This window comes from Falco cherrug, chromosome Z (genome assembly GCF_023634085.1).
Source record: "Falco cherrug isolate bFalChe1 chromosome Z, bFalChe1.pri, whole genome shotgun sequence".
In the NCBI taxonomy this organism is placed as follows: Eukaryota; Metazoa; Chordata; class Aves; order Falconiformes; family Falconidae; genus Falco; species Falco cherrug.
This window is the reverse complement of record NC_073720.1, coordinates 26,015,220-26,260,992: the sequence shown is the minus strand read 5'-3', so window position 1 is coordinate 26,260,992 and position 245,773 is coordinate 26,015,220. Positions and strand designations below refer to the sequence as shown.

Genomic DNA, 245,773 nt, shown 5'->3' with positions numbered 1-245,773 from the left:
CCCGCAGCTGCAAGGCTATAACTTAAGTGACTGTATGCTGCTTAGCCATCACACCACGTAAATGAATAACTGGCATCATAAGACTTTTCAGTTGGAAGCTGCCCATCTCCATCACTGATGTGGGCTCCAGCACAAAAACAAAATTTTGAGGGGGAGGCAGAGAAAACAGGGAATGAATGAGCCAGTAGAAAATGAGAAAGCCTAATGGAAAGGAAACTACAAACCACTCTTTGTCACTTTTATAATAAAATATAAACAAACATATTGATTTAAAAACCCCACCATTGCTGTCTTTTGTAAATTGAGACAATTGCACTGTTTTGCATTAAAAGATGTTATCCGTCCAAAAGAGCAAGTATGGTCTTATGCAACTAATATCTGCTAAAATGTACCTGACTGCATTGGAAATGTTGCAGTAGATTGGTATAGCAGAGAATAATGAACCGCTGCACCCCATTGAAATGTAATTACACAGCACTCTTGTTCTTAAACCTATAAGGTGAAAGAAAGATGAATAGTGAAAGTAAAAATCGCTGACCCTTCAAAGTTTAATTTACGTTATGCATTCCCTCGCCCTTCTGATAGGTTTTAGAAAGGTCATAATTTAGGGTATTTTGCAGTTGATAAATGATCTGTATGTTTGTGTTCACACGCACCGATTGATTTGTTATAGCCAAAATATTGTTTCTATAACAACCTGCAGGTCCTTAACTAGGCAAACAGCAGATGAACAGGAATCCAAGTAGGAGGTGAAGCGAAATCCGATCCTCCTCAGAGGATGGGGAGCAGGAGGAGGAGGAGGAGGAGGAAGAGGAGGAAGAAGAGGGGGAGGAAATGATTTTATGAGGATAGTGAAGGTGGGTGGCAGTGAGTTGCCTGGCTCTCTCCTTGCCCTTCTTCACTCCTATGGTTTCCTTCTCCTGAGGCTCCTCTGCTCTCCAGGGTCTTATTGTCTGCAGATGACAAAGTCTTTGCAATTCGGATTGCTCCCATGGTGCAAAGGGCTGTTGGGGCAATTTTCCCGCCTTTCCAGGCTTGGATGAGGCTCCTGTTTCCAGGCCCAGTTGATGCATTATGCATCAGGGCTGCCGGCAACTGACAGCCCCTCAGCCAGCATCTACTTGAAAAGCAATGGTGCTAATCAAAGTCGACACATTTGAATGTCCAGACACACACACAGAGAAATTTACTAATCAAAAAGTGTATTTCCTAGGGCTGTCTCCAGAGAAATCCGCAGGAAGAAATTGGAATAATTTATTAGCTTACAAGTTTTCGTTGACAGTTAGCCCAAGGCTATTTATCTCTGTAATAGAGAACGTCTCCAATGTGGCAAAATTGACCAAATCAAACAGCTTTGATCAGAAAATGAATCTGGCAAGGCTGGCTGTCTGTGGGTCCCAGGGGAAAGGTGGGAAACAAACAAAAAGATTTAACAAGTGGTCAATAGGAGAAAGAGAGAGAGAATTTGCAGCCTAGAAAGTCAGAAGCCTGCAAAATCTTCACACACAAATACTGAAATGAATTACTGGAGAAATAAATTATGTCTCACATCATAACATTTAACATTGTGCTTGTGCATAATCAGAGCTATGCAGCCCAACGTGATTCTTGCATTAAGGTGATGATAAATAACTGCAGGAGGGGGAAAATGTCTTAACTTCTCCTTAAAGGAAAACAAAATACAGAGAACTTCATATCTTCACAAGAACACTAGCACCTTCACTGCCATCTGCACTTACTGTCCATTATTAATACCTGCTTTGCCACCAAGAATCAGGTGTTGGGTAGGCTCAGGTATGTTGAAAGCCACCACAAAGACCACACCAAAATGCAGCTTCAGGGGAACAGGGACATGTTTTGGCTGTTTCACTGCATAATCCAGCCATGACTTTGACCATCTTTCTGCTGATCATCAAAGGCTTTTTAACTGTAAAATAATAAATAATAAAACATTTTATGGGTAAGTTTAGGAGACAAACTTACAAGTACAGAACTTTGCTTTACGTAATGAACTAGACTTGCCTTCTCTCAGAAAGAAAACCTTTACCCATCAAAGATCATCTGACAATAGAGAATATGGAAGAAGAAGTTCAGGATAGCAATCAGAAGCTTTTATTTTGCCACATTTCTTCTATTTTTCTGTTATTTAGTACTCTTTGTTTCTGGTCATCCATATGAATTACGGGATTATAGCTATGAGTGGAAAACCTCATTCTTGTTTGGAATTAAACTGCTTTGTGATCTTTAAGTATAGATGCTTCAGATGCCTGTGACATTGTTATACTATATTCTCAATGCTATTTGCTCACAGAGAACAGGGTGCCAAAGGACCGTATGCTGATTCCCTTTTGCTAAGGATTGCAGCATTTCTCCCCAGGTAAGAAATGGCTTTATTTATTCAGATTCTTGTGCTGCTGACTTTAAGCAACAAAAAGGTAGAAATAATGTCTCCCCCTCCTAATAAATGTTTTTAAATTATGTGAAAGAAACAAAAGTGCAAGCCTATCTTAACTTAATAACAAAAGGTCAACAATTTTGTTTTGTTTATATTGGTGAATTGAATAAGCAACCTGCAAACTGAAGCACTCAAACAAGTTGAGATTGAAAGCACTCCAGCAGCCAACCAGGCAGCCTAGTCAGTTATCCAGCAGGAAACTGAAGGCGACAGGCTACCTTTTCACATCTTTCTAGGCCATTTGATGGGACAGTAAGTCCTCACACCTGATGTATATTGTTACATATGCTTAGAGAGATCAGTAGGGAATAGCCTGGGAATTCATTTATTTATCACTGGTTGAGGTGATGAATTTATCAGTATTTGAGGAGAAGATAGTCTGGCCTCTTGAACATTGTTCATCAAATTGAATTTTGAATGGTTTTGTATTGTTATATGAAATCTCCAGCATAAGCTGTTTTTGTACTTGGAAAAATGGGAACTCAAGTCATTGATAATCTGAAGGTGGCTGGCACCCATATAAGATAAACTTTGATACACTGGCCTGAACCATGAAGCCATTCATGATTTCTAAGGCTCTTGGGAAGCAAAAGGGAGTTTTGCCTTGTTAAGAAACTGGAAGTATTTTATATTTGCATTATAGTATGTCCATTTTACAAACTAAATCAATGTAAAAGTAGCTTAACTAGAGTTTCTACATAATACATCAGTGTTCAGCGTTTTCATGACCCGGCAATATAATTGGCAGGATGGTCTGAATGATAAAGTGAAAAATAATATTTTTCCTCTCCCATCTCTTCTACTGGCTTACTGTTTTACATACAGTGAGTCTTCTAAGTTTTCTAGGACCCAGGAAACATGAATAGCTGAACTGCTGAATTTTCGCCATTGCAACTGAAGCCAAAATGGTCTTTAGACGCTCAGCTTCCTCTGTGAGAACCAGGTGTTCTATCTCAAGATGTGCACCCTGAATTTGCAGGTATTTAAAAAAGTATTTCCCTTTGTAACTCTTGACTTGAATTTCCCTTTTCATAAAATGGGATCATATGCTTGTCCTTTAAATGGCAATGAGTGCTATACACAAAAAGTATTATATGGGACTTCACACAGCCCCACCTGGAAAACGAGTTTTTCCACCAGCTCTTGCAGAGTTTAAATCAACACCTACAAGTGCTAAGCATTATTTTAAAAGCTGCATTCAAGATGATATAGATTTCTCCATAGACATGTAATAGGATGGAGATACATTCTAGAGGTGAATGCATTAAAATTTTGATGATACACTATACAGTGATGAACCTCAGTATGTTTCAAGATATTCTGAAAGCATCATAGTATATCAGCCTCCTGGTAAATGCTAGGGATGGGATTCATATGATCAGCTGCATATACCTGCCTTCGTTCTGGAGAAACCAGCACATTTTAGGTTTGAGTCATCATAAAGCAACTGTGTAAAAGAGGTTTGATCAATTGTAAAAAGAACTTGTGTTGATGAGCAGAGATGCAGGTATCCAAGGAGTAGATCTGGAAAAGTTAAGCAAGTCCAACTAAGTACAAATGATTTATGGTGGGATCAATCCAGTCTGCTGATAACAACTGTATTCTCCTCCATAGTTCCAGAGAAGCTAGTGTAAGACTGGTTGGAATGGGATCACACCTTTCATGTCCAGTAAGCAGAGTCCTGAAAGGTCTTGGTCTTCTATGCCCTTGCCCTTTCCATGTGCAATGTATTCAAAGCTCTTTCAAACATACCTGGAAGTCACACTAGAAACAGATATAGCCCACTGCTGTGGATATGTCACAGCATTGGGCAATGATTAATGAGATGAACTTTAACAAGTTCTGATGCCAAATTCTGCACCTAGGATAGGGTAACACTGGGCACAGGTATAAACTGGGAGAGCAGTGGCTGGAAAGCAGCCCTGCAGAGCAGGGTCTGGGCTTGCTGGCTGACAGCTTGGCTGCCCTGGCAGCCAGGAGGGCAAACGGCATCCTGGGGGGCATCAAACAGCTTAACCAGCCGGCCAGAAGAGTCATCAACCTGCTGTATTCAGTGCTGGTGTGGCCTCACCTTGAGCACTGTGTGCAGTTCTGGGCCCCGCGGTTTAAGAAGGATGTGAAGGTCCTTGAATGGGCCCAGAGGAGGGCAACAAAGCTGGTGAAAGGGTGGGAAGGCATGTCCTGTGAGGAGCGGCTGAGGGCTCCAGATTTGTCTGGTTTGGAGAAAGGAGGCTGAGGGGCGACCTCATGGCTCCTGCAGCTCCCTGAGGGGGGTAAGTGGGGAGGGAGGTGCTGAGCTCTTCTCCCTGGGATCCACTGACAAGGCCTGTGGGGATGGTTCAGAGCTGTGCCGGGGAGGTTCAGACTGGGCATTAGGAAGCATTTCTTTACTGAGACATGGCTGATGCCCCAAGCTGGTCAGTGTGCACTAGTTATTTAGACAATGCCCTTAAAAAAATACTTTAACTTTTGTTCAGCCCTGAACTGGTCAGGCAGTTGGACTAGATGACCATTGTGGGTCCCTTCCAGCTAAAATTATTGTATTGTATTGTATTGTATTGTATTGTATTCTATTCTATTCTATTCTATTCTATTCTATTCTACTCTATATATACTGATACCTAAAACCATAAAGCAGCAAGACTCTTGTAAGACCTTCAGTTTAATTTTGGAGTGCAGTTCAAGATGCTAAAGATAATCTTTGGAGCCCTGGATAGTGTGAGACTCTGCTCAAGTGAACAGATACACCATATAACTCAGTGAAAGCTGTGTTGCTAGAGGATGTTGCCAGTTCATATGCACCATCTTACACTGGTTTTCTATTTCTGTACTCTTCCCTTTGCTAAGTTTGCTGTGCCCTGTTCTGCAAAAGATGAAAATCAATTAAAGAAGAATTAGAAATATCTGCTGCCTACTTAGTTATGGTAACCATTCTGGCTATGTGCTGTCACTACTAGTGACATACACATCACAGATACACATCACAACTAGGACTCTGAAAAGGAAACCCACCCTGTCTCCAAAATGCTAACATTTTCTTTTGTAAAGCTGCCACATTATTTCACACCACCTAACATCTTACATCGTAAGTTTTCTAGCCTAAAAAGGCCACTGTGCCATTCCAATTCTTTGGAAGTTGAAAGCACAGCTTGTCTCCCAACACACCTATACTGATTTTTTTTTGTGTCTGCAAGCACAGGAAAGCCAAAAGTAAACTATGGTATATTTGCACAGAACTGGCTTCCAAATTATACTGTGACCTTGAAGACTTCAGCTAAGAAGTCTTCACTTGTTTGCTCCTCTTTTTTTCTGGGTAAATATCATCACTGGCCACAACTGACCTCCCACAAATTTTTACATGAACTGCTGAAATGCTTTGCACTAGGGAAGAAAGAAACTGAAGAAAAAATAAAGATTAAAAAAAAAGGAACAAAAAGCACCACTGAGTAGACGCAGTTAAGAAACTCTAGAATGGTGAATGTAAGTTACAAAAAACCTGGGAGATTTTTTTTTTTTTCCTTTCAAATTAGTATTTTTCCAGAAACAGCTTCTCTTATGTAATCACACTTGTAAGGATACTAGTAAGTGTCACAGTACAAAAGCCTACACAGGAACAGAATATTCGCCACTGCTGGCATTTCTGCCCAACCCAAAGCTTACCCGGCATATGTTTGTGCTCCTCTGGTGGAAGTGGTATGGCCAGGACAGCACTGTAAACTGCAATGTTTTTAGCCTACAGAAATCCATTGACTATGTTTTCTTTCTTATCAGAATAGAAATGCACATTGTCGGATATCAGCCAAAATTTTCCCGTTTTGTCTCTGATTTATGTTGACATAAATTATGATAATGCTTTTTCTATTCCCTTCTGGGCTGAAGAAAAGAGAGAACTGTCTATGGGTGAAAGTGTCTTCTTCCTCTACATAAAAAGTTGATTTTTTTTTTTAACCTGCCTATGTGGAGCTTGCTGTTCTCTTTAGTTTGCAGATGAATGTTTTCTTGGCAGTGTAGTCTTTGGGTTTCTTTTCTTTTCTTAATATTCTGCCCCTGCCCCCCCCCCCCCCCCCCCGCCCCCCTCCACACCCCCCAAGATATTAATCTTCATCAAGATGTCCTTGGTGCTGTGTCTTAGGCTCTGGTGCACACCAGAAAGGGGCTATGAAAACCCAGGCTAGGCAATACTAGATGATATTGAAAAGAGTGGATGTTCTGTAAGGTGCTGGAGTCAGTAGGGCTGCACACTACCTTAATCTAATTTTTATTTTAGTTTACTTTGCTTTATTATTTTATTTTATTGAAGCTATTTCTGGAAAGGACTTGCCTAAGTTTGTGCTGATTTTGAGGAAAGACAATTTTGAATGTCAGTTTCTTCCATTCTGATTTTATACAGCAATATTACCTAGATGAATTGGTAAGTTATGGCAAATGTCTTAATTTTTGTTTTAATCTGATCCACCTAACACTAAAAGGCTTTTAGTACAGCATGCTCCCTTATTATTCTAAAAGAAAAATGCTGTTCCAAAAAAAGCAACCCTGAAAATCTACCTCCTGACAGATTTTGTGATTTCTAGCAAGGGACATTCAAATAGACTTCAGCAAAGCATTTGTGAATAAATATTGTACCACTCCCCAATTAGTTTTTGTAGAAGCCCACAGTCATGTGGTTAGGGTTATTCCATGCACCCAAATTAAACTACCAGTAACCTCAAAGAACCAAAATTTTCTAGGACTTGGCCACTAACCAGATCCTGGGACTGCAGAGAAAGCCACAGTACGTCGCAGACTTCTGTTGGGCATCCCCTTACAAACAACACAACCTTTGCATTTATCAGCCATCATCCTCTATCAGGTCACGTAGCAAGGCCACGTTGTCCTTATGAGTTAAGCATATCCACAGAGAAAACGTGTCTAACATGTTTTGGTACTGCTTCATGTAAGCTATGTCATGCCAGAGTGATACTGTTGTAACCTTGGAACAGAGAGAGAGGATTTCTGAGGGGTAGTCTTTTGGTGACTTGTGAGTTAGTACAGACTTACAACAGACTTTATGGACTTGTGGAACTCTGGAAAATTTTCTTCCTTGCAGGGTTCTGAGCTGCTTTTCCACACTGAATAGTTCTTTCTGTCCAGACCATCCTGACTCTGTACTTCAAGTCTGCTTTCCCAAGCTGCTGTTCCAGGACACATGCCAGCTTTTTGAACATGGCTTATATTGGTTTTCTACATGTAAACCAAAGCAGAACTGTTCTAGTGGAAGCTTTCCTTGTAATAAGGAAATATGACTTCTGTCTCATTTTATTTTAAAATAAACTTTAAAGTGTGTTGTTTTCACATGAGCAAGAATTCTTCTCCCCAGTTTCTCATGCACCTCTGGCAGCAGATGCTTTCCTGGCAGTGTCTCCCTCAGACCTTTGGTCATTATCCTCCAATGTCACCCAGCTAACTACCACCACAGGCTGGAAATCACTCATGAATCATGACTTTTGCGAGTTCTAGGACCTCAGATCTTCTCTGACCTTAAGCATTCTCTTCAATGCCATTAAATAAATTAAATATTTAAATTACCTATATTACCTTTAATTGTATAATTATAGAGTCAACGAGAAATAAATCTATAAAGGGGAAAGTCTAATCTAAAAAAGGACTTGCCCTCACTTCGAAGTGGATGAACATGCCAGCAGAAATGATAGAGACTGTAACCTCTGCAGGGAAGCCAGCTTATTTCAAGCTATCCTTAACTACAGTCATGTAATACAAACAATGCCAGACTGTGCAGTCGAGGGCAAATATCCTCATGTTCTTCCAGTGTTGTACAGTCATATCCAGGAGAAAACAGCAGCTTTCCAGGTGTGTGTTGGGACGGGCAATAGGGAAAACCTTCCTCTGAGACACTCATAGACTGAAGGCAGAGGTCAGGGGGTGTGAACAACAAATAGGAAATTGTTAGTACTACTAAAAATCTCTTAAAATAGATCTGAATTGTTTTCAATGTGAACAGTGTAATTACAAGCTTAATTTAATGTAATTAAATTTAATTAAGTTTGATTAACTTAACTTTAACTTATTTTAACTATGCCCTTTCACAATGCCAGCAGCAGTTTCACATATCTCCATTTACCTGTAAACTGTCCCTATGAATAAAGGCAATTGGGAAGATGAGGCCATCCAGTTTCATAGTGCCTTGGCATTCACTTTTAGGAGATAGAGTGTGGTCTTGAGGTCTTGAGACTAAACCTATTTCCCTGTGTCTAGGTGCAGGTGCATCCCAGGAAGCAGTGGGGAAATTATGCATTGGCAAAGGCGACTTGCAGAGGGTAACAAGAGCTCAGTCCTTTGCCTTTGTAATTTCCCCCCCCTGCAGTTCAAGACCACCTTGCAGGACAATAGGAGCTGTCAGAGCCCAGTCTCTGGGCAGGCTGCAGAGCAGAGGAGCAAGAAGAGTGACGAGCCTTGTGAGAGCTGGCAGTGATACCTCTGTAGTTTCCAAATGGTATTTGTCTTCAGTTCTCTCCTGTTACGCTAGGGACTTACTACAGCTGGCCTCCATGTCTGAGTGGTTAATAAAGTTGATTTACGCTGTTTATTTCTGTCAAGAGTCCATCAGGCATATTTTATTTTAGCTTCTCTAAGTCCCCGATTTGTTACTCCATAGTCTCCTTCTCCAGACTCATGGATTCCATAAAAAGAAAAACATTATTAAGACATACAGCCAAACTCACCATTCACAGAGGAAAGAAGTGTATTTGTTATTAGCACCTACTGACAGTTAACTCTATTTCTGTTGGCATTACCCTTTTATTGGTAAAATATACATGGAAGGTGTGAGAAATCTGCAACCCATGCTGATGACTGTGATTTTGATTTAAAAGTCAGTGTGGGGTGCTGTGTCTTGGTTTGCCAGCCAGTTTAACTAAAAATTGTGTTAGGGAGGTAATAAAGGCCTTCTTACCTTTCCCATGAAGTCATTCCACCGTTAGTTAAAATTTCTCATGAAAGGGTTTCCTTTTTCCCCTTAGCTTTGATGCAGATTTTTGCTGGTGATCCTCCCTAGTGCTGTGCTCCCACTCTCAAGGAAGAGTGGAAGAAACATCCCCCACAGAGAAGGAGGGAAGCAGAATTACTTCTTGCACCTGCAAAGCTGGTAATCACAGTTGCCAAGACATCCTGTAGCAACAGGGTGGAAGAAACTCTGCTATCTCCCCCCACCCAGCAGCTCCTGGGAGCAAGGATCACACGTTTATAAAGACAAACTATCGTTGCATCACATATACTGAAAAACAAATTGCTGGGAAGCTGGGCTATGAATTGATTCTCATTGATTAAATTCTCATTTTGGTGTGCTGGAATAGTGTGGAAGATCCAAAGGATCCTGTTCTGTGACATGCTACATAAATCCAAGCATTTATGTCAGCACTTTATAGAGCACCCTGGAAGTAACTAGTTTGGGACTTTCGATTAGAATATAAAACTTGGGCTGACTTTCAAAGGAAATGTTAGTTAAAGCCCCAATTAAGACTCAGAATCAGTGGGGGCTGTCATTACTCTTACAAAAATCTCCCCACTGTCTGGAGTGATGCTTCTGGCATATGACATTATAAATGGAATATGGAGAGTTAAAAAAAAAATAATAAAATAAGTTAATTTAGATCTCAGAAAGTGAAAAGCTGAGAAATTTGTACACTAGTTTAAATGACCTATATGCAAAGGTCACCTAAAATTTTGAGTTGCTGGCAGGGTGTATAAGAAAGATCACCTAAAGAATACTTTTCCACATAAATTCCGCTGCCATGTCCAGGTAACTCATGGCCCCTCCACCTAAGACCAATAGCCAAACATCCAAGATGAAACACACACATACATACCTGAAGCTCACAACAAAAAATGCTGCAGAGACCTCCAAGTGAGCTCTGATGAAAGCCAGTGAGTGCATATAACACAACACCATACAGCCCTATCACTTTAGGTCCAGAAGAATATAGGCCTCAGTACAGAAGAGTGAGCAACACTGCCTTTGTGCAACCTCTCACGACACCTGAGGTGTCATTCCTCATGGAAGTCCCTTGGCTCAGACACAGCAAAGCCAAACTGCAAAACAGAAGTTACATTTTTTCAAGCTAAAGTTGTGTTCGTCAGGGTTATTTTTGAGGCTAGTTTACTACCTTCTGTGGGAGCTGAAAGATACTGATACGTATTGATACCAGTAAGACTTCATCAGAGCTTTAGCCAGTGGTGCCCCTCCAGTGAAGATGGATACTCACCATCTGCCCTCATATTGCACTGTGCAATTATCTTGTACTGGGATGTCAACAAACAAGCTAGGCAATGTTCAGGCTGCTAATGGGCGAGTTCATCTCTGATCATTATCCACCTCTCACAGATTCAAAGGCTCTGTGATTTACCTAGCTTCTCAAGAAAATGTCAATCTCAAACAAACTATGAGCACTTTCTTATTTAAACAAGATAGACCTCAAATAATTCCATCAGCATTTTGTCTTATACAATTAGCCACGTATCAGTTATTGGCAGGGAGAAAAATCCATGCATGTTTGCCACAGATTTCCATGTTTTATGGTGGTGAAACCATTAGTGAAGAGAAGGGTTGATTTTGTTGTGGAAAAATTGACACTTTTTTTCTTCTGTGTTTGTGTGACAAAGAACATACTTCATTGTGTGATGAGATTTTTGGTTTGAGTTCTGTTGCAAATAGTACTGTTTGCAGTCTTGGAAAGCTTCAGTGTGTAAGTTAAAGTCACTTCAGAACGTCTCTGACTTGCATGATTGCTCACTTAACTGATCACCAAAGGCCTTCCTGGTGCTGGCAGCTTCACAGAAAGTAGATTTTCCAACTCAAATCGGCCTTTCCTGAATTAGTTTATTAACAAATTAGACTCAAATAAATAAAAATATCATGGACTTAAAAAATGAAGAACTAGTTATTTTTTTCCAAAAACATTTCAAAAACATGTATAAAATGGAAGATGCTTTTATTTTTAATAAATTAAAAGTTCACAAGAGCTGTGTTCTATGAGAAGGCTTAAATTCTAACTGAAAAAATTCCCACAACTGATAACCAAAATGTATCAGTTTGGACCTGTCAGCAGTGTGCCTCATTACTGCTCAGTTGCCAGATGTCCCAACTGTTCCCTGGGGCTGGGCTTTCTGGCCTTAGTACATCTTCCACTGTATGCAATACCTGGGGGTTCCTGTGATATACTGCCTTCCTTTGCTTGGAAGAGAGCTCTCCTGGTGCATCACATCCTGTGTGAGGACAAGTTTATAATGGGAAATACAATCAGGAAACTGCCATATAGCATAAAATAACTGTGCTGCTTTCAGTTGGACTGAGAGTCAGTTAGTCAGTCAGTTCTCTTCCTGGGAAAACCTGACTGGCTGGCAGAGAGGTGCTGGAAGGTCTTTGGCAGAACCAGTATTAGTTCTGGTTAATAACTCCTGCTGCAGAAGTCCACCGTTCAACCAACCTAAAACTTAAATCGATCTCCAAAAGGCCACCTTCCTGTTTCAAAAAGGAACACCCGAACAGCTTATGATTTCTATCATCATGTCATCTATGCCTATAAAGCAGTCCAGATAAATGTTTATATAATGTTCTGTATCTAATGAATCTTCCCAGGAAGCAAGGAGAAAAAAGTGGAATTTGTGAGAGATTTTGGATACATCCATTTTGGAGTTGTCAATGGAAAAAAGCTTAAAAAGAGAAGAGGTTGGAAAGGAACGTTGCTGTTCCCATCCTCTTCACAAACCAGTCAGGAAGATTTAGAAATCTGAAGCTAGGTATCTACATTTTGTATCATTTACAATCTCTATCCATTTCTGAAAATCCTGGCCAAAATGTTTTCTTAAAAGTGAATCATTTCCACCAATACAATAGGTACTTGGTAGTTAGTATTTTTATAAAACCTTATTGACAAAACCACAATATTCTACCCATGGTTAACATGGCAACATATACTAAGAAAAACCCCTTAAACGCAGAGTAATTGGTTGCTGTTGGTTTCAGCCCTGTGGGGGAGCAAAGTCCCCTACTCCCAGCCCCAAACCCTCATAATCTGGAGAAAGATTTTCCTCATCTTCCTCAGAATCCCTCTGTTTTATAGTACTCCAAGTGTCTAGGCTATTGTTTTAGCAATATTTAATTTTTTTTCAAAGAATTATTTCCTGTGAATAGAAAAAGGGAGGAATTGTGCTAAAAGATTTTGTTGGATTGTCCCACATCCTACCCACATGTTATGGGCTCCAAGACAGTGGTGTCAGGTAATTGTCCCCGCCTCTGCACAAGTTTCCTATGAGAGCTGAAAGGGTATAAATTGCAAATGCAGAGAACATCATTTGATCACAGTGGTGACGGGCCTGGCAAAATCCTAAACCCCTTAGTAAAAAAATAAATGTGAGCTGAATTAACTCTTTCTGTATTGAGCTTTTGTTAGACACCTCATCCAAGCATGGTCAGTCAAAGAGAAACAACCTCAAAATCTGACTGTCTTCAGTTGTTGGGATAAATGTAGACATCAGTGTTTCTCCACTTGTTACTAAATTGTGTGATAGAAGTGTTACAAGAGCAGGCTACTTTATCAGTCGAGTCTTTTGGATATGAACATGAAGACAGACTCATACATATGCATGGAAACCATCACCAGTGGTTAATGGGAAAGAAATCCTCTACGGTTTGTTTATCTCATATTTGTAACCACTGCGGTAGTACCGGAGTGGCACATGCAAATACTTCATTTTTAAAGAGGATGAAGCAAGAGGAGCAACTGGTCAGTAACGACCACTGGTGTCAAACTTCTGCAATGCAGGAAGGCAAGGTATGTGCCACACCGGTAATCTCACAGTCCATCAATTCAAAGCGCAAGGGAACAAACGACAGAAGTCCCAGATGGATTAAACCAGGAAGCCAAAGGCAAAGGGAGGAGCATTTCTGAAGCTAACTTATCTTACTAGTAGGCTTTGCTTTGCTGCGGTATTCTTTGCGTCTTTGGCAGGGAAAATGCACAGCAGAGTGAGGAGGGAGGTTTATATGCACAGTACTTGTCTGTTTTATTCAGTTATTACTTTTCTTAATCTTCTTTATCTTTCAAAAATTGATTTATGCTTTTACAGAAAAGGCAACAATCTATGTGGCTCATAGACTGGAAGTAAGAAGTAAAGATACTGCTGTGATTTACAGTACACAAATTGTTCTGGCTACTGTCTGAGCAATATTTGGTTTACTTTAGGAGAACAGACCTGTCTTTGAAGAGGAATGGTGAGAATGGAAGTGTCCTTAATTTAGGAGGCTTTTTTTGTTTAAATAATAAGGAGGAATTATAGATGCAAAGAAAAATATCAAGCATAAAATCAAGTGGATGAGGACAGGTTGAAATTAGAATTTGCCATTAGCAGAAGTGCTTATGGCTAGATTTGACAACTATTGTGAAATGAAGAAACCTGGTTTTTGCTATAGAGCAAGAAAGTAGACTACCTGACTCCTCTTAAATCTAATATTTAGGTATTTATGACTATGCAGTCAAGAGACTGTGAAAATATAATAAGGTAATGGAACTCATTTGGGTGGCTTTGACAAAAAGATTGTTCATTAATGTTATTGATGTACACTGGAAGACATGTGATGTGAAGTTCATAATTGAAATGTTACAAACACTTCAGCATATGGATCCTTCACATTCACTTAATTGCCAGTTTAGTAATAATTTTATGTAATGAGGAATTATTAATAATACGTGAAATACTAAATTGACGTAATCACCAAAAAACGTAATATGACATCCACTGTGCAAAGGATGTTATAATTCCAGGTGTCTGTTATATTTTAAACAAGGAATATAACCAACCAAATTCATCTTTCAAAACTATTGACTCTATAAAGTTTTAATATTTTTTATATAATTGTGTTTAAAGGTAAGGCTATTAATCAGATGTTCTTTTTCTTCATTCTTCATATTCCTTATTAGCATCCAGTTATGACAAAAAACTTGACAAATGATCATTAACAAACTGCCTTACAGTTCTGTGGCACAAGTCCCACTGTGAAATAAATCTTGATATGCTGTTTTTTTGATTAAGTAGGTAGATCCCAATACACTGTTCAGGTAGGTGAGAAAAAGGGACCAAATTTGTCTCTTTGCCAGTTTGCGGTTTAATCATTGTGGAAGATTGTGGTATTGGGACAAGAGATCTTTTATCTCCAGCACACCAATAAAAATCTTCCCTAAGTTTGCAATTACTGAAAGTCAATAGCCTATTGGTATGAGAAATGTACTCTTTGAGAACGAATGTCCACAACACAGTTATCACCTCTATTGCCACACAGAACAGATTGAGCGGGCATGGAGAATGTCAGGCACCTCCCCAGGTAATCCTCGTCACGGCAGGATCAGCGCACACTGATGTGGGGACCAGTGAAGTGTGCAAGGCCACTCATTCTCTGGGAGCCTTGTCTAGTCTATGACTTCATTTTCCTGAGTCGTTATTCTGACACATCTCATGGGCAACATCTTCAGTGAGAGAAAAGAGCCAATGAGTTTTTACTTATACTGGTATAAATCAAGAGAAACCCTACTGAAGCCAATTACTTTCTATACAAAATCATAAAAGCAAGGGGTAAAGTGAAGCTATTAATGAACAGCAAAATAGAAAGCAAAGTCTTCAATCCCATTTTACCTCACTTCAGGTTTAAGTGAGAGACACAGGAATTGAAGTTCTCTGGTTCACCTGATCTGGGAGCTGGAATTGTGAGACTTACGCTTCAGCATATAAAATTGCTGTTTTAAAATATTTAAAAAATAAAAATAAAATATAAAAAAAGCATGGCACATGTCCAGTTAAAAAGTTCATATACCTGAGTGATCTTACCTAGAGTTGCTACATATGCTTTTAGCTTTTCTGCTCCTTTTTCATAAAGCTGACATCAGTGATGAACTCTGATGTCAAATTGCAAGGTTTAAATCTCAAGGGTGAAGATCAGTTTATTTACTGGAAGAAGGCATTTTCCAAACATCATTTAATGAAACAAGATAACAAGCATGAGAACATAAATTAGAGTTCAATTTTGTTTCAGAACTGTTCAGGACACTGCTCTCAGAAGTTAATAACCCTTTGATAAAGGAGATCCCACCTAGTATCTAAGGAATAGCCCATTCCAGATGTTACTCTGACCAATCAGTGAGTCTTCACAGGGCAACACAACAGCTGTAGGTAGAAAGTCTCAGGACTGGAGTTTATTCATTATTTCATGCTTACCTGAACAAGTTTTAATCAACTCTTTTCATAAAATGCAAGTTTTAGTACTTCCATTACCTTCTATAAATACTAAGATCTGAATAGCTGCTTTCTGATTTTCTCCTTGGAAGACTCTATCCAGGATTTACATGAACTATATTCAACAGCAAATAGGACACAGCCTTTAGAAAGGCTGTGCATGTGTGTTTCATGTGGGAGATAAAATGAGTTACTTGTACATCACGCTATAACAAAGTAAAGATTTTTTCAGTCTATGTATAAAGTCTGTGCTCTTTGTGTGATATAATTTCAATGCTAGTACATGTGCTATGATTTGATGAATTGCAATAATTACTATGTGCATTGTATTCTTCCCTTCTTGTTTTCACATTTGCAGATTTTTTGTGTGAGGCTCACTAATGGTTTGTGTTTTAACCAATTTAATACCTCTTTTCTTAAAGTATTTAGAAGCATTTGTTTATATAAACAAATTGCTGTTGAACAGGCAAAAAGGATCTATTTTAATATTTTAGAAATCAGCAAAATAGTACTGAAGAAAAACAAAGCATTACATATTCTGAGAAATGGTACAACAGAGTCTCTTATTTCTTGTAAAACATATTAAGCAATAGCAATCATTTTAGGCAAATGTTTATTTTATATTTGATCGCTAAGCAAGAGAGAGTTTCATTCATCTTCATTTTTGCATTTTTAAGTCCACATAATTTAGTTCAAACTGGAGCACAAAGCTGAATGTTATAATTTTTCTTTGCATATTTTATTAAGATAAAGTATTTCTCTTTTGGTTTTGTTTTCTTTTTCTTTTCTTTTTCTTTTTCTTTTGGCTTTGTATATAGCCAGGGAAGCACGATATGCAGGAAGATGAGAAGCCCCTTATCTTACCATCTACCTCAAAAGTAGCAGTGGGAGATGGCAATAATATTCCTACTCTCCATGTGAAAGAGGACTGGATGACTCAGAGAGGGAAAGGGTAAAGGGGAGCAGTTGACAAGCTGGAAAGGGAGGAATTATGAAGACTCATTTTCAGATATGGTTTGATTCCTGGCAGTCTAGGATTACAATTAATATTATTTATTTTGTGAAGCTTTTCTTTCTAAATTCTCTGTCCTTAGCTGTAAGATTTGTATTCTAATTAAAATCGGAAGATAATACTTTTGCTTGTACTACTTAGTTCCTTGAACTCTGAAGAGTCCCACTGAAATAAAACACCAACCCATACCAAGTTATGACACCGCAATCCAACAAATTCCCTGCAGCCTGTTTTATCTTAAACACAATTCTATAGAATATAGTAATGAAGTGCATGAAGTAAAAAGTATGCACAATGAAAACCCAAACTAAATGTTGTACGTTTCACCCAGCTCATCAAGAAGAAGTTCTCTAAAATGACACGTGTGGGAGAATAGGCAGAATTTTATAAAAGTGTAACCTATAATAACTACAGCAGGAAAAAATAAACTACCAAGAATTAGTGATTAGGGATCCAGTCCTGAGGGTACCAAGCAATCTCAAATTTTATTGAAGTCCATAGGAGCCCTAGATGCTTGAACCTCTACGAAGCAGGCCCTAGACAACAAGCTAAGAATTTCATCTCATAAGAAACCAGAAATTATGAATATTATCCTTACAGAAATGAGAGTGACACTGGGACGTTTTTTATATTAGAGCTAAGTGAACATTTTATTTGCTGAAAATTATTCCACAGATGCTACCTTTATTTTTCTTTGTAAACTGCCCGCAAAGAGATAGTAACATTGTAAAATTCTGAGAAGTACTTGTTATTCAAAATTAGTCACACACTTCTCCAGTGAATTTTCTCTTCAAAATCTGCTTTTGGTGAACATTTGAGCTTGCATTCACTTTTTCATGAGTTATTCATACTAATAAAGCTTGAGCACTCAAGTGTTCCTGGAAAGCAAACGTGAAAGCATTGCAAACATGGTCTAATTGAAATCCACTTTCCACTTTGAGCAAATATTCACGGAACATTTTTCCTATTATTCACTTCGTTTTAGTTGACATTATGGGCTAAAATCTCACTGATGTGCACTAAAGAGAGACGTCACAGCAGAACCCTCTTCAATAATGCAGGTGCAATATTCCTGGAACGGGCAGGTCTCTTGAACAGGCACAGCATGATTTAACCGGCTCTGTCCTTTTATTTTGTTCAGAGGGCAGCCTTAAAGTAGACTGTTCAATGGCTAAGCGAACACTCAGTGCTTCAGCCACACATCAAAATACAAGAGCCTGTGCTGTACTGCAGAAGAATGGCTGCAGAAGCATGGCCTTAGAATCTCTGAAGATCTGCACAATCCAGGCCTGGTATTAGAATAGGCCTGTAATCAGAACTGTACTGAAGTTGCTGTGCTGAAGTTAACAAGAAAGGCAGCCTTGAGCTATTCTTGAATCCTGAGGCCAAGTAATTATGTTGTGCCAACAGGCCGTGGCTGTAACAAGCTACAGCTGCTGGCAAAGCAGGTGCAGGGCCAAGAAAGATAGGGACCGGTATGGGAAAATAGGGAGTAACAAACTACAAGGCTGCAGCACAGCAACACAATTAGCTACATGGATAGAATGCTTATTTTAGTCATGATAATTAGGGGTGTGAGAACCGCGCGCGTTTAGAGACTACTAACCAATTATATTTCTGCTTTACGAATATGCATGCGTATTGGTTCTATATAAGTAGTGTTAGAAACTAATAAAGTGGAGCAAGATGCATAACTCATATTGAGCGTCTTCTTGACTCCGCTGTACGTTGTTCTAAGCTCCCCTTCAGAGCTCATCAATAAAGTTATTAATCTAGCTTCTTTCATAATTATCAGTGATCAGCTTATTGCTGGTGTAAGATAGGCTTCTTCAGAAAATGTATTTGTTGCTGACATGCGAGGTCACCATACAACCAGTGACCAGTGGTGTAACTTCTTTTATATTTATACCATATGTATATAGATCGATAAAGGTATTGCCCCTGAAACATCTTGCTTTTTGGAAACAGGCAAAAGTGGTCAATCCAGATCCACCCAGCCTTCCTGTAGACACTCACCTCAGATGTTTCAGTGCATTAGGAACCTTATTGTCCCTAGGAATGTGCTGAAGCCTGTAGTGCAACAGAAGTCTCCAGAGAGCAATTCTGATCGTGGGTCAGAACCACTTTCTGAATTGCGCCCATCTTTCCTCATCAAGAAGAAGGAAGCCTGCTGTGACAAAACACCCCGTGGAAATGCCTCAGAAAAATGTCCGGACAAATCCAGACTCTGTTGTCTCCAGTGTCAGGTTTTAAGAACTTCCACAGTTCTGCTATCGAACTGTCTTGTAAAATCATCATCTTCCTTGTACCCTCCTTGAGATGTGGGAAAACCTAGTGAGAATCACTCTTTCATGCCAACAATTCCCTGCTACTTTGATTGCCTTTTAAGCTCATCTCAATTTATTTACTCATTCATTACAGACTGTTAAGCAAAGCACTGAAAAGGGGTAGCATTACAGCTTCTACAGAACCCTCAGAGGAGGAAAACTTCAAAAAGTTTTGTTATGAGTTGTGCTTATATCTCTCAGTGCAAACACTGCATTGCTAATGTCACTAAGTCTATTGACAGGTATTTTTTGTTCTTAAAACTAGAGTCACTGGGTTTTTATTACTCCATGCATGGCCCCTCTGAGTCACTGCTCAACCACTTAGATGAATGTCCTTATGCCTCTCCAGATTTGTACTACACACAAAATCAAGTCACTGGTATGAAACAAATAAAAAGTAATTTTCTCATAATCCCCAACATAACCTATACATAACCTATACACACATTATTATTATTAATTGTAACATGTTATACACCCTCACTGTTGTACAACTTTGTGGGTACCTAATCCTTTTTATTGGCACACACGTGCTATTACTCCAAATGTGTCCTTTGACTACATGCAGATAATAGCAAGATCTTCACTGGAAGAATTCTTCTTTCAATATCACATATCTTGTTGCAACAAATTTTCTTCAACAAGGCTGTGAGTCATGACATCGGCTCTCTCTCTGGCTGTTTTTTTCTTTTGGTTTCTAACTTCTCAGTGCGTAAAAATACTTTTCTGCATATTAAATTGTGGCACCCGGTCATTTTCATATAGTTAAAATAAAGCACTACAGCTTGGATTTTGGGTCCAATGGTCACACCATAAGAATACAATTCATTCACTAATTAAATGCCCACTACCTCCATCACTAGCGCCTGCCAACTCCGAATTTATATTGCAAAGAACTTTCATTTTATATGATGCATAGAAAAGAAGAAGAAGGGGGGAAAAAGACCAAGAATATTAATTTGTAAGAAATGACTTCCTTAAGGTCAGGAGCACCTCAGACTGTACCACAGATAAAGCCATGAGAAATGGAAAGGAAACTCTTAGGTTTTTAGTAATATAGTAACTATATAAATAATAGCTCTGACTTTATCTATATATTACAAATAGCTAGTTGACATGCTTTTGATGCTACTCTGCTACTACTGGTTTATTGCCCTATTGGATGGGGGCAGAAAGGCATGTCATTTTTATGTGGCTTATTGTCAAAGTGTTCATAAAGCTAGATTAGGCTGTGTTCTCATTATGCTTACTCCTCCCTTGCAGCAAAGCTACATACTATTGTTCCCAGACATAAGTATGAAAATTAATATGAATATTTATTTTAAGACCAAATTGCAGTTTCCCTCCATATCTAGTATCTCCACATATTCATACACATACCTTATTTAGTTACAGTTTTTTAGAGGCTGTTTCTATATTTTTAATTGTTTGGTAGACTTAGGATATGTAACAATGGATAACCGTGCAATACATTAAATACTTACGGGTATGTTGCACCTTCTGTTATAATATAAAATCCATCTATTCTGGTTGATGGGTTTTAACCTCACACAGAATACTTTAAACTCCATTTGGACTTGTGCCTACAATCACCTTAGCAAAGTCTCTTAAGTAACTGCGCACAGCCTAATTAGTATGCATTATCAATTAACAAACTTAATAGCCGGCAGATTGATTAGATCCTCTGTTGCAGGGGCAGAGCTGAAGCGAAACAGAATGAAAAATCATTGCACGCATACACTGCTGCTTTGTTATTTTCTCAGATCCCCTCCTCCTCCTCCACATTCCTTTAATTAATGCATACATATGGTTCTGAATATCTTGTAAACTAGAGCTTGCTCTAACTCTTTAATAAAACTCACTCATAGATGAGAGAGCCATAGTCCATGCCTTATTTATTTCTGGCTGAAAACATAAACCATTTTTTTTCACCCAGGTCTTTCCCCTCTAAATGGTGCAAGTTTTAGAGATCTGCTGCTTCTAAGCTGCTTGTTTTCACAGTGACTGATAGGAAAAAACAGGTAAGTTGGAGCTGTGTGCACCACTTCAGATAACCCGTAGCTGAGAAGATGGTTCAGACATCACATGGATGGTATGTCGACACATACCACAAGTTTGATTCCACAGTTATTGTTAAAAAAACTAGAATAGTACAAAACAGGATATGTTGTTTTATATATTCCGTTATATTGATGAACAGGAAAAGAAGAATGCAAGAAGGAAAACCTTCCTATTCAGAAAGTAGAAATTGGACTAAAAAAGTTTACAACAAATTTTAGATAAAATGCTGGCGTTAGGCAGGATTTGCATCTTTAACAATAATTTGACAGAAATCTCTTGAAGACTACTAAAAACAACACTGAAGACTATCAGTTGCTGCCTTGCAGTAGTGACAAGGTCTATCCTGGGCAAAGCCTACTATCCTTTATACACTGGGAAGGAAAGTGGGGCTTACCATGGTGATGTGAGCACTAGAAGCAAGTTGCAGAGTTAAAAACTATTTAGCATTTTTATAGCATTTACATATGCAAATCACTGAAGAAATATTAGCTAATTAATCCACACAACAGAGTGGTGGGGCATGTCCTGTAAAAATATCCATGATTGTTGATATGGTTAAATCTGACAAAGGTGCAAAATGACTTTCCCAAAGGCATAAAATATGCTATTGTTGAGACCTAGGTCAGGGCTCGGGGTCCTCTGATTCATGCATCTGCATCCCTTAGCGAGGATGTACTGCCACAATTGTTACCATTTTCATAACCACAGAATCACACAACTCAATGGTTAAGGTTGGAAGGGACCTCTGGAGGTCATCTGGTCCAAGCCCCATGCTCAGGTGACACTGGTTGCCTGAAATGAGAGTAGTGTCATCAAAATGCCTTGGAGAATGACCGTTCCTCTGAGCAGTCGTATCTGAAGAAGCTGATGGCTATAGTTTCATCTTCATAAAAAGTCATCAAAGGACTGAATTCCCTAGTTGATAAAACATCAACAGTAAGAGTGGTGTGCCAAACTGTATTTTTCTTTCCCAAATGAGAAGTTGAGCATGCCAATAAAAACTCCGTGAGACATTCTGACATACATTGCCAAGAGGAAAGGCAACAATTATCACTGGCTTGAGACCACCTAACTTCCAAAAAAGCAGGAGCTCACAGACTTGCTGAATTCAGGACTTCCACTGGGGCAGGAGACAATGCCTTCCTCAGATTTTGGCACTTAAGAGTTACTGCTACCCCACTGTACCATTAAAAGCCATTCAAAGTCTTTCCATGGGTGTTTTTCAATCCAATGCTGCAGATTTCTCTAGACGAGCGTTTTTTTGCTTTGTAAGCATGTTTACACAAGCAGACCAAAAGAGGGATAAAGCAGGTGGAAGAAATCTCTGCTCTGTACTGCCTCTGTAGTCTAGTCTATTACTATGCCTTTGCCTGGTTCCACACCCCGCTTCCCCCCCCCCGCCCCCCCAAAAAAAGACAAACACAGAGATAGCAACTGTTTTTACTCTGAAGTGAAAAAAAAATATCTCTGTGATTTAAATAAAACCAACTCAACTGAAGTTAGAGACTATCCTCCTCCCAGGTCCTGCTGATGCTGCTTGGGTTTTATACAGAGGGTTACGCACAGCCTTATCCAGCTCTATTCTCAAACTCAGCTAATTCAGACTCTTCCCATTGCTATGCAGATTTTTACTTTTTTCCCCTCTTCTTTTCTTTTTACATCAACTAGCCCGCTACTGCTGAAATAGAAGTAATTTTCAAAAAAAACCCCACATACAAAATATTGCTGTGTATTTTGATTTAAAGAATGAGAGGAACCACAGAGATTTCAGAAATGTAATTAATAGTATTTCACATCAAAAATCTTCTTTGAAGTCAAAAGAAATCTGAAATACTGCTAGAAGAAACAATGATATCTAGAATATCAAGGATATAACTTCCCCCTGAAAAACGTTTCCCTCATTAAAAAAAAAATTCTTTAAGTAATAAGAAGACTGAAATTCCTTTGAGTCTAGGTAAGGATGGAGCATTAATTAGCTGCCAGAAAATGGTCTCTCAACACTGCAGTAAGAAATATGCCTCTAATTCTCATTATGTGACCCAGGAGAGGGGCATTAGGTCTGTAACCAGTGAAACTAAAATGTGAAAACTTTTTTTTTTAATGATTGGACTACTCAGAGAGCAAGAGGTGAATAATCACCTCCTATCAAAGTATTATCTTCTCTGGATTAGCAGTGACTCCATACAGCCCCTGTCTCCTCACCTAAAACCAGTTGTACTCTGTTTAAGGCAGATCACTTTATTCACCATATGATTTCTGAAAAAGTAAAGAGATCATAAAAAAAACAACAAATGGGCCAATATCAAAATGTCAAAAGTCAATGCAGCAACTTTCTATTACCTCTCTGGGTATAATTACAGTTGTTATACAGTCCTACAGATGTTCTACAGCACTCTGTGGTTGTTTGAGTTACAGCTGTATTATTCAGTGCATATCATTTACTCTCCAGGTAACACCAGGTCCTTGAAAGACTCTCATTTTAGCTTGGTACTGCTTCTTCTTGAACTCAAGTCTAACTCACTGTTCTAAAACAGTTAATCCCCCAAGGACTGCATATACTTTAAGGTGTTCCCTTTTGTCAGAAATCCTCTTTCAAATAATTAAGAAAAGTGTGTGATTTTTGTTGTCCTGTGCTATACTTTGTCCTTTACTACACGTCCTTTTGACAGGTGTCTGAAACTGAGCACAGTATTCCAGTAGTCTCTGTGCCATGCTGGAGGCACGAACTGGTACCTAATTAAATTTTAGTACTCAGTTCCTTTGAACCAAAATATATTTTGCACCTTCTCTTCCAAGTGGCACTCTAGAAAAGGTAGCAATGAACATTAAAATATTTTTATATTTTTCTTATATGCCTTACTAGACTGATTTTAATTGTTGTATCACTTCATTGGTAAGATTTGGCCCTGTTAGGAGCTGGTTGTGCTGTATATTCTTTATCTTTTCTATATGCTAGGTACCACCATGTACCACATCTTATTTTCAGCTACTCTTTCCTATATGTAATGATGTTACTGTTCGTATTCCTAGGGCAAGATTACATCAACTCATACCTTCTTATGTTTTTAGGGATTTATCATGCAAAAGAAGCAACTGGACATCCTTTAATATGAACATTACCAAACTTGACAGGATAAACAATAACATGCTCTCACATATCTGAGAGCAGACACATAGCATATTGCAAAATAATTTATCTACATTTTGAGGACACTTTACTACATTTATATTAGTTTATGTCCAATGTTTAAAAAATTGCAGTTGGATTACTCATCTGCCATAGCTTTTAACGATACTAGTATTTTAAGTGTAATTTTTCAAAGCGACTAGTAATTCTGGCTACTTAACATTTGGAAGAAGCCCAAATTTAAAAGGGCAGATGTTCAGCACTTTCTGAAAATCAGTCTATTTTATATGTCAAATGAAATTATTCCTGCATTTCTTGTAGAGAATTTGCTCTACCCCTTATATCAGCAAATGGACCTTGAGGGGAAAAGTGGAAGAGATGGGAACAGGTAACAGGTAACAGAGAGCACTAGCAGACAATATTAGACAAAACTCACAATTGGTTGGTCATTTGCTTCTACTCCAGAAATTTTTGCCCAGAAACTTGTAGAATACATTTCATCTGTTCTGGAAACAAACTGCAACTTCAGACAATCTAGTTAGATTGGCCACATGACAGTTTCTTTCCTTTCAGAGGGCACTACCAGGCAGTTGCAATGATGTCCAAGGATTAACCTTCAATTGAAGAAATGTCCACCTCCATAACTAAAGAGACACTACAATCTGGTTTTCAACACTGGGCTAGAACAAGACCATTTGAAGAAAATCCTACTGGATCATTATTTAAATTGCAGTTCAGTGACATGTTCATATCAATCAAAGCAGGCTCCTGCCACTCTCAACACTGACTACACCAGGAGCACAGGAGGTTCAACTAGCTAATTGAGCAGAAGTAATTCAGTGCCTGGTGCAAGAAGTGCCATTTTCTCCTTCCCTTCCCCAAGACTACAAGCTGTAAACTGGGTAGAACTGGGCCTCCATACTCTCCATGCAGCTGACTTTTCAGACCTCTGAGAAACACAGACCCCTAGACCCTTGCCATAATTAGGCTTTTGACTACTGCTGCTTCAGCGCAAAGCTGTTTCCAATAACTGCACTTAGCCATGTCAATGAGCCCTATGACTATGATGGGTACATCTCCATAGGACTGTGGACACACAGATGAGATCATAGCTATCTTGCTTACTTTGGGGGACTCATATCTGGAAAAGCTACATTTTTGCCCCTGCAGTGATGAGGCTTTAAAAAGGGGTGCTGTATGGAGACCTTAGGTGCCACAGTGCTGGGAGAGCCTGGGCTTGGAACCATGCTGTGTGGGCACAGCCCTGCTGTAGCAAAAGGGGAAATACAGCAGACACCTTGGGTTTCAACTGCTGTTCTTACACCAAAAAGCCTTGAACAGATACTTAAAGTTGCAGCATATTTAATTCTAGTCAGACAGGAAACTGTTGGGCACATATAAGCGGGTGTCCTACGTTCTTCTTGTTGCCGTTACTATGATGTGTGAAAAATAAGGGAAGTATATTTCAGAACTTCCCAGACCAAAACTCCTTATGTCAAAAGCATGTTCAGGCCTTATGATCATGACTGAAAAGGCTACAACAAAGGTTTCCTCTGTAAATTTGACATGTCTCCTTTCTAGGAATACATTATGATAGATATTAATTACAAGATAACATACTTACTTCTGCAGGAACCAGGTCTCATTAAACGTGTTGACTGCGTGGCTGTTCGTTATTTCTCTTATTCTCATCGTTCAGTCTGTGACTTCTTACATTATTTACTATAAACCATTCAAACCCATTACTAAATACACTATTAGCAATTTCCTTCCAAGCTTCTTATACACTGCTTCTACAGTATTTTCTTTGGGATTTACAAACACAGATGAATTTATCTTCACAAAACCCTTGTGATGAGAGGAAGTGTGCTGATTTGCATGTTATAGATAGGGAACACACCACAGAGGTTGGAAGTGAGACATGGAGTAAATTTGAGTACTCCATTTCAAAAACTTGGGACATAATTCTTCAGAGTAAAAAAAATGTATCAGAAGCACTCTATCTGTTCATAGGAAAGTTCCCATTGACCTTGGGTTCAATTTTAAATGTTGACTATTCCTTAAAATCAGAGGGCTTATTCTGCACACCCAGAAAGTGAGGATCATGCATATGATCCCCTGGGTCATATGAGAGGAGACATGATCTCTGTTTCAGAGTATATGATCTAATGCAGTGGATGGAGCTGAGACTAGAGTCATGGTTCTCATCCCAGTTTCATTTTCCTCTGTGATGCTGTGAGTTGATAAATTGGAGCCAGACAACAACCTCACTGCTTCCCATTGCCCTGAATGAGTTAGGTCCCTGTAGACAAAAATATTAAGCAGCAAAGCAATCGTAAAAAGTGAAACAAATTCATACTGGACAGGCAACCTTTTTCAGATGTTTTTAGAATATTTTGTGTGCTCAATTTTATAAGAGTGGTAATGTAATATGTATTTCACAATATGTTTTGTTCCACTAGACATAATAGCAGCCTTTATTTTATTGTTGTAACCTTTTTTCTTTTCCCAGATTCTACTCTTCTGTTATTTCCCTCCTGCCTTATGCAAGTTCTTTGATGCAGAATATGCTTTGCTTCCTTTTAACATAGTTGAACACTGAGCACACTTCCAAGTTGTGAATAATTCATAACAAGGAATCCCTATTAGAGAATTTGTACCCGGTACCTGTAGAAGACACAGGAAATCACATCATCTATGACCCCTTGATAGAAAAACTGCTTTAGAAATTATGGAGTTATTCTGACCATAACCTAAATGCACTGACTTTTTCCCATAAGGAACTAGGAAATGCCACCCATTTAATTTTTTTTAATACGGAGGCACAATCAATATTCTTCTCTCTCTTTCTGTGGGAGACCCTTTATTCATGATTCCAAGCCTAGCTAAATAATAGGTAGGCCAATGATTTATTTTTAATATGAAAATCTTCTTATCTATCGAATACTTTAGCCCCACAAATGTCAAGTCATTTATTCAATTGTTAAGGTGACTGCTCATTTTCCATATTTTCAATGGAATTATTTCCACTTCAGTGCTAAAATATACTAAGCTTGAAGTAAATCAATTCCCTCCTTGTGCTAAAAATTAGCATAGCACAAACTAATCAATGCTATCAAACACTAGTGCAAAAGCTGTGACAATAACCATATCAGTGAGGAAGTAAATTGCTTATTATGCCAAACTGGGAAAAAAGCCTCATCAGTCACAAACCATCTGATTCACAAAAATACAGGCTGTGGGTCCATTGTTCTTAGAAGCGGGCAAGTTTGTTTGCTACATTACTGGAAATACATCTCCTGTAATAGCACAGGCCCCTGCAACTTTGCAGCAGCACCTTCTGCATGCACTAGTGCAAATACTTTGAAATATTTATTGAGCAAACATTATATGGGCATACATAGACTGCAGTGCCCATTCTGACATACGTATCAGCTCTTGTTTGGTGGAACCCTTTCTATTATTGCTCAGACAAGCCTAGGAGATGGCATTGCAGTTAGGGCTGAATTGGGAGAACAGAACCTAGCGCTCACCTTTGTCTCCAACTTCCTGCATGACTAAGTACAGCTGCTCTATACCTCTGCTCCTCCATCTGCAGACAGGGGTAAATATGTCCCTGCTGACTGGCGGTGCTGTGAGGACAATATGACTAATATCTGTAAAGCATTTGGGTGCTTGAGTGTAGGGGTATAATAGAAAACCTGTATAATAGTTCATTAAGGCAGGGCTGCTTCCATGCCTGTCTAACAAGACTGTCAGCAAGGATGGCAATTAGTGCCAGTGACTGGACCAAGACCACCAACTCGTTTCCTCTGGGCCCCCAAGCAGCCATCTGATGATAATAATTTTGGGTCTTTACCAGACAGGGACAGACATGAACGGATGAGCTAGAAGAGAGAGGTTCTATGTTCCATTACTAATATCCTGAGCCATCCAGTCCTACTATAAAAATTCACTTTTATTAAAAGGTTATTTCTGTCACTTGCTATAGTATTGCTATCATTCTCTGGGAAAGGAATGATGAAATATCATGTTAAATGCTATCAATGCAATATTTAAACAGCCTTACCCACCCCCCCTCCCTCCCCCCCCTCAGAGAAAGTGCTTTGAAAAGACATCTCCTCCAGCACATGTTAGTTCTTAACGGGGGCCAACCTTTTTTAATCTCACAAGTCCTTGTGCACTGTAGAGAGAAAAAAAAGAACAAATCTGCAGTATTCTCCACTAGGTTAATCTAGAGGAGAATCTCCACTAGAGATTCTTTTCTCGCAGTCTGAAGGGACACTTCTTTATTTATCCCTAATAAATTGTCACACAAAACCAGAAGCTACTGAAGTATGTGGATATTGATTTCTAGTAATGTAGTGGCATTGACATAAAATGGATGAAATTTTAATAGTAATATCTTACACTTATAGTAACATCTTTTGTCCCAGAAGAATAACAAAATATTTTCTGAAGATCACCTCATTCCTGGCTGTTGTGCAATGGCTGCATTAGGGCTTAGCATTTGTTTCCTTCAGAAGGACAGCCCTCTGCAACACCTTATAGCCAGTCATGGCTAGAAGTGACTACCACTGTGCAAATGAAATTGTAGACAAGAAGTAAATGTGCACGTAATGGTTTTTAAGACCCTGGAGCTGACACGCATACACTTTAATCCAATCTTCTCAACAAATAATGCTTCCCTCCCTTTCTGCCTGTGTAAGTGATGGATGCGAGCTAGCAGGACTTGGCTTTATGCTCTTGTGCAGGTAGGACTTCCCCTAACAACACGCATGGATTTCCATTACATTCTGATTCAGCAGAAAATTGTATCATCAGCACCACTTGTGCGGCTGAGATTATCAGAGTAGTCAAAGGGACTGAAACACACAGCTCCCTTAAAATTAATTAAATACTTAAAAAATTCAGTAGAAGCTCTTCCTGGAAATGGACCTTCAAGTCACTGTCCTGGTCCAGTTCTTTGTAGGAGACGGTATATACTTTGGGGAGGAAGAGGAGGTGGGGTACAAAGAGAACAATCATAAAACAGATTGCAGCAAGTCAGGAGTTCCCTGCAGGAGAAAGGACCTTATCTTATGACAAGAACATTCCAAAACATGGCACCTCACAAAAATCCTCGGTTATGTAGTGTAATTACTCAATGTCTGCCTTTGCTACATTTCACATGCTGTGGTGTGGAGACTGCTTAATGTTCTCCATTTATGCAGAACACAAAAGTATTGATTATTTTCAGGGCTTCCTCTAAAAGGCACCATAACACCATAAAAATTAATAACGCAATTTAAAAAAAAAATTTAAGCAGAAAGTTTCTTGGGCCAACTATAGCCATTGCTGGGGAAAGCGCGGCTGCACTTAATATAGCAGCACTAAATCAAGTGTCTGATACAAAACAAGAATTCTATAGAACCTTTCAATATACATCTTTAGATATGACACGCAAAGTGTAGCAGCACCTGTAAGGCTTGCTTTTGTAATGCTCAGGCACTGGGATGTTTGCTGTTGACTTGGTTCAGAGTGAGGTAAGAACAGATACAGGGAAGGAAACACTATCTGTTCAGGTGTCATAAGCACACAAGCAAATGCTTCTGATGTTATTCACAGACTTCAGCCGTTGCAAAATTTCACTGTTTTCAGTTATACTTACACCTTATCAGAGTACAGGTATCTAGACAGTATATTCATAAACATTTCTTTGCCACGCAGAATTTCTATTAAAAAAACCCAAACCCCATCTGTAGCAAGATGAGCTTTTTTCAGCAGGATCTGCAAAAGTATTTTTTTAAAGTGCTTATGTCTAGCTGCCAATATCATCAAGGTCTTGAGTGCCCCAGTAGGCTTTACTAACCAGCTTCCTCTGGAACCTTGACCAATGTACCCTACACCCATGGGGCCAGGGAGCTGCACCAAAATTCAGGCCTGGGTGTTTGGATCCTGTTTGAGCTACATCATACCTACATCTGTGTCCAACCCTGTCCTTTGCTGTCCTGACTCACTGGCTGCTCTTCCTGCATGGGCCTCAGACCCATCCTGTGGTCCTGTCCACTGGATAGACCTCAGGTTCATGTTGTCTGGCCTTGTCTCCAGATGCTCCTGGCAGGACCCCAGAGCTCATACACTGACTCACCTTGTCCAGGACTGCCCAACAACTTAACTCTGCTTGAGGATGGTGGCATGATACCTATAGGCAAGGATGCTGCCTATGCTGGGGTCACCCTCAGCTCTGGCTTGTCTTTCCTCATGGAGCAGCCCTGGCAAACACTTATGTTTGTCAACTTTCCAGCACTTCTTACACCACAAGAAGTGATGGGGTTGTGAAGTCAAAAAACATAAACTCATGTTACAGACTTATAACTAGGCCATGTGAAAATCTAATAACTCAGTAAATAGCCTTAAAGAATCAGGAAATCCTCACTTGAGAATTGTGAGTAAAGACACATGAGAATAGGCAACAGCTCATCTGCAGTCTGTTGGGCATTGTGCACATCTGCAGGGCAGGATGTGAAGCAAGATTTTATTAACCCTTTGGTTTTGCATAGGTAGCTCCCATTGTCGTCAGAAGAATTAAGAGAATACAGCACAAGGGAGCCTGGCTGTCTCAGAGGGAACAAGAGCAAAGCAGTAGGGTGGATACCACTTTCCATACCATCTTTCTTCTGTGCATGTACAAAAGATACTCGTTTATGGCGCTGTCTGCCTGGCGCCTATCACAGACTCTAAACTCACTCCCTGGTGGAGAGGGTACTAACATTTATGTGGTTATTTATGAGACAGACAAAAGTACGGTACAGGTAAGTATGACAGAAAGAGTTACTGAGTGAACATGCAGCTAATCAATGAGTGTGAACAGATCTGCCATACTTATTCATAAATGTGTAAATGTTGTAAGTAATGAACACACAAAATATGAACACACTCATTTGTCTACTTATGAAGAATCAATTATTTCCTTATCATTTTCTCTATTCCAGCCCCTACTGCAGAGGATCATTTTGTCTTACTTCACTGAAAATATAATAAATCTTCAATACATCACTAAATCTAACAAATTACTACAAATCTTGCAGTATTCTTTATTTTCTTATCTGGAAAAGACATTTGCAAGACCAAACCTCCAAAGTGACCCATCTCTTGCTTCTTAGTTCAAGTCCATTTAATTTTATAAATTCATTACTCCTCGCACATAAAGTTACTTCCCTTGATGTTTTAAAATACACTTTTTCTGATTTCACTGCATTCATACAAATATTTCCACAGAACTAGGATACTAAACCCAAATCTTCTCCTTGTTAAGCAAGAGCTAGATCTCTAATTTATTAGTAGTAAGACTGAAGTACTTGTAGTCCCTCATGTAGTATTAGACTTGATATCCTCTGTTTTGCCATGTGTTTAAAGAACTTCTGCCCCACAAATCTACCTATAAATTTAAATCAGAAACATACAGTAAAACTATATAAAATATGGAGCCTACTATGGCTGCGTCAGGAGGATTTAAAAAATGATTCCCACATTTCTCTAGAAAAGGAAAACCTGTAAGAATTTGATACAATAAACTGCTATTTCTTAATGAAGAGTTGTGTTTTGAAATTAAATAGATAATAATGAAAGTTACGTACCTAGCTAAAGTCACAGTCATTCCTTTGGTACCTGTACATCTACCTATACTCCTGCTTTTGTAACACAGGGAAGTCTTATTGTGTCTTTCCCTGTGTTTCCTCCATGTTGCAGGGACATTTTTATTTTTTACGATTTTGAATGCAGTATGGCTCCTGGCAGAATGACCCTAGTAGAGCTCAATCAAATAAATGGATGTCATATTCTGATCTACAGACTCTTTGGCTATCCTGATCTCTTCTCTAGTCATGAGCCAGTGGCTACACCACCACCACTGTCTTCCACATAATGTTTTTTGCTGTAGAAGGTAACAGCTCCAGGAGAAAGAAATTTCCAGTGCAGCTTGCAGAAGGATGCCTAGAATTGAGGCTGAGCTCATAAACATCATTGCATTGCATATCACATTGCAAAAGTAAGTGTTATAAAGTATGGCCAGGGGGCTTGTGCCTGAGCTAGGAATAAGCCTTTTGGTCTGTTCAGAACTTGTACAGCTGGCATGGAGCCAAAACTTGTACAGCATGGCAGGTACTGTCCCATCCTGCTACCAGTTCAGATGATTGCATGTGGCTGTGTCTACACATGTGGAAGTGTAATCAGATCATATCCTGAAGGAACTGTTGATTTCTGCTCTTCCACAGCACTCTTGCTTTAGCAATGAAGGCAGGTTAAGAAGTGGCACCTCCTTCTGCCGATTGTCCCCACTTTGAATGTTGTGGTTTGTCCTCCCAGCAGCTGTGCCAATACAGCTCAATAAAATATAAAACAAGAAGGGAATAAATACATTTAAGAAGTTTAAAACAAAATAAGCAATAAACTGAGAAATGTGGGTTAAATTTACCTAAGCACAAAGTGTTTGCTGTTTCCTTTTGTTTTTTGATGATCATCATTTACACAAACACCATTTCCAAGAGTTTCTCTTTATGATTGACCTCGGGGTGGCTGCTGAGTCTCCCTGTGCCATGCTGCAAAAAAACATTCAGCTGCTCATGAAGTATCTGCTGAATTTCTGTAGTTTGCAGTCCAGTATTCCAAGGGAAACAGGCACAGGTTTTAATTTCCTTTGATATGGCAGGCTGTAATTCACAGGAAGTCAGGAGCTGATATACAAGCTCCAAGGTGGGTTGTGGAGACACAGGAGCAATTCCAGCTACACCAGAATCAGAGTCCTTGGACACAAACTCCAGACTTGTAAAGATAAAGGCAATGATTCGCTTGTTAGAGAAGCAAGACAAACTATGCAAATAGTAAGCCTCTTTACAGTTTAAAAAATGCCTCTTTATAGATAATTTTGTTAATTTTCCTTCAAAATAAAACCCACAGTTCTCTTCTTAAACTGTACATAAATGGCATATAAATTCATATAATGTTCATTTTCCATAAATTTCTAACCAATATGGCATTATATTAATAACAATAACCTAAAATGTAATCTGAAGCTATGTCTGCTTCTGCCTTCACATCTGTTATAGTGCCAACGGTATGACTACATGTAGTTCTGTGCAGTCAGGCTCTGCTCTCATTAATTTGAATAACACAAAACCCAAGCCACTGTGGACTTCAGGCTAAACTAGGAACTAACCAGCCTACACTAAAAACTTTGCCAGGGAGTCTTCAGCAGAACTTTTTCCTGATGCAAGAGTAAACTAGTGCTGATATATTGAAAAATATCTCAGTGCAATTAGTCATCCCATGCAATTCTCATAGGCACCTTTTTAAGAACAGATAGCATGTGTAGTACCATGTAATATCAAAGAAATGATGCTGGTGTACTGAACCCAACTTTAGTTCTTGCATGATGTTTTTTTAGATTGTAAAACTAAGAGACCATATGCGCAATGCTTTTGGCTAATAATAACCTCATTTCTAACATGGGAAAAAGGAAGAAGAGAGTGATGAACAATTCTTGTGATAGTGGTGCAAGAAGTCCAAGAGGGTCATTCATGAACACAAGACAAACTTTTTTAAATTGTCCCAGCAAACTCTAAATTAACTAGGTTGCTGCAAACGAAACCTAGCTTTAAGCGCATTTAAACTTCCCCTTTATGAGAATGAAAAATAAATCAAGTCTGCTAAATATTCTCTCAATTATTCTCTGACACCTTGCTTTTTTTCTTTTCTGTGTATGAATAAGTACACATACAAAGATTCATCCTGCACCATACAATTGCTATGATTATAAACTGGAATGTCCATTTGTACAACACATTGTACAAAGCAGCATGAACCATTAATAGGCCTCCTGCACTCTACAATATGAATAAATGCATGAAGTCACATTTCTACATGTTTCGTCCAAAAATATAATGAAACAGGTATTGAAATATAACACTTCACTAGTAATTTTCAACCACAAAAACTCCTCAATAAATTTATTTTCAACATGCTGCAAATAGCAAGTTGCTATTTGCCCTGGTGAATCTCGGTTTCTCCCCTCACGATCTGCCTGTCAGAAAATCCAGACATACAGAACAAGTAATTCTGAAGGAAACAGAAATTCGGGAAGCAGACCCTACCTCCCTTCAATCAGTTGTCACTCTCTCCTCAGGCTGAGATTGTCTTCAACACTATGAACTTAACTTGGTTTGACAGCAGCTGCATTTGTGCATACTGGTCTTCATCTTTTCTGGTGAAAGCCTTGGCCCGAAGTCTCTGCTTATTTTGACTTGGTACTCATAAAAGACAGAAAAATTGGAAGCAAAGCCTGGCTTCACCAGTATCTAGAGTGCCATCAGAAGACCCAGGCTATGCTGAAGATCATCTCAAGTTGATAGGAAGATGGTGAAGGGCTACAAAAAGATCCTAGGTTTTGCACCATTCTACTTAACAGTGCTGATTTTTATGCCAATGAGCAGATGTTAAAGGCTTCTGTTTGTGCACACTATAATATGAAGCAGATTATTTTGCATACTTAATCGGCCATGGAAAACTTTTTTTAAAAAAAAACTTGTATGAAGAATGTGGCAGACTCCATTTTCCTGTCAGGTTTAAGGAACAGAACTTTACTTGCTCGACTTGTTCGTTTTTATTCGGTAATGCTACTGTCAACTGTCATCCACAGTGTCTGAGCCCACAGTAGTTTCAGCCACTTGCATTACTAGTGCTAGAAACCACAGACTCAGCAATAAGGATGTCATCAGCATACCTGAGATTACAACATCTCCTTCTGCCAATGTTAATACCACTATGGCAACCATCAACAGCAATACACATTATTATTTCACTATAAATATTGAACAGATGTGACAGCCTTGTCAAACTCCTTTCCTGGTGTCCAACCACTCCGTTATAGCTTTTGCTGCTTTGACTACTCTTCTCTGGCCATGAAAAGATATGGCACAAGTTGACCATCTGTGCAGGAAAGCACTTTTGCAACATCCATTACTGGTCCATATCTCTGTATAACATACTAAACTAACACTTTTAAATACCAATAAATGACAAAATATAACTGCAATATATTACCACCTTTGGTTTTTCTATAATAACTCTGATTACAATCAATGCAGATTATGCAAATTTCCACCAGTTTCACCAAAATCAGGATGTAGCCCAGCTACTATAGAGCTTTTATTATAGCCAATAGCTTACTGACTCTGCTTTGCCCATTTTTTCCTGAGATGATCAAATTTCTTGAAAGATAAACAAAAAAATGAAAATTGGGTCACAGTTCTTGTTTAAAACTTTATGTACATTCACCTCATCAATTTTTCCATGCCCTAGGAACGTTCTTGCAGTTTAGTGAGAAGAAATGAAGTTCACATAGACTGGGAAATTAAAATTACTTGTTGTTCTGTTTAAGAAGGGTTTGCAGTATCTCACCTAGGGAAGATGGCTGGATAACCATAAATTAGAAGAAGGAGTTAACTTATCCCAGGACTAGGTCAGTAGGAGAACGAGAAATAGGCAGGAACTATCTAATCCAATTTTCTATCCATTTTCCTGTTCAACTGCATACAATTAAAAAAAAAAAAAACAACCAAAAAATTATTCAACATCTAATTTTGTAGGTATTAGCCTTTAAATCAGAATAAAGCAACTCAAAGAACCTGGGGAACAACCTGCTGAGTTCTGCTTCATCTCTGCAGGCATAGGTTTTTTTCCTGAGGGCTTCAGAAGAAGCAAGACAGTGGCTTTGTAACAGCCATGCCTTTATCCTGTGAAACTTACTCTGTGTCTGTTGGGAAAGGGAGTCTGACCATACTCTAGGTGTGACTGTTCTGAAGAAACCAGTGTTTCAGCCAGCAATTCTGATTTCTATTTTTCTCTTCCTTCTGAATTGACTTCTGTGGTAGGTGGAGTTGTCACCTTATGATAAAAAGAGAGATGTGCAAAGCTGGGCAGACTCGGGGTTGGATCCTCCACAGGTAGGGGAAGGTGAGAGCTGAATCCAGGGACTAGATATAGATGTTCTATCCTGAGCTAAGAATTACACATTGCTGAAGCTAATATAAGTGTTTTATGTGGAAGAAGAGGTAGGCAGACTGTATACCCTCTCCATTGTTAAATCAATAACATTGTGGTGTGCTGCCGAAATCCAGCTGCATGTTTGCTTTTTTTTTTTTTTTTTTTTTTTTTCCACCTCTAGGTCTAATCAATATAGAAAAGGTGAAGAGGAAAGGCACTAACAACAGCTGGAAGCAGCTTTGATTCACATTGATGATATTCTCTTTAATTTGTGTGGCATCAGACTCTTAGAGGAAAATTCTGGAGATATTTGCTGGCAACCATAAGACTTAGCTCACTTCTGAAAAGGATTCAACCTGGTTGCCCAGAGGCAACAACAAAGCCTCTGAGCTGATGCAGAAAGCTAACTTTGGTTTACTGTCATTATTGCTATTAGTACGTATTATGCAAGCATTTGACACATAACGAATTTTGTTTCGCTTGAAGAAAGCTGCAGGGAACCATTTACTGGAAGTAGAAGAGACACGTGATGGCTCCAAGGCTGATGAGTCATCACATGGTGATGTTCAATATAAATGACAAAACCAAAAAACCTAGTGTTTGAGCAGTCCTGTTCTGGCATCAGCTGGATGCTGCTGGAAAGGAAAAGGGATTGTTTTCCTGTTTTTAAAGGATAGCCAGTGTTTTATTGCTTTGTTTTGCATTTTTTCCCCTGAAGTGACTCCTAAATACTTCAAAGAACTCATAGGCTATACACTGCTTCATCTTAAATGAATTCAGAAGGACACATAAAAAGATACATATAAAATGTCAGTGAATGAGTACAGCAGAAAAAAGTCCATCCAAAGTAGAAAATGTGCATAACTTTTTTTTTTTTTTTTTAAAAAATATCTTTACAGCTCAAGACATGATAAAGACAGGGTCTTTGAATGTATGTGACAATGTCAATTTGCACAAAAATCTCTAAGCCTGTTACTTCAGTTGTAGCTTTGCATAACTAAAGACAAAGCAGGTATGATCAGGTTAATTTCTGCTTTTGGACAGTTCTTTGGCATAGTGCAACACAGGAGATCAAGAGACTTTCCTCATCTTCCAACTCTGCCACAGGAGAGCAACAATAATAGCCATCACTGTGCTGCATGCTACCCTCCCTTCAGGTCAAGGTCCTCACAGTGCTTCAGAAAGACAAATTAATCATGCCTCAGAAACACACCTGAGCTGCAAGTATTTAACACTTATTTCAGCCCAGCCCTGATTCAAGCATCTTGCAGGTCCCACTCGCTATATTCTTATGTAACCAGGTGTGGCCAGGCACAGCATATCCAACAAACCACTGGTACCTGTTAGCTTTAAGCAAAAGTAGTTTCTCTGAACCTAGTGGGACCCCTCACATCCTCAGAAAAAAATCCAGCAGGTGTTCTCCATGTCATGTTCATTGAGGGCCCCTTAATGGGTTGGACAATAGGCTGGGGACCACATAAATAAATTCATTTACTGTGTAACACGTTCAAAAGATGTTAGATGAAGAAAGGTCCCTTTGTGGGTCACATACAAAACCTTTCTAGGATATAGGTGGCTGTGGGTTGCACTCTGGGAGACCTTGATATGACAGAAACGAAACCACTTAGCTGGTGACATGGAATAATTAACTACTTCAACAGAATAAAGGTTCATGTATATGCAACTTTTAAGGTAATTCAGGCTTGGGTTGGTTGGACCTGGTAAAGATGCAGATTTTGTGAATCTCTAAGGCTAATATTTTGGGTTTGCAAAACCAATTTGGAGTCTTTCAGACTTCCCATTCCTGATGCTTAATAGTATTTGGTTTTTTCCCCCCAAGAGATATTAAATTAAAGAGAAAGTACAACACCATACTCTCTAGCTAAAAGGAAGTCTATACTATTTATCAAGCTTAAAGAATAAAGCCATTGTTGCATTTGAATGAAAAACAAACTCCCAAATGTTTGCAACAGGGACCAGGATTTCACCTTCTAAAAAAATGAGCCCTCTGGTACCTCAGGGGTAGTACTGATTAGGGCAAGTTATATAGGGTATATATCACCTTCAGGTTTTCATTTCAGACTTTGTCTATACCTTTTTCTGACTTTCCCCCTGAATTTTGTTTTTTCCCCCCCTATTCCTTCCTTGTCCTTTTCCTTTCTTCTTTCTCCTTTCACATCCCTCCTTCTCTCTCCCCTCCTACCCTGACCCATTTTTCTTTGGGTTTCTTCCACTTTCCCTCCTATTCCTTTCACAGCATCCCCAATGCAGAATGAAAAACCAAAAAATTAACATTCCAGTTAAACTTTCAAGCTCTCAGCATCTGAACGGTTTGAATAGAGGCAATGCCGCTGAGAATCCCTTTTGCAGACGTTCTATAAAATGGTGGCACCAGTGGGACAATTATCCCCAGAGTAGGGTGTTCAGGAGACTACAAAACTTAGGTTTGGCTTCTACTATCTTTTTATTTTTGTTCTTTATAATAAGAGAGGACCTTCCTTAATTTTCACATCAGTGTTTGAAGCTCAGGACTCCATTAATGCACCCCTCTCCCTGCTGCTGTTCTGTGCCCTAGTTTGCAGTCAGTTCATTCTGCACTGATGTATATTTCATTGCCCAAGGCTTAATTTTGATTTATTGTCCATCCATAAATTAGAAAAATATGCTCTGGAATTCCATCCCGCTGAAAAGCTGTGCCTGATGTCAGGGGACTGGGTGATATTTAAGATGTCAGAAATACATATTGGATTAGTGTGCTTTGTTTCCCCACAACAGCAGGTGTTTAATCATAGCTGATGGCTGAAGTTAAATGCATTAGGACAGGATCAGCCAAGAAGATGGAGTTTTTCTAAACCGTACAAACTCCAGATAAATAACTCAAAACTAATTGTGTGTCCACATCTTAGATACATTTTTATTTACTTTAATACATTAAACAATGAAAATAGCCCCTGGCACTTAACTCCTCATTTGAGATGCGTACAAATCTTTGATGCTAATGAGTGGCTTTTGCATGGTATTACATTGTCCCTTCTTGGCCCTTCAATGGCTTAAGATATTTTCTGAAGGAAAGCTAACTAAGAAAGAAATGAAAAGGATGAAAGCAGCTATAGGGATGGTGCATTGCCTTTTGAGGTTGCGGGGTTATTCCCAAAGAAAATTCAAGATGTGAATGTAAAAAAAAAAATCACTTAGTACACACAGGACCTTAAATAACACAGATCACATTCTGCATCCAAGGGTTCTCTTGAATTTTCTTTTCTACTGCTGATTTTTGTTTGTTGCAGTTAAGCTTGCTGCTCTGTTTATGTTAATGAGAAGTCTCTGTGTATAGAAAAATGATCAGGCCTGGTCTTGAGCAATTTAGCTGGAGGCCGAAGAGAAGACGCTTAGGAGAGCAAACATTTTCAAGGTCAACCGGTGAACTGTAACAAGCCAGTGAGATTCATGGCGAGAATTGTATATTTTGACACAACAGCGATTTGATTAAAAGAGAAAGTAATGGGTTTAAACAGTCGCTATGAGGATGTAGCCAGACTTTGTTAGCTTTTCGCAAATTACTTAACAGAGCAGTGATGGAAGTGGAAATAGGGCTGTTTTGTGTAAGGTAAAGAAAAGAGCGATAGATTTGAAACAGGAATAATAAAGGATGCTAATGTCTGGTGTTAAATGTATTTCACTTCATTCACCTTGCAATGATTCCTAGGAAGTTTAGAACATTATAAATGTTACAGACAGCTATAATAAAGTTGTCAGGCTTTAAGTTTTCTGATATTCAAAACACAGTTGCTGTTACCACATTTATAAAACCTCAGCCTTCTATGAATAAATAATACTCTGCATGTCCCTTCTCCTAGATGTATCAAGTCACTCCAAAGGCAGGCAATTGGAGCTGCTGTTCACTTTACATGCTGCACAGAGAAACTGAGGCAGAGAGGCTTTGACTTGTGCAACATGAGTGAGTCAGAGGGAAACATGATAGAGGGGCCCATTTCTGAGTCTTCAGATTTATGGCCCAGTTGCACATGATATTTAAATATGAGCTTGTAGTCTAATACCTAGTTACCCCAAAATAAAGTTAGGCACATCTTTTAAAACTTTGCTGTATCTGTATCCCAGCCAAAGGGAGAACACTAACCCCCAAAAGAAATATTTATTATATTAAAATTATGTCTTCCCTGACTTCCTGTTTTAAAAGTCTTTTTAACAGAAGTTTGAAATCATGGTCCATATTCAAGACTTACCTCACAACAAAATGAACTCCAGTTTGCACGTATCCTGGAAGAAACTCTCTCCTGCAGGCAGATTCCACCCTGTCTCGAAGCAGAGGCTTCCCAAAGCCAGCCTGAACCTCACACAGAACAGTAAAATTTTATACATAAACAGCATTACGAGCATTTCATCAGGCTGGGTGTTTTGACATTAGAGCTGCAGTGAGTGTCCACAAGAGACTCCAATAAAAAATTTCCCCTGTCCTTTTCCTATTATGTCTGCATCTACTGTTGTTGACTTTGCACATACACAGGTTATGTGACTACTTGAGGGCAGGTCTGTTTAAAAACAACTCAGTTGCTTTAAAAGAAAACAACCAGTAAATGAAAAATTCCTGTTAATGATGAAATACTGCTGCCTTACAACAGAAGAGTAGGAGTAGGTGCTGGAATCTCCCCAGGCATACAGGCTGGAAGAGAAGACCACAAAAGCAGGGTATCAGAAACAATTGAACGTGACCCTAAACAACAGAATCATCATCTTTGTGGCCATAGGTTGTATTTAATGAATAATCTATTGAAAAAATAATTGTTTTATTTTCTTGATTGGTATTGCTTATGCTGCCAGTATTCAGGATATGTTATCAAGCTGTGAGGTGAAGCTTCATGGTTGGATTAAGCCCATCTCAGGACATGCTGCCATCAAAAAGGGGTAGTCCTGAGCTACCGAGTACCTTAAGCCAGTGCTGTGTAGAGTGGGACTACAGAGAGAGTTAAACCAGTTCTCTAACCTGGTTGAAATTCAATGTTCTTGATGGTCAGCTGGGTCACTGAGTTGACCCAACTCACCGTGGGGTGACATGATCACTACCAGTTACCCTCAGGAAGTGGTCAGAACATGTTGCTGGGGCTCAGATAGGGGGCAGGACTGAAGAGCAGCAGGCTGACCACTGACCAACTTTTCTAAAATTACCTTTGCGTCTGGTTCTGACACTCCAGCATGGTGTCAAGTTTTGTCCTCCTTTGTCTTCATGCACAAGAAGACAAGGAAAACCTGCTAAAGATTAAGGCTTGGATGGGAATCATCAAATAATATGTCCTCATTTTTCTCTAAAACTGACCATTCAGAATTAGTGTGATGTTGCAGAGGTCCCAAGCAGACAGCATTTGCTAATAAATCCCCTCTGTACTATGGCTGAATGAGGTTGAACTCATACTCCTTGCAAGGGTTCTGTAGAGGGAGAAGATAGTTTTTATTTTGAGGAAAATTTAAACATTAAATTACCAGTTCTGTGCCTTATTCAGCCAAAAATTCCACTGAATTGCTTCCAGTAAGTGAGAGCTTAAGTATACAGCACTAATTGAGATATCCTGGGAATATTAGAGAATGTAATTCACAAATTAATGCAGAAGTGATTTTTAGTCTAAGAAGCAGTAATTCTGATTGGAGACTGGGAGGCAAAGGCTGAGGGGAAACCGTGTTTATAAATACATAAATATTAAATCACAGCTCATCTCTAGCAGAAAAGAATCCAATATGGCAATCAACATCTTTCAAATAACTAGTTAGTGTAACTGGAAAAATATTAACAACAATAAAACTGAATACCAGTAAGAAGTGTCCAAGGAAGATTCCAGACTATTCCTCTGTGCAAAAGCAAACTACATCTAGCTTCACTTGATCTTCAGATTCAGCCTTTTGCAATTTAACACCAGCTAAAGTGCTTCCAGCTAGTCAGTCCTTTAACCCCTACAACCCAGAACATTCTACCCCTTAGTATATGCAGTAGATTCCTTCAATTGTCACCAGTTAGTGACAGAGAACAGAAGAAGATTTTGGATTGAGCAGGGTATTTATCAGGAATCACAGTTCCCAATTTCTCAGCTCTTCCGTGGACTCCTTGTGTGACCTTGAATAAGTCACCACACTTCCATTTCCATCTCTGAACAAAGAGTATCCTATTTACTTATCTCTCAGGGGCCTTGTGTGTCTTAATCAATCAATATTTTTCATGACATTTTGAGATCTACAGATAATTAGAGATTCTATGACAATAAAACATAAGTACACAGCTTATGGGCTGTTTTCCCCCTGCCCCTAGTGTCTTGCAACTCCAGTGGGACTGATGAGTATTTGTACATGGTTTTAGCGTACCATGAAAGGAAATAGCTTACTAAAACCAACAAACAAACAAGAGTCCCAAACATTTATCCTGTTTGAGTATAGGAGGTGTCCTATGAAGTAGAACAGAAATTCTGATGAGCTCTGACCTCTAACTCCACTTGTGGAGTTACACAAAAAGGAAAGCGACATCTTTTTAAAAGGAAGCACAGAAAGTTTGATCACACTGGAAGTCTAATGCTAAACTTAAAGTTGATTGAACAGGTTCTTAGGAAAACTGACAAATTCTCCCAAACAGTAGTATTGTACAATATTTCTTTGGGGGAATACACAGGGAGGGTCCCATACTGTTTGTGTGGTCAGACACTAGGTGTTTCAGTGAGATCTGTAATTAAATGATAAATGATATTTTGGTCTGCTATGTTTCCACTTGCTCTAGTAATAAATCACTGGGACATTGAAATGTCCTAGGTTTTGCTGCTACCAGGCCTGCTTCTCCTTTCATGTATGTGGCAGTACTTTGAACTATGAATTTTCTCATCTGCATCAGATACTTTACATCTCATGTGCAAGAAAGAAGGGCAAAGTTTCATCTGCAAACTTAACCAAGCACTATTTATCCTGCAGAACTGTGGTTACATACTTTGTGCTGTAGGGTCAGCATGGGACAGAGGTTCTGGACAATTCACAGGGAAAACAAAATATTTCTGACTAGTCACGTATTATGTCATATCACATTGCCACACTTAATTAGAACTGAAAATATGCTTCAGAAAGACAAACCATTATCAAACATTTTGCTTTCTGGAGTCCTACACATCTAGAGACTGCGACAATACTCTTTGTTTCCAAAATAAAAAAGAATCTGGATCCCAGGTGAGCTGAGGTGATAAAAGTCAGATCTTTGTTCTAGCCCTAAGCAAACCTTAAGCAAACAATGCTTTTCATTGTTAACTGGGCAATTTCTCTATTTGGAAAAACTGAATTTAATAACAATAACAATGATGATAATAAAGTCATACCTATTATTCCAGACTGAAGACAATGAAATGACTGCAGATAATGAAAAGTAAGATGCACATTTTTTCTCTATTGGTTTGAAAATTATAGTAATAATGAGCTGTTTAAATTATCAAAGGAAGTTCATCACTTTCTGGATATGGTTCTAGTCACATTTTCAAGCTTCTAAATGTTTAGCAACTAATTGGTCTTTCACATTTCCTAGTGGCACAAGCACTTCTTTAAATTTTATTTTAAACTTCCTGCTGACACTGACATGGCAGCCCTAAGATGAAGCATTTCAGAAATATGTATGCCATCCATTCAAAAATGCAAGTGCCTCAAATGCACTCCTCTCAGAAAAGTCAATGAGGATAATGAGATGTCAATGATTAATAGATTTATTAATTTAAAAATACCAAATAAAGCCCAAACTTGAATGGTTATAATTCCTTATTTAATGCTCTAATTGCATGCCTAAAAGTACAGTCATTTTGCTAGTTCCATAGTTTTTAAAGTAGGGCTTTTGTTCCACCAAATTTCTGCTGACAATAGGCACAGACTACAACCGTCTTTGCAGGAGGTTAGTTGTCCCTTTTCAAATCATTCACATAGCAGAATGCTTTTGGCCTGACAGATGCAAATCTTTCAAGATTTCTGTTGAAATCAGATTAAATTTGACTACTTTGAGAATTTTGTCACAAGTCCAAAACTCAGACCAAATTTACGGATGTCATAAGTATTAAACTTGAGCCAAAATGTGGTATTGGATAGAAAATTCACACTACTAACTTTTGGTCAAAATCAAGCTAAACTTTCCAAGGCTGGAAGGTGCTTTTGCTAGTCTAAAATGTGGCAAAATCTATTGGGTTATGGTTGAATTTTTACTTTGACACTATAAATAATAAATATATTAAAATATAATTTACTTTATAAATATATTATATATTTATATATATTAATTTTAAATATATTTATTTAAATAATTTTAAATATCTTTATTCTATATAATATAAGTATCTATAATAATAAATGAAAAATTTAATGGTTTTTGCACCTCTGGTTATACCTGACAGTGTATAACAATTTAGAAGGACTATTTATAGTTATTCAACTAAAGATTATAGAGAAAACACTGTTCTTCCCTCCTTGCCCCCACCCCCTGTCTCTTACCACAGCTGGAACTAGTGAGACCCCTAATTATTTCCTCTACACACTGCACAAAACCATTCTTCATTTCTAAGCTTTATGAGGGAGGTATGTTTTCTTTCAGGATTAGGCAGCTCTACAGTACATTGGGAGCGGAGAAGACAGTGAGGAGCACAGACTAGGTGCACAAAGTGCACCTACAGCTCTTTCTCCTCCCTGGATATCTTATTCATCAAACCAGGGCTTCTGTGTTGCACAAATGTAAACGGAGTGCCCACACCCATCTAGTTCATCATAATAGACTCATCTGCTTGTGCTCAGTATATGGAGTTTGTTAAAGGACCATGACTTCCTTCTGTCTTTATAATGACTGGTTTAACTTCTACAGTACCACATCAAGTGCATGTTTTGAAGAACTTCAAGTACTGATAAGGGCAAAGGGGGAGGTCATAGGCATGGAGTGGCTTCACATGAAAAGAGATTTCAGCTTGGAAAAGAGACAACTGAGGGAGAAAATGGTGGACACAGGTAAAACCAGGAGCTGATGAAGTGATGAATACAGAAAGACAACCAGGGTCAGGTAAGTAGAAAATCAGGCGGTAGGTTTAAAACAAAGTGCCTTTTCATGGATCATGAACATAACTCACAAACACAGTGTTGAGGAAGCCCCAAGTATATATGCATTAAAAGCTGACAGACACATTCTTGACAGGTAGAGCTACCACAGGTAAATAAAAATGGTTCCAACACAGCTCAAAGTTCCTAAATGGTTGATTGCCAAAAAGAAGAGAAATACTTGCCTTTAACTTTGCATAAACTGGTGCATCTGGCCTCTGTTTGAGAGTAAACTACACCCGACAGATCTTTCATAGAGTTTTTCTCATGTATTTTACATTAGCTAATGTAGCTTGGTGTATAAGCTGTAAAACATCCCTAATCTGAAAGGTTTACAATCCTTGACCAAATAAGTTATAAGAGCTCACCTCAGAAGTGAGGTGAAGAAGAAGCTTCTGCAAAACAACAAGTCCTACAAAGTTGCTTTCACAGGACTTTGATCTAACTCTCCACCAGACCTACAGATGTAAATGGGAGCTGAGATGTCTCACCTGGGAGTGCTCTGCTCCTGCTTTTCAGGCAAATGTGCTATAGGTGATCACTCCGCTGCTGTATCTTATACACAAAGTTAATGAACAAGGAAGGTAAAATAAATCCAACCTGCATACCAGGAGATGTTCTAGGGCTCTTCTTCATGTAGCACTTCTGGATCTGTTTTAAATGTGAATTTGCTGCCCAATGAATGTTGTCCTCCTCCTGCCAGCTTCAGGAGTAGTTCTGAGGACATCTGTACCTGCTATGTTCTGCTGATGTCATAGGAACAGTGAGGATTTCCACGGCATGGAATTCTGGCCCTGGCTGCTTTTTCAACTTGGTGACCAGCCTTGCCCTATCAACCTGCATTATGGCTCTTCATAGGGAAGAAACAAAGCACTGGTCAGAAGAACAGCTGCAGAAGTCTCATTAGATAATAAGAAGGCCTGAAAGTTACCCTGCTTGAGGGAAATTTTCTATACACAGTCCTTTTCTTGGCAATATACTCTATGGCTGCTTAATGCTCTCCTTTTGTTATTAATTATCACACCTAGAGCTGGGTACATCCAGAAGAGGGGAATGAACCTGACTCAGCCATGTGCCCTTTCCCCAGACTGGACCCTGTGCCCCTCTCTGGTGGTGCCAGGAAGGCTGAAGGGTGACATGGGCATGGCCCCTGCAAATCAGGGGCATCATATTGGGGCAGGGGCCACAGAGCCCACGGCTCAGTGCTGCCGCTTTCTCCTTATTTATGTTTTTTATCATTACTCATTTCAGCCACACAAGGCAAATTGTGTTTAATAAATTAGCCTAATGGATTCAGCAAGTGGTTTGTGAGCGGGGTGCTTCCTCTGGTTAAGGAAAACATTTATATTCCCTCTCCCTTTGTTTTTCACAACAATGAGGGTAAGCAGAGGGCAGGGGACAGTGGGGAGGGGGGAGCCAGCCTGCCTGTCATCCTCAGGGCCAAGGGGACCATGGGGGCCAGCCCCAGAGGCAGTGCAGGGAGCTCGGGGTGCCGGTGCCCTTTGTCTCCCCGCCGGCGGCCAGGCCGGGACCGTGGTACCTACCACAGCTTCCCCCGCAGGCAGCCCCCTCCCCTTCCCCGCACTGCACATTAAACTCTTCCAAAGGGGCCTCTTTAACAGCTCCCCATGAAATAATAATTCATTATGTCACTAGGAGGGAAGAAAGGGAGTGTAAGTGTCTTGATGGGATTAGCGGAAACCCCCGCAGAGATGATTTAGGAGCCGTGATAATTCATTTAATAGGGGCCTGGGGTAAATTGCTAGACAGGGAAATGTAACTGAACCAGCCTAGAAAGGGCGCATTACAGGTCTGTATATGATAACTGGCTTCATTAGCAATATTTAAGAGATTTCATTTAAGAATGAGTCATAAAATGCAGAACTATTTCATCCACCTGGTTTGGTGGCCTTTAGCTTTACTCTGTCTGAATATTAAATTGGAAACGGCACTACAGCAACACACTTTGGAAACTGTTCTTTTGGCTGTTATTTGTATGGTTGGTTTAGCTTCTCATTTGTTAACCTTTTAAAATGAGTATCATTGAAGTGGCTAACGGTACATCCAGAACTCAGAGAGATGAGGAAGGCTCCAATGGCTGAGAACAGACTGCTGCAAAACTTTGCAAAAACTCCAGGTTCCCACTGCTGTACACACACGGGTCCAGAAAGCGTTAGCAAACGGCAAATGGTTTCTGTGACGCTCAGTAAGCTAGCCTTTTTCCCGTTGAATACATTTGATTATGCAACAGCTTGGATGGGTGGAACAACAAGCACACATACAGAAATAATCAGTTGGACTTTGGGAAGCCTACTATCCTGTATCATGGAGCTGAAGTTTCCCAGATGCTATTATTAGCAAATGCTGGGTTTGGTTTCGGAACAGGAAAGATAGATATAATAGTTTTCTCCAACCTACCAACATTTTAAAATCAGTAATCCTGGAAAAATTCTGCTTTTTTTTAAAAAAAGCATGATGCAGATAATTATTTTTTTTTTGGTAAGCATGGGCCAAGTAACTGACTGGAGATTCCTACTCAGTATATATGGGTAAATATTAAACTTTGTAAGATGAGGTTAGAGACATACAGAACTGAGTTCTATACAGCCTTGTAACTTAATTAACTCCTCTGGGGCTGTGAGATGTAAACAATGGCAGAACTTGGCCTGGCACTTGTGTGGTTTGGATGTGTGTGTGGTGATGTTCATTATTCATGGAAAAGGAATTTTTCAGGATAAAAGCTTTTATAAAGTGTTTTATTCATCCTTAATATTGTGCTTCTATGCTTGCCAAGTAACATTTCAGTAATATTTCTCACCAGTACTTCTGAGTTACAAAGCTTGGCTTTTTAAAATCATTATTTAGAATATGATTTTAATCCTTTGTCCCCTTGGATGCATTTTGGGAGACAAGATGTACTTCAAGATTTGGGCAAATGTTTAACAAATACCAAAAAAGTGGGTCATAAACCTATGAGCTTTTTCAGTGCCCCCTTTTTATTTATTAGTGGTTCATTTTTTTTAATTACTGAAAATGAAGGAAATGCACTCCTAAGGAAATGCCATCAAATAAATTATTAAAGCAATTCTATCATAAACATGTGTGCTACTAATTCTTATCCTGAAATATCAAAATGAAACAGTGACATTTTAACATCAATGTATAGGATTAGAGTAAGATTTGCTGGTCATATTTTATCTGGGGATGTTGCCAGCCGAATTGTATTGTAATTCACTGTGCAAGCTGCTATCATAGAAAAACAAATAACTGAATTCTTTTTAGCCCTCACACGAAGTGTGAATACATTAATAAACTCTTCTAATCAAAAAAGACAAGTAATTATACATAGAATGAGGCTATTACACATATAGGGTTGTACAACCAAACGATGAATCTGATTTTCTTTAGATTATTAAAATTTAGCAAAATCTCCTATTCTGTCTGTGTACCATATAAAACCTGGTGACATTACCATCTTTTTTTTCCCAACTTTGAAATCCCACAATAAAGAGGTTGCACTTGGTATAATTTGTAAACCGTTTTGAAATATGGCAAGCAGTATCTTTATCAAAGGTAGCTAAAGATATTAATAACCACGACTATCAATTGTAGGAATGAGACAAGTGTTTTAATAAATCTTCACTAATACTCCATACAAATAGAAAAGAATGACTAGCTTTCTCTCCATCCCTTTCCCTAGTGACCACTGCCCGTTATGACTTTGAATGATTCCCTCTAATGGAAGACAGCCAATACTGTCCATTATTCCAGATGGTCAGCTCGACTGCAAAGTTCTGCTAACGCTTCTCAGCATTCAGACATATCTCGCCAGCATTTTTTTTTTTCCTTTCTGTGATAATCCAGTCCAAGATCAGCCAGCTAATAGTTGGCAGACAAAATCTGGGCTATCTTGCCGATTAGTTACAAAATCCATTTTCATATTCATGTTAGAAAGTGCACAGTGGTTTCCTGCTCAGCTTGTATTAAAAGAAAGTCAAACCAGACAAACAGCTCTATAATAGCCAGTAAGTAATACATTAATCACTTGCTGCTCCACAGCTAAGAGGTGACAGGAAAACATATAAGCAGACTTTGTGACCACATTCTAAACTGGGTTGCACATGTACGATACTCCTACTCGTTACCACAGTTTGCACTAAACACAAACAGGATTTGGTCCAGTATCTTCCATGTAGCAGGCATTGCTTTTTCATGTACAGTGGATATTTGACATGCTCTGTCCTGATTTCTGTAAAAGCAATTCAAATCATGCAAATATTTCATGCTCTAATCAGCAGAAAGTAGATAAGTACTGGCCTGTGCATGCAATTTACCAAAGTTCAACTAATTTTTCAGTTAGTAGGTAATGGCTGGGTATTATAAAGAAATGCTCATCACTTCACACGAGCAGCATTTGCTTATTGCTGTTCTCCGTTAATACAAAGAGGCATTAGCAGACACTTGTAAATTTTCCTATGCACAGCTTACATAAAAACCAATGACAACAACAACAAATGACAACAACTGCTCCCATTTAAAGGCACTGCACCTAGAATAAATATTGTAGGTGTCCTTGGGGACAAATATTTCAAGTGCTTAGATATCTTTCTGGTATGCCTTCTAGCATCTTGTCATCTGTAAAAGCGTGCTGCAAAAAGTGGGCTTACACACTACTTACATGATTTTCTGTAACAGGCAGCTTACAATGCTGCATTTCTGGCCTGAAAATCAAAATGATTTGATTAATTTTGCAAACCCAGAATAGCTCTAGTAAAAACAGACTTGCGGCTTTGACACTGAATTCAGTGAATTATATGGAATTGCTCCAGGTTTTTACCCTTGCACAGGAATACAAATTGGGCTGATAACTGTGCATTTCATTGCAATGATATCTGTTGTTTAATTGATTTATTTTATTTCAGGCAATCAGATATTTCAAAATATTCAGGGAACATTCAGCTACTAGGCACCGGTATGTGATTTTTTAAAATAAAAATGTTTTCAAGAGAAAACTAACTATACATTTGACCTCCTGACTTTTTCAGAAATTATTATCCCTATAGCTCTATCAGTACTTCCAATAAAATCAAGTTTAACTTGTGTTTGAAACACACATTACAAATAGGTGTATAGATGGACGAGATATTGAGAAAACGAATAGTACAGATTATGAATATTAAGATTTATATTAATCTATAAGCCTATTAAAGTACAGTAAAACCTGTCCTTCAGACCACCTTTTTAAAGATATCACCTCCCTGATGGGACCACTAAATTTCGGGCCAAATTATTTTCCCATAAAGAACAATGAAAAGAAAATGATTATATTAAGACTACTTCTACTATGGTTTCTTTTCATTGTTCCGCCAAAAATGATTCCAAACAGTAAAATAACATTGATTTTGACCTTGTTAATGAATCTGAAGAACTTCAAGGCATATTTGACCATAGATTTCCCTTTAAACAGGAAAAAACTGACATGTAGCCATCATGATTTCGTCAACCTTAGCAGAAGATATGTAATTTCACTGGTATTTTGGATAGGCAGCTTGTCTTGATATTGTTAACATTCCACAGGGACAGAAGCATGGGCTTTTTCTTCATACCAACACTCTTAAATGATTCTGTAATTTGTATAACATTGATTAAGCCATCTGAGAGTTAGGAATATTTTAAAAGGCTGTGTTGTACAGATTTATATACTATTATGGGATTAATTTAATTTTTCCAAGATGACCATCTTCCCTATGGTAGGAACTTTCCAGAGGTGTCTCATTGGGACTTCCTCATTCCCTTTAGGAGGGCTACACCTGGTTAGTGTAGAACATAGATGACCATAGTTTCTCTTCTGTTAATATGAAGGTCCCAGAGACTGCAAGTTCCAGAGTGCAATGTCCCACCTTGATTTGAGCAGCCTTGCCTAGGCTGGGACCTCCAAACAAGACCCTTGTTTGGATTAGGAGAGTTCGAAATATGGGTTGCACAAAGTGTGCTTGCCCACAGCATGTTATTGCTGCTATCCACTGCAGCGATATTTTTTACTTTTACCTCGCAGTCTCTATGCATACATGAAATCTGGTGTGTTTCCTACATGTCTTTGCCAAATCATTTTTGTATGTGTTTGTATCAGTCAGTGTATTTACATCTTTACATTGTTACTTTATGTGGAGGATCATCATCCTAACCACTGCTGTCACTGGGAAGCTTAAATTTTGGCCTTTACAGATATTATACTGATAGCTTATTATGCTCTAGATGGATTTTTTTTCTAAGGCAGTGAAAAAACACAGTTAAAAACAAACAAGCAACCTCTTCCAAAATGCAGAATACACTAGAATAGTCATTTTTCTTCTACATATAACCTCAATTTTCCTGGAACTAAAATAAGCTTTTGTAATACTAAAATGCCAACCCAAATTCAGATCATTAGGACTATTGTGTGACGGTTAGATCATGGTCATACTATACAGTTATGCTAGCAGTTAGAGCACTGGATCGTTTTGTTACTGCTTGGAGCCCCTGTCTTGCTGTAAAGGTATCTAGGGATTTGGTGATACTCATAGACACAAGCAGATGGGGGAGATCTCACACGCATTTAGAGAAGAATTAGAGTTTGCTCTCATCAGAATTCCTTTGGCCTCTTAGTAGGGGAACATGCTCTTCACAGGTAGCTACTGCTTTCATACCCAGAAGGGAACACATAAGTGAATTGTTTGAGACTTGACATGGGACAGTTTAAAATGAAAGGCTCTGTACACCTCAGCTGTTTCAATGGAATAACCTGTTCATCTGAACTGAGGGTTCTCAGAGGACTCTATGCTGGTGCCCTGTTCAGTCAGAACTGCCCTACCATGGTTGGCAATACCATAATGCAGGGTAGTTTCTACACCTTGTCTTATTCTCACTTACCAACATGAGATTCAATTAAATTCTTATTCCGCTAGATGAGGCACAGTTTACCAAGCTGCCACTTATCTTTAATCCAATGCTTTTACTGGGGTTGTTGTGCGCGATTTCCTCCAATTCATTAACTACTCATTGTGAATGCTAATATTATTAGAAGTAACTTTGCATTTGCTTTGGTGGTCATGGGGCAGGAATACTTCAAGTTGGTGTTGTCACCAGATATTTCATACAACAAAATCACAATCCAAAGCTGCAGTTGTAGGAGTAGCTGTGCTTATCACTCGATTACCAAAGAGGCAGATCTTGATTCCTCTTCCTGCTAGTGCTTTCTTCTCTCACTCTCCCTCCCTCTCTCTCTCTCAGCCACATGGTCCCACCACCTGCCTCACACCATCTTCTTTCCTCATCAGAACCTCCCTTCTTTTCTTTCAGCTCATTCACCCAGGAGAAAATGACCCCCCTTTAGCTGCATTAGTTTTCTGCCAGTTGGCAAGCTGAACCAGCTCTCAGAGGATCCCGGGGAGGGTTAGTATGTGTTAGTGTGCAGGAGGCAGAAGTGCCTGGCTGGGATCAGGGGCAGAGGGGAAGAGGAAATGGAGTGAAAGCAGGACCCCCCCTTGCTGGTGGCTGTGGGCTGGCTGGTTGATGGGCTCATCCCATGGTGTTTGAGGAGCCCAAAACATCAGGGCACTTTACAGGATGCAGTAATTGAATTGATAGGTTTTTCACATTTCTTTAATGGATCTTCAACCTCACTGGTAAATTCTGCTTCGTTAACTCACCTAATTAACCCTTCTAACCGCAGTAGCATTGCTTTTGCTAGTAAAGAGAATAGTTGCAACTTAGAGTTAAGAGGTTAGTGCTCAAAAAAAAGTGGTGAGAAAAACAAAGATTAATAAAAAAGCTGATTCACTGAAACGAAACTGCAATTTAGATCTTCCATGCCAAGGCGTTGATTTATGCCATGGCACTTTGTTGTGTACAAATGCACAATAGGGCCAAACGTGTGTTCCTGCTTCAGCCCACCTTCTCCTAATGGGAGTTTTGGCAGAGTAATTTGGCAGCCCTACTGTACTTGAAAAGCCTTTTTTTTCTCTTGTGGATTTTGCATACCAGTCCCTCTTTTTGTTAAAATGAGATTTTCTTGAAACTGTCATAATTTAAACCAACCTTTAACTCATATTCGTCCAAACACATATTTTAATGTGGTGCTTAAAATGTTTGTGTAGGCATGTTAACACCCCTCATATATTTGGGCTAAAAAGCAAACCACTATTTTCATTTTGTTTCATTACTAGTATTTGATATGTGACACAAATTCATGACTGGTTAATGACCAAATGTTAGTGTGGCACAACTAAGTCTGTTACAGAGCAATCAGTGTCTCAATAAGGGTTTGTTAAAGCCAGGGTTTTATTGTTTTTCCTTCCTCCACAGTTCAGTGAACTAAATGCAATTTATTATCTTCTCACTTTTTTCTCATTCCTCCTGAAACTTCCCTGTGTTTCTCTTGCTGCATCTGTACTGGGAGCCTTGAGCATCTCTTTATTATTATCACCTATACATCATGATAGATGCACTTGGATGATTTATAAATAAACAAAACGAAAAGTCTTTGCCCAGAGGAGCCTACAATCTAGTGCCTGAATGCTGCAATGGCAATCACGTGGGTGGGATTGCTGTGTCCATGTGTTATCAACTTGAAAATTGTGGCTGAAAGCTCTAATTCTGCAGTCAGCTCTGCTAGTGAGGAATAGATTCAGGCCCTGGTCCTGCAGTCGGCTGTGCTGGCCAGGAGCCTGGCGCCTGTGCAGAGCCTGGCAGCGGGCTTCACCAGCAGGCAGGACGACGCAGTGAGGTCCTTCACTACTGGATTTAGCTTGTTACCGTTGCAAATTAACATGCTGGTTGGTTTTTTTCATTATTATTATTTCTCTTATCCATGGGAAAGGCTCTAAATTCTCACACCTAATGTCTTGTTCAGGTTTGTGGGGGGGATGTGGGCATTTTCTTTCAGGGGACGCTATTAGGACCCTCCTTTGGTGCAAAACACTGACTGGTGTGCTTCACTGCTAATTGCGCAGTCCTTGCTCAGGCAAAATTCCTGTTCTCTCCAGTGGGCATTTTGCCCAGGTAAGGAAACAGGCCTCATTTTATAACACTATGTATAAATGAGCATCTTCCAGCTCTAAGCTGTTTCAAATAGTCCATTGGCTATGAACGGACATACGTGGATCTATATGGCTGAAAGATATTAAATGGCAGATTTTATGTAATTAAAATGTAAAATACCAACATGACATACAGTTAAGAAAAATTATCCCTTGATTTATGAGTCTTTGCTGATATATTGAACAGTATGGCCATTTTGTGATATATATCTGTAGTAATTATATATTACAGGGTTGTATAGCTTTTTCAAACAGCAAAATGTAAAATGTATATTTAAAGCCTTTGGTCATCTATTGGGAGCGATGTTAATTATGATTTGTGAATTATTTTCTGCATGAAATCACAATCTTTACAATAACAATATATAGATTATGAACTTCTCAGAAAGCCTAATGCCTGTGGGTGATATTTTGGTTGTTTAAGTACTGTCATTCTGGCAGAGCATTAATTTAGATTTTCATGCTCTAGTCAGCACCTTGGATGTCCTTAGAGTTTTACACTTGGATTAAAAATACATTGAATTCATCAAGCATATTGTTAGTAAAATGAACTTGGGACTTCCCTGTTGCAAACCCAGTTTTATGATTTTCTGACTCTAAATGAACTAAAAGAAAACCAGAAATGTTTGTAATTTTGCAGTATAAAACTTTTCTCCCTACCCTTGTGCAGCTTTGAATCTCTGAAATAAAATGTGTGTAAATAGCTATTGGACTAGTTTCAATATTGAAAATTGATCCCATTCCTTCTCCAAATATGCCAATAGCAAGACAACCACTTCCTGGAAATCATTAAGCACAGTAGATCAAATGTGCAGCTGGTTCAATCCCAGAGATGGATATCTGAAACATTTCTAAATGAATCTGCAGAAAGTTCAAAGATCACCTAGACAAGTAGTGTCACACACAAAAAAATTCTAGCTTCAAGACAGGAAAGATCAGGATGCAAGAGAAATAAGGAGAATTTGCACCAAGGTACATTATATTGTGGTACAAAAGAAATAAATCATATGTGTATGAAAATCATAAGCCTTAAGCTTTGGAGAGAGTTGTGCAATTGACAATCAAATGGAGCTTAAAGGAAATTACGAGGTTTTACACTAAAGTCCTGAAATAAAGAAAGTAATATTTTACAGCAAAAAATTGCAAATGTCAAGATTAAATCATAAGACTTTGCACCATTGAGCTACTAGCTAGCTCTATAGCTTCTTCAGTTCTTAACACAGGGAAAGACCAACTTTCATGGTCAATAAAACTTAAGAACTTTAGAAATACATTTAGAGACATAAATCATATATTTGTGACTTTTCCTCCTTCAATAGCTAATTATGGGAAAAAAAGATTGAATATGTGAACTCCTTGACTGCTAACCTATTATTGCATTTGTTTTTAGGCTCATTTTTAATTGCTTTTATTTGTTCCAAGGAAATGATGCTAATTTCTCAGCTTAAAAGAAGGTGTCTGCTGTAAATGAACAGCACAGGTTTTTGATTTTTTTTTTGTCCCTCTTACTTCCAAAGAATTTTTCTGCAGTAGTGAAATCTTGAGTAGAAATACCTTGGAGCAAGCAAGCCAAACCAGATTCAAAGGTGGAAAAAACAGAGTTCAGATGCCCAAACGGCTTCCTCTGGTCCAAAGCTGGACAGGTGGCAACCCAGATTGAATCAGTTGTTGTGGGAATGATTTGATTCACAAACAGGGTTATAAAATTTTATATGGAGATGCCAGTGAAAGTCACAAGATCATAGAGCAAAAGACCTTATTCACATAAATTACCTGAATGGCTATGAAACATAAAGGAAATAAATAGAACAATATTGCCCATACTTGGTTTACAGACATACAGGATGTAGCTTCATATGATGAACATGCTAACAACGGGCTTATTTGTGAACCCCATATAATAATGGGGATACACATCTCCTTTAATAATTTAAAGAATGAAACAGTTGCTTGTTCCGAGGCATATGAATTCACACATATGGATTACGTATTTTACTATATAAGGAAGGGTTTCTGAGCTCAGATGCTTGTCCTTCTTTACTCACACAGTATCAGCTGGTCTAATAAAATATATTACCTTTCTTTACAAGCCTTGTCTCTTTTATTACAGATCCAGTCTCACACACACACACGCACTGGACATCTTCATAAGGAATGAATTTTTGGGAGTCTGGGGGCATTCAGAGGGGAACATGGATTTCTGAAGGGGGAGCCTTTGCCAGTACCTGGCAGTACAACACACATTACACATATAATTCATGAAAATGAATCTTTTTTTTTTCTTTTTTATAGCTAGCTCCACACCTGTACTGTATGTAAATACATACAACACGTACAACGGTTAAACATTTCCAGCCCTGTCTACCCGGCTGATGCATTGATCTCAGTGGATTCTGAGATATAAACTTCAATTTGGCCCCCAGTCACTTAGTGGACACTGCCACCAGCAGCTCTGACACTGGGTTATTTGTTGTTGCTGTTTGCTGTCCCTGTTTGCACATTAATCCAGTGACAATTAGGTGTCAGCAAGCGTTGTTTCTGCTCGCTGATAGCCTTGGGCTCTGCGCTTGAAGCCCTAATCAGGAGTGTAAACTCTGCTATATTTCAATTTGGAGAAGCGCTCTTCCGCTAAGAGGCCCCTGGCACTGCGATAAATAAAACGCCTATTTACTCTATTGCCACACTTAGACATCTAATGCACTTACTACCAGCCCCCTAATCATGGCCCACAGTTAAATCCGCCTATAAATCACTCCATTCTCATCCTGCAGATTAGCGAGGCCATTTTCCCCAAACCCCACAATGAGCACTGTTTCCTTTTCTTGTTAGTCAAAAGCGAGATGATTTTTATTAGGTTAAAGACGAGCTCACAGATGGTAAATCGTGTGGAGGGAAATGAGATGGAGAGTCCTGTGGCCCAGTGGGGGTGGCAGGTGGGATGGGGGGGCAGACACCCTGGTAGGCCCCCCTGGCAGTGCATCATCCCATGGCACTGGACCCAGGCAATGTCTCGCTGCACATTGCACAAAATGGCAGTGGCCCACGGGTGCAATGAATGTGTCTGGCCTCGGCTGCCAGCCGCGCAGGCAGAGGGGAAAAGGGAAGTGGGGGGGATCTTCCCATTTTGTACCCACTGCTGGGTGGGTTTATCTGTGGAGGCCTCTGGATGTGCACAAATGGGGCTGGCACAGAGCAAGGTCTGGAGAAATACCCACATACCATCCATGCAGTCCCATCGGGAGCAGTTCGGTTTCATCCTTGCAACACTGCTACGCAAGGTGGGAGCAAACACACACCAATGCAGAGCATTTCATACAAGTGTGCTGCAGTCTGGATCTCCTCAAAAAAAGGACCCTGTCTTAAACCTTCTTAATATACCTTCAGATAAGTAGCACTACCTTGTATACAGCTGTTTTAGCAGAGCTGGGCACATAACGTAACTGTAATGAATAATACAACACATTTTGCATTTTTATTCTCTGTGGCTGGTAAGGAGGAGAGTCTGGTTTTGTTTTTTTTTTTAAAAAAAGTTCATTATTCTCAACCATTCACTGAATAATTTCTGTGAACAATTCCCAGTCTTGTTCAGGTGAAGTTGGTTGCAAGTGTCCAATATTTTAAATTCTACCTGGGTTAATTCGTTGCATAGGTCACACGTTTTTCTGCATATCCTTGATTGAAGGAACACAGTGCTGAGATATCAGATTTCCTGGGCAATAACTATAATAAATTCAAAATTCATTATCCATAAATATTCTGCAACATTTGCTTAAAATTTTGGCACAAGCTCCTGCTAGCAGATCCTTGTATTAGGAGGGCCACAAAAAGCAAGCATGGGAAAGAAGCAAAGCACAGCCTGATCAAAAGCCTTTAAGTGATTCAAAGAAATCATTGGGGGATCTTTTTATTTTTACAGCATTAGTCCATTACCCTTGATATGTGGTAGAATCATGTCCCCTTTCTCGGTAGGGAAGCTTTCACATCACATACGTAAAAGCCAGCCAGAGGGATGTCAGAGATTTACATCACCCACAGAACACGATTTACATCATACGTGAACATGCACCCATATGGGACATTGAAGGGAAAGCGGCAGATGTCATCGTGGTGTCACAGGAGGCCCACACCACCGTGGCTTCTGCAAATTGACCCTCTGCCACTGAGTGCCTGCTGCATCCCGACGGCTGCTGGCGTAAGCTGCAGTCCCTTTTCTCAGCCTTCTCTCCCTACTCCTTACTTTTCGTGAAGAGCTCCTCATAATCTCTGTTTAACCATTTCCATATGACAACTGATTTGGATCCCTGTAGCCTGATGAAAAGGCTAGAAGCCCTAGATCTGTTTGGGGGGTCTCCCTGGGGAAACATATGTAAACAAAGCCCAGCTTTGTAGCCTTTTGCACCTCACTCTCTTTTCCCATTCTTGCTTGGATCTCAGGTGGAATTAAAGGGATTAAAGCTGAGCGTAAATGAGGCGAGTGTGTAAAATGACTCCTTTCTGAACCAAACGGCATGTTCCGTGCTGAGGAAATGAGATGCCCATTTAAATCTCATCCATCCACCGCCTGTGGCCACCACCATGTACCTGCCTACTTAGCCCAAGGGTTAATTAATTGAGGCTTCAATGCACTATTGCAAGAGCATTATTGCATTTGATACTCTACATCTGTGATTTAAAACTCTTTCAGTCCCTTGTCAGCAAGGGAGGTTTTTAACTAGGAAATTAGCATTCAGATAAGGGTACGCTCTATTTGCTTCTGAAAGGAAGGAAATATTAAGGATGCTGGTGCACAAACCAAGCTGTAATATCCTGTCCCATCCTAGAAAGGGCTCTTGGGCCCCGCTTCCCAAGGGGACACTCCGTATGAGGGGAATGGGACATAGAAAAAGGAATTACAATCTTCAGTGGAAATGTTGTATAGTAGAAACCAGACAACCAAATGTGTTTTATTTTTCAGAAACTTGTTTTTATTCCGTGATAATTATAGGTTTCTTGTCTTGACACCTGGCTCTTTTTAAATACCCGTTCACCCAGTCAGGTTATTTCCATACGATATTTCATGCTTCTCATGGAGTTCAAATATTAATATTACTCCCCATCTAGTTATGAAGATGTTAATAATCACTTTTATTTTCTCTAGATAAGCAGAAAAATAATCATTCCTTACATCCACATAATGTCCTTGCATTACATTCAATGGCATGTGTGTGTAATCCCCAATCACTGAAATGAAACACACATTTTCCAGTAATAAAACACAATAGTTTGGGATATGAAGTGACAAAGGAAGTATCCAACTGAAACAGCAGGACGAATTAAAGATAGAAAGAATGTAATTTCCCCAACCTCGAGTCTAGCTACCAAACCTCGCAACTGTGAGAAAAGTGGAAGCCGCACATGAGCTATTCTGATTCACACAGTGGGTCACCTTGCTGTGAATTTCTCCTTGTAAGAGGATCCCTACATTCACATGGAGCTTCACTCCCTTATGCCTTGCCACTTGCATGAGTGCAAGGGCCACTTGCACGAGAAGGGAATTTCAGAATTAGGCCCCAATGGGTTTTATTTAGAACCATGCCAAAATTGCTGCATGGTCTTTCTCCGCCTCTTCAGTTCAGAGGTCAAAACCTAAGGCTGGATTTGGCCACACAGGAAGTCTGCAGTGCTATGGGCAGCCACAACCACCTACTCCAGGGGATGGTCCATAAGATATTGTGCCTTTGACAGATGGAGTGGCTTATGTGGCTCAGCAGGACATCACATCAAGTAACTGCTACTACTGTTTGATGGTGTTGCAGCCATCAGTTTGTTTTGAAAAGTGCATTCCCTCTTCATGTCACACCATTTGGTTGGAAACACAGGCTACAACTCTGCCATCCTCCTCCAGCCTCTGGGACACCCTACACAGTGTGGCCATACACAGTTTGGTCCATCTGTACTGGCCGTTGCTGGAGCAGGGCCACCCTGGGATGAAGCGCAGTGGCTGTGTCCCCCAGCACAGCAGCAGTTGCACAGCCACCTAAAACAGGAAGTGCAGATTAACTTGTCCAGTTGAAACTACAGAGGGAATTTAGGAAGACAGAATGCAATCAGCCAGGACACTAAGGTTAACACAGTTAATCTTGTGGAAAGTGCAATGGGACCTTTAATAAATGCAACTGGTCAAGGCCTCAGTTTTATGTTTCATCCCAAAGATGGCACTTCCCCATGAGCAGTGGGGCTGTCATGGATGGAGGAGGGGTACAGTGCCACCTACTGCAACACTGTCACCTCTCCCAGCACCTGGCTCACCTGGAGGGCATCACTAGCATCCTGGATCATCTGAAAAATTTGAGCGTGAGGTTTTTTACCAGTTTTCATTTATAGATGGTTTGTTCTTCCTCAGGACCCATCCTGTCTATTAGTTATGATGTCTGACCTTGGCAAGCAGAGTTGTTATTCTGGGGCATGGCCAAGCACTCTCTGAGGCCTAATCCATTATCACGCCAGGCGTGGAGATGGGAGCAACCAGTGCTCTTTTTGACCAAGTCATGTCACTTTTGTTTGAGCTTCTTGACAGACAGCTCTTGAGTGCTTTGCAGGGCTAATTGTTATTGGCTTAAGAAGCTTGTTAGATGTTTGCACAAAGGTTTTTATCCTTTTAACTATTAATCTTTGAACTACAGAGCTTAATAAGGCACTGTGAACTGCACTGTGGTATTTTAACAATGCATTGAGATTGCTATATGCAGTTCAGGTTTATGAACAATGACCCAGGACTTTATTTAACAGGAGGCAATCTATGCACTGTAAATCAAATATCTGTAAGCCAGCCTCAGAACAGTGGTGGGCATAAATCAATGTGTTGTCAAGTAGGTCATACCAAGTCTTGAAGACATATGTCTGTTCTTCATCATTCTTTGGTCCGTGAGGCATTCATACTGCTTTACTACAAGGAACACTTCATGAGCCTAAGTCCCTTAATCATTATGTTTCTGGAATAGCTCTTCAAAGTAGGACTACCTTTTAAGCTCTGTAAACATATCTATGTTTTCTGATACCCACTGGTCATCAGCAGCAGTGCAGAGGGTAGATGCGCAAAATCTTCAACGTGAAGAGTACTGCAGAAGGTTTAAACCCAATAGGAACATTGTATATTCATTCCCCTCAGATGCTGAGAAGATACCAACTCTTGTGTGTGCATCACATTTATTGCAGAGATTAGAAAGAAGATATCATGCTTGAAAAACAGTGATGTGATTTAAAAAACGAGGAGCTAAGGCCTGGTCCCGCAAGGGCTTAAATACACTCTCGATTCCAACTGAAAAAGAGAGAAAATTGAGGAAGCTCAGCATGTTGCATGAGTGGGTCCTTAGACAGGGTGTAGTTAACAGAGAAGAAACCGATAGAGGTTATCAGAGGAAGGTACACACCCTGGGGCTTTATCAAGCATGGGGCACAGTGGAAAGTATCTAATACTCCAGAGGTGAAATGGTTTCATGAGAACCACACCCCCAAAGTTGCCTTTTTAGCAAGTATAATAGGACTTTTTCAGTTTCATAAAGTATCTTGATAAGTGGAAAGTGCCAGTTAATGGTACAATGTTCCAACTATGAATTTTACAAAGATTAATCTACCCCTTTAGGATCCAAAGGAGCCAATCAAAGGCCGCCCAGTCTTCGATGTTTTACAGTCTCTGTGGGCACAAAGCTCAGCTGAAACTACCGTTCAACATCCTAAACTGTCATCTTCATCTTCTTCTAGCATAAAAATACATATTTTTCCCCATAATAAAGATTTTTTATAATAGCAATAAAGTAACTCCAGAGAACATGGTTGTCTTGAGATAGCTTAACTGTGTGTGGTACCTCATAACACCCTGGGGACCCAGCCACCTCATAATAATCTCTTTCTTTACCATGCCTTGCTTAATTAAGGAGTGAAGCCAAAAGGTCAATGCAGGATAAAAATGTAAATCTCAAAGTTTTCATCTGGACCCTAACTCCATATCATAAAACATATATAGTGAGCTCATCACAAAGCTTAGTACATTAGCAGATAGAAAGTGGAATATGCTTTATGTGCTCAAACTTTTAGTGTTTTTGTGAGACAACAAATAAAAGGTTTAGCTCCTTATGTATAAAATTATGCCTTTCTCCTCCAAAGGATAATTACTAAGTTATTAATTTATTCCCTGTGTAGGTAATCTTCTTTAGCCTTGTTCCTCTCTCTTATAAATGTGATATATATGATAAATATGATAGTTTTAGAGTATTTGGGTGGACCTAACATTTCTTCTATTTTGCCTACGTATACTGAATACTCTGTGTGCTACTCTAGAGAGACAGACAATATGGTGTTACAGTCTTCTCATTGTTATTCCAGGTCTCCCATGAAACCAAACATAATTTTAATTCCAAATCTTATTAATACATTGGAATATTGATGTCATAATGGGCAACATGTTTTGGCAGCTGTTTATTTTGTTGGTTCCTCAACCATTTGTGGTACTGCTTTCCAATCACCACCTGATGTTAAAAGTCAGAAATATATTTAAACTCAAGTCTCAGCTCCTAACCTGTTTTTCTCATAAGTGATGGCTGCAGGACAATAAATATTTATTTAGCTTTGAGTAATGGAGCATTCAGATTTCATTCACGCCTTCAATAATAAATCTAACAGTGTGATTCTGTTAGGGAACCAGTTATGTCTTCTCCCCCTTCTTTGATTCTAGGTAAATAAGTGGAAAAGACATATATTGTCCTGACTGACATTTGATCAGTTGATCTGGCTTTAGATCATATGGACAATATAAAAAATGCAATGATTTTTCCACTCAGTAGAAACAAGGCTCTTAATCTCTCTTTTAGAATATTCTATTCTAGCAAAGCTTACTTAATCTGGCAACACATGTACATGCCTTTTTGGCTGGATATTCAGTTGTGAAATATTTGTTAATTTTATTTTTCTGTGGAATCATTGCTGTCAATGACAGTTACAAATCTGTACCAGGACCCAGAAGGCTTTTTGTTAGGCAGTATATTGAAGTATGTACAACTGTAGTTGTTTCACCGATTGGCTCTAGAATAAGAGAATGTACTTTCCCTTTTGATTCAGTTCCCTCTTAGGGACTAAACAGCTACCTTTACAGTTTTTATATAGGTTTTCCTGACAGCCAAAGCTAAGTGAATGTAGCACTCTGGCTGGATGTTTATATGCTTGTTTCATCTATTATTCAGATACATCACTTATATAATGCTTTCCATAACAAGTTGTGGTTGAGATGTTTGTACACCACTTTTGTACAATCAGTCAAAGTCAAAGATAATAAGGAGACTAAAGGGACAGAGAACTGATTTTTATTTACTTATTATTAAGGCTTTCTTTCCTGCATGGCCTGCAATAGATTACCTGCTGGACACCCCAAGGTTGGAAGATTTGCCTTCTGCAGTTAGTGCTGATTTCACTGTGCAAATTAATACAATGTCCATAAAGTTCAAAGCATCTCCCCAGTATGTGATGTCTTGCCGAGATACCCAGGAGGACTTTAGGAGTTACGAGGTTACCAGATGTGCTCAGGTGAGTGCAAATTGATTCTTCATTTAAGGTAGATTTAACCCTTTCTAGCGTTGTCAAATCTGTCCTCTTGAGATGCAGACTATATACTAAGCAATGAAAAATATTCCAGCGAGCATCAGACCGGGCAGTTCAAGAAGCTACTCACCAAACGTTAGCTGCCTTGCTGTTACCAGCCTGAAAGTTCCTTCATTTCAAGATTTTTAGATCCTTCATGATCAAATTCCTATATGTACTCACAAGCAGAACAGACGGCAGTCATATAAGTGCCCTTAATGGACTTCAGCTCTGAACTGAAGGAGGCTACATTCTGTTCAGTTACCCTGTCTCCATGCCCATTTAGCTTCTTCTCTAAATTGTTATGAAGTATGATAATTGTTTCTTATAGAGTGGACAATGGCTCCACTGTAAACTGAATAATACCTCAAATGGTTTGGAAGAGGCCACCAAGTCTCTTTATCAGCTGCAGGGTTGGTAGCAAAAAAGGAGGCTAGCAGTTCCCTGCTAGAAGGCTGGGAAATTCCCAGACTCTTTGGAGCTCTCCATTTGACCCACCGAGGATTTCAGCCCTTGCCTGCAGTTTTAACATTGAGAAATTTTAAAACTGTGAATTGTGTACCTTCTGTTCTGCTGGCTTTGCGTTCTGATGTGCTGACAAGCAGAAATATTGTAGCAATGCTAGGAAGAGGTTAAGAAAGATATCAATAATAAAAGCAATCAGGTAGAAGATAACTGGAAAGAAGAGTTCCTTTGCTTCCCCAAACAGTAAAAAACAATAATGGTGCTGGAAAAATAAAGCATCTCAAAATTTATCACAAAAACCCCCAAGCTACTTAAAACACACATGCGCATCCACATGCATTTCTTGAAAGAATCTTTAAAAATGGTATGAACTTCCCCCTGGATTTCAGCTCAGGGCAAACTGTTGCAGAAATTGACAAGATATTAGCCCACAAAATTGTTTTCCTGTCATTTTGTACTCATCTCTTGTTTTAGAAAGACCAAAACCAACCAATAAAATTGTAAAGCAAAGCAGAAACAAATGAAAGAAAACCCCACACCAACACCAACATCCCTCCTCCTGGACTCTGTTTTCAGGTGTTAATTAACATTATTTTTGTTATGCTTTCTAAGCAGACCAAAATGTACCAGAGGTTATTGATTTTGCTTACCTATACAAGAACAAGAAGGCTTGAAGCATTAGGACCCGTTAGTCTGGTACTAGCAGGGTTATGATAGCACTTCTATTGGCAGAATTCACTTTTTTGATACCTGCTGAGGTGATGGTATCTGTGCCTCAAGTCTGCCATATTGCCCCTCAAGAAAAACAAAGCAGAGCTAAACGAACTCTAAACAATTCCTAATAATTCAGTGCATCTCCAAAAGAGACAACAGACCGGCATGGTTACATTTGTTCCTTCCTTTTCAAGGATCACATCTTTGAAATCAAACCATTACCTTTACAACCCAAAATATAAAACCTATCAGATAGTTACTGTATGGTGACAGGTCATATTCCATAACAGTGGCTTGCTAAACATTGTTTCCCAGAAGTTAATTGCTCTTATGTGTAGTTGAAAAATTAGGATTCCAGTTACATTTCATGGGCAATGGGAACAGAGTCTCTCAGCTAATTAAAATCCTTTTTTGTGATGCAGAGCACAAGAAACAAAAAGGCCTCTGATTTGGTTTGAAGACCACTGATTTCTTGTGTGAGGATCTGATGGGGAGTTGTATGTTTAGTAGCATATTCATCAAGTACAGGAGATGAATTTGTGTAAAACTTGCTTAAATGAGATGTGTGCACTCTGGGGTAGCTATGTGTTTGAGAACAAAGAGCTGAAAGTAAGTGAAAATATCCTGTTAAATCCTATTTAAGAACTGCTTTAGCATTTCAGAAGTGTAGGGCCTCATTAAAGCCACCATTCCTGGAATCCAGGCAAAACACTTTGCACAATTAAATTGTTGTTTCTAAAACTAATTCTTTGTATTTTCTCATAAATGCCCTGTACCATAAGCAAAGAGCAGATTTCACCTCCACCCACCACCCCCTTTTCATTTAGCACAGCTTCAAAGGGTTACAATAAAGGTGAGTGCATTTTACTGCTCTTTGACTTCAGCTAATTTTGTTCTGTAACAAAATCAATTAGACTGGTGTAGTCCCAATTTCCCCCCCTCATTTCCAGCTCTGAACTTGAGTCTCTCTCAAAGTACTTTCTCCCTTAACCACAATATTTTTTTTAATGTGATAATAAATTGATTGTTGTTTGGTTTAAATAGAAGAGATGAGAAAGCTACCAAACAGGCAGCTTTAGAACAAAAATTGGAACATGAAGAGACACTTCAAGCCTTTGCTTTTCTACTGATGAAGCATTCCCTATTTATGAAAAATAAATTAATTCCCCGCTTACGTTTGCTGTTTTCCTAGTTATATGTATTTTCACCATTAATTAATGGAGAGATGAGAGACCGCAGCACAACAAGCCCTAAGCAATATGAATGGATGCTTAGGCTGACTGAATAGCTTTTCTCCTTCAAGCATTGTTTTAGGTGGTGGCTGCCTCAAGGAAAAGACTCTTTCTCCCTTTTTGTGAAGCATCCTGAGCAGCCACTACAGACCTGGCCATGCGTCTGAATAAAGGGTAGGAATCTTACCAACATGCAAATCATTAGCAGGGCAGATAATATAATGTCCCGCATGGAAAAAAGATAACAAATCCTCTTTTTCCTTATTCTAATGAAAAAAGTCTCAATGGAGACTGTGGGAGACAGGCAAGTCCTTTCTAGCTGTCCAGCTTCAATGTGTGTTTACTGCAAATGATTATATTTGAGTACTGGCCTGGATTAGGAACTGTCTTGAAAGTCCTCCTTTGTAGGGCTTTTGCCTGTTTTAGATGCTCACTTGATATTAAAAACAGGTGCTGAGACCCTGTCATGTTAAAAGTGCAGAGGGTCAGAGACACAGCAACTAGCCTTTTACCACCCATGCACACATTGCATGCTAGTTACCTGTTCCACGATTAAACTTTATTTTTGGTAATACTAAGCAAACTTCATCCCTCTGTTTGGTTATGATCTGGCTAAAAGGAGTAAGAAGCTTCAGCATCCTCAGATTTTCTGAGAAAACAGAGTGCAATAACTGGAGAGGGGAAAATCCTCCATACTGTTATACCTCATGCTCTCCATGTTAAAAACTTGCCAGGTTTTGAACAGTGTTCCATATGATGAGGCCTAAAACACAACTGAGACCTTTAGGAATGACAGCAGTATGTCTAAAATCCTAATATTAATAATGATAAGAATATGTTCAAGCAGTAGAAGAAAGGGAGTTGCATGCCACTAGAGAAAATTTCTTAAAAATGTGAGACTACTTTGATCCACACAAGCTAGTCATGGAACTATGTAATAAAGTTAACATGTGTGAATTTGTAGTTAAAAGATGAACCAATTAGAGACTGAATAATTTGTAATATAACTGATAACAGGTCAAAGCAAGGTTATTGGAGGAAATGGACTTGACTTTGCAAAGAACACTGGCTATTTGCAGGGCTAGTGAAAATGAAAGTGTTAGTAAGCAGTGAAAGAACAGAAGTGCATCTCATTAAAAATAAATATCAGGGCATACAGTCAGAATACTAGACTATGGCAACAGTGAATGAGACAAAAACAATATAATGAGGAATGCCATATTACATATATGATCTGAAAGAAATTATATGTTTAATTTGCATTCAAATGTGGACTTCTCTTAGAAAAAGGAAGAGGTTTTTTCACATCCCTTTAGTATTTAAATAATGCAAACCCCCAGCAGAAATAAGCCAGAATTGTGGCTCACTTATTTACAAAACACTCAAAGCTGTCAATGGTATGAGACAGAAAGTTATACGAAATCACCTGCAGTGCAACAAAAGCAATGTCCTCTGGTAGGCTTCCAGAAGAATAGTCCTCCATGTGGCAAGATAAAATTAAAGTCTGTATGGTTTTCTTTGTTTGTTTTATATAAGAACCAAGGAGCAAAGCAGCTCCAAAAATTATATAGGTGAAGTGGTGGGTGAGTCAAAGCTTTCACAGTCCCAAAGCAGCTCTCCAGATGTGTCTGCCATGAGAAATGCACATCCATAACAAAGGACCTCCACCTTCTTATGGAACCTATCTTAGGCACACACAGGGAAAACCCCCATGATGCTTGTCCTTGCCTGTACATTTTACACACAGTTCAGGACACAAACCCTACTGACTGTGAGATAACACAGGGAAGGTATAATGTCAAAGGACCCTATCTCACATGCATAAGGTATGATATTTTTCATTCAAAATTCCACAAAAGCACTACCAAAACCTAAAATATCTTGGCTGTAGATACAAATGGAGAAACCTTTCTTTGCCACAGCTAGGGCTGTGTCATATGAGAAGTGCAGAGGGCTCTAAATACACTACAGAGATCTAAATAACACATACTGGTTTTCCTTTAAAAAAACAAAGGCAGTGAAGGCATTTAATTTCTGATTTAGATCTGCTTAGTGACCACTTTGATAACTTTTCTCACACTTTTGAGCCATTCATCCTAGAGCTGCCTCTTTTCTTTGCCATGTATGGGTACTGTGCCATCATGATATCACCTTGGTGTGTTGGGCTCTCCCATACCTGTACTAGCAATGAATGCAGTCAAAATAACACTTGTTTCACATGGGAGAAAGCAAAGAAAACATACAAATGTACCATGGGTAGGAAGGTGCAGGAGAAAAAGCAAAAGCTTTTCATCCAGACTGTATAGGGTTTTCCTGGCAAAGTTTTGGTAGCAGGGGAGCTACAGGGGTGGCTTCTGTGAGAAGATACCAGAAGCTTCCCTGATATCCGATAGAGCCAGTGCCAGCCAGCTTAAAGATGAACCTGCGACGAACCTGCAGCTAGCCAAGGCTGAGCCTATTAGAAATGGTGGTAGCGCCTCTGGGATAACGTATTTAAATGAAGCCTTAGAGAGGAGTGAGACTGTGTGAGAGCAACAACCCTGCAGACCCCCAGGGCAGTGCAGAAGGAGGGCAGGAGGTGCCCGAGGCACCAGGGCAGAGATTCCCCTGCAGCCCGTGGGGAAGCCCATGGTGGGGCAGCCTGTGCCCCTGCAGCCCACGGAGGTTAGCGGTGGAGCAGATATCCACCTGCAGGCTGGAGCACATGGGTGCGCCCAAAAAAGGCTGTGTCACTGTGGAGAGCCCATGCTGGAGCAGGCTTCTGGCAGGACCTGTGGTCCCATAGGGATCCCACACTGAACAGTCTGCTCCAGAAGGACTGCATCCCATGGAAAGGACCCACGCTGGGGCAGTTTGTGAAGAGCTGTAGTGCATGGGAAGGATCCACATTGAAGAAGTTTGTGGATGACTGTTTCCTGTGGAAGGAACCACACACTGAAGCAGAGGAAGAGCATGAGGAGGAAGAATTGGCAAAGGCAGTATGTGATGAATTGACTGCAACCCCCATTCCCTGTCCCGCTGTGCCACTCAGGGGAGAGGAGGCAGAGAAAATCAGGAGTGAAGTTGAGCTCGATAAGAAGAGAGGGGTGGAGGGAAGGTATTTTTAAGATTTTGTTTTATTTCTCAGTGTCCTAGTCTGATTTAATTGGTAATAAGCTAATTTCCCCAAGTCGAGTCATTATGTTTTGGTCATTATGCTAATTGATGAGTGATCTCTCTGTTCTTATCTTGACCCATGAGTCTTTGTTACATTTTCTTTCCCCTGTCCAGCTGAGGAGGGGAGTGATAGAGCAGCTTGGTGGGCACCTGGCATCCAGCCAGGGTCAACCCACCACATAAACCCACTAACTGCAGCTGAAATGAAGCACCAAATGGGAAGCACCATAATGCAACTTTCACTTCAAAGCACATGCAGAGAAAAGATACGTTTTCAATAACACAACTGCACCATCCCCTTACGAGGTGAACCCAGATACTGCAGCACCCTTCTAGCTGTACCAGTGCTCACTATGGTTTTTACATTCGGGTACTGAGAAGCACCACATTTCCAGTGAGAAGGCTTCTGGAAGCATTGTGCTGGCAACAGCTTTTCACTTTCCCTTGTGCTCTGTAACTCAGTCAGAGGAGTTGCCTTCAGAAGTGAAGCAATGAACTGAGACTTCCTTGAAAACTCTGCTTACAGCTATTAGAACTCCAGGCAGAAAAAATGGGAAGAGAAGATGGATGAATGTGCTCCACACATTATGAAAATTGAAGGCAAGCATGAAATCTTGGAGGAACATGTGAAATAAAACCCCAACAATATTAAAGGGACACTGGAAATTCAGCCCCAAATTTTCTGCGTGGTTAAAAGAAGTACTTTGAAAAAGCCAACATAAATGATAACATCTGCCTGACTTTTAAAAAAGAACAGGGTTTTAGTTACTATTTACTTCAAACATACCAAATCTGGTGCTTTGTAAACAAACTGCAGCTTTTTGAATGGGAAGATGCACAGAAAATCTGAAGCAATCAAAATGGGTGCCAAGTTATAAAGAACTGCTTTGCCAATAGGGCCCTAGGAAAGGAAGATAGCACAGAGATGTTGAGAAAGATATGATGAGATGCAGCAACAGTGAAATATATGTGCATTGGGAAAATCAGTAGCAGCAACTGTTAGGCCACTGCTTAATTGTTCATTACAAAGCTTTTATACCTCCTGAGCAGCATATATTGTGGGCAGCAAAACAGGCAGATATCGTGCTATAGAGATCTACCACAGAATTGCTTTGTTCCTCTGAAAAGGCAGGAGCTGACATCACTGAGTGGTATAAAAATCAGTAGGTGGTGGCTATCACTCAGGAGCAGCCGAGTACCAGGAAGCAGGTAATCTTAATTCAAAATATATGCAACTCCACATCTTCATAATTATGTATTTGGCCACTTCACAGGCCAGAGAAAAAGAAAGGCAGAAACTTAGCCAGAAGATGGGAACATGGGAAAGAGCAAAGTAGAAAGCAACTGAGCAAAAACGTTTTTTGTTCCCTAGTGACACTGTCCAAGTATATAAATCTAAGCAAGGCGTATGTAGGATGAAATATCAACTAGATTTTAAATATTCCTTACAAATTCACAGAAATAAAAGAACTGGAAATCATCTTGTCTGTGTCCTAAAGTTGGATCAGCTGTACTTTTGTCATTCCTGACAGATTATTTGCTTAACTTGTAAAGATCTCTAGTTCTGGAGCCTCCACAACCTCTCCAGCCAGCCTGCTCCATTGCTGCACCATCCCTAACGTCAGATAGCTTTGTCCTGTGCCTAAACCAAGACTTGCTACATTGCTTCCTATCCATCATGAGCATAGGACAAGCTATTCCTTCGTCTTCCCAAGGGTCTTTGAGGTATTGCAGCAACAATTTGCATGTCACCTAAAGTCTTTTATATTATCCTCCATGTAGGAATGATGTAGCCTGTGTATCGCAAAGCTGGACCTTTGTGATACCATATAAATAGGAAAAGTGATACCTTCCCTGGACAGCAGAACACACAAGCCTGGTAATACTGCATGCTGACTGTGAAACTGTTCTCTTGCTCATGGTGCACTGTTGTATGTGCACTTGTATGCACATGCGTGCAGTCAGATCTGCTCCCTAATCTGACAAATTCAGAACTGTTCTTTGGCTGTCACCCACAACTTTTAAATTGCACAGCCAAAAAGAAAATCTACCCTTGACTGGTTCAACCCCAAAGAAAATAAATTATTGACGACTTCTCATCTCCACTGAATTCATATGAGGATAAGCAACAAAGCACAATATGGATGGTTCTGTGGCAAGTCAAGGTGACACAAGTGGAGCGGCCATGATCTCACCCCAAGCAGATAAATTCTGCTTGAGATAATGATATTCCTGACCAAGCCTGCAGTAAGATGACTTTCCCTACTGGCAAGCCTTTCTATACAGATGGGTGCAGACTTTCCATTTGTCTCAGCTTTTAAGGTGTCCAGCTGAAGATGGCCTAGGGATTTGCTTCTCTGAGGACTATGAATTGAACTGAGAAAATCAGGTGCTGTCTGTAGTATCCAGTAACATGTGATGCATTTAAAATTACTCATTGCTTCTTGGAAAAGTATCCCATAAACTTTTCCTACATAAATGTCTGTTGTCCATTTGTCGGTTCTTCCTCCTGATGCCACGTAAGGTACATACCTGTCGCATGTCCTAACCTACTTTTAAGGGGATGGGGGCTTAGTTTTAAAAGCAGAACAGCAGCCAATCCCTCCAGATAAGGATTTACTGTTTTTCTTAACCTGTCCCTGTTGTCCCTGATATGAACATTGTGCAAGACGTTGTTGCAGGAAGGTTGCCCCACAAAATATGCTTACACTGCTATCAAAGATGGTAACATTTTGGTTTCTAGAACACAATTTTCCATACATTGGTTTTGAAAATTTTCTGTTTTTTCTAGGTGAGCCACTTGCCCTCTATTTTGGTTCAGATGTTGCTTGAGGCTGTGACCCAGAAAGAGGGTCCTTGACTTGCCATAATACCACAGTTGGATTTAATTTTAAAGTTATCGGCACACCTTTCAGCCATTTCTAGATGTATTTCTGGTGAAGGAAGACTGGTCTTTGGTTGTTTGCCAAGGGAAACAATGGAAAGGCCTTTTTTTTATATATATATTTGAGCTGAAGGCAGCCTGATAAAATGCAGTTTCTGCAATTTGTTGATTTATTAAACTATGCAGAAATTATTAATCATTCTAAGCATGAGAAATAACTCACTGGTTTCCTGTCTTGGTCTTACTCAACTTCAACTGACCTCTTTGATTCAACCCCCAAAGATGATTATTATTTATATTACAGCAACACCTAGAGGCTCCTACTGAAATCAGAGCGCTATTGCACAAAGTTCTGTACACACCCACAGAAAGTCATGGTCCTGCCTTACATTCTGTAGTCCAAACTGGTCAGCAAAAGAAATACAAGCAGAGAAAGCAATAGGAGCCAAGGCAAGAGGATGCACCCATGCTCACACAGGTCATAGTGCTGGGACACACCTTTGGCACCTACATGTGAACGCAACCATGTCATCATCCTGCTCTCAGAGACCACAGCCAAAACTAGATGAATGCCACCAGTGCACTGAGGCCAGGAGCCAAGCTGCAGGAACCAGTGCTGGGGCAGTCCCCACAGTCACTGGTGGAAAAGAACCTATCAGGGCAAAGAGGCCCAAGATCCAACACTATCACATCCCAAGAGGACTTCTGAGTCCAGAGCAGGGATTAGAAGGAGAATGAGGATGGATGGTGGCTTGGCAGTGGTTTTGCTTACCAAAATGTATTGTAACAGCTCTGCTTCTGCATTCTAGCCCTTCAGTATCTATTTTGGACCTGATGAAGGGAAAATCTCTGGGCTTGCTTTCTCCCATGCTGCTCGGGGTTAAAGAGGGCTACAAAATGTAACAAGGTTTGGAAATCACTCAGCAGTGTTCATTGGTTGCTGGATCCAGCATTTATTAGTGGAGGGAGCTTCAGGTTTGAGGCTAAATCACTGGCTGGAGAGGACAGAAGCAGGCAAAAGACAAGGGGTACCACATCCGACCTGCAAGTTGGATGTGTAACAAGGATGATTTGGAAACACTGCAAAGAGCAAACTGATCCTGGTGGTAGTGTCAATAGCCTCCCCTGTGAGCACTAATTACATTATTACGAAAACAGACTAACACAAAACTGAAGCACAGAAACATACATTTAAGATCTGGCCTGATGCCAGTGTGCTCAAAGCACATTCTTCAGACCATCTGAATTATGATACTACGTTATTTGTTTTGCTGAAGAGCTCAGGAGCACTAATCCTCAATCTGCACCCCCCCGTGGTCCATGCCATAAAAATACAGAAGGCCAACCCACCACCTGCCCCCAAAAAGCTTACACTGCACATGCGAGATCAGAGGGGCACAGCCAGCCTAAGATGGTGTAGCCCAGCAAGATGGCTATTTGTCTCCAGGTATCCATGGTCTAGCTATTGTCAAGGCAAAGAATTTTGAAAGAGGATTTTGAGGGAGAACAGCGTGACTTTACTGATGTTTCCAGTGAGATTGTCATTAAGGAGGAATATAGATTTTTTAGTTATTTTCCCCTTCTGCCTGCAGTCTTCTTACTCCATACCTACCAGGTGAAATGTTCCAAAACAAATATATCACAATCTATTATAAAGAAACACCCAGACAAGCATCAATAGTTGCATGGGAACAAATAAGAACATTACAAACAATACATCAGGCCCTTGCTTGATGCTTCAAGCTTAAATAATAGCACCTTCCATTTCCTGGGTTGCAAACAGAAAGTATTTGCTAATGATCTTAGTAATTCACAAAACAGAGAAGAAGGGGAGAACCCCCACTTTATTTTTGGCAGATCAGATGATGCTGAAGAACATGTTTGTGCACGTGAGGGGAGTAGGGGAGCATGGGGCTGGAGCCACATGGAGGGGATTTGTATGCAATGGGAATAAATCTGTGAAAATGTGTAAGTGGAGCTGCAGAAGGAAATCTGCAGCCGCCTGAGCCAGGCGGTTGAATGGCAGAGAGGATGGAGGCTATTTGAATACTGATGTGGCCCTCACTTTCTTCCATTTCCATTAATGACATGCTCATCAAGGGCAAACAATGGGACCGGCTGCCTGCGCCTGTCACACTGTGTGGGTGCTGGGAATGCCAGGCTGTCATCCTGGGGCTGCATTTAGAGACCTGCACGCTAATAAGAAGTGCTCTGTGCCGTCAATGCAGACAGGTGCTTCCGAGGCTGGGACATGCTCCATTCCCTTCCCCTGAAACCCTCCTTTCTCGGCCCCCTGACAGACACCATGAAATGCACAAATTAACAGCCCCATCATGTTGGGCTGCTGCTGCCTGCAGTGAAAGCAGAAAATCAAGTTGTCACCCAGGGTGCAGTGATAAAGCCACAGCCTCATTTCTCTGTTGGTGCCCTATAATAGCAAATGCCAGACAGCTGGATGGATTGGGAGGTTTTAGATTAGGGTCGTGATGCACTTTGGCCACTGAATTAGCAGTTGCTGTTTTCATGCAGATCATTTGTGTGCAAAGCAAACATCTGGAGAAAGCAAAGGCTCAAGGGTCAGATATTCGATGCTTCTTTCCTCTAATGAAGCAGAAATAACAGAAATTATACAATGCCTTTGAAAAAAATTCCCCCTCTCAATGAAAAAGCAAAAACCCTCCTTGATTTTCCTTTAGAGACCTCCCCAGCAAATGCGAGACTGTTTGCAAGCATTTACCCATGGCCAAACTGAACAAGACTCTCAAACCAAGACAAACTTGTAATTTTACAACAAAGGTGACTGTAGAAAAGTCACAGCCAGTCTTTCTGGGAAGGCAAAAGGAAGGGAGGGTGAACTCTCCAAAGCATTTTATTTCCATAGTGCATCATTCCTCTCTAGCAGCGGGCTCTTCCCACAGCCACCCAAGACCCACTGCAATAAGAGGGTTTAGCCATTTTCACACGTGGTTAGATCAGCCGCAGGTGAGAACTGATGTCCAGAGCTCAGAATGCAAAGTGGGGCCAAAGCCACGCTGAAACTCCCGTTGCCTCCTCACAAAGGCAGGTACCTAGGCTTCTGAGTGAAAACCAAAGCCCAAATAGAACAGAAGAGAGTCATCAACAAGGGAGATGACAGTCGCAGAGACTGACCACCCAGACATTTGCCCTGCAGCAGATGCTGCACCAGCAATAAGGAACGCAGGGGCCTGAGCCCTTCAGACTCCAAGGAGTTTAATGACATAACTGCTTGAGAACTTCAACATAAAACAGGAAGAGCAACTAACGAAACTTACAACATAAAACCCCCCTCCTGTCATTTTTATAGTAATAGTAAAACACTTTATTGAATTTATGAGCTACATAATGACTATGAAGAATGTAACTTGAATTAGAACCAACTCAGAAGTATAATATCAACTATAAACCCTTTTCTATTACCCCATTCCTTTATCATCATCCTCTCCGGCTCTTTTTAAACCAAGGAATATTGTGTTCTTCAAAATTTAAGTCTGAGATCCATCCCTTAACTTTTCAATACAGCAAGCAAACCCCAAGTGTCCGTAATGGACACAGGGCCAAAAAATCAAGGCATGGCTCAGGAACAGACTTCACAGCTAGAGTTAAGAAATTACTGAAAAACCAAAAAGCGAAGAGCACTTCTGTGAAGGTTGCACCTGGGGAGGCATGGGGGAATATCCCGAGGGTTTTTGTTGTGAAGCTGCGTAGCAAGATGCAGCATGGCATTATTAGGCAGTTCAGACCCCAAAATGCAGTCATCAGTGCAGACTTTCAAAACAAAAGCACAAACACACAACGCACCCCTGCACAGGTAGGAAGTCCATTTAGGAGCAGATGCATTAGCAGGACTTTGAAGCACCCTCTCTGGAGCCCTTTCAGTCCCAGGGTTTTGACATGAGCGATAAAATCTGTGCAAAGCCAGAGAATGCATTGAGGGGCTGTTTATATCCAGATCCATTATTTTTGCAGAGGTGTTTGTAAATGAATGATTGCGGGGGAGGGAAATGTACATAACACAGCTGAAGCAGCATGTTTTACTGTGTTTTCTGATTCCATTTTACTCCTTTAGTCTCTCTCGTCCCCAAGGATTTTTCTGAAGGGCTGATAAAATAAAATGGGTGAAACAAAGCCATAAGCCAGTTAAGTCTGAAAGACATGTCATCTCATCTAAAAAGAAGAAACGGACCATTTCCATGCCTAGGGCTGACAGCAACGCCTGAGCTAGCAATAGTGCTATTCCATTTGATTTATAGAATAATGGGGTGACAAATGATGACAAAAATAAACTTTTACTGCACTGAACTGCTCCTTTATTTATGAAATTTGGCCAAGTAGTGAAATCTTTTATCTGCAAGTTGTAACATGGAGTGGAAACGAGCGATTATGGTGTGGTAATAGTAATCCAGTGATGGAGGCCGAGTCAGTCGGAAATGGATTGAGGTAAAATAACTACCGCACCATGATAAATGTGAACAGCGCTTTGCTGACAGATGATCTAACAGGTGTTCATAACAACTATATAAGAGGATTTATTTATGACTAGCCACAGCCGCAGCACTGTAAATCAACTCCAGCAGCTGCACACCGCTGAAACCAAGTCCCTGATGGAGAAACAGTGCAAGAACCCAAAAGAACACAATTCACTCCAGAATCTTAATCATCAAATAATGTGTTTCTTTAAGCAATTACACCACAGTGCAGAATTAGAATGACTTTCAATTACATGAAGCTGAGCCACCAACTAACTTTGCCCAAATGCAGGCATTGGCAGAGGCCCACAAATCCAGCTGGAGCAGAACAGTTTCTTTTGGACCTGGTGTCAAATAGGTGCCCTGTTGGTTTCCCCCCTGCCCATCCTGATAAAATAAGCCACTTTGGTGATGTTCTGGCAGGGTACCATGACAGAAAGGGCAAGAGGGACAGAAAGGGCTCCTCTCTTTGCCTCACCAGTCCAAGCTCCATCAGTGAAATTATCTGATTACCAAAACCAATGCCAAATCCCACCAAAACGCTGCAGTCTCACATGAGGTCTTTAAATCCAAATCATCCTGCTGGCTTGCTTTAGAGCATGGATCTGGAAATATCTGCAGACAGACAGCCGAGGGAGGAATCAACAGTACCAAGTGGGACAGGTACATGTTTTTTGCCAGAATTGGAAAAAACAGTCCAAAAAATAACTGAATTTGTAATTCTTCCATCTCTTCTACCTTCCTTGCAACCGACACTTTAGATCATATGGAACACCATTTACTTTCTGAACAGAATTCAGCAAGTGCTGGTATGCTGTGCAGTACCGATGTGCACGCAGAGTGCAACTAAACGCCTAGACATCCTCACACAAATACAAAAAATATGGGCAAACCAAAATGAAAATGATAGGAAGTAATAAATACTGGGGGATCAGATTATTATGTGTGTGAAACACCATCTGTGAAGAGAAGGAAGTGCTGCCTGCAGCGAGGTACATTAGTACAAGCTTCCAGGCACCATTCAGAAGACCCGGGGCCCTGCCGCGTGGCGGGGCAGAGCCAGCCGCGCCGTGCCAGGCGGCAGTGCCAGGCTGCAGCCCCAGTGCTCGCCCACACGGGCCTGCTCAGGGTGACCAGGTGTGGAGGCTGCCGCAACAGGGAGGTCACATGCCCACCAAAGCCTCCTGGGCTGGCCCTAGACTGCTCAGCCCACACCTGCCCTCCGCTTGGGATTCAATTACAAACCTTCACTAAAGCAGCAGGCCTTTCTGGAGGCCAGTACGCCATGGGACTCCTGCCTCCACAGCCCAGGAAAAGGGGCTTGCTGCCTCTCCTCCAGCCTGCCCACCTTCCTCCTTCACCCAGGCAGGGTGCTGGCACCTGGGGGCCCCCTCTGGCGTCCCAGGCATGCCCAAGCCAGGTGTGCAGGGGTGCTGCGGGGCGAGCAAAGGCTGCTCCATCTGCCCTCAGAAGCCACGGCTACCGGGTCTTAACTCGGGGGACACCTGCAGCACTGCTACCCGCCAGCCTCCCTGGTTGCCTAGGCCTCAGAGCCCTGTGAACGTGAATGTCCTGTGGCCGCTGCTGGTGCTCTGAGGTGATGAGGGGCAGCCTAAACCACTCAGATGCGGCGTGTGGCAGAGGGAGAAGAGGGGATGCTGCCTCTCCTGTCCTCCCTGCATCTCCCTTCCCTGCTCTGCTCCAGCTGCCAGGCTTGGGGTGCTGCTGTGAGCCCAAGCTGGGCATTCCACAGTTCAAGGCAAGGCTGAACTCTGCAGGCAGGCTCACTTTTCCCAGCTGTCTCCCTCATCCACCTGCCGTTAGCCATCACTAAAACGGCTGCCAGCTGTAGCTGGTACAAGACAAGGTTTTTCACCACCTTCCTACTGCCCATCAAGAGTCCACCAGCATTTTTACTGGATGGGAGGGTGAGAAGGACCTGAGTGCAATAACAGCTCTTGCTCTTTCTTAGAGGAACAAGGTGACTTGTAAGCTGATTTTACAAGGCTTAGTCTATATCCTTCCCATCAAGGAGAAAAAACAGGTGCGGGTTGAGGCAGAGGCAGGCATGAAGATGTGGATGGTGGCTCACAACACACTTGCTTCTTTAGATGGTGCTAAGGGCAGAGCTGCTGTCCCCTTCCCTCTCTGAAAGCCATGACTGGGAAGGTGGGCAAAGGAGGAGGAAAGTCACCAGGAGTGGGGTGAGAATAGGCTGTGGTGGAAGCCAGCAACACTGATTTTTGCCTTCTCTCTTATACATGCACAATGGGAAAAAGGAGTGTAGAATAACACTACTAGTAAAGATACATTTATATGGACCAGACTATATACAGGGATTTAAGTGGATCAGGATTTGGAACAGTACAGTCACAGCACAAGCTCAGAGGTACCAGCCACTGAAGAGCAATTCACCGTGTACCTTCTGAAGCAAAATCAGTCAGCTGTAGGACTGGAAATGCAGTGGTGTTCACCATCTCTTTCTCTTCCAAACAGGTTCACTGGACTGTGCACAAGTATACCAGATAAGGGTAAGAGCAGAAGCATTGCTTTTACCAGGGTTGTGCACAAAGGCTCTTATCGGCAGTGAAACCACACTACGAAAACACAGCAAAGCCTGGTATCTGCACCACAAAATATTTAATATAAGTGTTATAAAAACACACACTTCATGTAAAACAAACAAGAGTGTGGGCAAGGGCAGAAAGACAAACTGACAGAAAATGAAGGGAACAGAGCCCAATCCTCATTCAATCCAATGCTTGTTTCAGGCACACATTGGAAGTCAGATGAGGGCTTGGGAGGATTCAACTTACCTGTACATTGCTTACTAGAATCCTTGTTAGGGTATTTAAGTGCCAAGTTAAAATTAATTCAAGCATATAAGATACTGTATGCAAACCCACACAATTCAGTAATTGAATATTTTAAAAGAAGAATTAATACTAATTATGGTAATGGACTATTGCAAAACAAAGTGTGTAAAAGGATTTAATCCTATCACCAAATATCAGTAACCAGCCTAAGCCTCAGATCAAGAGGATTTAGAGCCCATGTGGTTTTTTAGGTCCTATCCAATACGTACCTGGATATTCCTTTGCTAATGTACATTTCCTGTTTTGTTCCTGTTTTAGTAAACATCATCTCGTAACAGCAGATGATGAGAGCTGCAGTACATGTTGTGTTTAAAACAGGGGAAAAAAAGTTAATTCCTTCCTCCAATTTACATATATTGCTTTAGAAATGTTACAGAATACCACCTGGTTCCTGAGTTAGTAGGAAAGATCATCAGGAAAGCCTAATTTATCTGTTCTACGCCATTCATTATTTCATAGATTGTATCATGGCCCTGCTCTAAAAACACTTCCATTATTTCCATTATCATTTCACACGGTATTGTATTTATATCTTCCACTACTTTGTTCCTAGCTCTAGACTCATTCCTGCTTCTGCTATTTTTAGTTAGAAATTAGTTACTAGAATTAAAGCAGGCTATGCACGAAAAGATATTATCCTTTCATACAACATCATAAAAAGTAAAAGGAATAAGAGGAAAAAAATTGTTACTTTGACTGTCATGCATCAAGCCTATGTTCATGTTCTGCCATCCATAGAAATATAACAGCTCTTCCCTACATCCTATCCTTTCCAAATGGTTTGAGTTATTTTGGAATAATTGAATTTGAAAAGTCAGTTATTTAAAAAAAAAAAAAAAAAAAGAAAAAAAAAAGAAAAAAAAAAGAAAAAACCTCTTCCTCTTCACAAGGGGAAACATACGTGTGTGTGGGAACAACCAGGAAGAAAAGAAGCAGCAAATTGTCAATCTCTCACGATGCAGAAACTTTCTCATCTGCTTGCCTGTGCTCTTGTTGCAGAATTCTTCAATCCGTAATTACCAGCATCAGTTTTAAAGCTTGGATTAGTTCACAATAATCTTGGGAGTCTCTTTGAGTTTTACTTACCTTGGGCATGCGTGAATTCAACAGCTAAACAAATTATACTCAAATTTCCTACTGATGATAATTTATTTCAGTTTGTAGTTGTTACCGGTTTTCCTGTTTCTGCAGGTTCCGTTGCACTTGAACCCTTCATAATTTCAGTAATTAACCCTCACCTCCCACTCTCTAAACTGGACCGCGACAGAATTCCCTCACCATCTTAGCAAAGCCCACCTCACCAGTACTGCAATACTATGCTTTAGCCTTGCTCCTGCGTCTGAAGTTGGCATGTAGGTACATTCCAAGGCTGCCTAGGTCTAGATTCTCACTGAAGCTGGGTGCTTCTCGTTGCGCAGCTCCTTGCTGAAAAGCCTGCCCACAGAGATGGGAGTTGCTGCTACCTGCTACATATAAGTCACTCTGAAGTGAATTCTAGGTTGCACTTTCGACTAGTACTCTACTTCATATCCTAATAACCTTTAATATGCCTCTATGAATGATGAAAAGTATGAAAAAAAGTGAATTAGAAGTGATACACAGCAAAACCAAGAAACTATTGCTAACTGGCTGAATTATGACTGAGTGCAACTTCCACTATTAATGTAAGGCATGTACATGTGCTCATGCTTAGGTTTTTGAAGAGCTCAGCTTTATTGTATGCAGAGATATTTTACTATTTAAATACCTGTCTTTATTTATCTCCAAGTTGTTGTTTGTCAAAGGCAGCATCAATTTTCAAATCACACCACCAGCCTAGATACCTGTATCAAGAGTGTTTGAACCACTGGAACAAGTCACAAAGTGTAGAAAAAATGTAAATTAACACCAGAACTCCCCAAATATCCTTACTATACACATTTCTGGGCTTCACTATTAAAATGTATAAAATACTCTGGGGAGGCAGAAATTACTCAGCAATGTATATGACTTATACAGCATTAATATGCTTTCCTTTGATTTATACTGTGGTACAAGAAATAATTCTCGTCTTCTCCTTTACAAACATGGCTGAAGCTTCTGGATTTCGGTCTTTTCTCAGGAAGTGTGGTTCTGCACCTTCCCCTCACCACCTTCTCACTGAGTCTTAATGTCAAATACTATGCAGACCACTAGGCATTTTCTCTTAGATGATAGTATTTCCTATGACGAATAATTTTTCATGTTTGAATAACTTTTGATACCACACTTGAAAACTGTAATTCAAGAAAAACCCTACTGCAGGATTAGGACTTCAGAAAATAATATACATGTTCTTAATCAACATTTACATTTCTGTTGAGGGCATAAGACTCTTGTTTCTTTGTCTGAGAAGTACCAGTGCATTTTGGGTGTTCGCAAAACCTAGCTTCTACACAGAAGTACAATTTACATAACTAAAAAACTCAGCCCCTCTTCAGGATCTGCCAATAAACTCTACTGCACATTGGAGCTACCTTTTAGTTCTACTGAATTTTGGTAGAAAATTTTAGAAGAATTTTCCGGTGTACAGTAATGCAATATTTCTGATGAAGGCAGTATTTCCTATCATCCAGAAAGCTAAACCAAAACAGTGCCATTTAGTCAGCACCAAAGGACCATGCAAGGGTCCTGGTGACAAAGCAAGTGTACAGTTATCCAAATATCTTCTCCATGTCATAAAAACATCTGTGGCACAGCCATGAGTTAGTAAGAAAAGCCATGTCGGAAGCAAGGAGAACTGATACGAAAAGACAAAGCTCAGCACCTTCAGTCCTACCATGTAACCTGAACATGAAGGGAAGGTCAAAACCAGCGACACCCAGGCTGCAAGCAGAAAACTGAGTGACACAAAGGTTGCACAGCTGTTGGTCTTCTCAGCCCTTGAATTTCTTCTTTTTGCCTTAAGCCCTGGTTCATGCACAGGTGGGATATGTCTTAATCTCAGTTTACAAAAGAAATCTGAAGCAAAGATCTGAACAATTTATTAAGCTAGATGACAGTATTTGCCACAAAAATCTAATAATCAGTATTTCATATAATACTAATTTCTAATAATTCAATCAGTATTTCATGAAGGGGCCAATTTGAAAATAGGCAGACTGGCTTTGTTTAGTAACAGAAATGTAACTGCATAGCAGAAAACTACAAATTAGGAGCACAAACACTGGGTACTTTCACAAGAACAGTTTGCTGATGCACATGTAGTGTCCAACCTTGTTAGTATTTACTTTAATTAACCATTTATATACAATACTGGAGATCCTTGTTATCAGTTCTCTACCAAAACAAGAAAGAGGGAGCCTCTGCTCATAGCACTACTTTATTGGCATCTTAACTGAAACATTTGAGAAAATGGCAGCAGGTGGGAACAATGTTCTTAACAGACAAGTTCAGGTTTACAAGCATTTCCAGAAAGCAAACACCACTTGCTATACCTATTGTACTTTTACACTTAAGCAACAAAATCTCTTTGAAGCATATAGTTGTTGTATATGCTGCTGGAGCCTACCTGCCATTTTAACTCAGTTTTCAAGCAGTGTGATTTCCCTTGAACTTTATCATCTAGTATCTGTCCACTACAGTGGGGAAAATGGATGGGGAACAAAGGTAGCGGGGGAAGGGAGCAGAGAGGGAAGGTCTAGGGTAGAACAAATGAGAAATACATTTAGAAGCGCAGATAGCTGACAGTAAAATATATGTTCTTTGGTTAGCACGCAGAGAAAAAAGGAAAGGACTTGCATACATGATAGATACACACTAGCATTCTAAAGCAGAAGACAAGAATGTCAAGAGTGTATTCTTCCCCCACTGCCAGATGGAAGGGCTATTATTATAAATGAAAGGCAGCAGTAGTGGATGCCAGGCACTTTTGTTGCGTGCCAGATTCTGAAGTCCAGATGTAAGCAGGTTACCCCTGGGACAGGACAGGCTTCAGCTCCCGCAGCAGAATAGAACCAATCACGGTTTTCTCAGTGTTTATGACGAGCTGTGCTGTAGAGCTCTCCTTCAGCTCCACTGTGACTAGCATCAGTGACCCACTGTGCACAGTCTTAGCTGCAAACCTGGAGGGGGAAGGAAAAATAAAAAATGAAAAATAAAAATCACCGAGGATCTTTAAGGTCAAAGACTGCTAATATTTCTTTCTGCAAAAGTGAAATGAGCTCAAATATAATAAAATGCCTCCAATTTCATTAATGTATTTCAGGGGATAAACCATAAAAACCTCCATAAATTCTTCAGAAAGAATTTGTTCAGCATTGCGTAAATATTTTTGCATTTAAGAAGGACAAAAACGTGTCATGCAAAGTTATGTATTTAATAGTACAAACTAAATTCTATTTAAATAAAATCTTAATGTAAACTCTGTTTCTTCAGTTTGCCTACCATACTTGTGCACACGGACAGCTGGAATTCAGCTGTAGAGAGTTTTCCATGGATAACTATCACTTGTGTCCCAAAGAAAATGCAACTATGCTAAATGTAGTAGAAAATTCCAAACTCCCAAACTGTTGTACTGTCGGCAAAGTCCATCCTCCTGCCATCGGGAATTAATTCAAACTAAAAATAGTCAAAGATATAAACATCCAACATGATAATTTGAAATGATCCTAACAGCAAGAGACCAAATCATTCTGTCTGTTATCTTCAGAATAATTAATCTTGAAATTGTGACCAATATTTCTAAATATAGTTCCTAAAAATCCTACAAAGAAAAAAAATACCCACAAAACAAAACAAAAAACTCCAAACCAAAACAAGCCTCCCCAAAATCTGCCACAAAAATATCCAACCAATCAGATAAACAAAAGTTAGGACTAATGCATTGTTACTAAATTCCAAGACATGAAGAACCCACTAATTACATGGAATTAAAAGCAAAACTAACCTTTTAAGCACCACAATTGACTGAAAAGCCATTTTAGGCACAATGAACTTCTGTCAATCCTGTTAATTCATTCTACATGCACAGCCAGGCCCAAGAGATGGGAAGGAAGAGGATGGCAACAGCCTCCTCTTCCATCTTCCACAAGGAGCACACCAAGCTTGATTTTTTCCTTCCCCCCACCACCCTTCCTTACTTGACAACAACAAAGTTGCTGCACATGGGCTTTTGAAAAAACTAACAAGTGTAGAGCAGGTCTGTGACCCAGTCTGACCCCACTTTGCAGGGCCAATCTCCTCTCCTCTTTCTGAATGACACGTGTCTGAATCAGAGCCATCTGCCTCAATTTGCGAAACATCTTCAGCCACAATAGGACCCAGTTAGCCCTGACAACAGCTCACAATACAGAAAAATCAAACTGCTGGGCTGACAGCATGCTGTGGGCTATTCAAGAGCAAACCAACTGGTCAGTGTCTCATGTCTGACAATTAGCATGGGCCTTGCAAAGCGCCTACCCAAGCCCTTGGGGATCTGTTTAATTACCATCAACATAAAAGAGGGAGTTTATCAGGAGATACTCAAAAAACTTCACTCCAGACTTAATTAAAATATTAGCCACTTAAGCAGGAAGCAGGTTCTCTTTAAACGAGAAGTAATTTCTGTCTTTTTTCTTTTTAAACTAAGCATATCAAAATCTCATAACACATTATACTAATTAAGGAAACATGGGGCACTTCCCTAATGTCACCCATCACAGGTCAATCTATTTCTTTTGTCCGGATTACAGATACATTCAAAGACCTCTCCCTTTAATAGGATGTTCTAAAACAACGTTACTACTATAAAAATTACCTACTTAGCTAGTTATATTAATGATTTCATCTATTTGCACTGCAATGTAAGAGATGACTATTTCTCTTGTTGATTTTGACAGGGGGATAATTATAGAAACAATAGTCTTATTAGTCACTTTATTTACTTAACGGTTTCGTCTTGGGACAACACAGAAGCAGATTATGTCTGAGTATGCACATAAATAGGTTGGTAGTTGGCACTCCTGCTGTGTTTCATAGCCCTGAGGCTTGATTTTACCCTCTTTTATTAAAAGCTGAAAGTGATACAAAGTCAGCCTTCTGCGAAAGCCAAGGTGGCCCAAAGCATCACAGATGAGTTTTGCACTGGTATTTTTACGTGTACTTGCAAAATCACATGGGGGATTCAACAGCACTTTTCCATACCTCTGAACAAAACATGTAACATCAATAAAAAGTGAGTTTGTATGTGGTTTGCAAGGTGCAAAGGGTCTGATACTTGGATAATTTTACACAAAGTGTCAGTATGCATGACTAGCAGTGGTTGATCGGTTTATATCAATGGTCTGGAATTGCTTAGTGAAAAAAGAACTGGAACAGAATGGGATGACGTATTTCATCATTAAAAAAGGGTGTATAGAAGGAACAACCACACAATGGGTTTACCACTGCTTTTGAACTTTGAAAATCAAAATCTGCTTCTTAAAATAGGGAAGATAAGCATGTTTGTGTTAAAACTCCCTTTAGAAACAAAATTATGTGATCTGTGAAGCTGAATACAGTTATAAAAGGATGAAGCAGTTGACTTTTGGTTAGAAGACACTAGCAGCAAACCTGTTTTCCTGATTATTTAGATGTTTTAAATATATCGGCATTGAAAGATTTTGGGTAACAGCTGCTTTTTGACTAAATATATGTTCCTGTATTTACATGTTTAGTTTTATCGTAAGTCCACGTGGATTTTCCAAAATGTGTGTTGTGCTCAACTAAATACTTAGACCAGAAACACATTAAAAAAAAAATCTTTCAGCAGCAAAAATTAATTGCTTTATATAGTAGATATTTATTCTGTGCAAGAAACTTATTTTTCCCACAAGGTCAGTAATTATTTTTTACTTTTTCTGAAAGTTGATATTGCCTTAAAGGTTAGAATTTCAATTAAAAAAAAGAAAAAACAACAACAACAAAAAGAAAAAAACATAATAAACCCAATCAGAATTCACAGACTGAAATAAGCCTTGGAAACTGCACTGTGGTACGTTAAAATCTAGCTTGTAAATTGGTTGTTTTTAAGTCCAAAAGAGAGAATTTGACCTATGGACAACTCTTAACATAAGAAGTTTTATTATGAGCATGGTTCTGTTGCAACAAATGATGCATCAATGAATATGAAAAAAAGTAAATGAGAATACCATTCAGAAAACAGAACCAAATATTTACTAATAGTTTCAAGATGGCTGTTTCTGCTATACTGCAGTTACTTTCTAGTTTTCTTTCTGTGATAAAATTAATTCTAAAGCTTATTTTACGTCACTAAAAATATTCAGGAAGATTTGCAGCTGTTAACACTTTTCCCATTTAAAAAAATCAAGACAGATTAGAAACATAACAGTGTGAGATATATTTGCTTACTCTGAGTTTTTCCAATTTTTTTTTTTGTTAAAATATTCTGAGGATATGTGACATTGCAAAAAAAGAGGAGCTGTTCATGCATTATTTTTACATAAATATAGTACCTATCAGTAAGTAAGGAAATATATATTAGTAATCAAATTCCAGATCAACATTAATGAAGTACTGTATGTTTTTTGAAAGTCATTCAGCCTTTCAAGAGTTAAAAATCAAGTACATATTCTTTGTCGTGAAAATAAGATTTGTTAATGATTATCACATAACAACATTTGATTTATAGTTGATGTAACGGAAAGACACAGTGTATCAGATACTACAATGTGAAAGCATTTGCCAAACACAGGCTTTTTAATGATGACTAGCCTGACTGCAGACTAGCAGTTATTTTTTATTTGTAGACTGAAAATAGCTACAATATACAGGAAAAGCATTTTTACAGGGAAAGGTTATGAAAATTCCATGCCAGTGAACAGACAGCAACACAGTAACTCACTCAAAATCTGCTCTTAACATTCAACATTTGAGAAAGTAAATTTACACCTGAACACTCACTATCAGGACATTTGTTTACAGCAGTGCAGGATTTGTTACACATAATTCAACAGCACTAAAACATACATTCTATCCTGTCAGGCATTCCTCTTCCTCTTTGGTTTTCCTGTTCTAGCAGAATTTTCTTCTTTTTCTGTCCTACTGCTTACCAGAAACAGTGGCAACAGCCCATGGAGGCTAAAACTTGTTTTTTTCTCTGCCCTTTCTTTAAATCTTGTACATGAAGCCTTCAATTACTGCCTGCTGAAGCAGACAGAATCCTATTAGTAAGAAAGACAATCAGAAGATGCAATGCCCTGCCCTAGCTGTAGAAAAATAATTAGTCCAAAGTTGACAAATGTGTAATCAAGTTATGCAATGAATATATTCAAAGGGGGGGGGAAAATTCTGCTCTGAATTAGTCTTCAATTTACAGATCTAAGAAAAAACAACTACGAAGTACCTTCCAGTGTATCAAGTGGACAATAAAAATATTTGTATTTTCAGTAGTCTAAATCTTCACCTTAATCTACTAAATTCTATCTATGTACAGGTTTGACTTTTAAATTAACATTTCATCAAATAATTGGCTAAATTATTAATTACTTGTAATCATACTCTGAGTAAGCCTTAAAACATGAAAAAGAAGTGTTTGGAATAGCAATACTATGTATTAGTTCTTACCTGGGGACAGAGTAAGCTTAATACTAAAACATAAGCAGAAATATACTCACAAAAAGAAGGATATTTTCTTAAACTAGTGATTTTAACCTCCAGAAAAAACCCCACTTGTTTAACATTGGTTATTAATCATAGAATTTAATGAATATTTACCTTAAAAATAGTATTATAATTTGACATTTTCTTTTTTCCAGTACCTTCATACAATTTTAACACTATTTTAGAATAAATTGTTCAAAATACCTAAATCATTACCATAATGTAAATATTTGCAATATTAACTCTTTTTTGGTTTAATAAAATAATAAAATAGCAAAATAAATTCCGGTTAAATCTGTACTATATTTTTACCACTTTTAGTTCTCCTGTCAAAAAAGATTTTTCGTCCTCAGTTGCCAGTGAGCAGTTGCAATATACCTCTAACAGAAATGCAGGAATGAAGTGAGTCTTCTGAACTTATTGCCCAATACAATATGTTCAAAAAGAAGTTGCATGAATTTTTTGTCATCTTCCAAATTTAACCTTTAGTCAAAAAATTTCAGCATTTTTATATGAAGGTATTTGTATTTCCTCCCCAAAACTTCAATAAACTAAAAGCCTGAAACAAAATATTTGCTCCTCACACCTATTGTAATTATAATTGTAATACTCGATCTATTTTGTTTCCCCATCTAGTCAGTTATTTTTATTTTTCTTAAAAGGCATTTAATATGATAAGTATTTGAGAATTACATACAGTCCATTTTAAAAACAGGCTATAAATTTTAATTTGCAGAAAAATTATTTAATTCCAAGAAAGTTCCCATACAGAAAAATAGTAAAACATTTAACTTCTTCAGAGAACTTTCAAATAAAAGATACTCTTCTGTTCGGCTATTTTAAAGTGTTAAATGTTTTCTGTTTAAACAACTGGCTCAGAAGGTTCCTGTTTGTTTTTCAAAGAAAATGCTGCACATTATTTTTCACTTTACAGCATTCAGATACAAAAGCAGTGCTGTCCTCTAGTGGACAGCAAATAAGCTACGCTAGAACAATCTATTTTGATTAACGTCCTATCTAAAATGACTCACTCATATACTTTCAATGTTAACTTCAAATTTAATTTCTTTAAGTTATTTTTAAATTTTGAGACCCATATGTAAGGTCCTTAAATACAACAATATATTTAAAATGTTAAGGGCCTTAACATTATGTTGTAGAAAGGCATTCTTGATCAAGTATTTCGTACCAGTTAATCAAAATCCTTATATGCTGCAATACATGAAAACTGCATTGATACATACAGGGCCCTTTTGTTAGCAGGGAGAAAATATCAAGGTTTTGAAACATTAGGATTGGATTAAGAAATTAAGGAATATCTAGTAGAAACTACCGATTAAGTACTTTCATGTTTAAAAAATTCAGTTTTCATTTTCTCCTACCATAAAAATATTTATTAAGGATAGTGACTAACCAGAAAGACTTTTAGCCCTGGCTGACAAAAATAACATAAGTGGTTATGGGCTTTTTTTTTTTAAAAAAAATAAAAAGAAGTGCTAGAATTACTTCTAGCATAAATTGAGAAAACATTAAGAGTTTACAACTTTTGGCTACAATAAAGCCTGAAATACTGTGGACATGGATATACTATTCCATTTATATTTCGATCTCCTACAGGTAAAGGCTACCAGAGAAACTGTTTTGCCTAGGGTATTTAGCTCTCTGATTAATTCCTACTTGAGAAACTAGGAAGCAAAATCAGGGCTGCAGGTCTACTACAAGTTTATTTACTCGGCTACCCACTGCAGCTCTCTCGAAGAGCAGAAAAAGATGACTGCGCCCCACGGATAAGGAACCACAGAAGCAGAACAGCCCACATAACTGCATCAAAGGAGCTACTGCCAGAGGTAGATTTCACTTCATTTGAGCTCTCTGACAGGCCAATTGCTTAGTAAAAAATCTTAGGAAAGATTTCTGTGTGCACACAAAGCAGTAAAGTTCTTTAAAAAAGTCTTCCTGGATTTGTAAGACCTGTTTGTCAGCTACTGAAAACACGTTTGGATTCAAATGGTGTAACTATAAACAATTTAGATTTCTCAGAAATTTCTACACTATGCTTACCCCCAACAGACAGGTGATAGCCCCTCCTTTCTGACACGCTGGAAGCAGATGCAGTTGTTAGTTATGGTAAGCTGATGGGGTCTGATCACCAACTTTCTGCCTAAGAATTCTTCCAAATTCAGTACAAATTGAAAGATCAAAAACACAAGAAAAATTTTCCAGGTAGATCCCTTTAAATGGGGTTTTGTTCAATATAAACCTACCTACAATCACATACCTTTTCTCCCCGCATTGTGTTGCTAGATTTAAAAACATGTGGGGAGGATAACTGATTACTAAGCACACCATTCTCTGATAATCAAAATTGTCTGTAAGCAAAACCCTCTTTCCTTTGAGAATCAGTCTGCCAATATACTATAAATGGGACATGACAGGTTGCAAAATGATAAAAAGGGGTGAATACAACCAGACTGTCAGTCTGATGCACGGGGTGGGGAATAAAGACTGGTGAAAAACAAGTGTTGATCCTTGGATTTCTGTTTTTTAAGCATTTTATGCAAATTTCTGTATTGCTAGTTGCTTTTACATTCTTCAGCACTTCAATACTCATCCATTGCAATGTGCTTAGTGTCATATTACCTGATTTTTACACAGTAAATTTTTGATTTTGCTAAAGGATAGTAATGCAAGTCTCCAAAAGACAGGTGGAAGATATTTTACATCTTGTTCAATGCTTTCTTATTCACAAAATCACAGGTCGTGGGTACAGTAAGCAATGATGTACTACACACAGCAAGAGCTGAACAAACTGGCGTATCTGTTTGGTGCACTCAAGTGTCCTTAACAAATACAGATCCCAGAAGCAGCATAGTCACTGCATGCAGCTGTGGTTGAGCTCAACAGACCGGCCCCAGCAACGAGCAGAAGTGCTGTTTTGTGCTTCTTGTTTAAAAACTAGCTTGCTTGGTGCTAATTCAGGTGTCTACTATGACAACACACTAAGAAATGACAATCCTTCCTCTGCAAGTTCTGGTGATCTCTATAAAAAAGATCTATAAAAGATCATTTCTATAAAGAAGGTATTAGAAAAAACACTGTCATGATTTGAATGGAGAAGGATTTAAAAATGTGAAATGGCTGTTCTGAAGCAGATTAAAGCTTCAGTGTTGAAAGAAGCTGAGGTTTGATTTTCTCTGGTTGTCCCACATTGGGGTGTTGAAATTACAGACTTGACTGTCTCAAATTAGAGTATGGAAATTAATGCTGTCATGTATTGCAAGAGTGCTGGTCAATGGTAAAGGCCATCCTGATGAACTGCAGAACAGAGATAGGTATGACACCATGCTCACTTTCTAGCCCAGCTCTTTCCTAATTGTGGATTTCTTCCAAAATACAACAGCATCAGCAGACTAGAGTCCAATGGATTATTAAACAAGTTGAGGTTGACTAAAATTTGTTTTTCATATCCACCCTGATGGGTTCATCATTTATCTCACTGACTGGTTGGGCAGCATGCAAGTAAAGTCTTCCAGAATGAAAGATATGGAAAAGGTGTTCTACCTTGCATCACTTTCCAGAGCCACAGTCATTGAGGGAAATAATCTACTAGAGTACAATGCATTCCCTTTAAGAAATGCTTCAGAAAGTGGAAGGCAGAGAGGTAGGCAGGTAAAGATGGCCTGATTCTCCATCCCATATTCTGACATCAGTGGAATCACACAAGCATAAGACAAAGTGAAAGCCTGAAGAAGCAAATCCAGTTTTTGATCCCAGCTCTGAACGGACTTTCTGCAGCATGCTACTGCCAAGACATTAAAAGCTTTTGTAACGTATTTTGCAGGTAGTGGGAAGAAATGCTTTCTAGATGTATTTCCATTATCTTCTTCCTAAGCCAATTTGCCCTGAAATGCCTCTTCTTCATGCAGAGGGCCTTATGTAATAGTAGACAATATTTTGACACTTTCAAGAGGATCAGAAGAGTATTCAAGTTATTCAAGTCTTTTTAAGATTAAAGTTAAGTCTGCAACTAGTCTTGTCATTCTATCACCATCTGTTGTCTTTTGCTATATTCAAAGTGAAGAAAATTAAGATTACCTACCCTGATAGGAGGTTATGGAGCTGAAAATGAATAAAGGAAGAAAAGACCTGAGGAACTTTCAGAATATTCATCTGAAAGGAATAAGCAACACATCTTGAAAGTAGCACTAGCATGAACAGCATTTCTGGATAAATAAGGCTTGTGTTGGTTAAAAAGAAAATTACTGAAGATCTTGAGTTTAATAGTGTCTCCATCTCATCACATTTTGAAATATGGAAGAACAGCCTACAATTTTTTTTTTTTTTTTTAATATGTAACACAATTGTTGTGGTTTAACTCCAGCCAGCAACTAAGCCCCATGAAACCTTGCTCATTCCCACCCTGGTGGGATGGGGGAGAGAATTGGAAGGGTAAAAGTCAGAAAACTCATGGGTTGAGATAAAGACAGTTTAATAGTTAAAGCAAAAGCTGCTCATGCAAGCAAAACAAAACAAGGAATTAATTCACCACTTCCCATCAGCAGGAAGGTATTCAGCCATCCCCAGGAAAGCCGGGCTCCATCACATGTAACGGTTACTCGGGAAGACAAACACCATCACTCCCAGTGTCTCCCCCCTTCCTCCTTCTTCCCCCAGCTTTCTATGCTGAGTGTGACATCTACAATGTGGAATACTCCTTTGGCCAGCTGGGGTCAGCTGTCCTGGCTGTACCCCCCCCCAACCCCCCCCACCCCCCCAGCTTCTTGTGCACTCCCAGCCTGCTTGCTGGTGGAGTGATGTGAGAAGCTGAAAAGGCCCTAACTCTGTATAAGCCATGCTCAGCAATAACAGAAACATCCTGAATTACCAACACTGTTTCCAGCATAAATCTAAAACATAGCCCCATACTAGCTACTACAAAGAAAATTAACTATCCCAGCCCAAACCGGCACAGCAATGAATCTTACTGCCCAAGTAGAGACAGGGAACTGAAGTGATGGTCAGTAGAACAACTGACTTTGAGGGAATTAATGTCCTCAAATGTGTATGCTCTTACCTTGAAGAATGAAAATTTTGTGGTAGACTTTCCTCACTGACAACAAACAGCTGACATACTTTGACTGAAAAGTACTGGGTCCCTAAACATAGTTATTCAGACTGATCTAATTCCCTGCAGGAACAGATACTTTTCTTTCAACATCTTTGTCTTATATATTCAAGTGATGCCCACAGATGTGGTCTGAATGACAAGGCAGAAACTTGGTGCCTTAGCTAATTCTTTTTGAAATCACTTTGTCAACATCTATGCACTCCTCAATCCAGTTCTAACCCTTCCTTTTCCAAAATATTTTTAACAAACAACAGTTCTCAGAACACTGAACTACCCTAATCAATCTTGTGAAATAGTATTTTAAGAAAAATAATACATGTTGCTTTCTGAAGTTTTTACATTTAAGGAGACATCATATTTCCTGCTCAAAAAAAACCCCCAAACACCAAAACCAACCTCTTTTGAAATTTATTTCATATTATTGCTTTTAGTAAAGCCTTTAAAATTGAAATAATGTTTCCCCTTGAAAACAAAAGCAAGAGAGAGCAAACACATGAAATAGTTAAATCCTATTAAGCCTGCGTACAGTGCATTCTCACATTCTTACAAGGCCCAGTAATCTAATAGCTTGTTTAAACTCATTTGAAGAGCAGGTAACTACACTTAAGGAAGTAAAATTGTACAGCAAATGTATTTTGCAAATATATGAATATGAATACGCTATTTGCAATACTGGCTATTGAGTTAAAAACTTTTGCAGCTATCACTTGAAATAAAACAGGTCAGAAAAGAGGGTTTAAAATTGAACTCTGTTATCTGGCATTTTGTTCTACAGTCAGTTAACAGATGAATTACTACATTTCAAGTAAAATATCAAAATTCAGTAGCCCTATGGTAAAAAGAGAAAAAAAATGCATGTACATGAGTGTTGCTATACTGTAATACGGACTAATATACAGCCAATGTGTTTGACAGGTTCACATTTATTTCATTTTTCACTGGTGACTACATGCTATTCTGTTGATATTTGTTTCAAGTATTTATTTTCAGATCTTCATTATATTTGCTCTGAGTGTTTTCACTTGGTGCAAAAATACAATCCTAAATAGGGTTATCAATTTAAGGAGCAGTAATTGGGTCCCACCACCATGACATCACCTTTGTCATGAGTACAAATATGTTTAGACTGAAAAAAAACCAAGAAACACGCACCCGTTCATGTCCATTAGCTACACTTATATATACAATTTAATTTTGAATGAGTATATTGCATTACCAGGCAATATAAGCTTCTTGGCATTGGCCGTTATTAAATAGGGCTTAATCAGTTGGGGATGACCAACTAAGAGATTAATACAATTCATGCTACACAGTGCAGAACGTCAGTTTAAAAATAGCACTACTTTTCCTGTGTAAAAGGGTATGTACTAAGAACTTCCAAGAAGTGAACTCAAGTAGTCCTCACAGCAGCATGACGAGCTGAAACAAGTTCCTGTATGCATTTTTTTCACTCAAATGCCCCTTGCAACAAACAACACAATGAAAATACTACAGAAAAAGGAAGAAACATCAGTTTTAACATATTTTTATTGAATCTGTAACTGCTTTGTCAAGGTAAAAGGTGACTGTTTACTCTCTCATCCTGAAATGGTGTACGTGTCACACAAATAAAAGATGGCACACTTCTTGCAGCCATGAGATTTTGCAAAAAGAGACTCCATTTTTGTTTACTCTCATGACAGAGTTGATTTTATCCAGATGTATGTATACAGTTTATATATATACAAAAACCATAAAAATATTTATGTTTCAGTGTTTTGAAAGTGTTCATTATCTAATCTCTATCTCAAATACTCATCCATCTACATCTAGAATTTACTTCAATGATAACGTAGCACTATTTAAGAGATGAACAGGTTCATCACAGTATCAATTAGTTAATATTCTCTTCCTGTTCTCACCAGAAACTAGGTGCAATTCTGACAACGTATTATCTGTGAATTCCAGTTACTTATGGTGAAGCAAATGAAGGAGTATTTTCTAAATACTTATCAATGCTGGATATTTCCTGTAGGCCATTTAAGTTGTTATAAACAATTTTTTTTTGTCTGATGGATGTTATAAATGCAAACTATCCTGTAACTACTGTGGCAGACCGAATACATCTTATTTTGAATTAAAAAAAAAGAAGATTTCAGGATGCTAAAGCACTCTGAATACTTCAGCCTGACCAGAACATGCCTTCAACCACTGTCTCTGAAGAGGTGTACCCAAAAGGATGTACATCTTCAATTTCTTTACTGTTGGTCATAGACTCTGATTTATGGAAAACCTCCACTAAAAAAAAAAAAAAAAAAAAAAAAAAGGAGAAACAAAAAAAAAAGAGCAAGAGAAAGCAAGATCAGATTAGAAACTTTGCTATGATCAGGAAACCTGTGGCTGAGTGAAGAACTAAGCTATTATTTTAGGGAGCCTTTTTGAGACTCAGTCACAAAACTATCCATTCCTATGTGCTAAGTCTCATGTGATGGACAGAGTAAAGATGGAGAACACCTGTATGCTGCATACACTTAAGCTTCTTTTGATTGACTCTCTCACCTAGTCTTTGAATTGATGTTGAAAACGCAGACTGTATAGATCCCTCAGGGATGCAACAAATGAGGACTCTTTCATGGAGGAGCAGGTGTCAATAGTGACAATCATTTCAGTGCAATTGCACTAGCTGTACCATGTTTTTATGGTGAAACAGAATTTTATCATTGACTGTATCAAATACGTAGAAAAATCCAGCTGGGTTAATGTTAATGCAATGCGATACAAATGCCCCGTAATGCCAGAAGGAATAAATGCAACAAAGAAAAATATCAGGTTATTAGTCCTGTGTAGGCTAACACGACTCTCACTATTCCAAACAGTCACCTCAGTTAGCAAAATTTCAAAGGAAAACAAAGAAAAATCTTTCCTTTAAAAGAAGATACTTCGCTCTAACTGAAATAGCAAAATTCAGGGGGTTAAAGAGATAATTCACACTCTGGAACAGTTTTAGTAGATGCTAGGAGAGGTGTATGAATTTTCTTACTGCAAGACCAGATTAACAGCTTCCAATTACATCTTGCTGTTGTTATTTGTGTCCACTCAATTTTCCACACATTGCAATTTTCCTGTTTGTGCCAGTCACAAGTAAGAAGCCATACAGATTCATGGGAATAAATATTTTGAGTCAATCACATTAAAAGCCGTCATTAACCAGCAGTCTTATCAATTCCACTGACATCCTGTACCACAGCTTTCATATGAAAGGGACTGATCTACAAGTAACATGTTGAATTTAGGTAGGGCCAGTGACTTTCTTGGCTATCCCTGTTTTTCCTTGCATGTATATAGGAAGGACAAGGAAATGTTCTATTTAATGGTCAACCTGCATCTACAGAGAACTTCATCCAACTGAAAAAAAAAAGGAAAAAATCAGGTTCTAGGTTTAACTAGTTGGATAACATGGGTAAAAAATTAATGTGGGAAAAACAAGCTGTTTCTCACAGATTATATACCTGGATAAGGCCACTTACTTTTGGAAACAGAAACAAAACCCCCCAAACCATACAGAAGCTCTTGAAAGTACTGTGCTTTAAAAGGCTACCTTTCCCTTTGAAACAAAACCAGGAAAGGCCAACTCCCCCTAACTATGTGCAGTAAAGTATAGCTGTCTGATTGTTCTACATACATTCAAATAAAGATCTGAGGATACTTAGGCATATGTTCATATCTGCTTAGGATTCTGTTAACATTGTAATTCAGTATCTTATGCATTAAAGGTGTGGATAATAAAATTTTCCCTAATATTATCAAATGTTGATGAATTTTTAACTAACAAATTCATATTAAAAGGTGGTTCCACTATGAATGACATGTAATCTTACCTGTGTATGTTATCTTGACCAGAAGGGACTACACCCAGGTTTGCTGCCTTCACTACCCTCTCAATTATTACAAGTCTAGTAGAGTTCTGCGGAGCAACAGCTATTGTAGCAGATGTCTCATTCATTCCTGTCAGCATCCCTGAAACATTAAGTATTTCATTATGAATACTTTAAGGTTTGCTCACTTACTAAGCATAAAACCAAAATAAGAGACTTCTAAACAAAAACCCCACATTTGCATTGAAAGTTAAACCATTCATTGAGAAAACAATTTTATAAGAAATCACATAATTACAGTAATTTATTACTTGCAATGCCCTGTTATTAGAAACAGATTACTAATAACCAAACAATGATATGTGTGATACTAATGCTACTGTAAAACCAAGATGGTGCTTTTTCACAAAAAGCATAACTTAAAAGAAGGATGTAAACACAGAAATGAAATACTAAGTAAGACTCATTTGGAAAAGTCCAGCTTAAGTAAGACCATATACAAAGACACCTCCTAATATTTCAATCATAAGATCCCTGCATTTAGTTATGATTTCATATCCAATTGCTAAAAATAATAATGAAATTCGGATAGTAGTCCTTGGTTTAATTTAGTTCATGAAGATAAAGTCATCACATTAGAAACTGAGAAATGCAGTTAGTATCCATCTCTCTAAAATGTCACAATAAACTATTTAATTAAAATATATTTAATATCACAACAAAATGGAACAGAAATGACAAGATTACATCCAAACATATGACAAAAAAAAGTAAAGAAGAAAATTTTGTTTAAGGACATTTTAACAAAACCCACCACTTTTCTATCAACATCCACTGTTTAGAAGAATGATTTGCTGGACGGTTGTGTTGATTAAAACCCAACAGTAACTACAACTTAACATTGTGTGTGTACTTTTATGCTATGTTCAGAAGCTGAAAAAGCAGACAAACAACAGAGTACAGTACTTTAGGCAGAAATATGAAGTATATGAAATCCACAACAACATGAACAATGAAAAAAACCACAGAAGTCTCAAAAGGCTAATATTTTAGGGCTGCACATACAGAGCAAACTGCCCTAAGATTCTTAAAGGAGCAATTAAAAAAATAAATGCAACATTTTGATGCCTTAGAACGTGCATCAGCTGCTGTCACAAAGTAAGAAATATCAAAGTAAAAATGGAATGGCTCATAAGCGAATAACAGGGTATTTTTGAATATTTTCTTGAAGAAAATAAAAAACAAGCATACAACTTCTATAAAGATCAGCTTTATCTTGGGAATAGAACATTCTGTTTCAAATTGTTTTAACTTCACTATTAGGCAAAAGCTTTAAAAACTACATATGCAGACTAAAACTGCTTTTAAGCAGAGCACAGGGACTGACATAACACTGCTGAGAGATGTGTGTACTCATTTAGGATTTAAACCTTCTCCATTAAGCTCTATTGAAGAGCAAATGCTGAATAAATGAATGCAACTATGTTTATGTTAAAAGCCTGTTTCCCGCAGCATGTAATTAAAGGAAATGTTGTACAAAGCCAGTACTTTTGTCAAGCTCCTGTAAATGGAAAGATGGATAGCACTCAGAGAAGTGAATGCATTGCTTCATATTTAACCTTAACACTCTTGTCATTAATGGTTTGTCTAACTTGCTCTATAAAAGACAAGGTACTGCTCCATTGAAGTAAAATTAAAAAAATCAACTAAACCATGCTTTTCAGAACAGAAGATTCATTATCGTCGACTAATGTATTGGCATAAAGCAAAGTAACATCCTATCAAGTAAGGCACACATTCAATCTGCCTTTTCACCCCCCTTTATTTTTAACTCATGCTGTTTTATTGTTATAGGCAATTTGTACCACTCAGCATGACAGTGTAAACTGAATCAAGATTAATTTACATGCAAAAGAACACTTAGGAGAGCAGCATGGTAAGCAAATGTATTGTTTCGATTGCTGAGGTGGAAAAGAACCTGGAAAGAAAAAACTGGTGCTCTAATTAAGGGGCATCAAATATGATTGCTCATGGTAGTCAAGGGCCAGAAAATAGTAAATGTCCAACCATTTAAAGAATTAGCATCCTGCTTGTTAGTAAGACAAGTTGGATATATAAATCTTAATAAAATTAGGTAAACAATTTGTTTACTTAACCAAGGTATTTATTTTTTGTCCCCCCCCCCCCTTTTTTTTAATGTGAATCGGGTATACACTTTTAAAAAAAAAAATCTACAAAATAATTTTAAAACATGTCTGTAGTGCGAAAAATAGTTTTATACTTAAAGTAGTTTGAACTGGCTATTTTAAAAACACCTTCATAAAAACTCTGATTAATATCCAGCTATAACAACCGCATGCCACCTTTAATATTGCTTGAAACAAAAGAATCTAAGAAAACTCTAGTCAGAGCAGAACGCAGCAATTAATCTGGGTTAACTAACTGATACAATGAAATAACTGTACACATTTTTAATAATAAGAGGAAATGGAACTGGAAAAATTACACTGGTAGGTAACACAGTATGTAAGCTACCAGAGTAATCCTATTTTGAACTAAGGCAAGGGGAGTTTTGCAACTGATTTTTAAGAACAGCAGTCAAGTAAAAATTCATATACAGAGTTCCCAACAGTACATGTCTCACTTATGCAGACATCCTGCTACAGAAACTGGATTTTTCATGGGGATGTGACGTAGAAGAGGGTATAAAATCTGAAGGCCTGAAGACCTGTAAAAATATTTAACCAGAACGGTAAAGAGTAGTTGGGCAATACCATTTTTATCCACTGTTTCCAAATTGTCAGTCACAACATCAACCACTACCTCAGCTGCTGCTCTGGGGAATTACCTCATCGGAGGATTCCCCAGCTCAGGAGAGAAGGGAAGGGAAGACAGCATAGCAAGGGTAAGTGTTATCATGCGCAGCATGTGAATAAATCCAGCTTTTGAGGTTCTGCTGCTGCCACTAGATAACCTTCACAGCCATGAATATTCAATAACCTGTCTGTTCCCCTCTCCTTATGCCATCAGGAAGAAAATGGACATATACAAATGTAACAGACAATGCAAAACAGCAGAGTGTAATTGAGTAAAGATGTGTAGCAATGAATTGTCTTCTACACAGCAGTATAATACTGGCCATTTCCTCTTTAGCATTCTTATTAGGTTACACATGCAATTTAGATGTGAAAATCCTTAAACCCCATACATATTCTCATTCTCCTCCAATATAATATTGCATTTCTAATATTCTCCTCACTCATTCACTATTTTTTACCTATTTGTTTTGGTTGCAAATAAAATAAGGCATCTCCAGGTAAAAGGCTCAAAACATCTTATGACCAACAATGTATAAAAAAAAGGAAAAAGAAAAAGCATGACAAGTGAAAAACAGGTTATATAAATAAGATTCATTTGGAGAATACAGACAAATTGAAGTTAAACACAAAATAGAATAATATATACCAACTTCTAAATTGCTCTGCATTTATTATTGTAATTTGGATTTTTCATTTAGCAAGATCACACAGTAATTCTCCCCAAATGCTAGCTGCTCCTAGATCTTTGTAATAAATACATATGTAAAATTTAGAATGGAGTCCTCTATTACCATGAATATGCTGAAACAACTGATATCTGTAAGAAAAAAGATGCAATAGAAAAGGTTTTTAAACCTGTGGTAAATTTGCCAGCATCAAGTCCTGCATCAAAGAATGAATTCAGGAAGACAGAGAGAGCGATACAGAAATGCCAAGAGACCTTCATGGATTTACAAATACTTCATATAAACAAATTTTCAAATAGCTTTATTCAGAGTAGCCTTTCTGCTCTATTAAACATAGCAAACAGCTGCCAGATTTATTCAGACAAATAATCAACAACCATAGAAGTAAAATGGCAGAAGAAAAAGGAATTTTGGCAACAACTCCACAGAGGACCACAGCTATTCTCCAAGTACACTTCTTCTATGTGCTCGTGGTTCTGTATGGCCAGTCAGGAGGAAAAAAAGCCCTCAGTCACAGTAAAACATAGAAAAATTCTATCAAAACATCACAAAGCAAGCAAATATAAAAACAGGGGGAGGGGGAAGAAGCACAGTAACCTGCCTTCCTTTCACTACCTTAGCTACAGTTTTTAGAAGGGTACAGTTTAAAATAAATGTGCCACAACCTTGTTCAATCACTCACCTTGGCTTGCTGAGCAGGTACAAAGCAGAGGCAGACTTAAGCCAGCAAAGGGTAAGAACAGCAAGTAAGTATCAATTGGTTAAGAAAACAAAGCACAATCCCCTAACTTTTCACTGCAGCCATAACCTTAACTGAAAACGATCTGGGCAATATTCAAATTACTTTCTTAATAATTCAAAAATACAAAAGCAAGAAATGCTCAAAAGCAATAATTAATAATACACAGCATTACTCATTGGTGTTCTTGACTGCTTGACGGATATACTGAGTTTCTGAGCCTTACACTGCAATGAGACAAGATCCCATGGGTATATTCTCCTCTCAATGTGAAGAGATTTACACATGTAAATCCCAATACATTGAGATAGATGAGTAAACACTATTATATGTGAATGAATCCAAAATGTAATAGTTTTTATTTTTAAATATCCAAGAATCATATCCAAATTAAGGACAGAAGTACAGACTACTCTGTTTAACACACAGTGAAAGCAAAGTACAATTTTCTGTAATTACTTTGTATAAAATATTCAAATCACTGAAAGCTCTTGTGGAGGTTGTGTTTGGACTAGCATCAGAAACCTACACTCTTTAAAGATGCAACATTAGAAGAATGCAGACGTGTATAAAAATGTCACCTCTCTAAAACAGTATTCCAACAAGAGTATTTTTTATTATATTAAGTGTTTGAAAGCAAAAAGATTAAAATAATCTTCAAAGTAGCTGAGAAACAGGTATATTAATAGTATTTAAAAGTAGCCTTGGAATAAAGACTAGTAAACACAGACACGGTATCAATGTCTATCTGGTTTGTTTCCTTGAGCTGGGGCCCCAACTTTCTGCTTTACTGCTAGCAGGAAAGCCATTCACACTTCCAAGACAGGAAGCCAAAACTCTCTGAGGCCAAAGATTGTTTCAGGGCTTTGTGCTTTTAAAGGCACACTGAAAAGCTGCCAATACCACTGAGCATCTTTTTAGAGGTAGTTTTAAATTAAATCATTATTATCAGACTGAATAATAATAAAGACTAATACAAATAGCTATACTGGAAGGACTTGCTGTACACACTTGGAAACTGAAAGGCACACAGCCCTCTTCACATGCATTTATTGAAGATGCTGAAATATTTCTCACCTTGCTCCTTCTTAAAGTCTTTCTCTGACATAGTAACAGGCAAAAGCAGTTCTCCAACAGGGGGTTGAATGCTAACATTAAAATGATCATCCTTTGTGCTGGGAAAAGAGAAATCACAGAGAATCAACCAGGCGCCTCAACACAGGTTAATATATATATTATCAGGTCCAAATTTACTGTAGAATCTATTAACACTGTTAAGAACTAGCTGCATGATTTCTACCTTCTTAATCCAAAAGCCTGTTTATTTCTTATGTCAATAAAGCTGATCTGTTTTCTTTAGTAGAAATATTAATACAGTATGCATGCTCTTATATTTCTGAAAATACAGCTTTTACTCATATTAGTGTTTATTTGTAATCTATAAGGCATCACACTGAAACTAAATGCTTGCAAAGGACAAAATATACATTTTACAATTCCTTTAAAAGAACTATTATTAAAAAATTCTGTCACCAGCAACAGCTGTCCCAGAAATAGAGCTAAACGTAGGAAAAGTACAACTGAAGACAAAAAGGATTACAAACCAAACAATAAATTTGGGAGTAAAAATAAAAATATTTTATCACTTAAATTTCACAGTATTTTGTATGTTTAAACACAAACACACAGCAAAACAGTTGATGTAAAAGCACACTGGAAAATCACAGAATTTGATGCAGTTTCCATAATACAGAAAGTTGAAAAATTACTACAACTAGTAGTAGTGCTACAGATTCCTTATTCAGAAATAAATACCATACAGTGAACTTGCTCTCCCTATCCACTCAATTATCTGAGTTCCCAACTATCTCGTCTTAAGAGTTCTCCAAGTCTACAGAAACTCAAGATACATTCACTCTGCTATGTTTGATTGACTAAATGTACCGTAAGGGATTCAATTAGCAATTCTGGATCAGTACATCCAGTCAGAATCTCTGTTAATGCTTTGAAGCATGAGAAATTTTTAGAAAAGAACACTTTTTTTTTTTTTTTGGATGACGTACCAAATCAATATGTCAATATATGTCAATACATATTGATTGCTAATATGCTTCAGACATCCTACTTAAATATAATGATACGATCATTAGAATGGAAAATATATTTCACCAATTAATATCCATGGTATTTAAATTAACCTCAAATGTGTTACTGATTTTTTATAACTCTGCAACTGCAAAATTCTGAAATAAGGCACACTAATGGAAAAAACAGTGCTAGATCAGTAATACAAAAAACATAATGTGTCTCCCTCCTGAAGATGCAAGATAAGCCCCTGAAAACAGGAAAGCATTTTATGGTCCTATTAAAATTTTAATACTTACCATAATTACCCAATTTCACAAGCAAATACTTAGGAACTACTGCATTCTCACTTTCTGACTTCTGGTATGTTATACTTACGGATGCATTCTCAAATATGGGCTTTTCAAACAAAATTCAGCATTTAATGCTAACTTTGTTGAAAATTATTAAACATACAGTGAAACAATCCTTTCAAACCTGGCTAGTATTTCCTTTACAAAGATCATTTAGGAAGTGGTGCTTTTAAAAATCTGCTTAGCTAACGAATTGTCACTTCCCCCCCCCCCCCCCCCCCCCCAATACTTTAAATGATATCCATCTCTAAAGTCATTGCCATATGAAAGGATCAGGGATTATTTGACTCGCTGGCCTGATCAAGTGCACTGTAAAATAAGGAAGTAGTACTTTTTTTCTTTAATTTTTCCCTTAAAAACTGATCAAGAACTGCATCAGCTTAAGAACTGATGGATCAAACTGCTTCATAATGTTTAGCCTTCTATATATACTACTTGAACTACATGATTTAGAACTTTTCACACCACCTTCATTGTTCTTCAACGGAACGTTCAACCAATATTATCTTTCATATTTAAGCAAGACATGCACTACATAATTCAGCATAAAAAAGATAAACAGTTTTGTTTACAATGATTCATGTCTTAAATTGCTCAGACATGCCATTTATACATAAACTTGACTTACAACATCAATGACTAGATTGCTTTGAAATGCTTATAACTATCTTTTCACAATAAGAAGGAACAAAAGCATGAGCATAGGTTGGGTTTTGTATGGCTGTAACTGCTTGACAGGACCACTTGACACTTCTGGTGTTAACAAACATTCCCTTTCCCCTAGCGATTAAAAAGCTAACCAATACTCTTAGATAAACCATGAACTCTTCATAGTATGCAAGCAGAAATTCTGATGGCTAGTTGTTCTTCAAACCCACTTTGTTCTTAATTTCACTTGAGCCAACATCTGGTTTACTTTGCATTACTTGCATTTCAGCATACTTCAGTAAATTTATTTTCCAGCCAAAGAAAATCACTCTCCCTTTTAGCACTGTCTTTATTACATACTTTACAGGCTAAAAATACAGCTTTTGTTATTAATCTGCATCTCTTATTACATCTTTATGTTAGAGTTCCAGTAAGACCTAAATTAACAAAAGTAACTTCCTAGTTCCATAGAACAATTCAGGCCGGAAGGGGCATCTGGAAATGGCCTGCTCCTACACCTCCTGCTCAACCCAGGGCCACCTTAGCTCACACTACTCAGGGCCTTGTCCATTTCAACTCTGAGTATCTTCAAAGATGGTGATTTCACCTGATATCTAATGGAAAAGTTTATTACTAAAATTGAGTGTTGCGGTACAACTACATGATTTTCCCCAATAACTAGTAAACTAAATTCCAGTGTATTTAACTTACTTATTTATACTTTGGATATTCTAATTAATATAAATGATGTTTAAACAAAAAACTGCAGAAGTGGTTTGCAGCTTGTACGTCAACATTTAAGAATCTGGCAATGAGTTCAAGCTGCACTGAACCTCTCAGGTGGTGTTGCTCTAAATTTCCTGGAAGAACAAGCTGAAGCAGCTTATCAGAAAACAAGCAAAGATTCTCAAACCAACAAAACAAAATTGGCTTTAGATTTCAAAAATTAAAGATTGCATTTTCTGGTATTAGTGAGTGCAATTGATAAGTTACATCCTTAGCAGAACAGGTATGCTTAATGAGAAGTCTGCAGAACAAAGCTCTAGAAGAATCAAACAGGGATGTCTGAGAACAGTACCTTACCACTAGTTCACAAAATCTGTTTTGTATGTAATTTTGAACTTATGGACAAATCATGTTACATATCATTACTCTTACTGTTGCCTTAATAACTGTTAAAAAGTACATATTGTATTTTGAAAAGACTTACACCCCTTTCATGATGGAGTTCCAAGAATCACATGAATTTATCTTTTCTGATGTAACGAATTCAGATGAAAAATGATAAATCATAGAATGGTTTGAGTTGGAAAGGACCTTAAAGATCAATTAGATCCAGCCCCCCTGCCATGGGGGGGAGCACCTTCCACTAGACCAGGTTGCTCAAAGTCCCAGTGTGGTCTTGACCACTTCCAGGGATGGAGCATCCACAGCTTCTCTGGGCAGCCTGTTGCAGTGTCTCACCACCCTCACAGTAAAGAATTTCTTCCTAATATCGAATCTAAATCTACTCTCTCTTAGTTTAAAACCATTAACCCTTGTCCCATTACTACGGGCCCTGCAAAAAACTCTTGTCTCCATCTTTGTTATAAGCTCCCCTTTAAGTACTGGAAGGCTGCTATAAGGTCTCCGTGGAGCCTTCTCTTCTGAACAACCCCAGCTCTCCCAGCCTGTCTTCATAGGAGAGCTGCTCCAGCCCTCTGGTCATCTTTGTGGCCTCCTCTGGACCCACTTCAACAGGTCCATGTTGGGGCCTCCAGAGGTGAACACAACTCCAGGTGGGGTCTCACAAAAGCTGAGCAGACTGAGAGAATCACCTCCTTCAACCCGCTGGCCATGCTGCTTTTGATTCTGCCCAGGATGTAGTTGGCTTTCTGGGCTGCAGGTGCACACTGCCAGGCCATGTTGAGCCTTTTGTCCACCAGAATCCCCAAGTCCTTCTCCTCAGGGCTGATCTCTCACAAGATAATGCTCACAGAGGCACACAAGGAGTCTTACGATCCCTGTGGTAAATGACACTGCAAGGCTAGTGCGTTAAGAAGATGACAGTTTTTAACTTCTCTTTAGATGGCTGCAGTGGGAGCAGCTAGCACTTATCATTTGAAACCAGTGTCCATTTTCCTTATTCCTTCAAATGGATTGACTCCAAAGGCTTCCTGGGAAAGAAGTTCTCTGCCGTAACAAAAGACTGGAGGAAAATCATGGCAGTGTCTTCTTTAAAACTAATACAAATAATATTATCACTTGTGAATAAGTTCTTATAAGATTCCACAATGGCAGTCTTTAAAGTTTTGATTTTCAAAGCTTTTTAAAAATTATTATTCTAATAAGAGGCTGGTGAATACTCTTCTTGCTATTTATATTATCCTTTTTTGTTTCACTCCTAGTTGCTGCTTGACCCAGAATACATCTATCTAAAACCAGCTACTTTATTTTTGTCATGTATTCAAGAAATCTCCACAGATGATAAAAAAAAAAAGAACTGAAGAGGAAGAGCAACACAGCAAGTTCCTGCAAAACATGGAATGGAGAAGACTAGGAGACTTTGCTTATATTTTCTTGCTGAAGAAAGGAGAAGGGGGCACCCTGCTTTTGTAAGAAAAAAGGCCAGAGCGACAGAAGAAATGAGAGTAGTCGTTCATACCCAGCCTTGTTTTTTCCAGGTCAGCTGTCTATCTCGATATAATTGCCTTCTGGAACGGGGCCAACTGACTACTTTAGAATAATGAAATAAAGACAAGAGTACCAGATTGCTTGTCTTAATATCCAACACCTGTAAACAACTTGGTGATCTGCTGACAAAGCACTAGGGAAGGAAACAACAAGAAACAAATGAAAATGCAAGTGACAGTGATGAGAAGACAGAGCTGCATCTCTAACATTAGCTTTTAATATATTCCATAACATATTCTACTATGTAATTTTAATCAGATGCTTTTGTGCAAGCATCTACACCTGAATGCATGCTTGCACTCAATACAAATACTGACTGCCACCCAACTGATCCTCTTCATTTAGTCCTCTTCGCAGGTAGAAGTTATGCTTCAGAAGATTCTTAACTCAATGCAGAGTGAGGTAAGAGAATTCCCTGCTGTGAAAAATCTTTTTCTTGGAAAACAAAATATAAAGCAAAAGCTTTTATGATATGATGGAACTCGCAGCCAGCAGATTTAACAAGGTTTTCAAGTCTCATTCATGGAATTTACTTCATTTAATAAAATGCTATATTCTTCCTGCTACACCAACCTCTTCTGGAGTCATCAGCAAAATGCTTTCTTTATATAGTCCAGGGCAGACAAGGTGAACAGACAGCTTTCTTTTCTTTTTTATCAGCAGAACAACAGTAGAAGAATATGTACAAGGTCCCAGCTCTTCAAGTAACACTGTGACATAGGAAATGCCAATATAAGGTAACCAACTCATGCCTGTAAAATTCTCTGTTGCATGTCACACTGTTTTCACATCTCATTATTCTGAGCAAGAATAGAAGACACAGAAGTTGTTGCTTTCGTTCCATTTCTCTTTCTTCTTGAGAGCTTTGATTGTACTCTTTGCACTTAAACCTTGAGAAAACTAGGGGAAACATATCCATGTTCCCTATGCCAAGCTGTTTCAAAGACAGCTAAACAACATCCTGCATCCTCTTCAAAGCAACGAGGAGATGAAAACAGTGATAGGTAAATTAATTTTATCTTCAAACCTGTGTTTTTTGGACCCCTGGTTTTGGGAACAGCTAAGAAAATCTGAAAAGGGGCGATCAAAAGAATAGGGAAGAAGAGGTAAGGACAAGCTTCCTTCTCCAGCTCTCGAAGCTGCAAAGAAGAAATCTCCCCTTCACCTTCAGTCACTCACCAGACACCTACAAGGAGCTGGAGATTGGCCTACTGAGTCTTACAAATGCAGACAGGAATCCAAAATGCTGAACGTACAGAAAGTAAGATAAGGGCATGTATATGCTGTAACCCTTTGTAACCTTCACTGCCTTTCTTCTCTAGGTATTCGATTGTCTTCATTACAAAGATCCAAGGCCAAATTCTGACACGGCGAAGTTCCCAAATCTTTGTTCAGACATCTAAGGAAACTGGTAAACTGTAAGAAAGACTTGAGAGTACCTGAAAAGTAGAGACATGCAAGATAATAAAATAAGAAACAATGGTAAGATTGTTAAGATGGTGATTACTAGGAGCTTGAGCATTCAAAAAAACCACACTGATGTGGAAATATATAAAAGTATGACAATGAAAAAGAAAAAAAGTCCACAGTCAGTGGAGTACTGCAGTCAGTTTGTAAAATGAAGATCTGTTGCAACCTTTCCTCTGCTCATTGATGTCCACCTGCCAGTAAAGACTGAGGTTTCTTACGGGATGGTGAATATACTAATGCTTAGCCAGGATTCAACAAGCTACCGGACTCCCTTGCATGTGAGTTAGCCAATAACAAATTGCTTTATACTTCTAAGGTGTGTAGATCCTGCTTGCAGAATCTGAACAAAGTAACCCAAAATGAAACAGTAAGGCTCACAAAAAACTATAGAAGACCAAGTTCCTCCATTTATTCCTCTCTTAACTTTCCCCTTGACAGACATTATTCTATTCTGCAGACCACCAGTGTGGCTAAAATAGTATGCCTCTGCAAGGAGATGGCAAAAGAAAGACTGCAATGAAAGGATGTTCTTAGGAGTACACATTGTAAGCATCCTAATACACATTCTAAATAAATGCATTAGGCACAGTTTTCAAGTTAAGGCGTTTGACCTCTTTTTAATTAGATGTGTTATCTAGGTAAGCTTCGCTTAGTAAAAATAGTATTTACAAAGGAGGTCTTTCAAAGCTTAGCCCTTTGAACCTCTCTCTATAAGGAAGTTTCTCCTTCATTGTCCTTGACTTGTATACCAAATTCAGAAAGAGATCTAAGTATTTTATTACTCACGTTAGGTTTTTTTATACAATCTGTATTTATTGAACCACTAGTACAACAGCACATCCCCAAGCAGAAAGGCAGTGTTTGCTATGCAAAACACACAGTCCATGATTGGCATCTAAGACCAATTGATCTACCCATTACCACTATGTCCCTACCCCCACAAGCTTTACTACAAAGCTATTGATTTAAACACTGCCGATCGGTTTCCATTTTCTGATTTTGGGCAGGCCAATTAAGAAAGTGAGTAATTGTGATTACACTGCTTCAGGATCAATTACATTTGATGCAAGACAAAGTGCTCCTCTTAGAACAACGTAAAGAAAATGATTATGATCAGGAACACTATTCTGCTGAACATCCTAACAAAAATGCAAAGTAACTGACAATGTATTTCATAAAGATACCTTTGCAGGTAATCCAAGAGTACTGACACCTTTGTGTACACAGTACTTAAACTAAATTTTGACAAACTTCTACAAGTCATTCTTCCTTTTGGATAAAAGCTTTTTAAGAAGTATGACAAGTTAAAAGGCTGCAGCTGATTTGTCTGAGACATTGCCCCCAAAACATCACACTGCACAATTTCTCCAATGATACTGAACATCAGTAGGATTTTGAACAATACCAGTTTTAAATAAAATAGCAAACTGCATTAACAAAGAACATTTTATATATTTTTATACCATCTTCTAAAAGCTAGTGTCAAAGAGACAAGGCCCTACCAATTAGCAAAGGAACAAAGTAAGCAATTCCCATTCTTAATTTAATTTTAAACTTAGCTTGAGCTTTGTCATTGGACTCACATTGTCCAAATCATTAAAATGAACACACCACTGAGGTCTGAGGCAAATCTATTTACAGTGATGTTACTCATAGTCTGGTTGGTGTTCAGGAATATTGATCTGTCTTGTTTGTCTAATAGGAAAATAATAAACAATTACTAGGCCATGTTGGAGAAAGTAATCAGTTTTTATATATCACTAATACAGCAGACCTCCCAAAACATAAAGGTGATGATCTGCATAAAATCAATGTGTTATGCTACATTGCTTATCCTCATCACTGCTAAGATTCTTAGCAATAAATGTTGTAAGTTTGGAATCAAATCATTAGTATACTGAAAATATGTACTTGAAAGAAAAAAACCTGCTATTTAAAAAAAAAAAGAAGTTCCTGCTTGATGAACTGAGCATATTTTATTTAACAAACCCCCCCCATACATTTAGGGAAAGAAAGCCTATCACTCTGAAGCAATTCTGAAACTGCATTGCCTAGAAGGGAACTTCCCTTTCCAAACAAGCCTAGCATCACTCAACAGTCCAAAGCTGTTTCCAAATTCCAGCAAGCTGCTTACAGACTAGCTACAACAACGTGATGTGCATAAACTACAGACTGCAGCCATCTTTCTGCAGGTATAATTATGTTTAAAATGACTACACATGAGCATCCTTTGTACAGGAAAAGGTTTGAGGAATGGAAAAATAGAATTCAATAGTAAACCCTCCTTGCCTCTAGAACAAGAAATCTTATTTTAGCAGTGGTTCTTTTGATGTCCCTTGGGTACATCTCTACTAATAAGATTTCCCCACTATCTTTAATAAACTTTTAAGTTGTGGATGCTGTGCTTAGTAGCAGTACACTGAAATTTCTACAGTATTCAAGAAAGGGGAACAGAACTTTCTCAAAGGGCTTCCCCTAAACTGTAATGCGGCAACATGAATGTCTATCCAATATCCTTTTTTGTGCAGAATATAGAAAGTAGTGCTTCTTGCAACAAAATATGCCAAAAACCATTTCAAAACATGTAAAAAAATGTTTTGGGTTTTTTTTTTTAGTGCCTTTTTTGTTTTTAGTGCCTTTGCATAGTATCAAAGACTATAAGGCTGAATAGCTCTTAAAAGGTCTCTAGCTTCCCCCACCTGTTCATTCCTAACATTTGGACACTGCTACTACAAATTTTCCTTGGTTTCAAATGCTAGTTTATAACAGAGTTCTCACTGGTTGAACAGGTTCCTTGCTAGCCTAGAATGCAACAGGAACTCATTCAAAGAAGGATCTTTAATGTGCCAATAATGAGCAAAAGAGGCGTAAATCAAGTATACGAGACAAAATCTAGCTGGCCAGCTAGTTACTTGTTTTCATTCTCTCTCTAATAATTTAACAGAACCTACAGCATGAGGAATAAGCTGCTTCGGCTAAGGAATTTTGGGGTTGTTTTCATGCAGTCATGTTACATAGATCACAAACAGCCATAATAAGCACTCAAGGTAATAAAACTGCCCACACTATGTGCTTTTTTAACTTGCGATTTCTTACAAGGAAGAATACACACAAAACAGTTCAGCAGTCTAGTCAGATTGACTGCTCCCTTCATGGTAGTGCTATTAAGAAGAATCCCAAGAAGAGGGGGAAAAAGTAAAAATAAAGCTCAGGAACAAAGTAATATAGAAATAATTCTAAATCAGAGGAGGAGTTAATCATGCTTCTGCTTGGAATCATTTACACCAAAAGAAAATCAGGACCTCCCAAACACAATCTGTCAAAAAGTTTTTGAACTTACCCATGTGACTTCAAACCTAGATTTGTACTTGCCATCAAATCTGTGGTTTAAGAAACAAGTGCTAAAAAAATGTGGAAGACTGATAATCCTTGTAATAGTAAACCTGAACACTAATTAGGTCTTACTCCTCTGAAAACATCTTGGGTATACATCACGTTGTGAATTGTTGTCCAGTTCTTTTAATATTTAATAAACACCAAGACTGCTACTGCCAAGTAAACTTCCAATATACACTACTTTTGCCTCCAAGAGCAAAAAATTACCCTCCCTTCCCAAGAACTCACCATAACTGGAAACTGGCTGTCTGCGTAGAATCACAGAAGTCAATACCCATCGAAACGGTAATGGATCCTGCAGGCTCAAGGCACTCTACATAAAATAATTTTGAACAGGTAAAGTACACATGCAAAGCAACAGAAGACCCCAGATGTAAACTCCCAAACTTCAAGTAGTAAGAAAACCTTTATTAAAAAACAAGCTCCATAAAAAAGAGCCAACACTTGTAGTTTTATTTCAAGTAGCTATCATGCAAACCTCACACTTGCATGTTTCAGTGACTTTAGATACCCCCTCTTCACAGGCGGTGCACATGAAATGTTGCCATTTCAATCTTATAGTGTTACCATCAACAAAATAAGGATCTGTGTTAGACAAGCTAGGAAAGTTACAGAAAAAAATATGCTGAAGTTACATCCCTTTACTTGTGTACAGAGCCAGCACTGAGATACCCTTTTCAGTAACACCTGTTTGCAAATTTAGTTAATAAAATAGTAAACCAGAAGAATTAGTAATAAAACTTACATTAATACACACAGTAATGGAAAAAGAGCCAAATGTGATAATTAGTATGGTTAGTCCAAAGACTAAACTAATGCTAGGGAATGAACAGAAACCAAAGTATTTCAAGAAGTCTGTGTAAAGCATCGAAAGATTACAGGCTCCAACTCAAATTCAGACTAAAATTTACCAAAGTCTTTGAGCTTAATGTTTTCAAAAAGGCTTTCAAAGGTACCTAGCCAACAAGAAAATACTGCACATAGGGACTTAGGTTAAGTAATTTGGCCTATATCTGCTGGCAAAATCAGGACAATTGCCAACAGTAATTGCAGTGATGGAGGCAAAACTAGACTTGTACTCCAGCAGGAATACCTGTGTACACTGACAATTCTTCTGCTGGTTCCACTGGGCACATTATAGAAAGCGTATTCCAAATGTTGGAAACACAGAAGGTAATAAGAAGAACAGAGCGTATAAACTGAGTTCTAGATAAAGTGACAAAGAATACAGAAAATTTGCAGTCGAGCAAGAAAAGCAACATTTTTGGAAGGAACTACAGATGATATATAGCTTATTTTCTGCAGAAGAAATGAACAGCTTCACAGGACAGACACCACAGTAATGTCTGTCTTGGACAGATAAATACTTTAAAGGGTAGGACTGTTTTATGGAACTCAGGAAGCCTTGACTGGATAACTTATAAATTCCAGTTTTTTTCATGTTTATTACATGAGAGAAGTGAAAACTACGGTTCACTGACTGTTATTGTGAATACAGTATCATCTGATCTGATTTACAGTATTACTAGTTTTCTGCTTGTAAGCCTTTGTGACTTTATTTCTTTAAATGTTTAAAGGGAGGGATTTAAAATAAGGTTGATGGTCAAAACTAACTTGGTATCAGAACTCTGCTGGACTTCTTATCTTGAGGAATAAACACCAAAGAGGTCACTTAACACAAAAATCAGTATCTTTCGTAAAAGCAACTGTCTTGATAAAGTATGATTTTCAAAAAGCAAATAGTTCAAAAAATTTAACTTTAAAATAAACTATAGCATTGTACAATTGCTTTTGTAGCTATCTGGTGTAAATCTGTACAACCTATTCGATGTTAAAAAAATATGTATTTCAACAGCACACAGCAATTTAATACCAAACATCTTTTTAACTACTGAAAACAAAGAATACTTCATTGTTGTGCTTTAAGAACTGGTTTCTGTGTTCTTCTAATGTGATATGGGTTCACATAATAACGTAGCTCATTAAAGGAGAAAAAATGCATCTGAAACACAGGAGATTGTGTCAAAAAGGATCATGTCAATTGACGTTATGAAATAAGAGACACTTTTGTTCTTCCTGCCTATACCACAATGTCCAAAAACAAAGAACTGCTGAGAAAAGAAAGCAGGTTGTGTGCACAGGTACTACCCTTGAGTAAAAGTTGCTATGATCGGTGTCCTTTCTCAGGTTTTCTAGTCTCTTCCACTAACAGAAAATCAGTAAAAATCATGTCGATCAGAGGTCAGAAAGTAAAACAATTTCGGTTAGGGCTGACTACACACTGCTTTCTACCTAGTCTAAGAAGCCACCCTTTGTGGAAATATGGTAGATGCAAACTAGACTAAAACTTACACTTCCACTCCGCTGCCAGAAGTTCAAAAGGGAAACAAAGAGAATGCTCTAAGCCACCAAAAAAATAGTACAACTACAAATGTTCTATAAATCTTGGAAAGAAAATAATTACTAATATATAAATCAAAACCTTATTCTTAATAGCAGCCTGTTATAGCCATCCTGGACTAAGGCTGTAAGAGAATCAAAGTTAGACACAAACATTTTATTGTATCAAACGGAATCTGAACAAGCAGGTAAGCTTTCAGGCACAGAACTTCTGATCTAAGGCATTATTTTCAAAGTTAATTACAAGTATGGGGAAAGCTGAATCAAATTTTTGTTAAAATCAGATTATCTAAGAAAAGATATTGCATGGGTGTGTGTTTATGTACAGATACATACGTATATGTGTGCACACATACATATATATGAGTATACGTATGACTACACAAAACCACCTTCTTGTATTTGAAACCTGACAAAATATTAAGATTCTTAATTTTTATTTTTAAAGATAGGATAGAATTACCTATTGGACTGAATTCATGCATCCTCATGCCTGGAGGTAATTTCTTCTCCTCAATGTGAATATTCTCTATTTTCTGATCAGTTGTATTTGTTACTGTCACTTGCACAGATACCATACAATCACCAAAGATCCCTGGCTGTCTTGAGAAGTGATAATTAGCTGCTAATCCTTTTCCACTCATTCGATGAAGCAGTTCATGTGTTTTTGTTGGCATAGAGACTTGGGTAGCGACCTGTTAAGTATAAAACAACAGTTGGTGAATTTTGTAAGGGAAGAACAGATTAGAGAGTGATTAAATATTACAATTTTCACTCAGCTAGAGTGCCTGCTTCCTAGTTGGAATTTTAGTGAACTAGAAACATGTAAGGACATATTCAAATCCATAAACAAACTGCAGTAATAGGTATCAGATAACAGATCTAAAAATAACATTTCTGCTGCTGAGAAACAGCAGCTTTAACTTTGCTGTATTTGCCTTACTTTCCATTAGAAATCTGTTTTCAGTATTTTAACTCTACAATTATCCATTAGTTTGTCAGAGGTTTTTTTAAGAGTTACAGTTAAAACAATTACAGTTTCCAACAAGAAGTCTCTTTCCATTCTATGCATCAGAACTCAAGGGTGACGCCAAACACACTGCATACTGTGAAAGTATACTGAGAAATTGTTGTCTTCTCTTGTTAAAACCACAAAAATGTTGCTTAACAATTACACCGGTAAAGTATAAAAACACATTTCTATGGAGCAGAAGGATGCTGCCACTTTTTTAATAGTCTTGCTGCCAGCAAGCAGTAAGAGAAATCCCAGGGATGTTTGGGTCCATTCTGTCCTGAAGAAGCAGCATGAATAAAAGACATTCAGTGTGTAAACAAATTCCCAGAAGATGCTGCTGCTAAGGAAATCCATAAGCATGAGCTCAAAAGTGCAATAGTAAGGAATGTGCAGAAAACTGCAGAATAGTGAATTTGAATTCTTCGAGCAAGTGTTACGGAAAAGCTAGGAAATTACATGAAAAGTAACACCACATAAACACAACATGGAGGCTGAAAAAGACCAAATGCTCAGCATGAAAAACCCATTTGCCTGGTCAATGCACTATGAGCTACTGAACTTCATCTGTTGGTTATATCTGTTTATGTTTCCATTGATGAGCATCCACCTTCTCTTGCCCTACCCATAGCTCTGAATGTCTTACTAAGTGAAACAGACAACTGCACATAGAAGGATGTTCAAGACTCCAAGCAGCTGTTCAAGGAGAATGGGCTTTTATCTTTCCTTCGCTACAAAACTCTTAGAAGTTGCTATGTTTTCCTGACTGCCATTTAACAGGGGGGGGCTGACATAGTGAACACTTAAGAATAATATAAGATGGTAAGAGCTGGGATTTAAACCCACAAGGTGTTACAGAAATGGGAGAATATCTAGAAACTTAAAGACTGTAAAGAATCCTGTGGAAAAACTTCAGAAGTTAGCAAGCACATAACAAACTTCATCTTCATCTCTGAGCACCAGTTTCTGAACCGTAAAGCCAGGCTAGTAATATCCATCACCTCCAATGAGTAGATGTAAAGATCAACTAATAAAAGTTTAGAAGGGTGAGCACTTCATTGATGAAAGCTGAAAAAAAACTACACAAGGAAATGAGTGTGTGTGTACTCGGAGGTGGCTTTGGAGTGCATTAAGTTTCACACATCATACCAAATGACAGACAAATAATGAAGGAAAAAATGCAGAAAGGCTTCACATCCCCTTGAAACTCACCACTATGTGACTGTAATTAGAGTATCACATATAGGATGTGACTAAACACTTCTGCAAAAAATTCCATATAATTCACTTCCAACTTTTTAGCTAGTGTTTCTTTCTCTAATACACAAAAACTTGGGTATCGGCTTTTTTAGAAACAAATGAATGAGCTACCCATAACCTTCAGTGTGAAGAGTAAAGGCAGCTTCAGAATACATCTGAAGTGAGGAAACTCCACAACCCCAACTTCGAATCTGTATAATTTGTTAACACTTTAAAGTAAACTGGTGAAGTTCAGACATCATCTTCCCCCTAAAGAGCTAATGTAATGTTCTCAATGACATTTTTAGTTTTCCTGTATGATCAGAAGAAAATACAGCTGTTTACAATACAACATACAGCCAAGTACTTAGACTTCTGTCCCTCTTCAAATAATAGTAGCAATACCACTTGAAGAATACAGACACCGTATTTTCAAATGGAGTATTTTTTTTCAGTCCAATTACTGATCTCTGACAAGCATGAAAATATCTAATATTTTTGTCCAAGAACACAATACAGTGAAATTTTACAAAATCCGTAACAACCAGATATCTTCTTACTCCAATGCCATTTTACATGCATAAATATATGATTAGGGCTACTTTATGTAGCTTGCCTTTGAATTATATTTATAAAATAATGAGTACGGTGACATCCCAGGACCAGACTTCCTGCTAATGCAAACTGAATGGAAAAAGTACGAATGGTATGGACCTCCACAGTTCCTGAAAATTCGTAACATCTTTGAATACAAACCCCAAACTTAAACAGATTAATAATCTGCTTAGATTTCTATAAATAACTGGCAAGGTCAAACTCTCTAAAAACAACTCCGTTGTCAGGAAATAAGAAAGGAGGTACTTCAAATAATAAATATCTTATTGTTACATAGAAATACAATAGCCGTAAAAGGTTATTAGCAGGGTCAGACTAGTACCTATTACCTAAACCATTGCTGAAATAATAAAACTTAGGTTTTAAGATGTAATTTAAATCTCATTTTTAAGTTTACACTTACTTTTTAACTTTTCATGTTTAATTCAATTTGAGCTGTACATACATAAGTTTTTCATGAAATGGTTCACCCATATTTCATTAACAAGCTTGTTCTAATCATGTTAAAACAAGCAATCTGAAGTACACTAGTTTGTGTGCTGACATATAGCTGGTTTTAATACTGTTCATTAATAGCAATGAACACACAAAAAGTTAGTAGTCCAAAGTTCAAGATTTAGATAAATATGCATACACATACAGCAAAAATCCCCCTACACGTCTGAAACCTTCCTGTGATTTTTAGTGATTTTAACCTATGCCCCCTTCAGTGTCACTGATCATGTTTCAGTCTTCATTTCACTCATGAGCCCATTCACTTTTTATTTTCAATATCATACTATACAGAGCAACAGATAGGCAAAGGACAGTCAGAATAATGACATTATGTTTAAAACATCTTCCTTCCTGTAGAACACTAATTTTCAATGGCCTTTAATGTGGCAGTACTAGAAATAAATACAATGTATATATGCCGAACAAAGGAATTTAGTTCTGGAAAATGAGAATTCTCAAGTCCTCTACTTGCTAGCAGGGTTTTGAGCTGGCAGAGACTGGTGTGACTGTAATGTAGTCTTATTTAATGGTTGCATCAGTCTAGTAAACAGCGTGTTTTTTTTTTAATTCTAGAATTCGTAATGTACACCGTTACAATACTTAAAGACACCCATAGGGCATACCTGCAATCACTCTGGGGTTAAAATAATCCTCCACAGAGTTAATAGAACAAGCAGCATCTAGTAACCAGCAGATAATCTCCTACAAATCTCATACAGCATATGTTTAAATAATAGTAGTCGTTTGTGTACCTTTGGATGGTTTATGAAAATAACCAATCAATTCTGCAGACACAACATTATTTCTAAAGGAAATCTATGTGACTCATGATGCCTGCAGATACACAGAGACAAACCACACATATTTTATCAGTTTATTACAGTAAGCAAATAAGCGTGGAATGAGAGTGCACATAACTGTCTACTTAACGCTTACTGAAACATTTATAAGAGCTGTTATCTCCCTAATAACAGACAGACAGTGTGCAATTTTAGAGAGGAGAAAAGCTTCATATTTTTTAACACTTCACTAAAAAGTAACTGAAGAGTGTAAAATGAAAAATACTCTGTGCAGTTAGCTGGTAATGGACCATATTATCAACTCAAGTTAGATTTATAGGATACAAACTAGTCACTAATAGTTATTTTATGACATAGCGTGTCTGCTTTTTTTGGGTGAAGATTATTAAGATTAAACTTGCTAAACTTTTTTTTTTATACAGCTGTTTAGATTACAGAAATAAAAAAAATAAAATACAGACTTGTCCTCCCATCCCATTTCGACTGAAAGCCAGCATGAATTAAAAGTCAATGTAAGGACTCCACAGTGATATCATATGGGAACACTGTATTGGTATGAGTCAGACTGGCCCCCATTCTAACCATAATGACCATAAAAGAAGCTGAAAGCATTTTTAAACTACTTCTTGTGAAAGAACACAAAAGGCAACATTAGGATTTTGCCTCAAAAGTCCCCCACTCATTAATGATGTAAAGGGAAAAGTGCAAGATCACTGAAAGTAGTTTTGGCTTGCTTTATCACAATAGAACTGACTAGTTACAAACCACTGAATCCTCTGCACGTGCTTCTTTTTGCCAGCTAAGGCCTTAATAACTAAGCTTAAGTTAATACAAAAAAATATTTTCTGTAATCATTTAAAATAAAAAGCACTACAGGGTTTATTAAACCTACTACAGAAAACAGAGCTGGACAGACTTTCCTATATAAAGTATTGTATTATAATTATTATTATTGAGCACAAAATTATGTCTGTTGTCTTTTTTCTTTTGTATTTGCTCCTTGGTTTAATAATGCTGTAATAATAAACACAGATTAATTTTTGATCCTGATTCAGAAATGCATATGTTTGGATAAAACATGTATCATTGGAAAAAATATTTGCTTCCAGGAATGATGATAACTATAGTTCTATTCCTCTAATTTACATTCTGTTAAAGCAGTGGACTGAATCATTTAATCTAAGTAGACCTTCTACTGCCCTCCTATTGGCAATATCCATGACATAATCCAAGAATACCTACTGAGCTGTGAGAGCTATATCCTCTCTTACACTCACTGTAAGGCTATGCTCCAGCAACTCCGCAACAGCTAAGAGAAGGGCTATCACATAGCCCAGCCACATTTACATGATCTTTCAACTGAAGCTATGAGGGCAACTTAACTATAATTTTGTAGTATTAGGAGAAAGATGGAGAACCAGACAAACAAAAGACAGACAACTACTGGCAGGAAACAGTATATTCACGATCTTTTCCTCCATCACCAATTATATACTACTCATAGTCTCAAGGTAATACACAGCTTTTACAAAAATCAATGAGTAATTCATAAAAAGATGTAATAAAAAGCAAACAAAGAATTGCAGAAAGAATGCCAACATCCTACTCTGCATTATTTCAAGAGGTTGTAGCAAATCCCAACATTAGTGCATACTTAAGTCGTACTAATGGATTGCCAAACTAAGAACAGCATCCCTCTGATAGGGGGCACGGAAACCAAACAAGCAAGCAAGCTCAATCATATTTTCTGCAGTCTAGAAAAGCAACAGGATACCAAGATTCAATTTGGACTAATTTAACTTGACATACAGACACTTTAGGACATCATGTCAAATCCTGGAAAATACATAAAATAACTTTCCACCAGCAGCAGATTTAACTGCTCTACATCTACTAAACACCTTCTAAAAGCTGCATCTGCTAGAAAGTCCTTCAGTTATTTCTAATACATCCTAACTCCCTTCTTTTTGCATTGTCACCAACTTTTAGGCTGTACACTTCCCTAAATGATTAATATGTCAATAATGCTAATTGGAAATTAGCATACCAAGGCTCACATCTTTGAAACAATATTGGTTTCAGACAATTCCAGACCTTAGAAAGTTAGTTCCAAACATTCTTGCTGATTTCAACATTGACAGAATAATAGTTTTGTCTCTGAAAAGTTGCAAGGAAAATAAAAATAAAACCCCAAGTAACTCCTACTGATTTTTAAATCACACAGAGATGAATCTCAAACACTTGTATTATTATTGCCCATAATCTGTCTCTGTTAGGCTGCAAAAATTAATCCTTTTCTCTGCCTTTTTTTACTCTAATATTTGTATGGTCTCAAACAGGTATAAAACCATCTTTATAGTAAAAGTAGTGTGTTTAATATAATCTGTGAATCTAGATATGATCAAAATCTTCCATAGTATTAAATTATCCTTTTCCTAATATTTAATGTCCCTTAGATTTTTTCTATCTATAAAATATAACCAACTAGACAAATTTCCAGTAACTCTGTATCACTAAGAAGTATTGCTCTTAGAGCATAAAAATGACTACATGATATAAAGGAGGCAGAATTAGGCCTTAACCTGGAGTTCATGAACAGCAGAAAACTCTGTTACTCCCATACCAGATTAATCAAGCATTTTTAAAATTGTGTGTGCATTTGGTTTATATTTCATATGTAACTGGGGGCCAGTGAGACAGATTGCATTTCGTATGTAGAATAAAGCTTAAAGCTCTGTATTACAACAACACATGGTTTTGTTTGAGATTTGGCATCTTTGCCTTTTCCTTCGGCTAAGCAAAATTAAACACATGAATAATGCAATGAAAATATTAGTGAAATCTTTTAAAAAGCCACACAAGAAAATTTCAGTAGCAACAAAATAGGAATATTCTCATTATTAAGTCAGGGCTATTACACAAATACAAAGGAAAGGGCTGAAATCAGTGTCATAATTACAAGCCACAAACCTTGGTATAAATGCAGGAGTGTACATTCTTTCCCACAGGGCACTCTGAGATCCCCAGTGGAAGGGCTTAAACAGGTGCTAAGGGAGAATTTTCTTTTAACTGCATTTGCAGAAAATTCCTACACTCAAATGCTTAAACAGTATCCCAATCCAGGTTTCAACTTCTAAAATAATGGTGACCAAAAAAAATAGTGCAATTTGTATCTGTGCATGGGACACCTCAAGACTTACTATTATTCTGTCCTACGCATGCTTCAACAAAGTGAAAAGCAGATGGTCTGGTGGCTGACACATGTGTGTGACTTTCATCAAGCACCATGATATTTTAAACTCTTTTGCAACAGTCATCAGGTGTTTCAAGAAAAAGGCATTCTCCTAACAGATGAACAAGTAATTTACTTCAATTTAGTGATTCAACCCTTCCACCCATCACCTAACTGGAAAATCTGAGGATTACCTGAAGTAGTTTAAGAGTTAGAAAACCAGAATAAAGTGGCAGCCTCACCTTGTGTCCTAATTATGAATTTGAAATAGGCGGATGCTGCTGAGAGGGATTAATATAGGTTCTGGCATTGAGTCTAAATGACTTCAAAGAAGTCCCTCCAAATGGTTTCTGATATATTACTTTGATTTTGGCAAATAGCCAGTACTCTAGAGACCTCTGGAGTGAAAACATACTGAACCCTACTGGCTATCATATAATTTTACAGTTAGGGTTATACTGTAACAACTCTGCATATTGTTTTCTTCCAACCTGAAGCACCTATAGTTCAAACTTTCCCCTAGAAAAGGTCTCCTATGTCAGGATAAGTGTATAACATAAATTGGAACACTTAACTACAAGGTATCACCTACAAGTCAAAGTGAACTCAGCCTGTTATACAATATATTTGAAATTCAGCACAGGTATTTATGAATGTTAAAATGTAAATTACGTCTTTGCTGGCTTAATACAACCACGTTCGAACCTTGGTCACTATATTGTTGAAGAATGCAACATGTTATTTTGGCTTCTATCAGGATGATCTTAATGCACAGCAACTCACCTGCAAGGACAAAAATCCTACATCAGCAACGAACCTGCTGCACATATGCACTTACATAGCACCTCCTCAATGTGGGTGCAGAATCTCTGCATGTAATACAATACATCTCTTATACATGATGTTGATGTGCCAATTTTCCCTAAATTTTATTTTATAGAAGTTTTAGTGTAAAAAAACCTCCATGTTCCTTAGTTTGCAAAAATTACAGTTGACATGAGATCATTACTAAACCCACAGCTTTTCTGTGTTGTTTTCCTTAAGCTTCACTTTTTGGCCTTTAAAAGAACAAAAAAACCCCTACCATCTGTTACAGTTTGTAGCCTATTAAGGGACAAGGGTTTATTTATAACCAGTTACCTTCAGTTTCTTTGTTTAAATTAAAAATTCAAAAGCATAGTTCTTATTTTGGACTTGGATACAAAATTTGCTGCATCAGGTAACTTACTCAGCCTCCGTGATGACACTTCTTTTCACACTCATTAAGGAGAAATACCACGCAATCCCATCCACACACGGCTCTGAGTAATGTGAGCAACAATATGCACAGCCTACCACAAACAAAAACCCTCATGCTATGGATATTTCTAATAAAGGCTCTATGGTACAGAGAACCTGAATGTAAGCATGCTGCTTTACACAGTAGCTGTGGCCATAGTTAAGCCCCTCAGCTGACTACTGAAGGCAATTAGGCAGGTAATATTTTCTCATCTGCTTTTGAAATTACCTGAGTACTAACTAATACGGAGTATTTCTGCTACTGTCATCTAAATACAAAGATTGTTACTCAACTGAGCACAAACGTAGCAGCAGGAAGACTGTGAGTGATCATTTATTAAAACTTACTGCATTTTAAAGCAACTTCTAACATAAATGTATTTGACAATACTTGAAATTTATTATTACCATAGTAAGCATATGTTGTAATGCTGCTGGTGTTGCACTAGTAATAGTAAAAATTTGTACACAAACCTTTTACAGCCATGAATTCCTGAACTGCATTATACAATTAAAAGATCTATTTTATAGCTGTCACGTTATGTATCTTCCTCCAATTCTTCTGGCATCTTCAAATCAAGAACACAGATGCTATGGACCAGAAGATGGAAATGTTCCCTAATCCAAGTGAACAGAAGTTCAAAATGAAAACTTTCAACAACTGCACAGCAGCCAAAACTAATTCAGGAGCATTCTAGAAATGCTTTTTTTAGTCTTGATATAAGGCACTGTTCAACAAGTCATTAGAAGAAAAGCACACAGAAATAAGATGGAAGTCTGCCACTGAAGTAAGCTTTTTAACACTCATCTCTGATGATACTGGATTTAGTCACACCATTGTTCAACAGCGTTTTCAAAGTCATCTGTCTCTCCAGTACACTCCAGACTCCATGGCATAAGACAACTGAAAACATTTCTAAATGATTCTAGTATCAGAAAACAGTGGCACATCACTTACCAACTTTGTAAAAAACAACCTTAACACAGGTTTGGAGGCAGGCAATGGAGGGTATTCCACCTTCCTGCAACTGTTAGCAAGAACTTTTAGATTACATTAAAATTTGTCTGTATTGACATAATTTGAAAGATCCCAAGTCACCCTACTTTAACAGCTGCAATGCTATTGCCTTTCACTTATTTTGTACTGCTAGCCTGCAAGTCACATGGCAATATACAACTGTCCATGGTTGGAATGATATGCCCTAACAGCGGTAACACCTCTCAACAGGTTGAGTTAGCCCCTTACACAGCTGTTACTTTCAGTAAGATATTTATTTTCCAAAAAAAGTTTTAAGTTATTCTTAAAATTTAGGGACAAAATCCCAGTATTATAATTTGAATATCAGGTGTGTCATTCCATGTGATGATGACTTTTCAAGAAAAAGTGACAAGATGGAGTCTTTACATGCATCAACCGAGACCTGGTTACTTACTTTTTCAAATGTGCCAAGCTAAAAAAATCATCACTAACAAAGTTTCAGGAATTAAGACATTATGTTAGTTATAAAGCATTTACTCCTACTTTCATCTGTATTTAACAAGTAGAATTTAATTTCAAGGCTTATAGACCCTCAGGATGGTTAGATATATGTGGAACTGTATATTAGGGCAAATTTTGATCCTGATCAGCAAAGTATCTTCTGGTGACATCTTAGGCTTCCCTTTATATTGCTCTGAAGTTCTGCTTTTTGTGCAATCCAAGCTTCAGTTAAGCACAGACCAATCAAGAAAGAAGGTAAACAAAAGCAACTTATGCTTATCACAACATCCTGGTATGTGAAATCATTAGCTGTATTCACAGGCAGTGATTCATATACTTAGAAAAGCTTTGAGACCTCACCACCACTTTGAGACACACAGCTCACTCCTTAAGCTGTCCCCCCTCTGAGGATGAAGGGGAGCTTCAATAAGGAGTTTTCAGCAGATTCTCTACGCATTCTGAATGAAGAAATGACAAAATTTAAAATTATAAAGGATCCCTATGGTTTTTGAGTGTCATTCCTCACTACAAAAATACAAAACCCCAAAACTATATTCAGTCATACAAAAAACCTCCGTGCGTATTCTGTAGGCCTAGCTGAAGGAAAGAGGCTTCTAAAAAATATATGCTACAATATCATGAATCTTTGAAGGCAGAGAATATGTAGAGTTGTATTTTTATTAGTTTCTAGCCAAGAGCTCCAAATTTTAATTCCTACCCTGATGTATAATCCTCAGAATATCCACCATATTCTCATAGTGCTATGCTGCAGATGACATGCAAAAGTCTTAACATCAGAAAACTGTTTTCTACTTTATCAGTTTTACGTATAATACCGAGCAAACAAATATGAAATACCATAACTTGTTAAACAGCTATCACATGGACTGGTTTAACAAAAAAATAACCCTTGCTGAACCATAAAAAAGCGCAATGTATTAGGTATACAGTTGTAATGATGTTGAACTGACTGTTAAGCATAGTTAATATATGTTACACAAGAAAATGGTATCGACAGCCTTCTAGGTGCTGTATAAATTCACATTCTATTTCTATTATAATTCTGCTTTTGCAGTTAAACTTTGTCATAGGATCATCATTTACTGTTACCCTCTGAAAATAAAGTGAACACTGATTAGCACATTTTCTGGCACATGTCGTGTCTCTGTCACTAAACAATGTCTTAATTTTAAATTCTGGTTCAGAATCACTGCTTTGACAACTACTGTCACTGTTCAAGGTCTGCACGAAGCTTCAAACTGCATATTATCACCCATTGACAAACTCGACATTTTATGAAGGGCCCCTTCTCACACTGACTTATCCTCCTTACCCTGTGTAAATAAGTAACAATTCATTTCATAACCTTGACTCTGAAGTCCAACCCTTCCACCCTCTTTTTTCTTCTTCCTAAACAACTGACAAAGAACAAGGAAGCTGATTGAAGGGGTCCATTATGTATCAACTTAAAGAAAGGTAAAGTGATTGATGAAACTAGCAGTCACCTTCACTGCTAGCTACTGCACCTGTATCCTTTTTGTCAAATGACCTGAAAATCCTGCTGACAGTTTAACATTCACCACAAGGATACACTCTCTAGTCCTGTAGTTTTGAATATTTTTATTTGCTCAGAAATTTATGGGAACATTTTCTGAAGATGGAAGTACCCATTTAAAAATTAGCAATTTGTATTTTTCTTCCCATGCATATTGTGCTTTCTAATAGTGTACTTTGCAAAACTGTTAAATACTTGCCAGTAAGCTGGCAAACCACAACTCCTCTGCAGGTATCACACAGTTAAAATTATTCACGTTATGATCAACATTTCAGTAAAATTTGCCAGCAGTAATAAGATAATCTCAGTTTATTTCCTTATCACACCAGTTTCCAGGTTTCAGACTAAGTTTTGGAGCTTTTCATCAACAATCATTTAAAAACAAAAAAAGCAGGTTTTTTAAAGATATTATTTTCAGTTTTTAAAAAATATCCAGCTACTTTTATACAATTCTGGGTTAGCTGATCAAGTAAAACTTCCTTTTAGGTTGCAAAAAATCAGTAAAAATGCCAACCTCAAACCATTCCTATGGTACTGGAGCTGGTCTACTACTCTCCATATGAAATAAAATCTTCACTGGGAAAGTGACAATTGAAAGGCAGGAAAACCTCAAAAATAATAAAACCCCCCTGCTTTACTCTGTGTGGGACACAGCACCATTTCCTTTGGGCATTTATTACCTGTTAAAAACCAATCTTTTGGTGAGTGGCAGTTCAGGGTTTTTGAGAGCAAGCTGCAATATTTCTTCGGGTCTGCAGAGTCATAATTAAAGCTGAACTGAGTGGAATTGGAGAGGGAAGGTCAGCGAGGTGCTGTATGAGAGATGAGGCTGGGCTGATGGGCACCAAATGAACAAATTATGATGGGCCCCACTCAATGTGATGAGGTCAAATGCTTGTTTCTACCCACTGACAGTTCAATTTCCCTGAAATGTCTCCCGGTTCTCTATGAGCTAATTATGAATGAAAAGTTATCAACTGCCCTCACCAAAAAGAGCTTTCTTGGAGCTTTTAATGTCAAAATATTGTTAGAAACACATGCTAGCCCAGCTTTTTAGCCAAACAATACCCAGGATAATCTAAATACCAGTGTTATACTATATACTTTTTACCTGCAGTAGAGACGTAAAATATTCCTCAACTGCTATTAGGTAAAACACATACCTAAGTCTTATAAAGCAAGCCTGTATTAATATTACCATGTATTATCAAAAGGTACTGTGATTATAGCTTTGTATAGCATAAAGGACATAACTTTCAAATATTTCCATATTAATACTAATTCCCAAGAAAATACTGCTGGATTTTTGAAGTACCAAAGCTCAGCTGTATTCCAGCATCCACGTATTTCATCACAGTTTTCAGAGTTGTCTCTTGATTGCCTTTGTGAAATATTATCTTTTGAAAATCCAGGCACAGAGGGTTGCATATACTTCCAAAGTTTTAGATAAGCAGCACACATAGAAATTTTTAAATAGACTATTATAGAAGGTGGATCTTTGAAGTTAGAAGAGAATAGCAAAGTGAAAGGACTTTAAAAGTTGGAATTGAGAACAGGAGTGTCTGAGAAATTCCAGACTACTTATTTGCATAGAGTGATAATTTTGAAGACTTATTTTGCCACAATTATTTACTACTTTAAAGTTAAGGAATGACAGTAGTCTAATGCTTCAATTTAGAATGCTGCCTGGCTTTCTTTTATTACAAAGCTGTTCCTCTTTAATGAGTTTACTTGTAAGTCAGAAATTTTAAAGGAAACTCCTACGAAGAGGTGATCAGAACTTTACTTTGCAATGTACTAGCCATGTACTTGGCACTGCACAAGATGGGACTATTAATTCTACCAACTTTTAAATGATACCAGTTAATGCAACTGCAGGGTACACATAGTTACAACAGGATGTAAAGTCAAAGTGTATCTGATATATACTGATTTAGAAACTAAAATTACTTCTCAGATGTTAAAGAATATCACATAAAATGAGTGGAGATAATGTAAAGGGAAACAATGTTTTCTAGAAATTCAATATAATTTTAAGGTTGTTTAAAGAAACTGGCTAAATAAGCAACTGCAGAAGAGTAACAAATAAATATTTAATCACAAAGTTGAAGCATTCATCTATGTGGCTAGCATAGATAGCTCTAATATAAAAGCAAGCCTGAAGGTTTTCAGTATAGCACAGTATTAAATTTATCAATATAACAGTTGCTGTCATTGTAGTTGGCATACTCTCTTATTAGACACACTGTTGATCAAGTGTTATTACAACAACAAAAAAACCCGCCTGTGCTGTACAGAGTTTTCCTGTTTAAGTACCACAATTAAGAACAGAGAAATGCAATTCATTCATTACAGAACCTTTTGAGGAAGTTGATTTTTTCTAATTCTTATTGTAATTGCATTGTTCTAATCCTGTATTATAAAGGCAGCTGCTTGCCTATCATTGGTACTTTCCTCGTTAATCCTGACTCAGTGAATTAACCTTTAATTACAGCCGTTAAAATTGAAATGAGCCTCTTGTCTGGCTGGGGCTGCCCCCTTCCAGTGCATGAGACTGATGAAAATTTTTAGGGTCAATGAATATGTCCCATGTCATGTCTGATAGATGCTAAAGATGTGAGGAGGTAAATGTTACCTTAGAAAGATGTGGCTGAAATTTTTAAGAGCTAGGTTTTATTGACAAAATAAAACAAAAATACAGCTTGGGTTAAGGTTACCTCTCTTCTGAGTTACACAGCATAACACAAGTACAGACACACTCCGTTTTACATACATTACCACACTAAATATTTAAGGAATAACTTATGGAATCATCATCATGCATTACACATGCTTGTTTTTAAACACCTAGCACCAACTCTGTTTACAGCAGTCATATTTTAAGGAGCACAACATATGTATTTTTCATGTTGGAGAGAAAAAGCATTACTTTAAATTCTCTCACAGATCTAATCAGTTAATTCTAAAAAGGTTAGATTAGGTTTAGGGGCAAAAAAAAAAATAATTCAAGAGTCTCCTCACAGTAACGTATCTACAGTAGGTTTTCGGGGTTTTTTGCCACAAGACATCCTCCCCAGTTTAAGTTGTTTTATAAATAGGATTTAAATTGCACTTTACTTTGCAATTTTAGTACTTCTATGTTTAAATACAATATTTGAATATTGTTTAATCTTTTTCACTCCCAGATAACAAAACAGCAAAATAGCATTGAATAAAGAGCATTACTGTTAATCAAAGACCTGGTTCCTCGGAATACAATTTAATTAACATACAAGTTGCTAACTAATTACACATTATATTTATATAATTATACATTGTAAATAATTTATAACACAAATATATTTCATATAATGTATAGATTATATATAAAAGAGCAAATAAAAGACCCAGTCTGGAGAATATCTAGTACTAAAACACAGAGTAATCAATTAAATCAATGAGATTATACATATTAATAATATACCTCTCAGACTGGGTATACTATTATCTGGGCCAATATCTTGTACCAGAAACTTGTTTCTGACTCAGAAGATTATGTTTGAACTTCCAAATTAAATTCTCCAATTTATTTAAAATAAAAAAAGTTGAAGGTACCTAATTCTGAAGTGTAGAGCTTGTTAAATATTTATGCATTTAATAAAAGGCAGGTCTTTTTAAGGCTTCAACAATAATAAACACCACAAATATTGATAAATTCATTTATAATTAAAGTGAAATGACACTTCAAAAAATAGTGTCAATAGCAGTTTTTTCCCCAAGCTATCATTTTTAAAAGTATGTGGATGCAGTTTCTTGAAAGGACATTACAACTTCCAAATACTTGCTGTAACACAGATATTCTATGTTACCAATTTAAGAACAGCTTCTTATACAGTACATTTATATAACCACACAAAAATTAAATTAAGTATGCAGGAGGTCTTTGTTTCATTCCTTCTTCTATCTTCTGTCTTGTCAATGGTTAATATCTGCTGATGAGCAGCTACATTCATTTGTAGATCACCCAGTGCTTTCCCAAGGTGAGTAAGCATCATTATCCTCATTTTTCAGATGGAAAACTAAAAGATTAAGTTACTCCCTCCAGATCACACAGCAAGTAGTAAGCCAAAAATAGAACTCATTTTCCATATGTAACACCCAGTTCTGTATCCACTGGACCTCACCGCCTTCCCACAAGCCTCAGTCACACCTAATCAGCTGCATAGCTGAATTTTGGGCAGCACCAAGTGAAAGTTGCTTTTTAACTCTTTAAATTTAAGGCTGTGTCTTTTCACTTGATTCATAGGTACAAACCTCCCCAGGCACCCTACTAACATGACATTTGTAAAAAGTGGTTTCAGTTAAGCCTTATGCCAGTTACAAATTTTGTATGGTACAGAGTAGGGGAAAACAACGTAGATACTTCAAACTGTTCCGCATGGAAAAAGTGCCACCTTAAGAAATGAATCTGGAGAAAAACAATATGCAGAACTCCAAAAACATCTCTGCTCCATGTGCAAGTGTGGTCAACAATGCAAGTAATTTATAAGCATGCATAGGTATAGTATATATGTAGACTACCTTGCAGTGCACTTCCCCCTTCACACTGCCCCAACAAACCTTCCCAATTTCAATCTTTATATAACAAAGTGGGCTTCAGAAGTATAATGAAAACATTTAATGCAAAGGAAAACGCTCTACTGTGATGAGGCACCAAAAAGATAAGACATTTCTTACAGGAAGCTGAAAAACATGAGGGCAAATGGTAAGCTAGAAAAAAAATAATAGAATGATACCAAGGATATACCATGTTATAAATAACAAGCCTGTGTTATCCGAACACAAAATCACAGATCTGACAGATGTGGCTAACACTGAAAACTAATTTAAAAGAAACATCTTTTGCCTGAATAAAAAATTTTAGAAGTGTCCTAAGAGGGACTATTTATATATTTATATGTATTTACTGAAATATTAAAAGAGTTATTTAAAAAACAATGGTAGTTGATCAAAATTTCTCTGAGAATACAGGGCAAAAGAGTACCGAAAATCTAGCTGAACCATCACACACTGTCTACTGCTATCACAAGTGATTGCACTACATGTCTTTCATGACATTAACAAGTTAATATTTCTTCTGATACTGCCATTCCTGAGCTAAGAACTCAGACTGGAGCTTATATGAATGATAAATGTATCTAGTTATAGAGTAATTACTGCTAAGAAAGCTCTGAAAAAATAGAGCTCATGAAGTTGAGTGCACACCAATAACTATTTGGAAGAACTACTAATCATTCCTCTACTGTAGGATTTTGCAAATTCTTAAGCACCTCATGCTAACCTTTCCTGCAAACTGCAGACCACACTAGAGCCATGATATAATCCATTATTGAAATCCTTGCATTCCCGGTACTTCTAAGAAGAGGTCCTTCACACAGGAGAAGAATATACTTCAGAGTCACTCTTAACACTTGCTACAGTGGAATCAGAAACAACCTAAAGGGACAAAGCAACCTAAATGGTAAGAAAGTTTTCCCTTGTACAGACTACCTCCACAACTTTAAAATTAAAATACCATTTAAGGTTTTCTCCTATTCTGAAAATATCTCCAGTTGAATATTGAGGGAATTAATGTTTACTACTCCTCAAGTATTCTGTAAGTGTGCTTAATTTGAAATTAAATGTATTTATCACCTAGTTTGACAGGTCTGCAACTCGACCTTGACTTTTGTCAAAAGCTATTATTTCTGCTCTATGCATCACCACTCTAAAGAAGTTCTCAAAGTAGATCTCAGTCAGGAGTTCTGTAGAAGACATGCGACAGAAAATACAATGATTTATTCCTCCTTTCCTAAACAGTTTCTGGGGAACTCCGAGTAGTAGGGAACAATAAAAACACATAATTGGTAATAAATACTACGAAGATACTGAACATGCCAAATAAAACCTAAGTAAAGCAGTACCACTTCTACAATTATACCATAATCCCATATAAACAATAATTAATGGAAACAATGAATATGAATTGTTGCATCAAATATTTTTGTAAGTACCTCCTCACTACAATGCAAGTCTTTCCCTCATTTGCTACATGCTTTTATCATGAAGTTCTCTTACACTCTTGACTTTTCCCCTGAATTATCCTTTATTTGGGGTAGGGGAAACAATTTTCTCCCCTCAAATCCTACCCAACCCAGCCCACACTTCCACACTTTTTGCCCTATCCAACTGCTGCTACCATCAGAGCTCGCATTCAGCTGTCAATTCTCCCTTGCAATAACATTGCTCTAAATCAACAAATTTCATGCTACCAAAGCAGTATTTTCTCTCACTGATTTTGTGTTTAAAAGTATGTGTAATTTTTACCAGTTAACTACTACATGCAGCATACTCAGGGCTCTACACACGTAGAAGAGTAGTTGCTTGTACATTTTTACCATCTAAAATTCTAATGAGAAAAGAACAGGTGGTTCAGCTTTTTTTCTTGTGTGATTGTAGGAACAGATTACTCCCCTCTTTGGCTTCTCCCAGATACCACAGCTCTCCTCTTCCTCCTCTCACCATTCCTGCTCAAAATAGTATTTCTTGCAGCAGATTATAACCCTCCCTTGTCCTTACGTCATACGTGAGTTTTGCTTTCCATTCCCTCTTCTCTCACTTCATAACCTCCCTTTACGGGACAACACCCATTTCTAGTGTTTTCAAATAACCACTTTACACTGACAGCTTGCAGCTTCCTCTCACCTATTTTTCATTGGCACCACAACTTCAAATATCTTTCAAGCCTACAAAAGTATCCATCTAAAACTCAATTGACTCCACATGCAGTTTCCCCAACCACTTAAATCTACTTCTCTTGTGTACACACCCTGAAAAGCCTCATAGTAGCTGCTGGTGACCTCAGTTACCTTGGTTTGTTTGAGCCACCTATGGATGGACTACATGTACTAGGGCAGAAGCACGCACAACGATTTACAATATATTGCATCCAGTTTGAAGAAAGTTACCCATAAATTTCCAGAGAAGTTTGGGTTTCCTGCAACAAACTATATAATATGTGTGTGTGCATTTATACAAGGGGGAAATATGCTATATGTAAACATGAATCATAAAAACAAATGAGCTGCAGAACAAAGCATCAGGTTGTGCACTGCAGTTTCTACTCAAGGATATCTTGGGTTTGTGTGTTTAAAGAGACCCACACCATTACTGTAAAACTATTCTTGTATTTATGCTTTCTATAATGTTCATCAGCTATGAATTTGGAGTTACAAGTTTTCTAAAAGCTCTATCCAATTACAGTGCTGAATGATTTGAATAATAAGACTGCCTGACATATTCCAAGATAAGTGGCTGCTACATTTCTTTGATATTAGGGTCATATACTGTACTTATCTATTTTTACTCCATGCTCTCCATTGCCTAGTAATAAATTAATTTCTCACTGTGAGTTTGGCATGTGCCCTACAGTTAAATTCATTTTCTCTCCCACTGAAAGAAGAAAGAAGTTTGACAACTATCTTCCTTATTTTTAGAATTAGTAATCACAGATTAAAATCAAAATACTATTTTAAGAGGGACATTGCCATGTGAAGTCTTAAAAGCTGGGTTTTTACTTTCATTTCCAGAAAATTACCTGAAGGTGCTCAACAACATGTGACAACACTTGTTTAACTACTTGCATGCAAGACTTTTTACAATATATGGATATCATTTGGAAGAACAATTTTTAACCTTAGCATTTCATTTTTGTTGGTTCCTGGTGCACAAAACTCAGCAAAGGACCTCATGTACATCAGCAATAATTATCAACAGCAATGAGAGTTGAGCATAGATCTGAAAATAAAATACAGCCCATAACATGTAATCATTATCCAGGCAGCAACAATTAGTTCTTATGTGATGTGGGTTGTTTCCAAAGCAGAGAGTACAAGGAAACATTCCAGCTTCTTTGCTGGTCACATGTTTTACCAGGAACTCAGTGGTACCAAGAAAGAGGCATTTTGCAGGCTCAACCCTTTCACGCAGAAATTCTTTTGCTGTTTAACCTACACTTTCTAGCTCTTTCTACCTAATACTTCTATTTCATTGTAGCTACTTTCTGAAGAACGGGGAGAAGCAATTTAGAAAATGAACAGTGGCAATCATGAGGAAAGCAAGCATAAATGTAGGAGTGGAATATGTATTTATGTACTGTAGATTATGAAAGGACTAAAGACAGTGGCAAACAGAAGCAATGTTCTCAAGTATCCAACATTACTGACTGCTATCTTTAATTTACCCTCAAAGATTATAAATCTGAAGTAAACCAAAGACACCAGTCATTCTTAAGCTAATCCAGAGCCAGAAAAACAGATGATTGCCTGTGTTTTGAGCTGTTAAAGCCATAAAGGATGGTAAAGAAGCAATCATGGGATTAAAATCACAGGAGTAACATCACAGTTGTACTGAAACTCAGGCTCGCCGCCTAATGCTGCATATTGCACTGCAAAAATAACATGGAAGAGAATTTCTGGCATTTTCAGACTGTGTGACACATGAGTGACTATGCACCAGGTAAGGTGACTGCATGTCCACAGATTGTTACTGCTCTGCTTGAAATTTAAATGGTATCACAATTTTCTTTGATAAGGCTAACATTCAATATTATTATCTGAAAGTCTACCTTTTCAACACCAAATTTTAAATCCTGTAAACATGAAACTGAATCATCAGCTAGGATCTTTTGTTTCTTGAGTCAAATCATTCATGCAGCTCCTTTATGTATTAAGTATTTGATTTTGCAAATGCATCACTTCCAAATCCAGCAGGAAGTACTTTACTAGCAATTATCAAAGTTGCAGTGTAGGTTCTATATGCCACCCTCATGCGAAACAAGTCTAGCTTAAAAAATGCCTGTGCCTCTAATATTTTTTCTGGCCACTCCCATCCACCTTCCTAAGGGTAAGTACCCTATGTTCTCCTGTTGCAAGTCCTCATTAAATTGCACATTTAAACCGGACAAACAAAATAACTAAAAACCCCCAACTGCTAAAGAAGAACACAACAAACTACTATCCTTTCCCCCAACAAAGGAATGACCTCTACCTCCATGACTTTGCTAACCTTAATTATACTTATAGTTTTGAGATTCCCTAATGGAAAGTGCTACAAAGCAGAAAGCACTAACAGAATGAATCATGACACATACTGATACACCACTGATTGTAAATCTATACCCTTTTTATTTGCACCCAAGGGCTATGCTTCGTATACTCATGAAAAATGACTTCCAAGTAGCAGAATGTCATAATTGGAGGCATATATGGTAAACAAACAGGCTGAGAAATAACAGGTATGTGATTTTCCTGTGGTTTATTTTTGATAGTGTAGCAACTAGATGACTTGCAGTATTTGTATAGTTTGGATACTTAATTTGTGAATTTAAGTTTCCCTGAGGCAGACAAAAAGACAGATTGAAAGAGAAGGTTAAAAATCCTTGAAAGCATCCTTCTTAGACATGTAATATTCACACTTTTCTCCATGTTTCAGAATGTAATTATTACAGATTCAAAAAAGCTGCCAGAATTGCATGTAAACCAGAATTTCATACAAGACTTCAATAGGTGAAAGAACTTTTTAAAAAATCACTTCAATGATTACCTCAAAAACATGTGAAATGCTTAATTATAAGACACACATCCACCCCCATATACCCATCCACACCACTTCTTAAAGGCTACTTACATCAATGACCGATGAACTTGACAGACTTAATCCCTCTAGGTCTGCTGTTAAGCTTGGGGACAACAGAGCTGCTGCAGGAACTGCCATAGGAGTTGTCACAGGACAGACTAGAATTAAAAAAGGCAATTGATACTTAACTTTAAAAACATTTAAAACACTGGGAAGGACAACGAGCTGTTTTTATTATGTGTAAAAAGGTTTTTACATCTTGATCTAATTATCATTGTATATGTGTTTCTTAATAGCAGAAGATTATTTTTCAGACATATAGCCCCAATACTCAAAATAAACAATGAAAATGTAAGTAAAACTGGTGTATATAAAAACACAACTACTTTGTCCTCCTTTCCCATTTTTTTCTCTATTTTATCTTTCAGTGTGATCCATATTATGCAGCGCATTTTCATTTACAAGTTATGGGTGAAGTACATATTAATATGATTCTAATGTGTTGCACCTATAGAAGTAAACTTGAAGAACAGCGCTACAGAGCATAGCCAAACAGCAGTGCCAGCTTTGCCCTACCCTTCCAAGGGTTACATTTCACTGTTTTTCAGAACTGTGAGTTTTCGTATCTTATTACAGTACCATAACTGGTTCACAAGTTGCAGAGTACAACATCCACCAGCACCTAAGAAAAAATGCCCCCTTTAACAGAAACCAAGTCCAGATATACAAAAATTCTTAAAATAAATGTTTTACCTATCAATACATTTTAAATTTTGAAACAATTTCTCAGTTCTAAATCAAACAAAATCACATGTTGTAATAACTGTGTTTAAAAATAAGTTGATCATCTAAGCAATTTTATTTTGTCAGGAAGCTGGTAAGATAAATGAACAGAATCTATGTTTCAGACATTTAAAATACATTGAATTAACTGAACTGAATTTATGCCATGGGAAAAATAAGGCATAAAATAAGGCAAAAAAATATCAAGGTACTTACAATCATCTAAATCTAAGAGAAACACATCTTGTTTATTTGGAGCTTTTCTATCTTGCACTGTTGTTTCTTCTTTCTGTCAAAATACAGGAATATTTTATTTTTTACCATATCAGCAAAAGAAAAATCTTTAACACTTTTATAAAGGAAAATGTATTTTCTCTGGTGTAAAAGAAAATTTAATCCATGTTCAGGGCTGGTGTTCAGAAAATTCACCTAGTGAGAAAGATTTCTTTGTACAGGTAAGCTGAACCTAAACTCCACATTTCAGTTACATTTACTCCTCTGAAGCCCACGTTCCTGTTTAATATTAATTATAGTTGCTAGTCAAAGAAACACTTTGGTGACAGATCAGTCACTTCTGTTGACACCATTAAAAACAGAGACAGAAAAATATTTTTTTGAAGACAAAAGACTTGGGTACTAACATAAAAAACAGGACAAAAATAATGCAGTAAGAAAGCAGTGTTATTTGCACTTATCTAGGAGTATGGAATCCCGTCCCATAATCTACTAGGATTTTACTTAATTGCTAGACAAATAATAACAAGTTGATCTTTGTCACAAAAGAAGTTTTGGTTTTAAGCATCAAAATGAGTACTAATAATAAGGATTGGCAGTACTTAAGAAAAGAGTATAGCAGTAATAATCTCAGTGACTTGGCAAACAGAATTTTTCAACAAAAGTTTTTTCAATATGGCTAAATAAAAAGTTCTAAAGCAGGGGTCCTCAAACTTTTTAACCAGGGGGCCGGCGCATGGATGCAGTAGCAGGCAGTCATCTGCGTCTGCTTGGTGTCCCCCCCCAAACCCTGGCAGGGGGTGGGTGGGGCAGGGGGGTTCTGTAAATACCGGGGGCTGGATTGAGGACCCCTGTTCTAAACAAATCTAATGAGAGTGAGTGTTGGTCATACCTACAGAACACGTCTATACAGTGATGATTCAGAACAGAATTTAGCGCAATATGGACTCCCAATAGGGTGTTAATAGTTAAAAGGATTGATCTTTTGGGTATAGCCAGAACGTGGACATGTTAACCATTGGATGCTTATCAGACAGCTTGCCATTATGCTATTCTTACCCATTCCTAAGCATCCTTCATCTGGATTGGCTGAAGAACCTCTTCTGGCTTTGCTCTCCCTAGCTTACTCACCAGGCAGGTGGCTTTGTCATTCTTTCAGAGAATTTGTCAACTACCTTTAGTCTTTAAGACATTGCTCACTACCCAAGCTATTGCAAGTCATTTAAATGTAGTCTTTCCAGGAGTCACACTTCTGTGAACCTTCTAGTTTACCAGTGTCCTCTTCAACAAGAGCACGTGACAGCCAAATGCATATACATACATAATTCTTTTGCCTTTTCCGATAAATGCACAGGTCTACATAAACCAGCAGAACACCATATGCCCACCCAGGCCTCCATTTCTTAAGCATTTCTTGCAAGCTACCAGAGCCTATTCAGGGTCTCAGGATACACATTCCTACAGGAGCTTGGAGTCCTCTCAGACACTCAGAAGCTAGAATCACTTTCTTTGACTATTACCATACAGTAAAATGACTCCTTTTTTCAAAAGGTGCATTCCCTTTCCTCTAGTCTCTCAGTCTCATACAGTCACTGCAAACTAACAATAATGCTGAGTCTATTTTTTCCAATTTTGGGAGAAATTTCAGGGTTCCCTCTAAAGAATGTGGAAGAAACTAGCTCACGTTCTTGCTATTTGAAGCTGCTGATATTCGTGCCTATCAGGTTGACCTGAGCCAAAATGACACAGTCATTGTTTTCTTCCAACAAACCAGTGGCTCAAACAGGCAATAGTCACTTACGTGACCATTACAGAGGTGCTTCAGATATTCTGGGAGAAGAATCTTGTGGACAGAGAAGCCACTAATTTTAAAATTGTTCTAAAGTCAGCACACTTCAATGGTTCTTATCACTACGGTATTTTAATGTTCTACTATTGCTGACTTATCTGAAATATTACAAAACACCTTTAAAATGATGCTAATGTTACTTGACTCCTTATATGCCTTCTCCAGAATTAGTGAGGGATGCTGCTGCAGAACCTGCTCTCTTGAGTTCCATTCTATCACGTGGTCACAACTATCAGATTTCATTTTTCTCTTCCAGTGTGATTACTGGCAAATCATTACACTTCTTTTGGCTATTTTTAGTTTTAAATCTGTGAAATAAGGATAAATAATATACTTCATAAGCTACAGGTTCTACTTGAATTCCTCAGTCTATGAAATGCCAGAGAAACAATTTTTAATGACAATTCTTTTAATAAATTCTACTTTTTTTATAGCACCATTTGTTGAGTATTTAGCCCAGAATCGGGAGTTTTGCTGTTACCTGCAGCACTTTTGCTATAAACTATTTACCACAACTTTTTTGCTAAACTACGAACTCTTCAGACACTGGAACATAGTAAAAGGGAACAGAGTTAAATAACATGTAAGTATATATTTTTGAAAAAACTCTCAGTTTCCAAACTCCTTCACTCACTACCCAGACTTCTCCATAAGATACAGAACTTCAACTATGATTAAGGATCAAGTTTATTTTTAGCTAGAGTTCTATGTTTGCTAATCATTCCAGTAGAGATGGGATTTCTTCATTCCCTTTTATTATGCAGCCAACTGAAGTCTATAAAAAGTGGCTCACCCACGTGAGAGGCTATAGCACAAGGATGAGAATTTTGAACGTGCTTCACTTCTGCCAATGCACTTCGTGCCACTTCACAATTGCTAGGTCAAGATGTTAAAAAAAATTTTTTTTAGTCAGAGCCAAGAAATCCTCTTGCTGTTAACCTGTTTACTGAAGACAATTAAGAAAGGACATTCTGTGTCACAAACAACACCAATAGTATGCTTGTTTGGGTTTTTTTTCTGTTATTTATTTTGCTGTTCCAAAGTACTTCCTAAGTACATATCACAAAGCTTGGTATGTAATTTTATAAGATAAAATGCATTTCTACACTGGTATTTTGAATCTACTATGTAACTCATTTTTAAAAATGGGGAAAAAAGTATTTCAGAAGAATTTATTTTTTATACTTTGAAATAAAATAAAATGGTCCTAAGCTAAGACATGTGCAGAATCATTACATCAATGTAACGCACAGTAAGAAAAACTCCCACTGCACAGTGTATCAGAATGCTGCACTTAAGTACATCAGTTTATTGTAAAAAAACTAAAGAAAACAAAAAATGTAACCCCCTCTCTCCCCCTCCCCCAAAAACCCCAACAAAACCCCCAAAACAAAAAACCAACCAACAACCTGCCCTCAAAACAACTCTACCATCTGGGAAATGTAAAATCAGAAGCTAACTAAATCAAGATAAAGCTAATGTTGAAGTATGATCACGTCTTATTTTCTACTTCAGTCAAGTGTGTCAAGCTTAATTAAATACTCAGCTACTTATATATGCGTAAATGCATGCTGAATATACACACTTAAACACAAATATTTTCATATGCATATTTCTATATATGCAAATATATATATTGTGTGCAATTTGTACAAAACACCAAAGAAATTTATTTACATGGGTCTTGCCTATTAGAAACATTATTTTTTAATTTGGTTTTTCCAAGAAAAGAAAATTGATTGGCTTTCTAAGAATAATAAATAGCCAATGACTGCAACAAACACTACCAATAGATATTTCTATTGAATGGAAAAAGCTTTGCATTCCAAATCAAGAGAATAAAAAGTCTCTGACGTGTCTGGCATTTCTCTGTAACATAATATTTCATCTTTTTTCTTAAAACTAAATCTACAATATAACCCAAACAGTTTCCTACCAAGACAGCCCACTATGAGAAAAGCAGAATACTAAACAAAGAAGTTAAGCTATATTCCATCAAACATTTCTCCATTTGCAATTCATCTTGGTAATAGAGATAGAACCTGGTAAATGCATATAGGACTTGAAGCAGGAGATTTCTCTTGCTCAATGCATAATTCATGTGCTCCGCCTGCAAAGTGTGTAAAATGAGAATTTCACACCGCAGCATGAGCCACGGAACTGCAGAGAAAAGGCAGATGAAATCATATTTTGCTGTGCGAATTTTATTTCTTATCCTCCCAATATTTACACAAAATCATCACTGACAATCGAAACGCATTGACAGATCACCCACTGTTTCCATTGTGTTAGCACTTGAAAAGAGATCAGGCAGAAAGATAGACAATTTGTTTTTGTATATTTTTTAAATAGTGGATCAGGTTTTTAACAGCTGAGTGACTGTATTATACTTGTATAAGGAGGTCAACAGTAGCTGATTTTAAAATCTCACTGTAGAGACACCTACTTATACATGCATCATCCTCAAATCTGCATTTCAGCACTACAGTATTTATGCTTACAGTATAATATGTATCTGAACACCTCAAACTATCCATATTTCAAAATGATATAAAACACTGCAGTACAAGACAGTGACTTTTCTATTCATTGCAGCTCAATTACAGTGAACATAACAGATTTTTCTACATGATTCTTCAAGAGAAAGGATATGAAAGCAATAACAACATATACAGGAAAAGTATTCCGATGCTTCTGTAACCTGTTTAATGCTAGTAAATGCATGGATATATGCACAAATTAAGCTCCCGTCTGAGTGTAATCAAACCTTTTTCATTATGAAAATACTGCTGAAAATGGCAATGGTACCCAACAATCATACATTCAGTAAACACCACCCAAAACATCAGCTATGTAACATAGTTCACAATATGTGGTAAACTGAGAAACTACAAAAATAGAGCCTACTAACTACTCCTCTTATCAACTGGTGTTTCAGAAAACCTTTGCAGTTTGATTTAAAAGTAAAGGAAATCCTAATGAATCATCTCCCCATATAAGCTAACCAAATTAAGAATACTCTGTATCAGAGTAATATAAGCAATGGCTTTTCTAATAAAATCTATCAGAATAAAAACATGCATTTCTGAGAGCCTGGCTGAAACTATCTGCTTCCTGGGTGGCTTGAAAAGAAGTCCGGTGGGAAGTAGAAAAAATTCAAGATTTTCCTGGAAATAAAATAAACATGGGAGGTTCTTGTAAAATGCATCTCGAAACAAGGGCTTTACACAAGACTTCACCTACAATGTTCTTTAAAGTTTGTTCACAATTGCTTTTCTTGCCAGCTTGAAAGGGCTTATCTAAGCTATCATCAATTAGCCAGCTCAATCAATCAGTTAGCTCCACTTGTCATCACAGGGCTCAAAACATTTCTCTCTTCAAAAAAAAATATAATCTATTAAGCTAGTTAGCACTGTAGTCATCTTTGACACAAAACACTGGTGGTCAAGTCACCTTTGACACAAAGTACCTGTGATTTCCCCACTGACCCCTTCATCCAATTCTACTTTAGCATACAATCAAGTATCAGAAACACCTCAAGTATAAATGCAGGCATCCAGCACAGTTTGAATGGAACCTAACTTCATGGTCCTACAGATTAATACAGTATACTGTAACAGCCCTCCGTGTTCAGGAGCGTTAAATTAACTTCCCCCTGCCCCCTTCACACATGACCATTGCTGTTTACATTCCATCAGCCATAGCTTGTTGCCCTTACATTAAATGTGCTAATTTCTTAGTGGAAAAGAACTTAAGTAACAGACATTTAGCTTTTGCCTACTGAGCTCTATGCTGTCTTTTCAATCATCTCCTGCTGCCATGCATATAAACCCACTGCTATTGGCTTTAATATTTTTTGTGATGTTTAAAAGCTTTCCAGTTTTTCAGGTCTACCCTGTGACTCTGATCAAGTCTTCTATCAACTGGTTATAAATACTTTTTGTTGCTAACCCATTTCTTTGCAGGTGCTTCTTAGTCAAGACCTCAGGACTACTGCAATGCTCTTTCTCTTCTCTTAAAATCCAAAGGCTTGACAAGTTTCCATTGACTTCAACAAACCAATCCCAAGCTTCCTGGACACTCCGGTTCTCATATTATTCAGGACATTTGACCTCACGCATTCTCAACTGCTGTTTTAAAATAGAAAAAGCTGCTTTATGCTAGTAGTCCTCACATATCCTGTGAAAGAACCAGAACAGCAGGTAACTGTAGTGAAAGAAATAATGAACAATGGCACTGACATCCTGAGAAAAATGGATGAATGCAGCAAAGAGAAAACACCACTAAATGCAGCAGAGAGAAAACAGTATTGTTTGAATATGGTTTTGCAGTGGCTGCTCAGAACTAAGCAGGCCAGAGTACTTATTACCTTCTGGTGAAAAAAATACTGTGCTCATATGAGAAGCTGCAAACTGTTAGAATTAATTCATGTCCCATCTAGTGTCAAAGGAGTTTATTATGAGAAGATTTAGGTTACATTTGTTGTGCTACCACTTTTTGGAAAGATCCAGTGTGGCTTCTCTACCAGAAAAAACTGACATAGATGCGTTACTCAGTGTGGCATTTGGGCAGAAACACACTTTCATTTCTCAGATGCTACAGTCTCACTTCATCTTTTGTTCTACTTCACAGAAGAAGCGAATAGATGAAAAGCTAAGGTTACAACTCAGAATTCCTAGGTGGAACCTATAGAGTTACAAAACAAAGACCATGTACAACATAAGTTCAAGATTCAGAGAAATAGCTTTACCTCCTCAATTAAAGGAAATGCACACCAAAACATTACAACCTTCCTTTTGAACTATTCCAACTACACCTGTCCACCAGCTTCCACAATTGCATCAAACGCAATCTACAAAGAAGTCCTGACCAAAATATCTTGCCTTGATTTAAAATTCATTGGAGCATCACTTCATTTTCAAAACCACACATCAGTATTAAAATGGAAACTTCTGAGTTACAATCCTACCCTTTCAATTTTTTGTCATAAAATATATATAAAGAAATGCACAGAAAGTATGCGATAACAAAAAAAGTTTCAAAATTTCAGAAATTCTTTTACTCTTCTACCATAATGGATTTAGCATAAAGTTCCTCATTCATTTATTTTTTTAATAGAAGGTAAGTAGAGAAACAGAAACCAATTCATGTTAGTACCTTTAGCTCTATAATGCCAGCTTGAGTATAATGAACTTCGAATTTCTTTTTCTTTACTAAGGTAGCAATTAAAACCTGACACATGAATGCCTCTGTTGAACATTTCTGCATGTTTACACATTTCCAAATCCAAAGATGTATTTGAAAGTTTGCTACTTTGTAAATGTTGTAAGCAAGCAAATACAATTTGAAGGGAACCCTTTACAAGCTTTATCCCTATCAAACATAGACAGCAGAAGTTCATTACTCATTATGAATATTAATTCTACTAATCTATGTATACACCTCAAGTACACATGCATTAGCTGCACTGTTCTCAATTTTAAAAGGAGATTTTGAAACAAAGCTAGGGGGTCTACTTCGAACTCTTAAGAAACAACGTATTAACATTTGTTTCTTGGTTTTGCTTCCTGTCAAACCCAGGTCCTATAGTAGTTAAGCTTTAAGATCCCATTTTAATACAAGAATCATCCCATTTTTTGAACCAGCTGTGTACAATGCTTTCACCAGTTCAACAGTAACTTTAAAAAATAATTAGGTTCTCTTATTCTTCATCCATCTGGAGTAAAAATAAAACAGAAGTAAAACCAAAATATGCTTTCCTTTATAAAACATTCTTACATGCTTAAACTATCAAGCTACTTTTGGATTGGTCTTTTTATGAAAGGTCAAAAATCTTTTGCAGAAATTCTGGGTTTTTAGATATCTATAAAACCACTTCCCATCTCCATTTCCCACAGAAAGACACAAGTATAGATGGTTAGATCAATATTCCCCATATTCCATAGCGATTTTTTTTTTAAAAAAAACATTTTACCTTACTGGAGATAGCACTTACAGATTTTCCAGACACAGTGTCACTTTTGGAGTCTGATTCTGACTTCGAATCTGAAGAACTTTCTTTCGATGAAGTGGAGTCTGTATCAGAGGAACTGGATGTGCTTCTCTTTTTGGAGATCCCCTTTACTTTAATGTCCTCTGAATCACTACATATTAAAAAAATTTTTTTTTGAGACATGTAAAACCACCAAAGAAATCTGCTTAGGCAATATCCTATGTTAGCATTTCAAAATTTTATTAAATGAGTGTTAAGACAGTATTTCTTCATGATAAAAACCTTAGCTAATGTGGCAGAAGTAGTAGCTTATTATAGGGGTACAAAAAATTGTTCTATCACATTACATGATAAATGATCACATATAATCTAAACCAGCAAAACAGCCAAACAGAAATGTGAACATATTAAATACTAAAAATATTATTTGCATGCATCAAACTTGTGACATTTCAGAAAGAAGTCCAGATACCCTTTTATATAAAGACATTGTCAGACTATTCCACCTATGATTAACAGAATCTTGATGGGTTGTGAGATGTTTTTTCCAAAGTAATTTGCTTTAAAAAAAAAAGAATGAATGCATTAAATTCATTCCTTCATTAATTCTTCTAAACCAAACCACCTAGAATCTACAAATATTTCAACCCATTAAAGAGTTTATACACAAGAGCTATGACATTCTGACATTTTTGGTCATACTGAGTACCTTACAGAGATGCTGTTCTTCACACAGGAATGCTCTGCTCACCCTGGCAACGTTGCTCTATTAGCTACTAAATATTAAAATCTGTGTTGTTCACTTCTAATAATACTACTAATCAATTAGTAGATTACCCTTTCGTCTTGGGGGGAGTTACTACCTAGAAATATCACAGGAAATGAAAATTGTTTTTGAACAGTTATCATGGAGCAGATAAACTACTACTGCATATGAAAACCACACTCTGGGAAGTATAAAATGGTTGCCTGCAGATCCAGGAACAATCAGGTGCTTCATACACCACCTGATTCAGCTTCCTCCCCAAGACAATAAATTGGTTACTAAAGTGCTTGAAGGGTAACAAGGTCAGCAATAATTAAAAAAATGCAGACCACTCAACTATTAAGAGTCCCTTGGGACTCAAATTAAGTTGTTACACATTTTTGCTTAGCTTTAGGAGCAGTACAAAAGAATGCACTATGCTGCATTACTGTTTTGAGATAGCAAAATTTTTAGAAGGGAAAAATACAGAGAAGAGGAATTGAAAAATCTAACTTGAGAGGTAGGAAAATAATTAGGGCTATGCCTTCCTCCTCCCAAGAACTTCCCAGGACTGAACTGCTAAATTAAATTTAATAAAAATTATTAAAAATCAACATTAACATTTAAGCCATGCTAATAATGTCTACCCGTGTAACTGAAGTGGAAATCACAACCCCCCCATTTTAGTCAAAAGCATTTTTTCTGAAAGCAGCAAACTTGAAGCTTGCAAAGTTAAAAATGAAACAAAAGTACACTTCACAAAAAGAGTCTAATGTAGCATATCTGATTGTTAAAATCATGGTGAAAAAGTAGGTACCATCAAAATTATGTTTCTAACATGACAACATTTAAAAACCTGTTTGAGGTCAATGAGCTAAACATAAAAATTCAGTAGCATATACTGTTAAAGTTTCTTTTTTATGATGTGTAACACAGGTACTGACAATTATCTATACTTCCTTCGTTGCCATTGAACAGAAGTTGTAGTTGGATCAACAAATAAGTTATAGTGAACCCATTATAAATGAAGTAGGTTGTTTTTCAAGAATTTATCTTTCGCTTAACTTTAGAACTAGATTTGAAGATTAAAAATGTTGCTTTGTTGTACATCAGCCAGTTTTGATGGGTAATCACTGTTTACCTTATTGCTTAAAATTTCAGATGTTATTCTAATGAAAAGAATTTACTGGTAACTAGCTTTTCAACTTTGCGATGATGAAAAGCCTGTATTAATTTAACCTACAGATTTCATTTGTTCTGAACAGGAAAAACAATATAAATCACTTTTAAAATCATTAAATCCTGACTTAAATTAATAAAGTCATAATTAGGGCATTATGCTGTGTTTGTTATGGAAGTGGCAAGGCGAGCTGCTTTAATTACTGTCTGTAATAAAAGGAGCAGAGTGCGTACTGTGCCCCAATCAGCGCTGTCAGCCACGACTGAGCTGAGCTGCAAACTCATCAAGTGAGCTGGCAGCAGACTACAGAGTAAAGGGTGACCATGTCTGCAGAGGCCACTTGCTGACAGCAGTGGAAGAAACAGATTCATACAATCCAAGGTATTAGCCCCAATTACTCAACATTTTAATGATACTTTAATACATGATAATGCTGTTGATAATGGGCAATCTTAAAAAGCACTAACACTTAAATATCTTATGACCGTTTCCCTTCACAGCCCTTGCCTCTAATACTTGGATCATAATCTTTTTAATATAACATTATTTAGAAAAATCAATTGTCTTAGTTACATAATGGCAAAGTGTTGAAGGACTTAATTTTAACTCTCAGCAAAATTGCTGCAAAAGGTAATTAAGTGTTTCACACAACTCTTTGATCACTTATTCAGCCTCCCAAGGTTACATCAATTTTCAGAAAGCCACCCAAGATTTTACTGAAGTCAGAAATTAATTCCAAATATAAGAGTAGTCTGACTAATGAAAATATGAATCCAGTTCATACACTGAGTATTACTAGCATGCCCTGAAACAGGAGATATCACTCCTTGGCCAATACACGCCAAAAAAGCCTAATTAAATGCTCAGCAAACTGTTCATAGGAAGAGTATTTAACAGCTAGCATCATGAAAAATTAAAACCATACATACAAAAACATACAAGTATATACTTACCTTTCAGCAGCAGCTCTAGATGTTTTCTTTGCAGTACTTTCTTTGCTGTCTGATTCACTGTTACTTGATTCTTCACTGGAAGAATAACTCCCACTACTCTCATCACTGCTGGTTTCCTCTTTATCTTCCTTCTCACTTTCACTGCCAGACGCACTCTCTAGAAGTAAAAAAAACTCTTACACAAGTTTTTCTAAGTATCTTACATAATTAGTATTTTAGGAATGCAAGTTTGTTGTAAATAAAACAATGTTTTAGTATTTTAAGATCCAATTGCAAGCTTTAGCATTATTTACCCTGTGTCAAAAAAAGGCAAGAAAATCACTTTAAACAAAAAAATTTTGTGAACATTAGGAGAAAGACCTGTCCTCTTCAGCCTACAGTATTATACTTTATCAAACTGGAAAGCCCAATAATAAATCAATTTCATGTGGATTCTTCAGAATTACATAACCCTATCAGGAGTTGGAGAAGACCTCAAATTCTCTAATCTATACATTCACTTAATTGCAAGATTATCTTTTCAACCAATTGCTTAATTAGATAATCTGGTTTTGAATACTGATAATAATGATGATTTCATCACTGATTTAAACAAATTATTAATCTTCTAATTAATCATATAGTTACCAAATATTCAAATATCTGCAGTGAATATGTTCTTTTCCTTCTTCAGAGATCATTAATTTCAGTGATATAATTCTTAAGCACTTCTGCATATTTCCTCCGTTTAGGAACAAGAGGGAAGAAGCTCCATATTCAGATTTTAAGGTGCTCCTCCTCCATTCAACTAGATACTGGTAATTCCTTTAAATCTCTAATGCTAATGGTACATGTGAACTATATTAACATCTACTGAAACACCTGTCTTGCGGAACTGTCTATCTGGCATTAAGCAGGAAACTGGTCAAAAGAACCTTTGCTCACTGACCCTGATAGGCAGCTGTCAGTTACCTACTCCATCATCACCCCCTTTACAATAAATAGAAAATGTCAGGTAGAACTTGAGAACAAGACTATAACACAATTTACTGAATAAACACCATGAAAGACTACACAGTTAAACAAGTTTGGCCATTTCTCAGCAGAGCAGCACACGCTGTCAAAATAGTACTTCACCAGCAATGAATTCCAAAAGACGCTCAAAACTTACAGTTCTCAACAACCAAGCATATGGACACTATTCCTGCAAAAAGTTATGTGCCTTTAGTTTAAAACAGTTACAAACTCTCACTACTCTTACTAGACTGAAAGCAGGATGAAAATGGCATGCCAGCATTTTAAACTGGAAAACAAAGGAAAATCTAATTAATCAATAAACACACAAGCCAAATCTGTAAAATTCAGTTATTGCACAGCTACAAAGGATGTAACATTTTCCCCAATTTCCTGATTTTATACATAGCTCTGTCTTTTTTTGAAATTTTTTCTGATTCTTTTTAAGTAGTGGCCAGTTCTGAAGATACAGTTCTCCAGGCAGCAGAGATGCAAGTTGCTTTCCAAACACCTACCTGATGTACTGGTACTGGCAGACTCACCTTCCTCCTCTTCTGATTCAGAGTAGAACTTTCCAGTAGGTTTCTCTTTCTTTGGCTTACCTCGAATTCCAGTCCATTCCTTTGCCTGTAAATAAATTTCAACTTACATTTACTTTTACAACCAGCAATACAAAAATATATACACAATGGCAAAGAAAAACACTGGCAGTACTAGTATTAAGCAGTTTCTAAATAAATCCTCTAAGCAAGTCAGGAGAAACTACAAAAATTCTTTTCCTTTACACAAATAGGGGAACTACAAGTTTTGTACATACCTATAAAAGGTGAGATATATCTATTAGAGAGTCTAGAAAAAGATTTACTAAGGCAGATTAAAAGCATCAGTAACCATAAATAAATTTCTATGCCAAAAGGATCTGAAGTCTGAGAGTTTTATCTCTAGATCCAGCTGAGTTTAGCCTACAACTAGAATGAAGGGTAAATACGGCTAGTCACAACCTTTATCATCCCAAGTTTTAAGGGGAAAACAGATGTGGACATACCAGGCAGTACAAGTTCCAACAGCCACAGAGGAATTACATTTCACTTCCTTTGCAGTTCTCCAAATATAAGTAATTCTTACCACCAAGAGAACACCAGAACATACTTTGGCCAAACTTCTTTTCTTTTTGTATTCCCCTATACTACTAGAGAAGCAGAAGAAAAACTCAGGACAGGAAAAAAAAAATAGGCAGACAACTATATCAATAGAGTAACAGAGGTCTGCCTCAGTGACTGCTCTGATCTGTAGTAAGACCAACCATTGACAGAGCTTTAACAGTGACCTGCAATGATGTACAGCTCTGGAGACACACTGGCTTCCTCTTAAACACCAAAAGCTACTAAAGCTTTGTAACGCTCCACCTAGCAACTGGTGTTTTAAAAAGCCAATATTCTTTTAGATATAAATGACAATTCAATTATGGATTGCAGCTTAAAAACTCAGCTTCACTCACATACACTGTGTAGGCACATGCGATATTAGAAGAAACACAAAATTAATGGTAATGAGACACTATCCAAATAAAATACTTGCAAAAACACATGAGGAAAGGATTTTCTTGTTTGTTTTGAGGTTTAAATGGTTTGAGGGAGATGTTTTCTACTATGTTATAGATGGATGATACTTCATTTGATCAATTACCTGCAATACTTTTTGTTGTTATGGTCAAAGGCACCTCTACAAATTCTTTCGTTCTAACCCTATCATTTATAATACCCCGTTTGAGCTGCTTTCTTTCAGATTCTCCCCATAACAGCTTGCAGAAGTTTGTACACAAACTCTACTCTTCCTGAAATGTATGTAAGAAGGCAGACAAGTAATATTTAAAGTACTGAGGAGAAATACTTGTTCTACCACGTTGCTGTTCACTGTTTTCTGCAAGTCACACCTATTTTTTAGAATTTTCTCTACCCATTCTATGCCTAACATCTTATATGCAAATTAATTCATGTATGATTTACTGTAGAAGCTGGCTCATGACAAGGACCATGTGCTTTTCTGGCTATACCTGTTACAACGACATACCTCTGGGAGCACCATCAGCACACTGTATTCCAATACATTTATATTTCTGTTACTGTTCAATAGCTTTCACTGACATTTAGTAGGACTCTGGTATGTGACGCATAAATCACAACTCAGTACCAGAACATGATTTTGCCTCCGAGTTTACAATCCAGTAACAAAAAGCTATTGGTAGCAGAAGATGAGCCTGTAATGTCAACAAATGACTAGTCCACTAATAGATGACATTTTCCTATTATAAACTTTCCTAATTCTCTACAAATGATCTGAAATGTAAACCCTATTTCTTCCAAACGTTATGCTTCAAAACATACATGATTTCCCCTCTCAACACTGCTTTTTGTTTATATTACTATTTTTTTCTGTTTAGACATGGATTTGTACATGAACAACCTCCACTCACCTCCTACTTCGGTAGTCCACCTACACTCACCATTAACAGCAATTAACACACTGCAGCACAGCAAATATAAGATGTATGAAATCAATAGTGAGATGGAGGGGAAAAAAGCCCATTTAATCCATGAGCAAAGCAGAAGTGGCCTACAGCTGATCCACTTCCCTCATTGAAAAGAAAAGAGCAAGCATTGTGTACATTTCTAAATGTTCTGTTTCCAAGCTAAAATAAGCAATGCAGACGATCACATGCATCAACATTTTTTAGTACAGCATACAGATTTTGTTTAAATACGTGTATTTTAGGCTAATATTCCACACCGACGACTGCCTTCAGCAAAGTTACTTTTAATGATGCTGACGTACCACCTCGGCTATGTCGACATTTCTCACAGAGGGGTCAGGCGCCACCCCTGGCCAGTCAGACAGTTCCAGGTAGCCGGTGGCTCGGCTGTTCAGTGTGTGAGACAAAGTGCCAAGCTGGAAATGATCCCGGTCTATTAAAAAAAAAAAGGGGGGAGGGGAGAAATACACAAACACCATGAGCTTTACCACAAAGAGCAATCTTAATCAGGGCTAAAGGTAATTGCCATTGTATTACCTCAAATGTCATGGAATAAATATAAACTAGGAAGCTCTTCATAGGTCAAAAAACTGATTTCAGTCCATAGATTACAATAATCTCCCCCATAATGGTCAATAAAAAAGCTAATCAGTCAGTGTGTTTAGAGGTGTTGCTCTGAAATGTAGCTTCTCTAAAAATTACTTTACTGTGAATATTAAGAATGACAGCACAGTTAAACAATCCATATACATGTCTTGGCACAAACACATCCAGAATTTTAATAGTTTTTCTTCAAAATGGAGCTCCTTTTAGAGCTTCAAAACTAGGACTAAGTAAGTATGAAAATTAAAATTGCAAATCATCACAATAACAGAGAATTTTTAATTAAGATAACCTGATAACCTTTTAATTTGAGAAGACAGGCAATGGTTCAGGGAAAATGCACAAGAAAAATTATGACTTTGTAGAAAAATAATAAGAGCCTAATCTATGGAGATTCAATTTATTTCAGATTCATAAAACATTTGCAATACTCACATTAACAATCTTCTATTAAAGTCCAGAAAAAAAGACTAGAGCCATTTTCCTAAATTGAAGAACATTTTTCCTCAAAAGACACACCTTCTGTTATTTAAATCAAATTAAAATCCACATGAATAGAAATTGATCAGTTTGTCAGGATTTATCATCAGAGAAATGCACTGTGTTTGCACCATGCAAACCTTGCTTGCTGAAAAGCAAATAAGCAAAGCCAGTACCCTTGCATATTAATCATTTGTATTTGCTAAGTGACACAATTTGTAAGCATATTTGAAATACAATAGGCTGCCACGTTCCTTTATACAATGAACATTTACCAAATGATTTTGGCAGTTATACCTTTAAAAGGAGACTCAAGCAATGGGGCAGGTTTCTGTGCCAGAAATATTTTTTTGGCATATTTGCTTAAAGCGCCACTCTTCTCATTCGGAACAATAAGCTGCCTAATAAATCTTGTACGGTCTCTGATGTCGTAGCTTTGATCATACTTGCTGAGATTTAATATGTACTGGGTAAGCAATTTTGTCTGTGGAAAAAAACAGGACAAGAACAGAATACAAGTTATTTATGATTATTGATAACTCTGGATAAACATATTTAAAGAGGTAATAAAAATGAATGGTTATGTCAAACAAATGTTGTTCCACTGGGAATATGCATTTCTAAAGCTGCAAATGGAATTCTGCAGCCAAAGCACATGTCCTCTTCTGTATTGGGGAGGTGAATGCTGAGTACTGAGAAGCAGCCATGTGCTAGATTATTAAACTGCTGAAGTGGAAAGAAAGGCATCATTAAAAAAATAATCATATATGGCAAACCCGCTGAAGGGTCTACGTGAGGATAATGAATGTGGAAATACAACTAAAAACATGGCACTCAAAACTTAATCGGAAAAATATGCAGGACATCAAAACATCAGAGGGTATTAGGGGGCTGGCAAACTGCTTCTGCTGAGGTGTGTTTTATGAAGAGATACTGTCCCTGGCATAAGCAGTGTCTGCACTCTGACTGCACTCAGTTACTTTATCCTGAATTATGACCCATTAAAGCAGACACATGAATCACTGAACTGGATTACTGCAAATTATTTGCAGTGCATTTAGCTGTTACTTTTTCATAAAAGCAAGCTGCTGATGCCCTCTAAAAACCAGGATAAAAGACTTCTTCCATTTTTTTCTTGAAGCTTAAAGCCTCCACTAATATCAGTCATTTATTTATTTATGTAAGAGAGCAACTTATATTATCACAGCTTTTGACAGCATAATAGGACTTCCTAATTTGATGTCTGAGAACATTAACACGTATTAAATAATTTTAATAATTCAGTTAAATTTTTAAAACAAGCAAACAAAAATTAATCAGGGAGACTTTCTGAGTATCTTAGAAATAATGCAGTATAACCAGAACAATAGTGCTGAACAGACTTGTATCCATTAGATACATTTGAGAAAGTATGCCACTTTCTTTATATACAAGCAAACAGGAAAAAGAGCAAAAATGATTTACCATTATAGGGAAATAAATTTTTAAATTTCAACTCAGAATGGATGAATAACACAGGGTTAAATATGTATTATCAAGGAGGATTTATTTTCTTTATGTAAAGAAACAACCTAGCATATATATCTTGTTTATCATGCTATTGTTGTAACAATAACAATTTCAATCACGTGAGCACAGAAGTATGTTAAAAAAAAACCCAGTCAATTTTGTTATGTATAATTTGCTAAGAAAAGTTCAGTTTAATAGTTTCCACCCTGAGGATGAAAGTGATATTCCAGAGACATAAAATTACTTTTCCAGAATATTAACTCCTGTAAATGAAATGCACAATAAACAAAAAATGGTTTTAATTGTAACCATATACAATGCAATGTATGCAAGTATTTCACAAAATACCATATGATACTAAAGATTTGAAGAAATTAGTCATATTGCATTAGAATAATACTACAAGCATAGTTAAAAAAACCTTTCAGTGAAACATTTTTCATTTCTTTTTTCTCTCTGATACCCAAGAATGGTTCTGTGAAAAGATACTTTTTCTCCCAAGGTACTGTCTCCCCTCTGGGAAAATTAAAACTTTCCCATATGTATTTCACAGCTTATTGGCAGCTATCTCTATATCAGGGTATAAAATTTTAAACAACTGCATCAGACAGAACATACGTAATCTGCACTCATGCAGGACTTATGCTGTTCAATCTAAATGGAATTGGAAGGGAGGGTTCCCAGGTAGCATGAATTAAACTAAATGAGGGATACCTCCTGCAGCCTTTGCCATCACTTCTCCTCTGTAAAACAAAACAAGACTCCCTGCTGTCATGGCAGAAAGCTCAGCAGACGGATCATAAAACACAGTGGTCTTTGCTTGTGAATTGCTATCGGGATGGGAAAAGCTGAGGGCCTTGCTATCATGGTGGGCACTTTTTCAGTGAGCATTGATGGAATTAGATAAAGAGTTGATCCTGAAAGACTACATTTTCTTTAATGGGATCATTTTCTCCAAGATCCTCTCCCTTTTTCTCCTCCCTTTCCCCTAAAATATCTTTTTCATATTGTCCAATAGATAAAGATACCACAAATTTATATGGAAGAATGCTCCGTGTCTGTAAGAAATGTCCTTGCAAGCATCATATATAGTATAAATAGTTTTTCATGAAAACAGCCAGGTTTTTTTCTTGTCTTATGGCAACACAACCAAACAGGTAGCAAAGCTTTTCTACATGGAGGTAGCTAATAGAAACAATTAATTCTAATTAAAAACAAAAAATAAACTAATGAATACACATCAGCTTTTCTAACAAAGGAATATCCTTAAGAAGCTGAAAATTATTTGAGCAAGCATGTTAATTTGTGAAATATGACAGAAACTGCACACCATGACTGCTTCACAGAACAGTAAGACAAAGTATTCTGATATACAATACATTTATTATCGTATGCCAACATTGCCTGTTATCTGGACATGCTCATTATATAGGACTAATATAATTTCTTTTTATCACCACACTGTTAGAATCTATTACTATTTTTTGCACATTTTGGTTTGGCTAATATGAAAAGTATACTTCAAGTGAGTCGTCTGTGGCAACAGTTCTATTTAAGAATTTAATGTCTATCCAATATTAGCAGCAATTAACCTTTTGGTAGATAACCACTTGAAAAAATTCATAATACGAGCATCAACAACAGATGAGGTTCTACAAAGGGAGAGGAAGAGCTATCTATCCACTCTTTGATACCATTAGCTTGCAGTAATTCTTCAGATAGACAAGATAAGGTTACTGTGCTAATGACATACCTATTTACACACTAGGACTACTCAGGACTTTTCCTCATGGGACTCCTACTGTGTTACACAACTGAAACACATCAAAATCACCTTATTCTTCCTGCTATATGCAAGAAACAGCTAAAGCAATTAGATGACATTTTTTTCTGTGTAACACTTTCTCTTGTATTAACTCCATTTAGACAGCTACCTAGCACATTCATAAGGTTTTTTTTATATCCCTAAGTGACGAAAAAAGGAAGGCAGTTTACCAAACAACACAGACAACCAGAGGAAAACCTGTTCTTATTACATATTTATGCAGATAGGATTGAACCTGAAACTCTTCCTTAAATTATAAGGAGCCTTTGAAAATTCATGGGGTTATCACAGGATTTAAAGGACACTGGAAATCCTTATAAAAAGTCCTGACTCTTAAAAAGCATTTCTCAGAATGTGCTGCATTAAGTATTTGAACATATGCCTAAGGAAATTATCAGCAAATAAAATAACACATTTATAGAAAGGGGGAAAATTTCAGTATCTGATTTCCTCCAGAATTTTGTGCTTTTCTCCAAGTAAGATTTAACAGATGAGTTTTACCTGCCTTTCCTTACCTGGGGGAAAGAGCACTTTTAATCTGTTTGGTTCGTGTTGAGTCTTTCTCGGGTATCCTACACTACTTTTCAATCAAGTGACATTGTATCTTTGAGATTTTCACAACTCCATTGACTTTGGATGAAATTGATAAAGGATTCAAAAAAAGTATAATGTGGTGGGGTAGGACATGGAGGGAGAAAACACGGGGTGAGGAGAGATGGACAGACTGACAACAGAGCAGTCAAGTGTACCAGATTTACCTTAAAAGTTTGAAAAATCAGATTGAAAAACGGCTGGACTTTTTAAGAATTGAATTCATTCCAGCAAGAAATGTTTTAATACTGAGTGAGTACAGTTACTTCTGGGAATAAGGACGTAGATACAGGAAGAGTATTGCCAGCTCCTACAGGCAAAACCATCACATTCTAGTTTGAAAGGAGCTTTGAATCAAGGCAAGTCATCAACCTACGCTGTTAGAATTTTGTATATGAATAGCTTGACCACTTGTTTTTCCATAACCTAAAACTAAGAGGAAAAGACCCTTTGATGAAATTCATCATTTAGGAGGCATCTCAAGGAGACAGCTTCTTCTGCTTTAGTATCATTACTGTATTTGAATTAAAGGGTTATGCATAACTTACAATAATGGTTTAAAATGTATTAAGATGTGAAACTGGGAAAAAAAAGCATCGCAGAAATCATCATCTCCTTGTACGCAATGGATTTTTGTATGGTGTGGTTTGGAAATATTAGTGTAAAATTACAAAAATTATATGGAAAAGTAGTACATATTATGTTATGGGCCAAAAGGAGACAGCTTAGATATTGAAACCAATGTTTCTTTAGCTCAGTATTTCCATTAAGATGAACACTGACAGAAAGAAGTCACCTTTTGTTACTGCACCATTTTAGACTGTATAAGCAACAGGTAAGCATTCATTCTTATCTGAATGCATGGCAAGACAATTCATCTCCCGTGTGCCCTACAGAATAAAGTCTCAGACAGATCAAGTCTGCAGTTGGATATAGCTATCAATGAACAAGACAACACCACAGAGGTACAAGACCCTGTGCTGTCCAAGCTGTTGTAAACCAAATAGGTCTAGCAGCCCACGAAAGTGTATGCATCTCGGACAACATACTTCTACATTTTTTGATTTTATAATGTTTTAGAGAAATAATTGGAATGACAGTGAAAAATTAGTGTAAGATGCTACATCCCATAGCCAGAGTGTGACAAAGTTTATGGTGCTGTCATTGAGAAGAGTAAGGCAACTGCCACCTCTCACAGCTACTGTTTTCAGCTGCTTGGAGATCTAAGTTCACCTTTTTGTACTATTGTACAAAGTACTATTGTACTATTAGATTATCTTTGTTATTAGACATGATCAAAACTCACCCTCTCCACAAGGTAAAGTGAAACAGTAAGAAATACAGAAAAAGTGAAAGCAGTTACTATGTTAAAGATGAGCACTGATGAAAAGACATGACAAGGCCTTTTGCTGGCATCTCCTTTTAGAAATTCTGAACAAAAAATGAGAAACTTCTTGTTCAAATTGACAGTAATCCCTCAAAATTTCTGGTCTTAGATCCAGAAAAATGCAAATCACATTTGGAAAACCTCCTTTCTCATATCCTCATAATACAATTTACAAATCTCTTCTATTTATGTGAATTTAAAAAATCCAAAATTTCCCCAGTAAAAAGAGTGATCTCATCACTACATTCACTTTTACAATCCAGTGCATACTGAAAGACACATGGCCAGGTTTAGTCTGTTAGACTTCTTGAAAACTGATGTTCAACTTTTCTTCATAGAATAATAAGGACTAGTTTTGGTTACTTGCACAAAAGAAATCACTACTCATCTATACAGACTGTAAAAAACCTACTGTGACTCTAAGTATGTACACTTCTGAGTTTAAGCTTACCTGCTTTGAGTTAGTTAAATAGAGTTTTGCACCCAAATTTAAGATCTGCAGCTTTACAAGATCATCTTCGTTAGTGAAGCTCTTGGCTGTCTTTCTCAAAACATCAGGTGCGATCTTTGGGACTCGTTCACAGTACTCTCCAATGAGCCAGAGAATGCTGGCTCTGGCTACCGGAACCTAAGAAAACATTGGGCACTCTAAGTTAACACATTGACAAAGACTGCTTGTGTACTTGTATACATCTGTGTTCAGTAAAAAGTTAAAATACTGTTTAAAGACAATTGCCATGCAAGAAATACAGATAAAAATTAAATACTATTCAATACAGCCACTGTGGTAGATTCAATATTCATACAAATGTCAGATACAGACCCCGCCCCAAGAAACATCATTATGAGTTGACAAGACAAACAGAGAGGGTATGGAAAGAGAGGCACACAGAAGCAATCTGTTCATGTTCACAGTACAAGCTGGTGGCAGTTGGGAAGAGAATCCAAGCCTTCGAGGTGTGATTGGGAATTCTTGCCACCAGGTTATGCTAACCACCTCACTGAAACAGAACAGTGCTTTTCTGTGACCATATTCATACAGAAATGGTTTCCAACAATACAGCTTCCTTAAATCCCATCTACTTTAAAATCAAATTAATTTCTTTCAGACTAGTACTATCTTTCCTTCATTTTTATTTAAAATTTGGTGATAGTAAGATTCATATCTTTGCAAATGTCCAAGGCCAGTTGAACACAAAATTTCTGAGAGACAGGAGTTCAAAATTAGGGTTGTCAATTTCTGAATAGGACCTAGCCCCTTAACTAAAAACACTCTGACTGGAAACTTCACACAGGTCTTAATTGTTTTGAAGATACTTGACTCAAATAACTGGCAGTAGCAGTTTTCAGATAAACTCCCAGTGTACAGCACTGACTTCAAGAGCACAGTACAGTCACAGATGGAGGGGAAGCAAAACAGAAAAGCACAGAAGGAAACATAAGCTGATGCTCCACACCGTTTAGCTATAAGTAGTTAGGAATTAAATAATATACACACTCCCCTCAAAAGGTGAGCTAGTTTGTATTACCTAGTGGTCAAATTAAAAATTGTGTGTTACACACCTCCCTGAAAATATTCTCCTTCCTTGAGAGGAAGGAAGACAGTATGTAATGAGAAAATGATTGTAGGCAGAAGCATGTCTTGCATAGCATCTACAGACTCTGCTGTTCTCACGTTCTGTACAGACTCTTGTTCAACAGATGTTGAACTATTACAGAAAAAGCGTAACTGTTCCATCAAATGACACTGTATTTTAGAAAAAAGGAAAGCTTCCAACTGTAACTGCAATTTCAGCTAATTTAGCTGCTTTTGCTGAAAAAGTAAAAAACATTTGTACTAACACTTTCCATTACTCCCTACACTATACAGTGATCTTTTTCAATAAGCTTACACTTAACCCAGCATGAATTTTGCCTTTAGTAAGATACGCAGGAGAAACAAGCTTTAGAAATTCAACACTGTGGTTCTCAAAGCACTAATTCTTAGCATCTTTTATATATGTTTTAATTACTTTACTTTTCCAGCATATGTAGTTATTCATATATGAATAGCTATTTCTCTACCCTGTCTACACATAAAATTTCGAAGTACTGATTTCTAGTTACATTCATAAAAGTTAACAAATGCAAGCAAATGACCAAGGTTCAGGATAGCAATCCCCAAACTATGGTCCACAATCCCTAATAAATGGCCCACTAAACCGTAATAAAAAACCAGTAATTACGTTCACAAGAAATTTTAATGATTAATCACGCTTTACTGCTCCAAAAAGTCTGGGAACACCTTTGAAGGAAGTCAACTTGAAAATATCTTCCTCATACTTCACACTGTTGCAAATACATATTCCAACAGAAATACAAACAGGCATGTCATGGGGAAAACAGAGGATTGCCTCTGCTCAAAGAGAAAGCAACCAGATCATGTAAAGACAGAATATAAACATGGAGAAGATATTTAAGGTAGAGGTAACTATACTGAGAGTGGTATAATACAGGGATTTAACATACACAAATGCACTGATTGAGACACAGACTAACTTTTTGTGTGAACTGACAAAAAAATTAAACGGTTTTGGAACTTACAGTGTGAGAGAGGGGAACAAGCTACTGAATGACTGCTAAATATAAAAACTTTAAATGCAGTCAGAATATGCTTGCCTGTGCAATGGTAAGACTGATGTCATTACTGTACACTGATTTCAGAAGGGAAAGAGGTTATTTCTAATGTTCCAAAGGTTACACTGCATTAAGACCTCACTCCCAATCTATTATTTTAAATTGGGCTAAAGAATAGTAATTGAGTGGTACATTAAATTTTCCAGTATTGGAGCAGTTCAAGTTGCCTACTGTAGAGATAGGTACCTCTAAATAAGAATATATAGGCAACTTCAGATTTCAGTTATGCTAGATTTATTTTTCTAAAATATTTCATTACAGACTTGTTAAAATATTAGAATTCTACAAGAGATCACCAAGTACCACAGTTTGGGCAGCAGTCTGTTAGAAACATCCCTTTTTCTATTATTGACTTTTCATAAAGCAAAAATAGCTCACAGAGCAGACCAATGTCTGTAACGGTATTAATTATGAAAGACAAATATCACTATTGTACTTTTCCTAGTCAGGACTACACTTTAAAACCACAATGAAATATATTTAAATATATTTAAACAGTGTGCACTTAAGGACAGTGCTTTACTCTTTCAAGTTTTTTCCCAGTTAAAACGCAATTATTAATGAACTAGTCTTAGAATGTAAAATAAAGCCAATAAGTAAAGCCTAATTTGAAAAATAGTGACAACAGAAGACAGATGAAATTTCTCATGAGGATCTGCCTTTTAACAAGGTAGTTAGCTCCCTATGTAAATACAGTATGCATTAAACACAATTTTGTGCAACTAGAATCAACATCAATTAGAGAATTTTTGAATCAAACCCGGAGTGGAAGCCATTTTAATGAAAAGTGTATGTTGAACTGATGAACCCAATGTTTCTGTGTCACTGGATTCATATGGGGTCAAAATCACACAATATTTTCTGACTTCTTTTTCACTGTTCAAGTCTTCCAGCCGTCAACCATGTAATATCAAGTGCATGATCCTACAGCTGTTGTTTCCAGGCCATTCAAAACAGCAACCAAGAAACAAATCCACTTCTAGACCTTTATTGCCTTTTCCAGTAAGGCCTAAGTAGGGACCTTGAATTGATAAAAATGCAGGAAATAATACTTTCATTGTTCAGCCCTGCTCTGCATTATCCTCAAAGGCAAACAGGACTGTAAATTACTTTGCCTGATGTTTTATTCTGTATGCCCTGAGCAACTGGTTAAGTGCACTTTTTAAGCCTTAGTACCAGAAGGCAGTTTCTACTGCCATTTCAACCCATTACCTGTCTGGAGGAAAATAAATAAATGGTTAAAAAATAAAAAAAATAAAAAAATCACCAGCCAGACCCTCTCCCCTCAAAGTAAGACTCTGGTTACTTACAGCAGTCAGTGAAAGATATTATAAAGATTTTACAGATCACTCAAAGCAGCACAATTCAAAACCTGTTGTAGTTATGACAAAACATACTAGGCTAAAAATTGCCAATTCTGGTTACCCACATTTGGCACAAATGACACTCAAATTGCAAATGAGGTCTAATTTTCTGCAACCAGAATAAAATTTACATAGCTAGCAATTATTTTATCTGGAATGAGAAATAGAAAGAAGGATTAAGTTGATGTGAAATGTGAGTGACAGCAAGAAGAAAAGGTACACAAGAAAGAATGGGAGTAAAAACAAGTGTTGGCTTTTTGTCTTCAAATGGTAGATCTTCAAGGACTTCTCCATCATTTGAACGCCTGCACATAAATTTCCTTTAAAAAAGTATCTCCACTGATGACTGCCACCTCTTATATAGTGTACAGGTTTCATTTAAACTGTATTTTATTCAAGCTGAATATTTGTGTCAAGTTCAGTGTACAGTGTCCCTGGACACAATATCCCAAATCCCATGTATTCCTCTCAACTTCTAAAATATTACATAGATATGAAAGCAAGTAAAAAAATATATTAAATTATGAAATTTTTTCATTAAGGCATTACTTACATGAAGGTTTAAAAATAAATTATTGAAGCGTATCCTAGGGAAAATAATGGGGCTAGAATGTGAAACTTGCAGAACTGAAATACATATGAACATCACACCTTGTGATACCTTCCCAACATTGAGCAAAAGCAGAACGTAAAGAAAGCAAGCTGCCTCTGCTGTGAAGCAATAACCAGTATTTATGTAGGAACAGTGCAGAGGAACTTAAGTTTGTTATTGTTGGATGAGCAGCGCCAAAACCCCCCAGCCTAGTTAATAAGAATCCCAACTAAAACCAGTAATTAGTAATTCCTAATTTCTTCCATAGGTGACATGTTTTCCCCCACGTATTAAGCTCTTCAAAGTTACATGCATCTATCTTATTTTTCCTCTAACTTCGCAACTCCTTATCCCATCAAGAAGTGTTCCTCCTCATCTCTAGATCAGAAAACCCTGAATTCCGACTTCTCTCATTCTTACTCATATTCTAGAAGAAACTAGGAAGAAGTCTGTAATGAAAACCAAGGATGTCAGAATTCACCAGCTATCAACAGAAAAAAAACATGTCTTAGCAATACTATAAAAGTCTGGAGCAAAATCACACCAGAACTGTAAGATTCCCATCGCCCAAGAAGAAATCACTACGGGGTACAATGTACCGTCATAATTTTTTTTTCTAAAAATAAAGAGGCTGAAACTAATTTGGAGATTACTGCAGCTTGTTTATATGAGGAAATACAGAAATGTAAAACACCATTGAGACGTTCTTACTCAGAGCTTATTCTTGTTAGGTTGATTTACATCCATTCATTGCTAAAATGAATTAAGATAAATCAAAAGAGGCATCGTTCAAAGGTAAAGAAGTATCTTGTGTTAATCCAGTTTAATCAATGCAGTCTAACCAATCCACTTTAAAATTTAACTCAGATTAAATCTGCAACTATTTGCACTTAAGACAAATTCTGGACCACAGGTGTTTTGAAGGGAAGATTTTCTAAAAGAGTAGACTATATGACACGTATTTGACAAGAGAATATTCTAAAAGCTTTTGAAAAATCCCCACAACATCATCTTTGAAATGTCATCCCTTACAGGCTGGAAAGGCACTCTCATGAATAAAAAAAGGACTAGGTAACAGAAAAGCAAAACCCCAGTTACAATGGAAGGAAATCATCAGATGTCCCACAGTGACCTATAGGGGAAAACATGCTGTACAACAGATTTGCAAGTAACCTAGAAGAGGGCTATCCAGGGAGGAGACAGTCTGCTGACATAAAATTATTCAAGGTAATCTAAACTAAAACAGAGCCTCAACTGTTGAAGACAACTTATTAAAAATGATGCAGAAGTGATGCAGCTGGCCTGAAACATTAGAAATAGGACTTAAAAATTCTACACATACTGATGGACCCCCAACTATTTCTAGGGAATATTTGCAAAGAACTGTAGAATTGTTTAGTCAATGCTCTGCAGAACTCAAAAGGCAGACAGCACCAGGAAAGTGAGATCAAAAAGTACACAGCAAGTAATACTACATCACTGAGTAAAATTTCTCCTTTGCACTCTATTTATTGTGCAAATTTCTGGTGAGCCCACCTCAAAACCCACACAAGTATCAGGCAAGACAAAGAGAAGAGGGAAAGGCTGATGAGAGCTATGGAATATAAGGAGAGATTAGGAGTTTTACATTAGTAAGTGTGATGACGTGGACAGCAAACTCAAGCTTCCAGTCAGCACCTGAGAAATGTACATTGGAGGTGCAACACGATGAACTTGCCCTTACCTTTTAATTTTTCTCCCTTAAAGCACCAGTTTTTGGTGCTCCTGAAGGTAAGACTACTCTATTAAGAGGACTTTTGGACTCAGCCTTCAAGAGGTATCATCCTTCTTTCAACAGCCCTTTCCCACATGCATATTTTTGGAAGTCCTGTCACTCTTAACAATACACATAAAACTAATTAAGCCTACCTCAGGGTGAACACCTAGCACAAACTAGCACTGCTTAGATCTCTGGCCCACTACTTAGCAAGTCACTAAACTGTGAAGCATGATGATGTTATTAATACATTACCAGCCAAAAGTAAACATATTTGATTTAAAAAAAATGGAAGTTTAAAGAGACCAGTTATTCTCTTGTTTAATGTCTTCATAACACCATCAGATATGCATTTCTTAGTTACAACTCTTGCAATGTGTGTAGGAAAGGAGCTGGAATAGAGCTAGACAGAGCTGTACTATGCACAGATCTAGGTACTCAACAAATACCGGACACAAAAAAGATCTCATACATCTTTGTCTGGGCACACCTGTGATAAGTTTAAGGTACAAACAATAACATACAAAAACAAAGGAAGAAATTAAGCACCCTTTTCAGATATGTAAGAAACAATCAATTAAAGGGCAAACTGATATGGATCTAGTCCTAAATGTTACTGTAAATGACAATCACTAGTCTACTAGCTTTCAATTGAACTTCCTAATATTTCCCATAGTTGGTCAGATACATTTAGCTTACTATTCATCCTATCACTTTCTAAATGGCTTCCATAGGTGAAGAAGATGAAAACAAGAATGAGCAAATTTCAGATTGTATGACCTGAAAGAAACATTGCTACAACAGACTTTGAGGCATCTCATCATTGATAATTATTGTCTCAGGCTAACACAAATGAAATTTATAACAATATGAATGAAATAAATGCAGGCACCAACTCAAAAATTTATTCTATTCAGTTACACCAATTTTGTTTAGTTTAGTGCTACATGTTCCTCATTTACCTAAACTAAATCATGACAGAACCACCAAAAAGTTTGTTTTTACCTTATGTGCTTTTCTATTTAATTGTATTTAATTCTGTTCATGCTTTCAGTTGTGTTTTACATAGCATTAAATTAATTTCAACTCTAAGAAACACCAAAGAATTTCTTTGCCCACACTCTTCCAGCCTCCAGTTACTTTCAAGTTCATTCAACACCGTATCATTTGGCTGCTTCTCCTATGTCCAAATGCAAGAGTTCTTTAAAGATAGTGGTATGTTCTTGCATAGAGGAACAGGGTAAGTCCCTCAAGTTTCAACCCCAAATCAAAACTGAGCCCAGAAAAACCTTCCCCAACAGAAGAGGTCAGGGAGAAAAAAAAAAAATCTGTGTAAAATATGTGTGCACAAAAGTGTGTGTGTATGTATGTATATTGTATGTCAATGTAAATAAGGGTCAAGAATCCTTGCTTTGTGTCTCTCTCTTACAGTAGACAAAAATCAAGGCAACTGTGTCATGTCATCTCACAACCACTCTTGCCATATTAAGAACAGTGTTTAAAACACACATGCAGATCTCAGGAATTCCAGTAATGCTTTATTAAATGTTTAAATGTCAAACTCACATCCTCAGTAATTATATAATCCAAATACCACCTTCCTAAATGTGTAAAAATACACTTATCCTTTTCAGAAGTGTCTGAAGGGGTTTGGGGGTGGGCCTAGATGACCTTCAAAGGTCCCTTCCAACCCAAACCATTCTGTGATACAGTGATTCTGTGAAAGAAAGCATCCATGTTCAAATAAAACAGGTGCAAGTTATTTCAGGATAATGATATGGCATTCAAATTATAAATATGAACTTCTTCCAAATTTATTATTTAACCCAAAGTCCTAAACATACTGAGGAAGATAAATTTCTGTAGGTTATTATTAAAAAATTACAGGGAAAAAAGTAAAATAAGATGTACAGCAACTATCCTGGAGAGCCTACAGCATCATTATCACTGCTTCCTTCTTGAATAAGCACCATAATTCAGATTTTGATTCTGATTTTTAGCTTATTCCTGTAACTGCTCTGTTCCACAGACTGTTCTACTACTACTTACCATTTTCTGATACTTTGACCAACCTCATTACTGGAGAACAGGAGTACATCAAAATAGTTCAAGTACTACATGCCTCCCCCCCCCGCCTCCCCTTACTTCACTTGAAAAAGGATTTTCTTTTTTAAAAAATTAATCCCATATCCCTGTATTTAAAACTTGAAGTATTTACTCAGAAGTATTAATTGTAAAAAATAGCTACAAAACTCTTAAGTGTTAAACAGAATATTTAGAAAACAACTATTTTCTCTTATACAATACGTGGAAATAAGATGACAAACTAATTTGGTAAAGTGCCAGAAGATGTATATAATAAGATTATACACAGCTCATGAGATTGTAATTATCAATCAAAATATTGCACAGATTTTCTGGAAACACAGGTGATTGTTGTCAAATAGGTAATACATATTTGACATGCAATTAGCAGCAGTGTCTTATGGCCTCTTTTGGTTCTGGATACGATCAATCCAGTAGAACTGTATTTTCTTTACATCTGTTAAGTAGTCTGACCATCAACTTTTAGCGATCAAAAGACTTATTTGTTTAATCTGTTTAGTGAGTATGAATGGAAAAGACCACATTTCCCTTTTCCTTTAATATTCCGAACTTTGCCAAATTCAACTATGGAAATTAGAAGATTCAATGATTTATAAACTATTTACTTCTCCATCATCAATAAATGTGTAATTATATGAAACTGAACAGTCCTATTTATAGCATCTACAGAAAAATAATTATTGGCAGATTAAAATCTGTCACCTTTAGGGTATGATGCAATAGGTCGCTAATGGTCTTCAGCCCTACACTATAATTTAGGACAGACTACTAAATGTTTTATCAATAACTGGGACTGTGAGGAGAATCTGGCAAGTAAATATTGACATACCTAAATGTCAATTTAACCTAAGGATAGATAATAGGCCATAATGCAAATATTACTTTTAAAAATGCCACGAACTCTTACATACTCAGAAGATAAAAATGTCACTTAAAGAAACACTGCAACACTCACATTGGCATGTCTGGTATCATGGAAAGGTCAGGTGATTTAGGGCTAGGAAAAAAGATTCAGCATAAACTTCTTCAAACCCAAGCCCAGATCAGTAAGACAACAGGCTGAAAATCCTCAAGTTAAGTACTGCTTTGCCCTTATTTATATTTCAGCATACCCAGTCCATATTCTAAACCTGCTGTTCATCTTCGCGCCATGGTACTAGCAATACTCAACGTTTCCAGGGATGTCTTTCAAATAGCTTCCCAGATCTAAGGCACAAAATGATGCCATCTGATAGCTTCTATTTCCTCTTCATTAAGATAATGAAAAATTGTATTTTATGTAAAAAAAAATATTATGTAGTATTTCTCTAATAGATCTATTTCCATTTATGGCCCTAATTCAAAGGAGATGGTGTGATTTTTATCAGTGAACAAGGAAAATAAAAGACACTGTGCACAAATACTCACCGTGATGTTATCCAAGAGTTTGGCCATATGCTTAATAATTTCACCATGGTTTGCTGGCTGTGTTTGCAGCAGTTTCTTAATGACAACAACACTTTCAGCAACTACAATTTCTGTTTTAAACAAAACAAATGATTAGTTTAAAAATCATTTATGCAAATGCAAAAGCAACAAATTATTGATTGTAAAAGATGTTATTAGCTTTCAAAATATGCTTTGTAGAACTGAATTCTGTTTACTTAGTAACAAAGATATAAACCCCTCCAATAAATAATAGAAGTTCAGCTTCCAGAATCAACTTAAAAGCAGCAAAAAGATGACCGAGGAATTTTCTACATGTAAAAATATCATCCTCTTACATACTTTTTTTGAAATTGCCTTTTAGTAATGCTGCACTTTGTATTTTTCATTTTCAAATTGAGGAACAGCATGAAAAAACATCTGCTTTTCATTAAAATTATTATTCATAACTAATTTGCTGTCTGCATTAAAAACACAAACACTTTAATTTTCAAAGAAGTATACAATGCTAGAAGTAACAGGTCATTCATGAACAACAGCAATATCTAAACATCTCTCTTGCACACTTTCACCTTCTAAACAGTATCTCTCAGGTTTGTAACCCAATCTCCAGTACATTCAAATGAAGCTTCTAAATAGCAAGCTGTTGTAAGATTTATGCCAAAGTCATGCATTGGAGTACTTAACTACTGTAACAAGTAACATCCACAGCCTGATCAACTTGTATGAAATGTACAATTTTTGAAGCTAAAAAAGATCACTGGTGCAGAGGTAAGCTTCTATGCAAGAGTAAACATATGCTGTAAGGAAAGACGAAGGAAAGTCAAACACAGCCAAAGCTGAAATCAAAACAAAGACTACTGTAAGAGTTCAACATAATTCTAATTTTCATCTATACTACAAAAAAGGAGTGAACTATTTCTCCTCAACTATTAATACTTAAAAAAAAGAAAAAGCCTAACTACCATTAGTAGACTACCTACTAAAAAAAAAAGCTAACTAGAAAAAGCCTAGCTACCATTTAAATATCATTAAATATCACACACATACTGATACATTTCAAGAGTTAATCTGACACATAGGCCACTCATCCAGCAATCAAGCAAGCTGAAGTTTCAAAAGAACGGTGTGGGGATAAGAGCTCTAAATTTCTTTTTTGTTTTGTTTTTAGAAAGAAAACTTCTTTATGGAGAAAGGCTTTTCAAAAGCTCCGAGTATGCATCATTATGCCATAAGCCTCTGCAATGCTTAAATTTTAGCTTGCAGCTTTTTGTGTCATCCTTTATTTGACACGGCATCTCACTCATTTTTCCAGGCTATTTTCCAAGGTTAACATGTCTAGTTCACGTATGTCGAGGTCTTCTACAATCCTACAGATCGATTTGATTTAGATTATGTTTTGCCAGATATTAAAACAAGATGGTAATTCTCAAAATTTTAAAAATACAATCTGGAATATTTAGAGTGGGGGACATTGCAAAGACAACCTTGATCATTAGATGTTTTCTGATACTACTCATTCATTAGCAAAATAAAACTGAACCCCAAAAACTGAGTGGACATGAAGTCATTATTAAAAACATTTGTTGAGAATGTAGAACTAACTGACCATGATAAAATGAAGTGCAGTACATGAAGTGTCACCATAGGAACTACTTTAATGCAATCTGTGGGAGCAAATTTAAAGAACTGAACCAAAACTGTAAGCAAGTAAATTAGTATGGTTCCTTTCACAGGAGTCTGGATACCAAAAAAATACAAGCAAAAGCAAAATGATTTTGTATTAGAATAAGGACTGACACAGTCCAGATAAAAAGAGAGGCTCTTTAAAGCCTGCTGTGCACACATGAAGATTCCCAAAAATAAGCTGAAATAAAACATGCATTTAGATCCAAAGACAACACAAACAACCCACCCACAAAAGGGGAAGATAACATTGGCATTCTGAACAGGCAGGAAAAAATCTTAAAACATAACTGCTAGAATTATCAAAGAAAAAGTGCATACAAGGCAACAATAAATGGACACAAGAATTTCAAAACAGAGTACAAATTCTATGATATCTAAAGGGTCACAAAAAGTAAATTGAACTCTTAAAGACTAAATGCCACAGAGAATCTGATCAGGACTGCCTTTACCAATAAAGATGACTACAAGAGGTATCACTAGGATTTTCATGAGTCATAGTAAAAATATTAGTATCATATTCACTGCTAGTTTTCTTCAAACAATTCTGAAGCAATATGGAAATGGCTACTCTGAGTAGGATAATCTCTGAAAACTCTGGAGTTTGATGACTTATCAAAAACCTAAAATATATTCAGTCATATGTTTCATTTTGCCACATAATGATGTATACAAAAAATTAACAACGTAGTGGAGAGTAACAAGTGGGTACTGAATTACAGACTTTTTTTTGTAATTGACAATTTGGCCACATTGTAACAGAAACTGAGAAAAAGACCTTCGTGAGGAGTGTATTATCAGAGAAATTCAGAAGCTGCATTCTGAAACACCACATTTGATCCCATTGATGTTGAGTCAAATTTTCTTCCAGCTACATTAACCGATAATTGCAGAAACTGGAACATGTGACTGAAGATCAGTAATTTATCCAAAAATCTATTGTTTGTATAATCACTGTTTCTAAAAGCAGCAAAACTGCATCAACTGTTTTTGGAAGGAATATACCAACTGAATCCCATAGCAAGGCTGTACAAGTGATTAAGTGCACCCTCACCAGATCTGCAGATGACACCAAGCTGAGTGGTGAGGCTGACACACCAGAGATGAGATGCCATCCAGAGGGACCTGGTCAAGCTTGAGAAGTGGGCCCATGTGAATCTCAGGAGGCTCAACAAGGCCAAATGTAAGGTCCTGTACCTGGGTTAGGGCAAACCCTGGCACCAATACAGGCGGTGGCATGAAGGGATTGAGAGCAGCCCTGAAGAGAAGGACTTGGTACCGGTGGATGAAAAGCTGGATATGAGCCAGCAACCTGCACTTGCAGCCCCAAAAAACAAGCGTATCCCAGGCTGCATCACCAGAAGCGTGGACAGCAGGTTGAGGGAGGTGATTCTGCCCCTCTAATCTGCTCTGGTGAGACCCCCACCTGGAGTACCACGTTCAACTCTTTAGTCCTCAGCACATGAAAGATGTGGACCTGTTGGAGAGAGAGGTTCCAGAGGAAGGACACAAAAATGATCAGAGGGATGGAGCACCTCTCCTATGAGGAAAGGCTGAGGGAGCTGGGGTTGTTCAGCTTGGAGAAGGCTCCAGGGTGAACTTACTGCAGCCTTTCAATACTTCAAGGGGGCTTATAAGAAAGATGGGGACAGCCTTTTTAGTAGGGCTTGTAGTGATAGCACGAGGGGTAATGGTTTTAAACTAAAAGAAGGTAGATATAGATTAGACACTAGGAAGACTTTTTTTTACTGTGAGAGTGGTGAGACAGTGTTAGAGGTTGCCCAGAGAGCTGGTAACCCCATCCCCAGAAACATTCAAGGTCAGATTAGATGGGGCTCTGAGCAACCTGATCTAGTTGAAGATGTCCCTTCTCACTGCAGAGGGGTTGGATTAGATGACCTTTAAAGGTCCCTTTCAACCAAACCGTTTTATAATTTATGATTATTTGGGTTCTTAAAACGTTATCCAAATGGTTAAAACTAAGGCTAAAAGGCAATTATTAGAGCTAAGTATCCAGAAAATATTTAAGTTTCTGCTTTTCAGAACTGTCTGAAGTCTAAGGTAAAATTTTAGCTGATAAATTTTTCCACCCTTATAAGTAACAGAACTCTGACACCACAGTAATACATATAAACTAACACTATGACGAGTTGATTTTCTTCTACCTCATTCTAAGAGTAATTACAATAGATAGGTAGTAGTTACCTGACTTATTAACAGTTCCAGTGATTTTACTACCTGTGTGTTCAAATTTGGATAGACTGAAGGCAAAAAATTTGTTTTAGTTGTATATCCTACAATGTGCTTTACATTCAAGCTGCAACTTTCAACAGAAAATAAGTCACCCATCTGAGAAAAACCCGAAGGATCTCTAGTATATACAGCACAGACACAAAAAAGATTTCCTATAATCCCATCTGTCTCTTACGTCTAAAACAACTTCTATGTCATAGTGGGACCACTGGTCAGTTGAAATTATCAAGACAACTGCTTAAAGGAAATGCATCAGTCAAATGCCAAATGTCACACCAAAGAGACAAAATAACTTTTCATTTTGTACCTCCTTCGGCAGATGAAAAAGGAAAATAATTCTCAGCCCTCAACATGGCCTCCAGAAACAAGGCTCTGGGGAAGTCAATAACTGCCCTTGGAATTTTTTGTATATTTATGAGTGCTTTGTTTAAAGTCAAATTTCCCCTGCTCAAGGAAGCTGGGAGCTGTGGTAAAAAAAAAATAAAAAAATTGAATCACAGAAGCACATGCGAAACTAGAGAGTTCAATGATCAGACACTCAAAAGGGCTCTGTGAAGAGTTATCCCAGCTGGACTCCTGAAGAGATTGTTTTGTGTAATGACACACTACCTTTCAGCACCCAAGTTCCAGAATGATTAATGGCAGCTCCTGTGCCAGATACAGCCAAGATATCTTGGCTGTTGGGTTGTACCTACAGCAAAGGCCTTTCCAGAACAACAGTGTAGAATTACAAGGTGGTTTTGCAACAAGCTTGTTCTTCAGGATCCTATTTTTTTTGGTAGAGTTTAATTTTGCCACCTCTCTTCTGCACTCCAGTGAGTTCTCCATATTAAGAAAAAGTGCAGAGAAAGCAGAGCCAAGTCTGCTTTCAGGGACCTCTGAACCTGCTGGATTTACCCTCTTGGGCTTTACACTACGCAAAGACAGCAGAACTGCTTTCAGGCTTTGAACAACATGGAAGAAGGAGCACGGCAAACAAATTGCACACTTTAAGGGTGAAAGTTGGAGGAAAGCAAGATTAACCAAGACTCTTAAATCTATTCTCCTACACAGGCTAAATCTCTTTTTTTCTCCCTTACTATGCCCCAAACTCTTTTTACGTTTAGTAAGCTGTGACTATCAGTAATTTCCTGCAACCTCAGGAAAGGTACCATGTAAATTATGCCATTCTATTCATTCTTTGAAAGAAGGAATAAAGACACTGCAGCTATGGTAAAGCAATTTGCCAGCTGCCAGGTTTAAAAGATCTTCAATATATCCTTTGCAGTCTTTCAGAACAGTAAGCACAAGACGATAATTTTATTTGCTAGACAACTACTTAGAAACAGTCAAGAAAACTAATCTTGTTGAGACAGACCTCTGTATACATTCACGTGCATGTGTGTGTGTGTGTGTATATGGAATTACTTTAAAGAAAATATTAAATTGAGAAGCTATGGCAAAAAAAAAAATGTTTTCTCCTCTTGGTTCCTTCTTAGCAAAAAGAAGAACACAGACAAGAAAATGGAAAGGATTATTAAGTAAGAAACTCTGTATTCTGAAGTGATAGTTGTATTATTTTATTTAAGACTGAAAAAACATGAGGATTTGTACATGCTGAAAGGACCCTACTGATTAAGAAGATGTTAGTAGAATTAAGCAGAACCAAGAACAAGTTCTAAAGCCTGTATTTTTAATACGGTCATTGCTGAATATAATACAAAAAGGTGCAGTGTGCAGACATGGCCTTGTAACACAACATGGGAAGATATTTTAAACACAGCTGATAACCAGAAAAGCATAAAGCAATGTAAGGTCTGGAACACTAAGAAAGTAAAGTTACATATATTCAAACTATCAAGCTATACACTGAGGTATCGCAGGAATTTCTGATAAAAGGTGAAGTGGGGGAGAAGGACGACTAAATATGAGAAAGCTCTGAGTGTATCAGTGGGTCACAGGATAACTACATGCTGCCAAAGTTATGTCCCTAATAAAGGCCTTCTTAGGATTACCATGAAAAATATGTCCAGTAGATATGGAGAGGAATTAATGCTGCTTTTCAAAGCTTACAGGAGATCTCACCTGTTTTCCATGAACAACTCTTAATTGCTCCAGGCCACCCCAAAACCATGCTTTTCCTCTTTCCTGACATTATTATTTTTAATTATGTCTTTCTTAACTCTATTTCCAATATTTAACCTTACTCATGTAGACTGTACATTGTACAATGATCTTCCAGTTCTGTTATTGACTTATTCTGTGCAATATTCATTGGTAACTGGTAAGAATACACAATACTATCAGGTACTGATCTACAGTGCTGCTATATCCTATTTGACTTTATCTGCTCCTCGTTGTGTTTCTCAGTGACTTTCTGTTTCACTATATAGAAATAACAGAAGGCTAGATTACAAAATCAAGCCAGATTTGGGGCTGTTTAGCCTAAAACTATTTACTGTGTTTTTTCAGTTAGGTATTGATGCACTGAAAAAAATTCCAAGCTTTCAGCACCCTCTACAGGCCACCTGTTTTGATGCAACTAAACATTTAACTGAAACTATTGTCATCTCTGATAATCACAACAGCACACTTTAATAATTACAGCGTTTTAAGAAAAAACAGGTAACCATGTAATTGCAGGCCACAAGGAATTACTTTCACTAACAAAAGAGAAAATAAGTACCAGCGATTGAGAGAGCCTTCTGAAGTGCTTCAAACAAGAAGCCCCAGAAAGCCTATTTTATCCAGTCATGTCAGCTCAATTCCTTTAAAAGTCAACTCACATATACTTTTTAACATGACCTGTCCTGTGTGTTTCTCATTAAGAAAAGGCTTCATGTTATCAAATACTCAGAAAATAGAATATGTAGCTTACCATCCCGGTTGGACAGCAAACACACGAGGCCGTTAAGGCATGTGTCAGTCACTTCGGTGATGTTAGTTGCGCATCTGCCTATAGCCTCAATTGTAGCTGCAGCAAACTGTTTATCTTGGCTTTTCACATACGTCTATGGAAACAGGATTTTTCATTAGTCAATAGAGACTTACTGTATTACCCTCATAAGACAGACATACTGTGTAACAAATTCAATCTAGAAAGCTACATTGTACAGTAGAAGTTCTACCTTTTTCACCTCATTGTCACTTTTGGCAGACATTTTCTTGCCAGCTTTGGTCACCCATGGCCATGCAAACCTCTGATTTGAAGAAAGCTTGGGGCAAGGGGCAATTACCCAAAAACTGCAATTAGTTTGTGTGCAAGGTTGGAGGAGTTGATGAGCTCTCTCTTCAGAAAGGTTTCAGTTCATTTAACCAGAAGCATCTGTGAAACTATGAATAACCTACCTGCCTGAGAACCAGTACCTTTCAGAGAAATCCAGCCAAAGAACTGAAGCAATGAAAACAGATGTCATAAGCAAAGAGGAAAGAAAGAAGGGCAGACACTGTTTCACAATATAGGCAGAACACCTTGCTGACAGACAAACAGACATTGGAGATAATACTATTTCATCAAATTACAGAAATGAGGTTGGAAATAAATGCTAAAATTAAGACCCTATCATCTAGTTGTTTTAAGGATTTTGGAATGATTGAGTTTCTCATAACTTTTTTTTTTTTTTGGTAGCTGGAAGAAGAGTGAGAAACAAAACATTGAAACCCCTTCTCACATATAAAAAGCTCCACTATCCACTATGATATAAGACAGTTTCATTTCCATTCTGAGAACACTTCATCCTGGAAAAGACTTTTAACTTGAAACATTTAAGACTAAGAATCTAGATGAAACATCCAATAACGGCAATTGGCCAACAGAGAGTTTCATATAAAAAGAATACACTTTTGTACAAACCTGAAATTCTCGAAGCAGAGTTGATATGTTGGCTTCATTTGCTAAATTTGTCAAGATGTCAAGCTACAACAAAAAAAGATATTTTATCAGAACCTAGAATAAAATATTATAAACAGTACCACTTATACACTATACTTTTATTGTATATAAATAAAAGCTAATACTATGAAAAATACCACTTAAAATTCAACAGAGTATACTATATTTTAGTATAAACTGGTAGCAGCATTGCACTCAAGAGGAATATTTTCTTTGCAAGTGCATGCAAGGTTTTCAAAACAGGACTCTACGGTTCAGTGATGGACTTTCTACAAGCTTTAGTGTTGCATTGCATATCAAATGGTTTTGAAATGCTTCTGTCAGCATGGTTTCCAATGTTATACAATAGGCCTTAGCGTTTAAGAATCATGTGACACTGTAAAAAGAAATATCAGAAATCACAACTGCAGCTGGGGAGAACTAAAGTGTCCATTATATTCAAATGAAATGCAATAAAAGACCTTTAAACTCAGGAAAGAAACAGCTGCATTTACAAGACTCCTCAGATCTTAATCAACGTCAACAACATCAGACCCTGAAAGGCCTCTACTTTGATCCTGGTGAGCAAGAAAGAGGACAGTATACAACATTTGGCATATATTGTTAAGATGCTATGCTTCTAGGCTGTTCTAACTTTGAAGAAAGAATTTCAATACAATCTGAATGAGGTAAACTAAAGAAAAAGACAACTCTGCCTCTGTAAAGGGAAATCATGCCTCACAGATCTGTTAGTAGTTTTTAAGTTGGAGGCACACAGGCAAGGACACTTAATTGGTAACAGTCCACCTGTACTTCAGAAGAAATTTGATAAGGCTCTTAAAGATATATCTCTAGCATAGCATATGAAGCAAGTGGATAATGAAAGAGGGAAAGTCAGAGGCCGGGGGGAAGAGACTGCTTTACAGTGCAGGAAGGCTATCAATAGAAGCCCACAAATATCTTGGCTGTTCTTTTACTTTTCAACAGATTCATATATGAACTATGAAAGTAATGAGAGAACAGGTGACAAAGTTTTCAACTGACTCTACAGTTTTCAGAGAAACGAAGACGAAGGCTGATTATGAAAAGCTGTATAAAAACTTCAAGTATTAGGTGACTGGTTGATAAAATGGCAAAAAAAAATCACATGCAAATAAATGCAAAGTAATGTTCATAACTGGGGAAAACCTTAACTTTACAGAAAATTATAGGCTCAGAGCTGACTGCTACTAATTACAACTGAGAATCTGCGATTAAAATCAGTAACTCCATGAAAATATAAGCTCAACGCTAAGCAACAATCAAAAAAGCAAACATTGGGAAAGGAACAGAGGACAAACCAGAAATCTAAACAGTGCAGCAGATGAATTCCAGGGTGCTCCTACATCTTAAATACTGCCATAGGTCTCATCCTCCTGTCTTAAAGAAAGTAAGAAGGAACTACAGGGGTAGGAGGTGGAGAAAAGCACAACATTTTCTTATGTATATAACAGTAGTAGGTTGTCCTATATTTTTCAGCCACCAAGAAAGAACTAAGATAATGAAAGTAAATCTCCCAATTTTTACTTCTTGACCTCTTCACTGTTATATTATCAATTAATATGGGAATTTATCAACTTTCAAGTATTTCAGGAGGGACTTTTCCTGAATAACACTGTCTTACTAGTATTCCCAACAGTTTTCATGATCATTAAATGCGGGAAAGATCTTTTTGCCTCCAACTGCCTCAAGTGTACTTAGATATAATGCTGGACTAATAAAAATATGATGGGTTGGGCATAGCCATCTTGGACCGCACCGTTCTGTACATGTAACAAGGGTGCAATATGGATGTAAAAGAAAAATAAGGAAAAAATTACGTTTCTTTAAAAAAACCTGTACCTTCCAATCCTAAACACAAGTGCCTGTGACAATCCAAAGCAAAACAAGAGGAAAGGCACATAGTAGTATACAATTTTTTAGCTATTGTTTTGTCAAGGATTTCACATCCATTAAAGACTAAGAATAGAGAAAACAAGAAAACAACAGCCTAAAATATGCATTGAGATGTGTCCTTGAGGAAAGCCTAAAGTACCTCTCATGTCAAATTCTGACTTCAAAGGGAATTTGGGACTCTTAACACTATCCCATTTTGTTCAGGGAAACAGATTTAAACTCTTTTAAAGCTAACAGTATCAAAGACTGTGTGATATCATTTCTCTATTTGAGAAGATTCTTCTTCCCATGAAAACAGCCGAATTCCAAATGTCTGAATGGCTGGTTAGATAAGAACAGTAATGCTCTGTATCACTGAAAGGTACCAAAAGCTCTAGGGGAAAACATAACCCATCTGGTACCAACATGGTAACAACAGAACCTTCAGATAGCCTGACAAGCCTGAAAGACACTTGTGGACTTAACTAAAAGCCGCAGCTCTACACTTCTTAGTAAAAAAAAACAAACCCAGGAACAGCACAGAATGGTGCATGTCATATCAGCGCAAACAGATCCTGTTAAACAGATTTGTCCAGCAGTATATAGACAAATACACTTTTAAACTCACCTTCAATGTTTTGATCATTGTTGGATCAGTTGATCTGACATAGAAACTCTTCAGATAAGGTTCAAACATGCCCTGAAAAGCAGAACATATTTAAGTAGCTCACCCATGTTTCATATAAAATGTGATTTAGAAAAAACTAAATAGGGTGTACCTTTCTCTGAATTGACATAGTGGCAATATTTTGCAGAACAATATACTGCACCTCCCTAGAATTTGAAAAGAAAACCAAGAATTATTCTGCAGAACTACAAATACAGAGAATAATGTAACATTGCAAAGAAAGTCCAATTCTATTTTAATCCAAAGTTAGTTACACATTTGACTTGGCACAAACATAGAAGGAAAAAGCTTATTGCCCACTGCTACAAGTGCATCATCTGCTTCACAGGAAGATGCATTATGAAATCAGGCTCTCATTTTTAAAAAGTTCAATACGCAAAAAGAAAAAATCACTGATACCAGTGCAATGGTGCGATGCTTCTTGCAGCCTTGAGTCTTTGTTCAAACCGAAAATTCATTCAAAACATCACCATTCTGGCATCTCCAGAATTAGCTCACAAAACCATTATTATTTTGTCTACCATATTGAAATAAATATTTCAGGATGCCACAGTTGAGAACAAAGCCACATGGGTTTTATCTGTAGTGTGGAAATGACTGCATTAGTTACAAGAACTGCTAATGCCTGTACGTCTAGCAAGATCTGGTATGATTTTTTTGGTCTTAAAAAAATTTCCTAGTCATTCTCAAAAACAGTCAGGATTTCTTGTGACTTAAAGAGTATACACAGGCAGGCATACACATCTATGAAAAAGCAGCATTTTAATATAATAGCCTTTGTCAAGATACAAACAACAGAATTATGTAATATTCTAAACACAAAACCATTAAATATGTTTCGAGGCTATTCTTATCATTAACGTTATTAGTTTAAAAGCCTCAGCAAGAGTGAGCAAAAAGAAATCTGGGTACTAGTCTAAAGCTTTTAAACAACAGAGTTTCTGCCATCAATTGCTTAGAAACTAATTAATAATTTACATGCAATTTTTCTGAACCATAAGTGCTTAAATTCTTTCATGATGCAAATCGCATCCTAATAGAGAAATCATCACATCCATTATTTCCGCTTATTCAAAACTGTCTGCTAACTCTGTGGTAATTACAGCTGTTGCTTACAAAGAAAAGTAATAACAGAGAAGTATTTAATATCTTTTAAACCTATTTTTATGTAATTCTTACATAGGTACATGGAAATAGTCAGCAGCATATGATGAACCAAGATTGGAAATAGCTGTGAAATGCTCTTCCAGGCACTCTCACCCTAACTAGATTATAGTGTATTTGACATTAATTTAAAGGCCATAGGCATATAACTTGAAGGGCAAACAGCAAAAGCTTATTTCAAAGTGGCTCTAATAGCAGAAGTGTTTCACAGAGACTGGCAACAGAGAACACACAAGCCATTCAACATAGGAAAATCACAAGACCAGCACCATTTTAAGTACTAGTTGAGGTACAGGAAAGATGTGACTTCTCTTTTGATGAAATATGAGTGTAAGTAAGCAACATGCAAAAATAATCCTTTCAGCCCATGAGTATGACTTTAGTTCGACACATTACCTGCATATATGCCACACCGCTTTGGGCATTTTACTTATCTTTGTATAAAGAGAATAAGAAGCATACTGTACTATAAAACCAAACACAAAAATATCAGTGATTCACTTTTATCTGAAATAAAAGCATGACCAAGCCCAATTTTACTTCTTTACTAACTTTCACATGACAGAGACATTATCCAAGGGTGAGCTGCAGAAGTTTACAGAGAAAGAGCTCTAACTTCTGTAAATCCAGTCACCATGAAGTCCATCTGAGTTATATTGTCAGACACAACAAAAGTGATTATTTTAAAAGCTTTTGTTTGTTTGACATGACCAACTTTAAAAAACAGATTATTTTCACAGTGAAGTTCAAGGCAAAAATACCATGTTTAGTTAGAAATTAATCTGAAAACATCTTTTAATATTTTGTCTCTTATCACTCCCTTCAAAGCTTTTCACACAGATATATGAAAGTTCAAAATTTCAAAACTGAAGGGAAAAGCCCTACTTTTATGCAGTAAACATTGGCAAATTATGCTAAAACTAGCAAATGCTAAGAAAAAAAAAAAGTATTATCAATCTTATGAAATGTGTAGCCAGTGAAACCTTCACAGGAAAGCAGACAAGGTGACACGGAAGATTATAAAAGTCCAAATTAGGTGACCTGAATGAAACACAAACTTGCTGTTTAAAAACAGTCCAAGGATTAAGGAAAAACAGGGGATTCAGCAGCATCAAGTGGCATTTTAACAAGTATGTTTCATAGCTTCTCTGTCAACAAGAAGTCTTCAATATCAAGTGCAGGACTGAAGACTTCTTTAGTGCTTAGCAAGACAGTAAGGAACTCCAATATAATTAAAATCCCAGTAACTTCCAATAATTTAAAAAATCAAGAAACTAAGCAAACTAGTTAGTACAGCCTCTATTTGTATGCTAACTAGGCAGCTCTGATTCTTCTCAGAATGAAAGTCATAATTAAGAATGAAACACGATACTGAATGATCACTGGATGTAATAATGAAAATGATAGAATTACTTTTAATGATCATCATTTGTTAAGTAATATTAAAGAACAATTTAAAAATGAAACTCTGTACCAGTGCAATAGTTTCATTCTTGTAACTATAGCTAAACAAGTATGTACAAAAAACTTTCACAAAAAAGTAGACATAGCAATGTAAAGAACGGACTTCACCTACCTATTACTACGGAGCAAACGCACCAGTGACTTAGAAACAATACCAGCTTCGGATTTTGGCGCCAAATGCCAGTAAAGCTGCGCAACTGCCATTACCACCTAAAAGAATAACATTCAGACCAGCACATCAACTTCAAATCATCGTATGTATCTATCACATTTGCTTCAGACCTACAGAACTACCAGCTCACTCTTCTTTGGAAAGCCAAGTGCATGCATTTGAAATTAACAAAGCAGATTGAGGGAAAACAAATCAGAAGAAAGATTCTTTCGTTTCTAAAATCAAAGCTAATTAAGTACCTCTCATCCCTCCCAACTTTCATTGTATACTATAATATACAGAAAGACAGAGGAAGAGGGACAAAGAGAAAAAATGTAGGTAATTCAAATTGCAAACATGCTTGTATCGTTTTTAGTAAGTATTGCTAACATGAACTGTACAAGTCAATGCGGAAATATTGTTTAAAACTTCTGTAAGTTTGCGAATTTTGTGCTTTTATTTTTATTAAGTACAGGTTCAATATTACCTATTGTTTAGTTTCCACTTAAAATCTTTCATTCCATTATTCTACTAGCCAATTTAGAAAATGACTGTTACCTTTACTGGCAACTTCTAAAGTCTCAAATCCAACAGAAAGTAAAAACTACAGGGCTGAGTATCAACAATCCAGCTAGCAAAAAAGCAGAAGACTGACATACAAGCAACTTAAAACCCATGATTTTTTTTTTCTTTTCAAGTTTTCTCATAAGTATAAGACAGATTATGAACTTCCTGCTAATGACTAAGTCATGTCACAACTGACCCTACAATAATGTCATGGTAAACTTTCTGTTCTAAAGAAAGCAAATCATAGAAAGGAGACTCCAAGTAAAGCCACTGTTATGACACCTGACTTGGTATCTTAAAACTTAGTACCAGTGAAACCAAAATTATTATTAAACAATAAAAAGCAATTAAAAACATCTGGGAAGAGGAAATAACTGGAAGATTTTTAGCAATAAACTAAAGGGTTCTTTTATTACTGACAAAAATCTAAGGTCAAAGTGAAAGTAAAATTTAATTGCTGATATATTCTGTGAATGGTACAAGAATTGTGTAATAGCAATTCAAAGCAGCATGGTTTCACTTGACAAACTGCACTTAAACATCTCAGTTAACTTCAATGCCGGAAAGTTAAAGATCATAAATGTGAGAATCAATACCATATTTAACAGATATAAAGAAAAATGATTTATGGAACGTGGAGGATAAGCAACTGAACTTGTTCTCAGTGCAGTGCGATGGCAAACGTACTTTGTCTTTGCGTGAAATGAGGAAATACCATATAGACATTGAACAGTAATTTTAGCAAAAGGCTGTGCTGTAACACAACTATTACTGTAAAACTGTTTTCAATTTATTTCAAAAATATTCTGGCAGATTATAAGTGGTTTTGAAAAGAGTTAGATATTAATCAGAATCTAGAAATACATTCCAGGTGAGAAACAAGAACCTCATCTGTTTAGCTTATCAAGGACTGGTTGGGAGGTGACTAACCATGGTGCAATAACTTTTTTTGCAATGATATGAATACTCATTATCACTGGAATTCTTTTCCCAAAGACACCTAAACTTGATTAACAAGACAAACTGAGACAAGAAATAAAGTTCTGTGATCTGAGTAACATCACAATGATTCACCATCAGCATGCTTTTTTCTAATTCTAAAAATTTACCTGTATCCTGAAATCTCAGGGAAATAGCGCAGAGCATGTTATACTCATGATGTCATATCTAGCCTAGAACCCTCTAAGGCATCAACACTAAGAATCTTGTTTGGATGGACAACGAATTTATGCATGCAACTGTCTATTTTTGACATGTGAGACTCAAAGGAAAACACAACTTTGTGAACCAGTAACAACTATGATTTCCTTTGTGAATTTCTACCACCAAAACTGGCAGTTTGTGCCATCCTAGTTGCTGAGAACTTCAGCATTAAAAACTAGCTATGCTATAGTTATCACATGCTATAGCAGTTTGATTCAAATGTTCTTGTGTTTTCTCTAGTATTTTGTTCATCCTTAATATTTGGAGCATATATCACACTCGGTTCAGGTGTTTTACTTAGAAGCTAAGCAGATTTCAAAAAAGAACCACTGTACTTCTCCTATAAAAGTGGTGATAATGCTCTGTAGTACTTAAAAGAGGTGCAGATCTTACTTCTCAAACTTTGAAATTTTCTAGAAGCAAAGATATTTAATAGTTTAACATTTTAATAAAAAAGGAATGTCATACAGCAGCATTTCGGCTTTGAAGCAAGGGTTTTGTATTTCGTAACAGCAGCCTGTGATCTGGGTCCATAGTATAGGTGTTTTTCACTTTCTGAACCTTTTCTTTCTGTTCTTCATCAGATTGATAGAAATTATTTTCATTGTATTCTTCCACCACCTCATCATCCTAGCAAAAGACAAAATGACAGAAACATATAAAATATTTGAATCAACCAGTTTTATTCATTAAGGAAGTAACATACAACACCACAATTTCCTGCAAGATCTATACATGGTTTTAAAAGTAGCTATTGGCTCTTCTACCCCAGTTTGCTCAAAGCAGTAAACATACTGACACAAAAAATAGCTTATCAATATATTCAACATTTCCTTAGAAATGAGATGAACTTCTAAATTAAATGTCTTCATTATTCTATGAACTAGATTAGGTATGAAAATTGGTCCTTTTTTGGACTTGAAGCCTATGATCCAAAACTTACATCTCTGAAGACAGCCAGTTGTTTAAAATTCCCTCTTTTTTAAAAACTTGATACAAATCATGTGCATTCCTCCCTCTCTAGCAATATATAAACTATCTGTGAAAATACCAAATCTCAAAAGAAGGGACAAGCTTTTTCCTTAATAAATCAGATGGGAAAAACGTTATGTATCCTGAGCTTGGCCTTCTCTGATAATACAAATCCTTCAGTTATATTTAAATAAAGTTATGAGTTATCAGCATAACGTCACTTTAAAAACCAACACAACACATGGGAAGAATTCATTACAAGTTTGAGATATTAGTATATTAGACCTCTCTTCTACTGCAGAAGACTAAATAAAAGAATATAAAGGAATATATCTGATTATAGAAACATGATAAAACAAATTTATGATTTTGATGTAGATAAAAATTATAGTGTTCCATTATGCTTATATTTAATTAGCATTAACAAGCCCACAAACATAAAGATAAATAAGATAGAAACCATCAGGATTAGATCAAAACAGAATGTCAGATCCCATAAACTGTGATCTGGATTACCAATACTGAGACTACTCAACATTAAATTTTTTTTTAAAAAAAATCAGCTACTGACTTCTGCAACTTGTTATATCCAAGTGTGTGTCCTTGCTCTCCTAAATTCTTCCATCTTGCTTTGTTACCAGACCATCCAACTAAGACAAAGAACATTACTGTGGCTAGCTGGGGTTATTCACAACGGACTGGCTGGCCACAAACATCAACTGTACCAATAGCTCTGCTTGTCTGTCTCTCAAGTCCCTGTCCAACAATTTTAAGCAATATCCAACTCAACACAGCAGTTTTAACAGGATTAAGTCATACACCCAATTGCTGATTTTTTAAAAGACATAATTATTTCTGAGACAAATGTATCTTTAATTCTAGCTGGCACTAGCAAAGAAATCAAAAGTGAATGGAAGAATAGCTAGAAATGAAAATAAAGACTGATTTAATAGGTCTTCAGAAAACTAGGCAAGGGTAACCAAACCTTTGTTGCATGCCTTAGTTGAAACTCACGTGTAGTAAAACAGCAACCCCATAAAAGTGTCTTCAGTGGAGGCAGGTGGGCAGGGGGAGAGAGGGTAGATGTGACAATAAATCAAACACATCATTTATTCTGTTTAGTACAATTTGAAATGACACAAAACCCCCTTCCCTTCACATTTCTTCTCATTTTTATTACTTGATGCCAACAGTGCTCTCAGTGTCCCACAGAATCCCTAGCAAGCTCTTAAGATTTCTTACATAGCATCAACCAAAGTCATTTAGTATGTTTACTTCTCTGTCTACACAACTTCTTAGCAGTCACCCTTTTAAACTAAAAACTCAGTACGCTAAATTGAGAGTACCAGTAATGGAATTTCTCCCATTGTCTACAGGACAGGAAACTCAAAAAACAAAATTCCTGATCCCAGTGCATCTCAACCATACACTGAAGAAGCTTCCTCTAACAGGAAGAGGAGAATTCAGTCTTCATTGATTCAGTCTTCAGTGTCCCTGCCTTGACTGCTAACAGGCATGCACATCATTACTATTGAACTCAACAGGAATAGAGTTAGAAATTGCATCTAACTCATTAATCACTGTTGTAAAAAAACAAACAGCTTGAGCTCTCACATTTCTTCCCCCCCCACCCCCCCCAAAAAAATGCTGGTTACAAATATATTTGGAGCAGAGTTCCAAATAATTATAAAGCAACTTATGCCTCTTATGAAAATATTTTTAATTTAGATCCCATTAGAGTCTTTATATTGAATCACTTTCTTCACACCCCCACAGCAGAAGTATTAATGTGGTCTTTTCTCATGTATTTTACTGCAATCTCGGAATATTATTCTTCTCTCAATTCTGTTGAGATCTGGTATGCAATAATTATTTTCCAGACAAAGGATGATGATGACACAAAGGGAAATCAGTTTAATGAACTGAAATTCATTAAAATCAAGTTGATGAAGTTCTAATTAGTCAGAATTTGTACTCACAAGGACCTTACTAAGACAAAGAGAATATATAATACTGCAAGACTTGCACATTACCATGGAAAAGAAAAGTAAATTATGTAAGAGTCAGAATATTGAAAGATAAGAACCTGCAGGCTTCTCTGTATGCAAGAATCGTGGAATTCCTAAATTCTAAAGAATTTTAAATTCTATTAATCATCCCAGACATGGAAAGCAGTTAGCAGGAAATGTGAAAAAATTCTGCCACTTTCAACCACTAAAGCCTCAACCTGAACTGCTGACTATCCTCACTGCCAAAAAGAGACAACTGTACATTTAAAAACACAGAATCATTTAAGTTGGAAAAGATTCCTAAGATCATCAAGTCCAACCTTTTACCTAACACTGCCAAGTCCATCACTAAACCATATCTGTACATGCCACGTCTGTAAGTCCTTTAAATACCTCCAGGGATGTTGACTCAAACACTTCCCTGGGCAGCCTGTTCCATTGCTTCACCACCCCCTTGGTCAAGAAAATTATTCTAATACCAACTCTAAACCTCCCCTGGCATAATTTGAAGCTATTTCCTCTCATCCTATCACTTGACACCCACCTCATTACAATCTCCTCTCAGGCAGCTGCAGAGAGCAGTAAGGTCCCCCCTGAGCCTCCTCCTCTCCAGGCTGAACAGCCCCAGTTCCCTCAGCTGCTCCTCACAAGCCCTGTGCTCCAGACCCTTCCCCAGCCCCGTGGCCCTTCCCTGGACACGCTGCAGCCCCTCTACGTCCCTCCTGCAGTGAGGGGCCCAAACCTGAACACAGGGTTCGAGGTGCAGCCTCACCAGTGCCCAGTGCAGGGGGACAGTCCCTTCCCTTGCCCTGCTGGCCACACTGCTCCTGACACAAGCCAGGGTGCTGCTGGCCTCCTTGGCCACCTGGGCACACTGCTGGCTCATGCCCAGCCGGCTGCCGACCAGCACCCCCAGGCCCTTTCCCACCAGGCCCTTTCCAGCCGCTCTGCCCCAGCCTGTAGCGCTGTGTGGGGCTGGTGTGACCCAGGTGCAGGACCCGGCACGGAGCCTTCTTGAACCTCATCCAGCTGGCCTCGGCCCATCGGTCCGGCATGTCCAGACCCCTCTGCAGAGCCTCCTGCCCTCCCGCAGAGCAACGCTGCTGCCCAGCTTGGTGCCATCTGCAAGCTTACTGAGGGTGCACTCGATCCCCTCGTCCAGCTCATTTGATAAAGGTATTAATCAGGACTAGCCCCAGTACTGAGCCCTGTGGAACACCACTTGTAACCAGCCACCACCTAAATTTAACTTCATTCGCTGTCACTCTTTGGGCTTGGCCATCAGCCAGTTTTTTTACCCAGCACAGAGTACTTCCATCCAAGCCATGAACAGCCTGTTTCTCCAGGAGAATGGTGTGAGAAACCATTCATGTGTCAAAGACTTTACTAAAGTCTAGGTAGACAATAAGCACAGCCTTTCCCTCATCCACCAAGTGGGTCATCTCATCACAGAAGGAGATCAGGTTGGTCATGCAACCAGAACAGCATGCCCTTTATACCAGGTCTACATCTTGGAATCCAACCAGGAAAGAAAGTATGAATGGGGTATAATGGAGAAAGCAGTACTGCAAACACTAGTAATTCTACTGCCGGCACAGAACTGTAAATAAGACTCTTGCCTTTGGAAGATGGAAGTCTTCCTCTTTTAACTATTAATTCTGAATCAACAACTGCCAGCTTCCAAAGATAATTTCCTGCATTTATTCTCCAGTCTTCAGTACCTGTATTGCACCTATGTTAAGGTGTGGGAGATGCTTCTTCACACATCCTTGAAGAAATGCCAGATAATGGTGGCACTCACATTTTACTTTCCCAGATTTCGAACTAGAGCTCAAACTGATGACAATTAGTACATAATAACAGCTCTATCAGAAAAAAACCCCCAGTACTCTCATCCTTTTTGACAGGGGAGAGACAGCGTGACAGTTCAGGGAATAGATTCAAATGTTCCCATGGTTTCTCTTGTCCTTTCAATCACCCTGGATGCAGTTTCATAGTTGATTTAAGACTAATCATGCCATTCAAAGTTTGTTATTTTGTTTGGTTTTTAAAAGCACAATTTATTTTCACCAGGATCAGTAGAATGATCTGGCTCACTTTGTGGTCATAGGATCACTAGAACTGCTAACATTTTCAAAAGCAGTAGGTGGTAAAGGGAGGAGGACAAAACAGAGGCATTGCTTTTCAGTGACAGTCTTTAGTTAAACTACATTAAGTACACTTAACAGTTTGCAGTAGCACATGATTTAATTGTGTAGTTAATAGCTTTTCTAAATTGCAAAATCACTAAGAAGTTCAGAATCCTGGGAGAAGGAAATGATTAAAAACTGAGACCACTAACATTCCAGGCTAGGAACTGCAAATGGACTCTGTGTATTCCCCACCTGTTTATTTAATCCAGTAGAGAAGTGAGTACTTTAGTGTGAAAACATGTGTAATTCTTTTTGAAGTTATTCCAGACATACAGAGAAAAGTGAGTATTTTAGTATGAAAGAACATGTATAATTCTTTTTTACGTTATTCCAGATATAGTTTAGGGCCATCTTCATAAAGTATTAACAGCTTAAATGAAGAAACTGCCAGATAACAAGTTCCATTAGCCTGTTTTTAAAGTCACTAAGTAAATGAGCTAACATTTAACTGAGATCTTGCTTGAAATTACGTTTAATATGGCACTAAAGTTGAGAATGTGCCTTCCATTCAGGGTAAAGCATATTATGTGAATGCTACAATTACCTCTAAACAGAGCTTCACACATCCACAAACTCAAAGTAAAACTTCCCTGAAATCCAAAGCATGAACATACACTATTTGCCCACTCTACCAGCCTTAACTCCGTCTTCTATTCAAAAGTTTGTATTCCTAGATTAGGTATAACTGATTTTAAAGTTACAGAATTCAGTTTCTCTCCTCAGATGCATGAGGAAATACAATCATAGCTTTTTTGATTCCTGCAGCAGAATCTTTGGCATATGATTTCAGCCATCTTCCAGAGCCTATACTAATGTTTCTAAGAACTGCTCTCAAAAGAGTCTTGGATAAGCTAAGTTTTGAACTTAAAAGAGTTTTGGGACTATTCACTAGTCAGTTAATCTGACTGCAATACCAAACCACGTTAGCCAACCAAGATCAGCAGTCCACTTGCTATATCATGAACAGTATCCTTGAAAAAGGGAAATGGTAGAAAATGCACAGAACAGTTTCCTACTTCAAAAGATTAATGATGTATCCAAGAAAGATCTTAAATCTTGATCTTGTGTGTGAAGGTGCCTACCTAAATCCTTCCATGTGCTTCACAGATGGATTTCAGAACACTAGAATAGACCTATCTTTGGTCTATCAGACCAAACCAAAAATTATCCTCAAGACTGTTCAAAAGGGCAAGAAGATGAGAACTGACAAGTTTCTGACAGATGAACAGACCTCAATCAATCACACTTGTTAATAACTACACACTGGCAGAAGTATCCATCCTGTCCACAACAGGAGGTCCATGAATAAGATACAGGTATGTCAGCAGAGGTAAAGCTTGGCATGAAGACCTGCTAGTGGTCTGAAAAAAGCACAATCTCACATGGCAAAAATATTTGAGAAATTAAAGTGTAACTGATATACTCCACAGCCTGGCTGGAGAAAGGCCTTAGAAAGCAGAAAATCAAGTTTGCCACAGAGATCTTCAGGTACTAACTGAATTAGGACCAGTTAAAATTTCTGTCTTAGTAAGTCAAAAGGAGTTGAAGACCCAAAGAATAAAGCAATCTGATCACCCACCCCATAAATAATGGCTCCCTTTCAAGTACTAACCAGCCATCCAAGTATACCCACACTTTCTTAGGTAGGCTGCCATTATAACCAGTTGTGTGATAAAGACTTATGCTACTGTAAACGGACCAATGGGATCTAATAATGACCCGATGGCCATGTGAAAGTAGGGGAATATTTCAAGTGCCTGTGTATAAGTATTTAGTGCCATTTTATACTCCCTCAAGTATGACAAATGCCTCCATGGGTCTGGCAGATCCTGAAGGTATGGAGCTTACAGGAGATCTTTAACAACTGAAGACTAACCAGGGCATCTTGTGCCATTTAGAACACTAGACACATAGATAAATGAATCATATCCCAGTTTCCCTAAAGCTTAAACACTTCAGACACTTCCCCTGCTGTAGGAAAAAATTAATGAAGCAAATCATCAAACTTTTCCTATTTAAAAATAACTATTGAATCTTTTGTTGCTATGTGAAAGAAATTAAGTTTCCAGCACTTAAACTCTTGCCAATGTTCTTGTGTGCAGAGTCATTGGAAAGCAACAGGCTGAGGTTTACAACATAGGTGAGAAAATCTGGGTCACAGTACCAGAATTCCTGTTACAGTAATGGTTACAAACTGTAGCTATGCCTCAATGAACAGAAAGCAAGAGGTGAGTTTGCTGTCACCAGACCCGAATAGTGTGTTCTGTGTTGTCACAGACACAATGCATTTACAACTTTTCAGTCACAAAGTCACAAAGAACGAGTATTTTAGAAAATTAATTTCTCTCTTCCACCACACATAAAATATAAAGATTCTGGTAATGAAATAGTGGTCTGGGATATGAGATGTATTCTACCAGGAAAGAAATTGTAAGGAGGCTTCCTGAAGAACTGTGCAGTTATAGGACCAGGAGGCATATGCCTATTACTGCCTTCTAAATTAAGTTAAAATAGACAGAACAGTTTCAGTCTAAAAGTCAAATACAAAATGTAATGATAGTGTGATCTATAAATAATAATATGTAGCCTATATTATTTATATAAAATTCACACAAAATTATCACACTACCAACATTCTGTCACTTCAACAAGGATCAGACCTGCTGCTCCTACACAAATCAAAAAAGACTCACAATGTAATGAAGAACCAATAAAGACTGCAAGATCATCATGATATTACTATAATGTTTTTTAATAATATACTTTTTACTTCAATTATAACCACAGCCTATTCATTGTCACTGGGATAAGAAGGTAAGAAAAAGAAAACCTGAGGTTCTGCTTGGATTTGTAGAACTATGCAGGTCCAAAGCCACTGAAAGAGACTGGGACTCCTACAGTGCCCTCTTCCAAAGATCATTTTTTACATTACAACCTTATTCAAATGAGTCTGCTGGACTTATACTGAAAATGTAATATATTAATACAGTTATAGAAAAGATATTATATTATTACATAATTCCAATAAATTACAATGGAAACTGGTACTTCAGTTTTAAGTTTTAGATAAAAGCTATCATGTCTTGGTCAAATGAGATTTCATGGTTCCTTGCACACAATTATATTTGTGGGGGTTTAAAGTTTATTTATCTAAACAGATAAACATGCTTTCACCTAATAGAAATTGAAGTGAATATTAATGGAAATGGTGGTCGTGATAAACTGAAGAAATTTTTGTGTCACACTGTGAATTAGTTTTTCTGATTCTACCCCCCACTCTATAACCCTCTTACTGGGCTAACAGTCACATGACATTGAAAACCAATCTATTTTTCAAATGTAAGCATCTACCAGGAAATGATATAACCTGAGAAAGGGTTTACAATGTGAGTGTCATTGAAATTTCTTATCAGACTTTCTATAATTCCATGGCCAATACAGTCTCAAACATCTATTAATACAAAAGGCCAAGAGACACATGAAAGAGGCAGATTGAAAATCCGTGACCTAAAAATGCCACAAAATAGTAAGATAGGAAGTTTTCTTTGAAAACTCCTCCCTTTTCTGCCTTCACTGTGTTCATACAAGTAGACACTTACCAATTTTAAAGAGTATTGACCAAACCCAGGGCATTTTCACACAAGAGGTATCACACTCACGAATAATTACTTTCCCACAGATTTCATCTTACTGGGACACAGAACTTCTGAGACATTTTTGAGCTCAATTAATCCCTGTGCTAAAAAGGCTTTGAATTTTCTTCTGTCACCAGGTTGTTTCAAAGAGGTCCAACAGTTAAGGGAAGGGAGGAGTGCAGGACAAGGCCTCAATGACAAGAGTCCAAGTACTGTTAGCCTGATGAACAGAGACTTGTTAGAACTTGTAGGGCACAAGCCCTGGGAACAAAGGAGCAAGCTAACTGCAGACCCTTGAGCTGTTGCAGTTGAGATGGCAACCAGATGGACAAAGAGGAACAAACAGCCAGATAAGAGAACGGATAGTGCCGATAAGGAACTTTATTAATTAAGAAAGCCACGTAGGAAGAAACCCCCTAATCTTAGAATAGAAATTGTTGCTATGACAAGGTAAACTAATCAGTTCCTATTGCTTTAACGGTGTGCCTTAAATGTCAACCAATCAGTGTTTTTTATGTTTAAGATTTAACCAATCAGTGTGTAATATGTAGAAGATAGAAATGTATATAATTGTAAGAAAATCACTAATAAAGGGACAACTTGCTTGCATCAAGCTGCGTCCCGTCTCTTCATTCACTGCAGAGGAGTACTGCTTTTAGAGCTGCATTTCTTAAGACCTCAAGACTGTGGCAAAGGTCTCACGTTCTGAAGTTGTACAGTTCCACGACTTAAAATTATCTGGAGTTTAGTATCATCCAAACCCAGGTGATCAAGACAGTTAGCACTACCAGTAAGAAATGACTGCATCAGCATGTGGCAATAGTTCACAGGTGCAAGAAATAATATTAAAATTAGGTGAGATTATCAACAGTACTTATTCTTTAGCTTTAAAACACTAGCTTTAGTCTCAGTTTCATTCCAACACACAAGAAAGGCATCGCACAAAATCCTCCAGTATCTTCTTGGTATTCCCAGCAGTTTTACTGACTGATGTTGTAACATCCCTGTAAACAGCTATCTTCAGGCAACTTTGAGGCATTATTCTGTAAAAGGATTAGTCTTCCAAGTCAGCTTATATTGTGGTATCAATAGCAACTGGAATTGCATGTGCCATACTCACCAAAACATTTTCGCATTTATTTAGAAAAGCTAAATTTTAATGGGGCTAAGCAACCCACAATAAAATTCTACTAGTATGGGGAGATTTTATACACAATTCAAAAAAATTTTCTATATAAAAAGCTTCCAATTTGTAAATATAGCAAGCTTGATACCTCAGCTACACAAAGGTACTAAGACATCTATTCAAGCTTGAGAATCAGACTGTCAAGTGAAATTTAACATCAAGGCACTTTGAGTTGCAGCATTGTTCTTAGTTTTACTGTCTGGCATACATAAAAGCTACATGATAAACAATAAATAGATCAAGCTTCATTTGTAGTTTACTATATTTTTTTCTTGTCATATACATTAAGACTATATCCCTGCACAGTCTGATTTAAACAATACCCTCTATAATCCCAGTGCAGATGTGCATGTTTATTTCATTCTTAAAAAAAACAACAAAAAAACCCCAAACCACAAAATTTTTCCCATATAGTATGGTATGTAAACTCATTTATTACATGAAAAACTCTTCAAATACTGTTCAATCCAGCCTCACAGTGGCCCTTAAAAACTCACTTAACTATTCATAACAATTTTGAATACAAACTCAAAAATGTAATGATTTAAAAAAGTGAAAAACTAAAAATTAAAATTCCCAAAATGTTCTTCAGAAAGTCTGTAGTCATCAAAGTTTTATCCTACAGTTCTGAGAAAAGAACAGTGCACAGGTGGAAGTATGGGTTTGAGGACCACTGCACATTAAATTATTCCCAATATATCACAATTACAGGAACATCTGTACTAAGTAACTTCATACCAAACCAATATGAAAACTCAAGAAGTGTTCAAAAGCTTTCTCATTTCTACAAGCAGCAGCAGCTAAGTCTAGGACTGCTGGCTAAAAATAGGGACTAAGAGTTAAATATGCTCCAGTAATTAACATCTTTCTGCAACAACCTCGAATTCCCAATTATTGTTGTTACAAAGTCTCATGATACTTACAGCCAGAATTGAAACAATCAATTATGATTTTTAGATCACTTTCATTTATTCAAAACAGTTCCACTCTCCTCAAAATCAAAGTGAGGCACAAAATAGCTTTCTCTTACCACAACAAACACACTCATTTCAACAGTGTGTGGAAAAAGTATGATAATGAGAGTGCAAAGACAGATTTGCAAAGCAAAGAACAGAAAAAACATTTAGAGCACAAGAGAGGAAGATGAGAAAGTACAAGGAAGAATGAGAAGGGATAAAATAACATTGCAAAAAAATATAGAGAAGGAGCAAAGATGAAGAGATAAAGGGAAAAGACATCATCTGCTTCTGGCTAAAAGTTCCCCTTTTTTACACCCTCCAAGTCCAAAAATTAAAGCGGAATTTGGAACTTCTATTTGTAAGTTTGGTTAAATGCTTGAGCAGTTTCTAGACTTTTTATGATAGTTAAGGTTTAATCTCAGTTTAGATTTCATCTCAGTTTAAGTATCTGAAGAGGCAGAATAAGCCATTCCATCAAGACAGCAAGCATTTATGAACCAACTGTCGAGCAACAGTATCCTTCCATAGGGTTGCATAATAAGTGAATTATAAAGAAAAGCAGGTAATTGTTAGTTACTTTGGGGCTGTAACCAAGAAAAGGGTACTACATGCTCTAGAAGTAGTAGTTACCACCTGTCATGGATTATAAACAAGGTATGGAAGAACAAGAATCTTAAGAGAGATTCAGCCTGTACAGAACTGTAATGGTTCACAAAGCACCTCCTTTTCCAGTGTTTCTCATATACTCTCTAGTTACACCAAATCATGTCTACTTACTCCTTAAAGTGACTCCATTCTCTCTGGAAAAAACATAGGTGATTTTATAAGTAAAGTCAAAGGACAAAGGGATCTTTGCCATTTCCCACACATGCAAACACACTCACATCTTTATTTTTGATTTTTCTTTATGTAGCTCTAGGATTCTTTACAGTTACTAAAATGTTTATCCAATATTTAAACCACATTTGGACTACAGCCCTAGCTCTAGATGTTAGTTAGAAGCCTCAGGTTTTCAAGACACAAAATTACTTGAGATCTTCGAAGAATGTTAACTGTACCTAGACTGGCAGGCTGGAAGACGAAAGTCTGTCATCCTCACCAGAAAGTCTGCCCTACTAATCTAAACACAACCTATGAACATTAAACCCTGTATCGCAGGATTTTTTCCCTTCTTCCCGGTGCAAAAGTAGGCAAAGGAGCTGAAAGCACCTTAAACCATCTGTTGATTTGCTTCAGTGATATTCTCAGACCAACAACTGGTAGTATACTTATACTGATAGTGAAAACCATGATGAAAAAGCATGTGTTGCTACCATTCAGGACTAAGTTACCCCCAGCTTTCTTGTCTGGCATTTTTCCAAACACAAACTGGAAAAAGCTTGTGGATATACTATCAAAGAGATGGATGATCCATGACAATTTGAAATTTTTTATATTTACTCTTCCCTGTGGTCCTCTAGGTACATGCCATAACCAATCAAGAATTCTACCTGATATTACAAACAGAAGAAGTGTACAGGCTCAGAATCAGGAGACTAAAACTTCCGCAGAGCAGGGGTCTGATCTCATATAGGTCTTCCTCAAACATAGGAAAAATAAAGGTTTGCTTTTGCAAAGAGAAGCTAAGGAATTATAATTATCCAGAGAAAATCTTAGTAGAAAAATGAAAAAAGCCATACAAGTTACTAGACGGGGAACAATATCCCACAGACAGATGCCCAGAACAGAATTTATGAATACTTTGGCATCCAGAAGGGCCTTGAAGTATTCTAAGAACATTAATTTCATAGTGCTCACACAATTTTCTATGAGTAAATATAATTGCAATGGCCAAAATCAAAGCTAGAAATTTTGGTAGCTCATGGGCTGGTGGGGGTCTGGTACATCTGATATATAAATTAGAAATTACTAGCAGTTAAACAGTAGATATTTAGACTTCTACAAAAATATTTCAGTGTTTCCCTCCAAGTAACTTTCATCTCTGTAAATCACTAGACAGAAATAAAAAGCAATTTTAACAATCTATTTGCAAGAGATGACTAGAATGCCTCTTATCCTATGTATAAATAATAATAAATTCCTCATCCCGAGTCAAAAAGGCAAGACTACAGCATTACATGGCATATACAGAAACAGTCAAATTTATGGGAAAATCAGGGGTTGTTTTCATAATTTGAGTGGATATAGATGTCCTAGAGAACTTGCCTACACAGATTCTACACAGTGCTGCTATTCCACTGCAGGTCTGTCATGGGACAAACTGAAACCACAGCAATATACTTCGCTGCAAAGATAAATGGGATTTTTATCTGCAGACTGTACTTCTTTTTTTCCAGCAGTAAGTGCTTGGCAGCCACAAAGCAAGCCAAATCAGTAAATTCATGTGGCTCAAATTTAATTCTCCCTGTCCTTTCAGTTATTCTTCTGCTAGATCAATTCCTTTACCCCGTTTGCCCTAGAAGCACTACCCCTAACACAAAGGAAGAGAGGGAGAAGATGGAGGGAATGTAAAAAGACAGTAATGCTCCCTTTCTGTGACAGAAGAGACTATTATACAGTGGTCATTAAAATAATCTCAATTATATTCATAGTGACCAGAAATTTTTATTCAGAATTTCGAGTAATCGACTTTCCACAATCAACTTGAAGCCATTTTTTGTCTGAATCTATGCTCTAAGTTATTCTCACCTTATTAAGTAGTAACAGTAAGGAAAAATAAAAATGGTATTACAGTAAAATAGCTGTCCAGTCCATTTCAGGCCCCAGATGCTTTACCAAATATCTTCAAGTAACTGAATTTATATTAAACATGAACACCTCCTTATGCCTATCTAAAAGAACACAGCCAGATACTATTGTACTCTGACAAAAAGGGAAACAGTAACTAAATCCAAAATCCTCCAATTCAGATGAAGGATTCTGAAGGGTACACTAAGAATGGAAGTAGTAAATAGTTTAACACATAACTTCACTGTACACTGTTTTCCACTGTTTTCTTTAAATTTATTTTTGCTTTATCAGCCAAATTGGGCTCAAATAAATCTACCCATCTATGTAGTTTCACACTTGCATCTGGAGAGGACAGCTGAATGGAAGTTGAAAATAAGATGACTGCTTTTGATCTCTGGGGAAGAAAGTTTTCTGGCCTCATAAATCTTTTGGGAAGGGGGGGGGGGGGGGGGGGGCGGGGGGGAGGGAAAGGAAATCAGCAATCAGCAAAACTGTTACCTGGTAGAACCACACAGCACAAATACTTATAATGAAACTACAGTAAGGTCTACAATGTACTAACACATAACATATATTGATTTATTATATCCTAAAAAAACTGAATGCAATTCACAGTATTTTTAAATGTGTTCAACTGTCTATGTCTCCTTACTGATCATATTGCAGGAGAGCATGATAAAACTTCTAAATCCTCTATCAAAAGGCTGAGAACAGAAGAGAAATGTGTATTCAGGCTGATAGCTTCCTGTTAAATAGGTAAATTACTTAAAGTGATAAAAATGAAACAAGCTAAAGTACTTTAAAAAGATTCTGTACGTAAATCATTCATTTAATAATGAATCAACCTGAATACACCTTTCCCTTCTTCTGTTCGCCTTCTCAGTATAGGCTTCACAAGTTTTATTATACTCTCCTGCAATAAACCAGCAGAACTGATTCAGAGTACTCGTCACTGAGTTAACAGCTCTACAAAAGTTAAGGGTCTACAGTATTCCCTGTATGCTGTGCTTGAAGCTTTACCATTCACAATTACAGTTCACTCAATGCTCACTCCAACATGGGGAATGAAAAAATAAGTATTTAGAGCACTATCAGACACTGCTTAGACATCTTAAAGTAGCCATTAGGCACCAGATTCTATCACATATAACCATGACCTTCATGGAATACAGTAAGAATTTGGAACTGTAAGATGCGAAGAAAACACTACAAGCACAGGAAACATTTTAAAGGATTTAACAAAATATTAGAGATCACAGGACGGCTGAGGTCAGAAGGAACTTCAGTATTTTGTCAGAGCTAGCTAGCACAAAAATAAATATTTTCAATGTGTTTCTTCTCATAATTCCTTGAGAGCCAGGCTACTTCCCATGAGTCATGGTTTTCGGTATACACATACAAAGACTTGCTATTTTTCTTGTAAAAGTCCTTAATTTAGATTATTCGTTTCAGTCTTAATTTCTGCACCACCTGCCAGTCCCCCACTGCCCTCCCTCCATCAGTTATGTCGAATTCTGAGCACTTTAAATTGAGCAATACTTCAATAATTAATCCTAAAAGTGTAAGCTTGAGACAGGCTTCTCATAAATACTTGTTTATAAATAACTTTTTTCACGACTGAAGCCCTTGACCAGAGTTTACCAGTTTTTTCCAATCTTAACTGAACACCAAGAAAGTTTATTTCTGTAATGTAATTGTCTGAAACAAAGCTGAGCAGACCTGAGAATCACTGTTATTTTGCAAAACTACAGCTCTTAGATCCATTTTGCTCTCTACAATAACCATAAAAACTTCTGACCAAGCCAGCTGTTTTTAGAAGACATCCTCCGAGACAGCACATGCATTTGTTGATGGATCTATATACCAGGACAGCTGAAGCAGTCGCTACCTCCTGTGATCCTCATCTCCTTGCAGAAACAGGGATGGCTGAACATCTTGAAAATCAGCTCCTGAACAGCTAGATTGCAACTCAATGCATTCATAGAAACCAATGGTAACTGTGTTTTAAACAACTTTATAAATTAGGCTGCAAGCTGTAATGGTTCAGCTGTTTGCAAACAACTTGGCAGTCCTGACAACTCCTGCAATAAGAGCAGGGCAAAACATTTAAGCCAGGATGCATTACAGTGTTAACTGCCATCAGATATGTTGCTTCCCAGAAAACTTGAAATTGTTCTTCCCTATTAGTCTTGAGCATGCATTTTCACTCCAGAATATGAGTGTATTAACAGGAACGAGACATGTTCAAGCTGAATACAGTTCATACGGAAAAAAGGTTATTCCAAAACTGCTACTTCAGAAACACCCTCTAAGTATTACAAGACAAGTAAGATAAACACAAGAACATTTTCTCACAGCATTCATGATGACAAAAACTATTCTTCAGAGAAGGTAGAGAAGGTAAAAATAGGAATATAAAACCACATATGCTTGGTTAATGGGTAATTTGATTAAAGGTCTGCAATAATTTTGAGCATATTGCTCAAAAAAGGATTTTTCTCCTTAACTGCCAAGTATTCCAAATTTTTCTTTGTGTTTCTAAATGCACAAAAAATCAGTTCAAAACATTACACTATTCCCTGTTGGGAATTAACTCAACTTGAACAAAAGCAGCATGTGCTTCTCAAAAAGGTAAATTTTAGTGAATAAAAATGCAAATATGCATTTTAGCAGCCTTGAATTTATTAATCTGATAGGTTTAATTTCCATTTTCCTGCATCAGCTTTATTTATAAAGTGTCGTGCCCTATAAATATGCTGTTATTTTCTATAGTCAAGCACCCTCTTAACAAATCTTCTCATTAATATGTAAATTTAAAGTCAATCGGTCTTCTCCCTGACAGCACCATGAATTCCTAGTGCACTGTATAATCGGCTTTGACTTGGCATCCACTATTTATCATCAAAGATGTCAGTTAGAAAAATTATGGAAAATGCATTGCAATTGATATGACTGCAATCTACTTTGTCAACACTTAATTGTTCCTCAAATCATACATTTACATATAAACAGCCTAAATACTGATCCATAATGATGCAAATAAACTAAATTAAAAATCTCTTCTAGTACACAAGATGCCCTGTTGTATGATGAGTTCATTTAAGAACCTATTGACAAAGGCATGCATTTCAACTAGCCCCAGAAAAAAAATCTGCTAATTTAATTGCTGAGTAGGTAGACAAACTAAATTTTGCACTGAAACTCATGAAAATGGAAACAAAGTGTTACTAATAGTACACCACTGATGATCAATTTCAGGCTGACACAGGCAGTATCATTACACAAACCTTTTATACTCCTAGAGCAGAAGTCACAGCAACAACTGTCATTCATCTAGCTTCACTGAAAAAATGTACATTAAAGTCTTACAGAAACCGAATTCCATCAAGACCTCCAAACTCTCAGTCCAAGACAGGAGGTCATCCTCTTCTACTCTTCCTTTGTCCAAATACAGACTAAAACTGGCTTAAACCGATTGTGAAACTGTAGCTTTAGGAAAAGCAAATTATCAGTTTTGATACTTGCTAAAGGTCAGTGAGAAAAATGCAAGTTACTTCATTTCAATAAGCAACATGTAATAAACACTCTGCCTCAAGAACGTTAGGAAAACATATTAAGTGTCCCATTGTCTAAAAATACTTCCCTTATTTTAAGTAGTTTTCTCGAAAGATGTGTTCATACTTTCCTAACTTTCATCTGAAACGAAAAAGGGTGTTCCAGAACTCAACTGGTAGTGCGAAAATATGATTCTATTTCAGACATTTTTGCGATGTCTCTAGTTTTCTGATCATTATAACCCCTGCTTATTTAAGAAATGAACGTAATTGTAAACTAAATCAGGCTGAAATCAGCCATTTGTCCAAATACATCTCCTAATGATTATTTTCATGTAATAAATTATGGAGATATTAATACTCAACACCACTGTATTTCAGTCTGATTCCTAGGCAAAGGGAATTAAAAAACAGTGTTTGAAAGAATTCAGCGATTGCTGGTGTAATTCTGTATTCCAATGCTGAAAAACAGTAACCTTTAAAAAACTGTTATTTTAAAATAACAATTTTATTTTAAAATAACAATTTTTATTTTAAAATTAAAAAAATGCTTATTACAGACCACAATAATCTGCACTGAAATAACGGTGTCTGAACAGATGTGTTAAGACACATTAGCTGAGCTATACCAAAACTACTTCAAGCTAAATAAATACAGATAAGTAAAATTAAAAAAAAAATAAAAATCAAAAGATGAAACTTTCTCTAAGGTTTTATATTAATTACAAGTAGGTACCCCAAACATCCTTTTATGGAATTGTAAAGTCCATCTCCAACTACTGCTGTAAAACACTATATATATGTGTGTGTGTATGTATATGTATACACACGTATATAAATGAATACGTACATCTTTAAATATTAATTACAGTTTTACCATTATTTGAAACTAAGGGCAGTAACACCCCCAAACCTGTAAACAGCACAACCAACCAGAGCTGTGGAGCAATTTTATGCATTCCTTTCCAGAAATATTCTGTATTTTAATTAAAATTGTCATTCAGAGTTAAATACCTATTGAAACCTATGTTGATAGCATCAATTTCTTAAGCTGTCTTCTTTTTCGTTGTTATAAGTGATAGGATTTGTATTTTGAATATCCTTTTTTATAAATTTTAAGGGTATACTCATATTTATCCAGTATAAATGAAAATACCAGAACAATTTTTTATATCGCACATTTCAGAAACTTGTATTTGATTCTCCACACAGTCCCTCAGCAGATTAACCAAGCCTGAACAAGTAATACTATATTCACCATGCTGTGATACTGGGTATTCATATCTACAAAGAAAGTAGATTCTACTCAGTTTCAGGACAGAATGGCAAACCTTCCTATCTCTGACTCGCATAAAATCTCCTTGTGCAAAGAACCATGTTGCTCAAAGACCCACAAAAACAGGACTCTCTCTCCTGCCCACAGAATGTGCCCATGGTAAATCTGAACAGGTTATAGCCTGGAAGGAGAATTCTCATGCTCTGAAGAAAGGTGGTTGACTTCTCTTAGTGAAGCCTTAGAGAGCTAAGAGTTAGGCATTTGATTTCTATTTTCATTAAAGTCTGCATAAAAATGCATCTTAAAAGACTATATATACCCAACATTAAAAATAAATCAAAATGCAAGCACACAATAGTGATTTTAAAAGTTACAAACTTACCTTCCATGGGCTAACAAACTGTGTACGTGCATATCGAGTTAACATGTGGATAATAACAACTTGACCCCACTCTTCCACATCAACCAGTAAGTTACACAGCTTTCGGTAGTTCTTGTGAATCAGATCTATTCTATCTGGACATACTTCTTCGAATGCCATCACAACGCTCCCAGCTACCAGCTAGAGAATAAAACATATACCAAAAGGTCAGTGTTCCTTCTATGGTTTGTCCACAAGTGAAAATCAGAATTAATACTAGCAATTCTCAGCAATTTCAAGTTGTTTCTATTCAGTGAAAACAACCAACAACAACAAATAACCTAAGTCCACAGAAATGGTACCTTGTATAAAATAGAATTGGGGTAAGTTTATTAGAATGGAGAAAACATTTGCTGTTTCTATTACACACATAAATCTTAGCTTCCAGCCTTGAAGACACAGTGCAATGTAAGCATAATTTTTTTTTCTTACAGTTATAGTTTCCAAATAAATTATCAGAGAACTTGCAATTAACTCAGAAACAACAGGAAACAACAAAAAGTATAATACAGCGATATGCTTGTCAAGGTCTATTGGGACTCTCCTGCCAACACTGGTGTGATCAAACTAAAGGGGAGCTGGGATAAGTTTCCCATCACTATTGGGATCCACACTTCTCTCTTGATATGGCCAAATTAACTGCCATATGAAATTTTGTATTTAGAGTTTCATGAATAGACTTTGCAAAAAAAAAGGATAAAAATCAGCAATGTAATATGTATATATACATCAGTATTTTTCCTCAAAGAACACTAGCAGAACCTATGCATGCTGTTCAGCACTTCCCTACCAGTTCCAAAATTACAGGAACAGATCACTTATACCTTATGTCCTCACAAAATTTTTTGCCTCCGTAAGTAGTAAATCTTCATATACACACAAAGGTCCTCATACTGATTATAAAACTAGCTTCCCCCTCCCCCCCCCGAGAAACCTAAACAGATTCTGAACATTCTAACACCTAAAGACTTATTAAAACCTTCTGATAAGGTATTTTCTTTTAAATAGAAAGGAAATATATATTGTGGTTCCTGTTAAAATTCTGGCAGCAGTCTACTGTAACTGTGGGAAAGCCTGAAACACTGATCATGCCTTATAAGGACACGCATTGTGTGCCTGGAATTACTGTTCTTTCTCTCCTAATTGCGTTAATTAAGATTTGTTTTGTGTCAGAGTACATGTTAAGTCAAATAACGAAAGTGATGAGACTTTATATGAAACAGCTGATATGTATGCAGTTAGCATGCATGCAGTATAGCCTTCTGGCAGCAAATTAATGTCATATTCTATCTGAGCACTGGGGATCTGCATTTCAACCTCTAAAATTTCCCCAATGACTTAAAGTAAGCAATTAAATAGAACTGCAGTTTATTGAAATGGTACTTTTTGAGAAATATTAAATACAATGATATTCATATGTTACATTTTTCTTCCTGTATTTGGCTGACATTTGGTTTATTAGTATGCGTCCAACATTACAATTGGGCTCAGAATATAGTCTTGCTATTATGCTAAACAAGTTTCAGGCTCTGTGGGGATTTTATGAATTACCAATAAGAATAAACGTGAAGTTGCATTTATTGTCTCCAGGCCTGTCCACATACTGGTACCTGCTGGTCCCAGCAAGTATACAACTCATTCCAGGGAGCAAAATTTGATTATTTGATAGAGCTAAATAAAACACACTTTATATCTAAAATAATTTGCTGGGGTTTACCGTATCACAATAACAATACCTTTTTTTTTTTTTGTTGTACTAAACTTCCTTCTAAATAACGTGCTGCAGCAAGCTATTCTGTAATTAAAAACTGCTGCAAGTTAATGCTTAGGTGTGGGTTCAAAGCTCAGCAGAAGACAGTGGTTAACACCAGGCAAATAAACTACCAGTCCTGAGCAGGTATTCAATTAGGCCAGATAAACTGTGGATGGAAGAGAGGAAGGGTGGGAAGAGTTAAAATTGCTTTGCTGTGATCAAGTTCTATCAGGACACAAATCTCTGAAATACAGTTAAGGTCAGCTTGTAGAGGACAGTGTGACAGACCTGAAGTTTTTAGAAGAAAGGAATGACACTTTCAGACCACAGTGACTTTTTTTTTTGTCACCATCCCATAGACTTTATTACAGATATTCTACTCCTCCACACTACAAGACAGTACACAGTCTCTTGACAGGTTTGACATACAAGGGGAGGAAAGGAGGGGGACAGAGAGACTGACACACAGATCAATTTATGAGTATAAGCACAGTCACAGCCTAGTATTTAAAAATACCAGTTTAGGTTCACAGGTGAAGGACAACACAGATCTTGGTTTCCAACTGTATTTATGGAGTGGATACCCTTGCCTTTTACTGCCACTAATACTGCACACACATTTTGCTGTCTCTGTCTTTTACTTGGATATGATACAGTTTGAAAGCTGACAAAATAATACATATAGCACTAGTTTAGGTCTTTAAAAACTGAGCACATATCTTATGAACAGTGCTGGCTTTTTAAAAGTTCAGTTACTGTGAGGAAAACACAACAATTTGATACAAAGAAATAGTCATACTGAAATACAAGAATTCTAAATAATTACTTATTTCAATTCACATCAGTGACCTACTCAAGTTTACAATAAGAATACTGTCACTTGTGAATGCTTAAAAGATATTTCTAAAAATTTGAACATACACTATGAAATGCAAGCTGGATGACTGTGGATGACAAGTGGAAACACTGGATGAACAAGCATTTTATTCCTGTAGTGAGTCCCTAGATTTACAAGTTGATATAGGAATTGCCATACATCATGACACTAAAGACCATGCCCCATTATTGCATTTTCCCAAATTAGGCTTTTCATTTGAAAGGCAGAAGGGGGCAGGGTGAGAATGTAAGACTGTTTGAAAATGCACGGGTAACAAGAGAATTTATCTGAGGAAGTTTCCTAATGCTTTCTTAATAAGGTATTATTTCCTAGTTGACACTGTTTCCCCTATAGTAGATCCTATAATACATCTAAACATCAAAGGAACAGCTAATAATATTTGTTTATTAAATGCTCAACATTCCATAAAAATATTTAGAATTAAACAAAATGATCCAATCAGAATATAAAACAAAAAAATATCGGTTTCCAAAAAACAGTCAGTTAATTTCCATCTCACTGTGTCAATAGTAGCTTTTTGTATAAGGAGAAAATATAAATCACTCCAACAAAACTAGCAATGAGCTCATCAAATTCAAATGCCGCTTTCCATTTATGTATTTTTTATATTAAAGCAATAAACATGGTTCATTTGTCTCCCACTGGCTGCCACGTTTTTCTCTGCTGTTGCTATGAACTTCAGCCATTAGCTGTGCTCCAAGGTAAACTATATGAACCATCAACAAAAGTGACACCCAATCTATGGAGTTCATATTTTCTCCAGATTATCTATGCTAGTTGACAAGCTGGTAATGAAAAAAATCACACTAAGCAAATGGTTCCTCTAATAACAATAAATTTTCTATAAAATTATGAAGGGTACAAAATGTTTCCTTGCATCTATTTTGTCATGAATTCTAATTAACGCTGCAAAAACCTGAGAGTGCTGGGTCATCACAAGAAGTGTATCAAGGTTTGATTGATAATACAGTGCAAGTTGGCCTATGCTGCCAAGATTCCTCTCCTTTAAATTAATGGCCACCCCACCTGCCCTAATCATACAGCCCAAATGATATTCCTGTTCTTATTTCAATTTTCTGGAGGCAAGGAAACTGGAAAAGATCAGTCATTTATCTTCTAATAGCTGGATAATAGATCTATCACAATAAAACATCTGCACAAACTCAGTAATTTTTTTCCACAAAAGTGAAGCTTTTTACCAACATTAAATCAATAAGTTAAGAAAACATTGTCTTATTCACACATTTGGGTTCTAAACTAAAATATTAACAGAAGCCTATTGTTGAAAAGTAGCAAGCCCAGCTTTCTTTCCCCATCGTACCCAATTACACTTAGATTAAAAGATCATGATCCTCATTGCAAAGCCATCACCAAATTCTTAAGATCATTTTTTAATCAAAGAGGTCTCACTTTACAAGAATCTGTACTTCATCTAATAACCATGCAGTCAGCAAAAGAAATCTCAGTACTCACGCATTTGTATAAAGTCTTTTTATCCTCAAAATAAAACAGATATGAAGTTGCATCTGTTATACTTCAGAGTAAATAATTGCACCAGAACAGAATAACGAGTTATTAAAATATCAGAAGCAGTTTAATGTGATTAAAATAAATAATATTTTTTCCTTTAATGAGAATAATCAAAGGCTAAAGAAAAAATTAGCCTTTAGCAAAGAGTTTAAGTCTTAACTAGTAATAAATAGATTCCATGCAATAAGCTAATTTATTGTCACTCTTCACCCAAAACTTGTATCTACCCCTTCCTATATGACTTCACAACAGAGGTTTCTGGGAACACAACAGCAGGAGTACATACGGGGGCATCAACGAGCATCTGCAAGTCTGGCCAACATGTTTTGAAATTTCCCTCTAACGTTCTTCTGTCTTAGATTCTGAGTTCAATAGCAGTGCTGCACCCTGTATACTACCTGGTCCCAGAAAGGGAACTGTAATAGCAACTGCTATATAGCACAAAATATATGTGGCCACTTACTAACACAGTTCTCTGGATGGGGCTGAATAAAACTCATTTTATCATGCATCACATGCATTTATTTCCACACAAACATCATAAACCTTCCTTATGACAGAGGTATCTGGCCAAACAAAATAAAACCAGATGAACGTTAAAGACTGAAACCTGCAATAAATTTGGACATTTTTAGTATGTCCAGCACCCATAAAACTCCATCCCAGCTAGAAGTCAACAATCTGCCTTCTCTTTTTAGATGCAATTTTAGATACACTTTGTGATACTTTAGTGTAGACTGAAGAATGCAAGTCCCAAGTTCTTTTCACTCCACAGGTTTGGACACTGGACATTATTCCTTTTCAATATCAACATGGATTTTGTTTCTTTTTAACCATTGTAACTCAGGTATCATTAATGAACTTTATTTTTATTGTTTACACCGAGAATTGTAAAATACACAGGGCACACAATGCAGTTCTAGAGTCCTTCACAGTATGCCAAAAGCAACACAAGCAACAAATCCTGCCTCGAACTCTATGCCCCAAAGCTAGATCATCAAGCTCATTAAGTGAATGGAAAAAATAGAATTAAGAGTGAAGTGATAGAGAATCAACCAAAAAAGAAAAAGGAAACTAGTTTCCTCTAAAACACCCAATTATACCTTCACACATGACTACATGACTAGCTGTATTACTTTCTGAGAAAATCATTTTAGCATAAAATACACACATGCTCTAATCTTCATTTCTACATAAAATCATGTCAGCTGCTTAATTATCTAGAATTACTAGCAAAATAGAATGAGCAGGCATTCATGTTCTTGTATCTGCTTTTCAAAGTCTGAGGTACTTTCTTCTGTAAAGCAAGGGTAAAAACATAACCAGAAGTTTCTTAAGTCTCTATAATAAAAATACTTGTAAACATCTTACCTGTTTAAGCATTGAATACACTGGCACAAAATCAGAGCTTTGTTGATACATTCTAATTCCCAGTTAGCTACCCTTGAGGGTACGTTAATGATGGTTTGCACCTGATAATTTTGCATCTTAGATTAACTGAGGGCTTGGCTTTTAATTGAATCTTCATGTTAAGTCACTTAAGGACTACAGCGATCTTTCATTTATCTCACCAGAAATTTTAATGAAGTGCTGGGTTAAGGTTAGATCTCATCTTATTTTAAGTTTTGCTTACCACAGCTTATATTAAAATTTACTACTGATTGAGACCTAAAAAATGAACACATTTTATACAGTCTGATAAAATGGCTTAATTTTACTGCAGCAAAAATCCCATCCAGTTTTTTGCTATTTCAAATATAAAATGACTTGGAGTAACTTAAATACATTGAGCCTTTTCTGTGCAATACAAACTGCATTAATAATCCACAATAGCATGTTCTCTCTGAAAAAAAAAATCTGGTTTATGTAAATTTAGAGGCATCTGCACTTAGTAGCTATTCTGTCTCACTTTAATGAAGAGATTATGTCAGTAAATTTAAAAAACCCCGCATGGTATAAATGGTTATAGAAGATAATTATGAGTACAAGTTTAGATTTTATTAAAGCAAAGTCTCAAACATCACTTGAACAACATTCAACTGTTATATACATCATTAATGTTAATAATTATACTCTACTTTCAAACACGTCTAAAACAAATGGAATAAGAACAAAAAACCAAAAAAAAAAATCACAAGGTGGATTTTCCCACATCCAGTTATTACCTACAATGCATTATGGCTTGTCTGAGGATTATCAGGCATTAGGTACACAGAATTGCCAGAAGTAACTTGAAAATTCCATCAAAAGAAAAAAAGGAGAACCACTGATGTTCAACAATTCCCAAAGTCACCAAGATGCTCCCACTCTGGTAAAGATCTTATTTAATGAAGACACCATCACTTTCCCAACAAATTGATGTGCTGATGTTAGCTTAAAACTATCAGGAGATGACAACCAGTATTGATACAAGGGAACAGCTTCTGTGCATTTAAATCGGAGGAATCTAAAGGTTAGTGTCAAATAAACACTTGAGGTCTGAGTTCCACATTATCACCCTAGAAATTTCAGGTTATCTGACTGTCAAACAAGCAATGGGAGCTGCAAAAAACTGAGAAATACCATTAATCAAACACACGCACTTCATAAAGTTATGACAGAACGCTGCTATGTCCAAGTTTTAGAACATTTCTAGAATTCCTGTGGCAACAAACCCGACTTCACTTTCTTCACAAAGACTGCAAAATACTTCCTAAAAACTTCTGTCTTTATGCATGTAGGAACTTTTTCTTTTATGCTAAGTGTATTAAATTAAGCTTCCCTTACAGAACACAAAAAGGTGTTTCAAATTAATAAAAGTTTCCCAAGAGGAGTTTAAATAAGACTTAAAAAGTAGTCAACCTAATGCTTTATAGGCTACATATGTACACACCTGTACCTAAGGGCCACCACTCACAAGCCTGCATCTCCTCCCATTTTAAAAGCTAAAAGTAGCTATACACAGCAGTCTATTTCTCCCACTGCGAGAAAATTGCTGTGTTCTCCAATTAGAAGCAAAGAATAAATTTATTCAGATTGGAGTTACCTGCTAATAAAACACTTCTGTGCTACGTGCCGTCTGTCACTAAGTGTGGAGGCTTTCTGGAAACATTCAGTGGAACACAACAATAGGTAACTACTTAAGGTGAAGCTTTTCTGTGCTAGAAGCTTTTCTGTCCTCCCAAAGCTATTAAGGATTAAAGAGAGATCAATCCACTTTAGATCACAAACAGCTGTGGAGTCTGGGGTGAAAGAGCAGGTATCAATTCTCAGGTTTGATTTAGAGAGTCCTGAAGAGAGCTCTGTACGATTCCTTTTCAGAATAATAATTCTTCATGTTGCTTCCTGAAAAAAATAAAACTTCTCAAGCTGGGATGTCTCAACTCAGGCTGGAATCAGGTCTTGCTAGGGAACAGACCAAGAGGAATCAGAGGGAGGAAAAAGTTGCAGTTAACCATATTATGTCTCCAAAGAGGCCCAAGAAGACCCAGTTCTAGACCATCATTCTTAGCTTCTAATGTGCTAACAAAACAGCATAACTTTGACCATTGCTTCAGCTGATATCTTCATAAATACAATGTCCATTATTCAGAGTCACAGACGCACTGCAATTGCGGCACATACTAAGCAATGAGCATTAATCCTCCTATAAGTAACTCCAAATGCCAGGATCAGTGTGCTGGGGAAAAAGAAGGTCCAAACTTACTCTGTACTTTCTTCCTTTAACATTTTCTTAAAAGTAAGTTGTAAATGACTAGTTGTTGGATAACCTGCCATTTACCATAAGCAATAAGGACTCAGAAACAGAGTGAGAACTCCAGTATTTTATTTTCCTGACATGAGCAATAAAAAGAAACAGAGATGGCTTCTCATGCCTCTATGCCTCCACAGGTATAAAGAATCTAATCTCACATTCACAGACTACATGCACACCAAGAGCATGAACCACGAAAAGAAAATACACAAAAAAACAGTGGGGAGGGGCAACTCCACAGAAGCACAAAGGCCTCTGACAAATGAGTACAGGTTAAGCCTGGATGCAGTCAGGGAACTAACTGACTGATTTACTGTCTGCTGAGGTATTAAGCCCTGACTTCTCCTTCAGTAACCCTTCAGTGGAAGTTCCAAGATGTGTTTTAGAGAACAGTACCATTTATGTCCTGAACACCTGGGCTGTATTAGAACAACAGACAACACACTCCTGTGTGTTACAAAAACACTTGGCAAACAGGAGAGGAAGCAACACAGTATTTGGTACCTAGAAATACTTCCATTTACTCAAAAAGATTACATTCCCTAAAGTAGTAATCTGAAAAAGAATAATACAAGAGTGTTTTAAGTTACAAAACTCTGTTTTGTATTTTAATTCTGTCTTTCACTCTTTGCTTCATTACCCTTCTGGCTTAGACTTGGGAAACTTATTTGTAGGGTACAGGAATAAAAATAAGGTGCGTGACCATTGTGAGACACCCAGGAGTTCATACAGAAAATTCGTATCTATATAGGGGAGCCAAAATACAAGTGTTAAATTTACAGAAATTGTCCAAGGACATTGGTTTTATTTAACAGATTGCAAGTGAGGATATTTGCAAGAACAAACAAGTGCACAGCAATTACCATTGTTTAACACATGTACACACTACAGGGCAGGCTGACACCAACAGGCATACTGTGCATCATACAGAAGTAACTTACTCTTACAGTACCGCAAACGAATTGGTGTACCTAGCTGACTTCCCAATGTAAAAGTATTTATACATAGATAACTGTACAGCAATTCATGTATTTGTATAACTTTATCAAAATTAAGTTTAAAGAAGCATACATAAACCATGCTAACAAAACCAGATTAAGAATACCCATGATGCAAGTAAAAATAGAAGCCATTAAAGGAGATGGTCACTATTACAGTCATAGCATAAAGCACAAATACACAATGATAATTCCATCTAAAAACATAAAATCACATCAGAAATGGTCAGGAAAGTGTATGATGTACTGCTGAATGACAGCCTCAGGAGTAAACTCTAAAAATTATATACATATGTAATAGCATATTGTTTCTTACCGTACTTCTATCCTTCAACAGCTTTTCTATCACTTCAATTAACATGTCCTTTTGCTCTGGATCAAGACTAAAAGGAAAAATAAAAATTATTTTTACTCGTTTGGTCAGACATATCCAAAATCAAAAGAAGTTAGGTTTGTTGACCTTTAGACGCAAGCTGGGAACCAAGTACATTGACAAAACCACTTCTAGAAAAAATCAAGTATTCCAAAGAACTGCTTATAAAAGAACTTGACTGAAAGTAAAATTAATAATGGAACACAGAACTGAATTGAATGAGTATAAAATTAAATAATAAAGATTATCTTTATATTATACCACTTATGTGTGTTCCATAAGAATATTAATACCTAAACTCATAAAAATTTTACAATTTAAGAAACATTAAGACAGGCCAGCCCATTAGGGAGAATTTGACTGAGCTTCAGATGTTAAGTCACAAGGATCTCATGCTTTTGTAGAAAGGAATTTCAGCATGAATGAATTCAGCAGCGAATGAACATTAGGCCAAAGCAGAACTAATCATACCTTTATTATCTAATTATCAATATAATGCTTCAAGTAAAACACTTTGTTAACTTCACTAATTTTAGTCAGAAGTATGGGAACTCAAAAACTTGGACACTGTATTCAAGTGTACCTACACAAAGTTGGTGTGCAAGCTGATGAAAAAGACTACTTGAAGTCCTATATAAATAGGGAAAACAAAGGAAAAACAAATGGTTGCAAACAAAAATCTTTGTCTCGTAATTTTCACATTCAAAAAAGCAGAGAAAAAATTACCAGAAGGTACACATTATTGTAAAACTTGCTTCTTAGGTAAGTAAAGGACCAATTTTTCATTCCAGCTGCTTCTCCATCATGGATCTAAGAGGCATGGAATAATTCAGAGCCAAGGCAGAAGAAAATACAGAAGTGTAGTATAGTAGGTGCAAAGATCCATACAGATGTGTAGCCCTATGCATTTGAAAAGCCACTTCAGTGTGGATACAATTACAGGTAAGGAAGTATTTGGCCATTAATAAGTTTCAGTTTTAATGCTGAGTGATGAACTGCCCTAATGCACAGTGTATCCTTTCCAGCTATAGATTCACAAAGTGAGTATCTATCTGCACACCACGTCACTAAGGCTCTAATTCCTAGCAATACTAGAACATACTAAATGGATATCAAGACTTCATTAGAAGCCACCAGCAGCAGCAAAGCAACATCAGTGTTCCAAAAGTACTTCCACAATCACATTTTGTTTCAACTTCTATTTTTGTCAAAATAGATTTACTGGATCTTCTGCTAAGGACCAAAACCTTCACAGGAAAAGCAAAAAGTCTTTCTAATAGGACTTATTTCAAATTAAATTTTATACCAGTTTTGAAAAAGAGAGAAAGTAGTGAGTATTTATTACTCAGAAACTTTGAAAAATGCCAATTTTGTTATATGATCAAGAAAATCTTCAGTAAGGCTTTTGATTCCTCCCACTCCTCTTTTCTGATGTTTTAGATAAGGAAGGCAGCATTCTTGGAGAGAAAATAAATGAACAGGCTAAAGAGCTCAGAGTGATAAGCTCCCACTATGGTATCTACTAGTAATAGTATGGAATCTGTTAATACTACTGATGGGACTTAAAAAGCCCTTTTCCAAATCTTGTTGCAAGCGGGTGCAAGTACATGGCAGCATTTTCTACTGTTAGACAGAAGATACTAATAGCTTTGAAATGCACTCTATGTGAAATAAGCAAGAGGTCTGACACTTTCAATGATAAAATTTCTCCAATATACCTGGTTGATTGTATCGTCCATACTATGCCTGAAATCTTTTGTTTGATATGTAAGCTTCCTGCTCTTAGAATTGATGAACCACTAATGAACAAGTTCTTTAGGTCAGACATCCATTCAAACACCATGACACTAAATGCAAGGAAGACTGGAGTACTGAACCTGCATTCAGAAGTCTGACTGGAGCACTAACTGAACTACAGGACTATCAAACAGGTAAGGAAGTCATGGAAACCAGAAAGTAAATAGAGTATACAGGCACTATCAGAATAAACTGTTATTTTTTCTTACTCAAATGCTTGCAGAAGACTGAGTAATTAGATGTTGACTGATCTTCACATCAAAAACCCATCTCCTCCAGAATTCTGGTTTTCATCAACTTCAGAGTGAGTCTTCTGAAATTACCTGCTCATTAAATAGGCCAAAACCCAGCCCTGCCACCAGTACATGATCTGTATCAGTGAGTTGCAAAGCTACAAGTTGTGACCCTTGTCGAAATATCTGCTGAGACTGCCTGTTACAGACTTTTTATTTGAAGGCATGCCAACTGGGCCTGCCTGTGGACAGGTTCATTTGATAGCCCCTTCACCAGTTACCAGTGCTGCTGCTACTTCAAGTGATTCAGAAAACTATACTCTCTCCCTGTATCCTGAGGTAAACCAGTGCTATCAGATAGGGCATTTGTACAAGTATATTATGAAAACTCGACAATAAAAGTTTTCTGCTTTCTACACGCAGTTCCCAAATCCTGCTACCATGGACAGAACTGTTAGTTACAACCTCACAAGAAACCATGAAGCTTATTCTAGTTCAGGTAAGGCGGAATTTGCAGCTACAGCAGTTTGAAAACTTGCATTATGACAACTAGGATGTCTGCATGAAGCAAAAACTTGTGAAGAACGTACAGGCCCTCTAAACACAGAGCTGCAGTTTCATTAGTTTTCCTTTGCTATGTGAGCTAGATGTCCATTTTACCACCAGTCAGGAATTCATAGAAGCTAGAAGGGAGCGAGGCCAGCTACTCCAGATTAAGCTGCTGTACTTTTCACCGTGAAAAAATACTTTTTTATTGTATTTGCAAGGATGACTTCAAAATCTTGCCACTAATATCATATAAGCACAGGATACCATATGAACTAGAGATAAAAGCCGTAAGTTTTATTTATAGATGCAATCATATCTGGAGATTGGAAGAAAGACAGAGAAAAGGTCTCTCAATAATCAAGCTAGGTTTCAGCATGTTCCAGTTTTACACCAATCACTAATAAGCTCTTTAATCAGAACTAGTAAAATAAATTTTGCCTGTCATGAAGAGATGAAATAGAAGCATCAATTTAAGTTAAAATTCCATGGAATAGCCTGCTGTTCGGATACTGCTGTGCCTTGCTGACACTTAACAGACCACTACTGACGAACTCCTCCAAATAGTTTTCATACTATCAAGAAGTCAAAGGACATTCTGTGTATGGAGAAAAAATTCAGGCCAAAAAAAATCTGTTGCGTGCTAGAACCAGATGCTAACAAAACCCAAACTATTCAAATAGCTGAAGAAAATTTAATGGATTAAAATCCATTCCCTCTTGTTGGGTTACATGATAAAAGGTGGTCTGCACACAGGGGGGAACCTCCAATAACATCTTGACCCAGCTACTCCCAGGGCCATCACATGAGAGCACTCAGCTCATCTGAAAAAAACCACCACAACGAAGGAGTCCTTGCTCAGGTTCTTGGAACGCTGACACAAAAAAGCCTGCCCTGAGATAAACTATAATGACTGAGAGAGGCTCTCCCAACCACCTTTCAGATTTAGGGGTGTTACTAGCTACAGGGCTATGAGACTTACTATGCAATGCCAAAAAGAACATTTTGGAATTGTACAACACTTACTATGGGAGAAATGAAAGACAGGGCAAGGGAGGGAACCAGATGATTTTGGGATAAACAAGCACAGGAAAATAGAGGGATAGGTGCATAAAAGGAGCTGGTCGTACGTAAATGCTTTGCTGTTTGGCCTGCTTCTTTGACCATACTCTGCACCTGATGACTACCGCCTGTTCTGTTCTCATTAAATTCTGTTTTCCTGGGTGAAGCAGTCTCTGCTCTGTGTGCATGTGTGATACGGAGGTCTAAGCTCCAGCAACTGGTCAGGCCATGGGTTACAGGGACCCATATAACTGCAGTACCAGCAAGTGGAGCAAGCAGGTATGTCCGCGTGTGATTGCTAGAGAGTATCAAGCTAGACCAGGTGGTTTGGGAAGCCAGCTACCAAAGTGGGGACACGTGCGTGTGTGGCTCTTGAGTGAGACCACTGGAGACTCTGGTACCAGAAGGATCCAGACACCCACATCAACTACTGCATGGACTGTAAGGTCTGGAGGTTAACTGAGATACCCATTTGTGCATCTCAGTCTCTCTGTTTCTCTTCCCTCATTCTTTCTACCCAGTGGGAGACAACTGGAGACAAGGGGATATATGTGCCAGTTACTGCATAGTCTTGAGTGTCTAATCCAGCTACTGTGAGATTCATAGTGTTTGAGTGAAAGGGTGGGGCCCTCTATATATCTGACTGAAGGCATCTGTAACAGCAAGTGCAGTGGGGTTGCAAGCATTGTGTGCTTGTAGGTGCCAGTGCCAGCAACTGGAGATCCAAGATCAGTTACTAGAAAGACTGAGCATCTAGGATCATTACTGGGGGATCCGTTTTGTACCTATACAGGTCCACTAATGGGCCTTATCAGCCAGAGCATGCAATACGATAAGGCTGCTGGTGTTTATTTTGTCTGCATGAATGCTTTTTTCTGTCTGTGCTGATCTGTATAGCTGGCTGCGTGCATGTGTGTTGTATGTGTGTATGTGCCCATTAGAAATACATGTTCAGCCCCACTACCGGTTGGTCTGAGGGAGCACAGAACTGCAGCAGCCTCAGGCTACCTGATTCAGAATGCGTAACACCTCTCACCTTCCTCTTCTTGGCACAGGCAAAATAAACAGGAAGTAGTAGAATAAGTTACTGTTTTGGAAAGGTGCAGGTTCTGTTGTCCCCACCTGTGTAAACCAGTACCCACCACTTCCTAAGAACATTTCCATGGCACCAATTTCTGACGAGGGAACAGGAAGATTTGGATCTGCACAGATAAAACTTCGACAAGTTCCTATTCGTCATCTGTACAGCATACTACTGCAAATGCCTTCAGGATGAAGATACAGATGCAAAACCCAGAAATCTCAAAATAGTTGCTACATAGATGACAATAAGTAGTATATTAAAAGCAAAACATAGTGTATCAGTTACTTTTTATCTCTCTTCATAGTTATGCTGTTACTGTAGCAAGCAGCTTGCCTGAATTCCACCCAAATCAGCTGAGTATGGGAGTGTCTGCACACAATTTATACTTTTTAAGAAACTGATCAGATGTATCTGAGACATGCCAACCCCTCCAGTAGTCTTAACAAACATAGTCCACAACTACCTTAAAATTGCTTTTCAGTATTTGTCAGAATCACTTACCTGTACAGTTTTTGGATTGCATGGGCTGCATTCTTCCTTACATAAGGAGATAAATCAGAAGAGGCTTCCTTAATAGCAAGCATCATAATGGGAACAATAATTGGGACACGGATACTGGATAAAACTCTTAAAGCACTTGCACGGATTAGCTGATTAGGATCCTAAAGAATGGGAGGGGAGAAATAAAGTAAGATTGTGCAGAGCTGCATCATTAAATTCCCTGCAGAGGCTACACTAATTAGTGGCCGCACATTAAAATACATACATGTGACTATTAGTCAGGCTTGCCATCTAAGGCCACACTAATAAAAAAATCTGCCAAACTTCACACAAACTTTAAACCAACCCCAAAAAGGTAAAAGAAAGTAAGAAAGAAAACACTGAAACATGAAAATCTGGCAAAGGAAAACATTAATGTAATTCACTTTCCCAAGCAAGATATGGGAATGATGGATAAAAATAGACTAGTATTTTACTTAATGATCTGAAACATTTTCTGTAATCCAAGTGGAATTCAGTTAGTCTGAAAAATACACCTAGTTCAGTGTTATTATTTTTCATATGTAATCTTTTATGTTTATATTATAGATAATATACAATTTTATGTTTCTGAATTAATATATGTATTTATATATTGAATATAAGAACTGTGACATGAAAACGTGGTTCTCAGTTGCGACACTCCCACTCAAGTTCTTGACATCTCCATTTTACACTTTACTGCAATATATAAACTGAAGCCTTGTAACAATTTAGTTTTCTTGAGAGTACATCAAAACATTAAACTAAATGTAAACTTTCTTGTACTTCCTACTCTCCCTTCTGTCATCCCAGTCCCTGCTCCCCTTTTATAATGCTAGGGTTAGCTTGGGCACCCAATAGTAGCACAAAACATCTGTGCCTGGGGGAACTGTTTTGTAAACTTCACCTGTCAATCATGGGCTCAGGACACACGGGAAAAATGTTGCTAAATGCTCTGAAGTCTAGCAAACTGGAATTGCAGCAGCATTAATTCAGTGTACTATCTGCTAAAAGAGCACTTCCCAAAGAACATTTCTCCCAAGGACTGAGAGTTGCCAACATGGGGTTTCAGACTGGTATTACTTAATGATCAGTTCACCTAAGCTCTCAAAATTCCTACCTCTTAGCAACTGCTGAGTAGTATCTGGATGGTGAAAGCACTTAGTCTGACAAGTTCCGCAAAACCAAGTTGTTCTTACCAGAGTTTGCAAAGCTCATCTCCAATCACACAAGTTTAAAATACCTTAAAAAGTTATTTTAGAAAGAGGGAGAAAAAATCTCCACATATAAAACTGGATTATAATCTTTTTTATAAAAACAGGAACAAAATATTACAAAAAATATGAACAAAGAGAATTAATTACATTTGCCCATCCTCCATAGCAGGCTTGGCAATTTCCTTAGCTGCTGAAAATCCCAGCTTGCTTGGAGCCTACCTCCCTGCCACCCACCACTTCTGAGCTACTCACAGCCACAACATCTGAGTTAACCCCTGTCCTTTTGCTCCCACTAAAATTATGCCATGAGAAGTGTTTACTGTACATGTATCTCATTAAAAACATAGGATGCAAAGTAATTTGAATTTTAGCTTTACATGGCAGTCACAGATAGTAAAGGTAGCACACATGACATTGAGATAAAAGCTGGAAGCAAAGGGGCAGAAACCTCACTAGTCAGTTTTGCGATGCTCCTATAGGTGCACACCTGGTGCTCTGCTTGCAGCATTTTCCAACAAGATGCAAGGTCTGCATCAGTGACATGACAGAAGTTAATTATGAACCTAGAGCAACCTTACAAGAGTACAGAAAAAAGAAAAACCCAACCGTCTCTTATAAAAACTAGTCAGATTTAAGGGTAGACACTTAATCTTTCTTTCCTCCACAGTCACACTTCAAAGGCAATCCTAATCTTTGTTGTCTAATCCCATTCCCCATTGTGATCTGAAATTGAAATGAAACAGTACAAAATGCTATTTCTTCAGTGCTTTTAATAAAATGTAGAACGTGCAACACATGCAATATGTTAGTTTAGGTATGACTATCTTCCTTATGTTCCAATTCTCTGTTAACACACAAAGATCTTTTACACAAACTAAAGGAATATAAGTGGTCCAGGGTAATAGCAGGGTCTTCTTTCTACATATATAAACTACCTTGGAAAGAGAAAAGGCATGACAGAAACTAAATGTTGGGCATGGAATTTCAGAGCACCAATCTGCTTCTTTTCTTTAGTGACATGATTTTACTTCATACAGGCTTAGTTGCTTGACAAGGTTTGAAGCAGCACAAAAAAGTTTCTCAATGACATAACTTTAAATTGCTTTATCAGATGCAGATATTGACATGCTTTAGTTTACCAGACTACATTTACAGAAATATTGTTATTATGTGGTAATAGCTCAGAACTCTCTATGAAATATTGTTTAGTAGTCACTCACTTTTAAAGCACGTTGGAAAGTACTGATGGACAACAATGCTAGATCTTGCTGCTCCTCTGCGTAACGCATCAGATAAACATAAACAAGCTTTTTTATCTGAAAAGAAAAACACAGTAAACATCATTATCAAATTTCTAAAAAATTCCACATAACTAAGTCCTAGACAGTATGTTTTCATGAACACTTTCTTCTTTGAAGGAAGAGCTAATATATCACTGGAGCACTCACATGCTTCTCAAATGTCTTATTTACTGTAATTCTTTTAATAGAAACTAATTAATAATACAGTCAGATGAAGGCTAGTAACACAAAGTACTGCTTTATGTTATCAACTAGTGTCCTGGTTTCAGCTGGGTTAATTATCTTCTTAGAACCTAGTGTGGTGGTGTGTGTTGGCTTTGACATGAGACTTTTCAGTTCCTCATGCCCTGCCAGTGAGAGGGCTGGAGGGGCACAAGGAACTGGGAGGGGACACAGCCAGGGCAGCTGACCAGAACTAGCCACAGAGGTGTTCCATACCATGCCTGGTATATATACCTGGGGGGTTGGCTGGGGCTGGCATATTGTTGCTCAAGGACTGGCTGGGCATCAGTCGATGGGTGGTGAACACCTGCATTGTGCACCTCGTGTTTCTTCCTTTCCCTCTGGATTTTATCCTTTCCCTCCCCCTTTTCATTATAACTGTTAACTGTCACCATTGTTATTCTTGTTTTTTCATTGTTATTCTATTTCAATTATTAAATTATTCTTATCTCAACCCTCGAGTTTTACATTCCTTTCCAACTCTCCTCCCCATCCCTCTGGGTGAGGGGGACTGAGCAAGCAGCTGCATGGTACTTAATTACCAGCCAGGGTTAAACCATGACAACTAGTAAATAAAGAATTGAATCATCTAAGAAGTTGACCTGTGGCAACTGATGACCTGAGCACTTGTCATGCTTTCTTTCTTATGGAAAAATAGATTAAACTGCAATAGCCAAAGATTCAACAAGCCCATTTTACTTCACCCTGAAACTCAAAATCAATTACTTGAACACATATGAAAGATAATATAACTTCCAGCTGAAGAAGTGTGGTAGCTTACACTATTCAAATCTGATTAAAAGCACTTCTGACTGTCTTGGACAAAAGCAAAGGGTATTAGATCCACCTTCACCCAACTACAAGCATTCAAAAGATGTAGCCAATATAAGCACAATACAAATGATGCAATGTTCAAAGATTAAGAAAACCTCAGTATGATTTGGTGGGAGGAGGTTATTCAATTTAGCTCACTTTACCCCCTCACGGCCACTGTATGTCCAGGAAGCAGTGAAAACATTTTTTGCATTGGAGTTGTAAACTGACTATTGGGGTTTGTAATGGAAAATTCTGGAAGACCCTCAACTACAGCTGTGCTATAATTACTGTCACTATCAGAAGATGTATCTTTGTGCCAATTCTGGCAAAAAGCATAATATTAAATCACAGAAGGTTACACCATACTAAATTATTTGTTGTTCAGCTATAGACAAGCAGCAATCAACATTGACCACAAGAGGCCTATGCACTGAATGACTGCAGGTGTGCAAAGAAAGCCTCCTTTCCTTGAAACCACTCTGTGACTAGAAATGGAAACACTTAGAGCTTCGTGACTACACTATTCTTTTACCATTTACCTTCACTCAATGTTAAAATGCTCCTTTCTATAAAACTAATCATAACAGGGGCACATTAGGCTTGAGAAACACAGGCAGATTTGTTTAATTAGTTTATCAATATAAGCACATCAAACTCCATGAGTTATTGACCAAGACTTATTTTTGTTCTATACCACCAATTGTTTATTAGGTCACTTTTTGTATCCTTACCATCCATGACATGATGCACATAATCAAGCCGAGGTCAGCGCGTACTTATAAAAAGAAAAATCACGAGGCACTTCTGCAAACGCTAAGACACCCTTTGCTTCTCTCAAAACAAATTATAATAATAAACAATTGGTAGTATAGAACTTGTCATCTAACTAACCTTGATAAAGAAGTTGGCTGGCTTTACTGAATGCCCTGATTTCTTTCCAGTGTAACAGTCTCTTCCCTCACAAATATGTTAGCACTAAATGGTAGAAAAATATGTCATGAGGGAACTTTAACTACAGTGTAGAGGAAGACGTGAATTCACTTAACTGTTTATTTGTTTTAAAATACAAGAAAAAAGCCCATAAAACATAAACAGTTAAAGGCTTCTACTAATTAACATTAGGTTATGTGATAAAAACTTGTCTGCACGCCCACAAAGAGCACAGAGAGATACAGGAGGAGGGGTGTTTGCAAGTAATGCCCTGCCCTAGTTTCTCCCAAGCCCATGACACAAACCATCAGCCCTGACATGTAGAGACACAGTAGTAGGAAGGAATCCTGATTTAGGACTCAGAGGAAAGGACACCCTGTCAGACCCCTACCAGACAAGCCTCAGCTCCCACATCCAAACCCATCAAGAGTCAACACCAGAGCACCTTTCAGACTGAGGGGCTTTTTCTGTGTACAGGTGTGGGATGCAGATGAAAAGTAATTTAGTGTTGCACAACACTTATCATGGGATGTTTGGGGAGGCATCAAAGTGATGGAGAAGCAGGGGGAATCTATTGCCTGAGGAAGAACAAGTCAGGGAAATAGATAAGCAGATAAAAATGGCTGGACACATCTAAACAGTTTGCTGGCTGGTACATCTGTCCTTCCACACCCAGTATGTGATCAGCACAGTCTGTTTTATTTTCTCAATAAATTTAATTTTAAACTATTTTCCTCAGTGAGGCACTCTATTCAGTGTGAAGGTGTGTGTATATGTGCCAGCAACTGCAGTCACACAACACGCTGGAGCACCCATGTGTCTGTGGGCACCAGCAACTAGAGAAACCAAAGTAAGGGGGCTTAAGTACGTCTCCAGGAACTGGAATGGGACCTTAAATCATAGGGGCCCCTATGTCCATGGTGGCCAACAAGTGAGGATCTGGCTGCCACCACCTGAGCCAGAGGCAACGACAAGCCAGAGGGTCCATTAGCATGGGTGCAAGCAATTGAAGAGACTGAAGTATGTGAAACCAAGTGTAAGCCCATGTGTCTGTGGTGGCAGTGACTGGAATGGGTGCAGGTGTACCAGTGGATGAAGCTGCACTAGCTGTTGAGTAGGTGAAGTGGCCTGGGAAGAGGTAGCTACAGGTATGGGCATCTAAGGGTGAGACAACAGGAGAAATCGGCTATAGCCTAAATCAGGGGAGTCCCATCCAGCTGCCAGATGCTTAGGAGCAGCCCTCTAAGGGCATAACCACAGGGTGTTTGCTAGCAAAGGACATGGGGAGTTCTGGCCAGGTCCAGCTGTATATGCACACACTTGTGTGTCTAAGAAAAAAACACAAGGGAGTAATTACTGGGGGACCAGGGGAGTCCTGGTTTACATGTGTTCATATACAGCAGTGTGTACTAGCAACTGAAACAGGGCTGCAGCCTGAGGGGCTCCTATGTCCAGGTGCCAGCAACAGGGGTGACTTGGATCCAGGGGCCAGCCACTGGGCAGATCGTGTCTGAGACCAGCTGTCAGATGGATCCATACTGTGTGTATGTATATACATTCCCACTAACGGACCTTCATCTTGAACTGCAAAGCTGCTGGTGCTGTTTGTGTTCATGTGAGTAGCCTGTGTCAACCCAGGTGGCTGCCTCTTTACACATGTATTTCATGTGTATATACACAAAACGTGTGCACGCGCACTCCCTACCAGCAATACACTCCCAGTCTCACTACTGCCTGGGCTGGAAGCCCGGACCTGAGGTAGCCTTGCCTCTGTCAGGCTAGTGGTTCAGCCCAAACAGTTAAAAATACTCAAGATTAGTAACACTGTTCAAGGCATTCCTCATTGGTGTAAGGTATCTCTGTTCAAAACTGGACTTCAAGTACTAATAACTTACAAGCTAAAGAAGAGAATATTTAACTGGTCAAGTACAATTCCTTGCCCCATTTCCTTTTATCACTTATTATTAACAATATTACAATTCCTTAAAAATATTTTAATACAGTAAATTCTGAAAGACTCTGAATTATCGTCTTTGCACACTTATGCCTCCTTGACTTACCATAGCTCACTATTTGGCCTCAGCCAAACATGCATTCCTTCAAAGAACAGAAAACTCTTTTAAAGTAGTAGCCAAATCAGAATAACTTCTTTAAAGCTAAAATTAGATTCAAATTTTACTATTATGTGTAAAATGAGGAAGAAATCAGACCTGTGACCTACTGTATCCCAGTACATTACCCAGAGACAGGAGTTTGCTGAAGTCATAATTGCAGGAAAGAATCTTCAGGGCCATAAGCTGGGGGAAAAACAACTTCTTGTTCCCATTAATAATAAAGACTGAAGTACATATTTCCAGGAGAGGAAGAAAGAACTGGAGCATGCATTCAATTGACTTCTCTTCCTAGAACTCAGTGCTTCAAACCACTATTTCCTGCATTTTTGCAAAATTATGATCCTGTACAGTAAGAAGTAACTAATATCATTGCATGCTTGCTCTGCTTTCCTCAAACTGAAGCTTCTTGGCTGGAACTACAAACTTATAGGTGTTATTTTCATCTAAATCTCATTTGTTAAGTCAACTACAACTCTGACACCTCTGCACTGGAGCTGACAGTGTATGCACAGTACTGGTAGTGAGCATCAGACTAATATGTTCTTTATAAAACCTCTGCTTGTACAGTTTTTTAATGCAGATGCTGCTTTAGATTTCCTGGAGCCACAAAGTAAGCCTGTGGATTTTAACACAATATAGTTGAATGCAATCTCCATTTTTTTAACTTCCTGGAAATCTGAATTTTCACTAGTTCAAGCCAGATTTTTTTCTTCCTCTTTTTCTTGTATCTTATTTCTTTTTGTAAGAAAGGAGAAGCGAGCTACTTTGTGTCTGACACCTGACATTGGGGCAAAAATAGACATAGATGCTGCTAAAATAAAGTGGATGATAAACAGCCTGAAAGAAAAACTTAGATTTCTGCTATTATCTATGGAAATCCTGAAAGTTATTACACACATCATCTTTTAATTAAAAGTCACACAATTTAGTGCAAGTTCAATAAACTTAGTCAAGCAACTTGTCTCAAGAAATTAACTCCTATTGCAGATGATTCGGACTCAGGTTTTTCATCAGCTGCTTTTATAGGAAGTTTAAACTGTTCTTGTCTGCCCCTTCATATACTCCTTTAATAATTCTTCATACAAAATAAATGAGTAAGGGCATATTCCCAAGCTGCACATATGGCTTCGCTTTAAAGTCTCCATGTCTTACAAAACACAAAAATAATCCAAAGATTTGAGATTACACTGCATATTAGCAAAAATTTCTTCTCTGCTCAAAATGGGACCTATACCCTCCCACAGCTCAAACAGCCACATCTCTCCAGAAGATTCTGGGATCTGAAGGCTACTTTATCTTCTGGAATCACAGGCATTCACATTAGTAAAGCATTAAACAAATTCTCTAAATTACCAAAAGAGCCAACATTTAAGTACTGTGATACAAAAAATTAAACACACTTCATTGGTAACATCATGTCGTCTAGCCATGAATTCACACAGTCCTCTTTAACAGTTAGCAATTTCACTCTGCAATCCTAGCACTGAGACACTTCCTTTATAAATATACATTAGAACAGTGAACTTTCTTATCCAAGCCTTATGTCTCAGCCTCGACCTGCAACAGACATGTTCACATACAGAGCACAACCCCTACTCAAAGTTTGTAAGCAGCACCACATCTCCAATGAACTGCAGTTAGTAACTCTTCTCAGAATTCCCACCGCACTTCTACAAACTTTCTCTAATCTATTTTTTAAAATGTAAAAGTTATTATTCTTCCTTCCAAATCATCCAGTAGATTTCCTTTTACTCATTAAAGTATTACCATAATGCTGTCATTGAAATTAAACCCTGAAAAATTATATGAAAAATTAGACATATTAAACCCTGAAAAATGAAAAACTAGATACAATTAGATAAAAGTTTCTAAATAGATCTATCATAACAGTATTTTTACTGAACTATACGAATACCTCAATATTTTTACTGGCAACATTCTTCACAACAGCAGGAAATAGCTCAGAAGCATTTTTTCCCTTTGCAATCATCTAAAAAAAAAGAAAAGAGCGATTATATTATTACATTACTAAGTTATGGGGGGGTTAGTTTTTTTGTTTGGATTTTGGTTGGGGTTTTTTTGGGGTGGGGTGGTGTCTTTTTTTTTTTTTTTGAGAAAGAGGCAATTATTCCAGATTTGTATTTCAAACCTGACTTCTAGGAAGTTGAAGTTAACGTCTGAATTTTTTGTTTACTATTAGACTTTACAGTACACTATCCATACAACAAAACCCCTGAGTGCTGGCTGGTTACAAGTTTGGAAGGGTGGAAGCAATAAACTGTACTTTATTATATCAGACAAAATAATTTTAATGCTTTTAAAATTACTTAAAAAAAAGATCTTGCTAATCTGAAAAGCTTCACAGAATTACCTCTAGGGAGCTGCTATAAAAAAACCCCAAACAACAAACAACAAAAAGAACAAACATCAGGAGAAGTTGTGCAAGTTACTTTTATCGGAAACAATCCTGGTCTGCAACAGAACAAAGCAGAAAAAAAATCAAATAGATACCACACTTTTAAAACAAAGTTGTTTTCCATAGCAAGATCAGCACAAGAGGCCTTAAAGTGTTTATACAGACAAAAAAATACTAAGGTAAAAGCAAGATCAGTCAAACCACTGATTTTTTTCTTTTTCAAAAGGAAGAAAGTTTTCGTATTTAATCTCACTGAAATCTGAAACTAAAGCATGTAATGAATAATAAAATTGTCCCAGTAAAGAGCACAAACATCAAAATTCCAGTTTAGCTTCAGCCCTTGTATGAACAGCTTCAGAATTAAGTTATTAAAAAAAAAAGCCCTAAGTACATTAGATGGAGTAAAATACTTCAGCATACACTACAGCTGTACTACTCCATTTCTTAGATCTAATTCCAGTGGAATGCCTGCCAGTACTTCATATTCAAGCTGCTGACCCTGGAATCTCATGAACATGTTACAGTGCTGCTGAACGTGGACTCAGCACACTCAGCACACCCCCAGCTAAAGTCACAGGCAGGATCTAGTCAGCCAAACATCAAACTAATCAGAAAGGTCAAGAGCTCACCGAGATGAGCAAATATGCAGGGATCCAACACAGGAACATGAGCTTTGCAACTGTGGTTACCGCTCCTCATAATGATCGCACACTCTCACCATTACTCAACATTATATAGCTGATTAAACTTCATATTCCAAACTCACAGGTCTGTTTGTGTATTTAATTGATAAAACACTAAAGGGCATAAAGAACTAGGACCACATGTAACAAAAATTAAGGAAACACAAAAGCAGGCAATACCTTGACAAACTATATTTGGAGAGAGTTAGAAGAAAGACAAAAGAAGAAGCAAGAAGGTAGCTGTAGTTCAAGCTGTAAGCCTGTTCAAAAGGGTTTGAGAGCAGCTGTCCAGCATGACATTCCAATTTAACCAACTTAACATTCTTGCTGCTCTATTAAAAGTACAGGAAATGACAAAACTAAGCAGCAAAAGCACTGTATATACTTCAAGGGTTTTTAACTAAGAATCTAACTTAAAACACTGCTGTCAGGACTGGGGGTGTGGTGCCTTTATAATTAATGCCAGATTCAGAATGACCAGAGTCAAGTAGAACTTAGTAGCAAGATGCACTGCAGAGAAGTATAGAATAAAACATTATCAATCATCTCATCTTGATGCAACACAAGTTATGTTATTCAAAAAAAAGGAATGATTCTTAGACTTCCCTGATACACTGTAACAGTATGACTCTATGCATTACTTGCATTGTTTAACTTATCAACCATAATAGCTCCAGTGTACCATGTAAATATGTATTCAGGTTCTTTTAAAAGAGTGTATTTTGACTCATTAACTCATAACTATTAGTGTAAACCCTCCTTAGCCCATGGATCATTAACCTGAAAGAACATAATGGCTCTTTCCAAGACTAAGGTCTATCATGTCATTTTTGTTGCTCTGCCTAGTCACTGCTCAATTGTGTTGTCTTACATACCTAGAACTCCTGCAGATAGAACTTGTCACTCTAGAGTAAGTGCTATGTAATGTCAGAGTATATTAAGCTTTATTTTTTCCATGAGACACACACACAGACACGGATGACATTCTCTGTAGGAAATCAAGCATGTGAATTTGTTTCCTAAATTTATCCTCTGCAATCTTCAGGAGTGAAATCTCAATGGAGATTTTTTTCCCAGAGAAGTTCTGAGAGGTTTCAAGAGCTAGTAACAAGAATACCTTAGTGGTTGTAATATCATTATATGTTTTAAAAGAAATACTGGCTATTGTGTTTTCATGCATGTAGTAGAACAAACTTGGTTCTGTATATGCTTCAAATGTATTTCTAAACCGACAGTGTTGCTCACAATCTTCCAAAGACTGCAGTTATTTTACAGCATGCATACAAGGAAGAAACAAAAAATAACACACTGACTGAAAAAAAAAAAAAAAAAGACATAACTGATCATTGAAGTCACACAAGCATTTTAGCTGAAGGTAAGACTATACACCTTCATGTAAGAGAGGGACTGGAAAGATCATAACAGGACTACTCCTATGCTTGAAATTATGTTGTTAGAAGTCACTCTCTGCAAGACAGACTTGTTTTTATTTGTAACGAATCTCTTTCTCCCCAGGAGGGAGTTCACAAACCATCTTAAAGAAGGAGGAATCATAGAATGGCTTGGGTTGGAAGTGACCTTAAAGATCACCTAGTTCCAATCCCTGCTGCAGACATAAGCCATAAGCAGTCCCGGTACTTTTCCATCACACCTATACAGACAAATGAAGGTTCAGCCTCTTGAAGACTACTCAAAGGGTAAGAAAACTATTGGTATGCACAGCTTTTTCCCCCTACCTAAAATTAGTGAAAATGCACATTCCAGTGAGACACATTAAATAGCAGTCTTGACAGAGTTCCTTTTTCCTCTAGTAAAAAGGCTAAAGTCTTTCACCCCTGGAAAACACATCCCATCCCTGAGAAGTCTCTAAATGTAAGCACACAACCAGTAACACACAAGCATCTTTGTGCCCAGCAAGAACATTATGACCACTGCTAAAAGGCCTTAAGCTAATTGTGCAAGATCACAGGCCTGGCTTGTAAAGCTCATTGTTTCAGTTTATGTGAACCAGAGGTTGGTAGCAGGAGTCTATTATGAAACACATAATAGACTTGTTTAAACACAAGATAAAAGCAAATACCTTGAAAATATGGAAGAGACAAAAACCAGAGGATCCAATAGTTCAGACAACTTGCAGCCAAGTAATGATCAACCTTATGAGCTAAAAGTCTGCTTTAGTTCAAGAAAAGCAGCAGCAGCTGAGCAAGGAAAAAATATCCAAGAAACTGAAGGTGCCTGCTGACATGTGGAAAAGTAGTGCTCTTCCAGCACTGCACAGTGCCTAGAATAGTGACAAAAAAACAAGGACTGGGAAATTATAAAAGGACAAAGATCCGTAACTGGGAAATGGGGAGCAGAAGACAGAATGTGCTCAATGCACTTCTGCCTTCCCTTGCTGAAGATTTGATCACCTCAGCCTAAGACATAAAGGACCACAGGTATCCGTGCTAACTACATGTCCCCAGCCTCATGGTATCACCCAACTTCTAGGAAATTTGTATAGTTGTTAAAAACCGCTTTGAATATTTCACAGCAGCAGGTATTTATGATGAGTGCATCTGCTCATTGCACACTCATTTATGAGAGAGCATTTTTTGCAGGTAAAAGTGAAAAAAAAATCAATCTAGTAAAGCCTTGGTTTAAAATTTAAACCTGACCCCACTTAATAGTTTCCAATTCCCCCATATACATATACACACACACTTCCAGTTGCAACAGTTTCCAGATACAGATCTGACCCCTTTTTTAAAAGGAAAACCAAGGGAGCAACAGGTAACTGCCCAAGCTTCCCACCCACACTAATGGCCAGAAGAAAGCACAAGAATATAAGTTATCATAGATTGAAACCATGACACTTCTAAAAGCCATGATTTCCTGCAACAGGACCTCTGTATGCCAGACTCTCACTGGTCAGATGCTGAGGAATCCCACATCATGTTGGAGAAATGAACGAAGAATCTTTTCACAAAAAAAGGAAAAAAAAGGTGGGTCCTGCTTGACAAACCTGATTTCCTTCTACAAGATGACCGACTAGCGAATGAGGGAAAGGCTGTGGATGTTGTCTACCTGGACCGTAGTAAAGCCTTTGACACCAGCTCCCACAGCGTTCTCCTGGAAAAACTGGCTGCTCATTGCTTGGATGGACGTATTCTGCACAGGGTAAAAAGCTGGCTGGATGGCTGGGCCCAAAGAGTGGTGGGGAATGCAGTTACATCCAGCTGGCAGCCGGTCACCAGTGGTGTTCCCCAGGGCTCAGTACTGGGGCCAGCTCTGTTCAGTATCTTTATCGGCGCTCTGGACAAGGGGATCGAGTGCACCCTCAGCAAGTTTGCAGATGACACCAAGCTGGGCAGCAGCGCTGATCTGCAGGAGGGCAGGAGGCTCTGCAGAGGGATCTGGACATGCCGGACCGATGGGCCGAGGCCAGCTGGATGAGGTTCAAGAAGGCTCCGTGCCGGGTCCTGCACCTGGGTCACACCAGCCCCACACAGCGCTACAGGCTGGGGCAGAGCGGCTGGAAAGGGCCTGGTGGGAAAGGGCCTGGGGGTGCTGGTCGGCAGCCGGCTGGGCATGAGCCAGCAGTGTGCCCAGGTGGCCAAGGAGGCCAGCAGCACCCTGGCTTGTGTCAGGAGCAGTGTGGCCAGCAGGGCAAGGGAAGGGACTGTCCCCCTGCACTGGGCACTGGTGAGGCTGCACCTCGAACCCTGTGTTCAGGTTTGGGCCCCTCACTGCAGGAGGGACGTAGAGGGGCTGCAGCGTGTCCAGGGAAGGGCCACGGGGCTGGGGAAGGGTCAGGAGCACAAGTCTTATGAAGGGCAGCTGAAGGAACTGGGTTTGTTTATAGTCTGGAGAGGAGATGGCTCAGGGGGGACCTTATTGCTCCCTACAACTGCCTGAGAGGAGGCTGTAGACAGGTGGGGGTGGGTCTCTTCTCCCAGACAAGAAGTGACATTACAAGAGGAAACTACCTCAAGTTACTCCAGGGGAGGTTTAGAGTGGATATTAAGGAGTATTTCTTCACTAAAAGGTTGGTGAAGTATTGGAACATATACTGTTCCAAAGGCTGCCCATGGAAATGGTGGAATCACCATCCCTGGAGGTATCTAAAAAAACATGTCGATGCAGTGCTTAGCAGCATGATTTAGTAGTGGACTTTGCAGTCCTGGGTTAACATTTGGACTTGATGATCTCAAAGGTCTTTTCCAACCTAAGTGATTCCATGATGAAGAAGGGAGAAATCACTAGCTCTAGAGTCACAGGAAAGAACACCATCTCATGATACAACCTGTACCTATTCACTTCAGTACATGCTTGGATAGGGTTAACTCATGTGTAAACCAAGCAAAACAAAAAAGCACATCCAGGAGACTGAAGGAACAGTGAGAGAAAAGAAATGCAAAAGCCCCCCAAAAAGAGGTCAAATGGACAATGAACAGCTTTTCTTAGTGCATTACTTAATACTTTTAATAATAAAGGGACATTATCAATTTCATTATGTTTAGTTTATAGGATTTAAACACACAATGGTGTTAAACATTTTTTTTATCACCTTTATGGGTTCACTGAAATAGTCAAATACACAGGCAACATGCTCAATTAAAAAAAAGTATATAAACTAAAGCAGTAAAAATAGTAAATGCAATTTGTCATTTTACTGCAAATTTCTGTTTTCTGTGCTGAATTAAGACAGCACTTGAAGCTTCTCTGAAGGAGCTATTTCCCAGTTTAAGATCTCACCTCCCTACTGAAAACACATATTTACAGGCATATTGGCAGTGCCACATAAATATTTTAAAAGTATATGACTGCATATATTTTGGTATAGCAATTTCTACACAAATTCTGAATTCAGTAGCTTTGAAACACTGTCTAGAGATTCAAAGGGTGACTTGGTACAGGAACTGTAAAGTAAAACCATTATTCACATCCAAGAAATAAAACCAATAATAAAAAAAGATACCCTAAAATAATAATAATAAAAAATCACATACCCCAACAATCCTTTTCATAGCATCCAGCTTTGCAGAATCTTTACTGCTTTCCAACATTTGTTTTAGGTCTTCATTTCTATCGTAGAAGCATAATAAAGCATTTATTAGAAAAAGTAAAAAATAAAACCTGAACACCATTTTTATATTTTTGCATCAATTCAGCAACTTAAGGTGAAGCACTGCTCCTTCTTGCCCACTTTTAAATTGTATTTGTTAACACTCTGACCTAGTGTAATGAAGTGTTTAGTAAAAGAATCTATCAGATTCCAACAATAATTCAAGCCCACACAACTTTAATCTGCTGTTAGCTGAAGCTTGTCTGGAAGGCTGAAGTCTTGAGGCAAGAGAAGAGCTCAATTTGAACCAATTCATTCACTTCTCCCTTTTCCCCCCCAGTGAGGGTCAGATCTAATAACCTGAAGTTGGCATGTTTGTGTTAAAAAGACAGTATCAACTTATGGAAATCATTGAAAAGCCCAAGAGTAGACTTCATCGTTGTATCATGGTCTGAATTTAAAGATTCAAGCATATAATCTTATGTTTTAATTTGCCTTCCTGGATTGCAGATTGCTACCCTCTATTATAAGGATTATAAACCCCAGACTTGTAGTACCATTCTACAGGCTGTAAGATTAAGATAGCCAGATGATTAGACATATACAGCACCCAAGCACTTTCTACAGCTGAAAAAGTTTTCATACAGAAATACTAGGTCAATAAGGATGCTCTCTCACAGATACTGATTCTCATTACCTGTCACTAATGAGAGATCTCACCCTGCTTAGCTTTCTAGATGTGAAGAGATCACAGTCTAACTGCATTTGTACTCTGAAAGTTTACCAAGACTCTTTGAAGAAAGAGCCTTTTGTAATGCCTACATCGCTCCTGTACTAAAAAAATACAAAGCAAACAATGGCTCAAGAAGGGACACCTGCAATATTCCAGAGAACTGAAAACTTCACAAGTTTACAAACCCTGTGAGCTTTTACATAGTCAAGGGCAACATAGAAATCCAGTGTGGAGAGTTGACCTTAGTTGGATGCCACTTGCCCACCAAGACTCTCTATCACCCTCCTCCTCAGAAGGACAGGGCAGGAGAAAGTAAAATGGAAAAAAACCCCTTGTGAGTCAAGATAAAGGCAGTTTAATAAAGCAATAGCAAAGGCTGCATGCAAAAGCAAAGGAAAACAAAAGATTTATTCTCTACTTTCCATCAGCAAGCTGGGAAGTAGGGCTTCAGTACACATTGCAGTTGCTCTGGAAGACAAATGTCATAATGACAAATGTCATAATAACAAATGTCATTGTTCCTGCCCTCTCCTCCTTTCTCTTAGCTTTTATTGCTAAAGAGACATCACATGGTATGGAATATCACTTTAGTCAGTTTGGGTCAGCTGTCCTGGCTATGTTCCCTCCCAACATCTTGCCCACTCCCAGCCTACTGGCCTTTGTGGGGGGAGGCAGCCTCGATGCTGTGTGGGTGCTGCTCAGCAGCAGCCAGAACACTGGTGTGCTACCACCACCTTTCTAGCTACCTATACAAAACACAGCATTATGAAGGCTGCCATGAGGAATATTAACACCATCTCAGCCAGACAGCATTTCAGAAGTGAATACAAAACCTAGATATATTCCGATTTATCACTGCCCTCAGAATTTCTGATTGAAAAGAAAAAGAGGTTTAAGCCAAAGCCAGAATTATTTACAATGAGACACAATGTTGTCATCCATTCCTCCATAAACCTTTAACATCATTTTTCCTACTTGTAAGGGATAGTTTCCTCATTTTCAGACCCGGTACTGCATCTGTTCTGTGCCACTCCATGAGAAATCTGCATTGTCCACACACTTCAATACACATCTACAAAATTAATCTCAACTAGATCGGGAAAACACCCAAACAACATATTTTACTAACAATCCAGAAAACAAACATGCAAAATTCAAGATGCAGACACCTACATACAACTTCCAACTGAAGTCTAACTGCTTTTTCAAAACCAAGTCTTTCATGAAACACTGCAGCAACCTAATACAGATGGCCTGTTGTAAATAATGGCTTCACTTCACAGCTTAATAGTTAAGTATTATTTTAAAAAGTGTTCTATTTTCTCACCTGCTTCAGCATCATTTCCTAAATATCACTGGGAACTCCTTGCGTTGCGTCTGCATCACACTCAAAGGTTCTTACCAGTTTTAGTTACTTCTGTAAGCATTCAAAGAACTATGTGGTCTGTCTTCTGCTGCTGTGTTTATTTAGTTGTTTGCTTCAGTCCTTTACATTTCCTATTTAACTTTGTTCTGCAGTTTTGTATACTGTTGAGATCAGTTCAAGCAAACATGCTTGTGTTCAGCTCTTTATCCTCACACTTCTTTAGGTGGTCCGTATTTTTCCCTCAGCTCTATATCCTTTTTTTTGATATCAGAAATCAAATATTAGTTGGTTTAGGGTTGTACCTAAAATACCTTAAACAATATGCCTTTTTTTTTTTTTTTTACCTTCTAATCTCTCTGTGTACTTCCATTTGCAATTAACTTCTTAGGAAGGTTAGCTTGATGCACTTTTTGGCAGCTCTCTTTATTCCCATTCCTGGCCACAGAGATAGCTTGCTTTGCTGACCATTTCTGTCCACCTATTCCTCGTAGGATAGCAAGTAAGTTTCAGTTCTTTTAGATCACCTTGAAACACCCTACTTGAGACTTTGCTCTAGTTAGATACAGAAATTTTCAGAGATTTCTAATTCCTTCTGCTTAAGTTTTAATCCTTACCTTGTGAAAAGATCTGGATGACAACCGTTATCAAAGTTACCTAGCAGAAGACTGGACTTCATTTAGAAAGCTGCTTCTAGTACTATGCTCCTGCTGCCAGTTTTCTATTGCCAATTCATACAATCCTGCCCAAATTGACAGAGACATCAGTAGAAGTTAAAGCACAGGGTAACATAACTAAGCTGTGATCACCTAGTTCTCATGTAATTGGTAGGAAGATGCTTTGGCTCCTTGGCACAACCAGCACAGCAACCACTTTTCAAAACAAATCAGTATCTGACTAAAACTCAAGAATTCTGCATGAATAAGACGTTGTAGCAACTGCTTAATGTTCAAGTCTAGGAGTAAATTTACCTAATAAAAAAAGTTAAAAAATTAACATGAAAAAATGCCAAGAACATTTGTAAGTGAGAAAGTAGAAAACATGAAAACAATAATTTGAACTTGAGAATCAAGTAGCAAAACTGAAGGAAGTTACACAGCACAAAATTAAATGCTGAAGACAACCTCTCAGAAGTTGCGAATAACAAAAGCAGACAGTATAGTTATCACATGGTAAGTACGCATTACCTGTGTAACAAAAACAAAGAGGCAAAAGGTGACTTTAAGTTGTGAAGACAGAAGAAATTGGTATTTAATGACAAAATGTATTTCTAATTGCTGATATAAAGTATTTTATCACACATTTCAAATTAAAACATTTTGAAATGTTGACAGGGAAGATAGAAGCCAGAGAAATTCAGGCATGAAGACCTGTTTACAGCCAGCCTTGCTTTCCTAAGAGAAAAGCGGTGGAGGCAGGGGCGGAAGGAAAAGAGAAAAATAGAAGAAAACTACAAGTTCTTGATTAATTCATTTGGAAATTAATTGCTACATGAACTAGTGTTTTGTTTTTTTTTTTTAATCTTTTCCTAAGAAATTATATTAGCAAGCATTAGATACTTATAGAGTAAAATACTGATCTATATGTTCATATGTAGAAGACCAAAGGCTTGCTGCTGCAACAGTTAGATGTGGTTTCAGTGTAACCTCAAAGTTTCACCCTTTAGGAGTGCAAGACACCTCAATTATTTTACCCAGCACTGCAGAATTTTGTTCCATTCTTTTAAGTACAGTATTTAAAAAAAAAAAAAAAAGAAAAAAAAAAGAAAAAAGCTGACTGCACTCAACCAAGCTTCCATGCCAAGACTGAGGTCTATGCAAAAAAAGTAATTTAAGTAACAGGATACCCACTCCCCGGCTGTTTTCAATTTCTAGAAACAAATATCCTACACAGATTTCAAAGGTCAGTTCCCTCCAAAAAACTCTTATCAGCAGCCTCAAGGAACGATGGGAAGGGCAAATGCATTTCAGTCTTTCATAATGCAGTTTATTGTACTGTACAAAAATATTTTCATCTTCTGAGCATTAGGAAGATTTAAGAGAATTTGAAACCTTAACTGAAATCCCTCAAAACCTAAAATGAAGGAAGTATAAATGCAAGTTTCATACTGCTGTTCATGTTTCTACACTCACTAGTTATTCTGAAGTGACAGTTCTTCAGTACACAATGTTAAACAAATAATTTCTTCATTACTTATGTCCACCTGCCAGGAGCTCAGGAAAATGCAAGCAACCCTTCAGCTGTATCAATATCCTTGCCTCTCCCTGTTAAAACTTTGAGAGTAATTCTAGCCTTAAAGAGTTAGGTCTTTATTACAGATGACTGAAATATAAGCTTTATTACTTTAGAAGCAAAGTCAAGTTTAAAGAAGCCTGATCTGACAGTTTACAAATATGGAGCTATATGAAGCAGGAGAGTAGCAATCCCAACAACAGTGGCTGCCAAAAAAAAAAAACCCAAACAAAAAAACTTTGGAAGAGTAAACATACAGTCTCTGAGCCCATTTTCCCAACCAATAAGAGCTGAGATGATTTACTGAAATTTACTTGGAAAAAGACTCCCACCTGTCTGCCCATTGCCATATCTAAGAATGTAATGAGATTTCACGAAGTTGTAGTCTAGTGTCTTAACCTCTATGTAATATGGCCCCACTGTCCTCCAATGTTGCCAACTGAAAGCACTGGTATGGACTATAATTAGAAATATTATACTCATATATGACATGAACAGGTTATGAAATACAATGTATATTATCTGCATAGCATCTACCAAAAAAGGCAATGAGCCAATTATTAGTTTATTAAGGAATAAGTACTCAGCTGCCTTTATAATGTTTACCAGCACAGGCTTGTATTCCTCAGTGTAAGAACTTGAAAGCTAAGGGAATGTAAATTAGAAATGCAAATTCAACACCTAACTTTCTCTCAAGCAAGCATCACACATGAGAGACCTGGGATGACACAACATGATGGACATCACAAAACACATCCAGAATAATACACTCTCTTTAAATCACTGGTTGAACGTTAAGCAGACTGAAACAAATTCTGTCTTCCATGTTTCCATCTTTTATGACTGTAGCCTTTAAGGTAGAATACTTTTTGTCTTTCTACCACAAAGCACTGTTTTCTTCATATGCCTTTGTACCATTTCTGGATATAATAGGGGTATGGGTATGATAGGACCTATGACAGGCCTACTGGATCCTATGTCAGGATTACTCTTACAGATGTTACTGTAAGAAACTAAACAAAAAATGTTCTCATTCTCTTTCATGCTCCCTCTACTCCCCTGCCACTAAGACGACAAAACCCAAACCTTACAAAAACAGCACCCCAATGCCCCAAAACACGAGGGAAAGAAAAGAAAAACACCACTAAAATACCAAACCCTAAAGCCTGATACTCGAGAGAGCATCCCACCAAACTATTTTAACAGACTGTAGTCTTACGTACAGGAAACAGTAACTAAAGAACAACTCTTAGTATGTCATAGTCTTAGCAGCACACTTGGGCCACTAAAACTAGCATCTTGCTCAGATTAAGACTGGGATTTCAGACTTCACTGAGAAACATTACCCACTTTTACAGAAAAAGAAAGCAGGAATAACTGTATGTCACTCCTATAGTTAAACAAGTTATGTTATGATAAATTTGGGCCTTTCAGTTACTTTGTCTTCATGTAGGAACTATCACAAACCTTTCATCACACTAAAATACTAACCTATAATTTGTGGCATACCATTTGCCACTGCACCTACATGTTCCCAACAACTGTTTTTAAGAGAACACCTAGTCCACTCGGATAAAATACACATTGACTGTATCTCCTATTCCTTTTAGCAATAAGCAATACCATAAGATAAAACCCATTAATTTCTAGCTTTGCTACAGTTTTAATGTACCCAGTTACTGAAAGAAGTCACCCCCTAATCATAAGGCTTTCATTGTAAAAAGCAGAAGTTTCCTAAGTATCGAAACCGCAACTGAAGTCCAGCTGGCAATGCAACAATAATCCTTTAGCTACAAAATCTTTAATCACGGAAGTTTATCAGCCCATTGTTTTATTAATTACGAATTTAATTGTGACTGCTTCCCATGCCATCTGTATGCCCCAAAACCTGGGAACAGTTTTAATCACCTCTAAGAAAGAGGAAGGAATTTTAAACAAACTCATGGTGAGACAGTGGATTTTCATATACAAGGACAGCACTGTGTTACTGCAAGGTAAAATCTGGGAAGTGGCAAACAAATCCACCACTGGGGAGGAAGCAAGCTTTACCAGTTCCAATATTATGGAACCACCTATCATAGATCAAGAACGAAAGTTACAAAAATCCATTCAACAGAGTTTTAATAATGCATTTCCTGGTTTAAGTTCTCCATCCACTGCGTACTTACACAATATCAGCTGCATTGTTCTTGCATTCAAAGTCTTTAGGAGATTTCAATGTGGATGACACACTTTTAACCACAGGATACCAAGATTTATGGGATTTTTTTTGCCTGCAGCATAGCAACACATTCCAACATAAAGTTCAAAATATTGTGAATGTTACCAAGCTTGAAACAGAAAACCCACACTGACAGAGCAGCTTAACCTTTGGTCTTGGCACCCAAGTAGTAATTTAATCCTATGGAAGATCCCATGCCCCCCCTCCCCAAATAATGAAAAAAAAAAAATTAAAATAAGTTAAAAAAACATACAGTAAAAAATCTACTGGCAACGCAAAATCCTTAAAATAAATTGGCTTATTCTAGCTCAGACTATTGTATAAACGCTAAACAAGTGTGAATTTAACACTTAAAGAGGAACTGTAAATCGATTTCAGAGCCATGTAACATGGAAGTTAAAACAGCAGCAAATACATGCTGCAATGTAAGTATTTTGCTGTTGATTTGGGGTCTTCCTCTAGCAGGAAATTAAGAAATCTGAGTTTCAGTGTTTCATTCTATACCGCAAACTGTTTGAATGACATCTTGTGGTGCTATTCAGTATTGCCATCGTCTTCCATTAGAACACGATTCATATTTATTGCCAATTCACAACACCAACACAGAATTCAAGTACTTCAAGGGAGACTCAAATCATTTGGCTGGAAGTGTAGCTGTAACTGTGGTTTAAAGAGAAATTGAGAGGAGAAATAATTTATTTCCTTCAAAGCCACACCTAATTTTTCAATCTGAAAACTAAACATGCTACTACCCCAAAAGCAAACTTGATAGTTTCAAAGGACAGACAGCAGTGATGAGAGGAAAACCAGGGTAACTATAACATCCTGTAAGGCTGAGAGCCACAGGGAAAACAAGACCCGTCCCAGTCTTAATAGCAACATAATGTAACTCACCCTTCTCATGGAGGAAGGATATAGAAAGGGTAACTGAATAAAGCATCTTCCAGTTCCCTGCTGTGAAGCTAGTACCTGAAGAATGCTTTAGCAACTCAGTGCATGAACACCTGTGAAGTTGCTGCTACCAGCATCAATGCAGATATGCAAACTATGTACATTTCAAAAGCTCTAACCAGATGGCAGCTAGTATGACAAAGCTGTTTGAGACCCTTTCTGGAAAGGGCTGTGATTTAATCTAAGATTATCTGTTGTCAGTAAAGTAGTTATAGACACTACTTCATCCAGCAACAGGAAAGGTTGTCTGAAAGGAGGAAAAAGATCTTGCAATCCCACTGCATGCGACCTCTTCCCATAGCGCCCGCACCTACGATGCTGCAGGGAAGCTTCTGTGAAAGAAAAATCTTCCTTGGTAGCAGAGGTCAGTTTCTTGAAGGCTGAAAAAGTGGTGTCTGAGGTGGTGCTGCTCAAGACAGTCTGTCTTGAGGCCAACAATCAGAACTTGCAGATCACTTTGCAGCATCTGATAGTTGTGAAGTGGTTATAGGAGAGTGTGAAGCTTTATTTCCAGCTTTCCTGAAATGGTGGGAAAAGGCTTCTTTTACAGATATTACCACAAAGGCAGTGCTGTCACTGCCAGAACCTACAACAGCATTAGTATGTTTATATGTATGTCCACAGCGTTTCAGAAACACCATTAAAAAGCATTACAATGCTCTTCATCTTCTAGCAGAATGTAAAAAAAAAAAAATCTTTATAAGCCAGAAGAATTCTGGTTTTCTCAAAGTAAGAAAACTACTGCAGGGTGGCATAGATAAGGATAGCCTTCGGAAAAGCAGAACTACGAAAATCTTGAACACCTTGCAAGTGTCAGCGTTATGGTATGATAGTGTTACAGAAATGTATTTTTAATGCCATTCGGGATGCAGATCATAGCAAGCATCTAAGGCAAATATATGACAACATAATAAATACGCAGAAACCACAGAGAAGACCCTGAACTACAAACTTCCCTTTCTGAGGAAATAAAAAGCCTCAAAAAATTTTTAATTACTACATTACAGATAAACACAGCAAATCAACAGTTCATTGCTTGCATCCTCATATGTGCAAAGTGCATGTCAATAAGAATATATTCAGCTTGTGCCACTTTCCCATCAGATCTGACCAATTTCAGCTGGAGAAGTGCTCTGCAACAGTATGCCTATATTCATACACTGGATTTAGTACCTATCCTGGTACTGACTACAGGGTGTATTGACTACAGGAGTCAGATTTTATCTTGTAGAGTCATCAGTTCATCCAAACCACTAATCTTTGCTGTCCTGCACATCCTACCAAACTGGCATATCACCATAATAGTGGGCACAGCGCCACTAAAACAGATGGGGAAAGAAAGTAGTTGTGCCAATGAGCTAGCGGATGCATGAAGTTTGGCTATTAGGGCTCGAGATTCCTCCAAGAATTTCACAAATGGCAGTCTACATACAAGCTTTCCTTGACTGGTTGAACAGGCTACACCACGGCAAAACCAGATCAACTTAAGGCTCCAAGAACATCTCTGGCAGCTGTTGAAAGCAAGTTCTTAGCTCTCATGAATTTGGAAAGTGTTATGCACAGAGAACTAGGGAATGAGTACCTTAATGAAATCACCACCTTAGATCAGCTCTCTGCAAAACAGGCTTGCAAATCTCAGCAAAAAACCCCAGGTTTTCAGCCCTGCCACATTTTCTGATGAATAGCTCAACAGAATGCATAAACTAGATCTGCAGGAAAAAAAAGTAATCTAATAAATTATAAATTTATTTTGCTTGGCAGGAATACAGTTTAAAGATGCAAATCAGTAAAGCTGAAAATGCATGTTATAAATTTGCCACCTGCTTCAATAGTGTACTTATCAATTGGTATCTACTGGCGTTACTCATGGTTCACCTGTAAGTTCATTTGGTTTAGATACAACAACAGCTAATTTTACAGCTTAAATTGTATCATTTCCAAGAACCAAACATTATTATATTTTAATACTACATGCAGGTAAGTTTTGTTTAAAATGCAGTTAATATAGATGAAAAGCCTCTGCCCACCCACAATTAACAGCACGCAGTAACAGCTACACCCTAAGGTACACAGTTAACATGGATTCTGTGTTACTAATTATCTCTCCAGGTTTTCTTAAGTTGGAAGATGGCTGGACTTTTCATCCCTCTAGACAGAGCAACAGTACATAGTGTAACTATACAAATACACTTAGGCGATGTGCATCAAACAGTATCTCTCTAAACAACACAGAGGATTCTGACAGTCTTCCAAATAGGCAGTGTTTATTTCATGGACTCCACCAATCTAGACCATGGAGAAATAGCTTGAGGTCCACAGGCTGGATTCAGCTTGTCCATAAGATTTACACAACTTCTTGGCTCTCAGCCGTTTTCTACTGAAAACTCCTGTTATGGGCAAAGACTTGCCTACAGCACATTTCCACTATTCTGGCAGCCCACAACCTGACCCTTTTTCTTCTTTTTCAAAGATGTGGGGCATCTGAATGATGTACACCTGGAGTAGCTAGAGTGACCTATGTCTAAAACATAATCAGCTCACAGAGAAGTGTAACACCACCTATCTGGACACACAAATTCCTAAAATGTAACTAAACAAACTGTATAAAGGAATACCATACATGTCAGCTCATGTGACCAGCATGAAAGAGGGAATGGGAAAGGAAAAGGTATCTCCAGCCATGCAGTGGGGCCCATTCCACACAACAAGGTTTAGATTGACTTATCTGAGGTACACAAGGTTTTTTATTTGTTCAGTTATTGAGATATCTAACAAAATGAACACGAAGTTTCCATCCTCTGAACACTAGATCCCTCTCTGATGTATTTGAAGTGATCTAACTAATCAAAAGGTTTTTTTGAAAGCAATACATACCAAATAGGCAAGTTATATTTGCCTCTTTAGTCAGGATTCAATACTGACAGAAAAAACTAGCTCCAAACTCATATATTTGTTGTGAAATCTCTTATTCAAGAACATTTTAGTTTAGCCAAAACCAGTAAAAAAACACTTTCTTACATACATGTTATATTTAATAACTTATATAACGGTTTGGAAAAACCTCCTCCTTTTCTCATTCACTTTGGTCCTGAGCATTTATACAGTTATCTGATAAAAGCTGACCAAAGTTTTATTTTTTCAATCTTTTTTCCCTCACTGCACTGGATACATACAATATATTAAGTAATGGGAAACATACTATTTGCATATACTACATGCAACCTATTGTGCCTTGTTTATATTAAGAAAATTTCAATTACTATTTCATCTTTACTGATCTTCCAGCAGTGAGACTTTCCACTTACTCAGGTTTAAGATGTCATCATGACAGAAGTTTTGAGGCACTGAGATATTTTCAATACTGTTATCATGTGTCTCAACCAAACCCCAAACTTTAACATGTCAAAAAATACTATGTTAATTAACTGAATTGAAGATTCTATTTGTAATTAAAAGTTATCAATCAGTCGTAGAATTGCTAAAGGTAAAAAAGGCAGCTTTAGCAAGAGAGTAAGACATATGGGCTTTTAACACCCAGGGATGCTCAGAAGTTTTAGGTATGTACTTCAGCTGGGTATTTCTACTGAAGCACTAAAACCAAAACAGTTAGGACAAATAATTTATATCAGGTCAACTTCAGACTTCACATTTAAGTCTAGTAATAGTAATTTGTGCCTCTGTGTGCAACTTGTTGTAGGCTGTTCTAAATAAATGCCGCAAAATTGAAAACAGCCTAACCTAATAAACAATTTTTTATTTCAAAAGCATTTTGGCTTTTTGTCTTCATGACAAACAGGAAAAGACAGAAAACATAAAAGAGACTGGGATTTTTTAAAGCAAGTGTTTAGAGTAGTATCTTGATATTTATACTTGAACCACATGATATTGTTCAGATTAACTGGCAACAGCCAAGTGCAGGCCTCTAGTCCAACAGTTTCTGCAGCAACAATCAATATACTGGGCTATATATTAATATATTTGCCCCTCTCCTGAGGAAGAGTTTTTCTTATATCATCAGTAGGTGTTAGGAAGAATCTCTCAGAAACAAAAAAAAAGTTTGCCAAGCACCGAAACGTCACAATGATATGTGACATAAGTACATCTAAGATAATATTCAGAAGTGTTGAGTGACAATCAAGAAAGATCAGCACACAGACTCTGAAAAGCCGTAACTGATTTTATTTTCACCAATGGAACAGTCCCCACACTTCAACACACAGGATGCAGACACATCTTGCATTTCTCTGTATGCCCAGAAGGGAGGGATCGGATCTGCCCAGTTTAAAGAACACAAAACCAAACCACCAGAAGATAAAATGTCTTCCATCTAGGCTACACTTCCTGTTCTTAGAAGATTTCCATTTCAGCTGTAAGGATAAGAAATTTCATTTGTTTCTCAACAAGGAGTTTTTGGCCTATTAGCAGGTAAACTATGCCACATACATGCTATATGCTTGATAATGACTACTACATTTTCCAAACAGTCTGTTTTTCTAACAATAGCCCTCACTTATAGTCCAGTGGCTTTTTCACACCAAGTTTCATAATCTTCCTGCACAGTGTCTGTTCCTCAGCTATCCAATCCATACTCGGAGCTTACCCACACAGGTCTGAATCATGGACAAGTTCGTATTTCAGTAAGAATTTGTCTGTGAGCTACAAAAGACCACAGAGATTATTGCCTGCTTTCCTCTCAAGCCCTTACTTTAGAGCAGGGGTCCTCAAACTACGGCCCGTGGGCCGGATACGGCCCCCCAGGGTCCTCAATCCGGCCCCTGGTATTTACAGACACCCCTCCGCCGGAAACCAAGCGGCCGCAGATGACTGCGTGCCACTTCATCTGCACGCCGGCCCCATTTAAAAAGTTTGAGGACCCCTGCTTTAGAGGATGGATCTTTTCTCCCCTCCTGTAGGTGTAAGAGCAAGACTGGAGGAGCAATTAATTAATAAGGCATGTCTACATCTCGCAAGCTATTCTGGTTCTTTCATACTGGGACGCAATCATATACATACGTGTGTACAAAACATCGCAGGACCCCAGAGCTATACTACCTCCCAAGCACTGGACAGCCTCAGCTAAGCTAAGTCACTTCAGCTTCTGCATTTGATAAAACAGAGAGAGCTATACTTCACCTGCAAAACAGTCTGAAGCCTATGATTAAATGAGTTATGTAGAGAATTATGGCCATGATCAATTATTGGGGTACCCCACTCTGTGGTAAAGAAACAGCAAAATAATGGTTAAGAAATAAAGTGAAAAGTTGTTTTCTATGGAAGAGGACAGGAAAAGGATGCAAAAGTCATAAATCAGCTACAACACACAAGTCAGCCGACCAGCATCCACAGTACAGCTGTGAAAATTGTAACTGGAACAGAACAAAAGAGTAAAGTATTTAGTGGAACAGCAACGGAAGATAAATGTGCCTTGTCTAGCAAACTAAGGAGGGAGGCCTATCAGCTGCTGTCCTACAGAGAGAAGCATCAGAGTGACAGCGGCTTCACGCTATTGTTATTTACTTTGGTGTGGTGCAAAAATAAACATATCAGTTTAAGTTCCTAAAGCATGGATGTTTTCTTTGTGCAGAATAGTCAAATTGAAGAAGTAGCGATTGATTTTCTAATGTACATGAGACCTTAGTTTATGGTGCTTTTTATTGGTTGCTCTTGGAATAGATTTTCAATTTGTTGTAGGATAAAACTCCAGCTTAGCAAACCTCTTGATCCTTCCCTTTAGACACGGGTTTTTTTCTCCTCTGCAATTAACTTTTCCTTTCAGGAGCTGAAGGCTTCCTGCGCCAGTGCACTTTGCCTGGTTTTTTTCTCCTCCATTTCCTCATTTTGACTTCTGACCAAGACACAACGCTGTTAACGCTCACTTCAAGCTGGGCACCTCGCCATGATCAACTACATCTCCCACAAATACTTCTAAGCACTTCTTTTTTAACCTACATTTGAAGGCAAAATTAAACTAGTACCAGTGTGCTTAACTAACAAAACCGAGGGGAAAAAAAAAGTAAAACAGTTTTTCTTACAAACAAAAAAATTCACAGATTATCCAGTGCCCTACAAACACGTCAAAGGTACGGCACAGTGAACTTTTCCACGGAGTCCCGCGGGGGTAAGAGCGGGCACCCGAGGCTCCGCTTCCAGCCACGGCCCCCGGCACTGCCCCTCCCCGGGAGAAGCCCCGAGGCCGCACGCCGAGCCCCGCCGCCCGGCCCCCGCGCCGGAGGGCAGGGTCCCGCCCGTCCAGCACCGCCCTGAGGCTCACAGAACCGGTCACCGCTCGGCCGCCCAGCAACCCCTGCCCGGGACAGGCCGCCGCCGCCCGGCCCGCCTCCCTTACTTCTTCGTGCCGCTGCTGAAGAGCCCGAAGGCCGCGGAAGCCGAAGGGGTCATGCTGGCCGCCGCCTCCTGGGCCAGCTCGGGCGCCGCCTCTCCCCCCTGGTCGCTGTAGCTGAGCCCGTTGCCGGACATGTCGCCGCCGCTGCCCACCCGCTCCGCCAAACTTACCGGTGCGGCACACCCCAGCGCTCCCCCCCGGAAGCGGCCGGCACGCGCCAGCACGGCGGGGCGGGCAGGTCACGTGGCGGGAGGCGGGGCCAACCGGCCGGGGCGGAGCTCGCCCTTCCCCGACGTGCTGCTGTTGCTACGGCAACGCAGCCCGGCGGTGACGCGAGAGGGGCGCGAGGCGCCGGCAAGGCCCCAGCCGTTGCCGCTGCCCGCGCCGGGCTCTGCCGCCGGGCCGGGGACCGAGGGGAGCTGCGGCGCCAGTGAAGGCCGGTAGCCGCCTCCCCGCCGCCTCGGGACTGCTGCTGTTTCCAGTCTCGCCTCTTTGTGGCCCCGTTCTCCCTCCCCTCCCGTCCGGCCGCCCCCCGCGCCCCGAGACGGGCCCAGCCCCGCTCGGCGGCTCTGCGGGCGAGCCCGGGGAGGAGCTGTCACCGCTGTCACCCCGTGCCCCCTGCCAACGCCCGGCTGCAGCCCGGCTGCGACGGGAGCCCCGGGGCCTGGCTTGCGCTGAGCTCGATGTATCCGGGCTGCCTGGGGGGCGTGATTTGCTTCCCAGCCGCCCGCTGAGCCTTGGGCACGGCCGTTCGAGGTACAGCCTAGGGCCTGTAGCATCAGCTCGTTTGTTGCTTCTCGTAATCCGTATTACAAATTTACATGTGTCCTGGTAAGCGCCGGTACTTCACCTGACCTCCATGCTTGTTACTGCAGTAGTGGTGGGGCAGCATAGACAGCATTAGTTTACATATGGGAGGCCACAAAATATAAAGGGATAATTAAAAGTTGTCCTAGGACAGTTTCTCCTAATTTCTCTTTACAATCTCACTTTCCTATGTGCTGCTTTCTCCCCTCCACCATTGTCTGAGGGATAATCTGTGTTCATTAAAATGCCCTTCTATCCATCTCCTGACATAACTTATATTAGTGTAGTCCAACCTTTTCATCCTGAGAACTGAAT

The 245,773-nt window shown here is 37.7% G+C and overlaps 1 protein-coding gene across 7 annotated transcripts; it reads right to left on the bottom strand.

Annotated features, from left to right (window-relative positions):
• Positions 1-83,204: 83,204 nt before the first annotated feature.
• On the bottom strand, positions 83,205-244,889 carry AP3B1 (adaptor related protein complex 3 subunit beta 1). 7 transcript variants are annotated; one of them, XM_055698838.1, is made up of 27 exons: positions 244,655-244,889; positions 230,753-230,828; positions 224,578-224,652; positions 218,500-218,595; positions 216,042-216,202; positions 210,762-210,828; positions 201,495-201,674; positions 183,068-183,229; positions 180,791-180,888; positions 178,142-178,196; positions 177,991-178,062; positions 175,431-175,493; positions 174,456-174,588; positions 167,642-167,751; positions 158,192-158,368; positions 152,726-152,912; positions 151,648-151,778; positions 149,358-149,442; positions 147,823-147,979; positions 144,927-145,095; positions 137,086-137,158; positions 136,138-136,244; positions 115,190-115,421; positions 112,555-112,639; positions 102,779-102,876; positions 97,461-97,599; positions 83,205-83,959 (listed from the first exon to the last, which is right to left on the bottom strand). In XM_055698838.1, exons 1-27 carry the CDS (start codon positions 244,783-244,785, stop codon positions 83,806-83,808), a joined length of 3,273 nt encoding a protein of 1,090 aa, XP_055554813.1. In that variant the 5' UTR covers positions 244,786-244,889; the 3' UTR covers positions 83,205-83,805. The 7 variants fall into 7 exon arrangements, with proteins under 7 accessions (XP_055554813.1, XP_055554811.1, XP_055554814.1 ...); XM_055698836.1 differs by having other exon boundaries at positions 149,331-149,442; positions 151,651-151,778; XM_055698839.1 differs by having other exon boundaries at positions 151,651-151,778.
• Positions 244,890-245,773: the final 884 nt, after the last annotated feature.

What these genes read in the sequence shown, in the direction of transcription:
- AP3B1 (XM_055698835.1), bottom strand. Translation starts at nt 244,785, where the DNA reads ATGTCCGGCAACGGGCTCAGCTACAGCGACCAGGGGGGAGAGGCGGCG. An exon ending in CAATGATCAAAACATTGAAG is followed by an intron (nt 175,494 to 177,990) that starts GTGAGTTTAAAA and finishes TTTTTGTTGTAG; the next exon opens with CTTGACATCTTGACAAATTT. An exon ending in TCTCTTAGATTTAGATGATT is followed by an intron (nt 136,245 to 137,085) that starts GTAAGTACCTTG and finishes TTTTAATTCTAG; the next exon opens with TCTGTCCTGTGACAACTCCT.